The sequence below is a fragment of the Podarcis pityusensis genome (assembly GCF_964106645.2).
Source record: "Podarcis pityusensis genome assembly, chromosome: 15".
Taxonomy (NCBI): domain Eukaryota; kingdom Metazoa; phylum Chordata; class Lepidosauria; order Squamata; family Lacertidae; genus Podarcis; species Podarcis pityusensis.
The window spans coordinates 70,497-287,715 of NC_138040.1; the positions used below are offsets into that span (position 1 = coordinate 70,497).

Sequence of the window (217,219 nt, forward strand, 5' to 3'; positions counted from 1 at the left end):
GACCCCGAGAGAGGTGGCCAGCCGGCAGGAGGGAGGGAGGGGGTCTCCAGCGGCAGTGAGGGGAGCAGGACTACCGGTCCATCTCATCGAGCAGCGGGGTGGCGTCTCCGGCGACCGACATGGGCGTGCTCTCGATCATGGGGCTGGGCGAGGGGCGGGGGGTCAGTCGCTGCTTCTGCTTCCTCCGCTCGGCCTCCTTCTCCTGCAGCCACTGCTCCGCCATCTTGCCCCAGTCGATGGCCGTGTGGCTGCTGGACCTGGACAGGGAGGGAGAGAGGAAGGAGGTCAAAGACAACAGGCCAATCCAGTGTTAGAAACGGAGAGAGGAAAGCTGGAGGCTAAAGGGCACCTTAAGCCGAAGTGACGGAAGCAACAGCAGAATGTCTAGGCGCACTTTTTCAAATAACAAGAATGCAAAGCGGAGAATGAATGAACTGCAGCTAAACTATTATGCTCATTTTTCACACGGCCTAGTCCTTCCAATGCCCATCCCTTAAGAGGGTTTCTTCTCCTGTCTTCAGAGACTGGCTGGAAGTGGGGAGGCAGAAAAAGGTCCTCCTTTCCTTCCAGTCTGCAGTTTTAACCTGAAATCTTAGGCGCAGTACTGCTCCTCAGAGCTCAGAAACTACTCGCGTGAATTCCCTGACGCAAAATGTGCCTAGAACAATGGCGTTTCGAACGCTGGGCTGATCCAGAGAGCGCTGTGTGTCTGGAGCTCTTGGTGCAGGACTACGGTTTAGAGACATACACCAGAGCTATGTCAAAGGTTCCAGGCAGAGGGTCCCCCCTCAGCCTTACCTGGAGATGCTGCTGCTGGAAACGGAATTCAGAGCTTTCTGCATGCAAATAAAGTGCCCTAGTCCTAAAGATATGGCAGGATTCCAGTCCTCATTGTTCTGAATTAAGTGCTGATTTAAATATGGACAAAGGAAGCTGCCTTATACTGAGCCAGACCCTTGCTCAGTGTTGTCTACACTTACCAGCAGCCATGGCTCTCCAGGGTTTTAGGCAGGGGACATCTGCAGCCTCACCTGGAGATGCCACTGGGGATTGAACCTAGACTTCTGGCCCCAGCGGGCAAGCAAAGCCCCCACCGTAGGGGCTGCCCTCCCGCTGAAAGAAATCTGGTTTCTCCTGCTCTGATTTCTCCTGCGCCAGTGAAGAGCAGGAGCCTCAGCCGCTCAGCTCCCCCTGCACAAAACGCACACCTGTCTAAAGACGACTCTGAAAGAAGCCAGCACCTCAGGTGAGGCAAGCACCTGCAGCAGGTGAGCCCTGCCTTGGAGGAGTCTGTGAGAGAGACTGAAATGCACACAAAACATAGGGGGAAAAGTCTCTTCTAAAGAGGTGCCTGCCATTGTTTTTAATTTTTGGTTTTGAAAAAAGTGCTTGTTTTAATCCAGCCTTCCCTCTCCAGGTGTTCTACAAATCTCCCCAAAGATCAAGAATATTTTTAACCCAACTGATCAATTGACTGAACTGTGCTGCCCTTTCCTCCTTGTCTCACCCCACCCCATTTTTCTCCCTCAGTGGTTTCTTCTTCTTCCCCCTTCCCTCTCCAACCTCCCCACTTCTCCATCATGAACCAGTGTGGCATAGTGGTTAGAGCACTGGACTAGGACCATGAAGCTCACTGGGTCTTAGCCTAGCCTACCTCACAGGGTTGCCGTGAGGATTAAACGAGAACCATGTACATCGCCTTGAGCTCCTTGGAGGAAAAGGTGGGATAGAAATGCAACGTCATTAAAGTAAATAATAAAACAAGGAGCCTTTTTGCAGCACTCACTTGGGTTGCTGCCTCTGCGCTGAGCTGGAGGACGGCTGGGACTGGGGCTGAGACTGGGTGGACTGGGGCGTGGTGCTGGCCTGGAGCTGGTGGTACTGGGGGGTGGTGATGGGCTGGCTGGGGGTCGTGTAGGAGTAGCTGGGGGTCAGAAGTGGGGTGGCCACCGGCTGCTGGGCAGGAGTCGTGAAGACCTGGAGCAAGAGAGAGAGAGAGAGAGAGAGAGAGAGAGAGAGAGAGAGAGAGAGAGAAAGAGATTAAAGTACAGATTAGCCAATGACGAAAAAGGGCTGAGTGGGAGCATCAAAAAGGAGCTTGTGGAGCCACCGTCATGGGCGCAGGCGGCCAGCTGTCAGGAGCAGGTGAACAATCAATCACACAGCGACAGTGATGTTAACTCTTTATTCAAGGAAGCAAAGTTGACTCAGGAGGCCAGGCCTAGTGAGCACAGCAACTGGTTCCGGTAGGTCTTGCCCCTATGAGGCAGTTGTGGGGACTGAGGAAGAGGTCCCTGCTTTCCCACATCTGCCTAAACCTCCCTTCCCCACCAGGTCCCTCACAAGCAATCTGAGACTATGCCAATGCACCTGCCTCTGCTTCTCCCTCTTCATGCCTCTTCTGGTTCGGGGAGGCCATGGGGGAGACGGAGGCCACTGGCGGCTTCTTCTGCCTCTGAGTCTGGACTGCTCTCTGTCAAATATTCTTTCTGCCCACTGTTACCCCTTCAGTTTCAACCTCCTCTTCCCAATCTGTTCCCTCTCCTCCCACTCATCATTCCCCGGGCTCTGAGCCTTTTTCTCTTGGGGGCTCCCCACACCGTTCCTCTGCACCCAGCCAGTCCGTGTGCCATCAGGAGATGGGAGGTCAAAGGAGGCTGCTTTCTGCCGAGTCAGCAGCTCCGCAAGGCTTCAAGTTGGGGGGCATTCCCAGCCCCTCATCATCGTTATAACCCACCCTTTACTGGCAGGTCCCAGTGTGCATTACAGCCGTTCAAAATTCAGAATGAAAAGCAGTTAACGCTGAGTAAAAATAGATTGAGCCAGGGACCTTCTGCACGCGAAGCAGGTGCTCTGCTCCTGAGCTGCTGCTCTTTCCCTAAAAATGTAACAAGATCCTGGTCCTCATGGTTCTGCCTTAGAGGCCGATTTAAGAGGAGGCTGCCTTATACCAAATCAGACTGTTGCCTCCATCTAGCTCAGCCCTGTCTACACAGACTAGCAGCATCTCTCCAGGGGAGTTTCAGGCAGGAAGTCTTTTCCCCAGCCCTCTGCCCGAGACGCAGCCCCCTCTCCTGACTGCGCTCCGCAGGGCACTGCCAAGTGTTTGTGAGGTGCCAGGATTAAGAGCGGAGGAAGGTGCCCTTAATTCCAGGTCAGTGGGAGGACCAGAGGCCCTTCCACTCACAGCCCCTGCCTGCCGGGCGATTAGCAAGCTCAGCCGGCCAAGCGCTGCCTGCCTGCCTGTCGGCTCAGCAAATTCTTCCTCCGCTAAGCCTTTTCTCGCTGGCAGCTTAGCTGCGTCCTTCACGTCCTCTCCCCCTTGCCAGCGTCCAGCCTGCCTCTTCCATACTCCCCCCCCAGCACATTCCTTTAGAGTGGGGGCTACTCACTTGCCCGTGGCCGATTTCCCTTTCATCTACTCTGTTTAGTGGAAGAAAACGCAACGTGAAGAAAAACGGTGGAACCGCATGCAGGCGACGCTGCGATACCCACACTTTGAGAAAAGAAGATGCCCAGCTAGGAAGCAAGTCAGTCCTTGGGTCCATCTAGCTCAGTGCTGCCTACACTGACTGGCAGGGGTTGTCTCCCAACCCAGACGGGATCTGGGACCTTCCACACGCAAGGCAGATGCTGTACTGCTGAGCCATGTCCTTCCCAAAGGAAGGCAGATGTGTGAACAATCAAGAGCAGGCCGGAGAGGCGGGTTGGACTAATGACCATTGGGGACCCTTCCAACTCTATGATTCTTACCTTAACCGGAGCCTGAGCGCTGGCTGGGACGTGCTGCCCCGAAAACCAGAAGAACGAGTCTAGAGCAGCCCCACCCGGTGCCCCCCAGTCCCCGCCCTCTGCCCCACCCGGCCCCTCTCTTCCTGCGTTCACCTACGTGGTAAGCGCTGCTCCCGCCGCCGCTGCCTCCGTAGCCGTACTGGCTGGAGGCCCACTGCGCAGGGGTGGCGTTGGGGTTCTGCCCCTGGCCCGTCACGGCCGCAATGGCGCTGAACATCTGCGAGGTCATGTTCTGTGGCAGGGCGTTCACCGCTCGGGTCAGGTCTGCGGGGCAGAAGCGAGGCGGAGACCGTGAGCAAAGATGCCAAGAGCAGGCGGGAAAAGCAGGGGAGGCAGCGGTAGAGGGGACTCACCTGCCAGGTTGATGTTTGCGGGAGTCGCATTGATGGAAGCTGGAGTCCTGGTCCTGCTGCTGCTGCTGGGGGTGACTCCTGGGGGTGGGAAGAGAGGTGAATTGCGGGGGCTGGGGATCTGACCAAGTCGCTGCACAAGTGGACTGTGGTCTGCTTGCGCATGGGGCATCTACCCCCCCCGCCCCCCAGCATGCAACAGAATGAGGGCAGCCGCTCCAGCAGTCAAGAGGGCTGGGAAGTAAAGCTCTCTCCGTCGGGTCTGACCAGCCCCATCAGGCCTCCTCTCCCCATAACCACCACCTGGGGGTGGCCGTCCCACCAGGCTGCCTCAGAGGGAGACAGGAAGCAGAAGGCTGGAGTCCCAGTTCCATCAGGCACCTCTTGTCCTCAAAGCTGACAGCACCCCAGGCTCACAAGGTCCCAGTGTGCGCTCACAACCGAGGAGGGAGGAAGAAGGCTGGCTAGCTCTAGGGCACGGAGGGGGAACCTAACGCTCTCCAGAGGTTGCTGGACTCCAATTCCCATCTGCCACTGTGGCGAGCATGGCCAATGGGAAGGAGTCAAACAATATCATAATGGGGGGGCCAGGCACTGGCTCCCCACCCCTGCCCTAGGGCGACGTTGGAGGGGCCATCAAGCCTGTCTCCTGCCCCGCAGTGGGGCATGCTATTTTGTCAGAAGCGGCCTTTCTGGTTCACGGCTGCCGCCTTTCCTGCATCCCCATGATACACATGAAGCCTCTCGCTGACCCCGATTTTGTCCCCCAATTGGGGCTGGGATTACCTGGCACAGGATCCTGATAGTGATCCTTGAACCATCGGAAAAGCCCGTTGACCGTGGGAAAGATGTGGCTGCGGTACCGGAAGCCTTCGGGTGTAACCGTCACATACTCAATCCTGCGGGGAGAGAAGTGGCCCCCACTCTGGTGACATTGAGTTGAACACCCCTGCTCAGAGTCATCCCAAGGTGGGAAGTGATGAGGCCCAGGCCAGGGAGACTGGGCCATCCACCACCTAAGAGGACCACCCCCCCATTTCCTGGGACTACTTAAGACACGTCTGTCCTGAGGAAGGGCAAAAGCGAGAGAGGCCAGGACAGGGAGTTCCTGCCACCAGCTCCTGAAGCTGGCCTGAAAATATCTTGCAACATTTGCTTATTCTCATAATTTAAAATGGTAAAGAACCTCAGGTGCCTTGCAAGAAAGCGTTCTCTAAATGCAATGAGCCAATCAACAGACATCTCTGTGCGGAGAAGGTCACTCAGAGTCAGACTGAGCAACAGCCCTTCTCCAAACATGGCAGCTCTGTTGAAAGAGCCCAGACCTTGCGGGGAGTTGGCACTGGATGTTGCTGGGCTCCAACTCCCATCCTCCTCCTTTGTTGCTGGAGTCCAGACACATCTGGAAGGTCTCTTTCTCCCTGGGCATCAACAGATATCCTGCCAGGCACCCCAAGTCCTCCTGCGGGTGTTTTGAGAACTGGATGGACTTTGGAACTTGCATTTCTGCACCTGAGCTTCTGAAGCCCCTTCTGAGCCCCCTCTCCTTGCCCCTGACCATTCCCACCCCTTCAGCATCAGGAATAATGCCTGTCAGCAGGCTTGGGTCTCAGTCTAGCTTTGCGCGCAGAAGGACCACAGCACCTCCTGAGAAGATATCAGAAAAGCTGCTCTTTCTTGGGGAGCCGCTGTCCATTATGGGGCTAGATGGAGACATGGCCCAGCCTAAAGCAGCTTCCAAGCCAAGGGGGGGTTTGTTGGGGGTGGGCAGGAGGGGGAAAGTGATCCCCCAAGAGGCATCTTATCATCACCTCCCCTGTTCCTGCAAGGACTAGTCCCGGGGGCGGCGGGGAACTCACCTGGGCTTGCCCCGTGGCTGGTAGCCCAGCAGGAATTTGCCCGGAAGTTCTTTGCAGGCGCAGATGAAGTAGGGGATGAAGGTGGGCTTCTCCTTCTTGGTCTTGATCAGGAGCTCCTCCAGTTTCTGGCACACGGACAAAGCAGTAACAGAATGGGCTATCAACGCTGCTTCTGAAGGGGGTGGGGACCCAGAGCAGGGGCTTCTCTCCTCCTTGAATGGCTGCCCAGGGGAAGTCAAGGGGCTTTTGGATATGCTGCGAAGCCCAGTCAGCATTGCCTCCCCTGGCACCCTGACCGTACCTGGTGGGCACTGGTTAGGCTATTTTCCCTGGGAAGTTCCTCTCCCCCAGCGGCAGTGCCAACTCACAGGGGCAGGGAGCACCCATGGCTCACTTCTTCCTTGAAAAGAGAAGCCCCCAAGCTCAGCTCTGGCCAGATGTGCGTGCGCTCACCTTCCTGTCTCCCCCGTTGCAATCCTGGTAATATTTGTGGCTGAGAAGGTCTCTGGCGAAGGACGCCATCGGCTGCACATAGCGGGCAACGATCTCGTCCAGGTCCTCAAACTCCTTGGGGCAGAAAAGGCAGAGAGGGTTACAGGCGGAGGGGTCAAGGTGGGTTTCCCCACAAGCCCACCAGGCTTTCTGCCTCCGAACTCACTTCTGTGTTGATCCAGAGGGTGGCCCCCAGGCTGAAGGCGTTCTCCCTTCCCCTCCTCGCGGACGTCTACATGCTGGTAGATGTTGTCGCTGACTTTCCAGGTGACCGTCAGGTGGTTCTCTCCTTTGCTGCTGGGGCGGATGATGACATCTCCCTGGTCCATGGTCTCCATCATCTTCTCAGCCTGCTTGAAGTTGATGTTGTGGAAGGAGGGGTGGGCTATCACACGCTTGATGTACGCTGTGGAGAGGGGGAAGAGAGGCAGACAGGCGGCAGCGCACTGAGCTTTCTTGCTTGGAGGAAAGGTGAATTCGAGGGGACACAGTGCGAGTTATGCACGGTGAGAGCAGGAAGAGGAAAGCTTTCTCCTTTTCTCATAACACTAGACCTTGTGGACACCCAGCAAAGTGGGGTATTGTGAGACACGAGACAGCTCAAAGAAAGTCCTTCCAAGCAGCGCAAAGTTAAACTGTGGAACTCCCTGCCACAGGAGGCAGGGATGGCCACCAAACTAGATGGTTTTAAAAGAGGACGAGAAATTCATGGAGGAGGAGGAGAGGGCTATCGATGGCTACTGGCCATAATGGCTAGGCTCTGCCTCCACAGTTGCTTCTGGAAGCCACAAGAGGGGAGAACGCTCTGGTGCTTGCGGGATTCCCATAAGGGGCATCTGGTTGGCCACTGGAAGAACAGGATTATGGACCAGATGGGCCACTGGGCTGATCCAACAGGCTCTTTCTATTGCTCACTTCCCCACTGACTGGGACCACAGCCCATCCCCTTGGCTGCCCCCCAAGACCGCCGGCTGAGCGCCAGGGACTCACTGGTGCGTTGCTGCCTCTTCTTGTACTCCTCCTCCTGCTTGTGGTCACTGGCCTCGGCATCAAAGTCGTAGTAGGTGTCCTTGGGAAGCTTCCACTCGTTGCTCTTGTCCATCAAGTCCGACGTCCGGCAGGTCAGATCGGCGCTGAACTTCTCAATGTCGATCTTCATGATCCTGCAGTGGACGGTCATCCCCACCTGGGCGAGACAGAGGCAGACTGTCAGCGGGAGGAGAAAGAGGTGCGCAGAGGAGGGCGACCGAGAGGAGCAAGGAAACCGAGCCTGATGAGGAACGGTTGAAGGAGCTGGGTACGTTGAGCCTGGAAAAGAGGAGACTGAGAGGAGATAGGAGAGCCATCTTCAACTATCTCAAGGGCTGTCTTAGGGAAGAGGGAACAAGATGGTTTTCTTCTGCTGGCCCAGAAAAGGAAGCAAGAAGAAATACCGATGAAAGAAAAATGGCAGACAAAGTTAATGGACTGCGAAGAATTGGACAAGATGACAGGAAGGATTCGAAACCTGCGGGACCAGATATTCACAGAAGACTGGAAGAAATATACAAACTATTTGAAGAGCAACTGTAATCAACAAATTACGCTAGTAGGACTACAAGAAGTTTTGTAAGGAGGAATATGTGAAATATTGCAAAGAAAATAAAGAAGAAAGACATTAGTTATGATACTTACATGTAATAACATAAGAAAGAAATGCAAATTAAGACTGGAAAAGACTGGAAATTTTTCAGATGTGATTGGCGGAAGTAAAAAAAGCCCATATAAGATATAAAAGTATGTTTTATAATTGTTGAAAATGATATGTTAAAATAAAATTTATATATGTTTTCTCCTGCTCTGGAGGGTAGGAATTGAACCCATGGCTCCAAGTTACGAGAAAGGAGATTCCAACTTTCTGACAATCAGAGCTGTTCAGTGGTGGAAGGGGCTCCCGTGGAAGTTCACGGGTGGTTTTTAGACAGAGGTTGGGTGGCCCCTGTCAGGGACTCTTTAGCTGTGATACTTAAATTGCAGGGGGTTGGAGGCAGGGAAATGGCCTACCTTGACCCTCTCCTCTGGCCGCTTGACCACCTTGTCGCTGAGAAACTTGGTCGGGATGAAGCCTATGACGCCGTTGTCCAGCCGCGTCTTCACCCCGATGGCCTGGCCGGGGCAAGAGCCGCTGTCAAAGTGGTTCCAGACCTGGAACGGAGCAGAGGAAGCAAAGTCACGGCAAAAGGAGGGCGGAGGGTGGAGCTCTGCCTAACCAGGACCCAGGCAAACACACACACTCGAGTGGCTGCTTGGCTGGCCATGTGTGCCCTCAGCCGGGATCTCTCCAAAGGCCTGGGCAGGTGAGGCGCCCCTGCCTAGCAAGCATCGCAGCAGCTGCCAGGGAAGGAGACTTGCTGATGGCGCAGATCTATTCATTTGTTGCATTTATATTCCACCATTTATTCCAAGGAGCTCAAAGTGGTCTATACAGTTCTCCACCTCCTCATTTTATCCTCGCAACAACCCCACGATGCAGACTATGCTGAGACACAATGATGGCTACCCGGCAAGCTCCATGGCTGAATGGAGACTTGAACCCTAGTTTTCCAGGTCCTGGTCCGACCCTCTCTAACCACTGAACCACACTGGCGTTGCTCTGTTACCTCGCTGAGCTCGGGGAAGTTGTCCTGCTGGCAGAAGGGGCACTGCCACAGGCCCGTCTCGTCGTTCCGGATCGCCTGGTCATAGCTCTCCCCCTGGGGCCGCCGGTGGGCTATCCCCGTCACATTGCAGATGATGAGTTTACCTGGGGAGGGAGGTTGATTAATTGTAAAAATATTTGTATACGTCTCTCTCTCTCTCATCAAAGCAGTTTACAGCGAGAATCCATAAAGCCATGTAATAAAAACTATATAAACCATATTTAGAAAGTCAAAAGCAGACCTTTGGGGAAGGAAGCACTCTTAATTGCCTGCATAGGCCTAGAAGAATAGAAAAGTTTTCTGGAGATGTTTAAAAGTTGGAACAGGTGGGATAGGAAGGGTGGAGTTTATGGGTGCACAAGAGGTGTTTCACAACCCCTTTTGCTTTTGATTTTCATATGCTATTGCAGCCGTTCTCACTGTTTTATACCTGCTATAAAATGAAATCAAATCTTTATCCCCAAAACCCAAATAAATAAAGAAGGCTGGCAGCACATTGGTGGCCCCAGGGGGTGTGCTGGTGACACCCCCCCCCCCCAGTCTCCATCAATGCCACCACTTCTCTGGCCCTAAGCACCAGAACAGCAACTGCCCTCCTCCTCCTCGGCAGGCCTTGCAGACATATATAGAACATCTCCTACCTATATAGAACGTCTCGGGTGTCTCCTTCGTCAGCATGTTGAAGACCTCTTCCGAGTTGGGGGAGCGGTAGGGGCTCCTCAGGTCCTTGTAGCGGCAGCTCAGCTCGGCTCGGATGTCATACAGGGTGATGTGCTTGTCACCGTAGCCCTGAGAGAGAGGGAGACAGACAGAAAAAGGAGACGTGAAAACCAGAGGGTCAGATTCTCCCTGCCCCCCATCCAAGCCCCTCAGGGCTCTCTCCGCCCCCAACCTGTCTCTCCAGCTCTTCGGCAAAGGCATCCAGGTCCAGGTCCTTCAGGCGCTCCGGGTTTTCCAGGATCTCCTCCAGAGCTCCGGCCGGGTTGGCATCCTCAGCTGACTCGTCGTACTCCAGGGCGTCAACGGCCATCTTCCGGGCCCACTCGTAGGTCTCCGGGTGGACCCTGGACCCGTCCAAGACCTCGATGTAGGAGTCCGTGCTACAAAAAGAGAAGGAGAAGGAGGACTGAGCAGAAGGTGCGACAAACTGGAGTGCGCTGGTCTTGCAAAGGCGACCGAGACCCCCTGGAACAGAAGGAAGTCCTGATGCAGGGATGGGATTAAAAGAGGATGAGACAAATTCACGGAGGAACAGAAGGGTACCAGTGGTGAGCAGCCACAATGGCTGTTCTGCCCCTCTACTGCGGGAGGCAGGAGGCCTCTGAAGACCTGTTGCTGGAAGCCCCAGGAGGGGAGAGGGCTCTCGTGTCTGGATCCCACCTGGGGGCTTCCTACAGGCATCTGACTGCCCATGGTGAGGACACAATGCTGAGCCTCTAGCCTGATCCAGCAGCCAGACTCTCTCTATTTTATTTTATTTTATTTTATTATTAAAAAAATCTATAGAACTATTTATAAAAAATGATAGTAATCAAAACATTGTGAGTTTACCCCATGGGTAGGCAAACTAAGGCCCGGGGGCCAGATCCAGCCCAAATGCCTTCTCAATCCGGCCCACAGACGGTCCGGGAGTCAGCGTGTTTTTACATGAGTAGAATGTGTCCTTTTATTTAAAATGCATCTCTGGGTTAGTTTATGGGGCATAGGAATTTGTTGATTCCCCCCCCCCCAAAATATAGTCCAGCCCCCCACAAGGTCTGAGGGACAGTGGACCGGCCCCCTGCTGAAAAAGTTTGCTGATCCTTGGTTTATCCTGTGAACCAACCTGAGACCTGAAGGACAGGGAGGGAAACCACGGCCTCCTTGAGCATTTCACCACCACCACCCCCTGCTGCCGCCCCGCTTGCTCACCTGTCACCCAGCGATGCTGTGTCGATCTTGATGAAGCCGGCACAGTTGATGAAGACTTTAGGCCCCATGTGGCACATGGTGACCAGCTGGGTCCGGTTCTCCAGCCGGGTGTTGTTCTGCTTCAGGATCTAAGAGGGGCACAGAGCATTCCTTTATTTCATTTCATAAAAATTCATGCGCTCTTTGATCGTAAAAAACCTCAAATAAGAAAACAACAGGGTTGTTAGTAAGAAACAATTAAAACATTCCAAAAATTAAAACTAAAAACAGGCCAGCAATCTAGACATCTGAGTAGGCTTCATCTAAATTAAAAAACGTTTTTGGCAGGTGGTTTAAGGAACACAGCGAAAGGGCCTGCCTGGGGTAAAACGGCAGGGAGTTCCAAAGTGCAGGTACCGCCACACTAAAAGATTTGAGTTTTTACAAATGCAGAACAGGAATTATGTGGGACAGTTCTGCCCGGAGGGAGGCATTTCGTCCTGGCAGAAAGGAGCTGCCTTATATAAGGAGGTTGGGTGGCCTGGCAAGGGCCTCAAAGCCATGTCCTCTTGCCTTATGCTCTAAGCCCCCTGTAGCCTCCTCTGACTGGCAGGGGCTCTGCAAGGTCCCAGGGCAGAGAACGCCCTGTCCTGTCGCCTCCTGCCTATCCCTTTTCAGCCGGAGAGGCCCAGGACTGAACCTGGGAACTTCTGCTTGGGAGGCAGGCGGCTCTCCTGCTGAGCTGGGCCTCTTCCGTAATATACGAGTGTAGGAGGCTGCCTTATCCAAGAGGCCAAAACAGATAAATCGTTACGTTGCCCTGAAAAGAAACTGTTAGGAGGGGAAAAGACAAGGCCACAGTTGACGTGGCTGAAAAGGAACCAGTGAGCCATGTTACAGAAAAGAGAACATCAGGAGACATCAGGAGATGCAGAATGCAACAAATGCTGTAGAAGCTGCAAAGAGAACTGCAGATCAAGCACTTCTGCATAGCCGGCGGTGTAAAATAGAGTACCAACGAAAGGGACCGTTTGTGTCAAAAGGGGCAAACTGCTGGTTGGTTATAGTGTCGCTGAAACGATGCTTCACGAGGGTGTTGAGGGAACGGAATGAAGGGGTGGGGTGGATGTTTTTTTGTTGCTGCACCTAAGCTTGTACTGCATTTGAATTATTTGCAGTGACTTCCGCATTAGGGCTGCCGCCTTGCATGCGCAAAATAAGCACCGATTGATTTATTACTGAGCTCCAGTAAGGGAAACTAGTGTTTCCCCTACACTTCCACGTAGCTCAGTGTTGTCCACAGGGCTTCAGACATTCAGTCATTCCCATATGAAGCAGGCGCTCTTCCACTAACCTAAAGCTACTTCCCTTCAAAAGGAAAACCCTAGTCCTCATGATTCTAGATGATGAGATTTTTAAACAGAAACACAGGAAACTATCTTCTACAAAGATACGACTGTTGGGTCCATATAGCTCAGTCTGCCAGCAGCTCTGCAGCATTTCAGGCAAGGATCATTCCCTGCCTGGAGACGGAACCAACCCAGAGCTGGAAGCAGGACAGGCCCCTACTACCAGGAGGCAGAGTGAGGCCACCCTGGCCTCAAGGGGGAGGCTTACGCAAGTGCCGTCTTAGGGCCTTCTGCTTACCTTCAGCAGGTGAGTGCCCTTGCGGGGCCCCAGGCCACAGACGTACTGCAGGAGGGCCTGGCTGTGCGGGTGAGCTATGGCCCGGTTGACGTCCACCCCGACCTCGTTCACACGGTTGATGAACTCGCAGTGCAGGGAGTTCAGCAGCTCCTCCTTCACCACGTGCTCCTGGGGGAGAAAAAACACACCCACATCAACGGGCTGCCATCTGCCTTATTGCAGGGCAGATTCGAGGGTAAACCATACGTGGAACGAGTCTGCCCCTGCAGCTTGATGGAGGCAGAAACTGTCTCTCATGCCTTGTTACGCTGCCGTTTCTACAGGGATAGACGCTCGGTATTTATCACTCCTGTTATACAAAAATCTCCAAATGGATCTGAACTTCAATGTCTAAAACTCACACTAAGGGTGGCCAAATTCTGTGCGGCTGCCATAAAACTCAGGGAACAAGCTGTACTACCAAAATGATTTAAGGTTTTAAATGATAATTTTAGGTTATATTTTAGTGATCAAGATTTAATCTATTTTTTTAACTGCTGCTATAGCTGAATTGTCTCTGTTATACCCAATTGCAATTCAATGTATTCCTGTTGTGTTTTATGATTTTCCTGATATTGTAAGTGATCTGGAACTGGTCTGTGACCGTAATAATAAAATTCTATTCTATTCTATTCTATTCTATTCTATACTCACACACCGCGGCTGTGAGGCTCAGCTCCAGGGTGGAAGACTGCAGGGCACAGGGCAGCCCTCGTCAACGGGCACTTTCATTCTACACTTTTAGGCACCCGGTAAAAACGTTGCTCTTCAACCGGGCCTTTAAATAATTGACATACCCTTTTAAATGTGTTGTGGGAGGAAGAGTTATTGGTCTGTTTTGATTCTTATTTTTATTATGTTTTCTATTGTAATTTTATGCTGTGAACTGCCTTGAGATCCGCAGATGAAGGGTGGGATACAAATGTAATGTAATGTAATTCATGTATTTATTTATTTTACCTGCCTTCCCCCCTCCATGAGGTCCCGGGGCAGGTTACAAGAATTTAAGAACACAATATTAAAAAACCAGTTAAAGCAGATTACAACAAAGTGGGAGTAAGGTGGATCTTAAAATATATCAAAGGGCAAGGGGATAAAGAGGCAGGGACTCAACATGATTTCTTCTGCTTCAGCTTGCAATGGAAAATGACTGCCTGCCCCCCCCCCCCGCAGCCCCCCAACCCCAGACACAAGCCCTTTTCACAGCCGGCCTCCTTTCAACAGACAACTGAAAGCCTTCACACCCTCCCAGGGACTGAAGGAGATTTCCGAATGAAAAAGCAGTGCCTCTCCAGACATGGAATTCTTTACAGATACAGAATTTGATGCTGAGCAAAGGACGGCAAGTGTTGCTTTCCGAAGGAGATCTTCTCCCGGTGGCATTACCTGCAGAGGGTGCAGCTTGAGGCAGAGGATGTCCTCGTCGGAGCTGCAGACCTGAGCGAACTCAATCAGGGGGTCCTGGATGCGGCGGGCGAGGGAGACGGCCTGGCGCAGGACAGGGGGGTAATCCCGGAATTCCGTCTGCAAGAGAATCGCACCAGAAAGGGGTTCATATAGCCCTCCTCTCATAACCACACGTGAGGCAGCTTCCCACAACATCCAAATACAGTGGTACCTCGGGTTACATACATTTCAGGTTATATACACTTCAGGTTACAGACTCCGCTAACCCAGAAATAGTACCTCGGGTTAAGAACTTTGCTTCAGGATGAGAACAGAAATCGTTCTCATCCTGCGCGGCAGCAGCAGGAGGCCCCATTAGCTAAAGTGGTGCTTCAGGTTAAGAACAGTTTCAGGTTAAGAACGGACCTCCGGAACAAATTAAGTACTTAACCCGAGGTACTAATGTAATATGAACGGCAATAAGATATAGCATCACGAGAAAGGGGTTGGGGGAAATCAGCAACATCAACAACGATTAAAACAACTGAAATAAAAGCTGATATCAAGACCTGGAAAAAGTTTTCCTAACAAGGGTGTAGTTTTCAAATTTGCTGTGTTGCTGAAGGCTCCTGGACTGTAACCACAAATAAAATAAAACACTTTTTAAAAGCTAGACACTACGCAACTACTGTATATTTCCGTGTATAAGACACCCCCTATTTTGGGGGACTCAAAATTAGGAAAATGGGGGGAGATTGCCCAGAGTTGTTGAGCTTTTTTGGAGGATTGCCCATAGATTGACCAATACTGCCAATCGCACGAGTCACATAAACCACCTGTTGTCTGTCCCCTCCATGTATAAGACGACACTCAATTTGTAACATATTTTAAAAGTCAAAAAACCTCGTCTTATACACGGAAAACTATGGTAGCTCATTCAGAGACCCTTGGTCTGTCTAGCTCAGCAGGGCATACTCTGGCTGGCAGTGGCTCTCCAGGGCTTCAGGCAGGGGGCAGCAAGTGTCCCGAGTTTGGGCAATGGGGGAGGGTCTCCAGGCTCACCTCGGACTTCTTGCTGTTCATGTAGAGAGTGGCCAGCTCATTGTCCACCAGCTCCACCCCAATGGAGGAGAGCTGCTGCCCTTGGTCCAGCTCGTGGGCAATGCGCTTCACGTCCTCTATCAGCATCTGGGCATCCCTGGCAAAGGGAGAGGAGGAAGCAGGAAACAGCTGAGAGCTTGGCCATGAGAGAGAGCGAACCACAGTTGCAAACTGAACGGCATCTCTTGACCCCAAAAAGGGAGCTGTGCAGAGGAAGGCATCCTGTCCCTGTCTGGGCGTAGTGTTTGCTCTACATAAAGGATGACTCCCCCCAACCTCTCTATCTGGCCCTCAGGAAACACCCCGTCACCGGCCCAGTGCTGGACCTTCCCTTGAGTGTTTTTGCCTGGCTGGACCCTGATGATGCCTCTCGTTTTTCTGGATGAAGGATGCAAAGGCATTTCTGAATGGAGAAACTAGTCTACCATGCAAAGGCAGTTTACACTTGTTGCTCCTCCCACTTTTGCCTCTGCCCCCGCCCACATAGCTGTCAACTTTTTTTGAACATAGCTGTCAACTTTTCCCCTTTTCTTGCAAGGAATCCTATTCGGAACAAGTGAATTTCCCTTAAAAAAGGGAAACGTTGACAGCTATGATCCAGAAGGGAACGTGGCGGGCACTTGCAATTAATAAATAGAAAATATAAATATGTGGTTAAAAGGTTGAAAAAAGAAAATAGATTAAGAATGTATAACTTTAATTTTAGTGTATAAGGTGTATATTATACGCAGAAGAAACAAGTATGTGATAAACCAGGAAGGGAAGTTTGGGGGGGGGGATTTTGAAATGTAAATGTAATTTTTGTAATTGAATTTTTGATTACGTTAAAATTTGTTGCAAATTTGTAATAAAAAGTATTTTAAAATAAAAAAACAGAAGGGAATGTGGCCTTCAGGGTGAAAAAGGTCCCCCATCCCCCGGCACTGAGTTGCTACTTGCTCATTCCTGAGCAAACTTCTGCTGTTCTTAAAACATTCATATCCTCCTTTCCTGTTGCAGCAGAAGTACTCAAGGCAGCTTGCATCAAGTATTTAAAACAGCCAATCCGGAAAAAAAACAACAACACCAAATATAAACCAGGAGTAGATGATATACAGCAGGCCCTGTACACACCCTCACTCCAGCTGGCTGTTTTAAAGTATGATGAAAGCTGCTTGGAGTCGTGATTGTTTTGTGTTTAAAACAGAAAAGTAGGAGATAAAATATTTTTTTTAAATGGGATGAGGGCTGAATGTGCTGAGAAGGAAGCATCTGGCAGGCCGCTGTAAGAGCAGGATGGTGGATTAGAGGAGTCCTGAGCATGATCCAGCAGACAGGCTCTTTTGCTGTTCAGGTGGCTCACCTGTTCTCTCCTGCAATGGTGACCACGTGGGGCTTCTTGCTGAGCAGGAATTTCTTCAGGGTCTCGATATCCTGAGCCTGAGGGCAGAGAAAGGGGTAGAGAGTGAGGGAGGCAGAAAGGACACCGGACAGAACACAGCGACTTTACACACGAAGGCTCCTAAAGCAGGTGATTTGGTGATGGGAAGAAAGCCCTCTCAGCCAGTATGGAGGCAGGGCTTGTGATGGGCTCAAATTTCTACCAGGGAGTTGGGGGTGGGAAAGAAGAAGGGGATTTGAACCCTGGTCTCTCCCAGGTCTTAGAGCCCAGGACTCTACCACTATATCAGAAACAAGAAGGCTGCAAAGATAGTGCACACCCCGGAAATGATCTCTTTCAGCTTCTGCCTTCTGGAAGAAGGTACAGGGTTATAAAGACTAGGACTAGCCGCCTGAGAAACAGTTTCTATCCAAATGCGATTTTGGTTTTAAACACCGTGTAAGGTAGTCTTTATGGGAGTATATCCTATTTAATCATGGGGTATCAGTTTTTAGGGGGCTAACTAGGCTGGGATAGCTGGCTTGTTGGTTTTTGAATGTCTGATGTAGATTTTTTCAATTTCGCTGTTCTGTATGGGACAATGACAATAAAGATTATCGTATCGTATCGTATTGTATTGTATTTCAGATGAGGGTTGCAGCAGACTGCGGGGAGAATGTTCTAGGCCTGAGACCAGAGACACACCAGCAGCCCTGCACTTCCAGACTGGCGGTGGGAGGAAAACCACAGACCGACTCCTTGCACCAGAAGCTCCTGCAAGTATCTGGTGGCTTCCTAGCAAAGTCTTCAGCTTCTCCCCTCACCTTCTTCTCTCTCTCCTCCTCCCGCCAGGCGTTCCTTCGCTTGGTGAAATGCGGCAGGCGCAGGAAATCCGTTACCTCCCCTTCCCCATTCACCAGGGCGCAAAAGACAGGGTGGTCTCTGTAAGAAAAAGGAACAGTGCGCCGCTAGAAAAGCGGGGAGGAAACCCCACCAGGGCGCTGGGGACGCATCTCTGCCAAGGAGCCTCCATACCTGGCCGAGGAGAAGGCGATGCCCAGCACCCGGATGCCCTTCCCCTGGTTCTCGTCCATGAAGTCGTCTTCTTCCTCCACCTGCTGGTCTGGCCGGTAAGGAGCCGCCTTCAGCCAGTTGTGCAGCTTCCGGCTGCAAGCCTAGAAAAGGAAGGAGGAAGGCGACTCATGGGCAGACCCTGGAAGAAACTTCCACCTGGACCATTTGGAGGGTTTGACGGAACCTCAGAAAGTATCTAAGGGGCAGAGCTCGAAGAACCATTTTTGGGCTTCATGAGAGTGGTCCCCAAAGGGGGCGGTGGAATTCCCTAGGTGGCACTAAGAGGCAAGGGGAACTGGAGGTGGCAAAGCTTTGAAAAGCTGGTCTCACCGAATAAAGTTCTTCTGGTTTTTTGAATTAAATTAAATAGTTTTAACTGGATTATGAATAAATGTGCAATTAATTGTTACTGTTTTGAATTTCATTGTGTTATTAGTGGGTTGTGCAAACAGCTGTTCTGAATGATGCTTTCCATAGGGTAGGGGGACGACTTTATGGATCGGGAGAGGGGGCTGTGCCCCCTCCAAGCTTGGGAGCCACTTCTGTGATGTGATTTTATCTCGGGGGCAAATACTCGAAACACAAAGTTGCCCACTGTCACCTGCAGAGGCAAACACCTGGCTCACCCATATATTCAATATGCAAAAAGGAATGCTCGTTTCTTTCTTCCGTGCAAAGCAAGGCAGCCTCTCTGGAGAGGAAGGGCGGTAGCACTTTGAGAAAAGGACCAAGAGGTCCCTTCCAACTCTACAATTATAGGATTCTTCCTTGAGCAACCATCTAGGCTAGGCCTGCTCTCCCAGAGGCAGGAGCTGCCTGCCAGCTGCTCCCCAAGCACAAGGGGCCTAAGCCAAGGGGGGTTGGGGTGGGCAGCATTGGACACCCACCTTGATGACGAACTCCTTGGCTTCCACCAGCAGCTTGTTCTTCAGCTCCATGGCCATCTGGACGTAGAGGAACTGGTTGAGCGCCCGCTCAATGGCCAAGGTGCGCTGCCGGTTCCACTCCTGCACCTGGTGGCTGAACTCGTCGCGGTAGTAGAACTGCTTGATCTCCTCAAAGTAGGACTGGTCGTTGCCATAGCTGGAAAGGGAGGAGGAGAAGGAGGCGGTCAGTGGCTCCTAGGCATCATGGCTTTGTCACTCCTCCCACCACTGGGAGGCAGTAAAGGCCCCTGGATGCCAGTTGGCTGGGCAGCACAAGAGGGACTGTAGTGATCAGGTGGGATTGCTATGAGGAATTATAAAAAAATATGGAGCAAGCATTGCGTTGACTGGGTTTGAGCCATTTTGATATGATTTCTGATCAATCCATGCCTCTGCATCCATGTCCTATTTCTCTGCCTGACAGACACATATCAGCATTCTAAAAGCACAGGCCAGTTGCTTCACCGGGCATCCTGAGTCATAAAGATAGTAGGTAGTGTCAGGGATCGGTTCGCAGAGAAGGGGGGAGAGACAGGAATGTACAGAGAGCCTCCTCTGATGAGCAGCTGTACTTCGTCAGAGTTGGGGGAGGAGAGACTTTCAGGAGACACGGAAGATGAGAGAGAGAGAAGCTCAAAGGCTGCAATCGAAGAGAGAAAGGAGCAGCTTCCGGCACTTAGTTTTTCATGTAAGGAAAGGAAAAGAAGAGGGGGGTTTCCTGCTGGAGGGGGAACAGGTGAGAACCACTTCCGGAAACTGCTAGCAATTGAGGGAGACATGCTTTCAAAACCTCTGCACTGTACCTAAGTTTTAGCACTCAATAAATCCTGTAAAAGACAGGCTGGATTCCTGGGCTGTCAGGTAGCTTCTTTGATGTACCTTTCCTTGAGTTTGTTAATCTTTAGATGGTTCTTAGGGCCAGGAAGAGAGTTCACAAAGAGATGGTAAATACTACCTCATCCTTCCTTCCTTTACTGCTTGTTTATGACCTCTGGGTTTGCTGAATGTATTCCTCTAGTCCTGCTTTATTTACTCTCAGATACATAGGCATGTTCAAAGTAGTCTTTGTAGTTAACAGGATTTCTTCTGATCTGACTTTGTCCCACGTGGGTTGTGTTTTTTTAAATGCTCAGGGGAAATCTGATTGGTTCTTACGAACACTGTGTAAAAAGTTCTTTTGTGAATAAAATGACCTGGGCCGAGGGGTGGAGAGAGAGGATTACTATATGCACTCCTCCCAGAGTCTTGCTGATCAAGCCTCATGTGTATTTTATTAATCAGACTCCAATCCTTCCTGGTTTGGGGAATGCTACAGGGACAGCGGCTGCAGCTGGACTCAGGTCCTTTGCAGCCCTACTTGGAGACAGACGCCAGGACTGGACCTGGGACCTTCTGCATGCAAGCAAAGCAGATGATCTGCCACGGAGCAACTTTCTACCCACCTAAAGACATTGAGATTCACTCAGCGGGGAAAAGGGGGGTTGTCTTCAGGCGCAGACTCACCCCTCAACGCCCTTCATGTCGATGCAGATGTCAATGGTCAGGAGCCCCTCGTCCTTGGCCAGGCAGATCTTCAGAAACTGATCGTCCCGCAGTTCCTTCACAGGCTTGTTCTTCAGGTACTTGAAGGAGTAGGCATAATGGGCCTCGTCCACATCCTGCCGTTTTGAGAAGGGGAGGGGAGAGAGAAGGCAGCGACTCAGGAGGGGAAGAGAGGAACACTCCAAGCAGGCCCTCCCAGGACACCCTCGCAGCCCCCAATTCCATGCCAATGTTTTTCGAATTCAGCTATTCCCCTCGACCACCAGGGCTGGCCTCTCTTTCCCCCTGCCAATTGTGCACGTTTTAATGCCTTCCCTCCAACCCAAGGAAACTCAAGGTTCTTGCTCCCGCCACCCTCACAGCAACCCTGTGAAGTAGGACCAGGTTGAGAGACAGAGAGAGAGATTGCCATGGTCTTCCACTTCCTCTTCCACATTTTCTTTCACAGCTTCTGCTTGCTCAGTTTTTAAATGTAAGCCTTTGCTTGCTGAACTGTGAATTCTCAAGCGTGCCGCAAACGGGTTTGCCGAGTTACTGGCTGGGCCTTGGGGACAGCCACGCAAAGAGGGATTTGAACCCGGCTCGCCAAACAGCTCCACCACCACTACGGCAGAGAGAGCCTTGGCACCAGATTCCCCCCGTTCGCCAGGGAGATCCACCCAGGCAGGTGCGCTTTACCTTCTTCCCTTTCTTGGTAGGAGCGACGTTGATCTTTGCCCTTTCCTGGAAGGTCTGGCGCAGGACCTGCCGGACCAAGGGCTCGCGGGCAATCTGCAAGGCCACCATGTAGCAGGCCCCTTCCAGCACGGCCTCCGGGGTGGGGAACTGGCTGTGGGGAGCACCAAGGGAAGGGCACGGCTGGGTCAGGGTGGGGTGCAGGATACCCCTCTCCTCACTTCCAGCCTCCAGCTGTTATTCACAACTCCCACCCACCCATTTCCTCCCATCTCCGCCTTCATCACAGCCCACCCACAGGAAGCCTTCTAAAAACGTGCCTTATTCAGGCAGCCCGGTCAAACCCGAGAGGCTTTGCCAACCAGCTTCTGTCCTGATGTGTCTGATATTCTAAAACTAATTGCAATGTGTTCTGGGCTTATAACCAAAGTGTGGTTTATGCCCACCCGACCACTTCAACTGATGGAACTGGCACTGTTACAGGTTTCGCATTTGTAAGAATATTTTAGTGTGGCAGCATGTTGGAACTCCCTGCCTATTGCAAACAGGCAGGTGCCTCTGCTGTACACTTTTTGGCATCTACTGAAAACATTCTGGTTTAGGCAAGCCTACCCAGAGGTTTAGGTAAGTTGCTGCGAGTTTTAATCTGCTTTTAGACTATTGCTATTTTAATTTTCCAAAAGCCTTAACATTATTGCTGTTAATTCTTATTATCAATAATTTTAAGGCTTTATCTTTTTCTCTGTACACTGCTTTGAAGTCTGTCTGCTTTGCGTGTGTGTTTTTTTACAATCAAGTGTTGTCTACATTTTAATGAATGAATAAATACATATTTAAATAAATTAAACGCCAATGCGAAAGAGACCCACAAAGCAGATGCCTGTAGGCGCAAACTTTGTCAAGAGCGATGTTTGTCAACCAAAAAGCACAACCCGGACACACAAGTCACAACTGAATCAGCTGAGAAGAGTTTAAGAGCCTGGAAAACAAGTAACGAACATGCCCAACGCCCAGACATTTTGAGTTCCTTTCCAAAGGAGGAAACTGAGGCAGGTCAAAGGGCCCCTGCTCCCCAGCCAGGAGGGGGCTACACCTGAGCCAGGGCTCCTACCTGCAGACGTAATCCTTGGCCAGCTCCAAGGGCTCAGCTGGGAACTGCTCTGTCTCGTGGCGCTGATAACTGTCACGCAAGTTCTCCCCAAACTGCTCAGGGGTCAGTCCAAACTTCTTGGCTAGGCCATCTAGGTGGACAACAGCAACCGTCAGTCATGAGAATATAAGGATAGCCCTGCTGGGGTTTACCGTCAGTCATCCATCCCCAGCATTTAACCTGGACACTGAGGTCAAGCGCCGAGGGCCTTCTGGTGGTTCCCTCGCCGCGAGAAGCCAAGTTACAGGGAACCAGGCAGAGGGCCTTCTTGGTAGTGGCACCCGCCCTGTGGAACGCCCTGCCATCAGATTTCAAAGAAATAAACAACTATCTGATGTTTAGAAGACATCTGAAGGCAGCCCTGTTTACGGAAGTTTTTAATGACTGGTGTTTTATTGTATTTTATTGTATTTGTAATCTTTTGTTGGAAGCCGCCCAGAGTAGCTGGGGAAACCCAGCCAGATGGGTGGGGTATAAATAATATTTTTTAAAAATTGTTGTTGTTGTTATTTTTCACCACCACCTAGCCCAGCCTCCTGTTCTCATAGGGGCCGACCAGAAGTCCCCAAGCAGGATTCGAACACAAGAGCAGCCCTCTCCCCTTCTGAGGTTTCCAGCAACAGGGATTCAGAAGTAGGGCTGCCTCCAACTGCGGAGGCAGAGTACTGACTCACTGCAAAGGCCAAGGGAGCACAGGAGCTGGTACCTACCTAGGCCAGCCGCTTGGCAGATGGTATACATGTCCCGTCGAGACGCCTGCTTGAGCTCCGGCCCCTTCTGCTCTTCGTCCTCCACGTCCTCCCCTTCGCCTGGAGAAGGAAAGAGAGAGAGGCCCTTGGGAAAATGCCCAACCACCAGGGACGACCAGGAGAGGCCAGACACACTGGGAACATCAGCAGAGAGGCACTGTGGCACAGTGGTTAAGAGTGCTGGACTAGAACCCAGGAGAGGCCAGGGTTCAAATTCCCCAAGTCAGCCATGGGTGATCTTGGAAGCCTAACCTACCCCACAAGGTTGTTGTGGGCACTAAATGGGGAGAAGAACCATGTACCTTGAAGGAAAAGTGGAATATAAATCCAATAAATAAACAAACAAGAAATCTCAAGGAAAGGAAAGGGGAGCCCCCCTGACAAAGTGAGAGAGGCCGCCTCCTTCTCCCATCCAGCAAGGGGGGAGATTCACCATGAGCATCTTGTCTCTCTAGCGCAGCCACTCCTAGCTTGGTGCTCCTCCTGATAGCCTGGGATTACAACACCCCTCAGTCCGACAGGCAGCGTGGCTGCGAAGTTGCCTCACAGGGCAACAATGCCCAGAGGAAACCCTGAGGGGGGAGGCTGAACTAACACAGAGTTGCAGAGACCTCTGATGCGAAAGGAAGGGAAGAAGAACGGAGGGGATGCGGAGGAAGCTCACCCAGACTGGGCACTCCCTAGTGCCCAGAAGGACATTATCCTGCTGCTGTTTGTTTCAGTCCATATTTGAATTACAGATGCTTACATTTTAATGCACATTTAAGTGGCTTTTACCCTTCTAACCTGCACAAGTCTTTTTTGCCCTTGAGCAAAGTAATAATTTGTATTATTAATTACAAAAGGATCTTCATTTGTAATACATTGTTTCTGACTTGATGATTTCACCTAAACGGTCTCAGTCCAGTATATCTGAAGGAGCGTCTCCACCCCCATCATTCAGCCCGGATACTGAGGTCCAATGCCGAGGGCCTTCTGGCGGTTCCCTCACTGCGAGAAGCCAAGTTACAGGGAACCAGGCAGAGGGCCTTCTCTGTAGTGGCACCCGCCCTGTGGAACTCCCTCCCACCAGATGTCAAAGAGAACAACAACTACCAGACTTTTAGAAGACATCTGAAGGCAGCCCTGCTTAGGGAAGCTTTTAATGTTTGATGTATTACGGTATTTTAATATTTTTTTGGAAGCCGCCCAGAGTGGCTGGGGAAGCCTAGCCAGATGGGCGGGGTATAAATAATAATAATAAAATAATAATAATAATAATAATAATAATAATAATAATAATAATAGTAATTATTATTATTATTATTATTATTATTATTATTATTATTACCACCACTTAGGGCTTTGGGGGTTTTTTTTGCCAAATGTGTTGAGTGGTATATCTAGATTTTCTAAATAAATAAACAAGCAACCAGAACTAAGAGTGCCAGCCTCTGTGGGCAGCAGCCCAGTTTCAGGGCTTTTGCGACCCACAGCAATTGGCACAGGGAGGGTATGGAGCCAGGCCCCACCACTTTGTGCAGAAAGCCAGGCTCAGAGGGTGGGGGAGAGAGACAGCCCTGTAGCGAAGGCACCAGAGGGGGGAGATGGTGGGGTGGGAGTATGGAGACGATCACCTTAGAAACCAGGCAGCCCCTTCCTGCAACCCACATACCTTCCTCCTCCTCACCGTCCTCCCGGACCCTCTTGTGCTTCTTGCGGCTTGCCTTGGCCGCGTTCTGCATCTTGGGGATATCTCGGCCATAGTAGAGCAGGAAGTGGTTGTACACATCCCGCAGCTCATCCATGGACTGCACGTCCTTCAGCCTGCCAAAACAGAAGCACGAGAAGGCATTTTAAAAAATATATATATTTGGCGGGAGCCACAAGAAACAGATTTCATTTCTTTACTTTACTAACTTTTTTTAGGATTGAAGCTGCTGAGCTTTTTTTAGGATTGAAGTTGTTGAGGTTTTCTTAGGATTTCACCCCAGAAAATAAACTGCCACAGGGGCCGCATTAAACCAACCTGCGGGCTGGATTAGGCCCCCAAAACAGACTTTGGACACGGCTAGACCAGACTCTTCTTCAGTTCTTAAGTACAGTTTGGATCCCGAATGCCTTGGGAGTTAAACGTTTTGACTCCTGAACGCCGCAAACCCGGAAGTCAGTGTTCTGCTTTGCAAACGTTCTTTGGAAGCCAAATGTACAACTTGACTTTCGATTATGTGCAGGAAGCTCCTGCAGCCAATCAGAAGCCGCGCCCTGGTTGTCGAATGTTTTCGGAATTTGAATGGAGTTCTAGAATGGTTTCCATTTGACAACCAAGGTACGACTGTATGTAAGGAGACTCTCCTTAAAATACTTGTCCCTTTTGTTCAAAATCACGACAATGACAAGAAATGGCAAAAGGGCAGCCCTAGTCAAGAAAAGAAGACACAGAAAGTTTTCCCCGAGGTTCTCGGGAAGAGACAGACAGGCTGACCGGGGGGAACCATGTATTCCCAGCGAGACAAGGCACCGGCTTGCCTTGAAGTTTTGGCCTAAGAGCTCTGAGAAGAGACGGTACCTCTCCATGTCAGTGGTGTCCAGGGCTCTGATGCCGTCTGCCAGAGGCTTGTCTGGATCCGCAGAGATCTGCTCGTACTGGTAGGCTTGCATCTTCTCAAAGAGCCTGGTCAGGTTCTGCTTACGGATCTTCAGCTGGGTCCACTGGGGCAAGGGAGAGAGAGAGGGAAGTTTGCTTTGAGTCACCTGACTGCCTTCCCAGAACCACCCCACCGACTTCTCGCTTCCAACTGAACTTCCTTGAGTAAGGAAAGCAGCAAGAGTCAGAGCAGAGCCAGAGAGGTCCCTTTGGCCGGCGAGCACAAGAATATGGTGGTGCGTCTGAACATGGAAGATGCAGGGGTGGGGGCTTCCTTCCAACAGTGGAGGGGGGGCTTGGGTCCCCACTTCTTGCAAAGGTCGGTGAACTGAGAGAGGGAAAGGACTGAGAGACTCCTGGCCAGGGTCATGCTGGAACTGAAGTCACAGGGCTTAGCTAGCTGGCTCCATAGAGGGAGTCATGTATGAGAGGGGCCCTCGGTGGCTCTGCTCTGCCTGCACAGTGGGAGGCGGCCATGCTTCTGAACAGCAGTCGCTCGAAACCACAGGAGGGCAGAGGGCTCTTGTGTTCACATCCTGCTTGCAGTTTTCCCACGGGTATCTGAATGGCCCCTGTGAGAACAGGGTGCTGGACTAGAGGGGCCCCCTTTGGCCTGATCCATCTTCATGTGTCCTTATGAACACCAACACCCCACGACACAAATAATCTGGTCGTGGTCATTCAAGTTTGCAGAGGGAGAGAGCTAGGAGGCGCAGACCTTTTTGGACAGGAGAACAGGGCCCATTTCCCCCTCACACAGAGATTTTGCTCAGTGAAATCGCAGGAAGATATATACTGTTATTTGTTAAAAGAAATGACGGCCCTTTCTATGGTGGCCAAGGAAGATCTTCTCAGGTAAAGTTCCCACCAACGAGTGGCTACGGAGCAAGAACAGACAAGTGCACTTCCCTGTTAAAAAGGTAAAGGGACCCCTGACCATTAGGTCCAGTCGTGGCTGACTCTGGGGTTGCAGCGCTCATCTCGCTTTATTGGCCGAGGGAGCCGGCGTACAGCTTCCAGGTCATGTGGCCAGCAGGACTAAGCCGCTTCTGGCAAACCAGAGCAGCGCATGGAAACGCCGTTTACCTTCCTGCCGGAGCGGTACCTATTTATCTACTTGCACTTTGACGTGCTTTCGAACTTCTAGGTTGGCAGGAGCAGGGACCGAGCAAGAGGAGCTCACCCTGTCACGGGGATTCGAACCGCTGACCTTCTGATCAGCAAGTCCTAGGCTCTGTGGTTTAACCTGCAGCACCACCCGTGTCCCTGCACTTCCCTATTACTGTTTTTAAAAAGAGGAGTGCATTACGTCCGCACCACCTTTCCCATTTCAGTGATAGCAGCAACTATCTTAGAGCAGAATCACCGTCTCAGGTGAGGCGGCTGGGCTGGGAGCCTCACCTTCTCGTCCCACTGCCAGACTCGCCACAGATCATTGATGTGCAGTTCTGGCTCTACGTACTCCTTCCTGTAGAAGGCGATGAACGGAACCTAAGGGGGGAAAAGTGGGGAAACCCCATTAAACCCAAGGAGGTTGGGCTCACGGACAGGAGCCCTCCTGTTCATGGCAGGCTTCGGCCACCTGCCAGGGATTCGGGATTCCAGCTGCCATGGGCCCCTGTCAGCGTGGCTGTGCTTTTGGACTCCAGCTTCCACCAATCAAATAAATCCATCTACCCTCAAGGAAGCAGCTCAGCCGCCCCATCCCAGCTCACCTCAAAGTGTTGGTTCCTCATGAAGTTCAGGGCTTCTTTGATCTTCTGGATGGTGCTGGGGCCCTTGCGGCTGAAGCTGCTGCTGGCCTGGCCGCGGTCCAGGTAGTCGGCACTCTCCTGGGGGGCAAGGAGAAGGCAGGGGGATCGGCTGACACTGACGTTTCTTACAACCATAGAACAAATACTATCTATGAGCATGGCAACACCCACCCCTTTGGAACTCCCTGCCTATTGACATCAGGCAGACACTGTCACCGTACTCATTTCAAGCACCTGCTAACAATGTTTTTTGTTCTGGAAAGCCTAGCAAGACATCTGGGTTTGACATGCATTTTCAGCTGCTGATTTTAATCATATTTTAAATTTTAATCAGAATTAGCTGAAAGACTTTTTTTTTTTTGTACGGGAAAACCTAGTGAGACAAGTAGGCTGAGAGTTAGCTCAGTTGGTTACAGCGTGCTGCTGACAACGCCAATGTCATGGGTTCAATCCCCATATGGGCCACATACAACTCTGTCCCTTCCAACTCCGCAGTTCTACGATTCTAAATTTGACGTGTGTTTTAAGATAGCTGTTTTAAGCCAACTGTTTACTCTAATTATATTTTTAATGTCAAATATCTCCTCCTGTTCCACTGTCCTTAACAGTGCCCCTGCCCAAAGCCCCCACCTCACAGACTACCACACCTGTGCGCCAGAGACAGTCGAACCTCAACCCTGTTGACACCCAGCTGGCAAAAAACACAACTCCGAAGAGAAGGCTGTGAAGGAGAACTCTGGAAAGGGGGGGGGGGAGCAGTGCAATTAATTCTCTTCAATTCTGCAGGCTCTGCATGCTTAGAGTTAGTCCAAAATGCAGCAGCAAGATTACCTACCACCTGGGGTTGCATTTAATTCTCATACAAACTATTTTCGAAACAGCTGCAATGATTGCTAGCTCACTTCGAGACCCAATTGAAGGTGCGCATGTTAGCATTTAAAGCTCTAAACGACCCAGGCACCAAATACCTGAAAGACCACCTGCTTCCCTACAGTCCCCTTGGGTGCTGAGATCAGCAGAGGGGGCCCTTTTGGTACTCTGCCCTCTGCCCTCAGAGGTTTAGGGGGTGGCAGTCCAAAAGAGGGTCTTCTCTGTGGTGGCCCCTCAGTTGTAGAACTCCCTCCCCAGAGATGTGTCTCTGGCACCTACATTATACAACTTCCAAAGGATGCTGAAGATGCACGTCTTTTGACAAAACCCATCTCAATTTTATGGCTGTTAAGTTGCTTTGCATTGTTTTCAATATTGCTTTATAGGCTGCAACTTGCCTTGGGACCTTAAGAGTGGAGGAGTAATAATAAAACAAACAACAACATAGAGACATGTCCTACAGCCTTCCAAGAACAGCTGTCACTCCAAGCAGATCCTCACCTGCAGGGAGATGGTGGGCATGGCAAAAGCATTCCGGTAGATCCAGTCGGCTTCCTCTTCCAGCTCGTCATCTTCGGCATTCTTCACAGGGATGGAGCGCAGCTGGGAGGAGGAAAACAGAGTGCAAAGGGGTGAAGTTTGCTGCAAGAGGCCTAAGCGGGTCAAGGCTGCGTTTTGTGACCTAAGGCTAGGGAACATCCCTGCCCCCAGATGTTGCTGGACTCCAGATCCCCAGGAATCTAGCAGGGCCAGTGGTCAGGGATGAGGGTGATGGGCGCTGGACTCCAGCAACATCTGGGGGCAGCCACAGGTGTCCCCCCCACCCTTGCTGTAAATGCAGCAGGTAGTGAAAAGGGAGAAGCAAGGACCGGACAGGCAGGTCTCCTCACCTGGAACCTCTCGGGCATGTCAGTCACCCGGATCTCGTTGTCCTGGTCAGTCAGGTGGCTGCTCTCCAGTTCACTGGGCTCATACATCTCGAAAATGCTGCGGCGGCTGACGCGCTTCTTGGCCGTCTTCTTGGGCCGGACGCGGATCTCCCCTTCCGTCTCTTCAGGCTCGTAGTCATACTCGTCTTCCATCTCCTCGTCGTACTCGTTGTATTTCTCGAACTCGTCATAGTCAAAGTCCACTCCGAATATCTCCTGAGCCTCTTGCAAAGCACTGGGAGAGGACAGGAACACTGGTATTTGACAACTGAAGACCATCAATGTCTCAGGGGTGGGGGAAGGAGAGAGGGCAGCAGCTGACTTGCCCACAAAGAGCCTTATGAGAACAGGGGGCCTCTGAACACCTAAAGCCAAAGCAGGCCCATTTCCACATTGAAAGGGAGCTGGGCAGCTCCAGGGGCGACTGCAAGGAAAAGCATTTCGCAGAATTGTAGAGGTGGAAGGGACCCCCAAGGGTCATCTATTCCAACCCCCTGCAATGCAGGAATCACAGCTAAAGCACCTCTGGCAGATGGCCATCCGACCTCTGCTTAAAGGAAGGAAGGAGAAGCCACCATCCTCTGTGGCACTTCGTTCCACTGTCAAATGATTCTTACTCTCAGGAATCTCTTTCCCTACAGTTTAGCTGGTATCTCCTTTCTTGCACTTTGAACCCTTGGCTTGGGTCCTTCCCTCTGGAGCAGCAGAAAACGGGCTTGCTCCATCTTCCAGCAACAGCCCTTTGGGGGTTGCAGATGGCTGTCATGCTACCACTCACGCCCAACATTTCCCTTTGGCGGTGGTTCCCTCCCCGCAGTCGGAACTTGAAAGGGCAGTGGCCTTCGACCGACTTACGCGTCTGTGTATCCGGGGAGCTTCTTCCTCCACTTGGGCTTCTTCAGAGGCTGCCCATCGTCATCCACAATGAAGTCATCGATGTCTGGAAGAAACACCAATGGTCGCCGCTCACATGGGTGGCTGGAACTGGGCCCTTCCCTCACCCCACCTTTGTCTCGACCAATTATTGATCTATGCCCAGTTGATGGTGCATCTCTGCCAGGGGCCCCCCATTCAGCTGGGAGGCAGGGAGGGAGGTCTCCCCCTCACACCAGTCTGGAATATACCACTACTTTGCCATGGGGGCTCCAGCCTGAGCAAAATAATCTAATGAAATAAGAAATATGTTGCTCCCGTGTTAGATAAGAGCTCCCCAAGGCTTGCTTCTGAATCTTTCCAAAGGCCACTAGCTGCCACTGGCTCCTTTGAACACCTTCCTTCAACTCACAGCCCTTCCTATCATTTCATCCAGTATCCCAGAGGAGTGAGCATCAATACCTACCAGATTCATCTTCCTCCTCTTCCTCTTCTTCCTCGGCTGCGGCAACAGGGCCTTCGCCGCCCTCTCCCCCGTCCTCGCCCTCCCCATCCTGGAAGATCTCTTCAGCAATGGCTTCCTTCTCGTGCTCCTCCTTCCCATAATCCTCTTCTTCGTCATCCTCATCATCTGACATCTTCCTCACCCGCCTGAATTTTTGCTGCCAAGGGAAATGTATTCTGTTTGATCAGTCTGCAGGCCCCTTGAGATAGGGACTCCCAACACCTTCCAGGAACTCAACAGGCAGCCCCTCATCTCCACACCCAACACAACCTCCCAGGGACACCGTCTTTCCTAACTCTGTTGCCTGTAAACAGAGGCCTCCACCCTGCCTGGAGATCATTCAAGATGTAGCAGAAGGCAGGGTCACTGCTGTCCAGGGCAGCTGTCTACCAGCTCCATCTCGTACGCAGGTTGAGACCCTACCTGCAGACTGTCTCACCAGAGTGGTGCATGCTATGGTTATCTCCCACTTGGACTACTGCCATGAGCTCTACGTGGGGCTACTTTTGAAGGTGAGCTGGAAACTACAGTTAATCCAAAATGCGGCAGCTACACTGGTGACTGGGAGCGGCCACCAAGACCATATAGCACTGGTCCTGAAAGACCTACATTGGCTCCCAGTAAGTTTCCGAGCACAATTCAAAGTGTTGGTGCTGACCTTTACAGCCCCACATGGCCTCAGCCCAGTATACCCAGTATACCCAGTATAGGAGCGTCTCCACCCCAATCGTTTCCCCGGACACTGAGGTCCAGCGCCGAGGGCCTTCTGGCAGTTCCCTCCCTCCCTCCCTGTGAGAAGTGAGGTTACAGGGAACCAGGCAGAGGGCCTTCTCAGTGGTGGCGCCCACCCTGTGGAAGGCCCTCCCATCAGATAAAGGAAATAAACAACTATCTGATTTTTAGAAGACATCTGAAGGCAGCCCTGTATTGGGAAGTTTTTAATGTTTGACATTTTCTCACTTTATTATTATTATTATTATTATTATTATTCTATTGAAAGCCACCCAGAGTGTCTGGGAAAACCCAGCCAGATGGGCAAGGTATAAATAGTTGTTGTTGTTGTTGTTGTTGTTGTTAACAACCACACCTCAGCCAAACAAAAGACATGTGATAGGGGTAAGAGCCAGGCTGCAGTGGGACCCAATCTACTTTGAGGTCAGGCTTCCCCAACCAGGTACCCTTCAGATATTTTGGACAAAAACTCCCATCTGTCCCAGTCAACAACATAGGGGGGCAGAGAGGGAAGTAAGGCTGATTTAAGTCTCTCCAGCACAGCCTTCTCAGACTGCATGGTGGCATGAGACTTTGCCTGAAGGAGAGGTGACTGAGGAAGCCCTTCCTTTTAAAGAAAAAGATCCAGCAAATTGAAATAGTAGTAGATTAGGATAGCTAAGATAAGAGCACCTTGCTCACTCAAAAGATTGCCAGAGTGCGACGTGCTACTCACCCGTTTAACTTTGACACCCAAGTTTTCTTCAATGAGGTCAAAGTCGTCGTCCTCAAGACGGTCATCAAAATCTAGAGAGGGAGAGATGGAAAGTCAGGACCCCAAACAAGTAGAAAAGGAAGCTGGAAAAGATTGGTGGGAAGGAGGAGGGCAGGGGGAAAAAGGTGTGTCACCCAGGTCAGGCAGAAGGTGGGGCTATGGGCAGGTGGAAGTCAATGAGGACAAATGACGCAGGGTAGCCCTTCAGATGGTGTGGACCACAACTCCTAGTTGGGGCTGATGGGAGTTGTAGTTCCCAACATCCAGAGAGGCCCAGGTTGAAGAGGACTGGCACAGAGAATGAAGACCGACAGGGACCTGCTTGTTGCTGACCACCCCCCAAACTTACTGCGCTTCCTCTTTTTACGACCAACATCGTCCTCAGAGTCTCCGGAATCACTGGCTTCTTCCTCCTCCTCCTCTTCCTCATCGTCATCATCATTGATGAAGCCTTTCAAGTTCCCCTGCTCGTCCTGGTCATCAAGGTTTTCCTCCTCCTCCTCTGATAGAAGGAGAAAGTCAATACAATAAATATACAGGAGTCAGGCATCGGGTGCAGAAAAAGCAAATTCCCAGAGGCAGAGGATTAGCTGAACTATGGAACTCCCTGCAACAGGAGGCAGCGATGGCCACCAACCTAGATGGCTTTAAAATCTATCCATTTACTTATTGAATCTGTATGCTGGACTTCGCAGGGTGGTTCGCAACATAAAAATACAGAAACACAAAATATAAAAGGGGATTTGACGAATTCACGGAGAAGGCTATCAATAATGGATGCAAGCCACGATTGCCATGCTCTGCCTCCACAGCTGGAGGCAGCTATGGTTCCAAATACCACTGGAAAGGAGAGCGCTTTTGCACTTACATCCCACTCACAAGCTTCCCTTTGGGGCATCCGGTCGGCCACTGCGAGAACAGGATGCCGGACTAGATGGGCTACTGGCTTGATCCAGCAGAGCTAGGTTTAGGCTCTTATGCTCTCATTTAACTGGGGGTTTGTTTGCCAGCACCAAACTTCCATGAAGGCCTGAAGCTCACACACAACCTTTCCCTTTCCAAAGTCCAATTTTTATGTTGGGGCGCCCGGTGGATGCGTTTCTCAATCCGTTCATTCCTCTTGCCCCCAAATGCAATTACATTCCTCCAGCCACTTAAGGCGTGTAGATGCAGCCTGTTCCCAAGTGAACAAACCCTGAATGCAGCTGGCCTGCCAGGGCACAGCTTCCGGGCAATGCACCCAACCAAGTCAGAAGCCTTTGTCGGCTAAAAACCGCCAGCCGAAACGAGTCACAGGAGCTTGGTTGTTTTTGCTGCCATGGACCAGCACAGACGCTCCCTCTGCTGTTTGGAAGCTTTCTGGCAGAGACTCAAATGGACAGGCTGTTGGCACAACTCAGAAACCCGAGGGGGAAAGCGAAGCGAGCTCACCGTCTTCATCCTCGACGAACTTCTTGGGTGGCCTGGTGACGACTTCCCCATCTTCGTCGTACTCCTCCTCGGACTCCTCAGCCTCGCTCTCCACAAAGTCTGACATGGTTGCGGTTATAGATGGGGCTGAGGGGGGGAGAGGAGGAGGAGGAAGGGGCCGAAGTCAGCAAAGGAAGTGGCCCTCCCTTGCTGGGTTACAGCACCTGTGAGGAAACAAGGAGGGAAGGAGACTAAGGATAAGGTCGGCACACACAAAGAAGGCACAAGGGCAAGGCAGGGCAGGTCTAGCTGCTGAAGGGAAGCAGATCTCACTGCAAAGGCCCGGTGCGGCCCAGAAATTTTTAGGAGAAAGGAATACCCGACTGGATAATTTGTGAATTTGGACCCACCATGTCAAAGATCAAGCAAAGTAATTAATTATTTTATTTGTATACCACCTTTCCATAGTTAAAACCATGCTCAAGGTGGCTTACAACATGAAAAAATGTGCATAATTACAAACATAACAAAAGTAGTCATAAACAATAAATAAAACTCATCAAAATGTAAACAACCAAATTGAACATTTTCCACATAACTCTAAAAAGATAGGAAAAATTAATATCAGCAGCAACCCCTCTCCCAACAGAACCCCTGAAACAAAACCCCAGTGCAAGAGTCTGTTCCTCTGGTCTGGCCCCCCTGCACTCTGGATCTGCGTACTTCTTAAGAACTTAGAAAACTACCTTCCATCACAGTCAGGCCACTGATGCCTTTTGCTCACTACTATATACAATGGCAGCAGTTTTCCAGGGAGCCTTTGTATATCCACCCTGGAAATGTGACCTAGGACCATTTGCACATGTAAAACATGTGCTCCACTACTGAGCTATGTCCCTTCCTCAAACATTCTTACAAAATTTCTAAAGCTTGATAAAATAGTTATGATCTCTGATACGGACAGGACTTTGGAAGAGGGAATAGTTAAGCCTCTTAATCACTCAGATTTACTGTTTTCGACTGCTGCAAGTTCTACCACTGTGCACAAATCTAATGTTGGGGCAGTGCTGGCTGTTCTTAGCAGCCGTGCTTGACATGTACACCGTTATCCTTCTCACACTGCCAGGTTCTTCCTGGTAATGTTCTGGTGTGCTATCTTGATTCAAAATGGCAGCCAGTGGCCCAAATTTGACAACGGCCCCCTGCCCCCACCTTAGAAACCCTTGTGCCAATGATATCCAGATAGGGGGTGGAACCTATAGAGAACAGACAGACAAACCACCTTCCAAAATATACAGTGGTACCTCAGGTTAAGTACTTAATTCTTTCCGGAGGTCTGTACTTAACCTGAAACTGTTCTTAACCAAAAGCACCATTTTAGCTAATGGGGCCTCCCGCTGCTGTCGCGCCACCGGAGCACGATTTCTGTTCTCATCCTGAAGCAAAGTTCTAAACCCGAGGTACTATTTCTGGGTTAGCAGAGTCTGTAACCTGAAGCATATGTAACCTGAAGCGTATGTAACCCGAGGTACCACTCTATAGCAGATACTCTCATTTAACTTCCAACAAGCCGTAGTCAAGATTCCAAGAATCTTTGAAGGGGTCTCTTTGACAAAGACTGGAGCGGTCAATGGTAGATAGAGACTGCTGGCAGGCAAAATGGTGGCAAGAGCAGAGGACCAGAGCCACGTGGGGCCCTGAAGCCCCAATCCCTGACCTGGAGGACCTCCGCAGGTTCCCCACACCACCCATGCTTTGGACCCAAAGCTTTGGACCCACTGACTCTGACATGCAAACACAGAGGTTTCTTCAGGCCACAGTCAAATATCCAGCTATTCTAAACCCACATTTAGTTGCAGCTGTGATCTGCTGGGATGTAGGCCTTCACCCCCTGAGTTGTGAGGCCGCGCCAGGTGGGTCACAACACAGCTGTTGCCACCATGTTGGATTCCATCTTGGGCTGACTGGACCAAAGGAGCACTCCTCGTGGGCCTGGGCTAGGACACTCTTCTGATGAGTTGTTCGTTTTATCAGATTCCACGAGTGCTGCAGGAGTATGGCAGGAGAAAGGCATGAGTCATTTTTTAAAATAAGATACGCATTTCTGGCCAAAACCACACTCATGCCTTTCTGCTGCCACACAGCAGGAGTAACTTTCATTTACTAATGCAGCAATGATGAGGTAACACGATAGACGTTGCTCTCAGGATTAACAGCATGCATTGTTAGCACTATTAAGCATAAATCCGAAGTGAAAACATGAAAGTGGGCTCCGTGTTGCAGCTTGGGCGGCAGAGGTGGGTACTAGGATATCCTCAGGGACACTCCCCAAATCCTTCCCATGAGGGGACAATTGCCGACAGGTGAAGGATTTCTCCTGTCTGTTGGTTTGAGGCAGGGGCAGGCCAAGGGTTCAGATTGCACATTCTACAGGCAACACACAGATCAACGGCCTCTTGCCAGCATTTTGTTTACTGACAGAGGGGGATGAGAAGTGAGAGGTAAGAACCACCAACGCTGGATGCAAGGGGGCAGCAGCTTATGCCCCGCTCCAGCCACAACACAAGCGACAGATCCCAACCAACCCTGCGATCCTTGCTCGGGTACCAGGCTCTATGCAGGCTTTCCTCCTCCCTGAGTGAAACAGACCCACCCTGGCAATTCTTAATCCTGGCTCAAATGCAATGACTGCGACTGGAACAAGGCCTCCATGGCCAATCGCATTGTTAGATCACACACACAATATTTAGCCATCCTCCTTTCCAAAACTGCATCCTCATTGCCCAAACTATACTTTGCAAGGGTGTTCCTACTTCATAGGCAGGTTTCTAATTATAAAGCACCTCTCTCTTTTCTCCCTTTGCCTTTCATCAGACAAGTGCTCCCTCCTGTTTTTCCAGCACTACCACAGCCTCCAGGCTCTCTCCCCATCGCAGCATGCTCTACACTCCTGCCAGCAGAGATCTCAGACCCACTGGCCCACAGAGGGATTGGGGGTTTAAAATGGCATGGTGCATAAGGAGGGGGCTGGGTTGCACCCAGAGGCTGGCAGACTGAAAGCACTGGCCACAAAACACCCACCTATTCTGCCCCAGCTTCTGCCAACATAGCAGTTTGAAAGCATGCCAGTGCAAGTAGATAAATAGGTACCACTGCGGGGGGAAGGTAAACGGCGTTTCCATGCGCTCTGGTTTCTATCATGGTGTCCCTTTGCACTAGTAGAGGCTTGGTCATGCTGGCCACATGACCCGGAAAACTTCAGCCTGAAGTGAGATGAACATTGCACCCCACAGTCGCCCTTGACTGGACTTAACCGTCCAGGAGTTGGTGGCACCAGGGACCATGCCCACTTCCTTTGGGTCTACTTTCAATCCAGAAGTGCTGCCCTCTGGTTTTCATCGTCCTTCTACTACTGGAAATATCTTTACTGCTGGATACTGTCCCCTAGCGGGGGGGGGGGGTGTCATGCTACTTGTGGCCTTTCATACACAGGCCATTGGTTTGAATTGGATGTGGCTCTGGGTTAATCATTGCAGACTCCCGAAGCTCACAGTTTTTGGTCGCTAAGGCAGAAAGGAAGGACCTACATGCTTCAGTGGCACCACTTTGATTCAGGGAGCACAGAAGGGAGAATCCAAAAGAAATATTCAAGATTTAACTGGGCTGTGGGGAGAATAGCAAGACAAACTTCCTGCAATGAATGAAAGCTAGCTAGCTGATGTGGCATTCCTCAAAGCAGAGAGGTGCATTGATGCACAGGTTTCTACACAGAACTGGGACCCTGCCACCCTCATTTAACAGGGAGGATCATAACTCATTGGTAGAGTACCTGCTTCGTAGCAGAAGGTCCCAGTTTCAACAACTGGTATCTCCCACATAGGGCTGGGAATGTTCCTCCTGCCTGAAATGTTCAATCGTAGCTGCCACTCAGTGCAGACAATGAGCTAAATCAGGCATCCCCAACCTGCGGCCCTCCAGATGTTTTGGCCTACAACTCCCATGATCCCTAGCTAACAGGACCAGTGATCAGGGATGATGGGAATTGTAGTCCAAAACACCTGGAAGGCCGAAGGTTGGGGATGCCTGTGCTAAATGAACCAATGGTCTGAGTCAGGAGAAGGCAGCTTCCTATGCTGTAATGGCTGAGGGATGGATGGAGAAAGGCTATGCTTTGCGTCCATGGTCAGAAACAGTAATACTTCTAAATACCAGTTGCTGGAAACCACAGGAGGGGAGGGGAGGAAAAGGCTCAGGTTCTGTTTGTGGTTTCCCACTGAAGCCTCGGTCTGGCTACTATGAGAACAAGATGCTGGACTAGACGGGCCCCTTTGGGCCTGATCCAGCAGGCTCTTCTTATTGTTCTTGGCTCCTCCAGCATTTGGCACTGAGAAAACATCCATCTTCTCAGTTTCCCGCATTAATAGCACACAGCACTTACAGGAGAACACTTTAGAGCACTCAATGCACCTCACACAGCTTCTCGGTAATATTTGCAACAACCCTTATGCCAGAACCATATCTGCCACGTTGCAGCTGGGGAGCCAAGGCAGAGAACGAGAGAGTCAGCTAATTTGTGGACAAAAAGGTATTTGAAATGGGTGCTTCCCAGTTCACAACTCAAGTCTCTGCCATGATGCTACAGTAAATGCTTAGCTTTTCATGCAGATCAGGCGTGGGGGACATTTGGTCTCCAGATGTTGCTGAACTACAACTCCCATCAGCCCTGGCCATTATATCATGCTAGCTGGGGTTGATAGGAGCTGTAGTCGAAAAACATCTGGAGAGCACCATGGTGGCTGGGGAAGGCTGCTGCAGAGGATGTGAAGTGCCATAGCTCCAGGGGAAAGCACATGTTTCACCTGAGTCCAGGTAGGACTGAGAAAGACTCTCAACCTGACATCATGGGTAGGCATTGCTGCCAATCAAAACCAAGCTAGGTGGACCTACAGTTTGATTCTGTATAAGGTAGCTTCCTACATCCATCCAACTTCCCAGATCCATCACAAAAGATCTTGGGGACATAAAACAGCCAGCAAAGCATTATCCATGTAATTTAATAATAATAATAATGCATAAACAGGAGGAAATGAACAACCACCTTCCTCTTAAGTTAGCCTAGATAGTTTTTGCATCTCAGAGGGAAGGATGAGGATGCAGAGTGGAGGATTTAAGGCGCAGCCTTCTTCTGGTGCCCCCCAGATGTTTTGGGTTATGACACCCATCTGACACAACTAGGACCACCATGCTCCCATCAGACGGCTATGGTGGCTGAGGCGGGCACAAGGTTGTTAAAGGCTGCTTTAAGGAGTCACTGGTTTGCTACCTTTGAGGGAAACAGAACCAGGAGCTCCATAAGACTAGAGCAGTGATGGCCAAACTTGGCCCTCCGGCTGTTTCTGGACTACAACTCCCATCATCCCTAGGTAACAGGACCAGTGGTCAGGGATGATGGGAATCATAGTCCCCAAACAGCTGGAGGGCTGAGTTTGGCCATCCCTGGAATAGAGCATAAGAAGAGCCTGGCAGGATCAGGGCAGTGGCCGGTCCAGCCTCCTGTTCTCACAGTGGATAGCCAGATGCCCGCAGGCAAGACCTGAGTGCGGCAGCACTCTCCCCTCCTGTGGCTTCCGGCAACTGGAATTCAGAAGTACCAACACTGTCGCTAGTAGCCATTCATAGCCTTGTCCTCTGTAAGAGCCCTGCTGAATCAGGCCAAGGGCCCATCTAGCAGCCTGTTCTCCAAGTGGCCAACCAGATGCCCCAATGGCAAATCCACAAGCAGGATTCCTGCACAAAAGCACCCATTGTCAATAGCACTGACCTTTTAGACTTTTCCTCCAAAAACAACAGGACTGGCCCTAGGAACAGGGGGTTAAAAATGATAATATAAGCAGCTTCGAGGAGCACAGTGGCTGAGATGTGGCATAGTACAAATATGGTGAACCATGATCCTACCTGCTGCCCTCCCCATCCCCCAGAGCAGGCACCAAAGGGCCGCTTTTTCCTTAATGGCTGATGCTTCTGAACAGAAGGGGGAATTCCACCCTGGCTACAGAGAGCAATTTGGGAGGTGGGAAGAAGGCAAGGAAAACAAGGAGCAAGTGCCTGAGACAGTAATGCGGGAGGATTCTTCAGGGGGATCCCTGAGCAGAAGAATCTGTGTCAGCTTAAAAAACAAGTGCACTTATTACATCAGGATATTTTCATGGACTAGGGTATGCTGCAGTCTATAACAAAGGGGGGGGGCCATAAGCAATGAATGTGCTAGCCTTTCAGATAGCACAAGATTCTTGGTTGGGTGCCTGGTTGTTTTTTTAGCCACCAAGAAGGGGGATAAATGCTTTTTTAAAAAAGCAATATTCAACCTGTTATAAGAATTCTAAAGTCTCAAATATAAAATGGTAATAAACTTATAAGGCAAACACATACATAAGTATATAAATCATGTGTCTGAAATAGTATGACCTCAAATATTCCTCTGCAGTTAAGGGAAGCAAATGGGGAAAGTCTTCCTATTGTATTTTTTGCTTGCAAATCGTTTCTTAAGGAAGCATTTGGGTATGAATAGGGTGAGCCTGGGACCTGGATTTGGGAATGAGAAGTATTAACCATAACAAAAGAATGGCCAGACTGCCCAGGTAATGCAATCAGTGACTATTATCATGTATCCTGACAGACAGGATTTCTGCTGTAGACCGCCTCCTTCTGTGATGTATTTATGATGTTTTGGGGTGGTGGTCTTTTGGCTATAGGGTGGGCAATTTGAAAAGTCTATATAAGGGCTTGAACACCATTGTTCAAGGCTCTCCTCCCTCCTGCTTGTGGGAACCCTGTTGCAACAGTTCCTTGAATAAAGACCAGGCTTACCAGCCGCTTTGCTTCTCAAATACAATACACTCTGGTTGGCCTCTGTTATTTCCCCCTACTGATAGGGAACCCTCAAGGACTGTATACCGGCTCCAGAATACCCCATAAGGGAAAGGGAGCAGTTTATTTCTCTTGTAACAAACCCCACACCAAATGTTATTTATCCAGTATCAGCAACAGAACACCAAAGATGTCTCTAAGTGACTTACGGAAAGATCAAAAGCCATTAAAAACCACAACGTAAACGCAGATTTCATTACAATGGTTTCGGTAAACAAGGGGGTGAAAACACCTGTGGTCCTCCAGATGTTCTTGCACTCAAACTCCTGGCAGCCAGCAGGTTTGGGGAGGTGGGCAGAAATATTTCAAGCAGCACTTCCATCCGCCCCCCCCCCCACCATTGGCTCCACGCTGACAATACTAAGCAGAGTCCAAGCCCCCCCCCCGCGCACACCCCAAACACCATCATGATCAGTAATGGGAGCAGAAAGGGAAGTCCAACCCGCCCCCCCATCACCATGATTAATAGGAGGAACACCAGTAACAAGCGAATCCCACCCCTCCCCTCCAATCACGATTACAGATAGCAGCAGCAAGGAAACTGCAACCTCGGTCCTGTATACCTGAAGGAGCGTCTCCACCCCCATCGTTCAGCCCGGACACTGAGATCCAGCACGGAGGGCCTTCTGGCGGTTCCCTCATTGCGAGAAGTGATGTTACAGGGAACCAGCCAGAGGGTCTTCTCGGTGGTGGCGCCCGCCCTGCGGAATGCCCTCCCACCAGATGTGAAAGAAATAAGCAGCTATCTTCTCTTTAAAAGACATCTGAAGGCAGCCCTGTTTAGGGAAGTTTTTAATGTCTGATGCTGTATTGTTTTTAACACTTGATTGGAAGCCGACCAGAGTGGCTGGGGAAACTCAGCCAGATGGGAGGGGGGTATAAATAACAAAAAAATATTATTATCCCTTGGTATTTTAATACTTTGTTGAAGTGGCTGGGGAAGCCCAGCCAAATGGGCGGGGTATAAGTAATAAATTATTATTATTATTACCCCCACGAGCCTCCCTAACAATTAAGACCCTCTCTCCCCGCCGCCGGTCCTTTTCCTCCCTTCCTTTCCCTTCCCCCGCCACCCCCTTCCTCGGTCCCTGCCTAATCCCCCCCCAAATTGGAGGGCAGGAGACCAGGCGCCCTCCCCCCCGCACCCGCTTTCCCCCTTCCCCGCCTGGGCCCGGAGGAGTCCTGAAGGCGCCGCGAGGCCTCGGAGGCGAAGCCCGACAGCCCCCTCCCGCCGGCTCCCCGGGGGGGGAGGAGCCCGGCCTCCGGGGCACCGCAAGGCCTCAGGCCTCCTCGTCCCCGCCGCCCTCCCGCCAGGAAGCCTCACCTCCTCGGTCGGGGGCCGCCAAGCCAGCCGAGCGACGGCGCCGGCCTCTCGCAGGCAAAATGGAGGCCTCGCTCCGTCAGCCGCAGCGGCGAGACTGGGGGCGGGGAGGGAGGGAGCAGAGGAGGCGTCGGGGCAGAGCGGCCTCAGGTGGGGACTTCCGGTTCTCCGGGCCCATTTCCGGCATCCTTCCAAATACCCGTATGCGGATGAGGAGGAGGAGGAGGAGGAGGAGGAGGATGACGACACGACGACAGTAATTGTTTTTTTATACCCCGCCCACCACTGAGTGGCTTCCGGCAAAATAAAATAAAAAATAAAAAAGTCCAACTTTAAAAGCTTCCCGCTGATCTTCCGCCAGGCCTTCGGCTCCTAGTTATACCCGGGGCCTCCTTGAGGTGGGCGGGATGCTTCGGCCCTGCCTTTTCTTCCTCCAAAGGGGGATTGGGGCTGCATCTTAGAAAATCTTCCTGTGTTTTCCTCTTGTTTTACAAACACGTGTTTCTTTAAATATTGATCGCAACTCGCTTTTGAGTTCCCCTTGGCCAAACTTGGCCCTCCAGTTATTTTGGGACTACAATTTCCATGAAGACAGGAGTGCCTGGCGTGCTCTGGTCCAGGGGGTCACGAAGAGTCGGACACGACTAAACGACTAAACAACAATTCCCATCATCCCTGACCACTGGTCCTGTTAGCTAGGGATCATGGGAGTTGTAGTCCCAAAAACACTTGGAGGGTCAAGTTTGGCCATGCTGGTAAGAAAAGCCACCGGGAGAAATTATAAGTTTTTAATATTTAACGCTGTACTGTTTTTAACATTTGATTGGGAGCCGCCCAGAGTGGCTGGGGAAACTCAGCCAGATGGGTGGGGTATAAATAATAAATTTATTATTTATTATTCTTATATAAACACCTGGAAGTTACCCTCCCCCCAGCCCTTGAACCAGGGAGATCAGAGGCGCTCTATCTCGCTCCTCTTTCCCTTCATTTTACTGAACAAGCCTTACTCTATGGTCAGCCATGCGCCCCTCTTTCCTAGAACTTCCGCCAGGCTGCCTGTCTCTATGGTTCCAGGGAGAGTCCTCCTCCCACCTCGCTGACGTCGAAACCGGAAGTATCACCTGGCGCCGCTCCCTCCCTCCTCGGATGGCGGAGCCTCTGAGAGGAGCTTCCGGTTTGCCTCAGGGACGAGGAAGGCGGCGGCGGCGGCGGCGGGCGATGAGGGCTGCGCGGGGCCGCTTGTGGGCGGCGCTGCTTTTGGGAGTCGTGGCGGCGGCGGCAGCGGAGGGCGGTGGCGACGGTTCCCCTTCGGGGCTGGTGACGTGCGGCTCCGTGGTGAAGCTGCTCAACCCCCGGCACGGAGTCCGCCTCCACTCGCACGACGTCCGATACGGCTCCGGTGAGGCCGCCGCCTTCGAGACCCTTCAAGTTCGCGGGGGGGGGGGAGGCGCTCGCCGATTGGCTGCCTGAAGACCCGCCCCCATGGGAACAGGGGCGAGGAGGGCGGCACTCTGTCCATGCTCTTAATCTCAGGTCGTGGGTTCGAGTTCCGGGTTGGGCAAAATATTTCTAGTGACCTGGTATACAAAACAAGTGAAGAAATAACAACAGAAACATTTGTTAGGTTTATTTATAGCCCACATTTCTCCCCCCTCTCCGAACTGGGTCTCAGGGAGCTTGCAAAAACCAAAACAAACACAGAAAATACACAGGAAGTTGATAAATAATGGTATACAGTAGTACCTCAGGTTACATACGCTGCAGGTTACAGACTGCTAACCTAGAAATAGTGCTTCAGGTTAAGAACTTGGTGCTTCAGGTTAAGAACTGTTTCAGGTTAAGAGCAGACCTCCGGAATGAATTAAGTACTTAACCCGAGGTACCACTGTATATAGGAACTATTCAGTTTAATTCAACAAAATGGATGAAATTGATTCAATGATACCAGCTTTTCAAAGAAAGTCAAGCAAAGTTCTTAACCCACGGTACTATTTCTGAGTTAGCAGAGTCTGTAACCTGAAGCGTTTGTAACCTGAAGCGTATGTAACCCGAGGTACCACTGTGTATGTGTGTAAAAAATATAATATAATACTTAGAATTAAAACATGAAAACAAATATATTAAAATGCAGACAGTAAAAACAACACACTGCTATTTAAAGGTCACTATTAAAATAAGGATGCGGGTGGCGCTGTGGGTTAAACCAGAGCCTACGGCTTGCCGATCAGAAGGTCGGCGGTTCGAATCCCCGCAATGGGGTGAGCTCCCATTGCTCAGTCCCTACTCCTGCCCACCTAGCAATTTGAAAGCACCTCAAAGTGCAAGTAGGTAAAATAGGTACCGCTCCAGCAGGAAGGTAAATGGTGTTTCCGTCCTCTGCTCTGGTTCGCCAGAAGCGGGTTAGTCCTGCTGGCCACATGACCCGGAAGCTGTACGCCAGCTCTCTCAGCCAGTAAAGCGAGATGAGCGCCCCAGTCGTCCGCGACTGGACCTAATGGTCAGGGGTCCCTTTACCTTTACCTATTAAAATAAAAGCAATAATAAAATTCTCTAGGTTTTTTTTAAACGAAGGGCAGTGTATAAAATCTAATAATGATAATACTACAAATTAATTTAAGAATAATTTCAACCTGAAGTCATATTTAGGGTAGATCCATTGAAATTATGTTTCTTTTTATTATATTTCCTGTGACAGTGAATTAAGAAAAAAGGAAGAGGCCTTGTTCTTTTTTCAATATCTATGCAGAACTATAGACCCCTCCCTATATGTCATAGAAGCACACAGACAAAGAACATTTCAGATAAACTTGCAGGCATCATGCCTGGAACAAAGGGAGGGTGAGGCTAACTTGTGGGTTCCTTTCTCTCCACAGGCAGCGGGCAGCAGTCGGTGACGGGGGTCACAACGGTCGACGACAGCAACAGCTACTGGCGGGTCCGGGGCAAGACAGACACGGTGTGTGAAAGGGGCACCCCTGTGCAGTGCGGGCAGTCCATCAGGCTGACCCACATCAACACCGGACGCAACCTGCACAGCCACCACTTCACATCCCCCCTCTCGGGCAACCAGGTGAGGCTGGTGGACTGGAGGTGGCGCAGGAGGAAGGCTCAACTTGCCACCTGTACTGCCAGGTGGAGGGTGGTGTCATGGACACAGAGGAACAGTGGGAGCTGGGGAACCAAGGGAAGAAGACTCCGAGACCCCAGGGACTGGTGCTGGGACAATGATGAGTGATCAGAAGGAGCGGACTGGGGGCGGGGGGGGGAGGTGCCGGAAGCTGAAGAAGTAACAGGGCTTAGTGAGCTGGGAGAGACTGTGACAGAAAGGAGGTCAAGAGGCAGAGATGAACCTAGCTGGTGAAGAAGCCAGGGGGTCTCTTCCTCCTGCTGCGACAAGCTCCTCTCTCAGCGGTCTCCCAGAACCAGAAGCAGCATGAAAAGGGCAAAGCGGTGACAGGCTTCACCCAGGTGCAGTGGGCTGTTGTGTTGGGGATACAACTTTCAGTCTCGGCAACTGGTTCATGTAGTAAGACCTACTGAGGAGGAGCTGCTGTGCTGAGTGTGAAGTTCATTTTTTTGGTAATAAAGAGTTAACTCCAACTCTGAACAGGAAGTATCTCCCAGTCTTACCAGGAGATGCCATTGGGCATTGAACCAGGGACCTTCTGCATGCAAAGCAGGGGCTCTTCCAGTGATCTCCAGCTCTTTTCAACCCCAGGTTTCTATTTTGTTTTTGTTTTTCATGCCCCACCCCCAAGAAATTTGAATGCTTGATATCAGCAACAGAAATGAGAGTCTTGGCCATTGCACACCTACAATGGGGCGGTCTCCACACCCCATTCACATTGTGCTGCCAGCCCTGTGCTGGACGGCGTAACCACTTGCTTCTTCTCTCACATGACAACAGAGTCATTGGAAAGTCTTGGCTGGCACCCTTTACGGTAAAGGTAAAGGGCCCCCTGACCATTAGGTCCAGTTGTGGCCGACTCTGGGGTTGCGGCGCTAGAGCTCTACAAATTCTAGCCCGCTCTTTGCCACCCTGGTATCCCACCCCCACCATGTGTTTTGGAGGGCACCACCTTGGCACCAGCTGCTCTAGCTAGTGGCAAAGGTTCTCTGTCACTCGCCTTACAGTAGCTCTTGACATCGATGAGTGCTTCATAGAACAGTAGAGGTGGAAGGGAACCCGACAGTCATCTAGTCCATGGGTAGGCAAACTAAGGCCCAGGAGCCGGAACCGGCCCAATTGCCTTCTAAATCCAGCCTGTGGATAGTCCAGGAATCAGCGTGTTTTTACATGAGTAGAATGTGTCCTTTTATTTAAAGTGCAACTCTGGGTTATTTGTGGGGCACAGGAATTTGTTCATTCCCCCCCCCCAATATATATAGTCTGCCCCCCCCACAAGGTCTGAGGGACAGTGGACCGCCCCCTGCTGAAAAAGTTTGCTGACCCTTGATCTAGTCCAGCCCCTGGCAGTGCAGGAATTGCAACTAAGGACTCCCTGACCGGTGACCATCCAACCTTCGCTTAAAAACCCCCAAGGAAGGAGAGACCACCACCTTCCAAAGGGAGGCTGTTCTCCTTTGAAGAGTGTGTGCGTCTGTTAACATTGCCTTGCTCTCTGCCTTGTCTGTTCCAGGAGGTCAGCGCCTTTGGGGAAGATGGCGAGGGGGACTTCTTGGACGACTGGACTGTCCTGTGCGGGGGCAGCTACTGGGACCGGGACAGTGAGGTGCGCTTCAAGCACTCCTCCACAGACGTGCTGCTCTCCGTGACTGGCGAACAGTACGGGCGGCCTATTCATGGCCAGAGGGAGGTCCACGGCATGTCCTACTCCAGCCAGGACAGCTACTGGAAGGCGATGGAAGGGATTTTCATGAAGCCGTCCGAGTTCCTGAAGGCAGAAATCTACCACTCTGAGCTATGACAGCATCGAGGTTTCTCCCTCCTCCTCTGCCAATGATCTGGTGTTCAGGGCCAGCAAGCCCCAGGTTGATCCCTTAGGCGGTTGAGGCTGCAGGTGTTGCGGTGGTGCTAAGACGCTGTCCTGTTGTGGGAATACCAGGACAAAGGTTCTCTGCCACTCCGTGGGCCACCATCTGCAACCGCACAACAGTGTTCCCCCATCCCTCCTTCCCTGCACACCTATTGCTGATATTCAAGCACCCGTGTGCCTGGGAGTCAGCCATAAATAAATGCAGGTTATTCAAGCAGGTGCAATGAGTACTTTGTGGTTTTTCTCCCTTCCCCATCTTATGCTCACAGTAAGAACAGAAATCTTACTGTGAGTCAGCAGTGAGATTTCTAAAATGTCTGTTACTGGGTGTTCCCTTCTACCATCTCACAATTCATAGTATCTTCTGTTTCTCTCATCAGTTCTCAAAGAAAGGCATTGAAAGGAAGCCACTGGTGTTCAGCTACATGACAGTTCCCCAGGACAGCTTAATGTTTTTACAAAAAGTTATCGGGTGCAAGCCCACCTACGCTGAGCTCGCAGCTCTTGGCTGGTCAATGGTAGCCAATATCGCATGCACACACTAAAGGTCTCTTCTGTATTTCTCTGCACTGAGAGGAAGAGGCCAAATGCATGTTCCCATGTAAGAGCTGGCTTTGTCCCTCTACTCTACTCCTCCCCTCCCTCCTAATTTTGGTGCACTGCTTCAGCTGACCCATCATTTCAGGACCCTATTTCCACTCCCCATCAAGTCCTGTATGCCCACAGCTCTTCTATGTAGCCATAGGCAAAGGAGGAATTGCATCCAGGGGAGCAAGCAGGTTTTCTGGAGGAGGATTTGCTTCCATCAACCTTGGAAAAAAGTGTTTTCAGGCTAGTAACTTGTGGGTTTGTTTACAGGGCTGGGAGCAGCACGGTCTGCAAGGGAACACATGTGCTCATTTATTTATTTTTATTAGATTTATATACTGCCCTTCATCAAAAGATTCACAAGCTAAAACACACAGAGGTAGATTTTTAAAGGGGTTTTTTGGTACAAAAACACATGCATGTAAATAGTAATGAATTTTATTTATACCCCGCCCTCCCCAGCCAGAGCTGGGCTCAGGGTGGCTAACACCAATAAAATCACAGTAAAAACATAAGGGGGGGGACCAATTTAAAATACAGGTTAAAATGCAATTTAAAATGCAGCCTCTTTTTGAAGTAGCTGATAGATCAAGACCATAAGGGGAGAGCAACATAAGGGTCAGACTGAGTCCAAACCAAAGGCCAGGCAGAACAGCTCTGTCTTGCAGGCCCTGCGGAAAGATGTCAAGTCCCGCAGGGCCCTAGTTTCTTGGGACAGAGCGTTCCACCAAGTCGGGGCAGTACTGAAAAGGCCCTGGCCCTAGTTGAGACCAATCTAACCATCTTGCGACAGGGGACCTCCAAAATGTTGTCATTTGTGGACCTTAAGGTCCTCCGCGCGGCATACCAGGAGAGGCGGTCCCGTAAGTACGTGGGTCCTGGGCCGCATAGGGCTTTAAGGGTCAAACTAGCACCTTAAAATAGGATGGCATGGAGCCCTTTTTGCACATAGGGTAAACTGACATGAGTTGGGCATAAACGGATCAGACCACTGCTACCTGGAGACGCTGCCTGGATTTGAACCTGGCACCTTCTGTGTGCTTAGCTGACACACGTGTGCTTGCCCAAGGCCTTCCTCATTCCCTGGTGAGAAACCTTGACTTGTGAAATAAAACTCTTCCTTGTCATTTTTTTCTGACACGTAGCGATCTCTGGCTATGCCAGTGGTGGCTGGAGCGAATGGGAATTGCAGTCAGAAACTTCCAGAGGTCACCTGCTTGGGGAAACCGGGTTAATGTTTGATTTTTATGAATACATTCCATCCAGTGCATGCTATGTGACGTCTTGTGTTTGAACCAATAAATAGAATCTCTCCCTCCCTTGCAAGTATCTGCTCCATTCTCGTGTGACTTCAGAACTCAGTTGAGGTGGCTTCTGGAGAACCTTTGCCGCTCCAGATATTGCTGAAATACAGCTCCCTTCAGCCACAGCAAGTGTGACCAATAGACAGAGATGATGGGGTTGGCAAGATCTGGAAGGCTGCATGCTCACCACACATTGCCCTACACCAACAGGGCCTTTTCTTCCCCTGCCTATAAAGAGAATGGTTGGAACTTGTCCTACGGTGGCATACATATTTGATGTTCATTTGTTTCTTAAAATTTATATACTGCTTGATTGTTTAAAAAAAAAGCGGTTTACAGAAATGATAAAGCAATAAAAATATAAAAAACCTAAATTAACAATAGAGGACTTTTGCAAAGTTAAAACAACAATAGACTAAAAACAGACTGAAACTCACATCAACTTTCTAAACATGTTTTTAGCAGGCAGCAAAAAGTTTGCAGTGAAGGCACCTGCCTAATATCAAGAGGCAGGGAGTTCCAAAGGGCAGGTGATTCCGCACTAAAAGGCTGAGTTCCCAAATGTGGAATGGGTGTTACATGGAACACAGTGCTGGTCTTGGAGATGGGGATACAGGGAGGAGAAGTCCTGCCTTCTCCACTCCTAGCCCTCCCTAAAAGCGATTCTTAAGGAGATTGCAATGCATTTTTTTCGGGGGGGGGGGGAGTGTACGTTGTAGAGCAGACAATGGCACACTGCATCCCTCACAGACTTTTTTTTTACTCATTGCAATAACACGCTTGTTTTCCAGTGTAGGGCTAAAACTTTTCATATTTAAACAGTTAAATATTTTCAAGCACCTTGAATTTCTTTTTAAGTTCCACATTTGATCCATCTAAAAAGGAGCATATTATAATAGAATTGAAAGTTGGAAGGGACCCCCTGCAATCCAGGAGCGAAATAAAATACAGTACACACAGTGGTGCAAAAACTAAATGTGCTGTCTCTCTTTATTTACATAAGCCACTTTTCGCCCACTGGGCACCCTCCAGATGTTTGGGACTACAACTCCCAGCAGCCCCAACCCCCAAGCTGATTGGCGACAGCTGACCATTGCATGGCTGGATACAGTTGGGTGACAACGGCAGGGCAAAGACATCCTGCAGAGAGCGCGGCATTCTTACAGAACGAAACAAACCCTGGAATGCTTTTGGCTGAACAGGCGCTTCAATACAAAGCCTCTGCTCATTCCTCGATTGCAGAGGGCTTCTTCCGCCCTGTTTAGGGAAGTTTTTAATATTTAATGCTGTACTGTTTTTAACATTTGATTGGGAGCCGCCCAGAGTGGCTGGGGAAACTCAGCCAGATGAAAGGGGTGTAAATATTAAATAATAATAATAATAATAATAATAATAATAGTTTTCAGTTGGGCAGGCCGAGGCCAGGAACTACATTTCCCAGGATGCTCCAGGAGGAGCTGGAGACAGACGCGAGGGCCACTAACCCGCTGTTGCATCTGCCAAGTGCTGCGCCTTGCTGGGCGCAACAGAGCCTTTCTCCACTCCCTCGGAGAGGGAGAGCCGGGCTGGGAAGGCAGAGGAGGGGGCTCGCTCAGCAACCCTCCTGGGGCCCTTCTTCAGGGCCCCCCTTCTTTGAACCCGGCCTCCGCCCTGCCCTGCAGCTCCCTCCGGCGCCGGCAGCCGCCCTGTGCCGAAGCGCTCTGTGCGCACCCGGAGGCTGGCACGCCGGCAGGCAGGCAGGCAGGGGCGGGGCTTCCCCGGAGAGGCCTTAGTCCCGCCCCTCCCCCGGCCCCCGGCCTATGGCTGCAGCGCACGGGGCCGCGCGCGCGCCTCCGCCTCCCCCGCCCTCCCTGCCCGCGCGCTCCCGCCGGCCCTTCCCCAGGCGCTGCCGGCGACGGGCGGTTGGAAGGAGCAGCCCAGGCGCCCCCGATGGCGGGCCCGGTGCTGGGCGCCTTGCTACTGGTCCTGCTGGTGCTACTGGGCGGCTTCTGCCTGGGGAGGTAAGGGAGATTGCAGCACTCTTATTTTTTCCAGGGGGGCATCGGTTTAGGGGGCGCCTTCCCCGTCCCCATTAAGGCCCGAGACCCTCCTCTGCCACCCCCAGTTTGCCATGACCAGGTGGCACTGCCAACCTCCCTTCCCTGCTCCCCCCAGCCCCGAAAACTGGGCACCCCTGCTGTTCACCTCTCTGCAGTTGGGCTGGCACTGCCACCCTGGCCTAGTCCTCCGCCCCCCCAGCCACTCTGCCCACTCTGGATGCCAGGGGGCACTGCCAGTTTCATTAGCCCTCTCCCTCTCCCAAATAATTCTGTGTGCCGCCCACCCTCCCTCCCTCCCTCCCTTATGCCAACCGGTCCCCCACCCTGGGTAAACGTTGCCACTTTTATCTGCCATGGCACAGATTGCCACCTTTCATCAGCCTGGCACTGCTCAGATTCCAGGTAGCGTCGCCAGCTCCAGCCTCTGAAAGCCCCTTCTCTAAGTTCTGGGCTTGCTCTAACCACTACACCACACTGGCTCTCCAAGGGCGAGGGACGGAATTGGGGAAGTCCTTCTGCAGTGGGGTGGCACGCCTGGCTCCTGTGGTGTAGCGTTGGAGAGAAGACGCCAGGGTTCGAAGTACCTGTTCTCCCCCCTCACCCAAAATACCACCCACAGGCCCCCCAACTGCCCAGTGAGGTGTGGGCACCTCCACAAGTCGGGGCTGCCTTACACCCACTCTGCGGGGCATCACGGCTGGCAAAGCTGCCAGTGGCTGTGCTGTTTGTTTTGTCTGCATCTGTGCCAGCCTCTCATTCACCCCTTGCCTGGCATTGCCTGTCCCACTTTGCCATCTTATGACACCACCGGCCCAGTCTTCAACTCCTTCGCTCCCCCAAATCTGAGCCCCTGGGGTCTCCTGTCCCTGGACTGCTGCCCACCCGGATGCCCACTGCTGACGCTGCCTTTCCTTCTTTGCCCCCTTGCTGGCATTGCTCCCAACTGGTGCCCACAACACTGCAAAGCTTTGCGCCTCTTTTGGGGGTTTGTTCTATCCCCCGATTCCAGGGTCTGATGATCACTTGCTGCATTTCTGTCCCACCTTCTTTTGAACTCAAGATCCTGCGCATGGTTCTCCTCGCTTAATTTCCACCACAACCCTGCGAGGTAGGCCAGGCTGAGAGGTAGTGCCTGGCCCCCAGGGTCACACCCAGCAAGCTTCCTGGCCGAGGGGGGGGGGGATTTGAACCCTGGCCTCTCCCAGGTCCTAGTCTGAGACTCGAACCCAGGCACCCCCAAACTCGGCCCTCCAGATGTTTTGGGACTACAGTTTTTTGGGGTTTTAAAAAAAATATTTAATCATTTTTTCAATACAAACAGCAACCACAAAAACCACATACAACAAAAACCACCATAACACTAATAACACAATTTAACAATTCAGATTTCAGTACTGATATCCCTATAACTACACCTTTTTATCAGTATTTCCCCACCTCTCCTCCCCCCTACTTCCCACCACTTCCCGCCTTATCGCTTAAATACTACAGTTCCCATCATCCCTGACTACGGGTTCTGTTAGCCAGGGATGGTGGGGGTTGTAGTCCCAAAACATCTGGAGGGCCGAGTTTGGGGCTGCCTGCTCTAACCACTACACCACACCATCCAAATATACCACCCCACGGCTTTCGCTCATTTTGCCCCACACAGCCTGGGGTGGGTGTGAGACGACGTTACAAGGTGCTCGCAAGAGGCAGTGTGGTGTAGTGGTTAGAGTTCCTGGCAGCTTAATGAACCTTACAGGGCTGTTGTGGGGATTAAATGAGGGCGGGGACACGCATGCCACCTTGAAAGGGGAAAGGTCGGGACAGAAATGCATTAATACTGATTGCAATTAATAATACTCCTGATGACAGGAGTGCCCCTGAGCTCGTGCAGGGTGCTTTTCCTTTGCCAGTAAGCAACAGCAGCTCACGTTTGTATCTGCCTGCGCCCTTAGGGGCCTGGTCACAGATAGGAAGAGCCTTGCCCCCTGGGTCGTGCTGGATGGGAGTTGTAGTCAAAAACATCTGCCAGGCTCCAGGTATCCAAAGGCTGACTTAGAACGTAAATAACAGTGTCTCGAGTGTTCGCTAGGAGATGTTGGCTGCAAAGGGCGGGGAGACCCCTTTTGTCGGGGTTCAGTTTGGGAACTATAGCACCCTTAAAGGACTGCGGGTGCCCCTTTGGGCTCCTCGCACTTCCGATCCCGTAGGCCTTGTCTGGGTCCCGGGTGCGAGTCTTGCTTTCAGCCATGGTGGCGGATCAGGGTTATTTATGGCGCATCCTCAGCGATTGCTTTGGAGTGATACAATCAGTTTCAAAAGGAGACAGGTTGGTCAAGTGCAATCCTTTTAGGGGGGGAAAGAGTTGAATTTCAGCAGAGCAAAATCTCCCTGTTCCGTCGCGAGTCGCTCTGTGTTTGGCTGTGAGCATTTTGGATGGTTGTGGGGACAGCAAAGGCCGTGATATAAAGCAGGGACCTGTGTCCCTGGTCCTGAATTGAATAGCCATGAGGACTGCAGCCTTGTTTTACTTTCTCTAGGTGTAGCTCAGTGGCAGAGCCCCTACTTTGCAGGCAGAAGGTTCTAGGTTCAGTCCCCGATTTCTTCAGATAGGGTTGCAGGTTTCCTCTGCCTGAAACCCTGGAAGACACTGCCGGTCAGTGTCGAGAACACTGAACTAGACAGAGCAGTGGTCTTACTCTGTGCAAGGTAGCTTCCCATGTTCCTATTTAAGCCAGCTAATTATTAACCTCATGAGGACTAGCGTTTTAATTCATTTTTAGGGAAGAGGTGGTACGGGGGAAATCTGCTTTGCATGCAGAAGGTCCCAGGCTCAATCCCCAGTGGCATCTTCAAGCAGAGCTGGGAATATCCCCTGCCTGAAACTTTGGAGAGCTGCTGCCAATCAGTGTAAGGAATACTGAACTGGATGGATCAATAGTCTGGTTTCGACATTCTGAAAAAATGAGCACTGTAGATTTCATGGAATTGTAGAGGTGGAAGGGACCCCGGGGGTCATCTAGTCCAACCCCCTAGATGGAACAGACACGATGGGGAGGTGAGGGCAATGGCAAGGGGCTTAGCTGTTGCAGCATAGATATTTTGCTCCGGTAGTGACGCTGCCCCAGTGCAGAACTTAGAACCGTTGGGTGCAGAATTAAAGTTTCTAGTCCTTATTGGCTACTGAGAGATGGGATTGAGATGGGAGTGGGGAAGAAGGAGGAGAAACCTCCCTACTGTGAAAGGAAACGGAATCAAATTCTGTGCAGAATAAACCAATAGGTTTAAATGTTGGAGTTTAATTCAGCTTGCAGAATTCTACCTGCCGTGTGGAATTTTGGAGTTAACTTTTTGGTGTGGAATCCTTGCATTTTTTTGTTTGCTGTTTCCTTCCTTCTGTTGTTCGTAAAAATATATCTCACCAGACTTACGCATCTAAAAAACGATGCAGTTCATTAAAACCAAACGAGCTATCTCAGGCTAGAGTGGAAAGCCAGTGAATGATGGCATTTGGTGAGAATTGAGGTGGATTTGTTATAGCAAAAAATAATATACCGTAGCCCTCCTAAGATCCTCTTCAGCCACGTATGCTACTGGAAAGTGTTCAGAAGATCAGGGTAAGGAACTGTGTGAAGTAAGGTCAATGGTGTTTGAAGGCACACATTTGCAGATTTCTTTTTTCTTTTTTAAAAAACCTGTTCAGCCTGTCCCCTGAAAGCAACCAAATCCAGTTCTATGCAACCTTCCAGGAATCACTTGCAAAAAAAGGCAAAATTGGGTGGAGCAACCAAGGCACATTTCCCATTTTGGACGGTAGGCTCTGCTCATCCGTTTCCATCCAAGCAAGCAATCTCCTTTCCTGCAATTTGAAGCCATCACTTCACGTCCTGCCCTCTGGAGCAGGGGAAAATGAGCTTCTTCGCTCTTCCACTGGACAAGCTTTGAGATATTTGAAGATGGATCTCCTGCCTCCTCTCAGTCTCCTCTTCCAGGCTCGACATCCGCAGCTCCTTCGACTGTTCCTCACCAGGCGCATGTGACAGACAGCAGAGCCCGAGTCTGGCGCTGCAGTCCCTCAGGATTCCACCAGAGGGCTGAAGCCTCTCTCCAATTGGCTGCTGAGAGGAGGGGGAGGAGCCAGCCATTTTGGCAGAAGAATAAAAGGCGCTTTTTCTGAGGGAGAGAGTCAGTCAGGGCTTGGACTGAGGGGAAACTGGCTCTAAGAGCCGGTTGAGGGTCTGGGGAGGAAAATGGAGGGCTGAGGCAGGAGAGGCAGACACTGTGGGAATTATTATTATTATTTCATACCACGCCCATCTGGCTGGGTTACCCCAGCTACTCTGGGCGGCTTCCAACAAAAGATTAAAACTATATTAAAATTTAAATTTAAAAAAGGCCACTCTTCCTCTTGGGAGAGATCTTGTGGAAAGAGGAGGCTCCCAAGCCAGTCACAAGGGCCGAGGGGCTTCCCGGGATCTGGTATCCCAAATAAAATGCTTCAGGAGGGGCATTGCTAAGAGAGAGGGCAGCTGAGGGAAAGGGCTCCTCGCTCAGGAGCCAAAGTATGAAGCGGCGAAGGGAGATTTAGCTGCGTCCAAAATATTTCGCCGTAACTGACACCTGTCACAACTAAGTAAAGGAATGAGAGTACGCAGAAGCTCAGAGGAACATCTCCTCGGGGCCGGATTTACGTATAAGCTAAACAAGCTATAGCTTAGGGCCTCACTCTCTTGGGCGCCCCCAAAAATGTAAATAAAAAAAAACCTGGTTGTACATTTCCAAAATAGAAGATAAAAAACAAATAAGACAAAACCGACATACAGCAACAGTGTTTTTCGTTGTGTAGGCTCCTATGATGTAAGGAATGGGCCTCACCTGCTAGCCTGCTCCCTAAAATATCACTGGTTTGCTCATTTCTATATATCCAGTGGTACCTTGGTTCTCAAACTTCATCCGTTCCGGAAGTCCGTTCCAAAACCAAAGCGTTGCAAAACCAAGGCACGCTTTCCCATAGAAGTAATGCAAAACGGATTAATCCATTCCAGACTTTTAAAAACAACCCCTAAATTTTAACATGAATTTTACTATCTAATGAGACCATTGATCCATAAAATGAAAGCAGTAATCAATTTACTGTGCTATAAAGTAAACAAAACAGTATTGTAGATGATAAAAATGAAAATTTAAAAAATTTCTTACCTGCATTGATGATAGTCATTGTTTGGATGGGGAGCTTTTATCCATTTCCGCAGTCAAAGGACAGCTGGACATATAAAGGGCCCCATTACCTTCAGTAGCTTAGGGCCTCATCAAACCTAAATCCGGCCCTGCATCTTACCACCTCTTCTTCCAAGTGAAGTGTAACAACTGATTTTGAGTCACTGAACTTCAAGAGAAGCTGCACCTGTTGAGTTTCAGCCTGAAGCATAAGCCATAAGTTAACTTCTGCCTGAAAGAACACCTCTCCTGACCCAACTTCTTACTTTTGCAAATGGAACTTTTCTTGTTGGGTCAGCTCCCACCTGTGACTTCAAGTCCCAGAGGGTTTGCTTGTTTTTCCCCAAAATGACCCCTGAATTTTTGAATGTAATTGATATTGATGCTGCATTTTATGTTGTATTTTATGCTGTTTTTAAGTCGCATTTTAATCAATGTTTTATATTTGCTGTTAGCTGCCCTGAGCCTGGTTTTTAAACCGGGAAGGGCGGGTATAAATAATTTTTTTTAATTATTATTATTCCCTCACGCAAGACGCACATAGCCTGTGGTAAATGGAAGACATTTGTGTCAATAGCGTACTGTGAGGTGCAATATTTAATGGGGGGGGGGTCAGTGGTGGGATCCGTGACTTTATTATTTGGTGGTTGGCGGGCTGAGTCTGCTACATCTTGGCTTCCAGACATCTTGGCTGCCTTCCTCTGCTGATTGTTGGGAGGCTCAGCGCAGATAAAAGAAAGCCCTTCTTTGTTCAGGGCAGAGTTAAACTGTGGAACTCCCTGCCACAGGAGCCAATGAGGGCCGCCAACTTGGATGGCTTTGGAAGAGGATTAGACAAATCCATGGAAGAGAAGAGGGCTCTGCTCTGCCCTCTGCTCTGCCCTCGCAGTTGGAGGCTGCGATGCTTCTGAATACCAGTTTCTGGAAACCCCAGGAGGGGAGATTTCCTGCTTCTTATGTCCTTACAGTCACACGTTTGATTCCCCTGGTAGAGTTTCCCCACCGCTGAGCTATACCGCAGAAAACAGGTGCCGTAGGGAAGACTGCATTTTGCATGCGTGGGGGCCACTGATTCGAATCCTGACGTTCCCTTAGGTGGCTCCTGTACATCCTGGTCACCAACTGGTGTCGCCGGCGGCTGCAGGCAGAGCTGAAGGTGGGCTCTTTTGGGTTCTTTTGGATTCAGAACCTCAGCCTGAAGTTCCAGGAGGAGCAACAGACAGTGGTAGGTACCAGGGTGTGTTTGTGTCTTTGACATCAACCCTGGTCTGGCGAGGCTTGCAAACTTTCCTGCTCACCTGTGGCAAGTCTTGCCCATTTGACTTACTTTCCTTTGTATAAAACAAGCCCGAAGGTTGTCCCCAACCCGCTCACAGATCCTTGTATGATCAGCGGGAACAGTTGATCCTGGCAATTATTAACCACTCTCAATTCCACCCTGGCCATTGCCACCTGCTCAGATTTTAACTTGTCTGAATTAATTTTAAGATGTATTTTAATTAATTGATGTCTGTTTTTATGCTTATTGTGTTGTTTTTATGATGTTAGCTGCTCTGAGCCCAGCCTCGGCCAGGGAGGGCAGGATACAAATACAATTTTTTTTTATTATTCTTATAATTCCTATTCTTATTCTTATTATTATTATTAGGCAAACCACACACAAGAGGCAGTTTTGTGCAATTCTTCCCCTGCTTCAGCCCTACGAAGCTGGTCTGCCCCTTGAACCTTGTCCCGGGGGGGGGGATAGCCGTGGGTGTGCCACATTGAATCTGTGGGGCAGAGGGCACATACCTGGGAGGTACATGCAGCCATCATGGGTGTCTCTTGGCTGTGCCGTTTTAGGAAATCGACAGCGTCTGGATCTCCAGCAAGCTCCTGAACCATGATGTCCCGTGAGTATTTATTGAATGCATTCATATTCCGCCTTTGCTCAAACGATACCAAGGTGGTGCACGTTGTCTTCGCCCTTCCCATTTCACCCTCACAACAACCCTGTGAGACAGGTTAGGCTGAGAGGAAGCAACTGGGCTTAAGGTCAACCAGTGGGCTTGATGGCTAAGTGAGGATTTGAACCCTGGTCTCTCCTGGGTCCTAGTCCTTGAATCCCCGCAACAACCCTGTGAGACAGGTTAGGCTGAGAGGGAGAGCCCCAGGTCACACACAGCGAGCTCTGTGGCCGAGTGAGAGATTTGAATCCGGGTCTCCCAGGTCCTAGTCCAACACTCCAACCCCTACACCACACTGCCTCTACTGCCTTGTAGTTTCCCCACCAGTCAATCCTTCAGGGAACGCTCTCTGCATCCACTCGTCTGGCATGGAACCCTGCAGGGCGGGCGGATATTGAACCCTGGTGGATTAGGGGCCAAATTTGGGGAGGAAGGGTGGTGTTACAACCTCTGCTTGGCCCCAGAACACATTCATAACATAAATTAGGTTCTTTATGTTGCACATTGCCGTGGGATCTTCTGCTTAAAGGCAAAATATAAATAAAAAAATAAGAATAACCTCTGCTGACTCATAGCATTTCCAGTTAGGGCTGGGAAACAGGGCTTGGTGGTTGTATCAGCATCCTACAGCAGAAAGGAGGCTGTGGGCCTCCAGATGCTGCTGAACTACAACTCCCAATGCCCTGTCCACTGGCTACTTTTCCTACTGGCTTCTTCTGCCAGTCAGTGTAGACAATACAGAGCTAGACAGACCAATGGCCTGATTCAGTGTAAGGCAGCATCCTGTGCCCCTGCTTAAAGCCGCCCTTCCTTGAGAACCACGAGGACTAGAATCTTGTTTTCAGTCTTAGAGGAGGAGCTGCAGCTTGCTGGGAGAAGGCCCCAGGCTGAAACCCTGATGGCATCTCCAAGAGAGACAGGGCAGGACCCTTTGGAGAGCCATTGCTGCCAGTCAGTGCGGACAGTGCTGAGCTAAACAGACCCAAACGTCGGAGGAGAAGTCAGTTTCCTACGAATCCCCAAACTGCTTTTTAAACACCTTAAAAATTCCTCTTTAAGTCTTGATACTGAACTGGGCTAGCTCTGCTTGCATTGAAATCCTGTCTCTCGGTGGGAGGGTTGGCAGGGGGAAGACGGTTGCACCTCCAGCTGCACCCCCCTGCTCCTGACCCCATTTTCACACACACCCTTCCATCTGCAGGCGCTACCTGGCGCTCTGCTTCGGAGAGGTGCGCATCCGCGTGGACCTGCAGAAGGCGCCCAGGCTGCCATCCCCGGAGGCCCCAGCAGATGGTGGCGTTGAGCAAGGCAAGGTGCTCTCCCTTGGACCCTCACTGCTGCGGCTCCTCAGCCAGGTGAGAGGTGCTCAGGTCTGGGCAGGGAGCCTGGGTGGGTGGGTCTGGACCTCTGCCTCCTCACAGACACCCCCCCTCTGCGCCCTCCCCAGCTCTGCTCTGTCCATGTGGAGGCGGTCAACGTCATGGTCCTGCATGCAGCAGCCTCCGAGTCCCTGTGGCACGTGCAGGTGACCAGGACACAGATCCTGCTGGATGGCGACGGGAGACGGTGAGTCTATGGGGGTGGTTTGGCTACCTGTAGCCCTGCCTGTCCGCAGCTCAGGACAGAGCGCCTGACTTAACATGCAAGAGGTTCTGGGTTCATTTCCCGGGGTCTCCAGATCCAGCTCTTCTTACTGAGGTCTGTTGGTACAGCGGAACCTCCATGCCCAGGAACAGTCTACCTCCAAAAACCAAGCAGTGGGGAACAACTGGAGAGCACTGTTGTGCTCAGATCCTGCTTGTGGGTTTTGGATTAAGGGCACCTGGTTGTCCCCAGTGAGAACAGGAAGCTGGACCTCATGGGCCACTGGCCTAATCCAGAAGGCTCTTCTTCGGTTCTTATGGAACCTACAGGTCCAGAGGCAATCTATCTAGATTCCTAGCCATTGTGAGAAGAGGGCTCCAGCAGCCAGCCTCTTCTTAAGGCGGTACTATTTCTTAAAAAATAAATCTCTCAGTTGTGGGTGGGGTCACTGCAGTCTTTTTCTTTGTTCTTTGATCACTCAGAGTTGGATTGCTCTTATCCCCCACCCTTTTGCCTCCCCCAGCATGGCCTGCGAGGCGACCTTCTCCCAGGTGAACAGCAAAGTCCTGAAAAGCAGCCGACAGGTAAGGCGGGGGGGGAGGTGAGCGAAACACCTGGTGGTTGGGAGCTTGCTTCTGTCAATTTATTTGTAAAAGTGTTTCCGGACTGCCAGTCTGTAGGATAAGACACAGCAGTGTCCAGCACCAAGATATAAAAGAAAGTGATTTTCTTTAAAAGCATAATTAGAAGTAACTGCATAGGTCTGGGTCTTCTAGAGATGCCCAGAAGTTGAAAGTGAGAGGGTGCCTGTTGCATCCCTGATGGATGCGTGTCCCGCAGCCTAGGATCAAGGATGCTGAATGCCCAACTTCTGACCAATCACTAACAGCTGCAACCTTCCCTCTCCCCAAGGGCTCCTGCCTTTCTCAGACCTGCATGCTTTATTGATTCATATACAGCACGTGGGTGTTAAAACAGCCACCAGCCTCAAAACGGTTTGCAAAAAAAAGAAGTCAATAAGTAAAAGAAAAACAATAACCTAAGACTTTCCAAAAGTTAAAATAGCAGTCGAATAAAAACAGATTATAGTGGATGCTCAGGTTGCGAACATGATCCGTGAAGGATGCACGTTTGCAACCCACAGCGCCTGCAACCCGCAGCGGCGCATCTGCGCACACGCGGGTTGCGATTCGGCACTTCTGCGCATACACAAAGTGTGAGTTAGCGTTTCTGCGCATGTGTGACTGCCGAAACCCGGAAGTAACCTGTTCCAGTACTTCCGGGTTTCAGCGGTCCGTAACCCGAAAAAACGCTGAAGCGTCTGTAACCCGAGGTATGACTGTGCAATTTACACCAGCTTTCCAAGTTTCCAGGCTGACTTGTCTAAGCAACACACATCATGAATTGCACTATATTGCCAGGTCCAAAATTATGAAACCAATACCATGCTACGGATTTCAAATCGGCTTTGGTCAATACATTGATCTATCGTCCAGCCCTAACAGGCAGAAATGCATCTCCCCCCTGGCGGATTCCTCCTTCTCCCTCTCCCCTGCAGGCCGACGCCTGCCTGGCTGAGCTGTCACTGGCCCTCACCGTCTCCCTGGACTTGCGCCTGAGGAAGTGGCAGCTCTGCGGCCTGGAGGTGGGCGTCTGGAGCTTCCACGCCGAGCTGCACGAGGGACTCTTCCACAGCGAGCTGCTGCGGCGCGTCGGAGGCGGAGATACGGCAGGTCGAGAACTCTGGGCTCCCAGGGGTGTTTGAGGGGAACCTCAAAGGGCTGAGGGTGGGCTCCTTCCTCCTCCTCCTATTATTTGGCTTCCCAGAGCTCAGGCACAATTTGCAACTCACCTGCTCACCTGGGGCGAACACCCCGCTCCTCCTAGTTGATTGAAGTACACTCTCTTGCCCCGCCATTGGAAGGGGCGCCTGGTGTCCTGACCCCAAACCCTTGGTTTGCTGCTTCCGTTTTCAGCGGGTCGCTTCCGAATGAATGGTTGGTGTGAAGGAACCAGCTGCGGTGGGGAGGCGGTTTGGCACGGGGTGCAAGGGTCTGTAGTTCTCTACCCTGAAACTGGCAAGTGCACGAGAGAGGGAGGGAGAGAGCTGGGAGAGGGGTCTGTCTCTCCTCCGTTCCTCAGGTGGGGTGCCCTCGAGCGAGTGTCTTGGGTTCGAGAGGCCCATGAGCCTCTCACGCATGGCTTTCCCCTCCTTCCAGACCCCGACACGGACGTTGAGCTGCGCCCCTCGATGCTGAGCCTGGCTAGCCTGAAGTACGTGCCCTGCCGGGTGAAGGTGGAGCTGCAGAACACCAGCCTGGTGCTCTCAATGAACAGCCAGAAGAGGTAACGGGGAGTGGGGGGTTTCAGGGAACCCCTGTTCCTGGATGCAAAACCTTTAATTCAAAGCCATGAAGAGGGGAATGTTGCTTTCAACTTAGCTCAGAAGGTCCTGGGCTCAATCCTGGCTTCTGCATTTGGGGCTGGGAGAGAGACCCCCCTTCCTGGAGTCATGGCAGAACTGCTGCCGGTCAGAGTAGGCACCACTGAGCTAGATGGGCAAATGGTATATTGGCCACCTGGTATATTGAAGGGAGCTTCCATTCCACTGTCGTCTCCGTTGCAGGCATCTCACCTGGACCCTGAAGCTGCTGCAGTTTGCGTACCAGTGTGACGGGGAGCAGATCCCTCTCCGCAGCTTCACGCCCACCTGCGACCTGCCCCAGATGAGCCTCGAACTCACCCTGGAAGGCAAGTGCTTGGAGGAAAGTAGTAAGAGGAGGGCAGAGGAACAGTAGGGCACATGGTGTGCACTTAGAGCCTCTTTCTCCGGCCCTCATGACACTTCCTAGGCTATGCCTCCTCCTCAGACACACCCTCTTCCCAAGCCACACCCTCTCCCTTAGGTCACACCTCTCCTTAGCCACACCCTCTCTTCAGGACACGCCTCCTCTTTAGCCACACCCTCTCTCCGTAGGCCACTCTGCTCACTGGCTACTCAGCTACATTGGCAAAGAAAAAGTGCTTTACAGTACAGTGGTATCTCCGGTTGCGGACGGGATCCGTTCCGGAGGTCCGGTCAGATCCTGATGTTTCCGTAACCTGAGGACCACTTCTGCGCATGCGCGCATGGCGAACCCTGGTAAAATTTCTGGGTTTGCTGCGTGTGCAGCCCGAGGTTTACGTAACTAGAGGGTTACATAAATGGAGGTACAGTGGACGCTCAGGTTGCGAACGTGATCCATGCGGGATGCACGTTCGCAACCCGCAGCGTTCGCAACCCACACGTGCGGGTTGTGATTCGGCGCTTCTGTGCATGCGCAAAGCACAATTTAGCGCTTCTGCGCACGTGCAATGACAAAACCCAGAAGTAACCCGTTCCGGTACTTCCGGGTTTTGGCAGTCCGCAACCCAAAAAACCGCAAACTGAAGCGGACGCAACATGAGGTATGACTGTACGACTGTATGTGCGTTGTTTAAGTATTCTAACACTGTGACAGCAGATGGCGCTGTGGAGTTTTGTTTTTGCTCACCTGATTTCTCATACAATGTTTGCAACTCGTTTAGCTGAAACACTTCTTTGATGTGTCTCGATCCAGCTTGGCCCTTGCTTTCATTCATTATTTTTATATACTGAATGTCTGCACTGCCGTTTGTACTCCCTACTTTGGAGTTTCCTCAAGGGAGGAGACCAGCCAGCCTCAAGAAGGGGTGAAATGTGTCATCCCTTGCCCTGCCCCCCTTTGCACCTGCCCCCCCCCCAGAGTGGAATGCGCCCCCCGCTCTCTAGGTGAGCTGCCTAGGAGGGCTCTTTCACAAGGAACGTAAATCCGATCACAGGAGGGCACGGGAGACTCGGCCACCCACAACCCCGACAAAGCCCCTCTTCTTTTCTTTTCTCTCCCCGCAGATGGGCTCCTGCTCTCTCAGAGCCGCCAGCGGATCGTCTGCCTCAGCCTGCTGAAAGCCACCTTGCAGGCAAGTGCTTCTCTTGCTGTAGTTGGATGGGACCCCCAAAGGTCATCTAGCCCAACCCCCTGCAACGCCGCGCTGCCAATGGCACTCCTCCTCTCTCACCCATCTGTAGGTCATGGCCATCGACATCTCGGTCGCCGTGGTGCTCAACACCTGCATTGTCCACTACCGCCACCAGGAGTTCTCCCACTGGCTGAGCATGCTGGCTCTGGCGCGGAAAGAGGAGGGGGCCCCGGCCCCCACCAGGAACAGCAACAGGAGGTCAGGGTCTCTTCCCCCCCTCCCTCCGCGCCCGAAGCCCTGCTACTTATTTATTATTGCAATTATTATTATTTATGAAATGTGTATGCCACCCTATACCTGCAGGCCTCAGGGCAGTTCACAAAATCAGATTTATTTATTTATTTGGAGCATAGATTTGTGGTGTTGGAAGGGGCACCAGGGGGTCACCTAGCCCAACCCGCTGCCACGCAGGAATTGCGGCCCAATAATCCCTGACAGATGGCCAGATGGCCTCTGTTTAAAGTGAAGGAGAGCCCACCACTTTCCGAGGGAGTCCGTTCCACGGGCGAACAGCTCTCACCGTCTGTTCTTCCAAAGATGTAGTTGGAATCTCCTTTCTTCTCATTTTAATCCATCGGTCCTCCCCTCCGGAGCAGCAGAAAACAAGCTTGCTCCACCATCCACATGGCAGCACTCTTGATATTTGCACCCCCTCTTCAGCCGAAAAGTCTCCCTGAGTGGTTTGCATTCAGTCACATAAAGCAAGGCACTCCCTGCCTGCAGGCTTATGATATAAAATACATGACACACGAAGGAAAAGGGCCAAGGAGGGTAGAGGAAAGAAGCAGGTTTTTTTTTATAATGACAAGGTGGCACAGTTCAGGGGCAGGGGGTGCTTGAAGGGGCTGGGCTTTCATAGAATTGCAGAATTGCAGAGTTGGAAGGGAGACCCAAGGGTCATCTAGTCCAACCCCCTGCTATTTCAGCAGAGCTGATGGAGTGCTTCCTGCCTTTCTCACCGAGGCAGCCTGGTGGGATGGGGGCCCCCAGGCGACAGTTGGGGGGAGAGGAGGAGGCCTGATGGAGCTGGCCTGCTGCAGCAGAGCCGCCAAAGGAGCCTTGGTTCCATCACACCACCCTTCCTCAAATATGGCATCTCTGGTGAGGTTGCAGATCCAGTGCAAAGCGACACCCGTTTCTCCCCCATTTAGGATGCCGCAGATCCTGGCCACCATTATCCTCAGTGCCTCTGTCTCCAATGTCAGTGTCTCTGTGCAGCTGGGGGATACCCCACCATTTGCCTTGGTCCTGAACTCCGTCTCCCTAGGTAAGGATTGTGTATTTTGTGTTTTTGTATTGTGATTTAATCCTGCAAACCACCCTGAGACCTGCGTGTATAGGGTGTTATGTAAATTTAATAAACAACAACAACTACTACTACTATTGCAGGGGTTAGGCTACGATTCTAACTACTACTACATAGTAGTAGTAGTTAGAACCATAGCCTAACCCCTGCAATTCACTGGGGACTGGCCTCTTTTTAAAAACAAAACAAAACTGGGATCGTCCCTTTGCAACGATAGATAGATAGATATTATTTTCACAAATAATACTATAAATTTAGCAAACTGGCATGCCTAGATATAAAGCTTTAAAACAGTTGTTCAAAAGTTTTGACTGTTTCTAATTTATTGCTTTTGCAATGCATCTGTGACTGTAACCAATCTCAGACGTTTTGAATGGCAATTCTTTTAAGGGTTTTGATCTGCGAGAAAGGAATTGCTTCTTTTTCGTTCAAAACAACAAATCTGTCGGCGGCTCTGGAGCCTGAGATGATAATGCAATAAAATTCAGAACAGTCACAATTAATTGTGCATTGATTCCAAAACAAATTAAAACCATTTATTTTAATGGAGAGCCAGGGTGGAGCAGTTTTTGGAGCATCGGTCTAGGACCTGTGAGAGGCCAGGGTTCGAATCCTCCCACTTGGCCATGAAGCTCTCCTGGGGTGTGACCTTGGGAGAGTCATTCACTTTTGGCCTGACCTATCTTGCAGGGTCGTTGTGAGGGATTAAATGGGGGGGGAACCATGTGCACCACCTTGAACTCCTTGGAGAAAAAAGGTGGGATATAAATGCAACAAATAGATCAGAAACCTGATTGAGTGATGCCAGCTTTCAAAGTTGGGTGGTCATTGACACCTGCAGCCTGCCCCCCTGCCCCCCCTTGCCTCTTCGCATGCCCCCCAAGTAAACCCCTGATACCGCCCACTTTGGGAGCTGTTGTTTAAGGGGTCTGCAAAGACCAGCAATTTCCTGTAGCTTTGGAGAGAAAAAGTTGGGGAATTTTCCCAGCAGAGTTTGTGGACAATTTCCCTCCCTTCCTCCTTCTCTCTCTCTCTCCCTCTCCCTCTCCCTCTCCCTTCTAGATTACCAGCACCTGCGTCCACAGAGCGTCCACCAGCGAGCTGTCCTGGCAGTCGACCACCTCTGCTGGCGCGTGGGGGCTGACTCCCACATCCAGCGCGCCCCCCACCCGCCCAACATGCACGTCTGGGGAGAGGCCCTCATCCTCGACTCCTTCAATCTGCAAGTGAATGAGGGGACGGGGCTTGGGCAGAGAGAGTGGGGTGGGGTGGGGTGGGGGGAAGGGGCTTGGCACAGATTCTGGGAGGTTTCTGGCAGGGTCCGCCTTGGGTGCCAACTCCCCACCATGCAGCTCAGGGCCTCCCCACCCTTGCATCCCGGGGCTGCCCCACCCCATTTTTCTGCAGGCCTTGCCATCCCTGCTGCATCCCAGGGCACAGATAATCTTGCATCTCCTGTCCCATTTTTGTGTGGGGCAAAAGAGCTGAGAACAGGTGGGGTTTTGGGGGGTGGGGGAGAGAAGCAGAGAGAAAAGTGAAGGTGCTAATCTAAGTTGCCACCTCCGTGAATATTCAGGGAGAGCATAGCTTTGATTTCCCCCTGCGAAGCAAAAGCTGTAGGAGGGAATGCAGGAGTCAGACCAGTTCAGTATTGTCTACACTGACCGGCAGTGGCTCTCTGGTGTCTTGGGGGCTCATCCATCCCTGGAAATTCTGGGGATTGAACCTGAGACCTTCTGTGTGCACAGCAGGAGCTCTGCCACTGAGCTACGACTCCTTCCCCCCAAAAGCAAGTTTTTGCCCTCGTTTCTAAATTTTTAAAGGAACATTAAGAAGCTGCCTTTAACCAAGCCCATCTAGCTCAGTATTGTCTACACGGACTGGCAGCAGCTCTCCAGGGCTGCAGGTGGGGGATTCTCCCAGCCCTACCTGGAGACGGCGTTCGGGGAATTGAACCCAGGACCCTTCTGCATGCAGACCAGGCGCTCTGCCCTGAGCTGTCGCCCTTTCCTGAAGACAGAATAAGATTCTGGACCTCACAATTCTAAAGCGGTATCTACCCCCAAAAAACAAAACCAAGATGCTAGTCCTCATGGCCGCTGCCTGGGATCACAATGTCCCAGTGACTCATTTCTGGCCTCTTCCGCAGGGCAGCTACAACCAGCCTCTGGGCACCTCCAGCACCCACGCTGACACCCTCTTCCTGGACTGCACCCTCCGCGGGCTGCAGGTGGAGTCTTCGGACACCTGCTCCGAGTGCCTCTCCAGGGTGCTGTCCCTCTGGCGCCCCCAGAGGATGGAGGAGACCCTGGGATGCCCAGAGGAGGAGGAGGAGGCAGCTCTTTCCATTGGGGAGGAGCTGGGGGTCCTCTGGAAGGTTGACCTGAAGGTGGAGGACGTCAACCTCTTCACCCTGTCCAGCCTGGCCGGTGAGTGCTGGGGGTGGGACAAGAGCCTTGGGGTGCAGCGGAGGCTGTTTCTGCCCCCAAAGTCAGACAGGACCGGGGGAACCTGCAGATGGGTCTCAGTGAGCCATTGGGGCACCGTTCCTTAGGAGCACAAGTGAGCGAGTTCCAAATTTGAACTCAGTGCAGCATGAAGAAGGACTTCCTTTTATCTGTCCTGTTTCCCCCCAACATTCATCTTCCTTGGATCTCTGAGTTCCAGTGTTACAGGAGAGGGAGAAATCATTTTCAGTCATTTAGAGCTGCAGCACCCCCTTCCTTTGGAACTCCCTGCCTCTTGACACCAGGAAGGCACCTTTGCAAAGCCTCTCCTGGCTATATAGAAAGTGACCTGTCTTTTAATCTGCTTTTTAGCTGATTTTAATCATTTCTTGCTGCTTATTTTGAATGATTTTTTATTATTATTCTTTTTGTAAACTGCTTTGAAGTTTGTTTGGTGTTTTTTTTTTCCAATCAAGAGGTCTGTAAATTATGAAATAAATAAATAAGATAAATTTAAACCCCCCCTCCCCCAAAAAAGAATCATGGGAACTGTAGTTTGCCCTTCATGGAGCTACACTTCCCAGCACCAAGAGCAAACTGCTGTTCCCAGAACACTCTTTTCATGAAACAAAACAAAACAAAAAACCAAAAAAACTGATTGTGAGCTGTTTGCAACTGTTTTTAACATTGCTTGGACGGGTTGAAGGACGGGTTGTTATTAAATATATTAATCCTAATAATACAATAATGTAATCATACCATGAATAAATAAATGGAGCTTGACCGGCGTGCCATCCATTCTCCCTCCCTCCCTCTTCTTCTCTCCCCCCCCCACCAGGGGCCACAGAGGCCAGGCTGGACACCCTGACCATGCTGGGCAGTGCTGAAAGCTGTACCATCAGTGTCCAGGGGGTGGCGCTGGCCTTGGTGAAGAGCATCACGGAGAAGATGCAGCCCTGCTGCAAAGCCCCCGCCATCCCCAGCCCCCTGGCCGACCTCTCCAGCCTCTCCCTCACCTATCGGAGCAGCATCCGCTCCCTGGAGGTACCACCGCCCACCTTTGTCAAGCAGGGAGGGGGAGGCGGGCAGCAATTCCCTGCTCACCTGGGACCTTGGGAGAAGGGGCATCAACACGGGGGGGGGCGGTTATTCTGATTTAACTATTTATTTGTGCTTTTACCTGTACAGTCGTACCTTGGAAGTCGAACGAAATCCGTTCCGGAGGTCCGTCCGACTTCCAAAACATTTGAAAACCAAAGCACGGCTTCTGATTGGCTGCAGGAGGCTCCTGCAGCCAATCGGAAGCCCCATCGGACGATCGGCTTCCAAAAATAGTTCGCAAACTGGAACACTCACTTCCGGGTTTGTGGCGTTTGGTAGCCGAAATGTTCGAGAACTGAGCTGTTCGAAAACCAAGGTACAGCTGTATTTTTATTTTGTGGTCTGCCCTGAGATTTTTGGATGAAGGGCAGTATACAATTTTTATTTTGCTGTTATAATTATTATTGATGCGCATAAGGACATAAGAGGAGCCCTCCTGGATTGGGCCAAAGGGGGCCTATCTTGCGCTGTGGTCAAATGCCCCCTCAGAACTTGGCAATCGAGATAGACTGCTTCTGGACCTGGAGGTTTCATAGAAACGTCAGCAGAGCCTGCTGGATCAGGCCAGGGGCCCATCTAGCCCAGCCTCCTGTTCTTACAATGGCCAACCAGATGCCCCCATGCGAAGCTCCCAAGCAGGACCTGGGCGCAAGAGCCCTCTCCCCTCCTGCTGTTTCTAGCAACTGGGATTCAGAAGCATGGCTGCCTCTGTGGAGGCAGAGCAGAGCCATCCTGGCTAGGAACCATTAATAGTTTGCTCCTCCTCTATGGAGTTGTCCCATCCTCCTTTAAAGCCATCCAAGTTGGGGGCCATCACTTCCTGCTGCAGCGGGGATTAACCCTCCCCTTCCGTGGTTTCCCTGTGTGCTGGGCCCGGGGATTAACCAGAGCCACGCAGTCCAGGACCGGTCCCAAATCCAAGGATTCCGCGAGGAGTCAGTCCAACAGGGCCAAAGCAGGAAACTGGGCTAGGTCAGGCACAGGGTCTCAGGCAGGTTCCAGCAAGCAGCAATGTTGCTTCTGCAACCTGGGGCAGGCTCCGGCAGCCTTTTATCTCCAAAGGAGTAACGGCCGGTCCTGATCCCCCGGAGACTCACCTCCCTGTCTTGCCCGAAGGCAAGCACTCCTCCTGCAAGTACTCAGGTCTCTCCTTCTCTCAGACCTCAGTCTCTGCAGCTCGAGATATGTCGGTGGGTTACTAGACCCAGAGGCCGCCTCAGCCTCTCCTGACCCAACTGGTCGTGGAGCAGCTGTACGTGATTGCCCAGCAGAGGGCAACGAGGTCATCCCCGCATCTGGAGCCAGGGCAGGCTCAGGCCCCTGACTCGGCCCAGCTGGTGCTTGTTGCAGGGGAACCTGTGCAGACTGGGGCTCTTCAGAATCAGGCCCCAGACTAGGTTCAGATGCTGCCTGAGGCAAAGGATCTGGTGCGGACTGAGACTCCTCTGGCTCCGAGTCTGAGCCCGAGTCCCAGCCATCACACCCTGATACTATCAAGAGCACAAAAGAACCTCAGGAGAGCCTGCTGGATCAGGCCCATGGCCTACCTGGCGCAGCATCCTCTTCCCACAGTGCCCGACCAGATGCCCCCGTGGGAAACCAGCAAGAGCCCTCTCCCCACCACAGCTTCCAGAGGCTAAGTCCTCTTCCTCCTCCATGAATTTGCCCAGTCTTCTTTAAATCAAGCCGTACCAGTTGGTGGTCCATCACCGCCTCCTGCAGCAGCAGTGAGTTCCACAGTTTCACTCCGCTCTGCATGAAGAAGTCCTTTCTCTTCTCTGTCCCGAATCTTCCCCTGTTCAGCCACTTCTTCCCCCGCGTTTTGGGGGTTGCCTCCTCTCTCTCCTCTTTCCTGCCTGACCCTTCTGCCCTTCTCCACCGCCAGGTCCAGTGCGGCGAGAGCCTGACCATCCTCTGGAGCCCCGCCAACCACATGTACCTCTTCCAGCACCTCCTGTCCACCTTGCACTCTTACGAGACCCTGCGGGACCTGCTGTCCCCGCCGAGGGCCGCCCTGCCCGCTGACGGCCGCCCCGCCACCGCCGAGGGGGGTTCCCCTGAGGCCAGCTCCCCTCCTCGGCGCCTGCTGACCCTGACGCTGGAGCTCAGCTCCCTCAAGGCCACGGCCTTCGTCTCGGAGATGCGCTACCTGAGCCTGGCGGCCGAGCGCCTCCTTCTCAACCGCCACGGCACGTCTCTCCACGCCTACTGCCCAGGGCTGGCGGCCGGCTTTGACGGCAACAGCATCTTTGTCTTGAAGGAGGTCGAGCTGCAAGCCGTCCCCGAGCTGGAGGAGATGATCCTGCACCGAGGGCCGTTCCCCTCCCTGAGCACGCTGCGCAACCGCGTCTGGGCCCTGTCGTGCGCCAGCGTGGCGGTGGAGTTCCCCTACCAGTACGACTTCTCAGCCACCCTGGATGAAGCCCTGGGCACCCAGAAGTGGCTCAAGGGTCTCCATGGCAGAAGCGGCGCCGGAGGAATCCCCGGCTCCCGGCTCCCTCCAGACCTGCTGTTGAAAGTCCAGCAGTTCTCCTGGGTCTTCCTGGATGACGTCTTTGAGGTGAAGCTGCGCGACAACTACGAGCTGATGAAGGACGAGAGCAAGGAGAGCGCCAAGCGGCTGCACCTTCTCGATGCTAAGGTGGCCGCCCTGCGCAAGCAGCACGGGGAGCTGCTGCCAGCCCGCAAGATCGAGGAACTGTACGCCTCGCTGGAGAAGAAGAACATTGAGATCTACATCCAGCGCTCGCAGCGCCTTTACGGCAACACGCCCATGCGCCGAGCCCTCCTCACTTGGACCGTGGCCGGCCTGGAGCTGGTGGCGCTGGCCGACGAGTCCTTCCACGGTGCCGAGAGGGTCCTGCGGCAGATCCGCGAGCTGGACGCCACCAGCCCCTTCCCCGCTGACGGGCTGGACCTCATCACCCACTGGTGCCGCATGGTCAAGGGGAGCATCAACAGTTTCTTCGGTGAGGTCCTGGCATTCCCAGCACGTGGGGGCTTTGCTGTCCTCATCCCAGGGCGTGTGGGGAGGATATTTGAGGGGCTGCGAAGGGAGGGAGCCCAGTAGGGCTGGGAAATATGTTGATATAGAGTCATACCTTGGATCCTGAATGTCTTGGTACTCAGACGTTTTGGCTCCCGAATGCCGCAAACCCGGAAGTGAGTCTTCCTGTATGCGAACGTTCTTTGGTACCCGAATGTACAACACTGCTTCCGCGGCTTCCGATTGGCTGCAGGAGCTTCCTGCAGCCAATCGGAAGCTGCACTTTGGTTTCCGAACATTTTGGAAGTCGAACAGACTTCCAGAACGGATTCCAAGGTACGATTGTCCAAAACTGGTTTGAAGTCCATATCATGATATTGGGTTCATAGTTTTTGACCTGGCAGTGTATCATGAATCACGTTAGAGCTGGGCAATATATTGTCCCAAACCAGTTTCGAGTCCATATCACGATAATGCCTTTGAAATTTTAGACCTGGCGATATATTGTGAATCATAATGTCTGTATGTGCTTGCTATGCAAAAATCACAATGTGGGGAAACCCCCCCAATGCCTCTACATCGCTCCATCCTTATTGTGAAATATCCGTACTTCACGATGTTTAGCTGGTGATATATCGCGATGTTGATAACCAAATGTTGCCCAGCCCTAGAGCCCAGGGGGTCCCTAGAGGAAAGGTCCTCAGGTGACTGCAGGGTTTGGGGGGCAGCTGCAGCTAATTAATGGTTTGTTATCAAGCCTCATAAATCTTGAGGGAGAGCCAAAGTGTGCCTCTCCCTGGAGGAACAGGGTTTGAAAACCCACTGAAGTGCTCTGGGTGACATTGGGGGCGCCAGTCACTGACTCTCAGCTTCAACTGCCTCATAGGGATTAAACGAGGAGGGGGGACCCATGAGCTCCTCAGGGGGAAAATTGTGGGACATGAATCCAATAAGCAAATAAATAAGTTGAGCATTACTGATAAACCACCCGACGCTCTAAACTTTATTATCATTCCATTTACTCCCCACCTTTCTTCCCCAAGAAGCTCAGGGTGTGTGCACTGCACTCCTCCTCTCCATTTGTCTTGAGAATGCGGGATGGGTTGTGTAGGTACTTGTTGGGGGGGGTGCCTTCTGTACATGCTCAGAGACACTATTAGGAACGTAAGAAGAGCTCTGCTGCCTCATGTCAATGGCCAGTCTAGTCCGGCATCCTCTTCTCACAGAGGCCAGCCAGATGCCGCAATGGGAAGCAAGGAAGCAGGATTCACAAGAGCAATTTCCCCCTCCCCTTGTTTCCAGCAACTGGTATTCTGAATCATTGCTGCCTCCAGCTGTGAAGGTAGAGCAGAGCCACCATGGCTGGTAGAACTCGATAGCCACCCACCCCTTCCATGAATGCACCGAATCCTCTTTTAAAGCCATCTAGCCTAGGGCTTGCCGATCAGAAGGTCGGTGGTTCAAATCCCCGCCACGGGGTGAGCTCCCGTTGCTCGGCCCCTGCTCCTGCCCACCTAGTAGTTCGAAAGCACGTCAAAGTGCGAGTAGATAAATAGGTACCAGTCCGGCGGGAAGGTAAACGGCGTTTCCGTGCACTGCTCTGGTTCGCTAGAAGCGGCTTCGTCATGCTGGCCACATGACCTGGAAGCTGTACGCCGGTTCTCTTGGCCAGTAAAGCGAGATGAGCACCACAACCCCAGAGTCACCCACGACTGGACCTAATGGTCAGGGGTACCTTTACCTTTACCTAGCTTGGTTGCCTCCTGTGGGAGGAAGTTCCACAGTTTAACCCTGTACAAGTCCTTTTTTTTAAAACTTGTCCCGGATCTTCCAAAATTCAGCTACACTGATGTCCACGACATCCGGTGTTATGAGAGAAGGGAGGAAAACTTTCCCCTCTCCAATTTCTCTGGGCTATGCATCATTTTATAAATTTCTGCCATTCTGCCTCTTCCTCGCATTTTCTCCAAAAAGCCGCAAATGCTGCAGCCTCCCTCCGGGGGCTGTTGCTCCTACATCCCCTGGGTCACTTCACCTGCCCTTTCCTGACGCTTCACCTCTTGACTTTGCAGTGCGGATCCGCGATTACCCCCGCTACCTGTTTGAGATCCGGGACTGGCGGCTCTCGGGGCGTCTGGCCGGGGCAGAGCAGCGGGGCCAGCCTTGCTCCCGCCGGCGGCAGGTGCTGAAGCTGGGGCTGCCCTGGGGAGACGTCTCGGTGGAGAGGAACATGCCCCCCTTGAAGTTCTACCACGACTTCCACTGTGAGTCCCTGCGAGGGTTTCCAGGCTAGGCGGAAGGAGCAGGAGGCAGCCTTGACGCCCCCCAAGATCTCAGGCAGAGAGAAGGGTCCTTACCCCAATCCCACTTCTGCCACCTGGTCCTTTTTAAAGAATATATTTTATTGAAATTTGGAAAATGAAAAGATTAATTTCTTTTTCAAGACTAAGAAGCTAATGTGAATAGCAACACAGAACAGAAAGAGAGAGAAGAGGGGGAGGAAATAAAAAATGGGGGGGGGGAGAGGGAAAGAGAAAGAAAGAACGTCTGTTGTTTTTAAACTGGAGATGCTTCCAGGAATTAAACCCGTGTCATAGTTTTTCCATGCAGAGTGATTCTGTCTTAGACCACCAGATGCTGTCGACTTCAACTCCCATCATCCACAGCCAATCTAACAGCCAGGAATGATGGGAGTTTTAGTCACGCAACATTCAGGCACCCAAAGGCAAAGAAGGCTGGGTTTAAGGGTTGGTCTCCAAGCAGGAAGATGTGAACTAACATTTCCTGTGAGCCATGAAGCCCGCTGTGTGACCTTGGGCCAGTCTCTCTGTCTCATGGCCCAGCCCGCCTCGTAAGGTTGCTGGGAGGATAAAACGGCGCTAGGTTGGTGAGACCCACAATCGCTGGCCTAAGTTGTCAGAGAGGGAAGGTGGAGTGAAAAGTGCAATGATAAGGGAAGGCTGGAAGCTGCCTTATTCTAAGTCTATTTAACTCAGTACTGCCAGCACGGTCTGGCAGCAGCTGCTCAGGACTTCAGGCAGGAAATCTTTCCCAGCCGCGCCAGAGGTGATGCCTCTGGGGACTGAACCTAGAGTTCAGAATAATAGTATTTTACAGCATTGTGTTTATTAAAATATTTATATGCCATTGTTCATTAAAAAAAATCAGCAGGTTTACAGCAGCTATATATAAAACAAAAGTTGTTGCTGTTATTGTTTCTTACCAGGGACCTTCTGCTTGCAAAGCAGGGGCTCTCCCATTGAGCTTTGATCACTTCTCTTGAAAGTTAAGTAAGGTTCCACTCTTCATGGGGTGGAATAAACAGCTAACTTAAACAGGAAGCTGCTTTATCCCAAGCCCATTGAGCCTACACTGGCTGGCAGCATCTCTCCAGGGGTTCAGGCAGGGAGCCTTAACCCTACCTGGACATGCTGCAGCGGATGGAGCCAGGGACCTTCTGCAGGCAGAGCAGGGGCTCTGCCCATGAGCTACAGCTCACCCGGTAAAAACGACACAAGTTTCTGGTCTTCATGGTTCTGAACGGAGGAATGTGCTTTTCCGCGACTGAGCCCCCTGTCCTTTGCAGCCGAGGTCTTCCAGTACACCATCGTGTGGGGCCCGTGCTGGGACCCGGCCTGGACGCTGATTGGGCAGGCCATTGACCTGCTGACCAAGCCCTCCGAGGACCCCAGCGCCCCCCTGCCCTGGTGGGACAAGAGCCGCCTGCTTCTCCACGGAGACTGGCACATGGACATTGAGCAGGCCAACCTGCACCAGGTGGCCACGGAGGTGAGGCCCGGCGGGACATGGAGGGAGCCCGGCGGGTCGTGGGCTTGGGCGGCCACCAACAAGGGGGACAGCCTGGTCTCTGCTCCAACCTTGCCTTCTGCCGCAGGACCCCTACAACACCACGGAGAACATGCACTGGGAGTGGAGCCACCTCTCCTTCCACTGGCGCCCAGGGCAGTTCGTCTTCAAGGGGGACCTGGACGTCAACGTCCGGACAGCCTCCAAGTAAGTGGCCATATTGGCATGGGCAGCAGGGCTTTGAGGGCGAGAGCGGGTGTGAGAGAGAGGTGGTTCTTTAGGGGAGGGCGCTATGACGTTTGCCCAGGCGTTGGGTAGTGAAGCTTGCCTCTGTTGGCGTTTCTTCAATAACCAGAGAATCCTAGGAATGTAGCGTGGGAAGGGAGCCAGAGAGAGCAGTAATAACAGCAGATGGAAATGGAAAGATGAGAAACGAAAGCATGAACCAGGCACGCAGAATACAGAGGGTTTTGTGTGGGCTAAGTAAGTGAGTCTAACAAGCCACTGAAAGAAAGAAAAAACCAGGATAAGCGTTGTCCTTGCGGGAAAAAAAAAAAGCATAAAAGTTGCCTTATTATTACTATTATTCAGTGCTTTTTTTCTAAAAAAAAATGTTTAGGGGTACACCATTTTATAGTTCAAATCGTGAAAAATAAATACAGTGGTACCTCGGGTTGGTGGGGACGCGGGTGGCGCTGTGGGTAAAACCTCAGCGCCTAGGGCTTGCCGATCGCATGGTCGGCGGTTCGAATCCCCACGGCGGGGTGAGCTCCCGTCTTTCGGTCCCAGCTCCTGCCCACCTAGCAGTTCGAAAGCACCCTTAAGTGCAAGTAGATAAATAGGTACCGCTTTATAGCGGGAAGGTAAACGGCGTTTCCGTGTGCTGCGCTGGTGCTGGCTCACCAGAGCAGCTCCGTCACGCTGGCCACGTGACCCGGAAGTGTCTGCGGACAGCGCTGGCCCCTGGCCTCTGAAGTGAGATGGGCGCACAACCCTAGAGTCGGACACGACTGGCCCGTATGGGCAGGGTTACCTTTACCTTTTACCTCGGGTTACATACGCTTCAGGTTACAGACTCCGCTAACCCAGAAATATTACCTCAGGTTAAGAACTTTGCTTCAGGATGAGAACAGAAATCATGCTCCAGCGGCGTGGTGGCAGCAGGAGGAGGCCCCATTAGCTAAAGTGGTGCTTCAGGTTAAGAACAGTTTCAGGTTAAGAACGGACCTCCGGAAGGAATTAAGTTCTTAACCCGAGGTAGTACTGTACAGTAAATAGACAAAAGTATAAAGATTCACAAAATGTTTAGAGGCATGCGTACCCCTGTGTCCCCCCAGGAAAAAGCACTGCTATTATTTATGACTCCTAGGTTACAACAGCAAAGCACAATATAATGCTTTTATTATTTATATTAATATCAGGCCGAGATTCCCCTTAGTTGCTGGGCAGGATCAGGGTGCTCCCCTCCTGCCGTGGGGCGTAATACCTGTTTGACCCTCCTTCTCCTCCTCCTCCTCCGGGGCAGGTATGACGACTGCTGCTTCCTGCACCTGCCGCAGCTGTGCATGACGCTGGACCTGACGTGGCTGTGCCACGGGAACCCTCACGACCACCACGGGGTGGTGCTGCGCTCCCCAGAGTTCCTTCCCGAGGTGCCCGTGGGCCAGGACTATGACTCCTACCGCGCCTTCCGCTCCGAGAACCTCAACCTCTGCATCTGCATGGACCTGACGCGGCCCAGCGGGGGTGAGTGTGGAATCGTAGAGGTCGCAAGGAATCCCAAGGGTCATCTAGTCCAACCCCCTGCAATGCTGGCATCTCAGCTCAAGCATCCATGACAGAAGATAGGGTCGTGTGTTTTCCCCACTTTTTTTATAGGGTCAGGTAGGGTACAGGAGCCAGGCTGAGTCTGATTCCCTCAGGAGGAAATATTTTAATTTCCAACTAAATATCAGGAAGATCAAGTATTTTTAAAAGACTGGAGTAAATTCTTAATTCATTTAAAAGACCACTGTAAACAGTTAAGATCATTGGCAGGGATGTAATGACACTTGTAATGCGGACTTATCTATGGTAACTATGGATGTATAACAGATGGGTAATGGTAAAAGATGCAGAAGTTCTAATTTTAAATATGGAACCCAGGGAGGGAGGGAAGGAGGTCCGGAGATTCAAAAGAACCTTTCACTTAAATGTTTGAAATGGTTCTAGTTAAAATGTATAAAACTGTGTAAAGCCAATAAAAATATTATTTAAAAAATGATTTCCAACTAAGTATCAGGAAGAGCTTTCTGAGTGCAAGAACTGTTTGACAGTGGAACGGTCTCCCTTGGGAGGTGATGGACTCTCCTTCCCTGGAGGTTTTTAAGCAGAGGTTGGGTGGCCACCTGCCAGGGATGCTTTGGCTGAGATTCCTGCATTGCAGCAGGGGGTCAGACTAGATGACTCCTGGGGTCCCTTCCAACTAGATGATCCCATTATTTCAGAGTGGCTGGGGCAACCCAGCCAGATGGGCAAGGTATGTATGTATGTATGTATGTATGTATGAATAAATAAATAAATAAATAAATAAATAAATATTATTCAAAACCCCAACAAAAGAGAGTCCACCTTCTGAGGGCATCCTTATTGCTATGAATAAAGTGCAATTAAAAATCAAGTATCCCATTTAAAGTGGTTATAAATCCCGACATGCCAAGGAAAATAAATAATTATTTTATGTACGAGACAACGGCGGCAAGAGTCTTAATAGCACAAGGATGGAAGAATGAGGAAACCCCGACGAAAGAACAGTGGCAAGAGAAATTGATGGATTATGCAGAACTGGAGAAATTGACATACAAACTGAGAGACAAAGACAACTGTGACTTTAAAGAAGAATGGGAACTTTTTACAAACTATTTAAAAAAACAACAAAATGAATTGGACTCCTTGGCAGGCTTTGAATAAACATACACAAATTTACTGACTGTTAATATAATAGACAATTTAAGGATCTTTACAATTTTACAATATGCAGAGAACAACATGTGCTGAAAAGTCAGAGAGAGGAACTGAGGGAAGTCTTGGAGAGGGAGGGAGGGTTCTTTTTGGGGGAGGGGGGAGGGGAAAAATGGGGGGGTGAGGAAGATGATATGTTATGATAATTTGTTATACTGAAATTCTTAATAAAAAATATTTTAAAAATAAAATAAAGTGGTTATAAGTCCCTGCCCTGGGACTTGTTGTCTTGATGGCGGTGATGATCTGATCTTGACAACTTTTCTGTTCCACCCCACCCTCCGCAGAGCCCTCCCAGCCCCGGATCCTGCTCTACAGCAGCACCCTGCGCTGGATGCAGAACTTCTGGGCCACGTGGACCAGCGTCACGCGCCCCATCTGCCGGGGGAAACTTTTCGGGAACCTGAAGCCCATCAGGAAGAAGCTGGGCCAGCACTACCGGCAGCTCTCCTTCACAGCCCTCTTCCCAAAGCTCCAGGTGAGATGCAGGCCAGGCTCCCGGAGGTCAGCTGGGGTCTCATCTGGCTTCGGATTTGCACTTGGGAAGCCCATTTGCTCGAGTGGGGAGGGGTGTAAGGGGCAACCCTCAGATTTATAACACTTGGACCTGGGGACACCCAAGGAAGCTGCACGTTGCAGGAAAAGGTAATAATTTATTCACACAGCGCATAGGAGGCATCTGTGACCACCAATTTGGATGGCTTTTAAACAGGACTAGACAATAAATTAAAATAACTTAAAATAAATTAAAATAACTTTTAGAAATGATAATAATTATCATTTATTCTGGACTGATAATTATTTGACTAACCTTACTTGTAGATATTGTAAGCGTTAAAATTGGCAAGTGGATAGCTGATGGTTAAGGGCACCAAGTTTTAAAACAACAACAAACTATTGTAATATAAAGTTAATTGGAAGGAATGGAATGTGAATTAGAAGTAACTAGGGAAATACCACAGCAACAAGAAGAAACTTTAGGCGCAGCAAGAACGGAGTGCAGGAAACCAATTTTTGCAAAATTTGTTGTGGCTGATTTGGTAAAAATTAGGAAAAACCAATAAAAATGATTTGGCCAAAAATAATTAATAAACAGGATTAGACAAATGCGTGGGCTATCAATGGCTCCTGGCCACAGTGGCTCGGCTTCCACAGTTGGACACAGCAATGCTTCTGAAAATCTGTTGCTGGAAACCCCAGGAGGTCTCCAGATGTTTTTGGACTGCAACTCCCATCGTCCTTAACTGGCAGGACCATTGGTCAGGAATGATGGGGACTGTAATCCGAAAATAGCTGGAGACCTGAGTTTGGGAAACCCAAGTTAGAATGATGTGGGAAGGAGATCTCCATTGTTGGGCCAGTTGCAGCCTGGCTGCTGTCACTCGATGGATGACCGGGTCTTCGCATTACTCAGTTTGCATAGTTTCTGGAAAGAGTGGCGGCAGTGCTAGCTCTGGCTCTGGGGATAGTAATGTGCTGCGCTGCGGAAGAGGGAGAGTGAAAAACCTCTCCCCCCCCCCCAATCCTGTGCGCCTTGTTTGAGCGAACTTCACCGAAGGCCGAGACAAAAGCAAACCCTGTTTCTCCTGCTTTCCCCCAGGTGCATTACTGGGCCTCCTTCGCTCAGCAGCGTGGCATCCAGCTGGAGTGTGGGCAGGGGCACATTTTCACGCGAGGCACCCAGAGGCTCATCCCCCAGGGTGAGTGGGCACAAGGGGGGTGGGAACTGGGAGGGGATCTGACGTTGGCAGGTGGGGGAGGCTTCTCCCTTCCCTCTCTCTTTTTCACACCGCCGTTCTCACCCTGCAGCCGGGACGGTGATGCGGCGCCTCATCTCCGAGTGGAGCATCACGCAGATGATGAGCGACCTGAGCCTTGTCACAGTGCACCTGATGGCCTCCACCTGCGACGAGAATGCCGACCACCGCCTGGACTCCCTGGTCAAGAAGACCCACCTCCTCAGCCTCTCCTCCCTCGCCTACCAGCGCCACAGCGTCCGCACCGCCGAGGAGGTGGGCAGCAGCACAGGAGCCCCCCTTCCTTCAGCAGGGAGCATGCCTTCCCCCAGGTTCCAGGCAGGGGTTTTTCCCTCAGCCCCCAACTGGAGGTGCAAGCATTCTGCAAGCCCAGCAGGTGCTCTGTCCCAGAGATTCGGCTCTTCCCTTGAAAAACAAACTAAGTTTCTAGTCCCCATTATCTGGAAGATCTGTGGAAGCAGTAGCTCCACATTAGCGACACTGACTGCTAGAAGCTCTCCAGGCTTTTGTGTGTGTGTGTGTGTGTGTGTGTGTGTGTGTGTGCATTCCCAGCCCTACCTGTGTGACAAGCAGTCGTTACGCGCTGCTCCTGGCACAATCATTCCCTTGCGCAGCCTCCTCCCCTGGGACGCATGTGGTGCCTGACAGCCTCCCTTCCCCGCCAGGAGCTGCCTCTTCGCGATGGGGACGACGTCTTCCACACACACCAGCTGCACCTGGTGGACTTGCGGGCTTCCTGGACCACAACAAACCGGGACATCGCCTTTGGCCTCTATGACGGCTACAAGAAAGCGGCGGTCCTCAAGCGCAACCTCTCCACCGAGGCCCTGAAGGGGCTCAGGATCGACCCCCAGCTGCCGGCCAAGAAGCCCAAGAGGGGGCCTCCCCCCAGCTACCAGCCTCCGCTGAGGGTCATCGCACCACCCAGCAGCACCCGGACGGAGCGCAGCCCCTCTGGAGGTGAGGGAGGGGGAAAGGGGTTGGCTGTAAAGTGGCGGGGGGTGGGGAAGTCAAGAGCCTCTCCTTTCGCATGTGGGGGTTTTGAATTATGGAGCAAGTGTCATAGGCACACACACCCTGGTCACCAATCATTGCTGGATCAGTGTCCCATTCCCCCCAACAGAAAAAGAGGGGAAGGTGCATGTAAATATCTGAGTCGGACCTCATAGAACGGACCTGAGCCTTGAAACACACTGTAGAGCAGAGAGAGGAAGTGGGAAAGAACGTCACTTTTTTCAGCTTCCTCATTTTTTTATTTTGCTTGTTACATAAAAATTATACACCACTCCATTGTAAAGAAATCTCTGAACATTCGACGAGAAAGATAAAGCGATAAAATAATCCCTGAGAAGAATTAGCAATAATTTGAGGCTTTCTAAAAGTTAACACAACAATAGGCTGAAAATGGATTGAAACTCGCATCCGCTTTCTGAACATCTGGACTGGCTTGTCTAAACAAGAACATCTTTAGCTGAAAAGAGGGCAGCAAAGGTGCCTGCCTGATATCAATAGGCAGGGAGTTCCCAAGTGTAGACGCCGCCAGACTAAAATATTGTTTTCTTACAAATGCGGAACTGATATAACGTGGCGCTTGTAACAGGGCAAGTTCTGCCGATCAAAGTAGTCAAGCGGGTGCATGTGGGGTCAGGTGATACTGTAGGCAAATTGGCCCCAAGTTATTAAGGGCTTTATATACTGATAACATCTTGAAACTTGCGCGGTAACAAATTGGCAGCCAGTGCGTATATCTGAGCACAGGAGTTCAATGCTGACAAGGCCTTGCTCCTGTCAGCAATCGGGCTGCAGCATCCCGCGCCAACTGCAGCTTCTGAATCACATGCAAGGGAAGCCCCACACAGAGCGCACTGCAGTAGTCCAGCCCTGAAGTCCCCAGCGCATGAACTACTGTGGACAAACTTTCCCGGTCCAGCTCTGTGTACTTTCCCTCTCACACCCAGACCATAGAGCTCTTCCTACACCCACCTCTCACCCCAGCCTTTCGTCTTTCTCAGGGGTGCGCTAGTTGGCCCTTGGGGTTCCCCCAACTCTTGAAATCTGTGATTCCCCCCAGGAGCCTACATGCTCAAGAAGCTGATCGAGGAGACGGACCGCTTTGTGGTCTTCACAGAGGAGGATTCCGGGGTGAGCGAGCAGCTGTGTGGGATTGCTGCCTGCCAGACGGACGACATCTTCAACCGAAACTGCCTTATCGAGCTGGTCAACTGCCAGGTATTTGCCACCTGCCACGGCCCCCCTTCCTCCTTGCTGGGTGGGAAACGGGGGCTGCTGCCACCTCTCACCCAGCGGAGTGAGCAACCGGGGTTGCAGGGATACTTTGCTTGGTTGGGCAGCTTTGGGGGGGGGGGCTGACTGTTTTGAGGGGGTTAGCCTGCATCTTATCAAAGGAGATTCACTTGCAGGAACATCGTAGGCCATTCCCCAGGTCAGTGGGGCTCATTTGACAACAGCAAGGTGCCTAGTCCTTAGTGTCAATGGCACAGCCCTGTGGAACTCCCTGCCACTGGAGGTTCAGCAGGTGCTTTCTGTTCCTACTTTTAAATGCCTGCTGAAAACTTTCCTATTCGGCCCAGCCCATGCAGGCAATTAAGAATGGACCATTCCACAATAGTGAAATGGTGTCTGTTTTAAGCTTCTCTTATATGGATTTTGCTGTATGGTTTTATGTACTATTCATAGAGTCGGAAGGCTCATCTAGTCCAACCTCCTGCAATGCAGGGATCATACTTACAGAATCCCTCATAGATGGCCTCTGTTTTAAAAACCTCCCGTGAAGGCGCATCGGCCACCTTCAACTGCTGGTGGCTGAGACGGCAGCCTTGGATTGTATATTTGATGTCACTCCAGTCTTTTAGTGACTTTATTTATTCATCATAACAATAACAATAATAACAATAATTTATTACTTATATCCGGCTGCGTCTCCTCAGCCACTCTGGGCGGCTTCCACCGAAGATTAAAAATACATTAAAACACCAGTCATTAAAAAACTTTAGGTGTCTTCTAAACATCAGATAGTTGTTTTTTCCTTTGACATCTGATGGGAGGGCGTTACATTCATGTGTCACCTTTTCCTCCAAGGAGCTCAAGGCGGCCTCCCTGGTTCTTCACTCCCCATTTTATCCCCACAACGACCCTGCCAGGTAGGCTGGGTTGAGAATGACCATGAGTGGCCCACCAAGGTCACCCAGTGAGTGTCATGGACCAACCCTAGTCTCTCCCAGGTCCTGTTCCTCATTTAATCCCCACAATGACCCCTGTGAAGTTAAGCTGAGAGGTTGTCACTGGCCCAGGGTGAGAGCTTCACGGCTGAGTGGGGATTTGAGCCCTGGTCCCTAGCCCGGCATTCTAACCACTGCACCACCCTGTCTCTTTGGAGTGAAACATTGCCTGTTGCCAACTCCTGCTCCTCCCTCCCCACCCCCACCCCAGATGGTCCTCCGCGGGGCAGAGACGGAGGGCTGTGTGATTGTCTCGGCCGCCAAAGCTCAGCTGCTCCAGTGCCAGCACCACCCAGCCTGGTATGGGGACACCCTCAAGCAGAAGACCTCCTGGACCTGCCTGCTGGACGGGATGCAGTACTTCGCCACCACCGAGAGCAGCCCCTCCGAGCACGAAGACGTGCAGCTCTGGCTAGAGGTGGGTGCTGTGTGGCGTTCCCAAAGCAAGGAAGGATTGGACTCTGATTAATAGAATACACACGAGGCTTGACCAGCAAGACTCTGGGAGGGGTGCCAATAATAATAAGAATCCTCCCTCTCCACCCCTCGGCCCAGGTCATTTTATTCACAAAAGAACTTTTTACACAGTGTTCGTAAGAACCAATCAGATTTCCCCTGAGCATTTCAAAAAAACCCATGTGGGGACAACGTTAGATCAGAATAAATTCTTTTAACTACAAAGACTACTCTGAGCATGCATACATATCTGAGAGTAAATAAAACAGGACTAGAGGAGTGCTTTTAGGAAACTCTGGAGGTCATAAACAGAAGTAAACAGGAGAGGCAGGATTTACCATCTCCTTCTGAACTCTCTTCCTGGCCTTTAAGATCTATCTAAAGATTAAACTCCATCAAAGTAACCTATTAACTTTATGTACTGAGGATGCCTGATGAAGCAACTGGCCTGTGTATAGAATGCTTATACGTGCCTGTCAGGCATAGAAAATGAACAGTAGAGAAAATAGCCAGAGATGCAGAGGCTTGTGGGATTTGATCAGAAATTACAGTCAATGAATCAAACCCAGTCAACGCAATGCTTTCATCGTGGACACAATGGCTTGATGCATATTTTATAATTCCTCATAGTAATCCCACCTGACTCCCACACTCTGGATATTTGCACTCCTGCAGTGCTGCTCCCCACAACACACACCTTGCGAAAACGAGTGGTCTCAGGTGGCCCATAGCCAGGGGCAAAATGTGCCTGGCGCCTGGCAAATTCTGGACGACACTGCTTTCTCCCCGGAGGCTGCCCTTCCTCCCTCTCCCTCACCCCTGCTCCCTGCCTCCCTCACCCCCAGGTCAAGAACATTGAGGAGCACCGCCAGCGAAGCCTGGACTCCGTGCAGGAGCTGATGGAGAGCGGGCAGGCGGTGGGCGGCATGGTCAGCACCACCACAGGTCAGTGCGCCAAGAGAAGAGGAGGCAGGCCAGGCCGGAGAGCTGAGTGCCCACCTTCGGCGGGGAGGGTGGCAGGGGTTTGGGAAGGGCGGGCGGGTGGGGGCGATGTTCTCTCAGCCGCCTGGGAATCTGACCTGCGACTCTTTGGGTCCCCCCCCCCTACGTATACATTTATCCAATTACACAATACACGTACATAACACACTACCTTATTTTTATAACATAAAACATACCTACATTACTCTATATAATACCTATCTATACTGTACGTATCAACATACCTACACACCTACCCCACACGGACACTCACCAAGTGACTTGACTTCCAGCTGTTCTTGTTACGCTACTTTATTTTTCCAACTAGCTTAAACGCATTTCATTATTTCTTTAATCTCTTCTTCTATCTTAACTTTACTCTCCTTTCACTCTAAACATTTTCTGGATTCACTCAATATCTGTCGGAAATTCTACTTTTTCCACATAAATTTTGATGCATTCCTTAAAGATAGCCCACTCCTTATTAACTTTTTGTACATATCTGACCTGCGACTCTTTGCCTCCGCCCACCCCCCCAACCAGACTGGAACCAGCCGCATGAGGTGCAGCCCACCCAGCAGGTCCAGCGCATCATCTCACGGTGCAGCTGCCGCATGTACTACATCAGCTACAGCCACGACATCAACCCTGAGCTGGCCACCGAGATCAAACCGCCTGAGCCGCCGGCCCACCCTGAGAAGGAGGACCTCCTCAAGAAGCAGGAAGGTGTGTGGGGAGGAGCCAGGAGAAGCAGAGGGACTGGCAGGGGGTGGCAGGTAGTGGGTGTGCCAGGGGGCAGAGGAAGCTGCCTTATCCTGAGCCGAGCCATTGCTCCACTCTGCTCAGTATTGCCAGCACTGACTGGCAGCCAAGGCTCTCCAGCCTTTCAGCCAGGAGGGACTTTCCCCAGCCCTCCCTCGAGATCCCACCAGGGACCTTCTGCCTTTGTGTCCCTGAGCTTTAAAACAGTACATTTCCGAGCACAATTCAAAGTGTTGGTGCTGACCTTTAAAGCCCTAAATGGCCTCAGTCCGGTATATCTGAAGGAGCATCTCCACCCACATCGTTCTACCCAGACACTGAGGTCCAGCTCCGAGGGCCTTCTGGTGGTTCCCTCACTGCGAGAAGCCAGGTTACAGGGAACCAGGCAGAGGGCCTTCTTGGTAGTGGCACCCGCCCTGTGGAATGCCCTCCCACCAGATGTCAAAGAGAACAACAACTATCAGACTTTTAGAAGACATCTGAAGGCAGCCCTGTTTAGGGAAGCTTTTAATGTTTGATGCATTACTGTATTTTAATATTTGTTGGAAGCCGCCCAGAGTGGCTGGGGAAGCCCAGCCAGATGGGCAGGGTATAAATACTATTATTATTATTATTATTATTATTATTATTATTATTAAACAAAGCAAGGCTCCAGTCCTCATGGTTCTGAATGAAGGGTTTTGGGGGCATCTTTCTGCCCTCTTCTTTTACCCCCCACCCACCCTCCAGGGGCCGCGGACACCTTCACTCTCATCCACCATGACCTGGAGATTTCCACCAACCCGGCGCAGTACGCCATGATCCTCGACATTGTCAACAACCTCCTGCTCCACGTGGAGCCCAAGCGCAAGGTGGGAGGACATATTGGGGACTAGCTATTTGTTGTTGTTAGCCTCAGAAATCCTAGCAGGCTGGAGTATGTAATGGTTACATTACCTGCGTTTCTGCAGAGTGCTAAAGTATGGTTTGTCTGTAAGAACGTAAGAAAAGGCTGCTGGATCAGGCCATGGGGGCCCCATCTAGGCCAGCCTTCTGTCCTCCCAGAGCCCAGATACCCCTAGGAATCTAGGTAGACTGCCTCTGGAGCGGGAGGTTCCAAAAATCCAGCCTACTCCTCTCACAGAGGCTGATCAGATGCCCCCAAGGGAAACTCACAAGCAGGATTCGAGCACAAGAGCCATTTCCCATCCTGGGGTTTCCAGCAAATGTATTCAGAAGTTCACTTGCCTCTGACAGTGGAGGCAGAGGATAGCCATGGCAGCTAGTAGCCACTGATAGCTGCTTCCTCTTCCAGGAATTTGTCTACTCTTTTAAGGCCTTCCAATCTGGTGGCCATCACTGCCTCCTGTGGCAGAGAGTTCCAAAGTTCTTTCACTGCGTGAACAAGTCTTTCCTTTTATCTGTCCCGAATCGTCCAGCATCCATCTCCATTCGATGCCCATAGTTTGCACTTACCACTGAACCACAGTTTGTTCTAACCATGCTTTGTCTGGTTACCCTGCAAGCCACCCCACAGCCAAGCAAACAAGCAAACCATGGTTGTTTCTCCCCCCCCCCCAAATAAAACCCTGGCTTGTTTTGCATCTCAGGTGGGGTAGCTGAACAAACCACAGCTAACCTAAGCTAAGCTTTTGGGTTCAGCAAGCTGTAGTTTTGTAAGACAAGGACAAGAAACCATGGTTTCCCGGGTCTCAGGCAAAGCAGGGTCCTTCTCATCATCCACTCACCCCGCTGGATCGAGACCCCTGGACTTTCCATGTTGTCCCTGCCCAGGTCTTGAGGTTATGACTCGAGACCTCCCCCCTCCACGTTTCCATTTTCGCAGGAGCACAGCGAGAAAAAGCAGCGCGTCCGCTTCCAGCTGGAGATCTCCAGCAACCCCGAGGAGCAGCGCAGCAGCATCCTGCACCTGCAGGAGGCCGTCCGCCAGCACGTGGCCCAGATCCGCCACCTGGAGAAGCAGATGTACTCGGTCATGAAGGTGACTCTCGCTCCCCTCAACCCTCCATATGCCAGGCCGACCTGCCCTGCGTGCCTCTCCAAGGCGGGATGGGCAGGCAGTGGGGGCAGCAGGTTGGCGGGGGCCCCAAGATCCCACGTCCCCATGCGCACCGTGACGGCTTGCTTGCTTGCTTCCTTCCTTCCTCCAGTCGCTGCAGGACGACGGCCGGAACGAGTCTCTCCTGGACCACAACCAGAAGCTGCAGGAGCAGCTGAGCCGGGAGAAAGCGGAACTGCAGCAGGAAAGCGAAGAGCTAAATATCCTCATCAGGTAGGAGGGGCAAGCTCCCTCTGGAGGCGCCCAGTCGCAGCGGTTATCCTGAGCAGGTAGACTGCCTCTAAACCTAGGAGCCCCATGTTGTTGTTGTTTTTAGAAAAAAACAAATACTTATTGGCTTTTATTTTATTTATTTCTTCATTTATTAAATTTGTATATCGCCCTATACCCCTGGATCTCAGGGCAGTACAGAACATAAAATTTTTAAACAAATACCAATGGAAGAACCATTAAACACTTACCTAGCAGTTCATCGAATGGTGTCTGTTCTTTCCATGGACTTCAGACATAATCCTACACATCCAACGTTCAAACATAACTTAACGCAACCTCTCCACTGAGAAGACTGAGCGCTTGGCATAAGGAAGTCTTGATTTTGGGCATTAACATAGTTAAAGAAAGGGAAGATGGAGGCGCTACTTGCACAGCTGCGGTTCCACCTCTCACAATGTCCCTGGCCGCAGGCTGCGGGCCCTCCTTGCCCCCCAAGTCTCTCCCTGTGCCCCTATTCCTCCCCCCATCTCCTCACCTTGCCCCCCTCCCTCCAGGTGCTTCAAGGACTTCCAGCTGCAGCGGGCCAACAAGATGGAGCTGCGGAAGCAGCCGGAGGACGTGGGGGTGGCCCGCCGGACAGAGTTCTACTTTGCCCAGGCCCGGTGGCGCCTGACCGAGGAGGACGGGCAGCTGGGCATTGCTGAGCTGGAGCTGCAGCGCTTCCTGTACAGCAAGGTGGGGTGGAAGAGGGGGGAGGGGACCCCCAGCTATGACACCAGGAGAATGAGAAATATTTTATTAATTAATTAAACTGAGCTTGTAGTGTCTGTTTAACTTCTGCCCTGAAAGCCACACTGCTTTGTCGGATGGCAGCTTCATTGGAAGGCAGCCCTGTTTAGGGACGCTTTTAATGTTTAATAGACTATTGTATTTTAATATTCTGTTGGAAGCCGCCCAGAGTGGCTGGGGAAACCCAGCCAGATGGGAGGGGTATAAATAATGAATTATTGTTATTATTATTATCTATCCAACGCCCTGCAATGTAGGAATCCAAGGAGGAGAGTGGGGGTCACAGCAGATGCTGCCATGGTCAGGGTTCACCGTGCTGCCTCCTCTCTCTCTCTCTCCCTCTCTCAGGTGAATAAGTCGGACGACACGGCCGAACACCTCCTGGAGCTGGGATGGGTCACCATGAACAACCTCCTCCCCAACGCCGTCTACAAGGTCAGTGGCAGAGCCAGCACTCCCCCCCCCCCCGCCCCTTGGACTCCCCACTGCCCAACCTGGAAGGTGGAGAGGCTTGGGGCCATTGCGTGGGCTCTGCCTATGAATGCTCTGGGCATACACAGAGTGTTTTCCCCACTGCTCCTGAGCCTGCCAAGCCCTATGACGAAGCCTCTTCTTTTGAGTGGGTAGGGTGTAACATTTGTGACCACAGCAACCTTGCCCTGTCTGCTCCTGCCTGCAGGTGGTCCTCCGCCCTCAGAGCACCTGCCAGTCCGGCCGCCAGCTGGCCCTGCGGATTTTCAGCAAAGTCCGGCCACCAGTGGGTGGCATCTCTATCAAAGAGCATTTCGAGGTGAGATGGCGCATGGGAGAGAGAGAGGTGATGGGATGCATGTGGCAGGAGCTGGAGTCGGTTAACTTCACTGGTGTCATTGAAGTTAACTCTTTAGTCAAAGAAACCAGTGCAGGTCTAGCGATCATAGAATTGCAGAGTTGGAAGGGACCCTGAGGGTCATCCAGTCCAACCCCCTGCCATTCAGGAATTTCAGCTAAAGTATCCAGGACAGATGGTCATTCAACCTCTGCTTAAAAATCTCCAGGGATCACTTCCCTGTAGGTCTTGCTCCAAGGACTGAAGGTCCCTGCCTTCCACTGATCTTTACGTCTCCTTTCCCAGTTCCTTCCCCAGCAGCCTAAGGCTGTGCTGTCTTGTCTCTCTTTGCTCCTCCCTTTTCATCCCTCTTCTGGTTCTGGGAGACCAAAGGGGAAGGGAGCTGGTTGCAGCAAGAGGGCTTCCTCCCCTGCCTGCCTCCTGTCTCCTGGCCCCCTTCCTCTCCAGCCTCTGATTCTGCACTGCTCTCTGCTCCAGCCTCTTCCTGCTCACCAAACCCTGTCACCTCTTCAGCTTCTCACACCTCCTCCTCCCAGTCTGCCCCCTCTTCTCCCTCTGACCACTCATCGTTGTCCCACCCCAGATCTCCTGGCCTTCTTCCCCGCTGGTTCCCCCCACCATTCCTCTGTGTCCAGGCAGTCTATGGAATCATGTGAGGGAGAATGGGGTGGGAGGGAGAGGGTGGCAAGGCTCCACATGTCAGGGATCCTGACCGCCCCTCCCGCCCCGGCCAGGTGAACGTGGTGCCCCTCACCATCCAGCTGACGCACCAGTTTTTCCACCGCATGATGGGCTTCTTCTTCCCGGGACGCAACGTGGAGGAGGAGGAGGTGGGCGATGAAGAGGACAAGTCCAAGCTGGTGACGACAGGTGAGCTCCTCCTGGCCTCCCATCAGTGCGCTTTTTTTAAAATAATATTTTTTATTAATTTTAACATATAAATTATAAAATGTACCACAAAACTTATCACTTATACAATCTTTTTAGACTTCCATCAGCCCTTCTGATGATCCACCGTTTTAACCACTTCTTATGCATTTCTTAACTTTATATTGCCTTTACATCTCTTAACAAATCATCCTCCCCCTTGTCCATTTTTACAATACTTCTAATAATGCTCCTCACAAAACTTCTTGCAACCCTACAAACGTCGTCTGTTCTTCACAAATACTTTTCAAATAGTCCCTAAATTTACTCCAGTCTTCCGTGAATTTCTGGTCTCGCCGGTTTTGAATCCTTCCTGTTAGTTTATCTAATTCTGCATAGTCCATTAACTTCATCCTCCATTCTTCAATCGTTGGTAACTCTTCTTGCTTCCATTTTTGGGCCAATAATATTCTTGCTGCTGTTACCCATCTGGTTTCACCCCATCAGTGCACTTTTGCCATGACCTGGCACTTGCCCAAACACTGCGCCGGGCAGAAATAAATTTGTGACCAGCTCCTATCCCCACAGAGGAGACTGCCCTGAGCGATTCCCTGTTCTCCCTCTACTCCGCCTTCACTGGGGAGGGACGGGGCTTTATGTGTGAGTGTGCTGTGGGGAGCGGGGAGCTGCTGGGAGCAGAACCCCACCCCTGCACCTCTTTCTGCCCTATGCAGGCATGCCAGTGGTGAAGCCCCGACAGCTCATGGTCTCCGAAGATTCCCTGGGGACGGGGAAGGGCATGGCTCAGGGCCTCAACCGGACGTCAGGGGTCAGGCGCTCCTTCCGCAAAACGCCAGAGGTAACTTGCCCCTCTTGTGGGGTGTGAGAGCACGTGGGCGCAGGGGGCGTTGGTGTTCCCCAATGTGCTGGTTGCAACCTGACAGCCATGCACAGTGAATTTTATCATTAAAAATAATAATAATTGTTGGGCTGGGTTTGGAGGAGGGTCATTATGTTATGTTACGTATATGCATATGCCGCCCACCTGGCTGGCAGATGGGGCCCCTTGGTGCTTTCTCCCAACACAGGCTCCTTCCTCCCTCCCTATAGCGGAATGGACTCCTTTGGAAGGTAGACTGCTCTCCCCAGGGAGGCTCACTTTGCACCTTCATTACACACCTTTAGGCACCAGGCGAAAATGTTCCTCTTCAGCCAGGCCGATTTGGCTGATTACATCCAATACCCTTTTAAACGTGTTGTGGGGAAGGTATTGTTTTGTGTGGTTTTTTCTTGGTTTTATTATGTATTCTGTGATTTATTCTCTTATTTTTATGAGATCTATGGATGAAGGGCAGTATACAAGTTTAATAAATTAAAAAATAAAGGTGGTGGACTCTCTTTCCTTGGCGGTTTTTAAGCAGAAGTTGGGTGGCCGCCTGCCTGGGAGTCTTTATCTGTGATTCCAACCCTTCAGTTCCATGATTCTGTGGTTCTAGTACCCAGTAGACGACATCGACAAGATGAAGGAAAGGGCAGCGATGAATAACTCGTTCATCTACATCAAGATCCCACAAGTGCCGCTCTGCGTGAGCTACAAGGTCAGCTAGTCGTCCTGGGTTTGGGGTTTTGGCGCAGACCATGAATGCAGCATGGCTTTTCCTTACCGTCGTGGTCACTATCACATCATGTGGCAGAGAGTTCCATAAGTTAGCCATGAGCTGTGCGAAGAACTCCCTTCTCTCTGTCCCCAAATGGGATGCTGTGGCATCCTGGGCGATGCCCACACAACCTCTTGGCTCCGGCTTGCGTCTGCTGCCGCCTTAACCCCATCCAGAACCTTCAGATATGTGGGCGCTCCCGTTTCCTGGGGCTAGGGTGCGGGGAGCATGGCGGGGAGGAGGAGAAGGGTGTCCCTATTCCCCTGACCTGCTACTTCTCCACCCTCTTCCCCAGGGGGAGAAGAACAGTGTGGACTGGGGCGAACTCAACCTGGTGCTGCCCTGCCTGGAATACCACAACAACACCTGGACGTGGCTGGACTTTGCCATGGCGGTGAAGCGGGACAGCCGCAAGGCCTTGGTGGCGCAGGTAGAGTGGGTGCTGGCGGAGGGTGTGGGGAAGGGGCACGGGATGGGCCAAAGACTGCAAGGGGGGGAGTTTCTGGTTCACCCTCTGCCTGCCAGGCCTCTGCTCGAAAGATTGCCAGGGCTTAGGAAGGAGCCTTACAACAGGGTCCTATGAGGGTGGCATACAGCCGTCGCAGCTAGTAGCCTTCGGTGGCCTTCTAGGAACGGAGGACTTGGCCGTCTGCAGAGTCCCTCTAGCCACCAGTATTGCCTACACTGTCCAGCAGTAGCTCTCTTAGGGTTTATAAGAGCATAAGAACAGCCTGGTTGCTGGATCAGGCTGATCTAATCCAGCATCATGTCCTCACAGTGGCCAAACACCCCACAGAACCTAGGACTCCAGATAGACTGTCTCTGGAGGTGGAGGCTGCATAAAAGCATCCGAAGAGCCCTTCAGCTATATTTTATCAGCAGTCTCAAAGCGTCAGCAGGTGGGCTGGACAACCCACCTGCCACACCCCCTGGCACCATTATGCCAGGTGATTGGCAGGCGCACCATCCAACCCGCCTAGAATCGTCGGATTGTAGAGTTGGAAGGAACCCCAAGAGTCATGTAGCCTGACCTGCAGTGCAGGAAGCGCAGCTAAAGGATCACAGGATTGTAGGACGGGGAGGGACCCCAAGGGTCATTTAGTCCAACCCAATGCAATAATCGGGAATCAAACTTGGCCAGCCGGCAGCAGCATGGGGGACAGACCCGAAAGTTCACCCCACACCCTCTTTTAAGGAGCAGAGCAGACAAGCGCCCCCTTTCCCTCTCGTGCCCTTTTTTTGCAGGTCATCAAGGAGAAGCTCCGGCTCAAGCCGGCCACGGGCGGCAACGATTCCCGGGGCAAGCAGGAGGGCAAGCTGGAGGGCCACGTTCAGCAGCAGGAGGAGGACGAGAAGGCCCGGCTCCTCATTGGCCTGAGCGTCGGAGAAAAGGTCCCCGGGAAGAAGTCCATTTTCAGCAGGCGCAAGTGAGGCCTCTGCTCCGCTGCCCCGCTGGCCGGGGAGAAGAGAGGAGGTGGCAGGGAGGACGTCTCCGCCACCAGGGACCAAATTTCCTGCGGCACATGGGATGTGCAGGCGCCCAGAGAGTCCGGACACAGCCAGGGACCCAGCCCCGCTGGATGCCTTGTGGCCGGAGTGTCACCCCGCGGGAGCTGGGGGCCTGGCGCCACGGGACGATGACCAGGGCTGTCTGCGCTGGCCTTGGCGTGGTTGCTGGGTGGGGGGTGCCCTGCTGTCCGCCTGCTGCTCTATGCATTGTTTGTTGGGAAACGGGAGGGGAACAGAGTTTAAATAAGAGAGTTTATCATTTGGAGCTGGGTGTGTGTCTGTCTTTACTCTCTCTGGGCAGCCAGCAGGGGAATTGGGGCCCTTCCTCAGCTGCACTGTGCCACCTTCCTTTTGCAGGGCCCTGCTGCATCTAAGCATTGCAGGGGGTTGGACTAGATGAACCGTGGGGTCCCTTCCAACTCTACTCTCAAATTGTTCCGGCTGGCAGGGCTCGAATTTGGGCTTTCACCAAAACCATTTATTCCAGACCAGGCGGGCTCTATACTGCTACTCCCTGGGGCCCTTAAAATATCACTGGCATTTGCTACAGGGACTCTTTTCAAAACTGGCCTCTATCTGCCCCCCCTCACAGCTTGACTGGGATGCAGTTTTAACTCTTACAGAGAGGAGACCTATTGAAATTCACAGCAATGGCTCACTTTGGCCTGTTAAATCCAGCGGACCTGAGCTCAACTTAATCCGAGTTGAACTTAGTCCTGGGGAACCTATTATCAAACCTAAGGGCCATAATCTTTTCTGGGCAATGTGTCAGGGGCCAGACTGGCAGCAACCTAGTGGTAGGCGGGGGTCACAGGCCAGAGACGGTGAGGCAACAAATGCAGGTTTTACCTTTAAACAGCAGGCTAGTCTTTGCACACAAACAAACACAGTATCTGTCCTCCATCCCAGGCAGGCAGGAGTCATTACCAGAGTTTAAGGACAAATTCCAGGCAGGCAGAAACACTTGAGGAGCGTATGGAATGAGGCCAACAAAGCAGGTGACCTTGGGCGACTTCCAGGGGACTCAGTAGAAAGGTCTGGCAGAAACTAAGATGAGGAATTATTTTGGGTTCAGGCCCAGTGGGTTGCACTCATATGGAAAGCTCCTCTTAAAATCTTTCACTCCTGCTCACAGCAGCATTTTTGGGAAGACAAGCATCCATTGAAGGATCATCGGAACACAGAATGTTAAAAGCAGAGGCGGACAGGCAGGCAGCACCCAGAGCCAAATGCGTGCAAGTTCCTCTCTGCTGAGCAAAGCTTGATCTTAAGAATCACCCACCCACAGCCATGGAAGCACCCTTTGCATTGCGGGGGGTTGGACTAGATGGCCCTGTGGGTTCCCTCCAACTCTACGGTTCTGACTTGCTCTGGTACATTATTTCATTAAGATTATACACCACTGGAATGTTAAAAACACACACACAAAACATCAAAGTGGTGCACAAAAGAAAATAAAAGTGTTTTTAGCAGGTGCCAAAAAAAACTACAGTGAAGGTGCCTGCCTCATGTCAAGAGGCAGGGAGTTCCAAAGTCAAGGTGCTGCCATGCCAGAAGACCATGTTCTTACAAACGCAGAATGGGTGTTATGTGACCCCTGTAGCCAGTTTTGCCAATGAAAAGAGTCAAGTGGGCACATAGTAGGTAAATTTCAGGAGTGCTTTTTTTGCTTTGGGGAAGCTGAGCACTCTGATACGATTTGCACCCACAAGAGTCCAAATAGACACCTGTGTCTCGTCTGTGGTTTCCTTGCAGGAAGGTGTGGATGAGTGTCAGGCTGTCACCCACCCCAGAAAACAATTTATCACCTGGTGCCATCAAACCAGCAGTCAAGAGGTTGCTGGAGGCCAAGTCTGAGTGCTGATTCATCCACCTCAGTATTGTCTGGACAAGCCCAGCCCTTTCTGGGGACTGAACCCAGGAGCAAAACTGACCAGCCCCCCTCTTCAGACGCAAGGAGTATGTGGTCTGCAGAAAAGGGGCACCCTAAGCCACTCCAGCCCACTCTGGGGTCTCACCCCACCTGGGACCCTCTTAAGAAAGTTGAAGAGGCTCATACCAGGGCCTCTTTTGCAGCACTGGAAAAACAAATTAAGGAGAGCTCTGTGTCTGGTGGAAGACTCAAAAAAATGCATGGTAATACAGGGTCTCATCTGCCAGTGGGCACACTGCCCCTTCCTGCCACACAGATGCCACGGCAAGTTGCTATCGAAGAAAGATGCTCTGGGTACCAGTTTCTGGGAGGGAGAAGTCCCAGGTGTGCTTGATGCATTAGGCAGGAGGGGGTGGGGCTGAGACCAATCAGATCCCTTCCCTGGGGCAGGTTGGGTGGAGCATAAAGCGTATCAAGGGCCCGCCCCATCGACGTGCATAATAAGAATCTCAGGCGGGGCTCTATTTTGCATAAAGGGCGTGGCCTGCATAATAAAGGAGGGCGGAATAAAATATATACGGGGCGGGGAATAAGGAATTGAGGGTGGGCAACCCGAAAGACACATAGGGGTGAATGTTATCATGCGTGGCTTGCATAATAATAAAGTGGGGAGGGGAATCTGTTCTGCTCGAGGGGCGGAGCTTGGGTGGCGGGGGCGGGGCTGCAATTTGCATCCTGAGAAGCACAGGTCTTGCGTTTTACATAAGGGGCGTGGCTTTGAGAATAATGAGGCAGCTGGAGCGGCTTTGTTTTGCATGAGGGGCGTGGCTTGAATAATGATAGGACGGTTGGGGCGGACCTGTTTTGCATGGGGGGGCTGCGTTTTTTCATCCTAAGGAGGGCGGTCCTTATATTTGCCTACGGGGCGTGGCTTTGCGCGAGTGGGCGGGGCCCAAGGTCCTGAGATTTGCATGGGCGGGGCCAGAGAGTCTCTCTGCGCGATCCGGCTTAGCGGCGCTGCTTACGTAAGGCGGCTTAGCGCGGAGCGGGCGATGGGGCTGGCCATGGGGCGGGCGGGCTGAGGGGCCGAAGGCGCCAGCGGGGCCATGGGAGGCGCGGGGAGCAGCAGCAGCTCCAGCCCCGAGGAGGACCGGGCGCCGGAGCAGGCGCCGCCCGCCGGGATGCTCAAGGTAAGGCTCCTGCCTCTGGGCATGTGCAGAGCGCCTCGCCCTCGCCTCGCCCCTCTTTCCATTGTCCTGGGCCTCTCCCCTGAGCATAGCTGTCAACTTTCAGATTTGAAAATAAGGGATCGGCAGCCTCACCTGTCCCGGGGACAGTCTACGGGATATCTAACAATCTGGGACAGCAGCGGGAAACGGTGCTGGAATAAGGAGATTTCCCGCAAGAAAAGGGAAGGTGGACAGCTATGCCCCTGAGTTTCCTCCTCCCGACAGCCCTGCGAGGGGAGCTGTGTGGCCAGAGCGCCCTGATGCCTCGCTGGCGTCCCAGTCTGCCCTCCTCGCCCCATCCCCACGACAGCCCTGCAAGGTAGGCCAGGCAGAGAGAGGCAGCGACAGGAGCTTCGGGAAAAGCAAACTTGCCCAGTAATAAAGGAGCCTGCCGGTGGGGGATCGGCGCCTCGTGGGGCGCAGAGGGTTCGGGACGGGGGGAGGCAACCCCTTGTAGCCCCCCCCCCATTTCTCCTTCCCTTCCACCTATTATTTGCTGCCTGAAATGTGATCTAGGCCCCTCCGCTATCTCAGGACTCTACCGCCTCATTCTGCCGCGGGTGCAGCCAGAGAATGCTCTATATATTCCTTCATCTTCCTCAAGACAGGGATCCCCCCAAAAGAAATATTTGGAACCCACCAGCCTCTGGCTTTGTAGCACTACTGCAGTGGTCCCCAAATGGGGTGGCGGGAGACACACAATAAATTCACCCTGGTGCCCCCTACCCTATAAAAAGCAGCGTGCAACCCACTATTCTGGACAATGCTTTTGTTCAGCCAAAGAGCAACAGTCTGCTGCTCCTGCAGGTTTATTCAAAATCCAAATGTATTAGATGGATGGACTTGATCCAGTGAGACCAGCTTTTGAAAGTCTGAGAGTTATTTGCACCTCCAGTGCCCGCCTGCCACCCCCTTGCCTCTTAGCGCCCCCTAGATAAAGTCACCGCCCCCCCCCCGAGGTGTTTGCTACCACTCATTTGGGGAGCTGCTGCTCTAAGGGTGGTGGTGTTGCGGTTCTTCCCCTCCCCAAATCTAAATTAAATTCTACCACTTTGGGACCTAAATTGGATCTATCTCCTTTTAGAGGGATTTTGTGTGTGGTTTTAGCTTTTGCTCCAGCTGCAACACTTCTGGAAGAAGGCAGGCTTCGCCACAGTTTGCCCAGGCTGGACTGCTGCAGGTCATTCTCTGTGGGGCTGCCTTGGGAGACTGTTTTGGAAACAGCTGCTGACACAAACAGCTGCAGCCCCCTCGCGAAAATGGGACCTTGAGACTCCATTTGTAGTCAAACTGCAATGGACTCCAGTTTGCTTGAGAGGTTTTGATTTGTTTTTTAAACTGGTTACCACATTCAAGGGAAATGGAACCCAAGGTATTTTATGAGCTGCCTTCTCCCGTGGAGTCCTCCCTGCCTGTGAATATCTTCTTTGTCTTAGAAGCAGCAAATGGGAATTATGGGGCAGGGTAGTCTCAGACACTCTTCCCCCCATTGCTGGGAGAACCCTCTGCCCCGCTTGCTGTTAATTAATCAGTTCAGTACATTTATATCCCACCTACACTGACTGGCAGCAACCTTCTGCAGTTCCAGGGAGTGGGGGGGGTCTCTCCCTGTCCTTCCAGGATTGAATCTGGGGCCTTCTGCAAGCATAGCAGGTGTCCTACCCCTGTCCTATGTGTACCTTAAAAGCATTCCTTCTATAAAGCTCATACTTTAATGCTGATCTTTTTTATTTTTATTTTTTACATATTGCTTGGTCAAAAAGCAAAAGACAGGCACACAGAAACCTCAAAGGGGCTCCAAGAAACCCTCAGAATTATCTGTGCTGTTTGGGTTGTTGTTTTTGTCATAGAATCCTAGAACTCTGGAGGTGGAAGGGACCCCAAGGGCCATCTAGTCCAACCCCCTGCTGTGCAGCATTTAATATAAGAAGGGACTGCTGGATCGGGCCAAAAAGGGCCCATCTAATCCAGCATCCTGTTCTCACTGATAGCCGTCTCCTCCATGAATTTGTCCAGTCCAAGTTGGTGGCCATCACTGCCTCCTGCAGCGGGGAGTTCCAGAGTTTAACAAGGCACTGTGTGTGCAAGGAGTCCTCGTAGCGGGAGCAGGAGCCCTTGTAAAGAGCACGCCATGGCAGGACAGGCATTTAAATAAATTCTTCCCCTCTTCGACTGTGTATTGGTGGAAAGGTGTGCAGCTAAGACAGTAACTAAAGGAGGCATTATGATTCCAGAAAAATCACAAGGGAAAGTGTTACAAGCCACTGTTGTGGCAGTTGGAACAGGCTCTAAAAGCAAGAAGGGAGACGCTCTTCCAGTTAGTGTAAAAGTTGGTGAGAAGATTCTGCTACCGGAGTATGGTGGAAGAAAAGTTGTACTGAATAACAAGGACTATTTCATATTTAGAGATGGAGATATTCTTGGAAAATATGTGGATTGAACAGTTCATCTTGCTGCGTTATCATTAAGTTTTCATTCCACAAAAAGTGCTCAAATGGTTCTGTTCCATCATGTAAATAATTTCTCTATTTTCTAATAAATGCAAATTCTCCCAAATTACCAAGTATCATTATGACTTCAAAATAAAACAATGTGTATAGCCAAAATACATTTCTTACTATCTTAAAAAAACCAAAAACTAGGCACTGTGTGGAGAAGGGCTTTCTTCTACTTGCCATGAATCTTCTGACATTCCGCTCCAATAAGTTCCCCGCTATTGCTGTTACTAAAGCCTGTCCCTTTTGTCTGCTCCTACTTTCCTTGGGGCCTCGCCCCATGCCTGTCCTTCTCCGCAGGGTCGTGGGGCCAGTTTCCTGTCCGACGCCTCCTGGGCACGGGGCTGGAAGAACCTTCTCTCCAGCTTTGGCGGCACGCTTCTGGGCCTGGAGAGAGCCTTTGCGGGCAGGAACCCCCTGAAGCGAGAGTCGGGGTCTGTGGTGGAGAAGCTGCCCCAGCTGGCGAAGGAGGGGGCTGAGAGGACCCTGCCCCAGTGCATCTCCCTCTTCTTGCCCGAATTCCCAGTCCAGCCTCCAATGGGGCAGCGCCAGCTGAAGGTCAGTGCCCTCCTAAGTGGGGGGAATTAAAGCGAGTCTCAGGAAGCAGATTTGGGGGAAATTATTCTTTTGCATTTTTATCCCACCTTTTCCCCTCGAAGATGCTCAAGGTGCTGTATGTGGTCCCCTCCCCACTCCTCATTTAATCCCCACCACAACCCTGCGGGGTAGGCGAGGCTGAGAGGCAGCAGCTGGCTCACACCAGTGAGCTTCGTGGCTGAGTGGGAGGACTCGAACCCTGGTCTCTCCCAGGCCCTGGTCCAGCATTCTAACCACTTCACCACCCTGCCTCTCACGGGCACCCGCACCGGGGACAGCAGAGGTGGCGCGTTCCCCCTTGGAGCATCGGAAGCTGCCATAGCCTGACTCTACCCACTGGCCCACCCAGCCAAGCGCTGTCAGTCTGACTGGCAGCCATTCTTCAGGGTCTCATGGACGGAGGCTTTGTCCCAGACCGCCCTGAGACGCTGTTGTCGAAAGAGCCGGAGTCCTTCTGCCTGAAAAGGACTTGCTCTACCTCTGAGCAGTGGCCCTTCCCTTAAAACACAGCAAATTTCTAGTCCTCATGGTTCTGAATGGACGTCTGGTTTAAATAGGAATGGTGGAAGCTGCTTTAGGCAGATGATTGACCCATCTAGCTCCCCCAAGACCCATTTATACCTGGAGGAGCGTCTCCACCCCCATCGTTCTGCCCGGACACTGAGGTCCAGCTCCGAAGGCTTTCTGGCGGTTCCCTCGCTGCGAGAAGCCAAGTTACAGGGAACCAGACAGAGGGCCTTCTCGGTGGTGGCGCCTGCCCTGTGGAACGCCCTCCCATCAGATGTCAAGGAAATAAACAACTATTTGACTTTTAGAAGACGTATGAAGGCAGCCCTGTTTAGGGAAGTTTTTAATGTTTGATGTTTCATCGTGTTTTTAATATTCTGTTGGAAGCCGCCCAGAGTGGCTGGGGAAACCCAGCCAGATGGGTGGGGTATAGAGAAGGAGAAGGAGAAGGAGAAGGAGAAGGAGGAGAATTTTTTATATCCTGCCCTCCCCAGCCGAAGCCGGGCTCAGAGCGGCTAACAACATTATTATTATTATTATAAATTTATTTAGGAACATAGGAAAGCGCCTTATTCCGAGGTCAGATCAGTATTGTCTGCACTGACTGGCAGCAGTGGCTTCCAGGGCTCCAGGCAGAGAAGCTGGAGCTCCTGGGGCTGGAACCTGGGATCTGCATGCACAGTTGGTTCTCTGCCACTGAACCCCTGTCCCTCTTCATCCTTGCAGATCCTGGGCTTTGTGGCCAAGGGGTCCTTTGGGACAGTCTTGAAGGTCTTAGACTGCGGGCAAGAGAAGGTCTTTGCGGTCAAGGTGAGTGCCCTGCCTGACCCCCAAGACCCCCAGTCCTCTGCCTCTCTTTCTTCCTCAAAGTCTCGTTTCCTTTCAGGTGCTCCCCAAAGTGGAAGTTCTCCGCCGAGACACCCTCAAGCAGTGCAAGGAGGAGGTCAGCATTCAGGTGTGTCCTGAGCTCTGTGGGTGCAATATCTATTCTCATGGGGACAGGGTGTTTTTTTTTGGGGGGGGGTGTTTCCTGAACTCCTGGGGATGCCCTGCAGGACTTGAGATTCAAGGCCTTTGTTCATTTATTCAATTTATTGTATTTCTATGCTGCTTGCAAACAATGACATAATGGGACATCACAAACGCAGCATAAACTAAACAATGCAATAAACAAATCACCAGTAAAACCATTAGTCTGCATATAGCAATATTCAGCCCAAACCAATACACTGTACACCAAACATTCATTTCTCCTGATATGGAAAAAGAGAACAAATGAGCACCAAGTTATTAACGAGACAGCCAAACACAGGTGGTCACTAAACAGTTACATACAAACACAGTGTATGCATAAGAATTATAAAGAAAAACACGAAACAGTAAATAAAACATACATTAAAAATTCCAGAATCTTAAATTGCAAGGGAGTCCACATGACCTTGTCTAAGTTGAGCAGCCTTTGCTGCAAATTTAGCTGTGTTAAACGTTGGGTGTTTAATGTTTGGGTACCATTGGACGCCGTTTTGAATCAAGTTGGAAGACTGAGCCTTTCCAGACTGCTCTGATTTTCACCAAATTTGTGTGTTTGTGACTATATATATATATCAGGCCTTCCAAGTGTCCCTATTTTCCAGGGACAGCTCTGGATTTACAGAAGATGTCCCAGTTTCTGATTTGATCCCGGAATGTCCCACTTTTCCTATTTTCATCAGAGAAATATTGGAGGATAGGGAGTTACGTGACCCCCAACCTTTAGAAAACATCTGAGGGCAGCCCTGTATAGGGAAGTTTTTTTTAATGTTTAATGCTCTATTATGTTTCTTATATGTTGGAAGCCACCCAGAGTGGCTGGGGTAGAAATAATATCGTTATAATTATTATGCAATAGGACGTCTCTGTTTTCATCAGAGAAATGTTGGACGCTATAATATATATATTCTGATGGTGGAGAGATGCACCATTGAGCATCATTTTGAATCAAAATCCAGAGGGAACATTCTAAGACCACACTCTGAAGACCAAATCTCTCTCTGCGTGTCCGTTATCTATATGCGTGTACAGTGGTACCTCTGGTTATGTACTTAATTCCTTCCGGAGGTTCGTTCTTAACCTGAAACTGTTCTTAACCTGAGGTACCACTTTAGTTAATGGGGCCTCTTGCCGCCGCACGATTTCTGTTCTCATCCTGAAGCAAGGTACTATTTCTGGGTTAGCGGAGTCTGTAACCTGAAGCGTATGTAACCTGAGGTACCACTGTATTTCATTTTTAGTGAACGATAGATGGGCCTTTGGGTGGCATTTTGAATCAAGACGAAAGGCCGAACCTTTCAAGAGGGCATTTATTTCCACCAAATTGTGTGCGTCTATTGTCGTGGCGATGGAATGATGTTTATTTGTCCTGAATAGATTTTGGTCCTTTGCGATCTCCGGCTGCACCATTGACCCCCTTCCTCCGCAAAGAGGTTGATATGTCTTCCAAATCCAAGAAGCCCCTCTGCCACCCGCCCCCCAAAAGCCCTCCCCTGCTGGGCTCCCTCCTTCACTCACCGCTCCCCTTTTCTCTTGTTCTCCAGAAGCAGGTCAGGCACCCTTTTGTGCATTGCCTGGGAGACAGCTGGCAAGGCCGCCGCCATCTCTTTATTAGTGAGTGACCATCTGCCCTGCGGGGCTCGGCTAGAGTAGAGATCTGCCCCCCCTCCCACTGTCCTTCTCTCCCCACCCTGTGCCCCCCACCCTCGTGCGTGTCCAGCCATGTGCCGCTGAGCCTTTGCCCACACATGTGACTCCTTGTTTACTCTTCCCGGAGCTCGTTCTGCTTCTCCCCTGCCATAGGAATCGGCTGGCTCTCACGGCCTGTGCAGGGATCAACGGCTTCTCCTCTCTCTCCTTCCCCGCTTCTTGCCAACATACCGTTAAAAAAAAATTTAAAAAAATATTTGTTAACACAAAAAAGAGAGTGCAAAAAAAGAGGGAAAGACTAAAAAACCCAGACCGTTAAGCGTCACAGCCTGGGAGAGCAAAAGTGCAAAGATACAGGGATAATAAAGTATTAACTCGTGCAAAGATTCCCTTAGCAAATAATGTTATTTGCAGTTAAAGGTATTGCTTTTTCAAATAATATGATCTACAAAGGGACTGTTTGCCCGAGTTAATACTTTTACATGGTGTTGTTTGCAAAGGGGATCTTTCTATTTTAGTAATACTTTACTAAAATAGTTGAGCTACCTGGTATCTTTGTAAAAACAAAAGTATTCTCCACCTGTAAGTTCCGTTGTTATTGCGAAAAAACGGTTTTGGGTACCCTTAAATGAGCCAGACATTTGCATATACTGATGGCACTGAATGACCATGTGCCTCAATATTTGTATAAGGAATACCATATTTATGCGAATCTAATGCACCATTAAATTAATGCGCACCTTGGTTTTCAAAACCTTGAAGCAAAAAACCCGATCTGCTGGGGAATGTTAATGTGCACCCTAATTTTCACGGCGTAATTTGGCAAAATGTGCACATTACGTTTGAGTAAATACGGTAAAATAATGCCATACACAAGAACCCTGTGAGGTGCACCACCATTGGCTCTCTCTGTCTCTCTTGCTGGCCTCGGGTCCCCCTCTCCTCTGTCCCTCCTTGAACCCCACCTGGACCCTGAATTTCCTTCTGCCTTCACCCCTGGGCAGCAGGTGGCTGCTTTCAAGGCTGTGAGCACAGCATCCAGCACCTCTTCCCTCGTTCCAAAGTATCCTGGGAACTTTAGTTTACCCCTCGCGGTGCTACGATTCCCTGCACCCTGAACAAACGATAGTTCCTGGGCTGCTTTTGGAGGAAGCCACCGGCTGCACCATACATTTAAAGCGCATGGCTTTCCCCAAACCATCCTGGGAACTGTGGTTGGTTAAGGGTGCCTGGAACTGTAGCGCAGTAAGTGGGTAAATGACAGTCCCCAGGATATTTTGGAAGGGGGTGCGTGCTTTAAATGTGCTTTTGATATATGGGGCATATGCGTTGGAGGAAAAGGACATGTACTGCATGTACAAAAGGCGCAAAGTGGGGTTAGCAGGCTCTGTTCAGACTCTATAAGTAACACCCCCCTCTTTTTCCCACCCCCTCTTATCTCTCCCTGACCACCAGTGTGCACATATTGCAGTACTGGGGATTTGTACACCCTTTGGAAGTCGGTGGGGCGTTTTGCCGAAGCCGTAATCCGCCTCTTTGCTACGGAGTTGGTCCTGGTGCTTGGTAAGGAAGTGCTGTGGGTTTGGGGACAAGGGGGGGTCAGTCTAGATGATGCCCTGAGTCCTTTCTAATTTGGGGGGTCCTGTCCAGAGTGAGGGTTGAACTCTTAGCAGATGACTCCATTGCTGGCCGGACAAGTCTCTTTGTAAGACAGTGGCCGGAGCTGGCCTCTTGAGTGTCCTCATCAGCGCCCGAAAGGACAATCCAGGATGCAAGAGCCCCCACGAAGTGAGGGGGTTCCCCCGGGCTAATGGGTGGGCCCTTCCTCCGAGCCTATGCTTTTTTGGAGTGTGTGAGCTCAGTTGGGAGCCGAAGACAAAGAGATCCGCTTGCTCTGTGCTGGATCCAAACCAGCGACTGATGGAGAAACAATACGTATCTTCTGGGGTGCTCCTGCTGTGAGCCTCTTGCTCAGGTTGCATATACAGTGGTTCCTTGGATCTCAAACTTTATCCATTCCGGAAGTGCGTTCCAAAACCAAAGCGTTCCAAAACCAAGGCGCGCTTTCCCATCGAAAGTCATGCGAAATGGATTAATCCGTTCCAGGCTTTTAAAAACAACCCCCAAAACGGCAAGTTAACATGAATTTTACTATCTAACGAGACCATTGATCCATAAAATGAAAGCAATAATCAATGTAAAAGGTAAAGGTAAAGGGACCCCTGACCAGTCGTGACCGACTCTGGGGTTGCGGCGCTCATCTCGCTTTACTGGCCAAGGGAGCCGGCGTTTGTCTGCAGACAGCTTCCGGGTCATGTGGCCAGCATGACTAAGCCGCTTCTGGTGAACCAGAGCAGCGCACGGAAACGCCGTTTACCTTCCCGCCGGAGCAGTACCTATTTATCTACTTGCACTTTGACGTGCTTTCGAACTGCTAGGTTGGCAGGAGCAGGGACCGAGCAACGGGAGCTCACCCCGTCGTGGGGATTCAAACCGCCCACCTTCTGATCGGCAAGTCCTAGGCTCTGTGGTTTAACCCACAGCGCCACCCGCGTCCCAATAATCAATGTACTGTACAGTACTATAAAATAAATAAGACAGTATTGTACACGATAAAAATTAAAATTAAACATTTTTCAAACCTGCATCATACCTGATGATAGTCATTGTTGAACAGTAGCTGAACAGGGTTCCATACAGTCACAAAAACAAATGAACCGAAAAAGCCTCAAAAATAAAAACGCAAAATAAATAGCAAAAACAAAAGCACCAAACTTAATCCGTTCCGGAAGTCCGTTTGACTTCCAAAATGTTCAAAAACCAAGGCGCGGCTTCTGATTGGTGCAGGTGCCCTGGAAAAAATAGCCAACAGCCGCATCAGACGAATTCCGAAAAACGTTCCAAAATCGGAACACTTACTTCTGGGTTTTGGGTGTTTGGGAACCAAGGCGTTTGAGAACCAAGGTACCACTGTACACACAAATAAGGCTGTGGGCGCTCAGAGCCCCATTATCTCCACTGTCCCTCATTCCAAGGAAATCCTACTGGAATCTTTCTCCTCTGGGAGACTGGGGTGGGGCGTGGAACAGGAGAAACTTCACCCAAGCCACCGCTGACCTCTTTGCCCCACGCCAATGGGGCAAGCCCTAGAGAGTTCTTCACATACTTTGGAGCAATCACAGCCCTTAGTAATAACCATAATTTTTACCACGGATGGAAAATAAAATTGGAATGACGTTTCCTTCTCTTCCTTCTCCCAGGCTACCTCCACAATCTGGGCATCGTCCACCGCGATGTCAAGGTACAAGAGACACCTCCTCCCCCTCCCCCAAAAAGTTTCATTGTGGGGCAGGGAAATGGGAAGCTGCCTTATCCCAAGTCAGATCCTGGGTCCATGATCTAGCCCAGTATTGTCTCCACTGACTGGCAGCAGTCGTTCTCCAGGGGTCTCTCTCCCAGCCCTGCTGAGAGATGCCTTTAGGGGGGCCTTTTCGCTATGGGCAAGGGCCTCCCACCCCCCACTCCAACCCCCAACCCTGGGATTGGCCCTTCTCAGGGGATTTGGCCCACCACCCAAACTCCTGGCATAACTTCAGCCTGGCCCTTTCCCAGATCTCTGCCTCTTGCACTTGGCGAACCCTTGGTCCGAATTCGAGTGCCGCCAGAGGGGAGGGCACCTTCACACCCTCACTGGGCTGCTCTCTTCTCTTTACAGATGGAAAATATCCTTCTGGATGAAGAAGGTGTGTCCCGCTCGGGCTGGCAGGGGAGGGAGTTCCTGAATGTCCTGCGGGGAAACAACATATTATTCTTACCTTAATAAATTTGCCTTTTTATGTTGCTTTAATTCTACCAGAATTTAAATGCTTTTTAGTGGTTATCATTCACATGTTTTTTGTTTTTTATTTTTGGAAGCTGCCCTGAGTTCTAGTGGGGGGGGCAGGGGCAGGAAGGAAAGGCAGATAACAACAACAGCAATAGCCACCCCAAATCCTGTAACCACTTGAATGACTTCCCTGCCTATTGTGACCATTGTAATGCATGGTACTAGATGTTGTTTGGTCTGTAAATTTCATTTTGATTGCTACTCTTTTTTGTTGTTCTAATTTAGTGCACCCTGTAGAATTTAAAATGGTTAACGCCATAAAGGACAATGTGAGAAATAAAAGAAGTAGTTAAAATGCAATTAAAAGTCAACGTGCGTATCCAGTGTGATGGGTGCTCAGTATCCTGTCTTCAAACCCTCCAAAATCCGCAGACCCTCCCATGAGCTTCCTGAGTGGCTCAGTGGTTAGAGTGTGGGACTGAGACTTGGGAGATCAGGGTTCGAATCCCAAGTCAGCCATGTCTGGGTGTCTCTTAGCCTGGCCTACCTCACAGGGTTGCTGTGGGCAAATAACCGTGTATGCCAGAGGTTCCTAATTAGTGGAGTTCTGCAGAGCTCCTGTTTTTCAAAAATCAAGCCACGGACCCCCTACTTTTGATATCTCTGCGCCCCCCCCCCCCCGGGAACTCCTGGTGCATGACACCGTCAGCTCTGTGGAAGAAAAGCTGTAATTGCAAAAAATATCAATAAATACGTCCCAACCAGAGAGGAATGGCAAACCAAGCTGATGGGACTAAGCTGAAATGGCAGAACTGACCGGAAAGCTCAGGAACCAAGAAGACAAAAACTTTACGAAAGAATGGGGGAAATTGATAATTTATTTGGGAGACCACTGTAAGCAGATGAAAGCACTAACAAGGGTTTAATAACACTTGGAATGTAACAATCACTATGGACAGATGCAAAATATGGATTATGAAGCAGTATGCAGTCAAAATGGTTCACAATAAGACCCATGGATGGGGATGGTGGGAAGTCTGGAGATTGAGAGAAATCTCCAAATATTTACTTGGTGGCTCTGTGGTCTAAACCACTGAGCCTCTTGGGCTTGCCGATCAGAAGGTCGGTGGTTGCCAAGCTAGCAGTTCGAAAGCACACCAGTGCAAGTAGATAAATAGGTACTGCTGCGGGGGGAAGGTAAACGGCATTTCCGTGCGCTGCTTTGGTTTTGCCAGAAGCGGCTTAGTCCTGCTGGCCACATGACCCGGAAGCTGTACGCCAGCTCCCTCGGCCAGTAAAGCGAGATGAGCACCACAACCCCAGAGTCGGCCACGACTGGACCTAATGGTCAGGGGTCCCTTTACCTTTTTATTGTTCTAACTCTATGCTTGTAAAATCAAATAAAAATAATTTTCAAATTGTGTGGGTCTCTCTCCGGGCTGCAATGCCCTAACTTGTTTATTTTTTCTCTCTCCCACTGCAGGTCATCTGAAGCTGACTGACTTTGGCCTCTCCCGCCACCTGCCCTGGGGCGAAAGGGCCTACACCATTTGTGGGACCCTCCAGTACATGGGTACGGGCGGTTAAGGCGGCAAAGGGGACAGTGGCTAACTGGGACGGGGGGCGTCCTTGCAAGGCTCAATATCTCCTCCCCTCTTCTTTCTTTGCAGCCCCGGAGGTCTTGAGTGGCGGGCCGTACGCCCATGCGGCAGATTGGTGGTCCATGGGGGTGCTGCTGTATGGCTTAGCCACTGGGAAGGTAAGGCTGTGAAGCAGCTTGGAGAGAGAGACTCCACTGCATGTTCCCCAGTTCTCTGTCTCCTGTGAAGGTATACTACCTTCGGAGATGGAGGTTCCATTAAGAAGCAAAGACCTGATGAAGAGAGCACAGCAGAGGTCACATTTTCTGAGAATCCTCTGGAAAAACAATCTCTCAAAGGTCCTGTTGATGGCATTTTACCATTGTACTGTGGAGAGTGTATTAATTTATGGTCCGTGTGTGTGGTTTGGGAGCTGCACGGTCAGGGGAAAAACAATGCTGTCCAGGGTTGTAAAGACTGCGGAGAGAAGAATTGGGTGCACTCTTCCCACCTTGGATCAAATCTACGCTTCCAGGTGCCATAAGAAAGCTGCAGAGATAGCGCAGGATAGTGCGCACCCCGGAAATAATTTTTTTCAGCTTCTGCCTTCTGGAAGAAGGTACAGGGTTATAAAGACTAGGACTAGCCACCTGAGAAACAGTTTCTACCCAAATGCGATTTTGGTTTTAAACGCAGTGTAAGGAGTCTCTATGGGAGTATATTGTATTTAAAAATGGGGTATCAGAGTTTTTAGGGGGCTAACCATGTTGGGATAGCTGGGATAGCAGGCTTGTTGGGTTTTGAATGTTTTATGTAGATTTTTCAATTTCGTTGTTCTGTATGGGGCAATGACAATAGAGAGTATTGTATAAGGCGAGCCTGAGGTGGAATCAGGCCAGCGTCCTGTTCTCAAAGGGCCCAAATGCCCCTGAGAGACTAGGAATCTTGATAGACTGCTTCTGGACATGGAGGTTCCATTGGAGCAGCCCGTTGCTGGATCCGACCTAGCCCACATCCCTGTTCTCACAGGGGCCAAAACATGCCCCAATGGGAAGCTTGCGAGCAGGATCCGGGCAGAAAAGCATTCTCCCTGCCTGCGGTTTCCGGCAACTGGGATTGAGAAGCATTTTTGCTAGAAGCCATCTCCTCCAGGAATTCCTCCCGTCCTCCTCCTCCAGTCGACTCTGTGGCCCTCACAGCCTCCTGCAGCAGTGAGTTCCATGGATCAGCTGTGTTCTAGCAGCGAAATTCTCTTTGTGGGTAGCAAAGGAGGGCGACTTGCATGAGAGAGGAATTGCTGGGCAGGGATCCTAGGGCAACTCTGCGTTCCTGCATGAATGTGCGAGGAGGCAGAGAGGAATCCAGCTCTCCCACGTTCTTTTCAGTTCCCGGTGGCCCCTGAGAAAGACCACGTCCGCATGCTGGAGAGCGTCAAACGCTGCAGCTACGCCATCCCAGGCACCCTCAGCCTGGGCCTCCGCCTTCTCCTCAGCGAGGTGAGCTGCAGTTTTGTTCTTAATAGTAAACTTTGGGCAAATCTAAAATGTGATATTGCACAGACCATAAACTTGATGGTGCAAGTGGTCAAAGGGTTCAGTCACTTACTGACTCCGGTCTAATTCCTTCATTTCAGGGGGTTGGGCTAGATGACCGCTGGGGGACCCTTCTGATTCTGGGATTCCCACTTCGGAAACCTTTAACGTATATCTGAGCCGGCCTTCGCCAACCCAGTTGTCTTGGGCCACAATTCCCCTCAGCCCACAGCCAGCATGCTGCCAGTTGGTGCAGAAGATAATGAGCTGGGTGGACCCGACTGGGTGCAAGGCACTTTTTAAAACCAGCCCTTCATTTGAGATCATAAGGACTAGGATCTTATGGGCATAAGCAGTGCTTTTTCTATTAAGAAAATGTTTAGGGGTACTCTCATTTTCCTACTCATGTTAGAGGGGAATTTTCCACTGGTGGCAGATGACAGAGACTGTGACTCCATGAGACAGGTGTAAAACCAAATTAAATAAGGACTTTATTTTAAAACAACAAACAGCAAAGCTTGTGGGTGTTTTTCTGCAGGCAGGGTTCAAACTGCAGCTTTTCTCCTTTTGTAGCCACGGCCAGCTGCAACCAATTAGCCCAGGGCTCACAGAAACTGTTCTTAAAGGTACAAACATGTTTCTGTGCAGAATGTCTCCCAACAGTACTGCCCCTAAATGAGGCCAAACTTAGATTCACAGCCACTCTGGGCACAAGAATATAAACAGAGCCCTTCGTCTGGATCAGACAAAAAAGGGGCCGTGTCTGTTCCAGCATCCTGTTCTCCCAGTGGCCATGTGCCCCTAAGAACGCGGGAAGTGAGATAGACTGCCTCTGCAGCTGGAGGCTCCATAAGCAGAGCCTGGCTGGGAGATCGGGCAATGTGGGTCCCACCTAGTCCAGCCTCCTGCTCTCACAGTCGCCAGCCAGACGCCCCCCAAGGGAAGCCCACCAGATTCCCAGGGACTGGTTTCCAGTGACTGACAGCAGTGGGCAGAACACAGCCACCAGGGCTAGCAGCCACCCTTCTCTCGAGGCCTCGAGGCTCAGTCCTGTTCTTCCCAGGAAGGGCTGGTTCCCTGTCCCAGAGAGTTGCTGCTGGCCAGTGTAAACATCATCATCATTAATAATAATAATAATTATTATTATTATTATTATTATTATTATTTATTTATATCCTGCCCTCCCCAGCCGAAGCCGGGCTCAGAGCAGCTAACAACAATAAAAGTAACACAGCATTCTAAAATTCATTCTAAAATCAATTCAAAATCAAATTAATGGCAACCATTGGGCTAGAGTTCTACGAGGATCACCAAAGGAGGGGGTCAGACTGTGCCTTGGCCAAAGGCCTGGTGGAACAGCTCTGTTGTCTCGCAGGCCCTGCGGAAAGATGTCAAGTCCCGCAGGGCCCTGGTCTCTTGTGACAGAGCGTTCCACCTGATCGGGGCCACAGCCGAAAAGGCCCTGGCTCTGGTTGAGGCCAGCCTAACCTCCCTGTGGCCCGGGACCTCCAAAATGTTTTTGTTTGAAGACCATAAGGTCCTCCATGGGACATACCAGGAGAGGTGGTCCCATAAGTACGAGGGTCCTAGGCCATATATTAATCATAATATCTGCCCCCCCCCACCTTTAGCAGGCCATAGACTATCTAATGGCCAAAGGCTTGGGTAAAGAGGAATGTTTTTGCCCATTTCCTCAGGATGATGGTACCAGTTGAGCCTCTCTTGGGAGGGAGCAGCCCACAGACAGGGAGCCACCACCGAGAAGGCCCTTGCCACTCTCCCAACCTTTTGGGGAGGGGACACATAGAGAAGGGGCACAGGATCCAGGGCGGTTCTGCATTTGGTGGGCAAACAGTTTGTGCCAGGCAGCTTCTGCCGTCTCCTCTGACTGCTGCCCGCTCTCTCCGTCCAGCTCCTGTGCCAGGACCCCCAGCGGCGCCTGCGCTACCTCCACCACTTCCGCGGCCACCTCTTTTTCCGCGGGATGACCTTCGACGCAGAGATGCTTCGGAAGCGGCCGGTGGATGTTGTGCTGGGCCTGCAGAGCCCCCGGGAAACCCCCCTGGACTCGGCCACCTTTTCGGATTTCGATTGCGACCTCGTGGCGCCCTCGGGCCAGCCGTGGCCGGGCTGAGTGGCCCCTATCCTCCTGGGGGGCAGCAGTTCTTCTCAGGAGGCCCAAATCCGCCCTCGGGAGACCCCCGGGAATCACTGTGAGACCTTCTCAGGAAATGCTTCTTCCAGGCAGCTCTTTGGGCGAATGAAACCGCCAGGGATCTCAGAAAGCCCGGCCGAAAAAGCGCCGGCCCCTCTCCGGCAGGGAGGCTGGACCCCCACTTTGCCTGCCACCCCCCTGGCTACTGAGTTCTCCCACTATGCAAGACCGCCACCCAGAGATCAGGGATGACGAGCGCAGCGAAATTTCCTTCCCATGTAAGGCCAGCGTTGCACAGAATGGCAAAGATGGCTTGTCAGCTGGCTGCCTGCAACTTCCTGTGTGTGCAAGAGTCCTGTGGAATCCAGAAGCTTGCCTCTTTTCCCCACCAACCCTGACCCTGAGCTCAGCTAATCTAACAGGAGAGACTAATAACCGTAGAGAGATATATTCCTTCGCTATGCAAGAGGCAGACGGGCTGTGATGGGCTTGCTGCCCCTTCCTCTTCAGACGTGCCAACCCCTTTCCCCCTGTGAGAATGGATTCTGGCCTGTTTCCCCTCTGTTCAAGAAGAACAGGAACCTTTTCCTCCACCCTGGTTCCTAACCTTCTTCCTCTCCTCGCCTCCTCTGCCCCCGTCTCTGTGCTTTTTCTTAAACGAGCAATAAATCTGTCTTTTATGGGTCTCTGCGGTTGGATGGCGAGTTCTCGTCTTTTGTGCAGGCCGCATTGCGGCACACCTGGGGCTGGAAGGTTAGCAACGGAGGGGAATAAATCTCAATTCCGGGAAGGCTGTGTCCTTTTTATTCCACCCCACCAATCTCTCCAGAGTTGCTGCTCAGCCCCTTACCTCCCAAAGGAGCCCAAAGGGGAAAAACACAAGCAAGAAAAAGCACATTCATGTATTTGGAGTGTTTGTACCCCCAAAAAGGCACCCAGAGCAGCTGACGCACAATTAGGGTTCGCGTACGCCCGGAATTTCCAGGAACTTTGTCTGGGCTGGAATCCTGTTAATGTTTGGATGTGTGGAAACCCTAAAAAGCCCCCCTTCAACAGTTTTTTTGCAGAAAAGCTCAACAGCTTTTTTTCACCCCCCCCCCCAAAAAAAGAAAGAAAAACACCTTTGCCTAGAAAAGCTAACAACTTTTCTGTCTGGATTTTCACTTTCTGAAATATGGCAACCCTAGATTAATTGGTTATACCCCGCCCATTAATTGATTGATTATACCCCGCCCCTCTTGGCTGGGTTTCCCCAGCCACTCTGGGTGGTTTCCAACACATGTAAAAACATAAAAGTCAAACACAGGGGTCAGCAAACTTTTTCAGCAGGGGGTCAGTCTACCATCCCTCAGACCTTGTGGGGGGCCGGACTATATTTTGGAGGGAAAAAATGAATGAATGTATTTTGGAAAAGAAAAAAAAAGAACAAATTCCTATGCCCCACAAATAACCCAGAGATGCATTTTAAATAAAAGGACACATTTATCTCATGTAAAAACACACTGATTCCTGGACCGTCCAGGAGCCGGCTTTAGAAGGCGATTGGGCCGGATTCGGCTCCGGGCCTTAGTTTGCCTACCCCTGGTCAAACATCGAAAACTTCCAGCTACAGAGCTGCCTTTCAGATGTCTTCTGAAAGTTTGGTAGTTGTTTTTCTCTTTGACATCTGGTGGGAGGGCGTTCCCCAGGGAGGGAATTGTTCTGTCTGTTTTCTATACATTCCGAAAATGAAAGCACTATTCTTCTTTCATGCAGAACGATTTGCATTTGTGCAAGAGCCGAATCGGCTTGGCTGGCAATTGCGCCCTGCAGAGTATCTTCCGCCGGCAGCAGCGGAGCTTGAAACGTTTTGCAGAAGCTCTTGTGCGCGGGGGGGCGGGGCCGAGCTCGGGCCCCTCCCACTCACTCTCCCCTCATTGGCTCCGCCTCCTCCGGTGGCGTCACTCGGCGGTTTCATTCAAAAAAAGCGAGGGCGCTGGGTTTCCCCCGCGGGGCGCGCTCTTGGCCGGACCTCGGGGCGCCATGGAGCCGGTGAGTCCCGGGTTTTGTTGGGGGGTTGCGCCCCCCCCCGCCCTCCTCCAGCTCATGCCAGCGCCCGGGAAGGGGGCTTGAGGCCAGACCCTCAACTTCCTTGGGTGGGGGGCGGGGAGAGGAGGATCAGCTCCGAGGGAGCTTCGTGGGGGGCCTTTGAACCCAGGTCCCGTCCAGGACTCTAGCCACTGCGCCGCACTCTCCTCCCCTGCTCCCTCCCCCGCCTGCGGGACTTGACGTCTTTCCGCAGGGCCTGCAAGACAGAGCTATTCCGCCTGGCCTTTGGTTTGGACTCAGACTGACCCTTCCGTTCTTGATCTATTGGCTACTTTTAAAATGAAGCTGCATTTTAAATTGCATTTTAACCTGTATTTTAAATTGGTTCTCCCCCCGCCCCCAATTATGTTTTTACTGTGATTTTATTGGTGTTAGCCGCCCTGAGCCCGGCTCTGGCCGGGGAGGGTGGGGTATAAATAACATTTATTATTTATTATTATTAAAAGAATCACCTCCAAGATTTCAGCAACAGAACTTCCACCCACCCCATAGAAGAAGCAGGAAGAAGCCCCGAACAAAAGGATTCTCTTACTTTTATATAAGTTTCCCCTTTCCCCCATAAACACCTTTGGTGAAGCATCATGCGTCCATCATCATGCATGTGTCACAAACAGGGAGGGGTTTTCTGGCGGAAACCGACTCGCCAGGTGTGCCCCAACCTCCCTTTCCCACCACTGTACACCCATCGAGGGATACAGTAGGGATATTTACAAGTTCCTGGGTTTCCTGGTGTTATAAGAAACAACTGCTCCTTTATCCTTATCCAAGAGCCAGTATGGGGTCCTTATGTAGGTTTTCTATCTGTAGGAGAAAATAACAGAGGCCAACCAGAGAATATTGAGCAGCCAAGCCGCTAGTAATGGATGGAGGCATAGCTGTCAACTTTTCCATTTTTTTTAAGGGAAAATTCCCTTATTCTGAATAGGATACCTCGCAAGAAAAGGGAAAAGTTGACAGCTATGGATGGAGGGCACCTCGGAAGAAGTCGTAGAGTTGAAAAGGACTCCCAAAGGTCATCCAGCCATAGGCATGTAGGCCTTACTCTTGGCTTCCTCTAAATCAGCCTTCCCAGAAGCTCCCCCACAGCACAGACATACTGTAAGAATAAGTCGAAACAAATGGCCTGGCCTGCCTTTCTGCCTTTTACAAGCCCTCCTGGCCAAGGCAGCTTACCCAGAGGACCAGTGGGGGGTAGGGGTTTGAGCATAGGGGAGACCAGGGTGTTCACTGGGTGTGGCCTTGGGCCAGTCCTTGCCTTCTCTCAGCCTAACCTGCCTCGCAGGGTCATTGTGGGGATTAAATGAGGAGGGGGAGAACCAGGGACGCCACCTTGAGCTCCTGGAAGGAAAAGGCGCAATGCAAATGTAATGAATAAACGGAATTAGGGTTGCCATGTATCAAAAAGTAAAAACCAGGACACCGCAAAAGTTGTTGAGCTTTTTTAAGGAAAACCCCAACATTACTGAGCTTTTTGAAAGGAAAACCCCTGGACGTCAATTCCACCTTTGAAATCCCAGTAGTGTCCGGGAAAATGGCAGCCCTAACGAAATAAAAGTCACTAAAAAACGAGTGAAATCAAGGCTGCTCTCTGAGGACTGTTTTCTCAATAGTGAAACGCAGAATCATAAAAATCAGTCCAAGAAGTTTAGCATTTTATCACCACCTGGAATGGCATTGTGGTGGTGCCCCAATCGAAAAGGACCTGTTTTATTTATTTTTATTGCATTTCGATCCCCCCCCACCGCAAACTATTTCAGCTTCACACAACCCTGTGTGGTAGGTAAGGCTGAGAGAGAGCAGTTGCCTCCGTTTCCCCTCTGCTGTGAACATCCTGGCTGAGTCAGGATTTGAACCCAGCTCTCACATTTCTGCAACATCCTATGAGCCTGTGTTGGTTTTTTTGCTTCTGCAGCCCAGCCAGGAACGGCTGCCTGGCAACTCACTCCGAGACAGCCACCCACAGGAGATGGCCGAGCCAAACCTGGCTTTGGAAACCCCCAAAAGAGAAAGTCTCCCCTTCCCTGCCTTGCAAGATGGGAAGAGCGTCGCCCCAGGCTCTGCAGGAACCGGGAGGTCCCCTCGGAGCCTCCTAGAGGCCGGCCCAAATGCATCCTCGGAGGACAAGGCTTCCATCCAGCAAGAGGAGAAGGACAGTGGCCTCACTTCAGTCTCCCCATTGAGTCTCCCGGAGGCCGGTCCAAATGCATGCTCAGAGGACAAGACTTCTGTCCACGAACAGGAGAAGCATAATGGCATCACTTCAGTCTCTGTGGTTCCTGAAATGACTTGGGCGTCCCCCTCTTGGCTCCTGGATGCCAGACCAAATGCATCTTTGCAGGACAAGGGTTCTGACCTGCATCCCCAACTGAGTCTCCTAGAGGCTGGACCAAATGCATCCTGGGAGGATAAGGCTTCTGTCCAGGAAAAAGAGAAAGACAGTGGCCTCACTTCAGTTTCTGTGATGCCTGAAGTGACCTGGATGTCCCCCTCGAGGCTCCTGGAGGCCGGCCCAAATGCACGCTCACAGGATGAGGGTTCTGACCTGCATCCTGAGAAGGACAATGGTCTTATTTCAGTCCCCCAACTGAGTCTCCTGGAGGCTGGACCAAATGCATCTTTGCAGGACAAGGCTTCTGTCCAGCAAGAGGAGAAGGACAATGGCATCACTTCAGTCTCTCCCTTGAGTCTCCTGGAGGTCAGACCAAATGCATCTTTGCAGGACAACGCTTCTGCACAAGAACAGGAGAAGGACAATGGCATCACTCCAGTTTCGGTGGTTCCTGAAATGACTTGGACGTCCCCCTCTTGGCTCCTAGAGGCCGGCCCAAATGCATGCTCAGAGGACGAGGGTTCCATCCTGCATCCCGAGAAGGACAGTGGTCTTATTTCAGTCCCCCAGCTGAGTCTCCTGGAGGCTGGACCAAATGCATCTTTGCAGGACAAGGCTTCCATCCAGCAAGAGGAGAAGGACAATGGCCTCGCTTCAGTCTCTGGCTTGAGTCTCCTGGAGATCAGACCAAATGCATGCTCAGAGGACAAGACTTCTGTCCACGAACAGGAGAGGGATAATGGCATCACTTCAGTCTCTGTGGTTCCTGAAATGACTTGGGCGTCACCCTTGAGGCTCCTGGACTCAAATGTGTCTTCAGAGGACAAGGGTTCCACCCTGCATCCCGAGAAGGACAATGGTCTTATTTCAGTCCCCCAGCTGAGTCTCCCGGAGGCTGGACCAAATGCATCTTTGCAGGACAAGGCTTCTATCCAAGAACAGGAGGAGGACAACAGCCTCGCTTCAGTCTCTCCTTTGAGGCTCCTGGAGGCTGGACCAAATGCATCCTCGGAGGACCAGGAGCAAGAGAGGGATAATGGCATCGTTTCGGCCTTTGTGTCGCCTGCAGCTTCCCAGATCCTCCCTCTGAACATCCTGGAGACAGGACTCAACACATCCCCCATGAATACGGCTTCTGTCCTGTGGCAGCAGAGGAAGGCGGCTGTTTCTCTGGTTTCGGCAGCAACCTGGATGTCGCCTCTGAGCCTCCTGGAGACTGGTGTCAACACCTCCCTGGAGGAGAGGGCTTTGACCAAGGACAGCACAGCAGAAACAGACTCCCTGCTGTGGCAGTAAGTAGAGCGCCTAAGACCCAGGTCTTCTCTGGGGACGGAGACCCTCCGTTGGTGTCTGTCTGCTCCATCCAGCCGCTGCGTCCAGGTCTCGAAGGTCTGGCTTGGGGGGGGGGGCAGAAAGAGCACCTGTGAAGGGGACCCCTTAGCCCCTCCTCTTTGCAAAGAGAGAGGCTAGGCACTAATTATTATTATTATTATTATTATTATTATTATTATTATTTATGCCCCACCCATCTGGCTGGGTTTCCCCAGCCACTCTCGGCAGCTTCCAACAAAACACTAAAATGCAATAACCTATTAAACATTAAAAGCTTCCCTACACAGGGCTGCCTTCAGATGTCTTCTAAAATTTTGTTAGTTATTTTTCTCTTTGACATCTTCTAGGAGGGCATTCCACAGGGTGGGCGCCACTACCGAGAAGGCCCTCTGCCTGGTTCCCTGTAACTTGGCTTCTCGCAGTGAAGCCAAAAAAACCCTCGGCACTGGACCTCAGTGTCCGGGCAGAAAGATGGAGGTGGAGACGCTCGGGCCAAGGCCATTTAGGGCTTTAAAGGTCAACACCAACACTTTGAATTGTGCTCGGAAACGTACTGGGAGCCAATGTAGGTCTTTCAAGACCGGTGATATATGGTCTCGGCGGCCGCTCCCAGTCACCAGTCTAGCTGCTGCATTCTGGTTTAGTTGTAGTTTGTGGGTCACCTTCAAAGGTAGCCCCACATAGAGCGCATTGCAGTAGTCCAAGCAAGAGATAACCAGAGCATGCACCACTCTGGCGAGACAGTCTGCGGGCAGGAAGGGTCTCAGCCTGCGTACCAGGTGGAGCTGATAAACAGCGGCCCTGGGATTGGGATTGGGCCTTGAAGGGGATGGAAGAGGTCCACAGAGTCGTCACTTCTGCCTCTGGGGGCAGAGATAGGGACACATGTATTTTTTTCTTAAAAGCAGGACGGGGTAAAGACAGAAGTCTTTAAAAAATGTATGAAATAATTTTTTTTCTTTTTCCCACTGCTTGAATATAAAAACAACAACTACCACCCTCAAAGCAGTTTACGAAAAGATGAAACAATAAAATTATTGGGGGAAATCAGCAAAACTAAAAAAATCCTAAAACAGGTTAAAGTTCACCTTGACTTTTCTCAGTGTTTAGCCAGGCTCGTCTTACCACAAATGCCTTAAGAGGCATTGAACAGTACGGTGAAGTCACCGGCTTAATATCAGTAGGCAGGGAGGTTCTGCGGAAGGGGGATTATGTGGCATATGTTGGAAGCTGCCATAAATGCCAGGCTGCGTTAGTCCGCCGAGCTCAGCATGGCCTCCTCTGACCGGCAGCAGCTCCCCAGGATCTCAGACACCTTCCAAGCGGGAGGACCAAACCCAGGGCCCTTCTGCATGCCAAGCAGGTGTTCAGCCACCTGGCTGCACCTCTTCCCCAGCACACGTGAGGCTGTTGTGGTTTTTATTCCCCCCACGCCACCCCGACTTGGACTGTTCCCCCAGCTAGCCCTGGCAATGTCGGGATTTGAACCCCGGACCTGCATGCAAAGCAGGGACTCCAAATCCTAGAGTTGGAAGGGCCCTTGAGGGTCCTCTAGTCCAGCCCCCTGCAATGCGGCAAACCACAGGTGGCCTCTTTGCTGTTTCCTCCTAGCTTGTCTCAGGACCAGCTGCGCAGCCTGTCTCGGGCAGAGCTAGAGGAGCACCTGGCCAGCTCCCAGATCGTCGTGGAAGCCCTTTCCCGGGAGATCCGGGACTGCCTGAATTCCCAGAGGTTGCCTGCCTGCGTGGGACCGGCGGATCAAAGGGACGCAGCCACCCAGACCCCCATCTCTGAGCCCAGCCAGGTAAGCAGGGAACAGGGTTCGAAATTAGCAGGGCACCAGGCGCATTTGGCGCCTAAAGATTCTCCATTTGCGAGCGCCTCATTTTTTTGCGCCTGGCTTGACACTCCAGGATTTCTGAAATGTAGGTGCTTTGAAGCCTCGAAGTTAAGGATAGACAATAGGCCAAGGAATTTAACAGGAAAGAGTAGATAAAAAATTAAAAAATTGCCCAGTGTGCACACGAAAGCTTATACCAAGAACAAACTTAGTTGGTCTCTCAGGTGCTGCTGGACAATTTTTTTATATATTTTGACTGCATCAGACCAACACGCCTACCTACCTGAATCAAGAAAGAGTAGAGTGTTTTGAAAAGTATGGTACCAATATTTTTATTGCCAACACCAAATTAAACATGTACAGTCTACCTTGGGTTGAATGTGCTTCAAGTTGAGCGCTTTCAGGTTGTGCTCCGTGGCAACCCGGATGTAACGGAGCACATTACTTCCAGGTTTCGCCGCTCGTGCATGCACAGATGCTCAAAATGACATCACGCGCATGCGCAGAAGCAGCAAAACGCGACCTGCGCAGACGCACTGTCGCATCTTACGTTCTATTCAGGATGCGAACGGGGCTCCAGAACGCATCCCGTTCGCATCCCAAGGTACCACTGTATTAACAATTTCTGCTAGAAATGTGATATTAACAATGTGTCACTTACGTGAATTGCATATTAACTCATGCTTATCAAAATGATAAATAAAAAATGTTGCTGACTCCCCCCCCCCCCCAAAATGGCGACTAGACGTTCTGTTTTGGCGCCCACAATCCAGGTCCCAGGAGCCATTTGCTCCTAGTTTTTCTGTCCCAGTTTCTAACACTGGCAGGGAAGAGACCCGGGTAGAGAAGGAGGAGGCCTCATCCAGCCACGGATATCTGCACAAGTTTTGTGAGATCTCGCCATCACCCGGCAAGGGAGGCCACACAACTGGTCTTGGCTGGGGAGGGCGGGGTATAAATAAAAATTTATTTTTATTATTATTGTTATTAACTGAAATGAGGGAGGCTTCTGCTGGGTCAGTGCAGAGTGGATTTATAGTCCACCTTTTTTCTCCAAGGGGGGGTACGTGGTCCCCCCCCCATGTAATCACCACAACAACGCTGCAAGGTAGATTAGGTTGAGAGGCAGTGACTAGTTTGAGTATATATATATATATATATATATATATATTTATTTATTTATTTTTATTATTTTCTGTTGATTTATTGTAAACTTGCCAGATTTTTTTCAATGAATCCAGGGACACTTTTCAACTTCAATGGATTTTGTTAAGGGGACTGGTTTGTAAATCCAGGGACTGTCCCCAGGAAATGGGGACGTCAGGTAACCTTAATTTAGTGGTTTATCTATCGTCTGTATAAGATTCTGTTTTTTAATGTTTGATGTTTTATTATGTTTTTATATTTACTGTGAGCCGCCCAGAGTGGCTGGGGAAACCCAGCCAGATGGGCGGGATATAAATAATATATTTATAAATAATAAATAATTATTTATAAATTGAAAGACTTTACTGAAATTGAAAGACTTTATTGTGACTTGTACAACTTGCATACAGTGAGATTACACGAGCACCCCCCACTCAGCTCTCTTAGTCTTAATTCACCTTGTTTTCTGACGCACACCCACCAAACCTGAAAGTCAGTTGCCCTGTTGTTTTCATCTTTTCATTCGGCAGCCTAACAGCCCACGGATAGAAGCTGTTCTTCACCCTGTTGGTGCGACTAATCAGGCTTCTATAGCTTCTACCCGAGGGCAGGAGATCAAGAAAGTGCCGGCCAGGGTGTGAATCATCCCTGAGAATTTTCCTTATTTTAATATAGCTTTGTGGCCGAGTGGGAGGATTTGAACCCTGGTCTCTCCCAGGTCCTAGTCCAGCACTCTAACCACTGCACCACGCTGCTTCAGCGTTGCACAAAGATGGTCCAGCCGTTCAGGGCTGAAACCAGCTGGCCGGCCTGGTCATTCTCGCGCCACTGGGTTCCTCACGCGGCCAAGCCACGTTCTCTCTCTCGGCAGCGGATTCCTGCAGCGTGCCAGCGGGCATTAAGCCTTGCACGGCTGCACATGGACAGCAGGGGCTGACCCCGGCTTTGTCTCTCTGCCGGGGACGGGATGTGTGTGTGTGTGTGTGTGTGTGTGTTTTGTGGGCAGCGCCTGTGTTTGGCAGATCTGGTGAGCGAGGGAAAGGGAAATCCATGCTGGGAGAGTGGTCTTTGAGGTCTGAAGAGCCTGCACTCTCTTCTAGAACTCCTAAAATTAGTACCATACAGTGGAACCGTGGTTTTTGAGCGTCTCAGAAGCCAAACGTTTTGGTTTTTGAACGCCAAAAGCCCAGAAGTACAATGGTACCTCAGGTTAAGTACTTAATTCGTTCCGGAGGTCCATTCTTAACTTGAAACTGTACTTAACCTGAAGCACCACTTTAGCTAATGGGGCCTCCCGCTGCCGCCGCACAATTTCTGTTCTCACCCTGAAGCAAAGTTCTTAACCCAAGGTACTATTTCTGGGTTAGCGGAGTCTGTAACCTGAAGCATATGTAACCTGAAGCGTATGTAACCCAAGGTACCACTTACAGATGGGTAGCCGTGTTGGTCTGCCATAGTCGAAATAAAAAAATTCCTTCCTGTAGCACCTTAAAGACCAACTAAGTTAGTTCTTGGTATAAGCTTTCGTGTGTATCTGAAGAAGTGTGCATGCACACGAAAGCTTATACCAAGAACTAACTTAGTTGGTCTTTAAGGTGCTACAGGAAGGAATTTTTTTATTTCGACCAAGGTACCACTGTAATTGCTTCCACTTTCGATACGATACGATAATCTTTATTGTCATTGTCCCATACAGAACAACGAAACTGAAAAATCTACACCAGACATTGACAACCCAACAAGCCTGCTATCCCAACTATCCCAGCCTGGTTAGCCCCTAAAAACTCTGATACCCCATAATTGAATTCAATATACTGTACTCACATAGAGACTACCTACACTGCGTTTAAAACCGAAATCGCATTTGGATAGAAACTGTTTCTCAAACGCGCCTTGGAAGTCAAACAGCTTCTCCATTTTCTCAATGGATTTTGCGGGGCCATCCGTCGAGCCTCGGCTGTTAAACGTTTCGGAAGTCAAACGGTCTTCCGGAATGGATTACGTTCGGCTACTGAGGTTCCACTGCACAAAGAATAGTAGGCTTTGGAGGGACCCCCAGAGAAAATCTAGTCTGACCCCCCGCAATGCAGGAATTTCAGCTGAAGGATCTCCGACAACTGGCCATCTACTCCCTTGCTTAAAAAACTAGACATCAGGAAGAACTTTCTGGCAGTAAGAGCCGTTCGATGGTGGAGCGGTCTCCTTCTGAAGATGGTGGACTCTCCTTCCTTAGAGATTTTTAAGCAGAGGTTGGGTGGCCATCTGTTGGGGATGCTTTAGTTGTGGCTCCTGCGTGGCAGCAGGGGGTTGGTCTGGATGACTTTTGGGGTTCCCTTCCAGCTCTATGATTCTATTTTTCTGTTGGAAGCAGTTTGTGTGGTGCTGCTGCTGCTACTATTAGTAATAATTGTTGCATTTCCCAGGAGGTGCAGCTGTACCGTGAGATGTACGAGGCCCTCTGGAAGAGACACGACCCCCTTCAAAAGACTCTGAAGAACCAGCGTGCTCTGGTTGAGAGGCTGGCCACAGCCACAGATGAGATGGTGGGTTGGTTGGTTGGTTGGTTGCTGGGCATGCAAATAGGTGTGAGGGGAGGGTGAGGGGAGACAGAGTCCGGTGGTGTCCGGAGGGTTACAGGTGCCCCTCACCCCTGGCACCAGCTTCGAGGCTGGTTTCCCACCCTGAATTGCTGGAAATTAATTTTTGAGCGGTGATGCCGATGGCAGCGAGGTCTTCCGCTTGAGGGGTTTGACTGCTGATTTATTCAACTTGTTGCATTTAAATCCCACCTTTTCCTCAAGGGGGGCAGGTGTGGTTCTCCTCGCCCTGCTCATTTTATCCCCACAACGAACCCTGTGAGGTAGTTGGGGCCAGGGGGAGGCAAGGAGGACTGGCCCAAGAACACCCAGGGAGAGCTGCATGGCCGAGTAATAATAATAATAGTAATAGTAATAATAATAATTATTTATTATTTGTGGTTTCCCCAGCCACTCTGGGCGGCTTCCAACAGAATAATAAAATACAATAGTCTTTTAAGCATTAAAAGCTTCCCTAAACAGGGCTGCCTTCAGATGTTTTCTAAAAGTCGGGTAGTTGTTGTTTGACATCTGGTGGGAGGGCGTTCCACAAGGCTGGTGCCACCACCGAGAAGGCCCTCTGCCTGGTTCCTTGTAACTTGGCTTCTCGCAGCGAGGGAACCGCCAGAAGGAGTGCGGGGGATTTGAGCCCTGCTCTCTCCCGGGTTCCAGTCCAGTGCTCTAACCACTGCACCAGGCTGTTCCTTGTAAGCTGAGATAGCTTATAAAGAGCCTTTGGCGCCGTGTGTGTTGATCTGGCTCCCATTCTGCCTGCAGAGAGGATGCCTTTTGGATTCCACGTTTCTCCGAGAGACAGCCGAAGCCTCCTTCCAACGCCTTCAGGATGACCGTCGCTCCCTTAGCCAGCAGGTGAGAGTCTGTTTCTCCCTCCCACCCCCCGGCAGGAGGGTCCCTGACCTTCAAATGTTATTGTTATTCATGCTTTTATACTGTATTTTATGCTGCTTTTACGATTAAGTGTTTTAAATTTGTTGTTAGCCGCCCTGAGCCCGGTTTTTGAACCGGGAAGGGCGGGGTATAAATAAAAAATTATTATTGTTGTTATTTATTATTATTTCTCTCTCTCTCTTGCAGCAAAAGCAGTTGGGCAACCTGATCTCTCGCATCCGGGAGAAGTGGAGCCGGATTGAGGACGAAAGGAAGAAGACCCTGAGAGACAAGGAGGCGGTGCGTAGAATCGCAGAACCATAGAGTTGGAACGAGAACCCCAGGGATCATCTATTCTGACCCCTTACAATGCAGGAGTCCCGCCGGATGGATGATCCCTGACAGGGGGCCTGTCCAACCTTTGTTTGTTTATTTTATTATACAAGAACACGTAGGCACCAGAAAACCGGGTAGCAAAGCAATACAGTGGTGCCTCGGGTTACATACGCTTCGGGTTACAGACTCCGCTAACCCAGAAATAGTACCTCGGGTTAAGAACTTTGCTTCAGGATGAGAACAGAAATCGTGCTCTGCGCAGCGGCAGCGGGAGGCCCCATTAGCTAAAGTGGTACTTCAGGTTAAGAACAGTTTCAGGTTAAGAACGGACCTCCGGAGTGAATTAAGTACTTAACCCGAGGTCCCACTGTACAGAGTTGTAGGTTAAAATAACAACAGCAATATTTGCATAAGTGAAAATCCAAACCATTAAAAACTCCTTCAAGTTACCCCAACAGCAGGTTCTTTCTGGGGAAAAATACTTGGGTGGGTATCATCATTTTTTAAAGTTAATTTTTTAATTTCTATGCTGTCTTTCTATCTTACAATACTCAAGGCGGTTTACAAGCTGAAGAAACGAAAAATGTACAACTTATGACAATCTAATGCAATACAAAAATGTGATAATAAAACTTTAAAATAGGCAGCCTACATCAAAAAAGTAACATTCAGCAATCATTAGAACAGTATTAAATAATAATAACATATAAAAGTTAAACAGAAATCCACTCAACAGTTGCAATAAATAATTTCTAAACTACAATCAATAAAACAACGGCAAGCCCACAGTACATAAAATAATACAATACAAATTGAAAAGCAGAGACTACAAGGTGGGGGAAGGCAGGTATGGTGATCCTAGAATTACAGAGGTGGCCGGGATGCCTGAGGGTCTTCTCCAGCCCCCTGCAGTGCACAAATCTCAACATCCGAGACAGATGGCCATCTAAACTCTGCTTAAAAGCCCCCAGGTGAGGAGAGTCCCTTCCGCTGTCAAACACCTCTTAGGGACTGAAACAGGAACATAGGCTTGCAGAGTAATAGACCAGGCATAGGCAAGCTCGGCCCTTCAAATGTTTTGGGACTACAACTCCCATCATCCTTGACCACTGGTCTCGCTAGCTAGGGATGATGGGAGTTGTAGTCCCAAAACATCTGGAGGGCCGAGTTTGCCTATGCCTGTAGGAGATGCAAAATACAATTAGAGATACTAGACAAGAGTTTCAAAAAGCATGGGGAAAATGCAGAGAATACTTCGCAAAACAGTGCCCTAAAATACATACCTGGACTTGTTTCAATTAATGTCTGCAGGAGACTTTGTGGATATTTAAGTTATAATTAGAAAAATCTTAATAATTATTCATAAAGGAAACAGCTTATAAGAAGTAAATAAGTTTTTTTTTAAAAAAAAACACCTTGTTTTTTAAAAGAGGTGTTACTCTTTTCTGTAAAGACTGCTTAGCTCAGGGTAGGTTAAAAAAAAAGAGGCAAGCTTTTTGATGTCACAGGTCTCTTGAGCACAGAGGAAGATGCAGGTGGGCGGATGAGCCCTGCCAGCTTTTCTGTTCTGTTTGTGGGGGAAACATGGGGCACCATAATTCCCTGATTATGGTTCAGACCATCAGTCCATCGAACTCAGTATCGCCTGCACTGGCGGGCAGTAGCTCTCAGGCTGGCTGGGTCTCTCCCAGCCCTACCCGGAATCGCCGCGGAGGATTGAATTTGGGGTCTTCTGCATGCAGAGGGGAAGGGTTAGTTGTGCGAATCCTCTGACAGAAAAGTTCCCTGTGTAATCCCTCTTCCGCCTCCGTTCGCTCCTTGCAGGCAGACCACGTTCTGGAGTTGTTCCGGAAACACGCCACCCAACGCATCGGGCAGCTGGAGCAGGACTGCGGGTCCTGGCGGCGTCTCCGCACCCTGCTGGTGGAGGCCAACGCACTCCAGGTGAGCGGGGAAGGAGGCACCGGGGGCCTGGCCCCAACCTCTGGGTTCCAGGGTCTCAGATCTTTCCAATCGCCTGCAAACGGGTTTTAATTTTTAAGGTGCTGCGCCTTTTGCGGAGTCTGCATGTGGCCTTCTGCTGGTTTTGACAGGGACGGACGTATAGGACACAGCTCAAAAAGAGCATCCATCCCTGCCCCTTGTGGCAAGGAGTTCCGTGGTTTAACCCTGCGCTGTGTGATGAAGAACTTTTAAAAATCTGTCCATTGTTCAGCCTCATTGGATGCCCGTGACTCCCAGGGTTACGAGAGAGGGACAAAAACTTTTCCTTGTCCTCTCTTTCCTCGCCATGCGTAATTGTAATAAACTACTTTTTTCATTAATTTTTTTTTGACAATTTCAACATAACAAAATATCAAAACATCTCATATTCATCATTCTCCCCCCCACCTCCCCATCAAAACCCCAAGACTTCCCTCAGCTCCTCTCTCTGATTTCTCAACTCGTATTATTCTCTGCATACTGTAAAATTGTATAAATCCTTATATTATCTATCTACTATGTTAACAATAAAGTTGTCTGTGTTTATTCAAAACCTGCCAAGGAGTCCAATTCCTTTTGTTGTCTTTTTAAGTAATATGTGAAAAGTTCCCATTCTTCTTTAAAATCACAGGTGTCCTGATCTCTCAATTTGTAGGTCAATTTAGCCAGTTCTGTGTAGTTCATCCATTTCTCTTGCCACTGAATTGTAATAAACTTCAATTGTGTTGTCTTCTACTCTCCTTGAAACGCAAAAGCCCCTTTCTCCATGGCGCTCCTTCTGGCTGCCCTGTTCGGACCCCTTTCCTGCTCTGCTGCGAGCCCCTGAAGGAAGCTCCTCTCTTTCATCCGCACACTTTTCCCGTTTTTCGTTTCTGCAGTCTGATCTCTCGGGTGGCTACGCCAAACACCTGGCGGAGGAGGCCTGCCTCGCGACAGCCCTGCAGAGCAACTGGGCGAAGATGGGGCGCAACGTGAGTCCTGATTCACTCCTGGCCTCCCCAGCTCCCTTTAAAATAATAATAATAATAATAATAATAATAATAATAATAATAATAATTTATTATTTATACCCTGCCCATCTGGCTGAGTTTCTCCAGCCACTCTGGGCGGCTCCCAATTGAGTGTTAAAAACAATACAGCATTAAATATTTAAAACTTCCCTAAACAGGGCTGCCTTCAGATGTCTTTTAAAGATAAGATCGCTGCTTAATTCCTTGACATCTAAAGGGAGGGCGTTCCACAGGGCGGTTGCCACTACCGAGAAGGCCCTCTGCCTGGTTCCCTGTAACCTCACTTCTCGCAATGAGGGAACCGCCAGAAGGCCCTCGGCGCTGGACCTCAGTGTCCGGGCTGAACGATGGGGGTGGAGACGCTCCTTCAGGTATACAGGACCAAGGCCTTTGCCAGACTTCTCCGACGGGGGGACTAAATCTCTCTCTCTCTCCAGTATGAGGCCATGAGGACCCTGGCGGGCCGATTCCGAGTCACAATGGGGCAGATGGTCCAGAGGGTGAGGGCAGCCCAGCAGGAGCTCGCCCAGCACCACGAGGCAAGTCTTCTCTTGGGGGTGGAACTGAACCAGGGAGGAGGGTGTATGTGTCTCAAAGGGCTGGATCGGGCCCCCAGCCCCAAATCCAGTCCTGTTTCTCCCTTTGCGCCAAAGACTCTTGCTCTCTCCCTCCATTTCCCTGGTTCCCGGTGTTCTGGGGTAGACTGCCTCTGAACTTGGAGGTTCCACCATATCTCCATAATGCCTCATTGTGCCGTTTTCCCCACTATAGTTCTGTTCTGGGGCGAGTGGTGTGAGATTTTGGGGCTGTTCTCCACTCAGTCACAACGGCTGTTTGAGATAAGACCAGTCCTTCTGACAATATTTCTATGTTGGTGTTTGCGAACGTGTTCTGCCTCGTTGCCATTCATGGAGTTGTAATAAACGAAAATCTGCCCTTATTCCCTTATGGGGCCCTTATAGAGTCCTTTGTAGGTTCTCCATCTGTCAGAGAAAATAACAGAGGCCAACCAGAGAATATTGAGAAGCAAAGCAGCTCGTAAGCCTGATCTTTATTGATCTGTTGCAACAGGGTGCTCCCCTCACACGCAGGAAAGGAGGAGGACCCAGAACCCGGGTGTGCCCGCACTTATATAGACATTTTAAATTGCCCGCCTTGGAGTCCAAGACCACCCCCAGAAACATCATACCTACGTCACAGAAAGGGGTGTGGCTCAAGAGAAATCTGAGTACGTTGTTTACCTCCTGTCATTGTTTATCTTCTGTCTGGCAGGTTACCTATTAATGGTCACTTGATTGGATACCCTGGGGAGCCTGGCCAGTCTTTTGTAATGATAAATACTTAGTTCCTGAGCCAGGTCACAGGCTCACCCTATTCATACACAGATATACCCTTAAGACAGGTTTTGTGAATGAAAAGACAATAGGGAGGCTTTTCCATTTTCCTTTGACCTCGCAGAGAAAACATTTGGTCAGTCTGGGAGCCAGAATGGTTCCAGGACTGCTTTCCTGTGCTGCTTCAGACATGTGGTTTATATATTTATGTACGTGTTTGCTTGGTACATTTATGAACATTTATTATATATATAAGAGCTTAATTTATTTATTTCAGACTTAACCCTTCTTAATCCTTTGCTGCCTGCAGGTGTGCAGGAAGCTGGAGAATGCAACACAGGAGCTGGTCGAAGCCTTGGGACGGGGAAATGAGCTGACTGCAGCCAAGATTCACCTGCAGACAGGTGAATCGACCATGTGTCTCTCGCCTGGGATGGGTGGGAAGCATCGCCTTTTGAGTCCAGGACTTTTGGAGACGCGTTAACCTTCCTCTGGTTTTGTCCTAAAACTCTCAAGATCCTTTAGCCGTGGGGTAAAAGAAAAGTTTTTAAATTTTAACTTTCCATATGTTGCGTAAAACACCCGAAAAATTCTCCAAAGCCAAGGGAAGTGGAACTGAAATATTTGCGGCTCTGAAGTTGGCCGAGACATGGCTGCCGGTCCGTGTAGACAGTACTGAGCCAGGTGGACCCAGTGGCATGACTCCGGGCTATAGTTGAGTGGCAGAGCACTTGCTTGGCATGCAGAAGGCCCCGGGTTCGATTCCCGACGGCCTCCCCCAGGGAGGGCTGGGCCCTCCAGCTTTCTTAAGCAGGCAAGCAGAAGAGCTTCTTCCTTGAATTTGTAGCCTATCTTTCTCCAATGAATTCTTGGTTCACCCCCCTCCTCAGTTAATCCCTCCAACGACCCTGTGAGGTAGGTCAGGAGGCTGCGGCTGTGGGGATTTGAACCCTGATCTCGTCCAACACTCTAACCACTATGCCATCCTGCCTTCCTAGAATACTTCTGCTTATGGGGCAGCTCTATAAATGAAGTAGGTAAATAAATTTGGGGAGAGCAGAATGTCCCTTAGAGAAGGATCTGAAATGTTTTTCCTGAAGCTTGAATTTATTTTATTCTGGATTGCTTTAAACTGCTTTGATATGTAAAAATAAATAAATAAAGGGGTATAGAAATGAAATGAATAATATTTTTCACTGTAAAAAAAAAAGGCCCCTAGACAGTCCGTTGTGGTGATCTCAACCTAGGCTTAAGGTGCCATTTGGCGAGGAGCTTATTATATACAGTGCTACCTTGGTTCTCAAACTTAATCCATTCCGGAAGTCTGTTCCAAAACCAAAGTGTTCCAAAACCAAGGTGCATTTTCCCATAGAGAGTAATGCAAAACAGATTAATCCGTTCCAGACTTTAAAAAACAACTCCTAAAACAGCAATTTAACATGAATTTTACTATCTAACAGAACCATTGATCCATAAAATTAAAGCAATAATCAATGTTCCTTACTATAAAATAAATAAGCCAGTCTTGTAGATGATGAAAATTAATTCCCCCCCCCCCCCCCATTACCTGCACTGATGATAGTCATTGTTTGGATGGGGGGCTTTTACCCATTAGTCACACAATCGGTCCATCAATCATAAAACGAAAAACAAGCCACAGTCACAAAAATGGAAAAGCCACACAAAAGCGCAAAAAATAGCAAAAAAGAAAAGCACCAAATATCACCTTGGAACACTGCAATCAGAAATGGAAGGCTTTCATTACGATGCTGGGGACTCAAATTAGCTGTGCAACAGTAAAAACGGAAGCTCAAGAGCACATTCTGCTTCTGGGGCAAAGTTCAAAAACCAGAACACCTACTTCCAGGTTTGCAGCGTTCGGGTACTGAGTTGTTCAGAAACCGAGGTACCACTGTATATTATTATTAATATTATTATTATTAATAATAATAATACAGTAATACCAAGGGTTGAAGTAGCTTCGGGATAAGTATTTTCGGGCTGCACGCTGCAGTGACCCAGAAGTAACAGAGCATGTTACTTCCGAGTTTTGTCGCCCGCGCATGCGCAGACGGTCAAAATGATATCATGCGCAGAAGCGGCAAATCGCGTTCCGCGCAGACACGGGTTGCGTTCGCTTCTGGATGCAAACGGGGCTCCGGAACGGATCCCGTTCGCATCCAGAGGTACCACTGTAATAATAATAATAATTTATTAACTGTACCCCGCCCATCTGGCTGGGTTTCCCCAGCCACTCTGGGCGGCTTCCAACAAAGATTAAAAATACATTAAAATGTCGCACATTAAAAACTTCCCTGTATCTGAGTTTCTAACCCAGTCTTGACCCTGCGCTCTTTCTGCAGAGCTGGAGGCTGCGAGGCAGAAGGGGACCGCAGCTGAGAGCCAGTGCGATCGGCTGCAGGAGGAGAAGGAGATCCTCTCCCGTCAGCTGTCAGAGAAGCAGGACATGATCCTGAAGCTGGAAGAGGAAGCAGCGCGGTGAGTCTTGATGCTCAGAATCGAGGCTCCTTCCCAGGGAACTCTGGGAAATGTAGTTCTGGGAGAGGAATAGGGAGAGCTCCCTATGACTGTCAGTGCCCTGAACAGACTACACTTCCCAGAATCCTCCGGGGGAAGTCAATGACTGCTTAAAGTGGTATCACAGTACAGTACTTTAAAGGCATGGTGTGAAACCCCAAAAGTTCCCTGAGAGAGGAGGTTTGATAGTTAAGCTGCTCTGGGAATCGTAGTTCTGGGAGGGGGATAAAATCTCGCCACCCTTAGCAAACCAACGACTACCAGAATTCTTTGTGGGGAGCCAGGACTGCTTAAAGTCCTACGATACGGGTTTTAATGTTTGCAACCTTTATCAGTGAGCTGCCTGCAGTCCCAGTTTTGTAAAAGGGTGGGGTATAAGTATTAGAACAATGGCAATAATATAATGATTATTCAGTGTTGTTAACTGCCCTGTGAACTTTGGATTAAGGGCCATTGTCGCGTTCTGAAGGCGAAGGAAAGGACTGGACCCTGATTAAAACAAAACACGAGGCAAGACTCTGGGCGGAAGAGCGAAAACTCTCCACCCCTCGGCCCAGGTCGTTTTAGTCACAAAAGAACTTTTTACACAGTGTTCGTAAGAACCAATCAGATTTCCTCTGAGCATTTCAAAAAAACCCATGTGTGGACAATGTTAGGTCAGAGAAATCCTTTTAACTTCAAAGACTACTTTGAGCATGCATACGTGTCCAGGTAAAATGTGCAGGAATCCAGGAGGAATGCATTTAGCAAACCCCGGAGGTCATAAACAGGCAGTAAACAGGAAAGGAAGGATAGGCATCTTTATCACTTCCATGTGAAACTCTGTTTCCTGGCCCTAAGATTAACAAACTACATCAAAGTTACCTACTATCTTATGGCCCAGGATGCCTGGTGAAGCAACTGGTCTGTGTTTTAGAACGCTGATGCGTGCCTGTCAGGTGTAGAGAAATGGGCAGAGATGCAGAGGCTTGTGGGATTTGATCAGGAATTATTGTCACTGACTCAAGCCCAGTCAACGCAATGCTTTCATTGCGGACACAGTGGCTTGCTCCATATTTTCATAATTCCTCATAGTAATCCCACATGACCACCACAGGCAATGTATAAATTTAGTGAATAGAAATTTAATAAAAGATATATCCAATATATATTTCTGGCCTGGCCTTCACCAGATGGGCGGGGTATAAATAATAAATTATTATTATTATTATTATTATTATTTAGTCGAGCTCAAGCTTGAAGCTGCTGAAATGTCAGCAAATGTAATAGTGGGGTGCAGATTTGAACCCGGGTCTCCCCGCTGCTGGTCCAACACCCTGACCCCCCAGAGCCACATTCACACCAGACGCCTGAAGCACTATGACTTCACTTTACGCAGTCGTGCTGTCGTCCCTGAATCCTGAGAACTGTAGTTTAAAGGTGGCGAGTGTCCCCCTTCCAGAGCTACGGTCTCCAGAGAAGGACCAATGGTTAAGCCTCTCTGGGAATTGTAGCTCTGGGAGGTGGGAGCCTCCTAACGGCGCTCAGCACCCTCAGCAAGCTACAGTTCCCAGGCTCCCGCTAACCCTGTTCCGTGTGACGCAGGCTGTCGGTGGAGAAGGCGAGGGCAGAGCAGGAGCGCGACGAAGCCCGGCGGGAAGCTGGCGAGACGGCCGAGTGCCGGGAGGTACGGAGAGGGGCGGCTCCTGGAGCAGCGAGGGGCGCAGGTCTGGGGCGGGTGGGGAAGGGGAGCGGGGGCCCAGGTGCGAGAGCCACAGCTTGGCGGCAGGGTGCCTGCTCAGCGTCCAGAATGCCCCAGGTTTGGTCCCCTGACCTAGCCACTGATCCACGCGACGGTCACCTCCAGACTTGATTACTGTATTTTTTTCCTAACATGATTTTTATTAAGTTTTCTATGTTTCATTACATTTTCATATCAGAAATCCGTAACTGAAGACATTGCTTACATAAAGCATCGACCTCCTTCCCTCCCTCTAACTGACTTCCGCACAACTTTACCAATTTCTTCACATTTCTGTTACCACGTTTTTACCTTATAGCTATTTTTTAACATTCACCTTCTTATATGTAAATCGGCTCCTTATTTTCACATTATCAAACATTTCAACTCAAACCTACAAACGTTTTCAACTGTTTACCATTTTCTTTCATATAGAATATAAATTTGCTCCAGTCCTTTTGAAACAGTTCATCACGCTGTTTCCAGATCTTCCCAGACTTGATTATTGTAACTCACTCTACGTGGGGCTGCCCTTGAGACTGACCCAGAAGCTCCAGCGGGTGCAGAATGCCGCGACGAGACTCCTTACGGGGTCCTCGTCGCGGGATCACATTCACCCGGTGCTATACCAGCTGCACTGGCTCCCGGTGGAGTACAGGATCAGGTTTCAGGTGCTGGTTTAAACCTTTAAGGGACGCGGGTGGTGCTGCGGGTTAAACCGCAGAGCCTAGGGCTTACCGATCAGAAGGTTGGCGGTTCGAATCCCTGCGACGGGGTGAGCTCCCATTGCTCGGTCCCTGCTCCTGCCCACCTAGCAGTTCGAAAGCACGTCAAAGTGCAAGTAGAGAAATAGGTACCGCTCCGGCTGGAAGGTTAGGGTTAGGGCGTTTCCATGCGTTGCTCTGGTTCTCCAGAAGCGGCTTAGTCATGCTGGCCACATGAGCCGGAAGCTGTACGTCGGCTCCTTTGGCCAATAAAGTGAGATGAGCGCTGCAACCCCAGGGTCGGCCACGACTGGACCTAACGGTCAGGGGTCCCTTTACCATTACCTTTTAACCTTTAAAGTCCTATACAGCCTAGGACCCTCGTATCTACAGGACCGCCTCTCCTGGTATGTCCCACGGAGGACCTTATGGTCTTCAAACAAAAACATCTTGGAGGTCCCGGGCCACAGAGAGGTTAGGCTGGCCTCAACCAGAACCAGGGTTTTTTCGGCTGTGGCCCCGATCTGGTGGAACACTCTGTCCCAAGAGACCAGGGCCCTGCGGGACTTGACATCTTTCCGCAGGGCCTGCAAGACAGAGCTGTTCCACCAGGCCTTTGGTCAGGGCACAGCCTGACCCCCTCCTCTGGTAATCCTCACAGAACTCTAGCCCATAGAATTGATTTTTGAATGAATGGATTTTAGAATGTATTCCAATTCATTGATTGTGATTTTATGTAAACTCTCTTAATTTTACTGTTGTTAGCCGCTTTGAGCCCAGCTTCGGCTGGGGAGGGCGGGATATAAATAAAAAATTATTATTATTATTATTATTATTATTATTAAGGGCATCTCCTAGGGTAAAGCAGCTTCCTGCTGAAAGTCACAAGTCGCCTTTCATGAGGACTGGCATCTTTCTTCTCAGCAGAGGAGGACCTGCTTTGAATCCCAGCTCTTTGTAGGGCTGGAAGAGGAGGCTGCCTGCCTCTCAGTGTGGGCCAGTGGTTTGAAAACTTCTTTCTCCAGGCCACACTTTCAGAATAAAAATTTGCCACGCTGAATTTTTTTATTGATAAGATATTTTTATTGTTTTTTTATTTATACCCCACCCACCTGGCTGGGTTTCCCCAGCCACTCTGACATTGGAAATCAAGAAGAAACAACAGCTTGCCGTGCTTGAGTTATAACCCTGAACACAACTACTTTGTGATACGATTGTGGGGCATCCAGAAAGTGGAAAATGCAGCCGCATAAGAACACGGATGAATGTTTCTTTGATGGCCCTTGAATCTTCCCGCCAGAGAGTTGGCCCCAATGGTCTGACTCTGCATAAACCAGCTTCTTGTATTCCTCTTGAAATCGCATCTTTCTTCAGAACATTTTATCTAGTTTGTAAAATCTATACACCGCTTGATGGAGGGGGGGAGAGAAACCCCTCAAAGCGGTTTACAAAACTGAGCAAAATCAAGAGAGAGTGACAGAAGGTAAAATGCTAAAACAGACTAAAAATATCTCAACCTTCTAGGCGCTTGGGTAGACTTCTCTAAACAGGGGTGTTTTTTGCAGTATAAGGTGACTCAGAACAGTATAACTATTCTATCTCGGAAACAATCAGAAATAACACAATCAACAAACGGATTTTTTAAAATGTTGGTGTAAAATAAAAGAATTGGTGTAAAATAATGCAAATAAGCCAACCTAACCAAACTGCTGAAATGTTAAAAGTTTATAGATCTGGAAAACCAAATTGCCCGCCGCCAGCTCTCGGAGACGGAGTTGGAGCTGAAGGCCACCCTCGTGACTCTGTGGGAGCGCAGCGCCCAGCTGGAGGACCTCAAGGGTGCCCACAGCGCCCTTCAGTAAGTGCCTGTTCCTCTCCGAGACCCCTGAAGCTCCCCCCACCCACCCAAAAGAGTGTCTCCCTCCTTTTGTGGCGTAGGGAACAGCATCGTCCTGACTCTCCTGTCCCCCACCCCACCCCTAAAGGCAGGAGCGAGAGGCTGTCGGCGAGGAGCTGGCGAGCGCGAAGGCGGAAATGGAGAGGACCCAATCCAGCATGGAGGCCTGCGCCTGCTCCTTGCAGGAGATGGACGGCGCTCAGACGCAGCTCCTGGAAATTGCCAGTTTCCTCGAACGGGTGCTGCAGGGAGAGGTGAGGCAACTGTGTGCAGTGGGGTCCCTGCCATCTCTCTCCCCTGCTGGGAAAGGGTCTTGGAATCACAGAATGGTAGAGTTGGCAAGGGACCCCCAAAGGTCATCCAGCCCAACCCGCTGCAATGCAGGAATCGCAGCTGACGAACCCCTTCGGAGTCGTATCATGGCAGCACTCCCAACGCTCTGCTCTTTTGCAGGTGGTTGACACAGCCCCCAGGAGGCGGCCCTGCACCCCCAGGCGACTCACCCCCCACCGCTTTGGGACCTCCTTTGTGGACAGCATCTTGCAGGCAGTGGCGGAGAGAGGTGGGGATTTCTGTTCGCCCATCTCGGGGGGGGGGAGGCGCCCTGAACACAAACCCAGAGCGGAAAGCCCCCCCCCCCGACTTGACATGTTGTCAGCCCTCATGGGGGAAAGGGGTAATAATAATAATAATAATAATAATAATAATAATAATAATAATTTATTATTTATACGCCGCCCAACTGGCTGGGTTCTTCCAGCCACCCACATAGAGCACATTGCAGTAGTCCAAGCCCCGCCCCCAGGCCACTCAATTGCAGCCTCCCTCTTAATTCTGACTCAAGGGGGCATTGCAGGTTTTCACCCCCCAAATTTTGTGCCGCCTGTTCTTTTTCAGACGTGGAAACTCCTGGGATTTGGAGCGAGAGCACCGCTTTCACGAAAGCCGTTCATGAAGGTCCGCCCAAGCCGGCAGGTAACTAGGACTCGGCCCTGAGAGGGCACCAGGGTTCGAATTCCCCGCTTGGCCGCTAAGCTCCCCACTGGGTGTGCCCTGGGCAGCCCCCTGCCTCTCTCAGCCTCGCCTACCTTGTTGTTGGTGGGGATTAGATGGGGACGGGGAGGAAATCCACGTCTGCCCCCTTGAGCTCCCGGGAGGGAAAAGGTGTGACAGGAATGCAATAAATGAATGAAACACAGCCCTCTCACGGGGGGGGGGGGGGTCTGTCCCGTCCGCAGAGCTCCAGGATCAGCTCTCCACCCACGTCCAAGACTTGCTGGCCGTTTCAGAACAGCTCCGCCTCCTGGCTTCGCAGCAGCAGAGGGCCGCCCAGGAGGAGAGGGAAACCCTGCAGGCGGAAATGTAAGTGGGTCTGGGGGCTTGCTTTGCGCTGGGGAGACCCAGAGGTGAAGATGCTCTACCTGAGGTTCCTGCATTGAAGGAGCTTGGGCTACAGGACCCTTCCGACTTCTCAATAGTGATGGAATGCACAGGTGGGGAACGCTTATTTTTTGGTGAGTCTTATATTACCTGTAAAGGGAACCATTACATGGATTGATATATTATTATCCTGTTGAAGCTGCGCTGTGTCTTTTCTCCTCCCAGGCTGTGACGCCTAATGGTCTGTTTTTAATTCTTTTACCTTTTTCATTAACAAATCAATTTATTTTATTTTTAAAAAGAAACAGCACATCCGGTTAAAATAAAGGGAATCCGGTACAGCAGAGGAGCAGGAACTTGTTTCCAGCTGCCTTCTCTTTCGGGGGCCACAATCCATGCAGACTCTCTTTCTCTCCTTCCTTCAGGCAAGGAGGAAGCTACGGGCAAATTTCCAAAACACTCGTAGAGAGGTCAAAGCGATTCTTTGAATATTTTCAAGGTGCGATCAGGATTCCTGCTTGCAGCATTGGGGAGCGGGGACCTCAGGCTCCGTGGGCTGAATGTGGCCCCCCAGACCTCTCCTCGCCCCCAGGACTCTCCCCAGACCACACCCCTTGCTTTGCCCTCTCTATGTGTTTTGGAAATGTGCCCTTAGCGTCTTCCTTGCCTAATAATAATAATAATAATAATAATAATAATAATAAATTTTATTTATACCCCACCCTCCCCAGCCAGAGCCGGTCTCAGGGTGGCTAACACCAGTAAAATGACAGTAAAAACATAATAGGAAGAAAAGAAGAAGAAGAAAACCCAATTTAAAATACAGGTTAAAATGCAATTTAAAATGCAGCCTCATTTTAAAAGTAGCCCATAGATCAAGACCATACGGGGAGGGAAACATAAGGGTCAGACTGAGTCCAAACCAAAGGCCCGGTGGAAGAGCTCTGTCTTGCAGGCCCTGCAGAAAGATGTCAAGTCCCGCAGGGCCCTGGTCTCTTGCGACAGAGCATTCCACCAAGTGAAAAAGAATAACAAAATCAGACTATTAAGCGTCACAGCCTGGGAGGAGAAAAGACACAGCGCAGCTCCAACAGGATAATAATATATTAATCCGTGTAATGGCTCCCTTTATAGGTAATATAAGACTCATAAAAAAATGAGCGTTCCCCACCTGTGCATTCCATCACTATTGAGAAGAAACATTTTGCCTAGTCTTAAATGGGCCAGGCTTTTGCATATACGGGAGGTCCTGGGTGACCTTGTGCCGCAATATTTGTACAAGAAATAAAACCATGTGTTGTATATATTGCTAAAAGGTCCTTTTCGCTCTGTTGTTTGGATGCTGTTAGATTATGAGATACATTTTCAAGAAGGACAGTCCTAGAATCGTAGAACTGTCGAGCTGAAAGACACCCCGGGGTCATCTAGTCCAACCCCTTGCCATGCGGGATCAATCCAGATTATTCCCCCAGACTGGGCAACGCAGAGTTGAATTTGGGGGCCTCTCTCCCTTCTCCCCCACCCTGCAGTTTGCGGCTCCAGGGCCTGGGGAGGGAGCTGGAGGCTGAGGTTGATTCCCGCGACGCCAGCATCGCCCAGCTGAGCAAGACTCTCCGTGACAGGATGCAGGTGAGGTTGCCAGGAGGAGGGGGATCTGGGTCAGGATGGAGCCGCAGGGCTCGGAGGATCTGGGGCACGGATCGGCCGGGGATCCGCTTCTAGGGCGTTGCAGCAACCAGGGAGCCAGCCTCCATCTCGATCAGCCTGCATGTCTCTGAAGCCGCTGTGGAATAGATAGGTAGATAATTTATTACAGTCAAAGACCAGCTCACATAGCATAACATAATACAATAAAAACAGCGTTCATAAAGATAAAATATACAATCAGAGCAGATTGCAGCAATAGCTCATGAGTTAAAATTGAGATATATGCATACACCCGTACAGCTGAAATTTGGCCTACCATAAAAAACTGACCCTGAGGCGCCCCAAAGGGCGACTTCAGCATTTCCCTAGTAAGCTAATTTATTCTAGAGGGTGATCTGTGCCTACAAATCTGGATGCAGAATCTGGCTACCAGCCAGGTCGTCTTGTGATCTTTGCCTAAGAGGAGAGAATTAAGTTTAGACTTGTCTGAAAGATTGGCGAACCTCTTCAGCAAAGGATCAATGGTGTCTCTACGAATCTCAGCGTAAAAAGGACATCTAAAAATATATATGTTCGGGGCTTCCTGTTTCCCCTAATGGGCAGGCGCAAAGTCTCTGTGTGTATGGGACTCTTCTATAGGAGCCTTCCAGAACCGGTGAGGGCAAGGCTGAGCTTCTAGCAAGAGTAAAAGCCCTGCTTGCGTTTCTGGATGTGAGGAAATAGAGATATGTGGCTGGAGTGGCTACGTATCTCCCGTTTTCTATGCGCTGTGGAATAAAAAAAAAAAAGAGGATTGTAGAGTTGGAAGGGACCCCCAATTGTTATCCAGTCCAGCCCCCTGCAATGCAGGAATCACAGCTGCAGAATCTTTGGCAGGTGGCCACCCAAGCTCTCTTTACAAGACAGGAGATTCCACCACCTTCCCAGGGACTGTCAAACAGCTCTTACTGTCAGAAAGTTCTTCCTAAGCTTTGGAAAGGAATCCCCTTTCTTCTTGTTTGAATCCTTCACAAAATAGATTCCAGGATAAGGGACATAGTCTGAAAATAAGGAGCACTTATTTTAATCAGAAGGGATACGGGTGGCGCTGTGGGTTAAACCACAGAGCCTAGGACTTGCCGATCAGAAGGTCGGCTGTTCAAATCCCTGTGACGGGGTGAGCTCCCGTTGCTCGGTCCCTGCTCCTGCCAACCTAGCAGTTCGAAAGCACATCAAAGTGCAAGTAGATAAATAGGTACCACTCCGGCAGGAAGGTAAACGGCGTTTCCGTGCGCTGCTCTGGTTCGCCAGAAGTGGCTTAGTCATGCTGGCCACATGACCCGGAAGCTGTACGCCAGCTCCCTCAGCCAGTAAAGCGAGATGAGCACCGCAACCCCAGAGTCGGCCACGACCGGACCTAATGGTCAGGGGTCCCTTTACCTTTACCTTTTATTTTAATCAGAAACCAAGAAGAGCAGAACTTTAAGAAGGAAATGGGGGAAATTTACAATGCATTTAAGAGAACACTGCAAACAACCAAAACTTTGGCAAGATTTGAGTAATGCTTGTAATGTATGAAAAACTACGGTGTAAAAATGGATTAGTTTTTTTATTTAAAAAAACAGAAAATTAAGGGAAGCAGTTCAAAAAAGAATGATCAGGGTAACCATGGAAAGGCAGAGGAGAGTCGAAGGATTCAGGGAAATCCTAAAGATGATGTTGGTGTTTAATGCGTGAATTTAAATTTGCAATGTAAAAACATTTGGCAAAGAAAAGAAAGAAAATAAGGAACGCTTGGAGCACGGAAGGTGGGACGGGTTGTCCGAACTCTTTCCTCTCCCTGGGCAGCATCTGCCGCCCTCTTTCCCACCCCCAGGGTCCAAGGGACTAGAAACTTAGCCAGGCTTTGGCGAAACCACTGTGAAGCCTTTCTCCCTCCCTGCCCTCTTACGCTCTCTCTCTCTCACACGCAGGACGAAAAGGAGCTTCAGGAAGTTATCCGGCAGCAGGACAGGAAGCTTCAGCAGCTGGATGACCAGAGTGCGGACATCCGGGTAGGCCCAAGGGCCCCCTACCCTCTGGCATTCTCAGAGATCTGTGTGCCTCGGGAAGGAGAACGTCCTGGAGCTCACAGCAAAAGCTGCCTTAATATGTTCATGGTCCATAGACTGCAATACCGCCTGCCCTGGCTGGCAGCAAGCGCTCTCCGGGGTTTCAGGAAGAGGGTCTCCCCCAGGCCACCGGGGAATTGAATCTGGTGCCTTCTGCATGCCAAGCAGGTGCTCTGCCACTTAGCTGCAGCTGCTTCTCTGAAACATAAAGATTCTAGTCCTCATTGCCTGAAATAAGGGGCTGGTTTAAGTGGGAACATGGGCAGCAGCCATGATGTTCTGTGCTGCCTTCACCCTCCAGCCTCCTGCAAAGGGATGGGTTGCTGAACCCCAAGTGGCTGCTAAACGCCCGCCCCCAATTTCTCTCTCACTTCCCCAGATCCTAAAACTAGAGTTGGATCAGCTGAAATCTGACCTTCGCAGCTGCGAGATGGAGAGGTCAGCCCTGTGGGAAGAGCTCAGGGAGCAGAAGCCGTCCAGTGCGGATTGGGTCCAGGAGAAGATGTGTCTGCAGCGGCAGGTATGGGGCTGGGTGGCGTCACTGGGGTCAGGATCCATCCTCAAGGTTATCCCTGCATGGACTGCGGCTGTCAGGCTATCCCTGCGTGGCCAAAGATTTATTTGCACTCAATGAATTTTCAGGTGGTTTTATTTGCACTGAGAAAAAAAAAATCATTTGGGTCTTTTGTGGGGTCTCTTGGAACAGATCCTGCAGAAACAGTAAAGGGTTTCAACTCTTCCTCCCTCCCCCAATCCCACGGTGACCCCAAACCACCACCTTGTGGTTCAAGATGGAGCCTTCTTGTCTCCTTAGGTTGCCAGGCTGAGGGAACTTCTGGCTGGCAAGGACAGCGAGAACATGGACCTTGTGATGAGATACCAAGGCCGGGTGAGGACCTGGGGTGAGGGATGAGGAAAGGAGCCTTCCGGGGAGGGCCGGGAAATGGCCGCCCTTGCATGTACCAGCCCCCTAACTCCTAACTCGTTCTTTTAGTCCCCTAACTCGTTCTTTCTGCTCCTGGCTTCCAGGTGAGGCATCTGGAGGAGCATCTTTTCCACGCTCAACGGGAGGTGAAGGCACTCAAGAGGACAGAGGCAAAGATAAAGGAGGTGAGACCCAACTGATCTTGGGATGTGAGACCATATCTGGGGGGCTTGGAAGGCCAGATCAGATCTCGGGGGGTCTCAGGAAGTGAGGCCCAATTTGGGGGTCTTGGGAAGCGAGACACGATCCCCCGGGGGTCTGGGGCACCTTCGATTTCCTTTGCCCACCTCCCTCGGGATTTCTCCCCTCCCCCTTTTTTTAAAAAGCCAAGGGACTCCGTCCTCCATCTTGGCCAGGGAGGATGATGGGACTTGTAGTCCAGGAAAATCTGGAGGGCCACAGATATCTACACCCCCCCCATTTGGTTGCATTAGAGCAGGGGCCAGCAAACTTTTTCAGCAGGGGGGCGGTCCACTGTCCCTCAGACCTTGTGGGGGGCCGGACTATCTTTTTTTTGGGGGGGGGGGGAATAAACGAATTCCTATGCCCCACAAATAACCCAGAGATGCATTTTAAATAAAAGGACACATTCTACTCATGTAAGCACACACTGATTCCTGGACCGTACGCGGGCCAGATTTAGAAGGCGATTGGGCCAGATCCAGCCCCCGGGCCTTAGTTTGCCTACCCATGCAAGAGGGTGCAGATGGAAGATTTTCTCCGTCTCTGGCCCTTCCTTTTCCCCAAAAGTAGCTCTTTAGGATTTTCTTTCCATAAAAGTCATAACTTCCAAGCCCTCCTCCAGCGCAGGGGGGAAACACGACCCGCTGCTCAACAGACCTGTGTAATACAGTGGTACCTTGGGTTACAGACGCTTCAGGTTACGTACGCTTCAGGTTACAGACTCCGCTAACCCAGAAATATTACCTTGGATTAAGAACTTTGCTTCAGGATGAGAACAGAAATCGTGCTCTGGCTGCAGCAGGAGGCCCCATTAGCTAAAGTGGTGCTTCAGGTTAAGAACAGTTTCAGGTTAAGAACGGACCTCCAGAACGAATTAAGTACTTAACCCGAGGTACCACTGTATTTATCCTGCACCGCGCATGCACTGCCACCACAGCAGAAACTGAATAAAAAGGTGGAAGGGTATTGAGGCTTTGAGGTTAAAAAGGGCTCTGCTAGGGTGGTTTGTGGCATGAGGCTGGTCCACCCCGGTGGGAGACAGAATGGTTTCCACAAGCAGCGTCCTTTCTTAGACCTAAGGGGCTAGTCCTCTTGATCTGTGGCTTGGGCTGGGAAAGACCCCCCTCCCCATCTCAAAAGGCGAAGAAGCCGCTGCCAGCCTCCTCCATTCCCCAATGCCTCTTTTTCCTCCAACTTCCAGGTGATGTCTTCGCTTCCCGCTGAAGCTTCCCACATCTCGGAAGTGCGCTTAATTTTCGACCTCCTTGGATGAAGCCGGCTGAGGGCTGGGGAGAATAGGACAGAGAAAGGGGCTGTTTGGCGGCCTGATCCGGCCGTGTGTGTGTATTTAAATAAATGTGTGTGTGTGTCTTTTGCAAGGGTCGGTCTGTCTCCAAGTGTGAAGGTCATTTGGGCGGATGGGAGTGTCGTGTCCTCTCAGCCACACATGGGAGTTGTAGTCCTGATGCGCCCAAGAGGACCAGTGTGTGGTGTTTGGGTGTGTGTGTGCAAAAGCTGTCCAGATTTGGGCACATCAGGACTACAACCCCCATGTGCGGCTGATGGGAGTTATAGTCCAAAGGCGCTGGCTGCTTGTCCGACTTATTTGTGGCATTTCTAATCCGCCTTGGTATGCCTGATTCTCCCCTTCATTTAAACTTCACAACAGCCCTGTGAGGTTGGCCACGTTCAGAGGCAGTGCCTGGCCCAAGGACGCGCCCAGTGAGCTCTGCCACAATTCTTCCGAAACTAGTTGCTGGAAACTGCAGGAGCGGAGAAGATTCTCGCTCTCATCTGGCTGGCTCTTCTGATGTTCTGATGGAACCTCTAGTTCCAGAGGCAGTCTATCTGGGTTCCTCCTTCCATTGGGCCGCTGTGAGATCTGCTGGATGTGTGGAGTCACAGGATCACCTTTGGTTCCACATGGACGTCTTGCGGCATTGGGGATCCTCCAGCTGTAGCGTTCCCAAAGCAAGGAAGGATTGGACTCTGATTAATAGAATACACACGAGGCTTGACCAGCAAGACTCTGGGAGGAGTGCATATAATAATCCTCCCTCTCCACCCCTCGGCCCAGGTCATTTTATTCACAAAAACTTTTTACATAGTGTTCATAAGAACCAATCAGATTTCCCCTGAGCATTTCAAAAAAACCCACGTGGGACAAAGTTAAATCAGATAAATTCTTTTAACTACAAAGAAACTATTTCCTACTTGAGCATGCATATGTAGTTCAGAGTAAATAAAAGAGGAAGCAAGGAGGAATGCTTTTAGGAAACCCCGGAGGTCATAAACAGAAATAAACAGGATGGCAGTATTTGCCGCCATCTTGTGAACTCTCTTCCTGGTTTAATCTAAAGATTAAACTACATCAAAGTAACCTACTATCTTTATGTACTGAGGATGCTTGATGAAGCAACTGGCCTGTGTTTCAGAATGCTTATAGGTGCCTGTCAGGCGTAGAGAAAGCAAATGGCAGAGGTGGGATTTGATCAGAAACCATTGTCAATGTATCAAACCCAGTCAGCGCAATGCTTTCATAGCGGACACAATGGCTTGCTCCATATTCCATAATTCCTCATAGCAATCGCACCTGACCCCCACACTCTGGATATCTGCACCCCTACATCCAGCCCCCCTGGAAAGTGGGAGGTGTGATAGGAATTTTGAGGTCTTAGATCTATGGTAATGTTCATAAGTGTACTGTTACGGTAAAATCTGGGTGCAGGGTTACTCTGCCACCCAGCTCGTCGGACTAAGTCCGCGGGTCCCTGCGGAAGAAAATGAGCTCAGCCGGAGACAGGAGCAAGTTCCAGGAGATCTGAGTTTATTGCGCAACAGGTTCAAGGCGAGATTGAACAGCGAGAAAGGGGTGACATGAACTTTTGAAATTTCCCTCCATGTCCCAGAATACAGTGCAAAATACATCCCAGTTACATCATGAATACATTAAGAAGAGGTTGGGTTACACAGATTACATCATGAATACATTAGGAAGAGGTTGGGTTACACCGGATTAACATATGGAGGAGGGAGGGGGGAATATGCAGAGCTGGAGATATGCGCAGATAAGCACATCCTGAGAAGACAATGGTCCATGTATGCATAGTCTGTCACCTGGCATCGCCCGGAGGAAGGGCTTGGCAGAGCGATTTGACAGGATTAGGGTCTTGACACCTTGCTTGAGGGATTATGGAGGGCAGGGGAGGTGTCATGGAGTCCTAGAGAAATTGAGCAAATTGGCAAGTTGATTTTCTATGAATTTTATAGATTTTAGTCCCTTTTGACATTGGCAATTGGAAATAAATGGATATATTGTAGCGAAGAAGGTGAAGAAGAAGACATGCCCCCCCCCTTCCGTATCAGTACCAACCAAGCACGTACATAGATCAGCACAGGAAGACCGACCGGAAACCATTTTTCATTCCCAAACTGAGCAAATGTTTTTCTGCAAGGTCAAAGGAAAATGGAAAAGCCTCCCCATTGTTTTTTCCTTAACAAATCCTGTCTTAAGGGTATGTCTGTGTTTGAATAGGGTGTGAGCCTGTGACCTGGCCCAGGAATTAAGTATTTATCATTACAAAAGATTGGCCAGGCTCCTCAGGCAATCCTATCAAGTAACCTGCCAGACAGGAGAAAAACAACAACAGGAGAAAAACAACATTCAAATTCGTTATGTACTGAAGTTCTCACCCTGGGCCACAAGGGGGATACTGTAGATAGTTTTCACTCAGGTCCACATATGCAAATAAGGGATTGAAAATGATGTTCAGTGATTGGATAGTTACAGAAAGTGGTTACAGTTGCGTTGTAGTGGAGCTCTATATAAGCAGGCTGGCTGAACCCTTCAGTTCAGTTCTGTTCTGGCCTGTGAATAAACAAGAGCTGTTTGAAGAATCGCTGTGTCGTCTGATATGTTCACCCACAACTTAACACTGGTGACGAAGGTGGGATGGATGGACAACGGAGCACAGGCAGATGCAGCCACCCTCTGAGATGAGCTGAATCACGGAGCTGAAACAGTGAGCGAAATCACGGAGCAGAACCAATTCAGAGCTGACTGTTCTGGCTAGATGTGTTCCACCCATCGCCTCCACGTCGGCACCAGAACCATGGCTTCACTCGTGCCTCTACCGCCGTTTGCCCCAGCCTCTGAATCATGGGACTCCTACCTCGCTCGGTTCAACTGTTACCTCCAAGCCAACGAGCTGACGGAAGTATCACAGGAGCGGAAGCGGGGCCTATTCCTCAGCCTCTGTGGGCCTGAGGTGTTCGAGACGGCCCGAGCATTGGTTGCGCCTGTAGCAGTCCAGGCAACACTGTGGGACACGATTCAAGAGAAGCTCCGCAACCACAACTTAACAAAATTTCTGTTTTAGACTGCCTTTTCTGTGATGTAGGTATGATGTATCTGAGGGGTGGTCTTGGGTTACACCCCTTCTGTGATGTATGTATGATGTTTCTGGAGGTGGTCTTGATCTACAGGGTGGCAATTTCAAAAGTATTTATAAGGCCTTGCGCGCCATTGTTCTGGGTTCCTCCTCTCTCCTGCGGGAGAGGGGAGCACCCTGTTGCAACAGATCAATAAAGATCAAGCTTACTAGCTGCTTTGCTTCTCAATATTCTCTGGTTGGCCTCTGTTATTCTCTCCTACCAATAGGGAACCTATGTAAGGACTCTATATGGGCTCTTGGATACCCCATAAGGGAAAAGGGCATATTTTTATTTACAACAGAGGCCAGGGGCCAGAGTTGGCCTGCCCGCCCCCTGTGAGACGGGAGCAAAAAGAAAGCAAAGAGTCTGCAAATGGCGGCCACTCTCAGCCTCCATCCTCTGACTCAGCCCAGCCCCTCGTTTTATTCCCAAGTCATTGATTGACTTAATTTCATTTCTCTCCCAGCTGCCGTGCTCATCCTTTTTTCCCTGCCGCTCACACACAGCCTGCAGCCAGTTCTGTCCCCGATTTAGCCCCACCTCAAGAAGGTGCTGGATCTGTCCCTCTGCCCTTGGGCGTCCTCCGTCACGGGTGACCTAGCTTCTCTGGGGCGGAGCGTGGGGGGGTCCTCCTCCTCCCCCACCGTGGCCTAGATTCCCCTTGTCCCAGCTCCCTGCTCAGAGTCGTCTCTTTTCTGGGGGGTGGGTGGGGGCTATGGCCAAGAAGCATTTCTCTGCCTCTGTGGCTAGAGGACCACCTGCCTTCCTCCCCTCTTCATTAAAAAGCAGCAGCGTGCTTCCTTCTAGACTCCCACCCACCCTCCCTTCATGGCCTTCTGCTTGCAAGCTCTCCCCCGCTGAAAGCAGGCCACCAGAACAAGCCTTTTCCCACCCTGCTTAAAGTTGTTGAAATCTCTTTTAAAAAATAATAATTCTGCAACCTGTATAGTCGTTGCGGGTTTGTGCATCTCCTCCCCCAATTTTTTTTTATTTCATAAAATTTATGCACCGCTCGATTGTGAAAATCCCCCTCAAAGCAGTTTACACAAAAGATCGTTAAGAAAAATAAACGGCAAGAATTTTGAGGAGGCGCCAAAGAGATTGCAGCGGAAACGCCTGCCCTGGTGTCAAGTGGCAGGGAGTTCCAAAGTTACTCAAGGTTGCAATGTCTCCCTCCCCAAAATGGCAATAGGCTGTTCCAGCAGGAGCTCTTCATCTCTCCGTCTTTTCATCACTGGTTGACGTCTCCCTTTTAACCGCAGAAGAACATTCTCTCACCCTGTGCAGCTGTCTTGTTTTTTCCCTGTTCCAGGAACCCCGATGGCCACAGTTAAAATGCTTCTAACAGCCTCTCTCTCGCCATCAAGCATCCTGAGTCCCAGAGGATAGAATACAGAGGCCTCTATATTCATCATTTATGTTCCTCTATGCCAGAGGTTTCCCAGACTTTTTGGGACCCCTGCCCTATAAAAAGCAATATTCAGGATAGCTGTTTGCACAACCCACTAAGGGAAATAATAGCACCAGACAGGAGGAAGAGATAATTGCACATTGATTCAAGGTCCAATTAACACTATTTAATTCAATTGATTCAACCAAAGAGATGAATTTGGACCCAGTGACAGTCTGGCAGTCTCTTCCACCTCTAGCCGCACCCCCCCCCACTGCCACCCCTTTAGTGCCCCCACTAGGGAATCCCACCACCTCCAGGGGGCGCTACTGCACACTTTGGCTCTATGCTGAGCACTAACACAGGCGTATGGATGTCAAAGCTCCGTCATGCGGGCACAAAATTAAGACATTTAACCGCCCCGAACGCTGTGCGATGTTGTCCTGCCTGTATGTGGGGTTAATCCTGGGTCCCTCTGAGGAAGGCCAAGGGGCAGCCGCCTGGGAGATTCCCCTCCTGGTATCATCAGAATCATCCAGCCTCAGCCTCTTGACAGCCCTCTAAAAATATTATCTATATGCGTCTTTTGATTTCGGAAGACGTTAATATCTGAAGGGTAAATGACTGGGGGGCAGGAATCAGAGGAAGGGAGAATCTCTCCCAGGTGGGAGCTGGAAGGATTGAAGATTAAGACAAAATACTGAGAAAGTAGACAGACAGACAGATAGATAGATGGATAGATAGATAGATTAAAAAACCTATATACTTTTGTATTTTATTAGGTTCATTATTGTCGTTGATATTTTATTTCACTTGTTTTCTTTCTCTTTTTTGGTTTTCCTTTTTTTGAGCTCTATTATTCCTTTTATATGATGCTGAAAAAATAAAAATGAGGTTATTTTTGTTAATCCAGCCTCTGCCCAGGTGGCTTTTATAGCACATGAATCTCTTTCTCTCTTTTCCTCATCTATAATACATAGCGGTGAAGCTGCTGAGTCAGTGGCTGGGCTCCACGATGGACTGGAGCCAGCCCTAATGGGCCTGATGGGTCGAGGGTTATCGCCAGAGGGGTAAACAGCCATTTACTCTTACGGCAAAAAAAGCAACACCACCAGCAGAGTCTTGTGATATCTGAAAAGCAAACAACTGTAGTGTGTGTGGCACCTTTAAATTATGTAACTTGATTATTGGGGTTTCAATTGAATATTAAGTGGTTTAGAGGTCTTTTGTGCCAGAACATGGGAAGAGCTTGGTTGGTTCGGGCCAATGGCCTGCCTAGTCAAGCATCCCAGTGGCTGAACCGTTGACTGTGGAAAACCCACGCTCAGGATTTGACCGCCTCCCCTCCTGCGGGATCGCAGCAACTGGTATTCAAAAGCATCACTGTCTCCATGGAGGCAGAGGAGAACCATCACAGCCAGTAGCCATTCATAGCCGTGGACAGACCACGAATTTCTTAGCAGGAAAGGATCTAGGGGTCTTGGTGGACCACAAGCTGAACATGAGTCCACAGTGTGATGCAGCAGCAAAAAAGGCAAATGCTATTCTAGGCTGCATCAACAGAAGTCTAGTGTCCAGATCAAGGGAAGTCATAGTCCAGCTCTCTTCTGCCTTGGTTGGACCACACCTGGAATACTGTGTCCAGTTCTGGGTGCCACAATTTTAAAATGCCATTGGTAAGCTGCAATGTGTGCAGAGGAGGGCAACAAAGATGATCCAGTACAGTGGTACCTCGGGTTACATACGCTTCAGGTTACAGACGCCTCAGGTTACAGACTCCGCTAACCCAGAAATAGTACCTCAGGTTAAGAACTTTGCTTCAGGATGAGAACAGAAATCGTGCTCCAGCGGTACAGCGGCAGCAGGAGGCCCCATTAGCTAAAGTGGTGCTTCAGGTTAAGAACAGGTTGAGAACGGACCTCCAGAATGAATTAAGTTCTTAACCCGAGGTACCACTGTATATCTGAGGGAGCGTCTCCACCCCCATCGTTCTACCCGGACACTGAGGTCCAGCGCCAAGGGCCTTCTGGCGGTTCCCTCACTGTGAGAAGCCAAGTTACAGGGAACCAGGCAGAGGGCCTTCTTGGTGGTGGCACCCGCCCTGTGGAATGCCCTCCCACCAGATGTCAAAGAGAACAGCAACTACCAGACTTTTAGAAGACATCTGAAGGCAGCCCTGTTTAGGGAAGCTTTTAATGTTTGATGCATTACGGTATTTTAATATTTTGTTGGAAGCCGCCCAGAGTGGCTGGGGAAGCCCAGCCAGATGGGTGGGGTATAAATAATAAATTGTTGTTGTTGCTGCTGCTGCTAAGTCTGGAAACCAAGCCTGATGAGGAACGGTTGAAGGAGCTGGATATGTTTAGCCTGGAAAAGAGAAGACTGAGAGGAGATATGAGAGCCATCTTCAAATATCTCAAATATCACAAGGAGGATGGAGAAAGCTTGTTTTCTCCTGCTCTGCAAGGTAAGACTCGAACCAGTGGAATCAAGTTTACAAGAAAGGAGATTCCGACTCAACATTAGGAAGAACTTTCTGACCGTAAGAGCTGTTTGACGGTGGAACAACGGCCTCCCTTCCGAAGGTGGTGGACTCTCCTTCCTTGGAAGTTTTTAAGCAGAGATTGGACGGCCATCTGTCAGGAATGCTGAAATTCCTGCATTGCAGCGGGTTGGACTGGATGACCCTTGCAATCCCTTCCAACTCTATGAAAGCCGTCCTTGCCGTCCCTGCCTCCTGTGGCAGTGAGTTCCACAGTTTCACACTATGCTGTGTGAAAGAGGACCTCTTCCTTGGACGCAGTCTATAAAGGCTGGGTGAAAATAAACAGAATGTGGGCCGTGGGTTTTGTGGGGCTGCCCAGCTGGGAACTCCAGATGTTCTGAGTCTTCCTCTCAGCCCCAGCCGCCAGGCTGAGAGTTGCTGCGGTCCAGAAAGGGCCGTCACTGCCTTTCTCCGCCTCTAACCTACCTCGCAGGGCTGTTGTGAGGATAACAGGGGGAGGAGGGAAACCACGTACTCAGAAAGGTGAGATACAAACAAACAAACAAACAAATGATGCTCAAATATACAAACGAGGCTTCCCATCGCCGTTGCGCATGGCGCGCTGCGCCCTTCAAGGCGGCATCTGTGCGCCTCTCCATCGAAACCGGCGTCGTCTCCGTCCCGGGCAAGGCTGAGCGGGGGGACGGGACCCCTCCTTCCTCGGGTCAGGGGAGGGGACGGCGGGGGGGGTGGCTCCTCCCTCCCTCTCCCCCGCCTCCCCCGCCGGAGTCACGTAGCTCTGCGGCACCGCAGCCTCTTTTACAGCCGGAGCCGCGCCGCCCGCACACGCAGCTTGCTCCAAGCCTCGACGACAGACGGACGCACGGACGGGAGGCCGGTAAGCCCGCCAGGATCGGGTCCCAGAGACCCCCCCATACCTTCCTCCTCCGTGGCACCGTTGCCTGTCCCCCCTCCCCACAGGAAGGCAAGACCCCCCACTACCATTTGCTCGAGGGGAAGGACGCACGGCACCCCACCAAAAGACGGTCCGAGGATAGGACACTTGGTGGTGGGGCTCCCCTGTTTATTTTTTCCAGCCCCCCAATTCCTCATCTCTGCCTGGTTTTCTGGGGAGCACCCTACATATATATTTTTTGGAGGGATGGGAAGGGGTTTTTTTTGGGGGGGGAGCAATCTCCAGCCTCCCCCTCTGTGCTGCGGTGCAAAGTGATGAAGAGGCGTCATATGGGAGGAAGGAAAGGAACCTGGGGTTCAGATGGAGCCCCTTAGCGAGGTTAGGGGGTTGCTGTGGGAGTGGTGGCGAAATGCACTCTGCATGTGCTCAGAGGCACTCGCCGGGCAGGCAAAGTGTAGGGCGGGATTGGTTCCAGCTAATGTGCGTGCGTGGTTGAGGAGGGAGGCCCAGCCATCAAATCCCTCCAAACGCCACCCCCTTCCCATCTTTTGCTAATTCCGGCATCCTTTCTCCTGCGAAAAATACCCCTTTAAAATTATTATGTTTGCATTTCTGTAACCCAGGAAGCAAAGTCCCAAATGGCGGGGAGGGGGTCCAGAGAGGCAAGGGGGCTGACTTCCACCCTGGGGCTCCCCCAGCTGCTGACCGCCGTGTTAGGGTCCGTCTTGGTGGTCCTTCCAGCCTCCACTTGGATTTGGGGCTCCTGTTCTGGGCCGCCCCCCTTGGTAGGTATAAAAATATGTGCGGGTATTTCTTGCACCCAGAATTCTGGAATGGTGATTCCTCCTTGCCTGCCTGTTTGCTAGTCGTTCCCTGGCACCCGTTGCCCAGGGATGGGGAGGGAGCCCTGAGTCCTTTGGCGCTGGCTGGGTTGGGGGTGGCGAAGTGGGTGGGGAGCTGAAAGCAGCTTTCCTGGGACGCTTTCGGAATGGCAACATCTCTTGTTCCTGGCTCAAAAAAAGCTTTTTTTTGTGAGCCTGGCAGATTGATGGCTTGAATTAAATCTTCCTTTCTGGACAGATGGCTAAGAGGCAAGTCTCTCCCGCCCCCTGCCCCCCCTCACTTTTCTTGCCTGTGGCTCAACTTGCTTTCTTGAAAGCGGAAAACACCAGATGAGATGTTGAATTTTAATATAGTGATTGATCGGTTGCTTGCTTTCCTATTCCATCTCTAAGGAACTCAAGGTGGTCTGCAGGGTCCCCCCCCCCACAACAATAACCCTGCGAGGCAGGCTAGCCCAAGAGGCAGTGGCTGGCCCCCAAGGTCACCCACCCAGAGAGCTCCATGGCCAAGAGGGAGGATTTGAACCCTGATGTCTCTAACCACTATACCACACTGCCTCTCTGGCGTGCATGTTACATTTACAGGGAACGTGGGGCGCAGCTCAGCGCTCCAGAGCCCCTGCTTTGCATGCAGAAGGTCCCAGACTCAGTCCCCAATGGTAGGGCTGGGAGAGACTGCAACCCTGGAGAGGCAGTGCTGCCGGTCAGTGTGCGCAATACTGGGCTGGATGGACTCTGTATAAGGAAGCTTCCTATATAGGTAGTGGCAAAGCACCTCCTTGCAGAAAGTCCCAGGCTTGGTCCCCAATGGTGTCTCCAGGTAGGGCTGTAAGAGAGTCTGAAATCCTGGAGAGCCATTGCTGCCAGTCAGAGTAGGCATTATTTAGCTAAGTGGAGCAAGCCTCTAACTCACTATAAGGCAGCTTCCAGAGTTTCTATGAACCAGCATGGCAGAGTGGGGAGAGTGTTGGACTGGGACCTGGGAGAGACCAGGGTTCAAATCCCTTGAGCTCCCTGGAGACAAAGGTGGGATCCAAAGGCCATAAATCCATGGTCCACCCCTATTTCATTCTCACAGCAACCCTGCCAGGTAGGTTAGGTTGAGAAGCCAAGGTCACCCACTGAGCTGAGGGGGAAGATTTGAACCCTGGTCTTTCTCAGGCTGACACCCTAGTCCACTGTGCCACATCCGCTCTGACCAGACACCGAATTTTTAGTGTGTGTGTGTGAGGCTTCCTCTGAGTTGCCCTGGGCTTTGCCAACCAGCCCTGAGAAGAGGGCGTGTGGTGGGTTGCCGTCTCCCCAAAAATGGGGCGAAAACCGGCTGGCGGGTTGGGGCAGCCCACGAAGCTGCCAAGGATGTAGCAAGGTCACAGGGCCCCTGGCCTGGGGTGGGGGTCTCTGGCCCAGCTCTGGTGCCCGGTTTGGGGTCATTGGTGATGATGATAATAATAATAATAATAATAATAATAATAATAATAATAATAATAATATTTTTTTATTTGTACCCCACCCGTCTGGCTGGGCTTCCCCAGCCACTCTGGGCGGCTTCCAACAAAGATTAAAAATACAGTGGTACCTCGGGTTAAGAACTTAATTCGTTCCGGAGGTCCGTTCTTAACCTGAAACAGTTCTTAACCTGAAACACCACTTTAGCTAATGGGGCCTCCCGCTGCCACCGGAGCACGATTTCTGTTCTCATCCTGAAGCAAAGTTCTTAACCCGAGGTACTATTTCTGGGTTAGCAGAGTCTGTAACCTGAAGCGTATGCAACCCGAGGTACCACTGTACATTAAAATGTCACACATTAAAACTTCCCAGAACAGGGCTGCCTGATGAGTATCTGGCAGCGTTGTGGGACCGCCTTGCCCCTCGTGTTGGTGAGGGAAGAGGGAGGGTGTTGGCCCCTGCCTAGGAAGAACTCCTCCCAGCTGGAGACACCCAGGAAGCAGGATTAGGATCACGGAGAGGGGTCCAGTCCTTTTAGGAGAAGAGCTTAAGGGGAGCAGTGTCTGCCTGCACAATGAGGACTAGCGCATCTTTCTCCAAAGGGAAGCAAACACACGGCAGAGTCTTGGAAAAGGTTCCGGAAGGGGCAGCCCAAATGACCCAGGGAGTGGAAAGACTCCCCTGGGAGGAGAGCTTGCAGCGTTTGGGATGTCCCACAGCGCAGGGTTAAGCTGTGGAACTCCCTCCCACAAGGGCCACCAACCTAGATGAGTTTAGAAGAGGATTGGGCAGATTCCTGGGGGGGGGGGAGAGGGCTCTGCTCTGGCTGTGCTCCTGAATCCCAGTTGCTGGAACCCACAGGAAGGGAGAGCGCTCTTGAGTTCGAATCCTGCCACGGGTTTCCCATGGGGGCATCTGCTTGGCCGCTGTGAGGGCAGGAGACTGGACCAGATGGGCCATGGGCCTGATCCAGCAGCCGCTTCTTATGTTCTTATATTTTTATGTTTCCACGCTCTCCTGGAGCTCCCAGAGACAGGGATTGCTTCATGTTGACAGGTCGCTTTGATGGAATAACCATCGTAGAATTGCAGAGTTGGCAGGGGCCCCCAGGGGCCATCCAGTCCCACCCCCTGCAGCGGCTTGCAGAGAGTTGGGGGGCAAGAAGTAGCAAACCCCCTTTCTCCCTTATGAGAAAAGGCAGCAAGGCTGGGGCCTTTTTAGCTTAGGAAACCAGGCGAATTGCAGAGGTGTAAACATTTATGTGAGGTGTGATAGAGATGGCGAGAGGGTTCTTTTCCCCTTTTATTATTAATTATTGTCTATTTATTGTATTGATATCCCAAGGAGCTCAAGATGATGATGATGATCATGATAATAATAATATTTTATTTATACTCCGCCCTTCCCGGTTCAGAAACCGGGCTCAGGGCAGCTAACAACAAATTTAAAACACTTAATTGATGCAACAAAAAACAGCATAAAACATGGATAACAATTAATTCAGAATTCAAAAATCAATTTGGGGGGGAAACCATCCAATAAATATTAGATGATCACCAGGGCTAGCTGGCTAAATTAGTCCTATTTGGGCCAACGAGGAGAACAGGGGAGAATTAGCTGTGGGATCCCAGAGCGGGCAATCTTCATAAAAGGGGGGGGGAGGGAGGGAAAAAGATGGCATGGAAAGTTCTCTTCCTCCCCATTTCATCCCCCCAGCAACCCTGTGAGGTTGCTTATGCCGACTGAGCGACTGGCTTCCAAGTTCAGGCAGCGAGAGCTTCGTGGCTCAGCTGGGTGATTTGAACCCGGGTCTCTCCCAGGTCCTGGTCTGGCACTCTCACCACTAGGCCACCACAGGCTCTGCATAATGCGATGATCCAAAAGGGGCTGCCCAATGAAGCTCAGGACAGGCAAAAGGAAGGACTGGTTCAGGCACCGTGTAGTTGAACTATGGAACTCACTGCAACAAGCTATTTATTTATTTTAAAAACAGTGTCCTGTTCTCTCTCCGCTTTCTCCATGCTGTGCGATGGGCTGTAAACATCTGAAGGCATCCTTGTTTGGGGAAGTTTTTAATGTTTAATGCTGTGTTGTGTTTTTAATATTCGGTTGGGAGCCGCCCAGAGTGGCTGGGGAAGCCCACCCAGATGGGTGAGGTATAAATAATAATAATAATAATAATAATAATAATAATAATAATGTTGCCTTATCTCTAAGTCTCAAAGGCTCCTGGCTTCTTGGGAGAATATTTGGGGGTATTGTTGTAAAAGGCGAAAGATTTATATGATCTGAAGAGAAACCAGAGTATTTGGGGATATTGATGTAAACAAAATCTGCCCTTTTCCCCTTATGGGGTATCAAAGAGCCCATAAAATTCTTATCACAATATCCTACTGATTCACTGGATTTGGGGCCTGTGCTGCTGATAATAATGATAATGATGATGTTAATAATAATAATAATAATAATAATGGCAATAATTAATAATGGGTCCCCATTTGGTGGCCGCAGAAAAGAAAAGCCCTTGCAGGGAATGTTTGTTTTGCAGGCTGTGCTTGAGAGGGGAAGGTGCTTAATCCTCAGGGGTCACTAACAGCAAAGCCCTCAGCTGCCTGTGGTTGGGGGGGGGGGAGTGCCTGGCCGTGTGCTGCCATCTGGCTGGGGCTGCCACGAGACTGGGCACGTGTCTGTGCTGGTGGCTGTGATCGCCCCGCTCTCTGTTACATAAGTTGTCCTCTGCTACGTGCTCCCTGGATGGGTAGGCGGGCAGAATGGTGGCGGTTCTGTCTGTCTGTCTGTCTGGTTGGGTGGCGCAGCTGGGTGGGGGGCTTGGAAGTCCTCCCCCCCCCTGCAACTGCCTGAGCAGATGAGGCCTGGCAGAGAGGGGGCTGGCCCAGCACCCATCTTTTTAAATTTATATACTGCCCTTCATCCAAAGATTGGGGGGGGGGGGGCGTTGGCAGAATAAAATACAAGATAAAACACAGTACAGTGTTACCTCGGGTCCGTTCTTAACCTGAAACTGTTCTTAACCTGAAGCACCACTTTAGCTAATGGGGCCTCCTGCTGCTGCTGGAGCACAATTTCTGTTCTCATCCTGAAGCAAAGTTCCTAACCTGAAGCACTATTTCTGGGTTAGCGGAGTCTGTAACCTGAAGCGTATGTAACCTGAAGCATATGTAACCTGAGGTACCACTGTAAAGAATTAAACCAAAACAACAAAAGAATAACTCCCCCTTCCTGCTGATACCTTTAAAAGGCTTTAGAATACTAATCAGCCAAAGGCGTTAAACTGTGGAACTCCCTGCTGCAGGAGAAGTGGATGTTGGACTAGGTGGCCATTGGCCTGATCCAGCAGGCTCTCCTTACGTTGTGATCCTGGAATCGTTGCCATTCCTTTTGTAAAACCAGATCCCCAAATTGTGTTTCCCAGGCCTGATCAGCTCGTCACACTCAGCAAAGCTTCTGTTTTAAGCTCTCTATCTAGTTCCATCCCCCAGCTGGGAATTAGTTTAAGGGGTTAGATAAATAGATAGTTTATTACGGTCGGAGACCAGCTTATAAAACACACTTGGGGGTACAGTCCCAGAAGGAAAGCAAACAATTAGAACATTGTACCCAAAAGGAAAGCAGTCCCAGAAGGAAAGCAAACAATTAGAACATTATAAATTTAAAATTTATAAATGTGATAAGCGTTTACGGGGTTGAAAAATGGAATTAAACTGATTGTTCTTTTGATGCACAGATGTCGACTCGATCGATATTTGCACATAAAGTTTCCATGAGCTCTGTAGCAGATATTGATTGAGTAAATTGGAAATCCCTAGATTGGTTTTGGATAACAAAAATGTACAAGGTTGCAGTACTGACTTGCTATGCATAGGGGTTGACTTTCTGTTTATTCTGGAAGCTTTTTGTCATCGTTTAAAGACAAGCGAACAAGGCTTGCATAAAAGCAGCGAGTGGACGGAGACCTTGGCAAAGTTGGCGGGAGTTGGTGACCTCCATTTGCGGGGTGGGGGAGCCCTAGAAAGAGCTGCCCCCATGGGCGCCATGTCAGGAAAGGTAGGGGGTCTCTGCTGACTTGCTTCTTGTGCCTTCCTTTGGCGCAGGTAAAAGCAGCCAAGATGACGCACCAGTACCCCGCCCTCACCACGGAGCAGAAGATGGAGCTCTCCGACATCGCCCAGCGGATCGTGGCCCCGGGCAAGGGGATCCTGGCAGCCGATGAATCCGTGGGTAGGCCTCTTTTTCTTTTAAAAAGCGCCCCTGGAAATTTCCTGCACTGGTTCTCCACTTAGGCAGGAAGTCCCAGATGCACAACTATAGGATGGGGGGCACATGGCTTGACAACAGAGCATGTGAGAAGGATTGGGGTGGGGGGGGGTCTTAGGAAACCACAAGCTGAGCAGGAGTCCACAGTGTGATGCAGCAGCAAAAGAGCGAATGCTTCTCTAGCCTGCATTAAGAGAAGTCTAGTGTCCAGAATCTCAGGGGTCAGTAAACTTTTTCAGCAGGGGGCCGGTCCACTGTCCCTCAGACCTTATGGGGGGCCAGACTATGTTTTGGAGGGGGGGGGAAAGAACAAATTCCTATGCCCCACAAATAACCCAGAGATGCATTTTAAATAAAAGCACACATTCTACTCATGTAAAAACACGCTGATTCCTGGACTGTCCATGGGCTGGATTTAGAAGGCGATTGGGCCGGATCCGGCCCCCAGGCTTTAGTTTGCCTACCCATGGTCCAGATCAAGGGAAGTCATAGTCCCGCTCTATTCTGCCTTGGTCAGATCACACCTGGAGTCCTGTGTCCAGTTCTGGGCGCCACAATTTAAGGAGGATGTTGACAAGCTGTAAGGTGGGCAGAGGAGGGAGACCAGGATGGTCAAGGGCCTGGAAACCAAGCCTGATGAGGAACGGTTGAAGGAGCCAGATATGTTGAGCCTGGAAACGAGGAGTTTGAGAGGACATAGGAGAGCCATCTTCAAATATCTCAAGGAAGACGGAGCAAGCTGGAAGGAAGGACCCGAAACAATCCTGTCAGGGATTCTTTAGTTGAGATTCCTGCATTGCAGGGGGTTGGACTAGATGACCCTTGGGGATCCCTCCCTGTCCTAGGATTCTATGATACCAATTCTCTGCTGGCGTTACCTGCTGGCTTTGGCTGACCTTATCGAGCGGCTTTTGATTCCCATTTTACAGATGGCAACTGAGGGTGAGAGTCAAGATCCCTCAGACTAGGGGCACTGCAGACTAACATACCCCTGACCCTCCCGCCATTGCGCTTCTGAACATTTGCGTGGGTTTTTGGTTTGCTAAGCCCCCTCTGCCTTCCTCCTCCTCCGACAGGGAGCATGGCCAAGCGGCTGAACCAGATTGGAGTGGAGAACACGGAGGAGAACCGACGTCTCTACCGCCAGATCCTCTTCAGCGCCGACAGCCGGGTGGAGAAGTGTATCGGAGGGGTCATCTTCTTCCACGAGACCATGTACCAGAAGGCGGATGACGGCACGCCCTTCGTCGAGATGGTCAAGGACAAGGGCATCGTCGTGGGCATCAAGGTGCGCGAGGCGAATCGGGGCCGTGGGTCACGAGGTTTCTCCCCCTTCGAGGGAAAGGAAACAACCGCCGGCTCTTGTTTGCAGGGAGTCTCAAGGCCAGACCCTGGCGACCCCGTGCCCTCCCCACCTCTTGGACTACAACTCCCATGGGTGTATAATCCCGGGGCTGATGGGAATTGTAGTGCGGCAAGAGCTGGAGGGCAGCAGGTTCCTGGCTTGTTCTGGGCCTTGGAGAGGGTCTGGGTCCCTAGAGGGCCTGTCACAGAGGCGTCGGTCACCCTTGGGTGTCTTGTGTCTTTCACAGGTGGACAAGGGCGTTGTGCCCCTCGCTGGGACCGATGGAGAGACCACCACCCAAGGTAGGAGCCTTTGAAAGCCCAGCCAAACCCATCGGATGAGTTACTAGCTAGCTGGTTTTCAAATGTGCCTGCAGGTCAAAGCGATGTTTCGGAATAGCTGTTTCCTTCGCCATCCTAGAGGCGATTTTGAGCTCTGATTCAGTACAAAGCACATTTGCTGCCCTTGCCCATTGTTCCAAAGGTCGGTTTGGGATTAACTTGATCTGCTCTTTCTGTAAGTGGATTAGGTCTTAGATGCTTCACGCCATGAAATTTTAGGGCTGAGGGTAAGGTAAAGGTAAAGGGACCCCTGACCATTAGGTCCAGTCGTGGCCGACTCTGGGGTTGTGGCGCTCATCTCGCTTTACTGGCCGAGGGAGCCGGCGTACAGATTCCAGGTCACGTGGCCAGCATGACTAAGCCACTTCTGGTGAACCAGAGCAGCGCATGGAAACGCCGTTTACCTTCCCCCCAGAGCGATACCTTTTTATCTACTTGCACTTTGAGGTGCTTTCAAACTGCTAGGTGGGCAGGAGCAGGGACTGAGCAACGGAGGCTCACCCCATCACGGGGATTCGAACCGCCAACCTTCTGATCGGCAAGTCCTAGGCTCTGTGGTTTAACCTACAGCGCCCCCCATGTCCCAGGGCCGAGGGTAGGCTCTCTTAAATAAATAAATAATCAAGAGTGCTAAGAAGATGAGAATAGCCTGCGGGATCAGAGCAGTGGCTCATCTAATCCTGTATCCTCTTCTCGCATGTGCCAAATGCCCCAAAGAACCTGGGAATCGAGATAGACTGCCTCTGGACCTGGAGGTTCTATAGGAACATCAGAAGAGCCCGGCTGCTGGATCAGGCCAAAGGAGGCCCATCTAGTTCAGCCTCCTGTTCTCACAGTGGCCAACCAGGTGCCTCTTCTGGGAAACTTGCAATCAGGATCCAAGCCTGAGCCCTTTCCTTTACTGTGGTTTTCATCAACTGGTTGTCAGAAGCATTTACTGGCTCCAGCCTGGCTAGCAGCCATCGATAGCCCTCTCCTCCTCCATCAATCGGTCCAGTCCTCTTTTAAAGCCGTCTCGCTTGGGGGTCATTGGTGTTTCCTGTGGGAGAGAGTTCCATAGTTTAAGTCTGCGCTGTTCTTTCTCACTAATAATGATAACATCTGCGGAAACCTCCTATTTCATCAGACCTGTGTAAGCATTAAAGACATGTCCCATAACGGTTTGTTGATGCTTGTTTTAAAATAGTCTCTTTTGCTTCAAAATAGTTTTCATCTTTTTATGTGGTTCTCTTCTTTTTCATATTGTAACACACCTTGATATGTTCTGTGATTTAATGGTACAGAAATACCTTGATAAATAACTCAGGGCTTGTGAATGATTAACTGCCTCCATCAGGCAACTGAAAGCTCTTAAAAAAAAGAAAAAAGGTTTTATTAAAGCTTTATCACAGTACAATGAGATAAAAGAAACTAACCTAAATAAAAACACAGAGAAAGAAAAAGGAAAATGCAGAGTCCTCTCTCAAAGGCAGCTCTTAATCGCGCAGAAGGTGGTTCACCCCCCTAGCTCTCACCTGGAAGCTGTAACTAAAAGTTCCATAACTGTTTAATTGGAGTAATTAAACTCTGCAGCCCTAAACCCTGATACCACCGGCTAATTATTTTAAATATCTCCAGCCCATCCCTTAGGAAGGTGCCAGTTAACAGGTCAGGCGTTTGATTTTTAAAATACAAGTATATTATTGTCCGCCCCCAACGTTTCCCTTCCTTCCTCTTCCTCCTGCCAGGCCTGGACGGGCTTTCTGAGCGCTGCGCTCAGTACAAGAAAGACGGGGCGGATTTCGCCAAGTGGCGCTGCGTGTTGAAGATCAGCGAGAACACCCCCTCCGCCCTGGCCATCCTGGAGAATGCCAACGTCCTGGCGCGCTATGCCAGTATCTGCCAGCAGGTAAGGGCCCCCGGCTGCCGGGAGCGTCTGGAACAGAGGAAGTCTCCTTGCAATGACTGTCTAGCTTGGTATTGTCTGCCCTGGCTGGCAGCAGCTCTCCCGGGGCTCTCACAGCCCTGCCTGGAAATGCCGCTGAGGACTGAACCCAGGACCTTCTGCATGCAAAGCAGGCCACGGCCCTTCCCCTACAAAGTTTCTAGTCCTCATGCATTTAAATAAAGCTTCGCCTGTAATAGGAACATGGGAAGCTGCTTTATGTAGGGTCTGGTATTTGGTATTTTCAACACGGACTGGCAGCTAGAGCCCTTTCCTTAAAAAACCCCCACATGGCTATAGTCCTTATGGTTCTAAATAAAGGGGCAAACAGGAAGCTGCCTGGTGCAGACTACAGTCCATCGGGACTGCGTACGCACTGGCTGGCAGCAGTTCTCCAGGGTTTTAGCTGGCAGGTGTCATTTCCAGCCCAGATGCCGTTGGGGTTTGAACCTGGGGCCTTCTGCAAGCCAAGCAGGTTCACCACACCCCTGGGCTCTGGCCCTGTGCTAGCCTCATGCCTTGCCACATGCCCAGAGTGGCGATGGGGAAGATGGCAGTGTGGCCTAGTGGTGAGAGAGTCTGACCAGGACCCAGGAGAGACCGGGGTTCAGATCCCCCACTCATAGGCCAGTCACGCTGCCTCTCTCCACCCAAGCTACTTCGCAAGGTTGTTGTGGGGTGAATGGGGAGGAGGAGAACCAAGCTGAGTTCCTTGGGAATAAAGGTGGGCTAAATAATGGAATAAATAAATAAAAATGAAATAAAATTATGCAGCCGCCACACTGCATCTTCCGGGGCAAAGAAGCCTCTCGCGTCTTAAGTGCCTGTGTTGGCCTTTCTGCTCTAGAACGGCATCGTGCCCATTGTGGAACCGGAGATCTTGCCCGACGGAGAACACGATTTGAAGAGGTGCCAGTACGTGACTGAGAAGGTGAGGCTTCTCTCTGTGTGTGTAAGTTTGGAAAACAGGCATGGCTGCCCCCACCCCTTTCAAAATTTCATTTTTTAATGTCCATAAAACAGAACAATTGTAACAGATAAAAAAACCAAAACTGTGAAATGGGTACATAGAACACAGCTGCACATGAGTTAAAATGGCAAAGTGCAAGTGTAAATTCTCAACGTTATCAGATTATCAAGCTTGGTTTAAACAATGCTTCCATTGCATATGTCACAGAACGAACACCAAATCACATAAACGGCATCTGGAAGCCTTAATTTTCTCATTATAGCTCTATTCCAGAATGAGGGGTAACAAGTGTAAGATTTTGGGCTGGAAAACAGGGCTGGCTTAATCCACATGGTGAAAGGCTATCTTTGGGTTTTTATGCTTTTTCTTCTTAAAGTTTACAGACTCCTCCAAAGTGTTTGGCAGAATGCCAGCAAGGCTGAACCCTGCTGTCATTTTTTCAGTATTAGAAGGACTGGCAGGAAGCAAAATAGTTTTGTTAACGTTTTGTTTCTGTGATCCTTTGCATTGGATATGTCGTAAATAAATACAATGTGACCTGCAACTTTTTAAAGAAGCCTTGAAAGAGCATGAGGACAGCTTTGCCATTGAGCGTCCAACATTCAGCGGGTTCCGGAAAGTTGCATAGCGGCCTCTGACCGTGGAGGAAGAGATAGCTGTTGTGGCCAGGAGCCATCAATAGCCCTTTCCTCCTTGAATTGGCCCAATCCTCTCCCCCCCCCCCCCCAATTTTTAAATTAATTTTCCAAAAATTTAAAACAAACAGACATACATCCTATTTATAATTAAACCAATCTTTGTAACATTATTAAGTGACTTCCTCAAATCCCCTTGGTTGAATTTCATTATATATTATTTTAGCAGTTTTCCAAAATCAATTTTCTCAAAAAATTAACTTGATCACTTAACATCTTTCATTTTCCAATCAAGCTATCTTAACATATTTAACTAAATAGTCTTTAAATTTCATCCATTTTTCCTGGTACTCCTCCTTCTGGTCCCGGACTCTTCCAGTCCGGTCGGCCAGCTCCGAAAAATCCATCATCCTCATCTGCCAATCTTCCACTTTTGGTACTTCTTGTGTTTTCCAGTTCTTCGCTAACAAGATCCTTGCTGCAGTTGTGGCATACAAAAACAATTTAACATCTTTCTTGAGCAATTCCAAACCTGTTATTCCAAGAAGAAAGATCTCTGGTTTCTTAATAAATGTATATTTCAACATTTTTTCCAATTCATTATAAAGCTTCTCCCAGAAGTCTTTCACCTTGGGGCAGGTCCACCACATGTGAATTGGCCCAATCCTCTTTTCCAGCCCCCTGGGTAGGAGCAGTTGAGTCTCTATGGGGTTCCTTTAGAGCTGGGTTCACCTGGCGCTAAATGGGGCACATGGCGAGAGCGTTGGGGAGTCTCATTGCAGCTGCACCTGTTGGATTTCCAGGTCCTGGCCGCCGTCTACAAGGCGCTGAGTGACCACCACGTCTACCTGGAAGGGACCTTGCTCAAGCCCAACATGGTGACCCCGGGGCACGCCTGCCCGACCAAGTACAGCCCGGAAGAGATCGCCATGGCAACGGTGACCGCCCTGCGCCGCACGGTGCCGCCTGCCGTCCCAGGTAGGCCAGTGCTCCCTCCCTCCCACCTGCCTGCCCCACAGCTCCCCTTGGGAAGCCACACAAGGGTCTTCAAAGACAAGCTGTCAGTTTGTCTTTGAAACCAGTTGGTGCTGCCTCCAGCGTCCGGCGCAGTTTACCTTTGAATGCCAGTCCAAGTGGGCAGGGGGCGCCGTTGGACCCATGTCCTGCTCCTCGGGCTTCCCAAAGGCGCCAGATTTTTGGCGGGTGGCCTTGGGCCACCCCTGCCCCTGTTCCTCGGCCTCCCTCGCAGGGGTGTCGTGAGGGTGAAATCCCCGATTGCTCAGCCGTCTCCTCCTTCCCCACGCTCTCCTTCAGGGGTCACCTTCCTGTCCGGCGGGCAGAGCGAGGAGGAGGCGTCCATCAACCTCAACGCCATCAACAACTGCCCCCTGCCCCGCCCGTGGGCGCTGACCTTCTCCTACGGCCGGGCGCTGCAGGCCTCGGCCCTCAACGCCTGGCGCGGTCAGCGGGAGAATGAGGACTCGGCCACGGAGGAGTTTGTCAAACGCGCCGAGGTAAAGGGCAGGGGGGAGGCAGTGTGTGTGGGGGGGTGCTTCTCCTTTTCCTCCTGTGGGGCAGAGGGTCCCGGGACAGGCAACGAAAGGCTCCTTCTTTTAGCACGGGGAGCGAGAGAATGCGGGCGCCCCAGGTTAGGCAAACAGGCCAGTGACCCACCCAGTTCAGCACCCTCTTCTCACAGTGGCCAAAGACCCATAAGCACCTAGGAATTTAGATAGACTGCCACTGGAGCTGGAGGTTCCACAAGAGCATCAGAAGCGCCTGGTTGCTGGATCAGGCCATTGGTCCATCTATAATACAGTCATACCTCGAGTTGAATGTGCTTCGGGTTGAGCGCATTCGAGTTGCGCTCTGCGGCAACCCGGAAGTAACAGAGAGTGTTACTTCCGGGTTTCGCCGCTCGCACATGCGCAGACGCTCAAAATGATGTCACGCGCATACGCGGAAGCGGCAAAACGCGGCATTCACAGATGCGCCGTCGCGTCTTGCGTTCCATTCGGGATGCGAACGGGGCTCCAGAATGGATCCTGTTCGCATCCTGAGGTACCAGTGTAATAATAATAATAATAATTATTATTATTATTGTCAGGGGTTCAGGAGCAGAGGCAAGGGCAAGGGAGGAAACAGAGAGCGAGGGAGAGGAGGCAGAAGAAAAGATGAGTGATGACGACGACCCGAGATCTCCGAGTCTTTCCAGTGAATCAGAAGATTCACAGAAAGGAGCACCAGTGGCCAGGGCAAGGGGGGAGCCTAGGGGGACACCCCAGGAAGATAGAGCCAGAGGGGACTCAGAGGGGAGCAGTTGGAAATCGGGACCAGCGTCACCGCCAGAGAGCAGGGAAGAGGAAGGGCGCCAGGGATCAAGCGCTGGCAGCTCACAACAGGGGGGAGGGCACGAGTCAGGAGTGGCCACACCTCCATCGGGGAGCGAAGAAACGGTCAGACGGAAGGTGGAAGGTTGGGCGCGCGCGCCAAGTTCAAATGCACAGGAAGGTGGCGCAGTAGGCAGCCCGGAAAGGGAGCCAGGTCCTAAAGCCCGCCGAAAGGAGGGAGAAGAGTCAGGGGGGTCAGCGTCAGCGTCAGAGGAATCCCGGAAGGAAGAGACCCCGGGGGGCAGAGGGACCCAGAGAAGAACAGTCAGGCGGAAAAGGTGGAGCAAGGCTAGGATATTAAGTTGGTGTACAAGGGGCGGAGACTCAGATGGGGCTTCGCCGATCTAACCATGAGACGTAGGGTTGCACGCAACAGCTTGAGAATGGAAACTGTAACTCAATAAAGACTTTTATTTAATGATCGCTGGCTAGCGTGATCCTCTGTGAGCTAGGATCTGGAAGCAGCTCTGACAATTATTATTATTATTATTATTATTTATACCCCGCCCTTCCCAGCCAAGACCAGGCTCAGGGCAGCTAACACCAGGTATAAAAACAATTGATTAAAATACAATTTAAAAACAAGATTAAGTACAACATTAAAATGCAGCCTCATTTCAGTAGAAACTCAAATCAAAAACTTTTTGGGGATGAAAACGTCAATTCTTCACCAAGGCCAGCTATCCAGACTGGTCCTACATGGGCCAGAAAAAAGCCAGGGAAGTCCCCAAAGAGGAGTTCCATCACAGAAGGGGAAAGGAAAAAAGAACGAAAGAGGGGAAGGGAATCAAATAGATCTAGTCTTCCATCCTCTTCTCACAGCGGCCAAAGACCCCATCAAACCTAGGAATAGAGATAGACTGCCTCTGGAGCTGGAGGCTCTATAAGAATATCATAAGAGCCTGATGGATCAAGACTGCGACCCGCTTTGCCCGGCCTCCTGTTCCCACAGTGGCCAACCTGGTGCCCCCAGGGAAACCCGTCAGCAGGAGCTGGGCACAAAAACCACTTTGGAGGTGTTTTAAAGCAGAGGTTGAAGGGCCATCCGTCAGGGATGTTCCAGTTGAGATTCCTGCATTGCAGCGGGTTGGGCTGGATGACCCTCAGGTCCCTTCCCCCAGCATCCTTCCAGGGGCTCAGGCAGAAAAAGGCTCAACCCTCGTCACCTGCTCCCTGCTCCCTTCTCCAACCGGTGATACAGATGATGGCGCCAGGACCTTCCATAAACAAAAAGCAGGTGCTCCATTGCTGAGCTTGCTTTCAAAATAAAGATTCTGGTCCAGAAGAGAAACCGAGGGAGCCGACTTGGATATAAATGGGCAAGAGCTATGGCCATTTCAATAATAATAATAATAATAATAATAATAATAATTTATTATCTATACCCCGCCCATCTGGCTGGGTTCCCCCAGCCACTCTGGGCGGCTTCCAAAAAAAATATTAAAATACTGTAGTACACCAAACAAAAAAGGGGGCAGGATTCTAGTCCCTTTTATGCTAAATAAAAGGATTGTTTAAATAGGAAACTCCTTTATGCAGAGACCATTAATGGCTCCATCTAGCTCAGAGCTGTGCACACACTGAGCAGCAGTGCTGGCTTGGATTGATGGGAGTTGTAGTTTAAAATGTATTTGTGACGGCTGAGCCCGATGGGAGTTGTAGTTTAAAAACTGTCCGGGTCAGCGGAGCCTGATGGGAGTTGTAGTTTAAAATCTGTCCAGGTCAGCGGAGCCTGATGGGAGTTGTAGTTTCAAATCTGTCCAGGTCAGCTGAGTGTGATGGGAATTGTAGTTTCAAATCTGTCCAGGTCAGCTGAGTGTGATGGGAATTGTAGTTTCAAATCTGTCCAGGTCAGCGGAGCCTGATGGGAATTGTAGTTTCAAATCTGCCCAGGCCAGCAGAGCCTGATGGGAGTTGTCTTTCCAAACTTTTCTTCTGCTTTCCAGGTCAACGGCTTGGCTGCCCTCGGCAAGTACGAAGGGTCCAGCGACGGTTCTGGCGCGGCGGGCCTGTCTCTCTACGTCGCCAACCACGCCTACTGAGGCCCCGCTGGGCTGGGAGCAGCCCCCCCACCCCCAGGTGGGGCCAGGCTTGTAGCCGCTCCCCACCCCCACCCCCACTGACGGAAAACCTCCCACTCTGCCACCTTGCATACCAGCCACGACAGCCGCACCCAGCTTTGTCTCTACCGTAGCCGCCAGAGGAGCGAAGTAGCCGCAGAGGGTGTCCGGTGCCAGGGGCGACGCGCCAGGAGGAGCAGCCGAAAAAGCAGCCGGGTTTTGTGCAGCTGGGAGGCGGGTGTGTGGTGTGTGGAGATCCTAGCAGCGCCCTCGTACCTTGCAGGGTCGTTCTGAGGATCCCGAAGCACATCCGGAAGAAGCGATAGGAAGACCCCCAAAGGGGATGTTCCCATCCCAGAGGCGGAAGCGAGTGTGGGGTGTGGGGCGAGCCCATTGCACGGGGCGACAGGTTGTGGGGGGGGATCCCCTGGAGAAGACGTTTTGGGGGCCGCCCCTCCCTGCCTGTGTATTTGGGGAACCCCTTTTCCCTACCCCCTGCCCATATGGCTCTGCACTTTGATGTTGGTCGTTGCTTTTGCAGAGCTGCACCCCCTAAGTACTCCCACCGCCGGGCGATGTCAGCATGGGGAGCTCCCCCAAGTCGCCATGGGGAGGCAGTTACCGCCCTCTGTGTGTGTATGCTTGTGTGTCGAGTGTGCACTCTTTGCACCTTAAGTGTACCAAATAGACCTTATGACTAATAATAATAATAATAATAAACCAATAGAGGACTGAAGCCGTCCGGGTTTCGTTTTGTTTGCTTCTGAAACACCTCCGTCGTTTGCGATGCCGTCTAAGAAGAAGAAAAGAATTTGTGCCCCGCTCTTATTAAAAATTTGGTTAGTTATTTTGCAAGATGTATACACTGCTAGACTGCAAATAACAACAACAACAACAACAATAATTTGTTTTGCATGCAGAAGGCACCTATTTCAATCCCCACTTGGCAGTATTTCCCTCACAGAGGAGGACCTGTCCCCCCCAAAAAACCCCTGGAGGGCTGCTGCCAGTCAGTGTAGACCGTTCTGAGCTAGATGAACCCTGTGATCTGACTCTGCAGCTTCCTATGTAGAATTAGCAACAATAACTGATAATTTAACTCTTTTGAAGAGTTAAATCAACCATAAACCACAAACAGATTAAGACTCACATTAACTTTCTAAATATCTGCGTAGTCTTGTTGCTACCTGAAGCAACCAACTTTCTGGACTGTTAATGAATTTGTTTGTTTCCTTAAATCTATACACCACTTAATTGTAAAATAAATTTGCCAAGCAGTTTGTAAAAGGAATAAAATTATTGGTAACTGCTATTTGGCCTGTTCATACCCCTATTCCTTGAAAGCACATTCGAAACTCGTGCTTTCCCTCAAAGGATTCTGGGTGTTGTAGTTTAACTCCCTCTCACAGAGTTTCCAAGCAAGCCCTTTACAGTCATCCCCAAACTTGGCCCTCCAGCTGTTTTGGGACTACAACTTCCATGATCCCTAGCTAACAGGACCAGTGGTCAGGGGTGATGGGAATTGTGGTAAGAAAACAGCTGGAGGGCTGAGTTTGGGGATGCCTGTCCTTTACAAACTACATTACCAAGAATTATTTGAGGGAAAGGATGTGCTTTAAGCTGCAAGAGATTGAGTTGGAGACTCAAATCCTTATGGCTGGAGGCCGCTCAAGGGCCACATCACATCGTGGGACGACCAGCTGGGGGCCACATGACAAGGGTGGGAGGAGCCAGTCAAAAGTGGGTGTGGCCAGAGGGAGAAAGGAGTGGGCCAAGAACTGGGACTTCTTCATTCTGGCTACACAAAAGTCAGAGGTTTTCACACAGACGTGCAAGAGGCATTGATCACACTTCCTAGGAACATGAGAAGAGCCTGTTAGATTAGGCCAGGGGTCCAATGAGTCCAGCATCCCGTCCTCCCTGTGGCCAACCAGATGTCTCTTCTGGGAAACCCGCAAGCAGGATTCAAGCACAAGAGTCCTCTGCCCTCCCACAGTTTCCAGCCCCTGGGATCCAGAAGCATTGCTGCCTCTTACTGTGGAGCCATCAAGGCTAGGAGCCATCCATAGCCCTCTCCTCCTCCATGAATACGTCTAAACTATTTTTAAAGCCATCCAGGTTGGTGGCCACCACTGCCTCCAGTGGCAGGGAGTTCCATAGTTTAACTCTGTGCTGCACTTTCTTTTAAATGCAAAGGGGTTTGAGGAGGTTGGGGAGCAGAGCCCATGAAATCTACGGCCCAAGGATGGCTCTGGCCAGCCAGCAGAGAGGACCAGGGGCCAGGTGGAGAAGGGGCAGAGGGCCGCATTTTGGGCCCAGGCTTGAGGTTCTCAGCCCTGGAAGCTGTAACCAGAGCAGGACTGAGGGATCTTTGCCTAGAAATGGGAGTGGTAAATAGCCTGCAATTGCCAGGCCTTGCAAACCCCAGTCAGGAGGCCCTGTGACATTGCCTGCTTCTGTCGAAATGTGGTATGTATGCAGCCGGGCAGGCAGCTGAAATCATGGCACCGTTGTAAACAAAATCTGCCCTTTTCCTCTTAGGGGTATCCAAGAGCCCATACAGAGTCCTTACGTAGGTTCCCTATTGGTAGGAGAAAATAACAGAGGCCAACCAGAGACTATTGAGAAGCAAAGCAGCTAGTAAGCCTGATCTTTATTGATCTGTTGCAACAGGATCCTCACAGACCACACGCAGGAGGGAGGAGGAACCCAGAACAATGGCACGCAAGGCCTTATATGAACATTTTAAATTCCCTGCCCTCGAGCTCAAGACCACCCCTCCATACATCATACATACATCACAGAAAGGGTGTAACCTAAGACCACCCCCCAGAGACATCATACCTACATCACAGAAAAGGCGGTCTACAGCAGAAATCTGAGTGACTTGTTTATCTTGTCTGACAGGTTACCTGTTTAATGGTCACTTGATTGGATTGCCTGGGGAGCCTGGCCAGTCTTTTGTAATGATAAATACTTAGTTCCTGAGCCAGGTCACAGGCTCACACCCTATTCCTATCTTAAATGTGCCCTTAAGACAAGATTTGTGAAGGAAAAAGACCATGGGGAGGTTTCCCACTTTGACCTTGCAGAGAAATAACTGAGGTCAATTTGTTCAGAACTTTTTCTGTGGGGTTTTCAGACATGTGGTTTATATATTTATGTACGTGTTTGCTTGATACATTTATGAACATTTATTACATATCTAAGACCTTAAAACCTCGCCCAGCACCACAGGAAGGATCCACAGAGGTCTCCTGGGAAGGGTTTGGGAGGAGACTCAATGCACACATTCCCCACTGAGCCTCTTAGCGCTCTTGGCCTCCAGGGATGTGGGCAGGTGGGGTTTGTATGGAGGGAAGAACTGGAGCCCCCTCTTGGAGCTGCCCCATTAGCTCTGTGGAAAAAGGACAGTGCAATGGGATCCGTGGGTTTGATTCCCACGCAGAGGAGATGCACCCGAGGTCTCAGCAAGGGGGCTGGACTAGATGACCCTTGCAGGTCCCTTCCCACTCCACGGTTCTATGATTCTAAGGCAGAGCCATTAAAGTTGTAAAAGCAGGTCTTTAAAAAACATTTCACAGATGGTGAAAATCAGCAGTAACTAAAAAGAAATAAAACACATGTTAACTTCTAAAACCATGTTGAACTTTCTGGTCAACGTTAACAGAAGCAATTTGCCTTGAAGGAGAGGAGAGGGTTAAAAAAAGCGTTTCTCCTTTCTTGTATTTTTTTATTCCCTTCCGCTTTCCGTACTGAAGGGCGGGCCTTACTTGGCTATTTCTTTTCTCCACTGGCCAGTCTAGTTGTCGCTCCGTTAGGCGGCGGCGTACGATTGGCTGACCCGCCTTCGGCTTCGATTCATTGGGTAGACCGCGGCTTGCCCTTATCTAGGGTCGGGCGAGCGGTCCTTCAGCCGGGGAGCGCCTTTGGAGAGCTCTGATTGGATGTTTTCCCTGCGGCTCATCTCTACCGCGCGTCTGATTGGGTTAATCGCTCCTGGGGGCCTTGAGCTCCGCCCCAGGGCTACGCCAGCCCGGCAGCGGCTTCCGGGAGCGAGGATGGCGGCCGAAGCGAGCGCCGTTGCAGCCATTGATGCGGCAGGTGCGAGGTTGGGGAGGGGAGGGGAGGGGAGGGGAGGGGACCCAGGTGTCCGGGAGGGGACCCAGGAGTCCGAGACCCATGTCGGCAGGGGAGGGGACCCAGGAGTCCGGGAGGGGACCCAGGAGTCTGAGACCCATGTCGGTAGGAGCACAGGGACCCAGGTGTCCGGGCACCGGAGTCACTCCAGATTCGATCCGAATTTAGCAAGCCCCCTTGTGTTCAATGGGATTTACTCGCCTGTAAATCCTGTAAGGATCGCCTGGTTTGTAGGAAAATGTATTTTCTATCCCGCTTGAGTGAATGGGAGGTAGATTCAGTGGGGAGGGGCAGGCGCGGGAGGGTTTCGCTTTACACATAGCCCCAGCTGAACTGTGGAACCCACCGCCACAGGACCTGGTGGCAGCTGGCTGCAAAAGGAGCCGAATCAAATACCCAAACTCCACAGTAAGACAGACTGGAATCTGGAACCGGAATGTCAAAGGCTGTCTTTGCGTGAGCTGTGCATGCCTTTGCAGGATTTGGAGGCTATTTGTTTTATTTTTATAAAATTCATAAAATGTATACACCACCTGAGTATAGAAGAAACCTCAGAGCAGTTTACAAAAAGAGGAAACAATAAAATCATCAAGGAAAAATTCACAACATTAATTAAAAACGTGTGGAAAGTTAAAATACCAAACCGGGTTAAAATTCACACCAGCTTTCTAAGCCTCTGCACAGGCTTCTCTAAACAGGAACGTATTTGGCAGGTACCGAAAAGAGTACAGGGAAGGTGCCGGCTCAATATCAATAGGCAAGGAGTTCCAAAGGTTCCTCTGCCATTGGGAACTGAACCAAGGAGATCTTTGCAGGCCGAATGTGCCCTTTACAAACCGGAGACTCCCTTCCCTCCCTTCCGTGTCTCTCCAGAGAAGGCGCGAGGGAAATATGCTGCTCTCTCCTTTGCCGCCATTGCCATCGTGGTGGGGCTTCCGCTCTGGTGGAAGACGACAGAGACCTACCGCGCTGCGCTGCCCTACTCGGAGATCGCTGAGCTGGACACCCTTCTGGTGAGGACACACCCTGCCTCTTCCCCTCCTCAGCACTGTGCTCCAAGGGTCCCCTGCAGAGCCGGAAACAGGCCCCTCATAGAATCATAGAACTGTAGGGTCCCCCACAGGTCATCTAGTCCAGCCCCTTCAATGCAGGAATCTCAGCTAAAGAATCCCAGGCAGATGGCCTCTCTTTAAAAACCTTTCAAGGGAGTCCGTTCCGCTGCCAAACTGTCAGAAAGTTTGTCCTGATGTTTGGTTGGAATCTCCTTTCTCCTAACTTGAATCCGTTGGCTCAGGTCCTACTCTTTGGAGCAGTAGACAAGAGTGGAAATTCAGATATTTGAAGACAGCTCTCATGTCACCTCTCAAAATCTGCTTATCTAGGCTGAACAGGTGGGGTCTGACCAAGGCAGAATAGAGCAAGACTAAGACTTCCCTTCATCTGGGCACTAGACTTCTCTTGATGCAGCCCAGAATAGTATTAGCCTTTTTTGCCGCTGCATCACACTGTTGCCTCCAGACTCCTCATATGTGACGCTTGCTGTCTCAGGCAATCCGAGCAGGACGGGGGTCTGCCTTTTGCTAGGTGCTGACATTGAAAGCCCTAAACGGCCTCAGTCCTGTATACCTGAAGGAACGTCTCCACCCTCATAATCCAGCCCGGACACTGAGGTCCAGCGCCGAGGGCCTTCTGGTGGTTCTCTCACTGCAAGAAGTGAGGTTACAAGGGCCTTCTCGGTGGTGGCACCTGCCCGGTGGAATGCCCTCCCAGCAGATATCAAGGCAATAAACAACTATTTTACTTTTAAAAGACAACTGAAGGCGGCCCTTTTTAGGGAAGTTTTTAATGTCTGTTGCTGTATTGTTTTTAATATTTGGTTGGAAGCCGCCCAGAGTGGCTGGGGAAACCCAACCAGATGGGTGGGGTATAAATAATAAATTATTATTATTATTATCATTATTATTTTTAACCTGGCCGTCCCACGAAATCTTCTGGACTAGGAACTTTGACCTGGATTTGATCAGCCCCAAACAGCATCACTACAAATCTCGTGGGGAGAGCTCAGGTCCTCCTTGCGGGCTGGTTGCCCATGGTTGCACCTGCTGACGTTGCACTTTTTGGATTCAGTTCCAGCTGACGGTGCCCGTCTCGGTGGTGTTTGCCAAGGGGACCCTTCCAGGAGAGCTGGAGCGGAAACTGCCCTTTAGGAAACCGCAGGAGGCCGAGATCCCCTTGAACCGTGAGTTGGTTGATGTTGCTTCAGGGTCTGACTCTGCAGGTGATGATCCACTGTGCGTGGGGCAGGTGGCCACCCAACCTCTGCTTAAAAATCCTGCCCCCTCCCTCCTCCCCACACTTCTCTCTCAGTCCTGAGAGTTCCTCTTTCACCATCCTCTGAGAGAACGAAGGAGCCAGCATGGGCTGTCTCGATCTTCTCTGGTTTGGTTAGTTACTGTTAGACTATACAGGGGTCAGCAAACTTTTCCAGCAGGGGGCCGGTCCACTGTCCCTCACACCTTGTGGGAGGCCGGACTATATTTTTTTTTGGGGGGGGGGAAGAACGAATACCTACGCCCCACAAATAACCCAGAGATGCATTTTAAATAAAAACACACATTCTACTTGTGTAAAAACACCAGGCAAGCTCCACAAATAACCCAGAGATGCGTTTTAAATAAAAGGGCACATGTAAAAACACACTGATTCCTGGACTGTCCACGGGCTGGATTGAGAAGGCGAATGGGCCGGATCCGGCCTACGGGCCTTAGTTTGCCTACCCCTGGACTAGAACTATAAACATTGCTATCCAAGTTCTATATTTCCTACAATAAAAAACTTCAGTTATTTTCTTACCTGCAAGCATTTCCGGGGTTGCGTGATTTCAACGGATGAAGGGCCTTGTCTAAGCAAGCATCGGCGGCTTTAACGCTGCTCACTTTGCATCCCACAAGGCTTTCTGCCGTTAACTGGACCCTGTTATCCCCGAAGGAGGGCTGGGTGCTGGGGACCCAGTTACATTTGGGTTTCGGAAGCAGCCCAGGGGTTGGCTGAGGGCCGTCACCCGCAGAGCAGACGGCCTCATCCTGCGTCTCCTTCCTCCAGCCAAGACCAGCGTGACGTCCCGCTATGAGGTTTCCTACCGCCGAGCCACTTCTCAGGAGGAGAAGACTCTGTCCCGGGCCTCGGTGCCAGGTAAAGGCTCCGATCTGTGTGATGGAAATGGGTGGACCACGGGTTCCCCAAGTGGGTGGTGGCGTCTCCTGGGGGGCAGGTGGGATTGCCTGGGGGGCGCTTAGAGGCAAGGGGGCAGCAGGGGGGTGCGGGAAGCGTCAATGACTGTCAGATTCTGAAGAGCCAGTATCGCTGGAGCAACTTCATCAATTGTATTGAGTTGATTAAGCTAAATGGCTTTTGACTAAACGTGCAATTCTTTGCTCCCATTTTGAACTTTACTGTGCTGTTCTTCCTTAGTGGACTGTGCAAACTGCTATTCTGAATAATGATATTTTCATAGAGTTCGGTGGTAGGCTGTGGGGAGGAGTTTATGGGATGCAGGAAAAAGTTCAAGAACCCCTGGGAAGAACATGCAAGAAGATTTCAGCTAGGATAATAATAATAATAATAATAATAATAATAATAATAAATTTATTATTTATACCCGCCCATCTGGCTGGGTTTCCCTAGCCACTCTGGGCGGCTTCCAACAGAACACTAAAATACAATAACCTATTAAACATTAAAAGCTTCCCTAAACAGGGCTGCCTTCAGATGTCTTCTAAAAGTCTGGTATTTATTTTTCTCTTTGACATCTGGTGGGAGGGCGTTCCACAGGGCGGGTGCCACCACCGAGAAGGCCCTCTGCCTGGTTCCCTGTAACTTGGCTTGTCTCAGCGAGGGAACAGCCAGAAGGCCCTTGGCGCTGGACCTCAGTGTCCGGGCTGAACGATGGGCGTGGAGACGCTCCTTCAGGTATACTGGGCCTCAACATAAGAGCAGGATGCTGCAGCACGGCTGCTGACAGGGAGTATCACACCTGGATTCAGAAATCTGCACCTGTTGCTGATCTGCTACTGGGCCATCTTCAAGATGTTACTATTAGGACATAAAGCCTTTAACAACTTGGACAAGTTCACTTGACCTGCGGCGCTCATTCGACACTCCTTCAGGATCAGGGTGTGATCCTCTCCATGAGGGATGTGGGCAGAGGATTTTGGGGTGACTGCCGCGGGCACCGTCACCTCCTCTGGCCACTTCTCAGAGCCCCACCCCCATGAGACCCAAAGGGAGAAGGGGCCTGCACTGACGTGTGACAGAGGAGTTTCTTTAGCGAGACCATAGAGAAGGTGCCTGTCTGATACGCAGTGGAAGGGAGTTCCAAAGGGGAAGGGGAGGTCCTGGTGAGTAGGTGGGCTTTTGGGGAGGGGCTTTCCCTCTGCATACCAGGATGGGGGGAACCCCACAGCCTCACCTCCTCTTCTCGTTCCAGAGGCGGGCGAGGGGCTCCTTCCAGCGCAGGAGGCTGCTGTGGGCTCCCTCACCATCTACGTGATCCCAAGAAACTCTGTTCTCCTGCCACAGGTAGACTGCCCCTCTCCTGCCCTCTCTGCTACTCCCCACCCTCTGGCGGGTGGGAAAGTCCTCTTTATGGAAAGGGGGCATTTAAATTACGCAGCAAATAATAATAATAAATCTTATTTATATCCCGCCCTCCCCGGCCAAAGCCGGGCTCAGAGTGGCTAACACCATTTTGGGTTGGCTCTCCATGCTTTATATGTTGTTCTGGCAAAATTGTGTGATTTGTCCCGCCTCGCAGGGCAGAACTAAGTCACTATAGTTCGCTCACTGCCATCTTTCTCCCTCTGCAGGAGGTCCCCGTCTACATCAGCAAGCGGCGCAGCGCAGTGGTGCGGGCGCCTCGGGGCTCGGGAGACGTCCTGGCAGCTGTGGACGCCCAGGTCCGAGAAGTCGCCCGTGCCATGTCCTTCAGCCTGGAATCCATCGCAGAGGCCCTCTCTGACCGCGTTCCCCTCGGCCAGCCGGGCGCAGAGTGGAAGCGCCCTTTCAAATCCAGTCTGGGTAGGGACTGGCGGGCAGAGAACCTTCCCTTTTCCCAGCTGGAGAGTCTTGTCAGAATCTCCGTATGACCGAGCTCCTCCTCCGGTCGAGTCTTCAGATCTCCTCCGACGGTGATTAACGGCCTAAGCCTTTGATGAGGCTCCAGGCCTGTTCCCATTACGCAGAGTATACAAGTAGCAGCAGAAGGAAAAGAAATACGAGCTACATTGCTAAGAGTTTTATTTCTAACTACGCAGACAGAAAAGAAATATACATCCTCTCTCTGTGAAAGCAGAGAGGCAACTGGTACAAAGAAACAGGAAACCAGTAATATCAACATCCGTCTCGCATCTCCCGTGAGACTTCCAGCAGTCTGGAATGTAAACAGAGTCTTGTGACTTCAAGCACTGCACAGTGGCACAACAGAAACCCAACAAATCTCCCTTACCTGCTGGGGTTGCACCTGTGGGATTTCTGCCTGCCAGGAAGACCTCTCCCCCTTCTTTTGCCTCTGAGCCAAGCACGCTGGCCTGTTGAGAGGATCCTGCCCCATCTGTGCCCACTCAACCCGCTTCAGTCGGCAGAACTGGCATTCTTTCAGCTGTTCTGCATTTGCAAGAATTTGATGTGTTAGTGTGGCAGCAACTGCACTTTGGAACTCCCTGCCTCTTGAGATCAAGGAGGCGGCTTTGCTGCACTCTTTTCAGCACCTGCTGAAAACATTCTTCTTTGGGCAAGAATGTTTAGAAAACCGATTCAAGTCTTCGTCTGTTTTTAGTCCATTGCTATTTTCGAAAGTCTTAAATTATTGCCATTTTTTCATATATTTTTTCCATAAAATTTTGTTTATTTTGGTTTGTAAAGTATATGAATTAGAGAGAACAGTCAGGACAACAGCTGAAAATTGAAAGATGAAAAACAGTGCTGTAAATTAACACACAGAATGAGCACAGTTGCAGGTGCCAGTGAAGAATATCACATTGATCTGGTTTATGAAATCTGTTTCCAGATTTGCTAAGTTTGGGCTGAGGTTGCCTTGGAAAAGATGGTTCTGCTGTGTATTTACTTGATTTATTTCATTAAACACCACTTGATTGCAGAAGAAACCTCAAAGCAGTTTACAAAAAAAGAGAAAACCATAAAATCATCACAATTAAAGAGTACAAAAAGTTGAAGCAACAGTGGATTGAAACAAATTAAAATTCACCTTAACTTTCTAAGCACCTGGACTGGCTTGTCTAAACAGGAAAGCTTTTAGCAGGTACTGAAATGTTGATGGCGAAGGCGCCTAGTTAATATCAATTGGCAGGGAGTTCCGAAGTCCAGATGTTGCCAAGCTAAACAACTGAGTCCTTACGAAAGTGAATGGGGTTTTATGTGGCACCCGTATGTTTTAATTTGTTGGGAGACATCCAGAGTGGCTGTGGCAACACATTGCGATGGGTGGTACTCAGAGACATATTGCGGTAAGAGTACCAATTCTTCGGATTAAAGAGGTTGGGTGGGCACATAACAAAGGAATACCAAATCATGTTAAAAGGGCCAGGAAGTTCTAGTTCCTGCTGAAGTCTCCAGCGTTGCCTAATTTTCCGCACTGTGACTCCATTCGGAGTGAGTGTCCAGTGTCAGATTTCGGACAGTTTTCCATTCAGCCGCAATGGCAATTTTGGGCAGCAAACCATCATTTCTTTAGTAGCATTTATTCTTGGTCAATTCTCCCAGTGGTTAGTTTTATCACTTCCTTGTTTTTGTAAAGCCCCTTGTGGGTTCTTTTTAAACAATCAAGAGGTATATAAATTTTACGAAACAAGTAGCCCCATCCGTAGAGTGTGAGGCTCTTCATCTTGGGGTTGTGGGTTCGAGTCCCACACTGAGCAAAAGATTCTCGAATTGCAGGGGGGTTGGACTAGATGGCCCTTGCGGTCCCTTCCAGCTGATTCTATCAGTAAGTCAATATATTCCCCCTCCGCTCTGTTGCAGGATACGAGGTCACCTTCAGCCTGCTGAACCCCGACCCGAAAGCTCACAGCGTCCACTGGGAGATTGAGGGGGCCATTCACCGTTACGTGGACCCCCTCCTGGGGAAGCTGAGTACACTGGCCGAGTTCTCCGTGGACTCTCAGGTGAGTGCCGGGTGCGAGTTGCCCGGGAGTCATGCAGCGCCCCTGCCCTGCGAGGGGGCTTACGGCCACATCTTTCCCCCTAATTCTGCAGATCCTCTACTACGCCGCCCTGGGGGTCACGCCCCGCTTTGACGCTGCTTCCTCCAGCTACATCCTGAGCGCCCACAGCCTCCCGCACGTCATTAACCCTGTGGAAGCCAGGCTGGGTGAGTCCCTCTTTCTCCCGACCAGGGAGGGGGTGGCTGGTTATTATTATTTTTTCCCCAAAAATTTTATTGGTTTTCACAACATTATAAACAAACAAACACATAAGACAAACAAACATAAACCATAGCCTTATTGAAAATTACTCTTATTAGCATTGTTAAGTGAATTCCTCGCATCCCCTTGGTTGAATTTCATTGCATATCCTTTTAACGGTTTTCCAAATCGCAGTTCTTATAAAATTTAATTTAAACATTAACATCCTTGGATCTTCACATTATGAAATTAAACATATTAATTCATCACTTAACATAAATAAAATCCTAAGCCAATTAAGTATCTGCAAGCTGTTTTCAGTTAATTTAACTTAACATATTTAACTAAATAGTCATTAAATTTAATCCACTCTTCCTGATACGTCTCCTCCTCCTTCTGGTCGCGGACTCTTCCGGTTAGGTCGGCTAGCTCCGAAAAATCCATCAGGGGGTGGCTGGTTATTGGTTCTTCCCAAGAGATCTCAGAAGCCCTTGCTGCCCTCAACAGGCCAGGCCAAGCGAACCAGTGTCCAGATTTGTCCCCTTAATTATTACGCATTTGCCTTTGTATCCCACCTCTTTTCTCAAAGGAGCTCAGGGTGGCGCAACACGGTTCTCTCCTTGTTTAATTCCCCCACAACAACCCTGCGAGGTGAGTTAGGCCGAGACAGGCAGTGAATGACCCCCAATGCCATCCAGGGGGATTACATTTCATTTTCTGCCTTCATCTGAGGATCACAGGACAGTTTACATTATAAGAACGCAAAAATACATACCACAGTATCAAAGAAAACCATGGCAAACGCACACAGTTTAAAAGGCCATCGATCTCAAAGCCCACACCCAGAATATCTTCCGACAACACCGTAAGGAAGAGGCCACCGTCCTACCCCCAGAATATTTCAGGTCTTAGAACTCACTGCGGCACCTATTTTAAAAAAAGAGATCTGAACATACCAACAAACAATGGAACAACTCCACTATGCCAAACAATGAGATTCTAGTCCTTAGTTTCTGGGGCATTTAAAACCAATGACTTCTCCTCGCCACTTATTTCGCCTAGTGGTTGATACCACTACTTTTCATCCCCCCCCCCAAAGGTCTTTATTGAAACTTAACATATATACATAATAACCAAAATTCCCAATGATTCCCTCACATAAAATATAATATCTAAATTACAACAGCTACTTAATTATACACTTAATTATAAAACCCACCCCCTACTTCCCTCCACAGCAACTCAACTCAATTTCTTTCTACCTTTCCCCCTTGCATTCTATAATAAATTATTTTTGTTACATTCTGATTTTTCCTTCTTTCTGTATTGGTTTTGTTATTGCTTACATTTTTTTATTCTAAGCCTATTAGCGCGTCATTTTTAGAACAACATTTTGACATGTAATCTTCAAAACACTTCCACTCCATTCTTATCTTTTTATTTGATTGATAACTGAAGTGAGTTTTGCCAATTCTATATACTCACTTAATTTACAAATCCACTCTTCCTTTGTCGGTGTGTCCTGAGATTTCCATTTACCACTACTTTTCAAATGATCTCTTGCCATCATTCTGTGCAAATTGATGCCCCCGAGTGGCTCCCGGTTTCATCAAATGAAATAAAAATGTTAATTCCTGTTCAGGGAAGTTTTTAATGTGTGACAATTTAGTGTATTTTTGGTCTCTGTGGAAGCCACCCAGAGTGGCTGGGGAAACCCAGCCAGATGGGTGGGGTACAAATAAATAATAATAATAATTATTATTATTATTATTCGGCAAGGGAAAGCTGCTGGCTCAGATGGGATAGGCTCTTTAAACCAGACCCTGACTGGCCAACCTATTCACAAGGGTATATACGACTGGACTTATACCAGAGGCATGGGCAAGCGCAATCATTGTCCCCATATTGGCTCTCCATAGTGGGACTCCAGTTCCTCAACTAGTGCAGGACGATGGGTGTTGTAGTCCAAAACATCCTTCTCTCTCTCTCCTTTCCCGCAGGTTCCAGCGCCTCCTCGCTCTACCCGGTCCTCAATTTCCTGCTCTACGTGCCGGAGCGCCTGCACTCGCCCCTCTATATCCAGGACAAGGATGGCGCTTCCGTCCCCACCAACGCTTTCCACAGCCCCCGCTGGGGCGGCATCATGGTGAGGAAGCAGGCAGGGCTGCCACAAGCTCTGCAGGGGCGTCGCGAAGTCATTTCTTACTTGAGAGCAATGTGCAATCGAGCCTTTAGTGTCGTTGGCCCCGTGGAACTCTCTGCCACTGGAGACTCGGCAGGCGCCTTCTGTTTTTTGTTTTTTACTTTTAAGGCACCTGCTGAAAACTTTGTTTTCTTTTTTGGAAAACCAGTTTTTTAAATGTCGTTTTATAGTGTATGTAAAACAGACAGGACAGTTATAAAAAGAGAGGAAAATGAGAAGATGGAAGGCAAAACTGTAAAACAGGCACACAGAATGAGCACAGTTGCACGTGGGTGAAAATAACGAAGCCCGAGGCAGGGAAGAAAAAAGCGAGGATAAATTTGGCCATCCCATAAAGAATATCAGCGTTATCTGATTGTCAAGTCTACTTCCTGGTTTGCCAGGCTTGCAGGAAGCGTTGTCTTGAACATGATGCTTCTGTTGTATATATTTCACAAAGGAGTACTAAACGGTATAAAATGTGCCTGGAGGTTCTAGTCCTCATTAACATCTCAAATTATGCCCCATTTTCTCCATCCTAGCACTGTTCCAGAGGGGACCAAGCGGCCAGTCTCCTATTTTGGCCTGTTTTCCATTGAGCTGCAGTTGCTCTTAGCTGCCAAGATCATATATAAGACCAATTCTTTTGAAAATATATCTACATAGGTATAATCAAAAATACCCAGCAATGTTGATTTTGGAAAACAAACCAGTTTCTTTGGTAATATTGATCATTTCCATCAAAATACTATAGAAAACTCTTTCTATTCCACCAGGTTTGTACAGGCCTTCCATTGTGATTGATGTCTGCCTTTTAACATTTTTTGTATGCTTTTATGTGTATTTTTGTCATAAACCACTTGGAGATTTTTCTTTAACGCAATGGCGGCCCTTTTGTACGTGAATAAATGAATGGCTCCCTCGTTTCCAGGTGTACAACGTGGAGCGCGAGACGGCCAACGAGACCTCCCTCCCGAGGAGGGTGGATGTCGACATGACGCGGGTGATGGAGGTGTTTCTGGCGCAGCTGCGGTGCGTTTTTACGGATCCTAGAATCATAGAGTTGGCAGGGATCCCCAAAGGTCATCTAGCCTAACCCCCTGAGAGCACCTGCTCCGCATGCAGAAGGTCCCAGGTTCCTCTTTGTTCAGCACCATGAGGACTAGGAACTTGCTTTTATTTTCAGGGGAAGGGCTGTAGCTCAGTGGCAGAGCATTGCTTTGCATGCAGAAGGCCTGGGGGCATAGGGCAGGGCTGGGATAGACTCTCGTTCTGAAACCCTGGAGAGTCACGGCTGCCAGTCAGTGTAGGCAATACTAAGCTAGATGGACCACCGGCCTGATGTCCCTATTTAAATGAGCTGGTTTTTTTGAAAACCATGAGGACTGGAAGCTTGCTTTTATCATCTGCTTTGCATGCAGGTCTCGGGTTCAGTCCCCAGAACCTCCACACAGGGCTGGGAGAGGCCCCTTGGCTGAAACCCTGGAGAGCTATTGCTGCCAGTCAGTGCAGGCAATGCTAAGCTAGATGGGCTGGTGTGGCGACTTGCTACACACACACACACACACACACACACACACACACACACTTATTAGTTTTTTAACATACCATTTTCAACAATAATTAAACATACTTTTACATCTTATTCAATTTTTTTTTACTTCCATCAGCCCTGTCTGAAAATTTTCCAGTCTAATCTCTTAGTATGCATTTCTTATTTTCCCTATTACATTTCAAACTCCTAACCAATACCTCTATCTTTTTCTACTTTATAACACTTCGTATATTTCTCCTTGCAAAACTTCTTGTAGTCCTACCAGCGTAATTTGTTGGTTACAGTTGCTCTTCAAATAGTTCATATACTTCTTCCAATCTTCTGTAAATCTCTGGTCCCGCAGGTTTCGAATCCTTCCTGTCATTTGGTCCAATTCTGCATAGTCCATTAATTTCGTCTGCCATTCTTCTTTCGTAGGAATTTCTGGTGTGGCGGCTTGCTATTACGACAGCTACCCACATCCCTGTAGTTCAATGTTTTCATGGGATTGTTTATTGTATATTTTGATTACAGGGGCTTGTATTCTAGTGCTTGTGTGTTGCTGATTTCTGTATTTTGTAATCTGTGTGGTTTTGGCATTAAGCAGTCTATAAATCTGTTGCCCTAAGCGGTGCATAAAACTGTTGTTGCAGAAGCAACAGATAAACCTGCTGGTGTCTAAATCGGCTCGCTGGCCCTCTTCCTCTCTGCAGCTTGCTGTTTGGGATCCTGCCAGGTCCCCTGCCAGAGGGGGCCATCCTCGAAAGCCCCGGGAACGAGGGTCTCTCCGACTGGGAGCTGGACCGCCTGCTGTGGGCTCGGACGGTGGAGAATGTGGCCACCGTCTCCACCACCCTGACCTCCCTGGCTCAGCTGCTGGGCAAGATCAGCAACATCGTCATCAAGGACGACGTGGCTTCTCAGGTAAACTCGCAGGCGGTCTTTGGGGGCAGCACTGCTCCAGTTTGCCTCCCTCTTTGGGGCCCCGTGCTGAGCCCGTTGCTGCGGCCACAATTGCCAAGCCTCGTGGTGCCTTGAAAGGGGGTTGGTCTAGATGACCCCTGGGGGTCCCTTGTCAACTCTATGATTCTAAGCAGGGGCACTCCCACTCAGCGACAGCCCTTCCCCTAAAGATAAAAGATTCAAATGAAGGACAAAGGTTCCGAATTCAGGGCTGATTTAAATAGAAACTTTTTCTGTTGAGAGATAGCAAAGTGGGTGAAAATGTAAGCAAACCAGAAACGCACGTTGGGGGAAGTCTTGGAGGGGAGGGAGAGAGGGAGGAATATATAGTAAATGTTAAGAATTTCAGATGTATGTAATGAACGAAAATGAAAAATGAATAATAATAATAAAAAATAAATAAATAGAAGTGAGGAAGCTGCTCTGCCAACCTTCTGCATGCAAAGCAGCTGTCCTGCCACCAAACTACGTCCTGGCCCAGCAAACCCGGCCTGATCCCTGCACCCTTTTTTTAACCCTAGGTGTACCACGCTGTGGCATTCGCCCAGGAGGCTCTGGCTGAGCTCAGCCAGGGACGTCTGGACCCTGCCTTCCAGGCCAGCAAGGCCGCCATCAACGCCTCGGAGAGGGCCTTTTTCGACCCATCCCTCCTCCACCTCCTCTACTTCCCTGACGACCAGAAGTTCGCCATCTACATCCCCCTCTTCCTGCCCATGGCCGTCCCCATTCTGCTGTCGCTGGTGAAGATCGGCCGGGAGATGAGGCAGAGCAAGAAAGCGGCCATCAAGGTGGACTGAGGCACATGCCCTGCGTGGAGAAGTTGGCACCTGGGGTGTGCGTGATGGAGGGCAGTGCGGGGGCGAGAGAGGGGTCTGGATGCAACCCTCTCCCTCTTCCTGGGATGGGGCCCCGTCCTCCTCTTGATCTGAGTTTCATGCTCTCTGTGTTGGAGAGTTTGCCGCTGGATTCAAAGGGTGCTGTCGAGACTGTGATGGGCCCATCCAAAGAAGAATGCTGCGGCGTTTGGGATATTATTATTATTGCCATTGGAAACAACTTCCGTTGTTTTATATAGAAGGCACAGTTGCATCCCGTTGCTACAAACACTCTCAGCGAAAACCAACCAAAAAGCCGAAATTCATAATCGTGTCCTCCCCAGCAGCCAGCTACCCCATCCAGACTCTCTTAATCCTACAATATTGTCTTCACTCTTTGCAAAGTCCACAAAAAAAAACAGGCGCCCACAACATAAATAAGTATAAATTTGTACTTTTGGATATAAGGAGTTTAAACGTGCCGAAAATGTCTTAGGCAGAGGGCAAATGAAGAAACGAGAAGTTTTGAGAAAACCACAAGCCAACGGCAAATAAATGATGTGTAATGAAATACTTCAGTAGTCAGCTATTGTTTCTAAAATTCGATGTAAATATTAATCGCATCACCCCCCCCCAATGGATAAAATAAAAAAATTCCTTCCAGTAGCACCTTAGAGACCAACTAAGTTTGTTATCGGTATGAGCTTTCATGTGCTAAAGCTCATACCAATAACAAAATTACTTGGTCTCTAAGGTGATACCGGAAGGAATTTTTTTATTTTGTTTTGACTATGGCAGACCAACACGGCTACCTACCTGTAACCCAAACGGATGGTTTGGGAAATATCTCCCTGGGGTTGTGGACTTGGTGCTTTTTTAAAAACAGATTTTCCTTTTTGCAGAAATAAGTTTAGGAAGAATGCATTGGGGTGGAATGGGCCACTTCTCCTTTTTCTGCCCCCCCTGGTCATTTTAAGGGTGGCCCCCAATAAATCTTGTTCACTTGCAGGGCTATGAAGGGGCTTCCTCCTTGGTTTGCCATGGAAAGGTTGCATGTTGGCATAAATTCTGCCCTTGTTGATGGAGAGGATGGCATGTACCAACTACCAAAGGACACTTAGGGATGTTCCATAAAAGTCTGGTTGGATGGATTCTCTTTCTGCAGGGTTGTCGTTCTTGGGCGGGTGGGGCAGCGGCTGGAGATGGGCCTCCTGTGGGTGTTGGGTTGGAGCAGCGAGGGGGCCCCTGTGGCCTTCCAGATGTTGAGGCCATCAGAAGGGCCCTGCTGCGGATGGATCAGGCCTCAGGGGGCCCATCTGGTCCACCTTCCTGTTCTCACAGCGACCAACCTTGCATAAGGAGGCAGGACCTGAGTGCGAGAGCAGCACTCCTCACTTGCGATGCTCCACTCTGACAGTGGAGGCAGAACACAGCCACTGAGTGTTACAGTAACGGTGGGAGTTGCCTCTATTAAAACTGAGCGAGACCGATGGTCCATCTAGCTTAGTATTGCCTACACTGGCTGGCAGCTGCTCTCCAGGGTTTCAGGCAAGGGAGTCTTTCCCCGCGGAACCTAGAGAGGCTGCCAGGGATTGAACCTGGGACCTTCTGCATGCAAAGCATGCACCACTGAGCTGCGTCCCTTCCCTTTAAGAGAAAGATGCTAGTCCTCATGCTTCTAAATAATTTTTAGATTTATCCCTTACCCACCTGCTCCAAGGAGGGCGGGGCTGCCCTTCTTCCTCCTAGTCCTCCCTTCCTGCCATGTTCCTTTCACATGTGCACAACAGTCCTGCTAGGTAGAGCAGGCGCCCGGCAGTGAGCCTCGCCGCTCCAGACAGAGGCCCCTTTCCACTGTTTCCAATTGCCCCCCACCCATCTCTCCAAGGAGCGCGGGGCTGCCCTTCTTCCTGCCATGTTCCTTTCACAACAGCCCGGCGAGGTTGCCAGCACCTCTCCTACCCCGCGCTCGCCGGCGCTCTGCATGCGCTCCGAGGCGCCCTTGCGTTCCCTCCTCCCTCCGCTGGGGAGGAGCCGGGCCCGAAGGGGCGGCCCGGCGGCCGCAAAGGCGCTTAGGGCGCGCGGCCGGGCGGGCATGAGCGAGGCGACCGTGGTCGCTGTCGCCGCCGCTGCAGCAGCCTCCGCGCGCGCCGCCGCCGCCGCCGCCACTCGCTCCGCGGCCGCACAGAGCAGCAGCAGGAGCAGCAGGAGCGGCGGCGCCATGAAGGTGAAGAAGGGCAGCGGCGCCGGAGGAGGAGGCGCGCCCGGGGCCGGCGCTGGCGGAGGAGCCGCCGCCGCCGCCGCCGCTTGCACCGAGGAGGAGCTGCTGCGCAAAGCCGCCATCAGCCCCGAGGACGTGCTGGGGCTCCCCAAGATCACCTCCGGTAAGGCGGCCCCGCAGGCCCGGACCCCCCTGCGCCTCTCCAAGCGCCGTGCGCCCTGGGCGCAGCGCCAAAGCGCAACCCCTCCGGACGCAACAACGCCAGGCCCCTTGCCCGCAAAGACCAGTCTTTTTGAAAGAGATATATAGTGAGGGTGGAGGGGGTCCCTGAATATTCAGCCCCCCGATCTTCCACACCCCACCCCCTTCCACTCGATCCCTCTAGGGGCCGCCAGGGGTGTCTCTGCTGCACCTCATTGGTCCTCCCTGGCAAAGTCTGCTGGGGGGGGGGGGGCTGTCTTCTGTCTCCACCCGCGCTTTTCCTACAGGGTAGTCTTTTCCGCGGGAGGGAGAAAGTTGAATGGAGGAAAGGAAGCAAATAAAGTAGAATAAATGCTGCTGTTCGTCTATTATTATTTCATTCCTGTTGGGTTATTAACATCCCAAGAGTGTCGTTATTTTGACTTTTTGCAAGTCTAGATGGTTATTTATGCTCCTTGTGGATAATTTTTTGTTTTTTTAAATCTTTTTTGGCAAACCACAATGGAATAAAGTATTGCTCCAGAGCCCCCTCCTGTGGTTGTTTACTCAGAAGTAGCCCCATGGGGCTCGCTTCCCCTAGGGCCTAGGTGACCCAAGACCCAAGCAGTCCATGGCAGGTTGCGTAACCAGACATGTGAGTGCATGTCAGAAGCAGGCATGACACGAGTGTTACTGTCGCCTCTCAGTTTGCACCTGTGTTCTTCCAGGGGGCTTATGGCCTGCTATGGCTGGCTGGAGTTCTGGTGGGCCCCTGATGCTCAGAGGCTCCTGGCACCTGGATTCTGCCTGTGTCTGGCTTCCGCCCATCTGTGGAATCTCTCCCGCAAGGATCGACTTGCCAGGATACCTCCCTTCCATTGGAGAGAAGCGGAAAGGTGTCCCCACATTGAGTTTTCAAAGTTAGCGTGTGAATAGTTGGAGGAGATGATAAGGCTTTTAATGTTTAGGGACTGGTAACTTGAAGTAGTTGTGCTTGATTTCCACCTCCTCCCTCCTCCTCCCTTTTTCCTCTTGTGCCATGTCTTTTTAGATGGTGAGCCTTAGTGCTGACTTTTTGGGAGCCACTTTCGAGAACGGTTTGGGCTAAAGGCACAAATGCTGTCAAGAAAAGGGAGGTTTGCACGTCTCCAAGCTCTGTCACTTCCTGGAGTGTGCAAAAGCAAATGGGCTCTGTGAAGGTCTAGTCAGTGCATGGGTAGGCAACCTAAGGCCTGGGGGCCGGATGCGGCCCAATCGCCTTCAAAATCCGGCCCGTGGATGATCAGCGTGTTTTTACATGAGTAGAATGTGTCCTTTTATTTAAAATGCATCTCTGGGTTATTTGTGGGGCATAGGAATTCGTTCTTTTTTTTTTTTCTTTTCCAAAATATAGTCTGGCCCCCCACAAGGTCTGAGGGACACTGGACCGGCCCCCTGCTGAAAAAGTTTGCTGACCCCTAGTCTAGTGTGTCCTTTGAGAGCTTGTCCAGGGCAGGTGTGCTTTTGACCTGCGTGGTTGCAGCTTTGTGGCTTTCCGCCCTCAGACAAGGCTCTGGCAGGGAGAGGAATAGCTCCGGTTTGGGAGCAGGGCTCTAAAGTTTCGGTCTCCAATGGCATCTCCAGGTGGGACTGGGAATGTCCCTCCTGCCTGAAACCCCGGAGAGCCACTGCTGCCTGCCGGTTAGCCTAGACCAGAGCTTTCCAAACTGTGTCGCGACATGTTTGTGTGTCATGCAAACACTGCAGACGCTCCTCTCAGAGCTGGAAAATGGTTAGTTTAACCAGGGGTCAGCAAACCTTTTCGGCAGGGGGCCGGTCCACTGTCCCTCAGACCTTGTGGTGGGCCGGACTATATTTTCTTTGGGGGGGGGGATGAACGGATTGCTATGCCCCACAAATAACTGAGAGATGCATTTTAAATAAAAGGACACATTCTGCTCATGTAAAAACACACTGATTCCCAGACTGTCCACAGGCTGGATTGAGAAGGCGATTGGGCCGGATCCAGCCCCCGGGTCTTAGTTTGCCTACCCATGGTTTAACCTCTGGTTTGCTAGTAAAACTGAATTATGCTGCTGCGAAATGATGCGTGTCTAAAAAGTGTGTCACCTACAAGAAAAGTTTGGACTGCCCTGGTCTGAGGGCAGTGCCAAGATGGTCCAGTTGTCTGGTATAATATAGGGGAGTTTCCTATCTTCCTATTTAATCCAGCTCTTAATCCAGCCCCATGAGGACCGGAATCTTGCTTCTTAGGTCTAGGGAAGGGCCTTAGCAGCCGCTTCCTCTCTCCCTTCTCTCTGCAGCGGCTCATGGTCTTGGTTTGACTCCTGTAGCTGTCCTCTGCTGAGGACTGCAATTCCAGCCTCCTGTATATTCCACTCTCAAAGTTTGGGTTTAAGGGCATGTGGCCTGAGATTTCCTCTGCTCCTGGTGAGCCAGACGGTTTTGTGGTTCATTTTTGGATCTTTGCTCAAGAGATTTCTTCGAAAGGAAAGGTCTTTGATAGACCCTGGAAAAGCAGCAGAGATGGCATCTGCCTGAGACGTAAAAATAAGGCGTTCCAAAGGTTGGGTGCCGCCACACTAAAGGCCCCGTTCTGTAGGAAAGGTTCTGCGAGAGGCCATCTCCTGCAGAACAGAGGGATCAGTTGGGCATATAATGAGTTAGAGGATCTTTTAGGATCCCTCCAGGCTGGTGGCATGTTTTTGTGTGTGTGGAGTTGAGTTCTGTAGCATGACGTTGATGCAACGAGAGTGTATTAATAGCAGATTTTTACTGGACCGTCCACACGTCGGTCCGCAATATTAGCTGTTCTGCGATAACTACTCCAATGTTGCCACAGTATTGCCCTCTGAAGGGACACTCTTGGGCTATAGTGTAACAAAAGATAAACTGGAACTTGTGCAGCTATGGAAAGTTGGACGAAATTATCCAGAAACTTTGGAGCATGTGCCAGTGCGGAACTAAGTGTGTGTCCACCGTGAAATCTTTGCAGGCACAGTGTCGAAAGTGTGACAGTCTAACCACCCCGTTAACGTCTTGCGCGCAAATAATTATTTGTTTATTTCATAAATTGATTGAACCCCCCCTCCCCCCCAACCTCAAAATGGTTTACAAAAAGATGAACATTAAAGTCAGGTGGAAAACCTACAATGCATTGAAATATAAAAGCTGTTAAAATGCTATAGCGGATTAAAATTCACACCAGCTTTTGTGGGCAGGCTTGTATAAACAAGAATGTTTTCAGTAGACTCCAGAAAGAGTGCAGGTGACCTGATCTCAAGAGGCAGGGAGTTCCAAAGTGCAGGTGCCGATGGAAGTGGCCAACACTGGAACAGCTCAGTTTGTAGAGCACGAGACTCTTAAGGACATGGGTTCGAATCCTGCAGTGGGCAAAATATTCATTGTATTGCAGGGGGTTGGGCTGGATGACCCTTGGGGTCCCTTCCGACTCTACAATTCTAGCATTCTAAGTCGAAAGCATTATGAAAAGGCTGTCTGAAGGACCCCCTGGGTATCCGGTTTCCTTGTCTTGGGGAAGGGGCTGCAGCTCATTGACAGAGCCCCTCCTTTGCACCCAGAAACTCAGATTCAGACCTGGGCAGCATCTCTGGGTGGGGCTGGGAGAGACTTCTTTTCCTACATCCTGGAGAGCCATTGAAGAAGAAGAAGAAGAAGAAGAAGAAGAAGAAGAAGAGTTTGGGTTTGATATCCCGCTTTATCACTCCCTTTAAGGAGTCTCAAAGCGGCTAACATTCTCCTTTCCCTTCCTCCACCACAACAAACACTCTGTGAGGTGAGTGGGGCTGAGAGACTTCAGAGAAGTGTGACTGGCCCAAGGTCACCCAGCAGCTGCATGTGGAGGAGCGGAGACGCGAACCCGGTTCCCCAGATTACGAATCTAGTGCTCTTAACCACTACACCACACTGCCGCCCGTCAGAGCAGACACTGCTGAGCTAGATGGAGCAATGGTTCCGGCTGGCAGAAGGCCACTTCCTATGCTCCTTTGGGTCCAGCCCCGACCAGGGTGAGGGCTACGGGGCACACGTGGGAGTCCTGTTGGGGACATCCGGGCAGCCTCTGTGGAAAGCTGTGTGCCGGCCTCTCTGGGCCTTTCGTCTGACCCAGCAGGGCTGAGTCCTGTTCCTACTGCAAACTGAGATCCTCTTGGTCTTAAGGACATCAGAAGACCCTCCAGGGCTTGGCCCAGGCAGGCCCACCGTGTCCAGCCTCCTGCTCTCCCACTGGCCACCCAGATGCCCCCAGGGCAAACCCACAGGCAGGATTCGAACACGAGAGATTCCCACATCGCAGGGGGGCTAGACTAGATGACCCTCGGGGGTCCCGGTTTTGTGGTTCTACGAGGAGCCTCGCTGCTTCCGACTGTGGAGGCAGAACATCAGATCAGGCCTGGCTGCAGGATCAGGCCAGTGGCTCCTCTGGTCCGGCATCCTGTCCTCAGATGGCCACCCCAACGTCCTGATGGGTAGCCCGCAAGCCGGATCCGAACCCGAAATCCCTCTCGCCTCTTGCGGTTTCCAGCCACCGGCGTTCAGAAGCCTCGCTGCCTCCCCATAGCCCTCTCCTCCTCTGGGAATTGGTCTGATCCTCTTTCAAAGGGGTTGGGGCCCCCTCCTGCTCTCCTGCAGGACGTCCAGTTCCCCCTGTCCCCTTCCTGAGCAGCTGGCACTGAAAAGGTGTCCTTCCAAGGGATTAAGCCCAACTCGAACCCTCTGCGTCCCCTTCCCTATTGCCCAGATTTGTGTCTCGCTCTCAGGGCCTCGCGCAAAGAGGGCGGACGATTAGCCGGGCATTAGCCCTGGCTGCCTCTCACCTCCTCGGTCAATAGTGATGCTCCCTGCAGAGCGAGGAATAAATAGACCGATTTCGGGCATCTTCCGTGACAGCTGGTTCTGCACGGCACTTTTTCGATTTCTCTCGGGCACCTTGCCTCTCGTCGTTTCCATTTATTTGCTTCCTAGAAATTCACACGCCGCTCGATTGCTTAAAAACAAAGCCGCCCCTCCAGGCCGGTTATGAAAAAGAGACAATTATCTAGGAGGAGAAGTAGCAGCAACCGTAACTGAAGGCTGTTGAAATGTTAGGTGAAAACTCACAGCAGCTTTCTGAATGTCTGGATGGGCTTGTCTAAATAAAAAAATGTTTTCAGTAGGCACTGAAAGCAGTACTGGGAGGGTGCCGGCATGATGTCAATAGGCAGGGAGTTCCAAAGGTCACCACTCTAAGAGACTGAGTTATTGCAAATGCATGCGTGTTATTTATGCAATTCTTTGACCCAAACCTTTGCTGTAACTTGGTGCCAGGATGGATTTGTTAAAAATGCAACATTAAAATACTTGGAAGTCCTTTGTCCATTTCTAGGCACCCCAGTTTAAGAAGGACATTGACAAGCTGGAAGGTGTGCAGATGAGGGTGACCAAAATGATCAGGAAACCAAGCCTTGTGAGGAACGGTGGAAGTAGCTGGTCAAGAGAAGACTGAGAGGAGATACGATAGCCGTCTTCAAATGTCTCGGTTGTTTTCTCCAGCTCCAGAGGGGAGGACTCAGAACAATGGCTTCAAATTGCAAGGAAGGCGACTCAACATCAAAAGAACTTTATAACAGGAAGAATTGACCAAAGTGGAACGGATTCCCTCTGAAAGACCCTTTTAAGCAGCAGTTGGATGGCCATCTGTCAGGGGTACTTTAGCTGAAATTCCTGCATTGCAGGGGCTGGACTAGGTTACTTTGGGTATCCCTTCTGACTCTATGTTTCTTCAATTTATTGGAGGTTATTAAAGAGAGCTCACTCCTTCATGGATCACTGCCTTGTCGTGGCGAAGGGGCTTGAATAACTCAGAGAAGCTATGAGCTATGCCGTGCAGGGCCATCCAAGATGGACAAGCCATGGTGGAGAGTTTTGACCAAACGTGATCCACCTGGAGCAGGAACTGGCAAGCCACTCCAGTATCCCTGCCAAGAAGACTCCATGGACAAAAACAACAGATGTATGGAAGTGAGAGCTGGACCATAAAAAAGGCTGATCGCCAAAGCATTGATGCTTTTGAATTCTGGTGCTGGAGGAGACTCTTGAGAGTCCCATGGACTGCAAGAAGATCAAACCTCTCCATTCTGAAGGAAATCAGCCCTGAGTGCTCACTGGAAGGACAGATCCTGAAGCTGAGGCTCCAAGACTTTGGCCACCTCAGGAGGAGAGAAGACTCCCTGGAAAAGACCCTGATGTTGGGAAAGATGGAGGGCACAAGGAGAAGGGGATGACAGAGGACGAGATGGTGGGACAGTGTTCTGGAAGCTACCAGCATGAGTTTGACCAAACTGCAGGAGGCAGTGGAAGACAGGAGGGCCTGGTGTGCTCTGGTCCAGGGGGTCACAACGAGTCGGACACGACTAAACGACTAAACAACAACAAAGAGAGCTCGGAGGGCTACCTGTCAGGGATTCTTCAGCTGAGATTACTGAATTGTAGGGGGTTGGACTAGATAGCCCTTGGGGTCCTTCCAATTATAGGATTTTAAAATCATGTTTACACATCAGGTTGCGGGAGTGGAATTGGGAGCCGTTTTGTGGCCCAGGTGAGGGGGATTCCTTCCTCCGACCCGACCCGGGATGCACATCAAAGGGAGCTCACAGGCCTCTCTTCCTCCTCCCTCCGCCCATCCATTTTTCCTTTTGCAGATCACCTTCCTATTTATAGCTGTGCTGTGGTAACTGCTAATGAACTTATCTCAGAGCCAAATCCCTCCGAGAGAGGGAATTATCTCCTTGCTACGCAGATGGGCTCCTGTGTGTTGATGTGGGGATTCACCGGGGCTCCTGCGTCATTAAGGTGGGATTCTTTGGGACTAGTAACTTACAAAACAACCCTCGCTGGTCCGTGTCAGCAGCTGGTGTTGACCGAGAGAGACCCAGGCACAGTAATAGCGCAGATATCTGTGGCCAAAGTGGATTGATTTACGCTGTGTTTAAATATGCAAAGTGCTTCTCCCCTAACCCCCATTTAAGATATTATTATATCAATATCTACCAATCTGGTTTTTGTTTTGTTTTGTATTTTGCGTCCTCATTTTGTATTTTTTATGTTGTTAACTGCCCTTTGATCCTACGAAAATGTAGGTCATAATACAAATGTAATTAATTAATTAATTAATTAATAATAATATAGCTCCCATTTTGCAGATGGGGAAAACTGAGATGGAGAGGGAGTTGGCTGCTGTGTAGAGCTGGTGGCCTACACAAAGTCCCTGGGTAGGAACCCCCTTATTTCTTGGTTAGAAGACTAGGACATTGGAGACAGGGTTCAAATCTCCACCTGACCTTGAAGCTCTCTGGGTGTGACCTTAGGCTGAGAGAGGCTCTGGGTGACCCCAGCCCACCTCACAGGGTTGTTCTGAAGACAAAGCAGGGATAGGTGTGTGTGGAATGTCTGTCCCACCTCAAGCCCCTTGCAAGAAACCTGCTTTTAGTCTATTGCTATTTTAGCACTTGGAATGTCTCGACTTATTCTTGTTTCCCCCAAGGCATTGCTAATTTTATCGCATTATCTTCCCCCCCTCCTTTTTGCAGACACGTGGTGTATAAACGTTAAGAAGTAAGTAAGCCTGGGATATGAACACCCTAGCAAAAATAATAACATGAACGTCAATAAAATAATTGCATCTTTTAAAAAATGCCTCTTTTGGCGCTCTCAACACCAGAAACACTTAAAAAAATAAATAAACTGCAAGCAGAGACGCTTTGGGATGTCGGGTTCCTCCTCCTGACCTCAAGGGCTTGAATGTGCAACTTGTATCTGCCTGTGGCTTCCTATCGCTTCCCGTCTTGCCACTCCGAGCGAGAGACCTTCCTTCAACTTCCTCTCCCTAACACCCTAATCGCTGATTCTCTGGGTGTGGGTGTCCTCGCCTTATACCTGGCTTACCTCAACACTGCGGGGTTTTTAAAAATAGCCCCTGAGCTTATCAGTTACCCGAGCAAAGCTTGTTAGGCAACAGGGCTTTGGGGAAAGGGGGGTTGGCCCGTTTTCCTCCTCTGGGGGTGGAAGAAGACGTGACGGCGTCCCACAGCGCTGTTTCCATTACGCCGCAGTTTGCCTCCCTCCAAAAACGCCGACATGATTAGCCATCTGCCGTGGCGAAATCGCTTAACTTCTGCAATGGATCGAGGCAGCTTCCTTTGCAGAATTATGTCGTGAGTGACGTTTTCTCCCTGGTCCTTTCAGTGCAAAAGGAAGCTGGGTGTGTTTGTCAGCTGTGTATTTCTTGCAGACTGAAAGTTGTAACAGTTGTGTCAACCCATTGATTCCTCCACTGCAACAGGTTGGGTAGATGGCCCAACTCTACCAATTCTTCCAACTCTACAATTCAATAATGATGATAATATAATAATAATAATAATAATAATAATAATAATATATTATTTATACCCCACCTATCTTTGTGGCTTAGGGCCCTCGTATTTACGGGACCGGCTCTCCTGGTCTGCCCCACAGAGGACCTTAAGGTCCATGAACAACCATAGTTTAGAGGTCCCAGGCCCTAAGGAAGTCAGACTATCCTCCACCAGGGCCAGGGCCTTCTCAGTGATGGCTCCGACCTGCTGGAATGCTCTGTCCCATGAGACCAGGGCCCTGCAGGATTTAACCTCCTTCTGCAGGGCCTGTAAGACAGAGCGATTCCGCCTGGCCTTTAATTTGAATTCAGCCTGATCTTTTATTCCCCTTCCTTCCCTCCCTCTCCCCTTTTTATGAAGATTTCCCGCTCTGGGATCCCACAGCTAATTCTCCCCTGGTCTCCTCGCTGGCCCAAGTAGGACTAATTTAGCCAGCTAGCTCTGGTGATCATCTAATGTTTATTGGATGGATTTTCCCTCTAAATTGATTTTTGAATTCTGAATTTATTGTTACTCACTTTTTATACTGTATTTTATGCTGCTTTTTTGTTGCATCAATTAAGTGTTTTAAATTTGTTGTTAGCCGCCCTGAGCCCGGTTTTCTGAACTGGGAAGGGCGGGGTATAAATAAAAATTTATTATTATTATTATCTGGCTGGGTTTCCCCAGCTGCTCTGGGCGGCTCCCAACAGAATATTAAATATATTACTCCTGTCTATGTTTCGTGCACTGCTTGATTGTAGAAAACCTCACCTCAGGCTCCTCTTATCTCACTAGCTTATCTAAGATGTAACTTATTTCAAAGAGCGGTGGTTTTCCTGTGACCTTTTTGACTCTCTTGAGTTTCGCATTCGGGGCTCGTTGCTTTTGCGTAACGAGCGTCTCTTCCTGCACGTTGCGCAGAGCTGCTCGCCTGCGTGTTACCCGGAAGCCTCCGGCCTCTCTCAGCATGTTAAGAAAGAACATACCGGCGGCATTCGCACCCGGCGTTTTCCCAATGTGCCCCTGTTCAGCAGCCGCTAAGTGTCGCCAAATCTGCCAGTCCCCCCATTTTTCAAATCTTAAATTCGGCTCCCCGTGTTTCCACATCCGGTTGTGACTTTTTTCCCTTAAAAGAAATCCTCAAGAAAAATCTGCAACATTTGGTGTGAATTTCTTGAATTTTTCTACACAATTTTACAATTACGATATCTTTATTGTCATTGTCCCATACAGAACAATGAAATTGAAAAACTACATAAAACTACATAAAATCACATTACGTGATATTGTGTGGGGTTTTTTGTGTGTGTGTGTTTGTGTATTTGCAAAGTGGTATTCCCTGATAGGGGACACGGGTGGCACTGTGGTTTAAACCACTGAGCCTAGGAGTTGCCGATCAGAAGGTCGGCAGTTCGAATCCCCACGACGGGGTGAGCTCCCGTTGCTCGGTCCCTGCTCCTGCCAACCTAGCAGTTCAAAAGCACGTCCAAGTGCAAGTAGATAAATAGGTACCACTCCGGTGGGAAGGTAAACGGTGTTTCTGTGCGCTGCTCTGGTTCGCCAGAAGCGGCTTAGTCATGCTGGCCACATGAGCTGGAAGCTGTACACCGGCTCCCTCGGCCAGTAAAGCGAGATGAGCGCCGCAACCCCAGAGTCATCCACGACTGGACCTAATGGTCAGGGGTCCCTTTACCTTTACCTATTCCCTGATAGACTGTTTAGGGAAGCTTTTAATATCTGAAGTACTATTGTATTTTAATATTTTGTTGGAAGCCACCCAGAGTGGCTGGGGAAACCCAGCCAGATGGGCAGGATATAAATATTATTATTATTATTGTTGTTGTTGTTGTTGTTGTTGTTGTTGTTATACTGCATTTTTATCTGTCCTTTTCACTTAAGGTATATGTTCCTTTTTTGATGTACTGTTTACTGTAGCATATGTATTTTTGTACAAGTTCCCTGTCTGGAGATTTGCATTGCAAAAGTCAAAGAAGAGCAGATTTTGGAGGACAGCTACACTCTCAGCGCTTGCCTTGTTTATTTATTGTGCATTTATTCGCATCTCTCTCCCACCTTTTCTTTCGAGAAGCTCAATGTGACTTACACGGTTCCCCCTCCTCACTTAACCCCCACAACACCCCTGTGAGGCAGGCTAGGCTGAGAGAGGCAGTTTCTGACCCCCAAGGTCTCACCTGGTCTTTGCTTCATGGGCCAAGGGGGTGATTCGCACTCTGGTCTCTCCCAGCCCCTAGTCCTCATTTAATCCCCCCAACATCCCTGTGAGGTAGGTGAGGCTGAGAGGCAGGGATGGGCCCAAGTTCACATGCAGTGAGCTTCGTGGGCCAAGGCAGTGTGTGTGTGTGTGTGTGTGAATTCGAACCCTGATCTCTCCCAGTTCAGAGTCTGATGCTGTAACCACTCCAATACCGCTGCCTCTCAGAAACGGCAAACCAGGTAGGGTTGTTTTTAAATGCAAGCAGAATTGACTTCCTTTCTCCTCCTGACACATTATTTTGTTGGGTTGCCCACAAGGTGCGTTTGATTTAAATCAAATTGATTTAAATCACTAGTCAGTAAGACTTGATTTAAATCACTAGTCAGTAAGACCTGATTTAAATCATTATTTTTTTTTACAGAAAGACTCATTCTTGCTGGTATAATCTTAATATTTCCAACCAGAGGAAAGTTTCATTTTTGGAATAATAAATTTTCAGGGTAGTTTTTACAGTTATATCAAAAATTACTGATTTGGTTATACTATTAGAAATACATAGATAATTATGAAATAATTGAGAGGTTTAATAAGGTAACTTTATATTTGGACAACTTTTCTGCTGTACTTTATTGGAAGGAGAAAAACAATCATTTCCTTAATAACAATTTAAACAATTTATTCAACTTAAACAATAACATTATAGCATATGTATCCATGTTTGTTAACTGATGTGGTTAAATTTTTTTTTTTTTTGTTTAAAAAACTTTAACAGAGTTTTAGCACACATGAAAAACTTAAAACAAATCCTTATTTCCTGATGAATAGCCTTTGGACTACAATGTAACTTAAATAGAAAACTATCTTTAGTAAGATATTTCCTCCAAAAGCATTTTATTTAAGTAAAAAATTCTTTCCTGTAGCACCTTAAAGACCAACTAAGTTAGTTCTTGGTATAAGCTTTCGTGTGCATGCACACTTCTTCAGATACACTGAAACAGAAGTTACCAGATCCTTCTATATATTGAGAAGGTGGGGAGGGGTATTACTTAGAAGGGTGGTGGGAATCGGAGATTGGCAGATAGCTGAGATGAGCCTGTTGATGACTCTTAACGACTGTAATAGGTCTTACAGGAAAAGGCAAGGGGTGAGAAGGTGAGAAATGGCTTAGTCATGTATAATGGGATAAGAATCCGATGTCTTTGTTCAAACCAGGTCTCTCCATGGTTTTAAGTTTGGTAATGAGTTGCAATTCAGCAGCTTCTCTTTCCAGTCTATTTCTGAAATTCCTTTGTAGTAAAACAGCTACTTTGAGATCTTGTATAGAATGTCCTGGGAGATTGAAGTGTTCTCCTACTGGTTTCTCTGTTTTGTGATTCCAGTAGGAGAACACTTCAATCTCCCAGGACATTCTATACAAGATCTCAAAGTAGCTGTTTTACTACAAAGGAATTTCAGAAATAGACTGGAAAGAGAAGCTGCTGAATTACAACTCATTACCAAACTTAAAACAATAGAGAAACCTGGTCTGAACAGAGACATCGGATTCTTATCTCATTATACATGACTAAGCCATTTCTCACCTTCTCACCCCTTGCCTTTTCCTGTAAGACCTATTACAGTCGTTAAGAGTCATCAACAGGCTCATCTCAGCTATCTGCCAATCTCCGATTCCCACCACCCTTCTAAGTAATACCCCTCCCCACCTTCTCAATATATAGAAGGATCTGGTAACTTCTGTTTCAGTGTATCTGAAGAAGTGTGCATGCACACGAAAGCTTATACCAAGAACTAACTTAGTTGGTCTTTAAGGTGCTACAGGAAAGAATTTTTTACTTCGACTATGGCAGACCAACACGGCTACCCATCTGTAACATTTTATTTAAAAAATCCAATTTAAATTTTTTTTAAAAATCCAGTTTAAATATATTTTTTTTTGATTTAAATAAAAAAAAATCCAATTTTTATTTTTTTTAAAAAAAAGAATCATTGATTTTTATCCACCCTGGTTGCCCGTCTTTCTCATTGACAGCCTTGTGGGCACTCATCTTAGGGGGGCCCGGTGATGGGTGCTAAGGCCCAATGGCCACCTCTCGCTGCAATTCTCGTGTTGGCAGGGGTTGGACTAGATGACCGCTGGGGATCCCTTCTGTGATTCAAGAGCCTCGGAGCAGAGGGGCTGTGGGAAAGGGAGGATGAGCAAGCTGGCGGGAGCCCCTTTTGCTCCACCCTGGGGACTGGACCGCTCTATCTCCCTCCCACCCCAGATGAGCCATGGCCACACCATCTCCATGGCAACCGTTGCTGAGGGGAGATGGCCGTTGCCATGGTGCTGGGAGGGAGGGAGCAGAGTGGGCAACTCTGACTGGCCTGTGCCATTAACCGGGGCAGGATTCGCCAACCTGGTGCCCCCACCGTGAGGTTTTACAGGAACATGCGAGATCGTGCAAGGATTTCACCCGTCTCAGTATTGTCTGCACTGACAGGCAGCAGCGGCTCCCCAGGGGTTTTGCCAGGGAATATTTCTCAGCCCTACCTGGAGATGCTGCCGACGGGGATGGAAACTGGGCCTTCTGCATGCCAAGCAGCCGCTCTGCCGCTGATCTACGTGCCACCCTTAAAAGAGAGGGGCTAGTCCTCGTGGTTCTCAGTAAAGGGATGCTTTGAATTAGCAACAGAGGAAGCAGCCGTCTACCGAGTCAAAGCATTAGCACATCCAGCCCAGTGTTGTCTACACTGACTGGCAGCAGCACCCTTCTAGTGTCTCTCCCAGAACTTCCTCTAAAAAGAGAATAAGTTTCCAGCCCTCATGGTTCTGAACTAGAGGCTGGTTTAAGCAGGGGCAGAGGAAACTGGCTTAATCCCACGGCAGACCATTTGTGCACCTAGTTCAGTATTGTCTGCACTGGCTGGCAGCAGCAGCAACACCTCCAGGGTTTTGGGCAGCAGATCTTGCCAGCCAGCTTACTCACCAAGAGGGGAAGGAATCTGCACAGCTGTTTCCCACTGAGTTTCAATGACTATTTGCAGATAATCTAGAAGGCCAATTATTTTTAAATATATCTACATTGGTATCCTCAAAAATATTCAGGAACATTAATTTTGGACAGAGTGTGTGTGTGTGTGTGTGTGTGTGTGTGTGTGTGTGTGTATTTAAATTTTCTGCTTCATAATTTAAAATACTCATTTTACACCCTTCAGATATCAATGACTTCCCTTCTCGTTTTCCATGGATCATTTTACATATCATATATCCCTGCATATTTTACAAAAAAACTATACTATTCAGTATTCCATTATGACATCCATCAAAGCTTATTTGCACTGTTGAATTTATCTTAATGCTGCCAGCGTTTTCAGCTGTACACTGTTATTTCCCATATATTAAACATTTTTCTGTCTTCTTTAAACGTATGTTTGTGCACAACTTGTTTCTTTTGTAATATTTATCCTTTCTGTCAAGATTAAATTTAAAAAACCTTGCCCAATTTACATTGCCACCATAAATGATAACACACTGAGTTTATCACAACCCCTCCAACAATGGGGAGATATGGAAAGAAGCATTTCTGACACCTGGAAATGAGGAGGATGTCTTCCTTGTGCATTATTTTTCCTACGGAAACTAGATACAGATTTCAAGGGTTGGAATTCCTATATTTCATTCCAACCTCCAGGAAAAAATTGTGTGCCGGTATCTGTTTCCTATGATGCGGGTGGCGCTGTGGGTTAAACCACAAAGCCTAGGACTTGCTGATCAGAAGGTCAGCGGTTCGAATCCCCGCAACGGGGTGAGCTCCCGTTGCTCGGTCCCTGCTCCTGCCAACCTAGCAGTTCGAAAGCACCTCAAAGTGCAAGTAGATAAATAGGTACCGCTCCGGCGGGAAGGTAAACGGCGTTTCCGTGCACTGCTCTGGTTCGCCAGAAGCGGCTTAGTCATGCTGGCCACATGACCCGGAAGCTGTACGCCGGCTCCCTTGGCCAGTAAAGCGAGATGAGCGCCGCAACCCCAGAGTCGGTCACGACTGGACCTAATGGTCAGGGGTCCCTTTACCTTTCATCTGTTTCCTATATCCTTTTAAGGGGTTCCATAATATCTGCAAGTTATATTAACTTTGGGCCCCTGCGGCTTGATGGAGGTAGAAACTGTCTCTCAAGCCTTGTTACGCTACCGTCTCTACGGGGATGTAAGCTCGGTATTTATTACCCCTGCTATGCAAAAATCTCCAAATGAATCTGAACTTCAATGTCTAAAATCCCAGGTAGAAGACAAGGATCCTGAGATCATGTTGAGGGTAGCCAAATTCTGTGCGATTGCCATAAAACTTAGGGAACAAGCTGTGCTATCATAATGATTAAGGCCTTAAATGATAATTTTAGGTTATATATTAGTGACTAAGTTTTAATTTATATATATTTTTAAACTTGCTACATGTGTATTGTCTATGTTATACCGAATTGCAAATTCAAATGTATCCCTATCGTGTTTTGTGACTTCCTTGAAATTGTATGTGGGCTGGAACTGGTCTGTGACCGAAATAATAAAATTCGTTCATTCATAACTTTGGCTGATTGACATCCGATGCCCTTTTTAAAATGTGTTGTAGAAGGGGAGGATTATTGGGTTGTTCTTGTTTTTATTATGTATTGTGTGATTTTATATTGTGATTTTTAACGATTGACGCTTTATTATGTTTTTATATTCTGCTGGAAGATGCCCAGAGTGGCTGAGGAAACCCAGCCAGATGGGCGGGGTGTAAATAATGCAAATTTATACTTTATATTATTTTATATTTTATGATCTGCCCCGAGACCTGTGGGGACAAGGCAGAATACATGTGCAATAAATAGATAAATAATAAATAATAACAATTAATCAATTGTGCAGAGTACCATCTGGGGCGCTTGGGCTGCCTCCTTGAAATACCCTCGCGCAGCTGCCCCCTCGCAGCTGACCGCACCCTGCTGATTCGCTGCATCCGATCCGGCCAATCTGGGATCTGCCCAGATGGTCCATTTGCCGATGAGGGCGGCTAACTTCGTTAGCCGTCCGGAATTAGAATCCTTTTAGGGCGCGGGGGCCGGGGTGGGCGGCCGCTCTGACAGGCTTAGGGCGAGCGAGTGCCGCGGCCTCTGGGCAGAAGGCAAGAGGGGAGCTACTCTCTGTTAGCAGCAATAACAATAAAAAGGCAAAATACTATTATTGATTTATTGCTGTAATGTCACAGAGCACAGGTTGCAACTTTAAAACACAATACCCAAAACAATTTGAAAGCACTTGCCTTGTTTACCTATGAGATTGACTTGAGCCCATTTGATCACTCTGATCGGGGAAGTTGGCGCTGCCAGGTCACACCCGTTCTGCCCTTGTAAGAACTCGGCTGCTTAGCGTGGCAGCGTTTGCACCTGGGAACTCCCTGCCTCTTGATATCAAGCACCTGCTAAGAACAATTTTGTTCGGGCAAACCTGCCCATATGCTTAGGAAGTTAGGGTAATTCTAACCTGTTTGAGTATTTTACCTTTTGTATGCTTTGAAGTAGGCTTGCAAATCTTTCTTGGTTTTCTTATTTTGTCATCTTGTAAACCACTCTGACGTTTTTGCCATCAACTGGTAATAATTTTATTAAATAAAAAATAAATGCTACCTTCTTCAGACTCTGCTTGGAGTCCTGGGGTAAGTCCAGTTCTGGGCACCCCAATTTAAAAAGGATGTTGACAAGCTGGAAGGTGGGCAGAGCGACCAGGATGAGCAAGGACATAGAAGCCAAGCGTTATGAGGAGCGGTTGAGGGAGTTGGGTATGTTTAGCCTGGATAAGAGGAGATTGAGAGGAGAAAGGATAGCCATTTTCAAATATCTTCAGGATATTCAAATATCTCACATAGAAGATGTAGCAACCTTGTTTTCTCCTCTGAAGGGTAGGACTCGAACCCGTGGCTCCAAGTTCCAAGAAAGGAGATTCCGACTCAACATCAGGAAGAACTTTCTGACAATAAGAGCTGTTCAACGGTGGAACAGCCTCCCTTCAGAAGGTGGTGGACTCTCCATCCTTGGAGGTTTTTAAGCAGAGATTGGATGGTCACCTGTCCTGGACACTTTAGCTGAGATTCCTGCATTGCAGGGGGTTGGACTAGATGACCCTGGGGTCCCTTCGAACTCTACAACTCTATGATAAATTGTGCCACTAACTCACATGAGTTTTTAAAGCCCTGAAGAATTCAGGCCGCACATAGAGGGAGGGCCGCCTCCTTCCCCACAGTCCCCATTGAGTATTGAGATCGGCAGGCGGTGCCTTCCTGGTAGTTTCTCCCCCTGCAGATTCTCAGCGGCTGAGGGAAAGAGGGCCTTCTCTGTGGTGGCCCCTAAGCTAGGCAACTCTCACCCCAAAGAGGTGCACCATGCTGAATGCCTTTCTACTCAGGCTCGCAACATTCAGGGTACGTATTTTAGGACCAACTTGATTTTTGTGATTGTAAACTCATGGAAACAGAGAACTATTGGAAGGGACCCTGAGGGTCATCCAGCCCAACCCGCTGCTGCAATGCAGGAATCTCAGCTGAAGCATCCTGGACAGATGACTGAGGATGGAGAGTCCACAACTTCCAGAGAGAGTCTGTTCCACCGTCAAACAGCTCTTGCTGTCAGAAGGTTCTTCCTGATGTTGAGTCAGACAAAAAACAAAAAAACAGCTTAAAATATAGTATAAAACATGAATAACAATAAATTCAGAATTCAAAAATCAATTTAGGGGGGAAATCCATCCAATAAACGTTAGGTGATCACCAGGGCCAGCTGGCTAAATTAGTCCTATTTGGGCCAGCGAGGAGACCAGGGGAGAATTGGCTGTGGGATCCCAGAGCGGGTAATCTTCATAAAAAGGGGAGAAGGAGGGAAGGAAGGGGAATAAAAGATACTAGACTTCTGTGGATGCAGCATAGAATTGGCTTTTCTTGCCGCTGCATCTCGCGTCGAATCTGACTAGGTACTAACATGAACTTACTGGATTCTGATCCATAATTGACTTCTGACTTGCTCAATGATTGAAACGAATTATTGTGTTATACATATCTTTATGAGTTTGAGTTTGTAATCTCTATTTGAGTTTGTAATGCTTGTCAGACTACATACTTTTGAATGGATCAGTTTTTGTTAAAATTGACTATTGATTTGTGAGTAGGGACCACTCCCACTATGGAAACGAACATTGGCCTTGGCGTGCTTTTTTCTTGGTATATTTAATAACAAGAACGCCAACTTATTTAACGCATCTCACTGTTGGCACAGATTTCCCGGGGTTCCCTGGGAGAGCGCCTCTCTGTCGGGGAGGAGCGGGGGCCCAGATCCGCCTCCTCTATTTAGGTGTATTGGGCTTAGCGGCTGCAAAGGAGCTTATCCTTTTTGTTCTGTCAGAGGGCAAAGCCTCTTAGGGTTGGCAAGGCTGCAGCCGCAGGGGCAGGGGCACCACATGCCGGCCTGGGAGAGGGAGGAGGCAGAAGGGAGAGGCTTTGCGAAGGAGGAGCTGGCCTTTCCTCGTGAGGGTGAGAGGCAAAGCACCATGCTTCCTTTGATACAAAAATCCTGCGTTAAAGAATTTAAAATTTGACGGCGGTTGTTGCCGCTTCAGGACTCTGACAAAATAATAATAATAATTTAGAAGCTGCCATAAAGCAGTTCTAGCAATAAATTAGCTGGATTCTGCAACCTGTGTGGGAAATTTGAACGCTTTTTATTCTGCTTGCGGAATAGGGACAGGAGGAAAGGATTGTATTATTAGTTTTTTAACATATGATTTTCAACAATCATTAAACATACTTTTATATCGTATACAATTTTTTTTTACTTCCATCAATCACATCTGAAAATTTTCCAATCTTTCCCACTTAATTTACATTTCTTACTTTCACTATTACATTTAAGTATCATAACTAATGTCTCTCTGCTTTCTCTTCTTTGCAGTGTTTCATATATTCCTCCTTACAAAACTTCTTGTAGTCCTACTAGCGTAATTTGTTGATTGCAGTTGCTCTTCAAATAGTTAGGAGGAAAGAATTGTATTCACCTTCCTCCTCTGGTTACAAGCAGATGGCGTTGGCTGCATGTTTCCGGTGTCTGCTTCCAGTCATAAGGTCTAGAAACTTGCTTTGAAATTCAGTTTTTGCAGGATTATGGTGTACGCACAGCCACAACACCAAGCCTGTTTCCACCTGTTGATGTGGATTTAGGTTGAGTTCAGTCGCAGGCCTATTCTCTGCATAGACCCCACAGCAAGAGGAATGAGAGATGGGCGAATCTGGCAATTCTGATGTTTCTCATTTTCTCATTTCTCACTCAGCTCACCCCATTTCAGCATCGTAGAATGGTAAGAGTTGGAAGGGACCCCCGAAGGTCATCCATTCCAACCCCCTGCAATGCAGGAATTGCAAACAAAGCATCTATCAATTTGCAATTACTATTATTTGTTTAAGTCCCTTGTGGGAATTCATCAGCAACATACATTTTCCCTACTGTACTCAATTTATACATGCACTTTTTAAAAACAAATCAGTGAAATCTGACCTGCACCAAATTTCTTTCCCCCCCCCCCCATGAAAAGAAAAGCGGAGCAGCTTTCGAACCCTGCACCTGCCTATGGGGCAGGCCTGAACCCTTTGGCCCACCTGCCCTCCTAACTGTGACGACCCTTCTCTCCTGCAGACTACCTCTGCACCCCGGAGGAGAACGTCTACAAGATAGATTTCACCCGGTTCAAAATCCGAGACATGGAGTCGGGCACGGTGCTGTTTGAAATCACCAAGCCGCCGGCATCAGGTAAGTTCCTAGTCCTCATTATTCTGATGGAAGGGACTGCTTCGAACAGGAAGCTGCCTTACAACCGAAGCTGACCATTGGTCCATCTGCCTCAGTATTGTCTGCACTGGCCGGCAGCAGCTCTCCAGGGATTCAGGCAGACAGGCTTTCCCCTCAGACTTACCTTGAGATGCCCCTGGGGTTTAAACCTGGGACCTTCTGCATGCAAAGATGTTGCGAGGCTCTAGTCCTCATGGTCCTGCTTTAAACAGGAGCCTTGTACTGTGTCTGCTCAGTGGCAAGGGGTCTACAGAGTTTCTGGCTGGATGTCATTCCCAACCCTGCCAGGGATCGAGCTTGGGACCTTCTGCATGCCAAGCAGGGGCTCTTCCTCTGAACCACACCCCTTCCCAGAGGTCTGGATGCTTTCTCGCTTTGTCACAGATTTCTAGCATTTTGTTTTCGTGCTTTTTGCTGTTGTTAAACCATGGAACTCCCTGCCACAGGAGACAGGATCCCCTTGAAGAGCCCTCTGGTGTGAGACCCTTAGATACATCAGAGGAGCATCAGCACCCGCCTTGTCTTCAAGAACGGCGGTACCAAAAGATCCAGGTTCGGAACACGGGTCTGTGGTCTCCAAGCTACTGTGTTCCTAAGGATTCAGGGGGTTTCCTCATGAGGAAGCAATCCCTGGATCTCCTTCACAGCCGCCATTGGTGGTCCATGTGTGGTTTAGGAGGACAGCGTATCTAAGGCAGCAGTTCTCCACCTGTGGGTCCCCAGATGTTATTGGACTACAACTCCCATCATCCCTGAGTTCTGGCCTTGCTAGCTAGGGGTGATGGGAGTTGTAGTTCAACAACATCTGGGGACCCACAGGTTGAGAAAGGCTGTGATGGACCCCCTTGGCTTGGTCCAGCCAGACTCTCCCCTCCATCTCCTCCGAGAACTCCTCTTTAGAGAACTCGCTTTTGCTTTCAAGAGTCAAGTTCCTCGTCTTCATGATTCTGTGGGAGGGAACAGGGTGCTGGACTAGACAGGCCGGCAGGCTCTTCTTGCATTGGGATACCTGCCCTGTAGCTTTCATTTTCTCTCTCTTCTCCTTCCAGAGCGAGAGCACAGTGACAAGAAGGACGTCGACCCCAACGCCGGGCGCTTCGTGCGCTACCAATTCACACCGGCGTTTCTGCGGCTCCGTCAGGTTGGGGCCACGTAAGTGACCTGGCAAGGCCTTCGCTTGGATGCAGAAACCTTCCCTCTTCCATGTCTGTTTGAATAAATGCACCTTATAGTCCAGGGAGGGGCAGCCTCCAGCTCAGGGTCCAAATGCTGCCTGGAGCTGATGGAAATTATAGTCTGCAACATCTGGATGGCACCCGGCTGGGGAAGGCTGGTCCACACAGGCTGGCAGCAGCTCTCTTAGCGTTTCAGACCAGGGATATGCCCAGCCCTAATGGGAGATGCCACCTGGGGCCTTCTGCATGCCAAGCAGGTGTTCTGTACCCATGAACTGTGCCAGGGGCTCTGCCACTTCCCGAAAGCCCTTCTCTGAAAGATCAATATTCTAGTCCTCATGGTTCTGAGTTCAGAGCTGGTTTAAGGGTCGCAGGAAGTTGCCTTAGACTGAGTCAGACCATTGGTCTGCCTAGCTCAGTGATGCCTACACTGACTGGCAGCCACTCTCCAGGGTTTCAGGCAAGAGTCTTGCTCTGCCCAACATTGGGGAATGAACCCGGGGCCTTCTGCAAGCAAGACAGCTGCTCTGCCACTGAGCTGTGTACTTCCCCTCTCTTTGAGAGTAAAAAAAAGTGACACCTTGCTGAGAAATTGTCTCCCACTTTTTCACAGAATCATATAATTGTTGAAAGGGGCCCTTAAGGTTTCATCTAGTCCACCCCGCTTCAGGGCAGGAATCGCAGTCTGCTAACATTCTGTTCTGATAGTTTTATGACATCCGCTGTTTTGAAAAGTCTGCCTTCCGCTGCTACGTTTTGCAGGGACCTCAGCTTTCTCTTCCCCCTCTCTCAGGGTGGAGTTCACCGTGGGCGACAAGCCCATCAATAACTTCCGCATGATCGAGAGGCATTACTTCCGGGACCAGCTGCTGAAGAGCTTCGATTTCGAGTTCGGCTTCTGCATCCCCAGCAGCAAGAACACCTGCGAGCACATCTACGAGTTCCCCCAGCTCTCCGAAGACCTCAGTAAGCGGCTGCCAACGGGGGGGGGGGAGGGGGGAGAATAGGGCAGCAGGAGCCGGGGGGGGGGCGACCTCCGGAAGTTGTTGGACCCCACCTCCCAGCAGGCATTGCTTGGGAATGCTAAAAACTCACAAAGACCAGCCTGGGTACGAAAGCTTCCTTCCGCCATCTTGATTCAAAATGTCATCTGATTGTACCAACCTGCTCCATTTTGGGCAAGGTCACTATTGGCAAATCATTTTATCCATCTGTATTATTATTATTATTAATAATAATAATAATAATAATATCCCACCTTTTGCCCAAGGCTTCTGCCAATTAAAACAACAGCGACACAAAAAGCTAAAAGCATACAGAATCATTAATCAAACTAACAGAAATGAAACAATATACAAAACTGATTTATTAAAATATGGGTAATATAAGCAGCACAGGGCTGTTTAAAAGCCCTTTCCTTAAAAAAACAAACCAAAACAACAACAGCCAGTCAGTCCCCAAAAGCCTGTTGGAATAGAGCGATCTTCTCCTGCTGGCAAAAGAAGCGGCGAATCTGGTTTCTCCAGTGGGCCTGTGAGGGTGGTGGGACCTAGAGAAGAGACTCCCCCTGGGCTGGGCATCTTTGTTTGGGGCGTTGCAGTCCACCCTATAGCCAGGCTGTCGGCTGTGAGCCTCTTTCTTTCCCCTTCCTCCTTTGCAGTTCAGGAGATGATCCTGCACCCCTACGAGACCCAGTCAGACAGTTTCTACTTTGTGGATAGCAAGCTGGTCATGCACAACAAAGCAGATTATTCCTACAGCGGGGGACCCTGACGCGGAACCGCCAGGCGCCTTCCCCGCAAATTCCTGTAGAAATGGGTTCGGGTTTCCGCCGGCCGGCGTTGGCATGGAGAGCCAGGATCCGAGGACCCTGCCAGGAGCTGGAGTTTCGGGACTAAAATTAGCTGAAGTCGTTAACTGTTCCTTGAGCTGTCGAGGCAACCCCCCCTGCCCACCCCCTCTCCCAGGGAGAGCCTCTTCACGCCACTGAGTAACCCCGTAGTTGTGGCTTGAAATAGCTCCACGTAGTTAACTCCAGGCCAACGAGGTCTGCGTTTCATGCCGGCTATGGTGTGTGTGTGTGTGTGTGTGTGTGTGTGTGTGTGTGTCTTCGTCTTTGGCTCAGGGGTTTGTGGAAAACCCACCCCAGACGCTCTCTCCAAGAGAGCGGCGTCCTCGATGAACCCCTTTTTCTCGGAACTGGTGGCAGGCGGATGCGAACTCTGAGACGTGCACCTTCCCTCTGGTCTGACGAAGGACCTGTGTGGTCCTTGGGGCAGAGTCCTAGCCTCCTGTTCCCATTTCCTTTGCCCTTTCAGTGTTCTGAGAAGCGGAAGCAAATCAGGACAACGTTTAGATAGGTGTGTGGTTTTTTTAAAGAGGGGTCTTGCTGTGGAAGCCTCTGGCACTTGCAAAGGGCGGCAACTGTGCGTCTCAGGCTGGGTGGGAGCCCAGATCCCAGAACACCTCATTCAGCCCAATCCCAGGGTCTCCTGGGTGCCCCACCCTTTGCCATCTCTCTTGGGGGGATCCTGGAGGCTTGTCACAGAAACGGGCCACTGGGGTCTATTACTCCCATTGTCATACTTCCCCACCCCAAGCCCAGCAAATCTCTGCATTCCAATGTCTGGTGTCATTTGCACTTAGAAAGATAGCTGTGGGTATATTAGACCAGATGGGGTATTCCTCTTCTGCCAGGCCTCTTCCATCTTCCGTGCAAATCCTGGAGAGGTGGGGGTCTCCAGCCCTTTCGTGGGTCTCCCCTCGTCCTCAGCCCCTTCCGCAGACACCTCTTCCTTCCCATACAGAACTGGCCAACTGAACCCCAACTCCTTACCCCAAACCCAACTTCTTTGTTAAAGGAGAGCCTCTCAGACCAGAATCCTATAGACATTCCAGCCAGGGGGGCTTTTTTTGGGGGGAGAGTAGCCTGCCCTGTTAATGGGGATTTGGGGAATGGGATTTTCTTATTTTAAGCACTCTCTCTCTCTCTCTCTCTCTGTGTGTGTGTGTGTGTGTGTGTGACTTATTTATTTCTTTTGGCTTCGTCTCCGTGCGGATCACCTGGGAAACGTCCCTTCTCCGAAGATGCGCAAGCCCAAAGGTCAGGGGTCGGAAGCGACTTAGGAAGCTGGGGTGCCCTGTGTGGGGCTCAAGCTCTCCATGGGCATTTGACTCTCCAGAACGTCCAAGGAGAGGAAGGCGGGGGGGGGGAGTCTTCCCCGTTGGGGGGCTCAGAAGCCGAAAATGCAACCAGTCTTTGGGTGTGAGACAAGGAGTCCCCTTTATTCCTGGCGTAATCGTGGAGCCTCCAGGCCACTGGTGGGTTTGGGTGGGTGTGTTGGCCATTCTGTAGGGAGCTCTTTAAATACTAAACGTGAGTTAATCGAAACAGCCATGTGCCGGCCTCCAAAAAGGGGGACTTTACCGGACAGCAGATTAAGTCCTGTTTCTCACTCCCTCTCGGGACGCATCCTTGTTGAAGCAAGAAGTCCAAACGGAAAAGGCAGAGAGTCTCGTGGCGCTTTGCATTGTGTTCTCCTGAAAGTTATGCAGGCATCACTGGGCCAAGGGGGGGGGGGTGAACTGAGGGGGGTTTGGCAATTCAGAGCAGGAGGTGGGTGGGAAAGCTCCCCCCCCTCTCTCTGTGCGTGCGTGCATCATCTCCTGGTTGAGTTGCTTTCCCTAATTTTGACCAGTCACATGAATTCCATTTTTCTATTTTCAAGCCTAAGTATGGACCAGGGGCAGAACTTGAGCTGTGACGGTGCTCTTGTTTTATTTCCGTTCTTCCCTAACTGAAACGTCAAAATGAAAAGGCAGAAGAAGAGATGGCAGAACCCGTTTCTGGGGCTCAACCCAAGCGGTTTGCCATTAGCAATGATCACGACAGCATCTTGCAGCTTGCGGGGCATGGATAATTGTGCAAGACTTTTAAGCGCTCAAGGGTGATCCTTCTTGGCACCTGTCAGTTAAGAAAAAGACAATCTCCTTATGGAAGATCGGAGGAATTACCTTGTAGCCGAACGGAGGCACGCAAAAGACCCTGTCTTCAGCAAGGATGGGGCAAGCAAGAGGCGCCATATGGGGACTGCTTCTCTACGCAGAGGCCGTGGCTCTGCCGGCAGTTCTCCTTGGCTGCAGAATTGCCGCGGTTTTTTTTTTATAGCGTTAAAAATTAGGTTGGCTGTGTTGCAAGCAGCACGATTCTCTGTCGTCGGAGGAAAATGATTCACACTGGGCAGAGTTCTTTCTTCCCCACCTCTTTTCTTTGGGGGAAGGGTGGCAGGAGCAGCACAAAAGTCCCGGGTTCAAACTCCCAGGATGAGACCTGCCTGAACTCCTGCAGAGCCATAGCTGCCTGTCAGTGGGGGCAATACTGACCCGCAGTCTGACTTGGCAAACGGGCGGCTGCTCATGTTCCTCACGTCACTCACGACCATGATGACTAGAATCTTTATTTTTAAAAGAAGGGCTCTAGTGGTCGAGTGCCTGCTTTGGATGCAGAAGGTCCTGGGTTCAATTCTAGGGGCATCTCCCGGTAGGCCTGTCTGAAACCCCAGAGAGCTGCTGCTGCTGCCAGTCAGTGCAGGCAATACTGAGCTAGATGGGCCTGGCTCTGCACAAGACAGCTTCCTCCATTCCCACCGTTGGGGTGGTAAGAGGCTCATGATATCCCCCCTCCAGCCTGGTTTCTGGGATTTCTAGGGGAAAAAGGGGGTCTGCAGGATTTCTTACAGAAACGGCTGCATTCTCCATTCTGTGCCCTTCTATAGTTCTGGTCGCCTTTTTCACAAATGGAAAGCTATGTAGAATAATGGAATTGTAGGGTTGGGAAGGACCCAAAGGTTGTCTCGTCCAGCTCCCCACAGTGTAGGGATCCCGCCCGCAGCCATCTCTGGGTGGGCTCGAACCACTGATCCCCCTGGTGAAGAGCCAGGCCTATTGCTGAGAAGTGCTTTTAAGACACGAGGCTGGGAGGGAGAGGAGGAGTCTGAAAAGCTCTGCCTGGGGGCAGCCAGGTGGGACCCCAGCGTCCCAAAGGAGTGGGGGAACACTCCAAATTGCAGCCTCGCTGGTCGGACGGGGGGGGGGATCAATGGTCTGATTCATTCATCTCGCTCTGCTCACGTCCTCCCACTCCGTCCGATGGAAGGCGCCCACAAAAGCTCCTGGAGTAATAATAATAAGAAGTCTCTTCAGGCGCCACAAGACTTCCACAGAGCCACGAAATGGACATATTAAATGCACAGAAGCTTTTCATTGATTGGGCTTTGGGGAGATAGATTTTTAGCATCACCTGGCAAAACGCTCTTAAGAAGTGTTTTGATTTTCTTTTTTGTGTGTGTCTCTTTCGAGTTGTGGGTGTGTGCGTTCGCATGACCCATCTGCTGTGTTAATAATATTTGAATGCAACGATTTAGCTGCAATTCCTGCATCGCAGTGGGTTGGGCTAGATGTCCTTCGGGGTCCCCTCCAAGTCTACAGTTCTCCGATTCAGTCACTGGGAATCAAGTTCCGGATGTGACACGTTGAGCTGCAGTGCATCATTTGACAGGTAGACGTTAGGATTCCTCCTTGGGGACATGGTAGCAATGTCCACCATATCAGTTCCTCTCTTGCTTAGCTTATCAGATTTCCTAGGAACATGCAACGCGAGCTGCCAGAGCGCTGAGTGGTCTGCAATGCTGAATTTGGACCAAGAGCATTGGGTAATTATTCCAGGGAAAATAAAATAGGATTTATAATAGCCAGGTCTTCCTTGTAGGAATCGGAGGTGCCTAAAAGAGATTACAGATGAATGGAGATTTCAAAGGGCCACATATAAGAAATGGGGGAAAGGGCAAACCACGAAGGAAGGGTATAAGTGAGTAACCAACTCTTGCAGGGAGAAGGTCAGGTGGACCCAAGCTCTGAAGGAGCTCCGGCTTGCAGGAGAGGTCATAAATGTAAAAGGTTTTCCCCACTGGCTTTATTCAAAGCAAGAGGGAGAATAAGCAAGGAGTAGGTCCCCTTTGGGGGTGGAAAATGGAGAATTGCTTTTGGGTGACAGGGAGAAGGCAGAGCTGCTTGGTCATCTGCGGCCAGCCTCCAGACATGGCTGGGCTCCCATCAGCCAGCATGACCAATGGTTAGGGATGTGCAGCCCACAAATATTGAGAAGGCATCATGGATGCACCTCATCCTTGGGCGAAAGGGGAATTGTTTCAAAACCGTTTTGCGTTTCCACTTACAGATTATGGGGTGTGCTTTTTCCGGGTGGGACGGGAAAGGACTTTGGAAAAAAAGCAAACTTTCCCTGGAGCAAATGTTTGCTCTCCTGTAAAACTGTAAAAATGATAAATCGCCCATCAGTGGCACAAACATCCCTCTCCAAACACTTGAAAGTAAACCAGTGATCAAAAATAAACGAGCTGGTGTTTTCTTTGCCTGTTTTTCACTCTCCTTTATTTGAGGACGTCTCTAGAGGATGTGTGGTGCCGTGGTTAGTGTGTGAGGACCTGGGACCTGGGAGAGACCAGGGTTCAAATGGACAAAATCAGGGCAGTGGGGCAAATCTCTTCCCTCTGCAGCAGGCAGGGGGAGCCCTTTCCAGCTGGTGGGCCACATTCCCTCATCAGAAACCTCCTCAGGGCCACATGCTGGTGGGGCGGAGCCAGAGGCAAAGGTGGGCGGAGCCAAGGCTGCATGAAGTCCGTAGCAGGTGACACAGCAGCCCTTTGAAACTCCCAGATTTCTATATGTACACGAACACACAGAGACATATATAAGAACGTCACATGATCCCCGAAACAGCTGGATGAACCAAAGCACAATTCAAAGTGTTGGTGCTGACCTTTAAAGCCCTAAATGGCCTCAGTCCAGTATACCTGAAGAAGCGTCTCCACCTTCATCGTTCTGCCCAGACACAGGTCCAGCGCCGAGGGCCTTCTGGCGGTTCCCTCATTGCGAGAAGCCAAGTTACAGGGAACCAGGCAGAGGGCCTTCTCGGTGGTGGCACCCACCCTGTGGAACACCCATCAGATGTCAAGGAAATAAACAACTATCTGACTTTTAGAAGACATCTGAAGGCAGCCTTGTTTAGGGAAGCTTTTACTGTTTGATAGGTTATTGTATTTTAATATTCTGTTGGAAGCCGCCCAGAGTGGCTGGGGAAACCCAGCCAGATGGGTGGGTTATAAATAAATTATTATTATTATTATTATTATTATTATTATTATTATTATGGCGGCCTGCCTAGTGCAGCATCCTGTTCTCGCAGTGGTCAACCTCATGCCCCAAAGGGAATTCTGCAAATGGGATCTGAGTGCAACATCAAGTCTCCAGTTGTTCCCCATTGCCTGGTATTGAGAGGTAGACTGCTGCTGGGCTTGGAGGTTCTGCTGTCACAATAGACCTCCACAGTGCTTTTTTTTCTAAAGAAGAATGTTTAGGGGTACTCTCATTTTCCTACTCATATTGAAATGCTGCCCCTCAATGAGGCCAAACTTGAATGCACAAACTGTTGAGGGATATGCGTACCCCCAGGAAAAAAGCGCTGGGCCTCCGTATGAGGAGCCTGCTGGATCATGGCCATCTGACCTTTGTTTAAAAACCTCAAATGAATGAATGGTTGGAGGGAAGGGGGGGGGTCCCACTGAGCAGTGCCCTCCTTGAAAGAGTCTTGCTTGGGTCTTGCTCTGAAAGGAGTCTTGGGGAAGAATAAGATAGCTACCTGGATAAACTTCAGGGGGTTAGGGCCATCACAAGACCATTTGGGCGAGTGCCCATCTTTCTGTGGGCAGAAATGCAGCCTTTGCAGGCATCGTGGAAAATGTGCAGCCGTGGAGCGAGACAGCCCGACTTTCGCAAGAACCAATTTGACCTGGGGCTGACACCGCATCCCTTGAACAGGGGTAGGCAACCTAAGGCTCGTGGGCTGGATGCAGCCCAATCGCCTTCTCAATCCGGCCCACGGATGGTCTGGGAATCAGCGTGTTTTTTACATGAATAGAATGTGTCCTTTTCTTTAAAATGCATCTCTGGGTTATTTGTGGGGCCTAGGAATTCTTTCTCCCCCCCCCCCCAAATATGGTCCGGCCCACCACATGGTCTGAGGGATGGTGGACCGGCCCACGGCTGAAAAAGGTTGCTGTCCTTGAACCACAAAACCTCCATGTGTGGTCTCGGGCTCGGCTAGACATCTCTCCATCTTGGCCTTGCCAATCCCTATCTGTAAAATGGGCGTATGAGTGAGCTAACTCTCACAGGTCTTATCGCTGCCTATCGTAGAATTGCAACACAGCAATCCCAGCTAATGAATCCTTGACAAATGGCCACCTAAGCTCTGTTTAAAGACCTCCAGCGAACCGATGAATCAAAGGAGATTCTGACTCAACCTTAGGGAGAACTTCTTGCTGATAAGAACTGTTCAGCAGTGGAATGGGCCACCTCAGAAGGCGGCAGACTCCTTCGTTGGAGGTTTTTAAAGAGGCCGGTTGGCCATCTGTCAGGATTTCCTTTGTTGTGATTGCTGCATTGCAGGGGGTTGGACTAAATGACCCCCCGGCGTCCCCGCTCTATAATTCCCGTGCACCAAAGCTCTCTCCCCTCCTGTTGTGCCCGGCATCTGGTGACCATGGAGGCTGGGCACAGAGCCATCTCTGTGCCAGGCAAACACCTTCCTTTACTCCCATGCCTGGGGCTAATTAAACCATCTATGTGTGTGTCTGGCATAGCTTTTGTTTGTTACTATGGTATGTGTTGTATTTTCATTTTATAAACCACCCTGTGATCCTTGGATAAAGGGCAGTACAGTGGTACCTTGGTTTACGAACTTAATCCGTTCCGGAGGTCCGTTCTTAAACCGAAACCGTTCTTAAACCGAGGCATGGCTTTCCCTAATGAGGCCTCCCTCTGCCAGTGCCCTTTCCCCATTCGGCTTTCATTCTTAGACCGAGGTAAAGTTTGCAAACCGGGACACTACTTCCAGTTTTGCGGAGTTTGCAAACCGAATCGTTCTTAAACTAGACTGTTCTTAAACCGAGGTACCACTGTACAGTGATACCTCAGGTTACATACGCTTCAGGTTACAGACTCCGCTAACCCAGAAATAGTACCTCAGGTTAAGAACTTTGCTTCAGGATGAGAACAGAAATCGTGCTCCAGCGGCGTGGCGGCAGCAGGAGGCCCCATTAGCTAAAGTGGTACCTCAGGTTAAGAACAAACAGGAAACAGCAGAGAGGCCTCTGAGCAGGCTGCCTGCCTGAATCTGTTTTGCCTGGGCTGCCGAATGGGAGGCCCAGTGAATCACCAAAAGCTAGAAAAGGCATGTTTTGGAGGTGGGTGTGCTGGGCACTGGGACTGGCTGGCATTGCACAAGGACGGAGGGCTGACAAAGCAAGCCATGTGCGCCTTGATGAGGGAAACGATTGGGCAACCCCGTTCACACAAACCGGCAGGAAGAAGATGATTTGCTTATATATGTCTCTCTTCCCCCCAAGAAGCGCAAAGTTCTTCAGCAAGGACCAGGATGTACCAAATCAGGGCAAAAGCATATGCACCGTCTGGGGTTCCTTTTGCCATGGACCAATGCTCAGTGCGAAAATGTGCAGAAAGGAAAAGGCGCAGGCCCAGCCCTCTGGAATTCACTTGAAAACCATCACTTGTGGTGCTGGACTTTCATTTGGTGCTGGCGACTCGCAGGCAGCACTTTCCAAACAATTTAATTCGCTTTTAATTTGAAATATGCCCCTACCCAATGCTATGAGCATGCACGTCCCGTGCCTGCGAGTTTCTCTTCTGCCAATTGTGTCACATACGAATGCAAGGCAGAACGAAGGGAAACAATTGAATTGCAGGGGGTTCCTTCCAACTCCACAAATATAAGATGTTATGAGGTCAGCTACTAGAGACAGACGCTTTTTGGTGTTGGCAGCCCCAGGGGGTCTTCCAAGTGCCTCTACAACGACCTTCATAGGTGTCAGGTGAAGACTTCACCAGTCGTAAATATTTTCCACTGCTTTTTAAATTTGTTGCCATTCACTGTCACTGGTTTTATTCCATGTTAGAGCTTAGTTTTCCATTGTATTTTACGTTTTTAATTTTCCCCTTTGCAAACCACCCAGACGCTTTTGCCGTTAGTTATTGTATTTGCAATATTTATATATCACCTAAGGATTGGGACTCACTCTGGCGCATGGGGCCTGCTTCCCCTGGCTCTCCCCGTGGGTTTCAAACACCCTTCCTTCTCAGTGCCGGATTTACCTATAAGCTAAACAAGCTACATAGTGTTTTGTGTTGTGTAGGCTCCTATTATGTGCAAATGGCTTTAGATACCTATTAGGTCCA

The 217,219-nt window shown here is 50.2% G+C and overlaps 8 protein-coding genes and 1 pseudogene across 9 annotated transcripts in view; 8 read left to right on the plus strand and 1 right to left on the minus strand.

Moving 5' to 3' along the window:
• Window positions 1-41,540, minus strand: part of SUPT6H (SPT6 homolog, histone chaperone and transcription elongation factor) — a 42,314-nt gene extending 774 nt beyond the window's left edge. Inside the window, 38 exon segments of the mRNA XM_080984073.1 lie at window positions 1-257; window positions 1,787-1,977; window positions 3,890-4,056; window positions 4,146-4,223; window positions 4,929-5,041; window positions 6,002-6,126; window positions 6,455-6,568; window positions 6,660-6,704; window positions 6,706-6,899; window positions 7,484-7,679; window positions 8,537-8,677; window positions 9,133-9,275; window positions 9,813-9,960; window positions 10,064-10,271; window positions 11,083-11,210; window positions 12,709-12,876; window positions 14,134-14,271; window positions 15,196-15,331; window positions 16,577-16,653; window positions 17,419-17,536; window positions 17,630-17,769; window positions 18,556-18,751; window positions 20,098-20,252; window positions 20,815-20,965; window positions 21,923-22,052; window positions 22,672-22,770; window positions 24,365-24,516; window positions 25,259-25,401; window positions 26,738-26,827; window positions 27,052-27,168; window positions 28,462-28,563; window positions 28,851-29,124; window positions 29,745-29,829; window positions 30,229-30,424; window positions 31,715-31,785; window positions 32,103-32,255; window positions 33,185-33,387; window positions 41,415-41,540. The exon segment at window positions 1-257 is cut by the window's left edge and continues 774 nt beyond it. Of these exon segments, the coding sequence (XP_080840199.1) occupies window positions 71-257; window positions 1,787-1,977; window positions 3,890-4,056; window positions 4,146-4,223; window positions 4,929-5,041; window positions 6,002-6,126; window positions 6,455-6,568; window positions 6,660-6,704; window positions 6,706-6,899; window positions 7,484-7,679; window positions 8,537-8,677; window positions 9,133-9,275; window positions 9,813-9,960; window positions 10,064-10,271; window positions 11,083-11,210; window positions 12,709-12,876; window positions 14,134-14,271; window positions 15,196-15,331; window positions 16,577-16,653; window positions 17,419-17,536; window positions 17,630-17,769; window positions 18,556-18,751; window positions 20,098-20,252; window positions 20,815-20,965; window positions 21,923-22,052; window positions 22,672-22,770; window positions 24,365-24,516; window positions 25,259-25,401; window positions 26,738-26,827; window positions 27,052-27,168; window positions 28,462-28,563; window positions 28,851-29,124; window positions 29,745-29,829; window positions 30,229-30,424; window positions 31,715-31,785; window positions 32,103-32,255; window positions 33,185-33,290 (5,175 nt within the window). The 5' untranslated portion in view covers window positions 33,291-33,387; window positions 41,415-41,540 and the 3' untranslated portion in view covers window positions 1-70.
• A 1,002-nt stretch (window positions 41,541-42,542) lies between these two features.
• SDF2 (stromal cell derived factor 2) lies at window positions 42,543-46,627 on the plus strand. The gene is made up of 3 exons (XM_080984084.1): window positions 42,543-42,810; window positions 44,285-44,481; window positions 46,052-46,627. Exons 1-3 carry the CDS (start codon window positions 42,558-42,560, stop codon window positions 46,337-46,339), a joined length of 738 nt encoding a protein of 245 aa, XP_080840210.1. The 5' UTR covers window positions 42,543-42,557; the 3' UTR covers window positions 46,340-46,627.
• A 3,540-nt stretch (window positions 46,628-50,167) lies between these two features.
• Window positions 50,168-93,140, plus strand: BLTP2 (bridge-like lipid transfer protein family member 2). Its single transcript, XM_080984086.1, has 39 exons — window positions 50,168-50,300; window positions 56,637-56,766; window positions 57,384-57,433; window positions 58,689-58,842; window positions 58,935-59,053; window positions 59,595-59,655; window positions 60,630-60,804; window positions 61,291-61,417; window positions 61,698-61,822; window positions 62,982-63,049; window positions 63,159-63,307; window positions 64,261-64,376; window positions 65,478-65,641; window positions 66,565-66,844; window positions 67,701-67,906; window positions 69,849-70,932; window positions 73,022-73,213; window positions 74,536-74,738; window positions 74,845-74,963; window positions 76,282-76,502; window positions 78,044-78,234; window positions 79,357-79,456; window positions 79,566-79,768; window positions 80,179-80,473; window positions 81,585-81,742; window positions 82,964-83,170; window positions 84,054-84,153; window positions 84,733-84,915; window positions 85,681-85,802; window positions 86,777-86,932; window positions 87,102-87,223; window positions 87,778-87,958; window positions 88,361-88,447; window positions 88,692-88,802; window positions 89,576-89,711; window positions 90,443-90,567; window positions 91,205-91,306; window positions 91,662-91,796; window positions 92,612-93,140. The coding sequence occupies exons 1-39, from the start codon at window positions 50,230-50,232 to the stop codon at window positions 92,795-92,797; spliced, it is 6,714 nt and encodes a 2,237-aa protein (XP_080840212.1). The 5' UTR covers window positions 50,168-50,229; the 3' UTR covers window positions 92,798-93,140.
• Window positions 93,141-95,811: 2,671 nt separating this feature from the next.
• On the plus strand, window positions 95,812-112,034 carry RSKR (ribosomal protein S6 kinase related). The gene is made up of 12 exons (XM_080984083.1): window positions 95,812-95,938; window positions 98,773-99,030; window positions 100,303-100,386; window positions 100,463-100,531; window positions 102,150-102,219; window positions 103,711-103,818; window positions 105,516-105,556; window positions 105,971-105,998; window positions 107,565-107,654; window positions 107,752-107,840; window positions 109,047-109,157; window positions 111,106-112,034. Exons 1-12 carry the CDS (start codon window positions 95,855-95,857, stop codon window positions 111,325-111,327), a joined length of 1,254 nt encoding a protein of 417 aa, XP_080840209.1. The 5' UTR covers window positions 95,812-95,854; the 3' UTR covers window positions 111,328-112,034.
• LOC308464634 (10 kDa heat shock protein, mitochondrial pseudogene) lies at window positions 98,094-98,583 on the plus strand (annotated as a pseudogene). The gene has a single exon. The product of its transcript is annotated as a 10 kDa heat shock protein, mitochondrial pseudogene (transcript).
• Window positions 112,035-113,268: 1,234 nt separating the features above from the next.
• SPAG5 (sperm associated antigen 5) lies at window positions 113,269-142,735 on the plus strand. The gene is made up of 23 exons (XM_080984074.1): window positions 113,269-113,379; window positions 115,349-117,057; window positions 118,709-118,901; window positions 122,507-122,626; window positions 123,437-123,529; window positions 123,755-123,847; window positions 125,708-125,827; window positions 126,745-126,837; window positions 127,314-127,415; window positions 128,521-128,614; window positions 130,574-130,709; window positions 132,333-132,414; window positions 134,897-135,030; window positions 135,158-135,323; window positions 135,523-135,631; window positions 135,967-136,044; window positions 136,308-136,431; window positions 137,979-138,078; window positions 140,049-140,129; window positions 140,566-140,706; window positions 141,001-141,075; window positions 141,216-141,296; window positions 142,556-142,735. The coding sequence occupies exons 1-23, from the start codon at window positions 113,371-113,373 to the stop codon at window positions 142,625-142,627; spliced, it is 4,005 nt and encodes a 1,334-aa protein (XP_080840200.1). The 5' UTR covers window positions 113,269-113,370; the 3' UTR covers window positions 142,628-142,735.
• A 7,581-nt stretch (window positions 142,736-150,316) lies between these two features.
• ALDOC (aldolase, fructose-bisphosphate C) lies at window positions 150,317-167,546 on the plus strand. The gene is made up of 9 exons (XM_080983867.1): window positions 150,317-150,561; window positions 156,983-157,109; window positions 158,222-158,433; window positions 158,738-158,792; window positions 160,559-160,719; window positions 161,603-161,686; window positions 163,164-163,338; window positions 163,675-163,874; window positions 166,697-167,546. The coding sequence occupies exons 2-9, from the start codon at window positions 156,998-157,000 to the stop codon at window positions 166,790-166,792; spliced, it is 1,095 nt and encodes a 364-aa protein (XP_080839993.1). The 5' UTR covers window positions 150,317-150,561; window positions 156,983-156,997; the 3' UTR covers window positions 166,793-167,546.
• A 3,251-nt stretch (window positions 167,547-170,797) lies between these two features.
• PIGS (phosphatidylinositol glycan anchor biosynthesis class S) lies at window positions 170,798-184,435 on the plus strand. Its single transcript, XM_080983958.1, has 12 exons — window positions 170,798-170,914; window positions 171,824-171,963; window positions 173,078-173,189; window positions 174,053-174,142; window positions 175,437-175,528; window positions 175,816-176,026; window positions 177,986-178,128; window positions 178,220-178,334; window positions 180,369-180,514; window positions 181,482-181,582; window positions 182,798-183,008; window positions 183,569-184,435. Exons 1-12 carry the CDS (start codon window positions 170,872-170,874, stop codon window positions 183,842-183,844), a joined length of 1,680 nt encoding a protein of 559 aa, XP_080840084.1. The 5' UTR covers window positions 170,798-170,871; the 3' UTR covers window positions 183,845-184,435.
• A 1,614-nt stretch (window positions 184,436-186,049) lies between these two features.
• Window positions 186,050-210,093, plus strand: UNC119 (unc-119 lipid binding chaperone). Its single transcript, XM_080984085.1, has 5 exons — window positions 186,050-186,246; window positions 205,563-205,676; window positions 206,765-206,867; window positions 207,684-207,856; window positions 208,551-210,093. The coding sequence occupies exons 1-5, from the start codon at window positions 186,084-186,086 to the stop codon at window positions 208,661-208,663; spliced, it is 666 nt and encodes a 221-aa protein (XP_080840211.1). The 5' UTR covers window positions 186,050-186,083; the 3' UTR covers window positions 208,664-210,093.
• The last annotated feature ends 7,126 nt before the right edge of the window (window positions 210,094-217,219 follow it).

Coding starts and splice junctions, on each gene's coding strand:
- SDF2 (XM_080984084.1), top strand. CDS start 42,558: ATGGCGGAGCCTCTGAGAGGAGCTTCCGGTTTGCCTCAGGGACGAGGA. Junction 42,811..44,284: donor CGACGTCCGATACGGCTCCG/GTGAGGCCGCCG, acceptor TTCTCTCCACAG/GCAGCGGGCAGCAGTCGGTG. Junction 44,482..46,051: donor CCCCCCTCTCGGGCAACCAG/GTGAGGCTGGTG, acceptor TGTCTGTTCCAG/GAGGTCAGCGCCTTTGGGGA.
- BLTP2 (XM_080984086.1), top strand. CDS start 50,230: ATGGCGGGCCCGGTGCTGGGCGCCTTGCTACTGGTCCTGCTGGTGCTA. Junction 74,964..76,281: donor AACGTCCGGACAGCCTCCAA/GTAAGTGGCCAT, acceptor CCTCCGGGGCAG/GTATGACGACTGCTGCTTCC. Junction 81,743..82,963: donor TCGAGCTGGTCAACTGCCAG/GTATTTGCCACC, acceptor CCCCCACCCCAG/ATGGTCCTCCGCGGGGCAGA.
- RSKR (XM_080984083.1), top strand. CDS start 95,855: ATGGGAGGCGCGGGGAGCAGCAGCAGCTCCAGCCCCGAGGAGGACCGG. Junction 102,220..103,710: donor CCGCCGCCATCTCTTTATTA/GTGAGTGACCAT, acceptor CCTGACCACCAG/TGTGCACATATTGCAGTACT. Junction 105,999..107,564: donor TATCCTTCTGGATGAAGAAG/GTGTGTCCCGCT, acceptor CTCCCACTGCAG/GTCATCTGAAGCTGACTGAC.
- SPAG5 (XM_080984074.1), top strand. Junction 118,902..122,506: donor CCATCTCTGAGCCCAGCCAG/GTAAGCAGGGAA, acceptor TGCATTTCCCAG/GAGGTGCAGCTGTACCGTGA. Junction 135,031..135,157: donor GGTGCCCACAGCGCCCTTCA/GTAAGTGCCTGT, acceptor CCACCCCTAAAG/GCAGGAGCGAGAGGCTGTCG.
- ALDOC (XM_080983867.1), top strand. CDS start 156,998: ATGACGCACCAGTACCCCGCCCTCACCACGGAGCAGAAGATGGAGCTC. Junction 157,110..158,221: donor GGCAGCCGATGAATCCGTGG/GTAGGCCTCTTT, acceptor CTCCTCCGACAG/GGAGCATGGCCAAGCGGCTG. Junction 158,434..158,737: donor GCATCGTCGTGGGCATCAAG/GTGCGCGAGGCG, acceptor TGTCTTTCACAG/GTGGACAAGGGCGTTGTGCC.
- PIGS (XM_080983958.1), top strand. CDS start 170,872: ATGGCGGCCGAAGCGAGCGCCGTTGCAGCCATTGATGCGGCAG. Junction 170,915..171,823: donor TGCAGCCATTGATGCGGCAG/GTGCGAGGTTGG, acceptor GTGTCTCTCCAG/AGAAGGCGCGAGGGAAATAT. Junction 176,027..177,985: donor CCCTTTCAAATCCAGTCTGG/GTAGGGACTGGC, acceptor GCTCTGTTGCAG/GATACGAGGTCACCTTCAGC.
- UNC119 (XM_080984085.1), top strand. CDS start 186,084: ATGAAGGTGAAGAAGGGCAGCGGCGCCGGAGGAGGAGGCGCGCCCGGG. Junction 205,677..206,764: donor CACCAAGCCGCCGGCATCAG/GTAAGTTCCTAG, acceptor TTCTCCTTCCAG/AGCGAGAGCACAGTGACAAG. Junction 206,868..207,683: donor CTCCGTCAGGTTGGGGCCAC/GTAAGTGACCTG, acceptor CCCCTCTCTCAG/GGTGGAGTTCACCGTGGGCG.